General features: G+C 38.6%; 3 protein-coding genes, 2 non-coding genes and 1 pseudogene across 6 annotated transcripts; 4 read left to right on the forward strand and 2 right to left on the reverse strand.

Moving 5' to 3' along the window:
• Positions 1-27,834: 27,834 nt before the first annotated feature.
• On the reverse strand, positions 27,835-67,515 carry LOC125995743 (40S ribosomal protein SA-like; annotated as a pseudogene).
• Positions 67,516-67,602: 87 nt separating this feature from the next.
• RGS17 (regulator of G protein signaling 17) lies at positions 67,603-207,161 on the forward strand. Its single transcript, XM_049765457.1, has 5 exons — positions 67,603-67,754; positions 167,463-167,610; positions 189,136-189,225; positions 191,147-191,381; positions 206,878-207,161. The coding sequence occupies exons 2-5, from the start codon at positions 167,492-167,494 to the stop codon at positions 207,064-207,066; spliced, it is 633 nt and encodes a 210-aa protein (XP_049621414.1). The 5' UTR covers positions 67,603-67,754; positions 167,463-167,491; the 3' UTR covers positions 207,067-207,161.
• On the forward strand, positions 178,363-178,464 carry LOC125996786 (U6 spliceosomal RNA). The gene has a single exon (XR_007491464.1). It is a non-coding gene; the product is annotated as a U6 spliceosomal RNA (small nuclear RNA).
• Positions 182,235-182,353, reverse strand: LOC125996844 (5S ribosomal RNA). Its single transcript, XR_007491508.1, has one exon. It is a non-coding gene; the product is annotated as a 5S ribosomal RNA (ribosomal RNA).
• Positions 207,162-220,417: 13,256 nt separating the features above from the next.
• Positions 220,418-236,273, forward strand: MTRF1L (mitochondrial translation release factor 1 like). 2 transcript variants are annotated; one of them, XM_049765396.1, is made up of 7 exons: positions 220,418-220,697; positions 226,831-226,910; positions 229,238-229,421; positions 229,910-230,073; positions 232,294-232,411; positions 234,444-234,580; positions 235,937-236,273. In XM_049765396.1, the coding sequence occupies exons 1-7, from the start codon at positions 220,439-220,441 to the stop codon at positions 236,135-236,137; spliced, it is 1,143 nt and encodes a 380-aa protein (XP_049621353.1). In that variant the 5' UTR covers positions 220,418-220,438; the 3' UTR covers positions 236,138-236,273. The 2 variants fall into 2 exon arrangements, with proteins under 2 accessions (XP_049621353.1, XP_049621354.1); XM_049765397.1 differs by lacking the exon at positions 235,937-236,273 and having other exon boundaries at positions 234,348-234,464.
• An 8,003-nt stretch (positions 236,274-244,276) lies between these two features.
• Positions 244,277-248,248, forward strand: FBXO5 (F-box protein 5). Its single transcript, XM_049765431.1, has 4 exons — positions 244,277-244,980; positions 245,682-245,772; positions 247,084-247,263; positions 247,992-248,248. Exons 1-4 carry the CDS (start codon positions 244,292-244,294, stop codon positions 248,241-248,243), a joined length of 1,212 nt encoding a protein of 403 aa, XP_049621388.1. The 5' UTR covers positions 244,277-244,291; the 3' UTR covers positions 248,244-248,248.
• Positions 248,249-288,358: the final 40,110 nt, after the last annotated feature.

Here is a 288,358-nt window from a genome sequence, read left to right on the forward strand (position 1 = left end):
CTTTTTCCCAATGATTGCTTTAGTTATTCGAGGGTGTTTATTGTTCCTAATAAATTTCAAAAGTGCCTGATCCACTTCTTTGAAGAACGTCATGGGTATCGTTAGAGGGATCAGACTAAATCTGTATAATGCTTTGGGGATTATTGCCATTTTAATGATGTTAATCCTGCCAATCCATGAGCAGTTTATGTGCCTCCATTTCTGCGTGTCCTCTCTTATTTCTTGGAGCAGAGTTTTATAGTTTTCTTTGTATAGGTCCTTCACATTTTTAGTCAAGTTGATTCCAAGATATTTGAGTTTGTGTGGCACTATTGTGAATGGGGTTGTTTTCTTAATGTCCATTTCTTCCTTATTACTATTGCTGTATAGAAAGACCATTGATTATTGTGCGTTAATTTTGTAGCCTGCCACCTTGCTATATGAGTCTATTGTTTCTAGAAGCTTTTTGGTCGAGACTTTAGGGTTTTCTAAGTAGAGTATCATGTCATCTGCAAACAATGAGAGCTTGACTTCTTCCTTTCATATCTGGATTCCCTTCATATCTTTTTCTTGCCTAATCACTACAGCGAGTACTTCTAGTGCTATGTTGAATAGGAGTGGTGAGAGAGGACAGCCTTGTCTTATGCCAGAATTTAGAGGAAAGGCTTTCAGTTTTTCTCCATTGAGGACAATATTTGCCTCTGGCTTGTGGTAGATGGCCTTAACTATATTGAGAAAGGTTCCTTCCATTCCCATCTTGCTGAGAGTTTTGATCAAGAATGGGTGTTGGACCTTGTCAAATACTTTCTCTGCATCTATTGATATGATCATGTGATTTTTATTTTTCTTGTTGTTGATGTTGTGTATTATGTTGATAGATTTACGGATGTTAAACTATCCTTGCATTCCTGGGATGAAACCTACTTGATCGTAGTGGATGATCTTCTTAATGAGGCATTGAATCCTATTTGCCAGGATTTTGTTGAGAATCTTTACATCTGTATTTATCAGCGATATTGTTCTGTAATTTTCTTTTTTTGTAGCATCTCTGTCTGGTTTAGGTATCAAGGTGATGTTGGCTTCATAAAAACTATTTGGAAGTTTTCCTGTTTTTTCGATTTCATGAAAGAGACTTGCCAGGATTGGTAGTAGTTCCTCTTGAAAGGTTTGAAAGAATTCATTAATAAATCCCCCTGGGCCTGTGCTTTTGTTTTTGGGCAGACATTTGATTACTGTCTTAATTTCCTCAATAGTAATGGGTGGGTTTAGATATGCTACATCCTCTTCATTCAACCGTGGAAGATTATAAGAGTCCAAGAATTTATCCATTTTTCCATGTTTTCATTTTTAGTGGCATAGAGTTTCTCAAAGTAGTTTCTGATTACCCTTTGAATCTCTACCATATCAGTAGTGATCTCTCCTTTTTCATTCCTAATACGAGTTTTCAAGTTTCTCTTTCTTTCTTTGTTAGTTTTTGCCAGTGGTCTATCAATCTTGTTTATTTTTTCAAAGAACCAACTTCTGCTTTCGTTGATATTTTGGATTGTTTTTTGGGTTTCCACTTCGTTGATTTCTGCTCTCAGCTTTGTTATTTCCTTCTGCCTCTCTATTTTTGGGTCCTTTTGTTGAGCACTTTCTAATTCCATGACCTGCGTCATTAATCTATTCAGGTATGCCCCTTCTTTCCTGATGTGTGCTTGCAAAGCTATAAATTTTCCTCTCAGTACTGCTTTTGCTATGTCCCATAGGTTCTGATAGTTTGTGTCTCCATTGTTATTTGTTTTCAGGAAGGTTTTGACTTCCTCTTTGATTTCATCTCGGACCCACTGGTTATTCAGTATGAGGCTGTTTAACTTCCAGCTGTTAAAGTTTTTCTTCTGTGTCCCTTTGGAATTCACAAATAATTTCAGGGCTTTGTGGTCAGCAAAGGCTGCCTGCAAAATTTCTATCCTCTTGATATTATGGCGGTATCTTTTATGTGCTAGCATGTAGTCTATCCTGGAGAATGTCCCATATACGTTAGAGACGAATGTGTATCCAGGCTTTTGGGGGTGAAGTGTCCTGTATATATCTACTAGGCCTCTTTCTTCCATTTCTTTTTCAGGTCTAGTATATTCTTGTTTGGTTTCATTCTGGTTGACCTGTCTAGTGTTGACAATGCCATGTTGAGGTCTCCCACAATTATTGTGTTGTTAATGATATTATTTTTCAGATTTGTCAAAGTTGTATTAAATATTTTGCTGGCCCCTCATTCAGTGCATATATGTTTAGGAGAGTGATTTTTTCCTGCTGTACATATCCCTTGATTAATACAAAATATCCATCTTTGTCCCTTAAAACTTTCCTAAGTATAAAGTTTGCATCATCTGATATTAGTTTGGCCACTCCTGCTTTTTTATGGGTGTTGTCTGCTTGGATGATTTTCCTCCAGCCTTTTATTTTGAGTCTATGTTTGTTCTGACTATTCAGGTGCGTTTCTTGTAGGCAGCAGAAGGTTGGATTGAGTTTTTGATCCATTTAGCCACTCGGTGTCTCTTAACTGGCACATTTAGTCCATTGACATTGAGAGAAAGAATTGTCCTGGGAGTCAGTGCCTTCTTTATATCAAAGTTTGGTGTATCTTTTGGTCAATCTTGTCTTAAAATAGGCCATGCCATTTTTCTTTTAAGAATAGTTTTGAGTCTGTAAAGTTTCAGAGCTGTTGTTTGTCTGTGAAACCATGCATTGTTCCTTCAAACCTGAAAGTGAGTTTTGCTGGGTGCAGTATTCTAGTTGAGGCATTTATTTCATTGAGTTTTGTCACTATGTCCCACCATTGCCTTCTGAACTTGAGTGTTTCCGGTGACAGGTCTGCAGTAAATATCAAGGATGTTCCCTTGAATGTAATTTCTCTTTTCAATCTTGCTCCTTTCAGAATTCTGTCTCTATCTGTGGGATTCGTCATTGTGACTAGGATGTGTCTTGGAGTGTTTTTTCTGGGGTCTCTTTTAGTTGGTACTCTTCGGGTATGCAGGATTTGATCACATGTATTCATTAGCTCTGGTAGTTTCTCTTTAATGTTGCTCTTGACCATTGATTCTTCCTGGAGGTTTTCTTCCTGGGTCTCTGGGACTCCAATGATTCCTAAGTTGCTTCTGTTGAGCTTATTATAGACTTCTATTTTCATCTGTTCCCATTCTTTGAGTAATTTTTCCATTGTTTTTCATTTGCTTTAAGGCTTTTTTCCAATTTCTTCTGCTGTATGGAATTGTTATTCATCTCACCTTCCAGTGTACTAATTCTATCCTCAGCTGCTGTTAACCCATGGGAAAGCTCAACCATGTTTTTCTTCAATTCATCTACTGAATTTTTCAGACCTGTTATTTGACCTGAAATTTCAGTTTGGAGTTTTCTGATTTCTATCTTCATATTCTCTTGATTCTTATTAGTGTTCTCTTCTATACTTTCTTTGAGTTCTTTGAACATCTTCCATATTGTGACTCTAAACTCCTTATCTGAGAAACTGACTGATTGGTTATGTTCAAGTCATCAGAGTTGCCATTGTCATTCTCTATGTCTGGCACTGGCCTGCATTGTCTCCCCATTGTCACACTTGTATTGTGGATTTTTCTACATGTTGTGGTTGTATTCATTGGCTAAATGATGTGCACGGCCGGGAAGTGAAGCAGAGTGGCCGTGCTCCTCTGGCTCCATCCTTTCTGGGCTTGTAAGTCTTCAGGGAGGTGATTCGTCCTCAGATGAGCCACACACAGGATGAAATCAGGCTGAAAATGGAGCACAGCACAGAAGACAGGCAGATAGGGGTGCTGGCATCTGAGTTCCAGTAGGTTCAGCGGCTTCCCCTTTCTGGGCATGTAAGCTCAGCTCCAGAGAAGGCTCCAGGGACGGCGAGCCATCCGCAGATGAGCGGATAAAAACAGGCCAAAAATGGAGCACAGCACAGAAGACAGGCAGATAGGGGTGCTGGCATCTGAGTTCCTGCAGAGTTCAGAGGCTTCCCCTTTCTGGCCGTGTCATATTTCAACTTTCAAGCCTATTATTCATGTCCCCTAGTAGAAAAGATGCAGCTCCTTGAGTATTCTCAGGTCAGAAATCGGAGCTCTAGAAAAAAATCCACAGGGAACAAAAATAAAGAACAGAAGCTGAAATAAAGCAGATGCTGTTTTGGGATCTACTACCCAGTGCTAACCAGAAGATAAATAAGTCCAATGATAGCCCCACCACGGAGATAATATAGCAGCCCCCCAGGTAAGAGCAGGTAGATACTACAGTTTTTTATAAATAAACAAAGTTTCTGTCAATTTGCCCTTTGTGTAAGTTTGTGTGCTTCTTTGAATTCTGTGTGTGTTCTTATTTGGCACCTTTTTATTACTATTTTTCTATATCTATTACTATTTGATCATGTATCCCTTATGGCTGCAGACCATTTCTCAGACTTAATAAGACCATGGTGGGGGATTAAACTCTGCCCTGGATTTCATCCCCCCAAGACTATCTCAAAAGACTTAATAGGGATATCTATATTTTCATGTATTTTAATTTCTTAATATTATAACTCTTAGTGTGTTTATTTAGAAATGTAAGGGTAGTCTCCTCCATCCCTTATTTTTTTAATTCTAATTTTTTTGCTTGTTTTGGTTCTGCTTAGAATGAAATTCTAGTAGAATAGTCTTGCTTGGGATAAGAGCTCAGATCAAAACCAGTGCACATGGATTGTATAGCTTGTCATTTTTAACCCCAAATGTACCAGCAATATAAAATGGCATAGTTCCTTTTTGCATAGGCACACTAAAAATGGGGAAATCAGGTATAGAAAAAAGTTCTTATCTACTAGAGATAAGAACCCATAAATTTTATAATACAGGGGCAACTTCTACCCTATAGTATGTCATGAGGACTTGACTTAGACCTCATGTGATAGAACATCAACCGTTCAACCCCAAAACCCAGATTTCAACCTTGGAATTTGGCATAGTTCCCTGAAGCATTACTAGGACGTAAACTCCTCCCCACCCCCCACCTTCGAGGAAGTTTACTAACATGACTCTGGTACCAACTTGCCTAGGGTAAGTTCATAAGACATTCTGTTGATGAGGAAACAGCAACAACTTGATCTAAGGGCAAGTTGCCCTACCTCATCACCTAAAGGTGAGATGATATCAGAAAACTATCAGAAAACCATTCCTTGATCTGTGCAAAAACCAAGTTTTCTAATTACAGAGGACTGACTTTGACAACCACAACTGAGCAGAAAGTTCCTGGCACCATAAAGAAAACTCAATTTACCTGGGGGCCGCAAGAGGCAAAGTCGGGGTGATACTTGAATGCAAAGTCAGTAGTAAGCCTTGAACATTGGGGGGTGTGACCCAAACAACTAAAACAAAATGAAACAAAAAAACATTCCTCTAGGGCAGGGCCACAAAATGTTGTACGAAGGGCTGTTTGCGGCCCATGGGCCACGAGTTTGAGACCCCTTCAATGGTGGAGACAATCCTATATTTCTTAGGCAAAGGGAATTTTCTTTCAAATTTCCCCAATACTTGATAAGCCTACGTAAAAAAAAAAAGACAAACAAACAAAAAACCTCACCATACCAGCTTCCCTTTTGAATTTATATTTATAGCTTCTATACAAGATCTCCCACCGCTTTTTTTTTTTAATTCAGAACCATAGAAGGTGAATCATAGTGTTCACCTTCATATTCAATGTTTTCCTACAATCTGAGAAATGGAAAAAAAATAAGTGAGTGGGGTGTATCTTTTAGGACAAGGTAATTTCTTTCAAATTTCACCAATACTTGATGTACCTATGTGAAAAAAAAAAAAAGACAAACAAAAAACCTCATTATACCAGGTTCACTTTTTTTAAAAAAAAATATATTTAAACATCATAACAAATATGATTATAGTTGTATAATTTCAGTCATATAAAGAGCACCCCCCTTCACCAGTGCAACATTCCCACCACCAATGACACAAATCACTCTCCTCCCCACCCACCCACACCTGTACTCGAAACAAGCTTTTTACCGTCCTCATTCATTCACATTGTTAGGATAGTTCTCAATGTAGTTATTTCTCTAACTGCACTCATCACTCTTTCTGGTGAGTTTCATGTCATGAGCTTTACATTTCAGTCCTCATCTCTTTTATCCCTGAAAATTATTGCAAAAATGTCTTTTATTTTTCTTAAAACCCATAGGTGAGTGAGATAGTCTTCATCTATCTCTCTCCCTCTGACTTATTTCACTCAGCATAATAATACCATTTACATCCATGTATAGTAATTTCATAACTTCATCTCTCCTGACGGCTCCATAGTATTCCATTGTGTATATGTACCACAGTGTCTTTAGCCACTCATCTGTTGAAGGGCATCTTGGTTGTTTCCATAGTCTGGCTATTGTAAATAGTGCTGCAATGAATATAGGTGTGAGAAAAGGATTTTAGTATTGTATTTTGTGTTCCTCGGGTATATCCTTAGGAGTGGTATAACTGGATCATAAGGGAGCTCAATTTTCAGGTTTTTTTGTTCAATTTCCAATTTTTCGAAGAATCTCCATATAGCTTTCCATAAAGGTTGGACTAGATGGCATTCCCACCAGCAATAAAAAAGAGTTCCTTTCTCTCCACATCCCTGCCAACACTGCTTGTTCTCATTCTTTGTGATGTGTGCCAATCTCTGAGGTGTGAGGTGGTACTTCATAGTTATTTTAATTTGCATCTCCCTGACAATTAGTGATATGGAGCATTTTTTTCATGTGCCTTTTGGCCATTTGCATTTCTTCTTTGACAAAGAGTCTGTTCATTTCTTCTCACATTTTTTGATGGGGTTAGATGTTTTATTCATGTAAAGTTCTGTCAGTACTTTTTATATTTTGGATATTAGTCCTTTATCTAATAGATATTGGGTGAATAATTTCTCCCACTCTGTGGGTGGGTTTTGTATTCTGGGCACTATCTCCTTTGAGGTGCAGAAGCTTCTCAGCTTAATATCGTCCCATCTGTTTATTTCTGCTTCCACGTGTTTGGAGAGTGCTGTTTTCTCCTTAAAGATGTCTTTAGTTTCAGTGACATGTAGTGTTTTACCTACATGTTGTTCTATACCTTATAGTTTCAGATCTGATATCAAGGTCTTTAATTCATTTGGATTTTACCTTCTTATATGGTGTTAGCTGGGGTTCTGAGTTCACTTTTTTTAAGTGGCTAACCTGTGTGCCACCACCAATTGCTGAAGAGGCTTTCCTTCCTCCATTTAAGATTTCTTGCTTCTTTATCAAAAATTGGGTATTTGTATGTCTGGGGAACACTTTCTGAGTACTCAAGCCTATTCCACTGATCTGAGGGTCTATATTCCAATACCATGCTGTTTTGGTAACCATTGCTTTGTAATACAGCTTTAAATTGGGGAAAGTAATGCCTCCCATATTTCTTTTCCAAGGAGTGCTTTAGATATTCAAGGGTATTTATTGTTCCAAATGAATTTCAGCAGTGTTTGATCCACTTCTTTGAAGAATGTCATGGGTATCTTTAGAGGAATCATGTTAAATCTGTACTGTGCTTTTGGAAGTGTTGCCATTTTAATGATGTTGATCCTGCCAATCCATGAGCAGGGTATGTGTTTCCATTTCCACATATCTCCTCTTATTTTATGGAGCAGTGTTTATAGTTTTCTTCATATAAATCCTTCACATCTTTAGTCAGGTTGACTCCAAGATATTTGAGTTTGTGTGGCACTAATGTGAATGGGGTTGTTTTATTAATGTCCATTTTTTCCTGTAATTATTGGTGTATAAAAAGGGCATTGATTTTTGTGTGTTTATTTTGTAGCCTGCCACATTGCGATATAAATTTATTATTTCTAGAAGCTTGTTGGTAGAGTCTTTAGGGTTTTCTAAGTAGAGTATCATGTCATCTGCAAACAGTGAGAGCTTGACTTTTTTCTTTCCTATCTGGATTCCCTTGATACCTTTTTGTTGCCTAATTACTATAGCAAATATTTCCAGTATTATGTTGAAGAGGAGTGGTGAGAGAGGACAACCTTGTCTTGTGCCAGAGTTTAGAGGAAAGGCTTTTAGTTTTTCTCTATTGAGGATAATATTTGCCATTGGCTTGTGGTAGATGGCCTTAATTATATTGAGAAAGGTTCCTTTCATTCCCATGTTGCTGAGTGTTTTGATCAAGAATGGGTGTTGGGGGGCCGGAGAGATAGCATGGAGGTAAGGCGTTTGCCTTTCATGCAGGAGGTCATCGGTTCGAATCCCGGCGCCCCATATGGTCCCCTGTGCCTGCCAGGAGCAATTTCTGAGCCTGGAGCCAGGAATAATCCCTGAGCACTGCCAGGTGTGACCCAAAAACCAAAAAAAAAAAAAAAAAAAAAGAATGGGTGTTGGACCTTATCAAATGCTTTCTCTGCACCTGTTGATATGACCATGTGTTTTTTATTTTTCTTATTGTTGATGTTGTGTATTATGTTGATAGATTTACCGATATTAAACCATCCTTGCATTCCTGAGATGAAACCTACTTGGTCATAGTGAATGATTTTCTTGATGAGGCATTGGATCCTGTTTGCCAGAATTTTTTTGAGGATCTTTGCATCAGCATTCATCAGGAATATTGGTCTGTAATTTTCTTTTTGGCAGCATCTCTATCTGGTTTTGGTATTAAGGTTAAGTTGGCTTCATAAAAGCTATTTGGAAGTGTTCCTGTTTTTTAAATTTCATGTAAGAGCCTGGCCAGGATTGGTAGTAGTTTCTCTTGAAAGGTTTGAAAGAATTCATTCGTGAATCCATCAGGGCCTGGGCTTTTGTTTTTGGGCAAAATTTTTATTATGGTTTTAATTTCCTCAATAGTGATGGGGGTGTTTAGATATGCTACATCTTCTTTATTAAAATATGGAAGGTTATATGAGTTCAAAAATGTATTGATTTCTTCCAGGTTCTCATATTTAGTGGCATAGAGTTTCTGAAAGTAGTCTCTGAATACCCTTTGAATCTCTGCAGTATCTGTAGTGATCTCCATCTTTTCATTTCTAATATGTGTTATCAAGTTTCTCTCCCTCTCTTTGTGAGTTTTCCCAATGGTCTATAAATCTTGTTTATTTTTTCAAAAAACCGACTTCTGCTTTCTTTGATCTTTAGGATTGTTTTTTGGGTTTCCACTTCATTGATTTCTGCTCTCAGCTTTGCTATTTTCTTTTGTCTCCTATTTTTGGTTTCATTCATTGACCATTTTCTAAATCTATAAGCTGCATCATTAAGCTATTCATGTATGCTCCTTCTTCCTTCCTGATGTGTGCTTGCAAAGCTATAAATTTCCTCTCAGGACTGCTTTTGCTGTATTCCATAGGTTATGATAGTTTGTGTTTTCATTGTCATTTGTTTCCAGGAAAGTTTTAATTTCCTCTTTGATTTCATCTCGGACCCACTGGTTGTTCAGTAGTAGACTGTTTAATTTCCAGCTGTTAAAGTTTTTCTTGTATGTCCTTTTGTAGTTCACATCTAACTTCTGACCTTGTGGTCAGCAAAGGTAGCCTGCAAAATTTGTATCCTCTTGATTTTATGGAGGCATATTTTATGTGACAGCATGTGGTCTATCCTGGAGAATGATCCATGTGCATTGGAAAAGAATGTGTATCCAGGTTTCTGAGGTTTCTACTAGTCTTTCTACTAGTCTTCTTTCTTTCATTTCTCTTTGCAGGTCTAGTATATTTTGTTGGGTTTCAATCTGGTTGACCTATCAAGTGTTGACAGGCCCGTGTTGAGGTCTCCCACAATTATTGTGTTATTATTGATATTCTTTTTCAGATTTGTCAACAATCATATTAAATACTTTGCTGGTCCCTCATTGGGTGCATATATGTTTAGAAGAGTGATTTCTTCCTGCTGTACATATCTCTTGATTAGTACAAAATGTCCATCTTTGTCTCTTACAACTTTTTTGACTATAAAGTTTGTGTCATCTGACATTATTATGGCCACTCCAGCTTTTTAAAGGATGTTGTTTGATTAGATGATTTTCCTCCAGCCTTTTACTTTGAATCTATGTTTGTTCTGACTATTTATATGCATTTCTTGTAGACAGCAGAAGGTTGGGTTCAGTTTTTTGATCCATTTTGCCACTCTTTGTCTCTTAACAGGTGCATTTAGTCCATTGACATTAAGAAAGATAATTTTCATGAGATTTAGTGCCATCTTTGAGTAGAACTTTGGTGTGTTTGTCTGTCTTGTCTTAAAGTAGACCTTTCAGTTTTTCTTTTAAGGCTGGTTTTGAGTCTGTAAAGTTTCTAAGCTGTTGTTTATCTGTGAAGCTATGTATACTTCCTTCAAACCTGAAAGTGAGTTTGTTGGGTGCAGTATTCTAGGCGTGCAGTATTCTACCTTCTGGCCTTGAGTGTTTCTTGTGACAGGTCTGCTGTAAATTTCAAGGATGCTCCCTTGAATGTAATTTCCTTCTTGCTGTTTTCAGAATTCTGTCTTTATCTGTGGGATTCATCATAGTGACTAGGATGTGTCTCAGGGTGTTCTTCCTGGGGTCTATTTTAGCTGGTTCTCTTCGGGCATGCAGGATTAGTTCACATGTATTCTTTAGCTCTGGTAGTTTCTTTTTGATGATGTTATTAACTGTTGATTCTTCCTGAAGATTTTCTTCTTGGATCTCTGGGACTCCAATGATTCTTAAGTTGTTTCTATTGAGCTTATCAAAGACTTCTATTTTTATCTGTTCATATTCTTTGAGTAATTTTTCCATTGTCTGATCATTTGCTTTAAGGCTTTTTTTCCAGTCTCTTCTGCTGTATGGAGTTGTTATGCATCTCATCTTCTAGTACACTAATTCTATCCTCAGCTGCTGTTACCCTGTGGGAGAGCTTATCCATTTTATTATCAATTCATTTACTGAGTTTTTCAGACCTGTTGTTTGACCTGATATTTCAGTTTGGAGTTTTCTGATTTCTATCTTCATATTTTCTTGTGTCTTATTAGTGTTCTGTTCTATACTTTCTTTGAGTTCTGTGAAATTCCTCCATATTTCTTTTCTAAACTCCATATCTGAAAGACTAACTAGATGGTTCATTGTTGTTGGGTCATCAGAGTTGCCATCTTCATTCTCTATGCCTGATATTGGTCTGTGTAGTTTCCTCATTGTCACACTTGTATCATGGTTTTTTCTTCGTCTTGTGGTGGTACTCATTGGCTATGTGAAGTGTGTGGTCGCAAAGAGAAGCTGAGCAGCCACACTCCTCTGCTTTGACCCTGTAAGAGGTGGGTTTAAGCACCCAGCAGAGTCAGCTTTTTGCAGTCTCTCGCTCCAGAAGACTTACCTTAGCTGAAGCCATCCCTCAGGGGATGAATGCCAGAGAGGATCAAAGTTCCCAGGCTGGACCAAGCCGGGAGAAGCCTCAAAATGTCTGCCGAGTTTAAGGGTCCCAGCAGAGTCAGATTTGCCACAGTCTTGTCTGGGAAGACTCACCTCAGCTGAAGCAAGCCCTCGGGGGATGAATGGTAGATTTGATCAAAGTTTCCAGGCTGAAGCAAACTGGGGGAAGCCTCAAAATATCTGCCATGCTTAAAAGGCCCAGAAAAGTCAACTCTATGCAATCTATGGCTTTGGAAGACTCGCCTCAGCTGAAGCAAGCCCCAGTTTTCCTTTTAGATTTAGATTTATAGCTTCTTGGCTAGAGCTCCCACCCATTTTCCATTTTTTAAATTCAGAGTCATAAAACGTGACTCATAGTGTTCACCTTCATATTCTATGTCTTCCTACAATTTGAGAAAAGGAAAAAAAATAAGTGGATGGTATCAGGGGCAAAGCAGTTTCATGAGCATTGAGTAAAAATAAAAAATGGTCAGACTTAAATACCCAACTCAAAGCTAATGATATTGGAACCAATAGACCCAAACCACAACAAGCTATGCACAAAAGAGACCTGTTACACTAGCAGTCCAGAGGGGCTGAGAGTGGAGGTATGGGGTGCAGCCTGGGGTCAGTGGTGGAGGGAGGTCATCACTGGTAGTGGGAATTGCCCTAATTCACTCTCACTATGTATCTTAAATATAACTCTGAAAGACTTGTAATTCACATTGATCTCAAATATATATATATATATATATATGATTATGTGCAAAATGCAGCTGCAATTTTTTTCCATTTAAATTTTTAAAAGATATTTCTAATTTCCAATTCTGAAAAAATTACTTATGTCTCTTATGCTTTTAACAGTATACTTTTACAAAAGACACAAATAATCTTTCTTTCCCCATCCATCTGATATTTGAAGAAAATAATTGCACAATATTTTATTATAATTCAAACATTATTATGCTGGATTAGCTCATATCAGACTGGCTAAGGTTGAATATTCCATCTAATCTTCTATAAGAGGCAACACAAGAAAAACTATTCAGATGTCTCCACAATTATTGGTTGATAAACACTGTGATGGCTTTCAGATATGGAAGTAATGTCAATGCGGGATGAGGTTATTTTTAGTGAAAAATTGTTCACTTCTATGAATACTATATTAGAAAGAACCTAATGTTTTTAAGATTTTTCTTAGTGTGACTAAATTTTTAGGAGGCTGCTTTAGGTAGAAGTTTCTTCATTCAAAGAATCATCACAATTATCTCATTTTTGCATGACATTCTCAGTCCAAAAGACAGATCATAAACTAAGCCATTAAAGAAACAACAAAATGTTATATGTATATCAAAGGTTTAGTTGTGTAAAATAGTGACAGGCATTAAAAGTAAAAGTAAGAAAAAACTCACCAGCACTTTTTGGAGTACAAATGGTCTAATCCTTTATTATAAATTCTTTAAGTTTTTAGCATATGTTCTCAATACTGTAGGTCTAGAAGTACCATATAATTAAAAACACATTTAAAAAGAGTTTCTAAAAGGCATACTTATTTAATACTCTACCTGATTAAGGAACAAAGAAATTACATCATTTTATTTCAAATATCGACATGACTTTGGACACTATGTTCAATAATAGAAGATTTTCATTAATGTTTGTTCAGACTTGCAAGGTTAATCATTATAATTGTTTGTTATTAAAATCTACTAGTTGCATCCAAGTTCCTCTTTCTTAAATTTCTGGAGTAGACAATAATAAAAAGTGACTCTAACATGTTCTCATTTGTAATTCTATTTCATCATTTTATTGATATTATTTGTAAAGAGAAAATTGTCCTCTGGCAATAAATAGGATAAAGTGATTAGACATTGATGCAAGAAAATAAAGTGGGATAAAAATGGCTGGAATGAAAAATTATTTCTATAAGGGGTAAGATGCAGAGTGGGTGAGAGAAGCTGTTGACCCCTGCTCTCTGTATAAGAATATGATGTTTGTGACTCATTGTCAGGAAGCCATGTTTTTTAAATTTTAATAATGGTGATGAGTTTGTCCTGAGTCATTCATGCTCTTACCCAGATGTTTCTGTGACTAAGAGCTTCATTTTCAATAAGTGCATTCCAGAAAACAAACACAGAGCAAATGATAGTTATATTAATTTATAATGTTTATGCAAACGAACAATGCATTCAAATGACTCTAATAGCAAAATCCTCTTCTACAAAGATAGACAAATTAGCTTTACAGAATCATGAAGGCTATTAATAGTTGCTGGCTCTAGTGATGAATAACTCTTCCTCTCTAACTTCCAGGAACACAGCAGGGATTTTAAATCAACAGCAGCTTAAAGGAACAGTTTATATAACCAATCATTGAGGTCATTTTTACCAGTATTTACAATCAATGTAGGACCACTGAGAATAATTTACCTTTCATTCCAAAAGGTAAAAAACCACAGGAGTGAGCCTTGGGCACTGGGTGTGACCCAAATAGGCATGTGCACTCATTGGAAGAACGGGGGGGGGGGGAGAGGGAGGAAAAGGATAAAGAGAGAGAGAGAGAGAGAGAGAGAGAGAGAGAGAGAGAGAAGATAGGCAGCATAAAGAGTGTTTCCATTAGGCTGCTTAATTAGATAAGAGTTCTGATGCTGTAGGCAGTCTATTCACATAGTTTATGTGGTTTGCTAGTAAAGGTTACTTGTTCAAGGATTGGACCATAACTATAGGAAATTTTCCCATCATAGATAAGTGTGTTCTAAAATTCATTCATTTGATAAAAGAATCCAAACAATTAAATCTCATATCTACTTAAAGCATAAGCAGACATAGTGCTAAATGTATCATTAAAATACTGCTCGAAGGGGAGGGTAGCTAGGGTAGGGTAGAGAAGTGTCCATTATGACAATGATAGAAATAATCATTCTGGAAAAGAACTGGGTGCTTAAAGAAGGTAAGTGATATGCGTGATAGCCCTTCAGTAACAATATTGCAAATCAGTGTCTAAAAAGGAAAGAGGGGGGGAATGTCTACCTTAGAAGCTGTGGAGAGGACAGCAGGGAGGGTGGGAGGAAAAATGGGTATATTTATGGCTGGGAAATGTGCTCTGGTGAAGGATATTGGATGTACATGGAATCTATTATGTTGAGTGAAATAAGTCAGATGGAGAGAAATAGACACAGAATAGTTTCATTCATCAATGGGTTTTAAGAAAAATTAAAGACATTACTTAATAAGGCCCAGAGACAATAGAGTTAAGGGCTGGAAGGGTTGGAGGGACTGACTCACAATTTGAAGCTCACCACAAAGCGTGGTGAATGCTGTTAGGAAAATAACTTCAAGCATGACAATGTTAAAGAATGAGAGAAGTAGAATGGCTGTCTCAAATACAAGTTGGGGGGGGGGAAGAGGGACAAGTGGGGGGAAAGGAGGAGGTATTGGTGGTGGAAATGTTGCACTGTTCAAGGGGGGTATTTTGTTTATGATTGAAACCCAACTACAAGGAAGCTTATAGTCATGGTGCTCAAATAAAGATTTATATATAAAAAAACAACAACTAATAAACCATTTTAAAATACAAGTTTTTAAGATCTTGTTCTGTTCAGTTCACAGTGTTTTCTGGTATAGCCATAGTAGTTCCACCAGATCCAAGTGATACTGCATCCTAGGTCCTCAGGCCAAATCAGGTCATTAATTTATCATTATGTATCATAGTGGCACCCCAGACCATTTCAATATTGCTTTACAAGTCCTCTTTGATATAAACCACACATTTAGGAAAATAACTAGAAGTTTATATTCTAAAGTATTACCTATATCCTTTTGTTTACTAATATGCTTTTAAGTTTCATATCCTTAGATCATAAAATGTACTTCAAAGAAAAAAACAAATTGATATGAAATATGTTTGTCTTTGTAATATAGACCCAGATTTAAATATTTTGATAAAAAATTATGTTAATATTGGTTCTTAGTATTACTCTTGGTGATACTAAAGGATAATAAAGGTGAACGATTTCAATCAGGTATAGCTGCATGTGAGATAAATGCGATGCCCCTGTATTCTCTCTACATCCCTGGTTTGAATATTTTTTATTTTGGGGGGTCACACCCAGTGGTGTTCAGGAGTTACTTCTGACTTTGTGCTCAGAAATCGCTCCTGGCAGATTATGGGGAACCATATGGGATGCCTGGAATTGAACCGGAGTCCGTCCAGGATTGGCTGTGTGCAAGGCAAATGCCCTACCACTGTGCTACCTCCCCAGACCTGCTTTTAATTTTTTTTGTTTGTTTGCTTTTGGGCCATATGCGGTGAAGTTCAGGGGTTAATACTGGCTATGTGCTCAGAAGTCACTCCTGGCTTGGGGAACCACATGGGACGCCAGAGTATTGAACCGTGGTCAATCCTGGGTCAGTTGCATGCTGACCCCGGGTTTTAATATAGTTAAAGTAAAAACGCCAATGGAAATTTTTGATTAAATTTTGTTAAAAAACCATTTATTGCAGAAAAATGCATATTCATTGCTTAAGCATTATGAAGCTTTCATAAATATCAGATATGAGTAATTTATAACTTTAATAACAGGAAACTCATTAAAAAGTTTTATAAAGGGGCCGGATATATAGCATGGAGATAGAGCGTTTGCCTTGCATGCAGGACGATGGTTCAAATCTCAGCGTCCCCGGAGCCTGCCAGGAACAATTTCTGAGCGTAAAGCTAGGAGGAACCCCTGAGCGCTGCCGGGTCTGACCCAACACCCCCCTCCCAAAAAAAAGTTATATAAAGGAATTTTTTGTGTTAATTTCCTGATAAAAGTACATGATTGCTACTGATTTCACATTTTGTTACAAAAGCTACAAGAATCAGTATGGGGTAGACGCAACCCATTCTGGATATACTAACACCCAAGGACTCTGACTCTTTGTTTCTGTCTCTGTCTCTCTCTGTCTCTGTCTCTCTCTGTCTCTGTCTGTCTGTCTGTCTCTCCTTTCTCTAATACTACTCACATTCACCCTCACTGTCATTCTCTATTTCAAGTTCTTGCTCTCTCACTCCTCCTCTCCTCTCTCATGACTCAGAAAAAAAGGGGGGGTACTTTGCTAAATGACAAACACAAGATCAACAAAATTAAAAAGATTACTTTAAATAAGTGCATGTGATATAGCCAGTCTGTCAGAAAGACAGAATGAATATACAAGTTTGGTCTAGTCAATAAATAAAGCTGTAAAAAGTGAAAAGAAACTGAACTATAACTCTATGCCATGCACCAAAATAAACTCAAATAAATCAAAATCTCAAATGTAACTTTTTAAACTATCAAAATCCCATGAAAACATTTTTTTCTCCTTTTTTTTTCTTTTCTTTTTCTTTTTTTTTCAAATTTTTGGGAGGCACCAGGCAGTGCTCAGGGATTATGCCTGGCTCCGGGCTCAGAGATTGCTCCTGACGGGCACGAGGGACCATGTGGGGCACCAAGATTCGGGCAGATGACCTCCTGCATGAAAGGCAGACGCCTTGCCTCCATGTTATCTCTCTGGCCCCTTCTTTTCCCTCTTCATGTGCTATGCCATGGTGCCTATCTCAAGACCACGGCGTTTTTTTGGTTGCTTGTTTGTTGGTTTTGTTCTGTTTTTGTGGTGCTTAGCGTTATCGTTGGAACTCTTAATAGATATTTGACACTTCATTTCGTAGGGGTGGAGTGTTTCACCTTCTTTTTCTCCTTCGTCTCCCAAACCGATGACGGAGCCTCTAGAAGAATTTTAGTTATTTCCGGCGTATTAGACATTTACCCCAGTTTATCATTTTCTCCTCTTCAAACAAAACCACATAACTTGAACTACCTAATCCTGCCTCCCAACTAGAGGGGGAAATAAAGGAGGCATCAGGACCAAATAGGTGTAAGACTACGAAGTAATAGGATAGGTACAGAGGGGACCACACATTCTAGCAGCCCTGGGGGTGAGGGAAGAGGATATGGGTGGTAGGACAAAAATGGAGGAGTAGGGAAGACAAACCGGTGATGGGAATCCCCTTTGATTTTATGTAAATATGTACCTATAATATAATTGTCAACAATATGTAAGCCACTATAATCAAAATAAAAATTATGTTAAAAAAAAGAAAACATATATAATTATCAGTGATGAAATTTTGGATATAACTTCAAAATTAAAAGAAACAAAAAAATAGAAAACTTCTTCAAAGCCAAGGAAAATATCAACAAAATGAAAAAATTATCGAAAGTGGAATAGAACATTTTCAAATATTTATATATTATCTATATGTGAAAGAGCTAAGATTCAACTATACAAAGAATACATATACATATAACTTAACAACATTAAAAGTAGCATGATTTAAAATGGAAGAGGATCTAAATAGAGATTTCTCCAAATACACAGGATCATTAAGCATTAGAGATATGTGAATTTAAAAAAAATGAGAAAAAGACAAGAGATTATGTATTGATAAGGACAAAGAGAAAGGGGAAAATGTTATGCATTATTATTTTATGTAATATAAACTTGCATAGTCACTATAAATAACAGTATCTATTAATTTGTTATTTTATGCTGTATAATCATACATTATATGTTATATAATTATCATGTTATATAATTATATTATTATCTATATTTTTAAATATATTTTATTTATTTAAACACCTTGATTACATACATGATTGTGTTGTTTGGGTTTCAGTCATGTAAAGAACACCACCCATCACCAGTGCAACATTCTCATCACCAATGTCCCAAATCTCCCTCCTCCCCACACAACCCCTGCCTATACTCTAGACAGGCTTTCATTTCCCTCATACATTCTCATTATTAGGACAGTTCAGAATGTAGTTATTTCTCTAACTAAACTCATCACTCTTTGTGGTGAGCTTCATGAGGTGAGCTGGAACTTCCAGCTCTTTTCTCTTTTGTGTCTGAAAATTATTATTGCAAGAATGGGGGCCTGGAGAGATAGCATGGCTGCGTTTGCCTTGCAAGCAGCCGATCCAAGACCAAAGGTGGTTGGTTCAAATCCCGGTGTCCCATACGGTCCCCCGTGCCTGCCAGGAGCGATTTCTGAGCAGACAGCCAGGAGTAATCCCTGAGCAACGCAAGGTGTGACCCAAAATCAAAAAAAAAAAAAAAAAAAAAGAATGCCTTTTATTTTTCTTAAAACCCATAGATAAGTGAGACCATTCTGCATTTTTCTCTGTCTCTCCGACTTATTTCACTCAGCATAATAGATTTTATGTACATCCATGTATAGGAAAATTTCATGACTTCATCTCTCCTGATAGCTGCATAATATTTCATTGTGTATATGTACCACAGTTTCTTTAGCCATTCGTCTGTTGAAGGGCATCTTGGTTGTTTCCAGAGTCTTGCTATGGTAAATAGTGCTGCAATGAATGTAGGTGTAAGGAAGGGATTTTTGTATTGTATTTTTGTGTTCCTAGGGTATATTCCTAGGAGTGGCATAGCTGGATTGTAGGGGAGCTCGATGACCAGTTTTTGGAGGAATCTCCATATCACTTTCCATAAAGGTTGAACTAGGTGGCATTCCCACAGCAGTGGATAAGAGTTCCTTTCTCTCCACATTCCCGCCAACACTGTTTGTTCTCATTCTTTGTGATGTGTGCCAATCTCTGTGGTGTGAGGTGGTACCACATAGCTGTTTTGATTTGCATCTCCCTGATGATTAGTGATGTGGAGCATTTTTTCATGTGTCTTTTGGCCATTTGTATTTCTTCTTTGTCAAAGTGTCTGTTTATTACTTCTCCCCATTTTTTGATGGGATTAGATGTTTTTTTCTTGTAAAGTTCTGTCAGTGTCTTATATATATTGGAGATTAGCCCCTTGTCGGATGGGTATTGGGTGAATAGTTTCTCCCACTCAGTGGGGGGCTCTTGTATTCTGTGCGCTATTTCCTTTAAGGTGCAGAAGCTTCTCAGCTTAATATATTCCCATCTGTTAATCTCTGCTTTCACTTGCTTGGAGAGTGCAGTTTCCTCCTTAAATATGCCTGTAGTCTCAATGTCCTGGAGTGTTTTGCCTACGTGTTGTTCTATATATCTTATGGTTTTGGGTCTGATATCGAGGTCTTTAATCCATTTGGATTTTACCTTCATACATGAAGTTAATTGGGGGTCCAAGTTCAATTTATTGCAAGTGGCTAGCCAGTTGTGCCAACACCACTTGTTAAAGAGGCTTTCTTTGCTCCATTTAGGATTTCTTTATCCTTTATCAAAAATTAGGTGATTGTATGTCTGGTGATTGTATCTCTGAGTATTCAAGCCTATTCCACTGATCTGAGGGTCTACCTTTATTCCAATACCCTGCTGTTTTGATAACTATTGCTCTGTAATAAAGTTTAAAGTTGGGGAAAGTAATTCCTCCCATATTCTTTTCCCCAATGATTGCTTTAGCTATTCTAGGGTGTTTATTGTTCCAAATAAATTTCAAAAGTGCCTGATCCACTTCTTTGAAGAATGTCATGGTTATCTTTAAAGGGATCGCATTAAATCTGTATAATGCCTTGGGGAATATTGCTATTTTGATGATGTTAATCCTGCCAATCCATGAACAGGGTATGTGTTTCCATTTCTGCTTGTCCTCTCTTATTTATTGGAGCAGAGTTTTATAGTTTTCTTTCTATACATCTTTCACAAGTTGTTATTTATCTCATCTTCCACAGCACCAATTTGATTCTCAGCTTCTGTTACCCTGGTGTAGAGCTTATCCATTTTGTCATTCAATTCATTTACTGAGTTTTTCAGGCCTGTTATTTGACCTGTTATTTCATTTTGGAGTTTTGTAATTTCTGTCTTCATATTTTCTTGGTTCTTGTTAGTGTTTGTTCACCTCGATCCATGGCTTCTTTGAGTTCTTTGAGCATCTTCCATATTGCTTGTCTAAACTCATTATCTGAGAGATTGATTAGTTGGTTGGCCGTTTTCTGGTCATCAGAATTGTCATCTTCATTCTCTATGTCTGATGCTGGCCTGTGTTGTTTCCCCATTGTCACACTTGTATTGTGGATTTTTCTACGTGTTGTGGTGGTATTCATTGGCTAAATGATATACGCAGACATGCACCTCTGGCTCTGCCCTTTATGGGTGGGTTGACTTGCCTACAAGGAAGGGGTGTCCTCTGTAGATGAAGCCTCACACAGGATCAAATTTTAGGCCCGAGCATGCAGCATGATGACAGTCTGGAGAAATGCTGGGCTTCAGTAATCCAACACAATTCTTAGTGTGATTTTTTCTTGTTACAATGGCATTCTTTCCTTAGAAAGGCTCTGCTGGAGCCTCTTTTCAGCCCACTCCCAAGAGGTTCAGGCGACAGGACGGGAGACAGACAGACACAGGCAGCACTCACATTATTTTCCCAGCCTGACATTACAAACAGGGGACCTGACTTCTGCAAAGTACTGCTTATAGCCGGTTTTCACGTTATGAAACAGTTCCTTGGTTTCCCGCCCTTGAATGAGCCTAAATGTCTAGATAGAGAAATGCAATTTTTGTTGGTTATGGAGAAAAAAAAGTCCCTGTGGAGGTCACAGAGTATGTCAAATTAACATGCTATATATCTGAAACTACCATAAAGTTATACATTAATTTTACTTCAATAAAAATAATTAAGTACATGTTAGTTTATTTAAAATGTAACTTTGGGGAAACTACGCCTGCCCAGTGGGGCCCGACTGAAAAACTGTGAGTGCTGCCTGTGTGTGTCTGTCTACTATCCTGTTGCGTGAACCTCTTGGGAGTGGGCCGAAAGGAGGCTCCAGAAAACTTGCTCTCCTAGAGGCCAATTCTGGGCGGAATGCCAACGAACTGCTCCATAACGTAAAAACCGGCTATGCTTTGCAGAAGTCAGGTCCCCTGTTTGTGACTTCAGGCTGGGAAAATCCACAAAACTATGCCTGCCTAGTGGGGCCTGACTGTGAAAAACTGTGAGTGCTGCCTGTGTATGTCTGTCTACTATCCTGTTGTGTGAATCTATTGGAAGTGGGCTGAAAAGAGGCTCCAGAAAACTCACTCTCCCAGAGGCCAATTCTGGGTGGAACGCCAAGGAACTGCTCCATAACGTAAAAACTGGCTATGCTTTGCAGAAGCCAGGTCCCTGTGTGTGACATCAGGCTGGGAAAATCTACGAAAGTATACCTGCCCAGTGGGGCCCGAATGTGAAAAACTATGAGTGCTGCCTGTGTGTGTCTGTCTACTATCCTGTTGCGGGAACTTCTTGGGAGTGGGACAAAAAGAGGCTCCAGAAAACTCACTCTCCCAGAGGCCAATTCCAGGGCAGGACTCCATAACCTGAAAACCAGCTATGCTTTGCAGAAGCCAGGTCCCCTATTTGTAATATCAGGCTGGGAAAATCCACGAAACTATGCCTGCCCAGTGGGGCCAAGCTGTGAAAATCTGTGAGTGCTGCCTGTGTGTGTCTGTCTACTAAACTGTTGTTTGAACCTCTTGGGAGTGGGTCGAAAAGAGGCTCCAGCAGAGCACGGCCGTGTAGCAAAGCAGAGTGGCCATGAGCTCTTTCTAAGAAAAGAACACCATCACTACAAGAAGAAAAAAATCACATTAAGAATTGTCCTGGATCACAGAAGCAAGCATTTCTCTCTGGATTGTCTTCACTGCTGCGTGCTCGGGCCTAAGATTTGATCCTGTGTGAGGCTTCATCCATGGAGGACTCCCTTCCCTTAGAGGCAAGTCAGCCCATTCAGAAAGGGCGGAGCCAGAGGAGTGTGCTGCCTGCATCATTTAGCCAATGAATACCACCACAACACATAGAAAAACCCACAATACAAGTGTGACAATGGGGAAACAACACAAACCAGCATCAGACATAGAGAATGAAGATGACAATTCTGATGACCAGATAATGACCAACCAACTAATCAACCTCTCAGATAAGAACTTTAGACTAGCAATATGAAAGATGCTCAACAAACTCAAAGAAAGCATGGATTGAGTTGAACAGAACACTAATAAGAACCAAGAAAATATGAAGACAGAAATCACAAAACTCCAAACTGAAATAACATGTCAACTAACAGGCCTGAAAAAGTCAGTAAACGAAGTGAATGACAAAATGGATAAGCTCTGGGACAGGGTATCAGAAGCTGAGAATAGACTTGGTGCTATGGAAGATGAGATACATAACAATTCCATACAGCAGGAGAGATTGGAAAAATAACTTAAAGCAAATGAATAGACAATGGAAAAATTAGTCAAAGAATGGGAACAGATGAAAATAGAAGTCTATGATAAGATCAACAGAAACAACTTAAGAATCATTGGAGTCCCAGAGACCCAGGAAGAAAATTTCCAGGAAGAATCAATGGTCAAGAATATCATTAAAGAGAAACTTCCAGAACTAAAGAATATGTGATCAAATCCTGCATGTTCAAAGAGTACCAACCATAAGACACCCCAGAAAAACCACCCCAAGACACATCTTACTCACAATGAGGAATCCCACAGATAGAGAGAGAATTCTGAAAACAGCAAGATCAAAAGGGGAAATTACGTTCAAGCAAGCATCCTTGAGATTTATAGCAGACTTGTCACCAGAAACACTCAAGGCCAGAAAGCAGTGGTGGGATATTGTGGCAAGACTGAATGAAATGAATGCTTCACCCAGAATACTATACCCAGCAAAACTCACTTTCCGGTTTGACGGAAGAATACATGGTTTCACAGACAAAAAAAACAGCTCAGAAACTTTACACACTCAAAACCAGTTTTAAGAGAAAAACTGAAAGACCTAATTTAAGACAAGACTAACCAAAAGACACACCAAATTTTGATATAAAGATGGCATTAAATCTCAGGACAATTCTTTCTCTCAACGTCAATGGACTAAATGCACCAGTTAAGAGACACAGAGTGGCTAAATGGATCAAAAAACTCAATCCAACCTTCTGCTGCCTACAAGAAACGCACCTGAATAGTCAGAACAAATATAGACTCAAAATAAAAGGCTGGAGGAAAATTATCCAAGCAAACAACACCCATAAAAAGCTTGAGTGACCATACTAATATCAGACAATGCAAACTTTATACTCAGGAAGGTTGTAAGGGACAGAGATGGACATTTAATATTAATCAAGGGGTATGTAGAGCAGGAAGACTCTCCTAAACATATATGCACCGAATGAGGGGCCAGCAAAATATTGAATACAACTGTTGACAAATCTGAAAAATAATATCTATAACAACACAATCATTGTGGGGGACCTCAACACGGCTTTGTCAACACTGGATAGGTCAATCAGACTGAAACCCAACAAGAATATACTAGACCTGAGGAGAGAAATGGAAGAAAGAGGCCTAGTGGATATATATAGGACACTCCATCCCCAGAAACCTGGATACACATTCTTCTCCAATGTACATGGGACATTCTCCAGGATAGACAACATACCTCCATAATATCAAGCAGATAGAAATTTTGCAGACTACCTTCACTGACCACAAGGCTCTAAAATTATTTGTGAATTCCAAAGGGACTCATAAGAAAAACTTTAACACCTGGAAGTTAAGCAGCCTCATGCTCAATAACCAGTGGGTCTCAGATGAAATCAAGGAGGAAATCAAAAGGTTCCTGGAAACAAATGACAATAAAGACACAAAGTATCAGAACTTATGGGACAGAGCAAAAGCAGTACTGAGAGGAAAATTTATAGCTTTGCAAGCACACATCAGGAAGGAAGAAGGAGCTTACCTGAGTAGCTTAATGACACAGCTAATAGAACTAGAAAGTGCTCTACAAAAGGACCCAAAAATAGGGAGACAGAAGGAAATAACAAAGCTGAGAGCAGAAATCAACGAAGTGGAAACCCAAAAGAACAATTCAAAAGATCAACGAAAGCAGAAGTTGGTTCTTTGAAAAAATAAACAAGATTGATAGACCACTGGCAAACCTAACAAAGAAAGAGAGAGAGAAACTTGATAACTCATATTAGGAATGAAAATAGGAGAGATCACTATTGATATGACAGAGATTCAAAGGGTAATCAGAAATTACCTTGAGAAACTCTATGCCACTAAAAATGAGAACCTGGAAGAAATGGATAAATTCTTGGACTCTTATAATCTTCCACGGTTGAAGGAAGAGGATGTAGCATATCTAAACACCCCATCACCATGGATTAATTTAAATGGTAATCTAATGTCTGCCCCCCCAAAAAAGCCCAGGCCCAGATGGATTCACTATTGAATTCTTTCAAACTTTCCAAGAGGAACTAATACCAATCCTGGCAAGACTCTTTCATGAAATTGAACAAACAGAAACACTTCCAAATATCTTTTATGAAGCCAACTTCACCCTGATACCTAAACCAGACAGAGTTGTTATAAAAAAAGAAAATTACAGACCAATATCACTGATGAATGCAGATGCAATGATCCTCAAAAAAATCCTGGCAAATAGGATTCAATGCCTCATTAAGAAGATCATCCACTATGATCAAGTAGGTTTCATCCCAGGAATGCAAGGATGGTTTAACATCCGTAAATCTATCAACATAATACACACATCATCAACAAGAAAAATAAAAACCACATGATCATATCAATAGATGCAGAGAAAGCATTTGATAAGGTCCAACACCCATTCTTGATCAAAACTCAGCAAGATGGGAATGGAAGGAACCTTTCTCAATATAGTTAAGGCCATCTACCACAAGCCAGTGGCAAATATTATCCTCAATGGAGAAAAACTAAAAGCCTTCCCTCTAAATTCTGGCCCAAGACAAGGCTGTCCTCTCTCACCACTCCTATTCAACATAGCACTGGAAGTACTCGCTATAGTGATTAGGCAAGTAAAAGATATCAAGGGAATCCAGATAGGAAAGGAAGAAGTCAAGCTCTCACTGTTTGCAGATGACATGATGCTATACTTAGAAAACCCTAAAGTCTCTACCAAAAAGCTTCTAGAAACAATACACTCATATAGCATGGTGGCAGGCTACAAAATTAACACACAAAAATCAATGGCCTTTCTATATACCAATACTAATAAGGAAGAAATGGACATTAAGAAAACAACCCCATTCACAATAGTGCCACACAAACTCAAATATCTTGGAATCAACTTGACTAAAAATGTGAAGGACCTATACAAAGAAAACTATAAAACTCTGCTCCAAGAAATAAGAGAGTACACGCAGAAATGGAAGCACAAAAACTGCTCATGGATTGGCAGGATTAACATAATGAAAATGGCAATACTCCCCAAGGCATTATACAGATTTAATGTGATCCCTCTAAAGACACCCATGACATTCTTCAAAGAAGTGTATCAGGCACTTTTGAAAATCATTTGGAACAATAAACACCCTAGAATAGCTAAAGCAATCATTGGGAAAAAGAATATGGGAGGAATTACTTTCCCCAAGTTTAAACTTTACTACAAAGCAATAGTTATCAAAACAGCATGGTGTTGGAATAAGGATAGGCCCTCAGATCAGTGGAATAGGCTTGAATACTCAGAAAATGTTCCCCAGACATACAATCACCTAATTTTTGATAAAGGAGTAGGAAATTCTAAATGGAGCAGGGAAAGCCTCTTCAACAAGTGGTGTTGGCACAATTGGATAGCCACTTGCAAAAAATGGAACTTAGACCCCCAGCTAACATCAAGTACGAAAGTAAAATCCAAATGGATTAAAGACCTTGATATCAGACCCAAAACCATAAGATATATAGAACAACAAATAGGCAAAACACTCCAGGACATTGAGACTACAGGCATCTTTAAGAAGGAAACTGCACTCTTCAAGCAAGTGAAAGCAGAGATTAACAGATGGGAATATATTAGGCTGAGAAGCTTCTGCACCTTAAAGGAAATAGTGCTCAGGATACAAGAACCACCCACTGAGTGGGAGAAACTATTTACCCAATACCCATCAGATAAGGGGCTAATCTCCAAAATATACAAGACACTGACAGAACTTTACAAGAAAAAACCATCTAATCCCATCAAAAAATGAGGAGAAGAAATGGACAGACACTTTGACAAAGTAGAAATACACATGGCCAAAAGACACATGAAAAAATGCTCCACATCACTAATCATCAGTGAGATGCAAATCAAAACAACGATGAGATACCACCTCACACCATAGAGAATGGCACACAGCACAAAGAATGAGAATAAACAGTGTTGGTGGGGATGTTTCAACCTTTATGGAAAGCAATATGGAGATTCCTCCAAAAACTGGAAATCGAGCTCCCAACAACCCAGCTATACCACTCCTAGGAATATACCCTAGGAACACAAAAATACAATACAAAAATCCCTTCCTTACACCTACATTCATTGCAGCACTATTTACCATAGCAAGACTCTGGAAACAACCAAGATGCCCTTCAACAGACGAATGGCTAAAGGAACTGTGGTACATATACACAATGGAATATTATGCAGCTGTCAGGAGAGATGAAGCCATGAAATTTTCCTAATCATGGATGTACATGGAATCTATTATGCTGAGTGAAATAAGTCAGAGAGAGAGAGAGAGAGAGAGAAAACGCAAATGGTCTCACTCATCTATGGGTTTTAAGAAAGATGAAAGACATTCTTTCAATAATAATTTTCAGACACAAAAGAGAAAAGAGCTGGAAGTTCCAGCTCACCTCAGGAAGCTAACCACAAAGAGTAATGAGTTTAGTTAGAGAAATAACTATGTTTTGAACTGTCCTAATAATGAGAATGTATGAGGGAAATGGAGAAGCTGTTCAGAGTACAGGTGGTGAAGAGTGAGATATGGGATATTGGTGATGGGAATGTTGCACTGGTGATGGGTGGTGTTCTTTACATGACTGAAACAGAAACACAATCATGTATGTAAATAAGGTGTTTAAATAAAAAAAAGGAAAAAAGAAATCACAAAAAAATAAAATAAAATTTTGACTTTGAAAAAAAATGTTACTTTGGGCCTAGAGTGTATTGAACAGGAAAGAAACTGAGTGGCTAGGACAAACAAATAGGAAAAAATGGGGTTCAGGGCTGAATGGTCTTAGATGTATTGGTGGTGTTAAAAAAGGACAGAACTAATTATCCAAGTCAAAGTCAACAGCTATGGACTTGAGACCCAAACTTTAACTATCTAAACTTAAAATCGACTGGGGGGGTAGAGCGGTGGTATAGGGTGCACTTGGGAAACTTTGATGGAAGGAGGTGGACACTAGAGATGGGATTGGCTGATTCATTGTATGTCTGAAATCATCTATGAAGAATTTTGTGAATCCCAAGGGTTTCAATAAAATAAAACAAAATTTACATAAATAAAAGGAAGCTTTGGTTCCAAAGTGATAGCACAGTGGATAGGGTGATTGTTTATGACCTATTAACCTCCCCAAATTATAACTAAAATAAATAAATAAATAATGTGTAGATTTGTTTTTAAGGACTTTTAGATTTTTTTTAGAATTCATTTATTTTCCACAACCTGATTTCCATTCCCATTTTAATCTAGAAAGAGCAACTTAAGACCATTCCATGGTAGTTCCTATCTCTTGGGTAGCCTGAGCAGTAGGAGCTGCAGACCAGTCTTCTGCCGTAGGCTGAGCTCAAACCCCAATCCTCTGTAGGGAACTGCACAATCAGCACAAAGGGCACCTGCACCCCTGCAGACCAGACTGCAACCTCAGGTTTAGTTGCAGTGCGTTCAGAAGCTGGAGCAGTCCATTCGCCCTGAAACTCCTCTTTGGCCACAGCTTTCTCAGCAGCAGCCTGCTCTTCCTTGTCGGTCTCCTCGGGATCTCTGTAGAAGCAGAGATCAGGCATGACTTCCCACCAGTGTTCAAGTGAGATTGTGTCTCACATTCACAGAACTTCCCTGGGACAGCATCCACCGCATGAAACCCAGGATGAGCTCCCTTATTGCAAGTGATGGCAATGTTCATGTGGTGCAGAAGACAGAGCAATGGTAGGCAGGTTAAATTAAGAAGCCTCTGTGAGGGCCTGATGGTCGGCGCTGGGGTCAGGGACCACCAAAAGTCTCGGCTGGGATCTAGATAGTGAACGTTACAGGCATGAAGCATCCATCAATCTGAGTAGCTCCAGTGGCAGCAGCAGATTTCATTTAGCTCAGCTCCCTGGCCAGTATTCCTAGGTGAGAACAACTGGCATCAACTCATCAGTGCTGAGGGTATATTCCTGGCTCTGTGCTCAGAAATCACTCCTGGCAGGGCTGGGGGATCATATGGGATGCTGGGATTCAAACCACCGCCATTCTGGATGGGCTGCTTGCAAGACAAATGCCCCCACTGTGCTATCTCTACTGCCCCAAGTTGGGATATTTTTTAAATTTTTTATATATCTTTATGTAAACACCATGATTACAAATATGATTGTAGTTGGGTTTCAGTCATGTAAAGAACACTATCCATCACCAGTGCAACATTCCCATCACCAATGTCCCAAATCTCCCTCCTCCCCATCCCACCCCCAACTGTACACGAGACAAGATTTCTACTTCCCTCATTTATTCAAATTGTTATAATTGTTCTCAATGTAGTTATTACTGTAACTGCACACATTACTCTTTGGGGTGAGCTTCATATTGAGAGCTTGACCTTCCTCTCTTTTGTCTCAGAATTATTGCAAAAATGTCTTTCATTTTTTCTTAAAACCTATAGATGAGTAAGACTATTCTGTGTCTCTCTCCCTCTTACTAATTTCACTCAACATAATAGATTCCATGTACATCCATGTATAGGAAAATTTCATGACTTCATCTCTCCTGACAGCTGCATAGTATTCCATTGTGTACCAGAGTTTCTTTAGCCATTCATCTGTTGAAGGGCATCTTGGTTGTTTCTAGAGTCTGGCTATTATAAATAATACTGCAATGAATATAGGTGTGAGGAAGAGATTTTTGTATTGTATTTTTGTGTTTCTATGGTTTATCCCTAGGAGAGGTATAGCTGGATCATATGGGAGCTCAATTTCCAGTTTTTGGAGGAATCTCCATATCGCTTTCCAAAAAGATTGGACTAGATGCCAATCCCACCAGAAGTGAAGAAGAATTCCTTTCTTTACACAACTCCACCAGCACAGCTTGTTCTCATTTTTGTGATGTGCGCCAATCTCTGTGGCATGAGATGGTACCTCATAGTTGTTTTGATTTGTATCTCCCTGATGATTAGTGATGTGGAGCATTTTTTCATGTGCCTTTTGGCCATTTGTATTTCTTCTTTGACAATGTATCTGTTCATTTCTTTTCCCCATTTTTTGATGGGGTTACATGTTTTTTCTTGTAAAGTTCCATCAGTGCCTTGTATATTTTGGATATTAGTCCTTTATCTTATGGGAATTGGTGAATAGTTTCTCTCAGTGGGTGGCTTTTGTATTCTGGGCACTATCTCCTTTGAGGTGTAGGAGCTTCATCTGCTTATCTCTGCTTCCACTTGTTTGGAGAGTGCTGTTTCCTTCTTAAAATTGCCTTTAGTCTCAATGTCATGGAGTGTTTTACCTACGTTTTTTTTTATATACCTTATGGTTTCAGGTCTGATATCAAGGTCTTTAATCCATTTGGATTTTACATTCATACATGGTGTTAGCTGGGGGTCTGAGTTCACTTTTTTGCAAGTGATTACCAGTTGTGCCAACACTACTTGATGAAGAGGCTTTCCTTGCTCCATTCAGAATTTCTTGCTCCTTTGTCAAAAATTAGGTTATTGTATGTCTGGGGAACATTCTCTGAGTACTCGAGCCTATTTCACTGATCTGAGGGTCTGTCTTTATTCCAATGCCATGCTGTTTTGAAGACTACTGCTTTGTAATACAGCTTAAAATTTGGAAAAGTACTGCCTCCCATATTTATTTTTCCAAGGATTTCTTTAGCTATTCTAGGGTGTTTATTGTTCCAAATGAATTTCAGAAGTATTTGATCCACTTCTTTGAAGAATGTCATGGAAATCTATACAAATGGCATTATATGTGTACAATGCTTTGGGAACTATTGCCATTTTAATAATTTTAATCCTGCCAATCCATGAGCAGGATATGTGTTTCCATTCCCATATGTCCTCTCTTATTTCTCGGAGCAGGGTTTTATAGTTTTCTTTGTATAGGTCCTTCAAGTCTTTAGTCAAGTTGACTCCAATATATTTGTGTTTGTGTGGCACTAATTTTAATGGGGTTGTTTTCTTAATGTCCATTTTTCTCCTATCATTATTGGTCTGTAAAAAGGCCATTAATTTTTTTGTGTTAATTTTGTAGCCTGCCACATTGCTATATGAATCTATTGTTTCTAGAAGCTTTTTGGTGGAGTCTTTAGGTCTTTTAAGTAGGGTATCATATCATCTGCAAACAGTGAGAGCTTGACTTCTTTCTTTCCTATCTGGATGCCCATGATATGTTGTTCTTGCCTAATCACTATAATAAGTACTTTCAGTAATATGTTGAATAGGAGTGGTGAGACAGGAGGGCCTTGTCTTGTACCAGAATTTAGAGGAAAGACTTTTAGTTTTTCTCCACTGAGGATAATATTTGCCATTGGCTTGTGGTAGATGGCCTTAACTATATGGAGAAAGGTTCCTTTTATTCCCATATTGCTGAGCGTTTTTATCAAGAATGGGTATTGGACCTTATCAAGTGCTTTCTCAGAGTCTATAGATATGATCATGTGATTTTTATTTTTCTTGTTATTGATGTTGTGTATTATGTTGATAGATTTACAGATGTTACACCATCCTTGCATTCCTGAGATGAAACCTACTTGATCATAGTGAATTATCTTCTTTTTTTAAATTTTTTTATTTAAACAATTTTATTACATACATGATCATGTTTGGGTTTCAGTCATGTAAAGAACACCACCCATCACCAGTGCAACATTCCCATCACAAATATCCCAAATCTTTCTCCTCTCCACCCAACCCCCACCTGTACTCTAGACAGGCTTTCTATAATCTTCTTGATGCATTGGATCCTATTTGCCAGGATTTTGTTGAGGAACTTTGCATCTGTGTTCATCAGAAATATTGGTCTGTAATTTTCTTTTTTGGTATCATTTATTTCTGGTTTGGGTATTAAGGTGATATTGGCTTTAAAAAAGCTATTTGGAAGTATTTCCATTTTTTCAATTTCATGATAGAACCTTGCCAGGATTGGTAGGCTTTCCTCTTGAAAGGTTTGAAAGAATTCATTCGTGAATCCATCTGGACCTCGATTTTTAGTTTTGGGCAAAATTTTGATTACTATTTTAATTTCCTCAACAGTGATGGGAGTGCTTAGATATGCTACATCCTCTTTATTCAACTGAGAAGGTTATAAGAGTTCAAGAATTTATTCATTTCTTCCAGATTCTCATATTTAGTGGCATAGTTTCTCAAAGTAGTCTCTGAGTACCCTTTGAATCTCTGCAATAACTGTAGTGATCTCCAATTTTCATTTCTGATATGGGTTATCAAGTTTTTCTCCTTTTTGAATTTGTGAGTTTTGCCAATGGTCTATCAATTGTGTTTATTTTTTCAAAGAACCAACTTCTGCTTTCATTGATCTTTCGGATTGATTTTTGGATTTCCACTTCATTGATCTCTGTTTTTCCTTTTGTCTCCCTATTTTTGGTTCCTTTTGTTGATCACTTTCTAATTTTATAAGCTGTGTCATTAAGCAATTCAGGTATGTCCCTTCTTTCCTGATGTGTGCTTGCAAAACTATAAATTTTCCTCTCAGTACCATTTTTGTTGTGTCCCATAGGTTCTGATAGTTTGTGTCTTCATTGTCATTTGTTTCCAGGAAAGTTTTGATTTTCCTCTTTGATTTCATCTCGGACCCACTGTTTGTTTAGTAGTAAACTGTTTAATTTTCAGCTGTTAAAGTTTTTCTTCTGTGTCCCTTTGTAGTTCACATCTAATTTCAGAGCCTTGTGGTCAGCGAAGGTATCCTGTAAAATTCCTATCCTCTTGATTTTATGGAGTTATGTTTTATGTTCCAGCATATAGTTTATCCTGGAGAATGACCCATGTACATTGGAAAGGAATGTGTATCCAGGTTTCTGGGAGATGGAGTGTCCTACATATATCTACTATGCCTCTTTCTTCCACTTCTCTTTTCAGGTCCAGTATACTTTTGTTTGTTTTTATCTGTGGGATTCATCATTTTGACTAGGATGTGTCCTGGGGACCCTTTTAGCTAGAACTATTGGGTATGCAGGATTTGGTCACATGTATTTTTTAACTCTGGTAGTTTCTCTGTGATGATATTCTTGACTGTAGATTCTTCCTGGAGATTTTCTTCCTGGGACTCTGGGACTCCAATGATTCTTAAGTTGTTTCTGTTGAGCTTATCAAAGACTTCTTTTTTTTTTTTTTTTTTTGGTTTTTGGGTCACACCCAGCGGTGCTCAGGGGTTACTCCTGGCTGTCTGCTCAGAAATAGCTCCTGGCAGGCACGGGAGACCATATAGGACACCGGGATTCAAACCAACCACCTTTGGTCCTGGATAGGCTGCTTGCAAGGCAAACGCCGCTGTGCTATCTCTCCAGGCCCAGCTTATCAAAGACTTCTATTTTCATCTGTTCATATTCTTTGAGTAATTTTTCCATTGTCTGATCATTTGCTTTAAGACTATTTTCCAATCTCTTCTGCAGTATGGAGTTATTATGCATTGCATCTTCCAGCTCACTTATTCTATCCTCAGCTGCTGTTGTTACCCTGTTGGAAAGGTCTTCCATTGAGTTTTTTAATTCATCTCTCAGTTTTTCAGACCTGATATTTGACATAATATTTCAGTTTGGAGTTTTCTGATTTCTATGTTCATATTCTCTTGATTCTTATTAGTTTTCTGTTTAACTCAATTTATGCTTTCTTTGAGTTCTGTGAACATCCTCCATATTTCTTCTCTAAACTCCATATATGAGAAACAAACACAATGGTTGGCCATTGTGGGGTCATCAAAGTTGCCATCTTCATTCTCTATGCCTGATATTGGTCTGTGTTGTTTCCCCATTGTCACCCTTGTATTGTGGATTTTTCTGTGTTGTGGTGGTATTCATTGGCTAGGTGGAGTGCGCGGCAGTGAAGCTAAACAGAGTGCCACGCTCCTCTGGCTTCACCTCTTGTGGCTGGACCACTCACCTCAGGAGAAGCAAGTCCTCAGGGGAAGGATGCCAGAGAGAATCAAAGTTCCCAGGCTGAAGCAAGCAGAGTGAAGTCTCAAGATGTCTGCCATGCTTAAGGGTCAGCAGAGTCAGCTATATCCACAGTCTCTGGGCAGGGAAAACCAGGGTTTATTTTTAACAGCTCTTAGACACAACATAAAAATTACGATGGCTTAAACATAAAGTATTTTTAGAAATTTGCTTTGTACATCACTTTCTGCTTAATTTATGTTATACATTTAATAGTTTGAAAGCATTCAACTAACTCTGGTTAGATACATAGATTACTGGCTCCTAAATCTTGTTTCAAGTAATTTCGTAGTTTCATAATTCATTCTCTCAAAGTATATATTCATTTTGCATTTCCTTTCCCAATTTCCTAATTTTTACTAAGATAGCAAAAGAAACGAGTAAAGTATAAATATACTATGACTAAGTTATATTCAACAACTGCATGATTCTTAAGCAAATATTTCTCATTTCATAATTGCATTCCATTGAGTTCTAACATAAGGAGTAATAAAAACTTTTTTTAATGGGAGTCACTTAAGAAAAAGATTGCCAATTTATTTTATTTCCTCTTATCTCTTTCCAACAGCCATGTTCACCAACAGATCTCTCCCACTCAAAAGCATTAAAATAGACATGCTGAAAATGTGGAAAGGATATATGTCTGCAATATGAAAACAGGAGTGGGCTGTTTCACTTCCATCTTCTTCTGGAAGATTAAACTGATACTAATCCTGGAAAACAAACTAATCCTGAATAAAGAGACAACTGTCTCAACGCATTTTCATTCTCAAATCAGTCATTAGTAATGGGGGAAATTCTTGAGTAGCCCTAACTTTGAAAATGGTTTGTGATGGCCAAGAAAATAATTTATACAAAATATTTTGATAAGTAGTAGATGTCATTCATTTTTGCCAAGATTCAAATGTCCTTTTTCTTTCAAGTCTTCAAAAGTGAGGCCTGATTGACAGAATATTGCCAAAAAGAGAGTTTTCGAAATGATTAAGCTAAGTATCAAATTATGGTACACACTGTGGTTTTATCTCAATCAGTATTATTGTTGCCAAGAGAAGAAACTTTATCTAGGACATTTGTAAACTTTTATGTTTTTAGGTAGTGTGTTTAGTTATCTTAACAAAAAAAAATTTAGAAGTGGTTATGTCATGTCTAAATTTGAAGGATTTAATTTTATAAGTGAAACTCTGGAATATCTACTCTTTCTGGTTATTTCTGATTCGAATGCATGGGATTCATGGGTGGAGCCCACCTACTCTTCCCCAAGGGAAATGCAACATCTTCCTTAACTCTCAATGCTTATGAAAGAGTGTATCACTCAGGAAGTTTCATTGTAATTCTCTTCATTCTGATCATGACCACATTCCATGCTCTTGGAACCAGAGCAGTAAACTCAGAAGCTAGAGTTCTTTATTCCTTTACTCCTCCCTACTGCAAAGAGAAAAAACAAAAGTAGGCATTGATAAAGTGGTTCTCTTAGCTTAGTGAGGTAGATATATGAGAACTCCTAAGGAATGTTGGGCAAACACACATTTCCTCCCTTCAAACGCATTGTGAAAGTGGCTGAGATAAGTCAGTGCACTGAGAAGCGTTGAAACATCTCTAGCAAAAAGGAATGCTTGAGCTGTTTTATCAGTCACAAAAGAGCAAAATGAGTTCTCATTGCCTGTAAATAAAACAATGAAAATATGTATGTTTCTAAATATTAATAATGCAAATATTTCTATATTGTGATAAATTTACATAGATATCTTGAAAGGGAGTATCATAAATGTATTCAGGTAGGTTTTTTAATATAATTTTTATTTCGATCATAGTGGCTTACATATTGTTGACAATAATATTTTAGGTACATATTTACATAAAATCAGGGAGGATTCCCATCACCAATTTGTCCTCCCTATACCTCCGTTTTTGTCCTACCTCCCATATCCTCTTCCCTCACCCCCAGGGTTGCTAGAATATGTGGTCCCCTCTGTACCTAGCCTACTACTTAGTAGTCCTGCACCTGTTTGGTCTTGGTGCCTCCCTTATTTCCCCCTTTAACTGGGAGGCAGGACTAGCTAGTTAAAGTTATGTGGTTTTGTTTGAAGAAAAGAAAAGTAATAAACTGGGGTAAAAGTCTAATACGCCAAAAATAGGCAGAATCCTTCTAGAGGCTCTCATCATCGGTTTGAGAGATGAAGGAGAATAAGAAGGTGAAAAACTTCACAAGTACAAAAAGAAGTGTCAAATATTTAGTGAGGACTCCAACAATAACGATAAGCACCACAAACAACAACAACAACAACAACAACAAAACATGCCATGGTCTTGAGATAAGAAACATGGCAGAGCACATAAAGAAAGAAAAGAAAAGAAGAGAAAAAAATAAGTATAAATGGGAACAACAACTTCAATAACCACACCAAAACAAAGAAATCAACCAAAAACAGGTAAATAATAATAATAATAATAATAATAATAAATGAAGATAAAAATAATATATAAAAAATAAACTGGGGCCCGGAGAGATAGTACTGTGGCGTTTGCCTTGCTAGCAGCCAAACCAGGACCAAAGGTGGTTGGTTCGAATCCCGGTGTCCCATATGGTCCCCCGTGCCTGCCAGGAGCTATTTCTGAGCAGACAGCCAGGAGTCACCCCTGAGCACCGCCGGGTGTGGCCCAAAAACCAAAAAAAAATAAAAATAAATAAATAAACAATGTTTTGTGCTTTTTGCTATTTTTTCCCCCTCCTGCCCTGGCACAGTAAATATTGGGGTCATTTGAAAAGGAATTCACTTGGCCTAAGAGATATGGGGTTTCTCCACCTTTGGAGTATATTGTCATGGGATCAACTATAGACTCTTATCAGGATCATTTACTCTCCCGGTGGTGTTTTCGTGGTGTTTGGAAGACTTCCGATCTATCCTGGGTGATAAAGTCAGACCTCTGTATCTAAAGATCTCAGTATCTGCACAGGTCCAGGAGTGGAACTTATGATGAAATCAGTCTTTGTGGTTCTAGAAGTTCTGTTCCCTCAGTGTCATTTTAATTCATCTTCTGTGATTGGTGGTCTTGGTCTTTGCACTGAACCTAGGATGGCACCTAGGATAGCGTCTTTCTTTGTGTTTCCAGAAGCTCAATTCCGTTGCATTGTCTCTGCCAGACCTTTGGAACTGGGGATCATGGTTATTGTGCAGGTCATAGTTCAAACCCTAGACTAGGGCTTTTTTATTGGTCCCAAGATATATACAGTCTGGTCATGGTTCTAGCAGCCAGTCATCTGTAAATCGTGATCTTGGCTTTTGGACCTACCAAAGGGTGACAAGCTTCTGATTTTGTCTTGTCGTTAGCTGGTAGGTAGGGTAATCTGCTCTTAGGTCAAGTTGTTCCCATTTTTCTCATTGTCACTTGTTGGTGACCCAGCAGAATTAAGGCTGTCCCGAATGGGATTTGTTTCCTGCAGCTGTTGTGAAGAACTGTGCCGTTTCTATGTCTGGGATCCAGGGTTCAAGGCTGGATGGATGGTATCTAATCACCTGAGGTCTAAGTTGAGTCCACATGACATATTTTCAAGGTAGGAGATATCCCTGTATTGTAAACAACTATGAGTTTCTATCCTTAGTAGATAAGAGCTCTTTTCTATATGTAAGATTTCCCCCTTTTTTAGTGTGCCTTTGCAGGGAGAAATGGTGCTACATTATATTGTTGGTGCATTTGGGGGTGGACAGAGAAAAACAGAAACAGTCACATACCCAAAAAAGATAAAAAAAAATAGGAATAAAAATGTATGTCTCACATATGTATATGTAGAACAGACATTAAAAAATGAATTAACGAAGTATTTAAAGACCAAAGTGATGCAAAAGACTACCTTACATTTGGGGAAAAGCAGGTAAAGAGGTGGTGTAATACAGGTCTTATGCTTATGTTGGAAGTACAGGTTTTCTCATTGTCTTTTGGGTTTTTCTTGTGGTGTGTTGGCTCCCAGGCACCTTTCCATCACACCCCCTGACCTTCTTCAGATTGGCAAAAGATTTGCGGCAGGGAGGTCTTGGAAGAGTTCTTGCATTGGGGATATTTTGGAACTAAGTCTGGTTTCAAGTAACAGTCCACATTAGGGGGAGTTGGTAGGGAGGGCCGCGCAGCATGAGTCCGTAGGGGAGTTGGCTGCCTTTTCTTGCAGGTGACGAGGTGTGGTTTTGACTGGGTGTCCCTTCGCTTGGGTGCTGGGTACTGGTTCGTTGGGGTAAGAGGTCAATCTTGATGCCTAATAGATTAAGGACTGAGGGTGAAGAGTTTTAATATGGTGGGAGGTCTGGATGGGATTGAGGGGTGAAGGGATAGTTGGATTTCGAAGGGGGGAAAGGGGAAGGTATGTGGAAGGGGTAGCAAGGGAGAAAAGAGAAAATACATTAGAAAGAAAGGGAGAAGAGAAAAGGAAAAAAGTAAAGAGAAGAATAAAAAAGAAAAAAGAAAAAGAAAGTAGTGAGAAGAGAGGAGAAAATAGCAAGGGAATGCTAGTTTGCTTGAATGTGTTCGATGAGTAGAGCCTGTAGTTTAAGTCTGTACATCGCAGTTACTGCTTCGGTGGTCTGACTGGTCACGTGCTTCAATTCCTAAAAGAAGATATAACCTAGAGATAAAGTGTATGTTAAAGAGTTTTCTCGGGACCATCTTGTAGTGCAAGCTAGGTATGGTATCTCGTGTGACTGAGCCCCGAGCTGCCATCTTAGTTTGGCCACCCTTTGTATCCAAGAACGCCTGTGGACAGAAAAGCTGAGAGGTTATTTTAAATATAGTAAGATAAAGGCATTAAAACATAGTGTTATGGGATGTTTCCATTGGAGTCAGTGATTTCCCATGGTATTTTTTACCTGTGATCCTGTATATGATTTCTAAGGGATTATTGTGGGCTTTTGTTGTAGAAGGTTGATTACATACCTGTTCTCTCTATGCGGCTGTTTCTGGTGTTGCTGTTTTTTTTTTTTTTTTTTTTTGTGGTATAATGTGTAGTCAAGTGTTTGTGTTGTTCCTTTTTCATTTATTTTGGGCACTGCTCCTGAGTATATGTTGACTATTACAGTGTTTGGAGTTTCTACCCTGTTAAACCCTGTTATTTGATTGTTGAGTATTAGTTGTGTATAAGATTTATGTTCTAGGTGCTTCAGAATAGTGCTACCATTCTGTGTTTATTTTTTGTCTTCTGACTTACTTTGTTTAACATAACATGTTATAGGTCCATCCACGTTGCTGCAAAGTCTGTGATTGTATCGTTTCTGACTGCCATGTAATATTCCATTGTGTATAGATACCACATCTTAATGATCCATTCATCTGTTGTTGGACATCGAGGTTGGTTCCAAGACTTGGCTATTATACTGAGTGCTGCGATAAATAGTGGGGTGCACACGTATTTTGGAATGAATGTCCTTCCAACTTGGGAGTATATACCTAGGAGAGCAATTGCTGGGTCAAATTGTGGCTCAATTCTGAGTTCTTTGAGCACTCTCCAGACTGTTCTCCTAGGGGTTGGACTAGGGGGCATTCCCACCAGCAGGGGATGAGAGTTCCTTTCATACCGATTCCCCGCCAACAGAGATTGTTCCCAATATTTTTGATGTGAGCCATCCTCACTGGTGTAAGGTGGTATCTCATTGTTGTCTTGATTTGGATCTCTCTGATGATGAGGGAAGGTGAGCATGTTTTTATGTGTTTGTTGGCCATCCTTCTGTCTTCCTCAGAGAAGTGTCTATTCATTTTATCTCCCCATTTTTATGGCTTTATTTGGTTTTGGGGGGCTCAGCTTTCTGAGTGCTTTGTATGTTCTAGATATCAGCCCTTTATCTGATATGTCGAGTGAAAAGATTTTTTCCCATTCTGTTAACTCTCTTCTTGCATTAAGTAAAGTCTCTTTCGCCATGCGGAAGCTTTTTAGTTTGATGTAGTCCCATTTGTTTATGTTTGATGCTAAAGTTCTTGCCATTGGTGCTCCATTCTCGAAGACCTTTTTGATATATAGTCTTTGAGTGTTCTGCCTATTTTATTCTCGATAAACATTATAGATTCGGGTCTGATTTCAAGGTCTTTGATCCATTTTGAGTTGACTTTTGTATAAGGAGTGAGTTATGGGTCAATTTTCACTTTTGTACATGTGGTTTTCCAGTTGTACCAACACCACTTGTTGAATAGGCTTTCTTTATTCCATTTCAGATTCTTGCCTCTTTTATCAAATATTAGTTGGCTGTATATCTGGGGGTTTATGTCTGGGAATTCTGTTCTGACCTAATGGTCTGAGGTCCTGTCTCTGTTCCAGTACCATGCTGTTTTGATTACTATGGCTTTATAGTATAGTTTCAAGTTAGGTAAGGAGATGCCACCCAGCTTCTTGTTTTTCAGTATGTGTTTGGCTATCCTGGGTCTTTTGTTGTTCCAGATGAATTTTGTGATTGATTGTTCTATTTCTTTAAAGAATGGTGTTTGATTTTGGATAGAGATTGCATTAAATCTATATAGTAGTTTGGGTAGGATAGTCATTTTGACTATGTTAATTCTACCTATCCATGAGCATGGGATGTTCTTCCATTTCTTTAGATCCTCTTCAATTTCTTTCTGAAGTGTTTTGAAGTTTCCCTGGTATAGGTCTTTCACTTCCCTTGTAAGGTTGATTCCTAGGTATCAGGTAGGTTTTAAAGGTACAAACAGCATGTTTGATCATGAATGTGCTAGTGCTAATTTATATCTTTTACTATACCCAAATTAATTTTATAATTATATGTAAATATCCCTGTGTTAGTTTACATTTTTATATAAATGTCCTGTATGCAGTAAAGGCTTTATTGTCATTTATTTCTTCTTTACCTTTTAAGAATAACCCCCTGGGCCTGGAGAGATAGCACAGTGGCGTTTGCCTTGCAAGCAGCCGATCCAGGACCAAAGGTGATTGGCTCAAATCCCGGTGTCCCATATGGTGCCCTGTGCCTGCCAGGAGCTATTTCTAGCAGTCAGCCAGGAGTAACCCCTGAGCATTGCCGGGTGTGGCCCAAAAACCAAAAAAAAAAAAGAATAACCCCTAAAATATGTAAATTTAAGAAGTATAGGAGCCAGACAGATGGCTCAAGCAAGTGGGCAGTCCCAGTAGTATAAAATGCTGGGTCCCTGGAATAGTACATTGATAGGGCGTTTGCCTTGCATGCTGCTGATCCAGGACAGATCCAGATTTGATCCCCAACATCCCATATGGTACCCGAACCTGCCAGGAGCAATTTCTGAGCTCAAAGCCAGGAGTAACCCCTGAGTGCCGCCAGGTGTGGTGCCAAAACAAACAAACAAACAAAAAACAAAAAAGACTGGATTCCACTACTGAGACTGTATGAAGTTCCCAGAATTGCTCAGTGTGGTCCTGGTGGCCCCCAAGAGCTGCCTAGAGTAACTCCTGTAAAAAAGTGTAAAGCCTTTTTTTTTTCACGTCAAAGAAGAAAATGTAGACTTGAACTATCTACAGCCTGAGTAAGACCCAAAATAAACATGTTATGTTTGCTTCTGGGGTCAGTTTTTAACTTGATCATAGCACAAGACTTCTCAGTTCTTCACCAATTGTCTTGTCTTTCCTTTTTCCAAACTCTGGCAACTCTATTGAGCTTAATTAGTCTGTCCTAGGTCAGCCTTGTGCAAGGCAAACACCCTACCACTGCACCACCACTCCAGCCTCTTTAAATCTTTTTCTTTAACTTTAGGACGAATTCTGAGCTCACCCTAATTTTCTAACTTATTTCTTCATTCTTTCATACATTTTGTTAGTTCAAATATTTCAACTATATATTAATACATATAGGTATTTTTTGATCATCATACTTTAAAAAACATTTCATGTGTAGTATAGTACAATTAATTCATTAATTTTGACATACAATTTTGCCCAAATATTTCTTGATTTGGCTAGATATTTTTCAAATAGATTTGCATGAACATGTTAAATAAATCTTTGGGAATTGACATCACTTTCTTCTATTCTAAGGACTACTCTTTATTGTTCTTTCTGTTGCATTTTTTTTTGTTTTGTTTTGTTTTTGTGCCACACCAAGGACTACTCCTGACTCTGCACTCAGAAATTGCTCCTGGCAGACTCTGGGGAGCATACGGGTTACCAGGAATCGAACCCAGGTTTATCCCAGGTTGGCCAAGTGCAAGGCAAATGCCCTACTGCTGTGTTATCACTCCAGACCACTTTGTCGCATATTTTCACTTTATCCCTTTTCACTTCATTATTTTCTATATTGGTTTTTATTAGCTTTTATTTCTGGTTTTTAGGGCCACACCCGTTGACGCTCAGGGGTTACTCCTGGCTATGCGCTCAGAAGTTGGTCCTGGCTTGGGGGACCATATGGGACACCGGGGGATCGAACCGCGGTCCGTCCAAGGCTAGTGCAGGCAAGGCAGGCACCTTACCTCTTGCGCCACCGCCCGGCCCCTTAGCTTTTATTTCTTAGTTTTACTTTTTTATCTGTGCTGGCTCAATCATTCTGTTTACACTTTATTCTTTTATTGTTGTTTTGTATTTTGGAGCTATAAAAGTGACCATGTTCAGGGGCTATTCCCACCTCATTGCTCTGGAATTATTCTTGGTGGAGCAGGGTGGGAGGTGAATGTGGAAATGGAGGAAAGAGAATATATAATACCTGATATCAAATTTAGGAATCTGTCCCTCTCTGTTTGCAATTTTTCTAATTTATTTTTATTCTATATTTATATTTTATATTTATATTTTATTCTAGACTGTGAGAGGGTTTTTCTGAAGCTTTATAAGTAGTAAAATATTTGTTTTTAGATTCCAGAGTTTAACAATTTCTTTTTTTTTTTCTTTTGTTTTTTTTGGCACACACATTTGATGCTCAGGCTCAGGGGTTACTCATGGCTAAGCTCTCAGAAATTGCTCCTGGCTTGGGAATCATATGGGATGCCGGGGGATCGAACCGTGGTCCTTCCTTGGCTAGCGCTTGTAAGGCAGACACCTTACCTCTTCAGCCCCATCAATTTCTAAGCATGCAAATAAAAGTACCAAAATTTAGAATGAAAGAATAAAATAAATATTTTAACAAGACCCACAGAGAAAAAATAGTTAATATAAAATTAAAAAGATGATAGGCCCAAAAAGATAGCACAGCGGCGTTTGCCTTGCAAGCAGCTGATCCAGGACCAAAGGTGGTTGGTTTGAATCCTGGTGTCCCATATGGTCCCCCGTGCCTGCCAGGAGCTATTTCTGAGCAGACAGCCAGGAGTAACCCCTAAGCATTGCCGGGTGTGGCCCTCTCCCCAAAAAAGATGAGAGTATTGATTATTTCTTTTTTTCTTTTTTTATTTTTATTTTTTTTATTTAAACACCTTGATTACATACATGATTATGTTTGGGTTTCAGTCATGTAAAGAACACCACCCATCACCAGTGCAACATTCCCATCACCAATATCCCATATCTCCCTCAATAGTACAGTGGCTAAGACATTTGCCTTGCACAGGATTTACTCATACCCAGTAAATTCTGGGTTTCATCCTTGGCACCCCATATGGTCCCTGACCCCCGCCTGTACTCTAGACAGGCTCTCCATTTCCCTCATACATTCTCATTATTAGGACAGTTCAAAACGTAGTTATTTCTCTAACTAAACTCATCACTCTTTGTGGTGAGCTTCCTGAGGTGAGCTGGAACTTCCAGCTCTTTTCTCTTTTGTGTCTGAAAATTATTATTGCAAGAATGTCTTTCATTTTTCTTAAAACCCATAGATGAGTGAGACCATTCTGCGTTTCTGTCTCTCTCTCTCTCTGACTTATTTCACTCAGCATAATAGATACCGTGTACATCCATGTATAAGAAAATTTCATGACTTCATCTCTCCTGACAGCTGCATAATATTCCATTGTGTATATGTACCACAGTTTCTATAGCCATTCGTCTGTTGAAGGGCATCTTGGTTGTTTCCAGAGTCTTGCTATGGTAAATAGTGCTGCAATGAATATAGGTGTAAGGAAGGGGTTTTTGTATTGTATTTTTGTGTTCCTAGGGTATATTCCTAGGAGTGGTATAGCTGGATCATATGGGAGCTCGATTTCAAGTTTTTGGAGGAATCTCTATATCGCTTTCCATAAAGGTTGAACTAGAAGACATTCCCACCAGCAGTGGATAAGAGTTCCTTTCTCTCCAAAATCCCGCCAACACTGTTTATTCTCATTCTTTGTGCTGTGTGCCATTCTCTGCGGTGTGAGGAGGTATCTCATCGTTGTTTTGATTTGCATCTCACTGATGATTACTGATGTGGAGCACTTTTTCATGTGTATTTTGGCCATTTGTATTTCTTCTTTGTGAAGTGTCTGTTCATTTCTTCTCCCCATTTTTTGATGGATTAGATGTATTTGTAAAGTTCTGTCAGTGCCTTGGATATTTTGGAGATTAGCCCCTTATCTGATGGGTATTGGGTGAATAGTTTCTCCCACTCAGTGGGTGGCTCTTGTATCCTGGGAACTATTTCCTTTGAGGTGCAGAAGCTTCTCAGTTTAATATATTCCCATCTGTTAATCTCTGCTTTCACTTGCTTGAAGAGTGCAGTTTCCTCCTTGAAGATGCCTGTAATGTCCTGGAGTGTTTGCCTATGTGCTGTTCTATATATCTTATGCTTTTGGGGCTGATATTGAGGTCTTTAATCCATTTGAATTTTACCTTCATACATGATGTTAGCTGGGGGTCTAAGTTCAATATTTTGCAAGTGGCTATCCAATTGTGCCAACACCACTTGTTGAAGAGGCTTTCCCTGCTCCATTTAGGATTTCCTGCTCCTTTATCAAAAATTAGGTGATTGTATGTCTGGGGAACATTTTCTGAGTATTCAAGCCTATTCCACTGATCTAAGGGCCTGTCCTTATTCCAACACCATGCTGTTTTGATAACTATTGCTTTGTAATCAAGTTTAAAGTTGGGGAAAGTAATTCCTCCCATATTCTTTTTCCCAATGATTGCTTTAGCTATTCTAGGGTGTTTATTTTTCCAAATGAATTTCAAAAGTGTCTGATCCACTTTTTTGAAGAATGTCATGGGTATCTTTAGTGGGATTGCATTAAATCTGTATAATGCCTTGGGAATTTGCCATTTTCATTATGTTAATCCTGCCAATCCATGAGCAGTTTTTGTGCTTCCATTTCTGCATGTCCTCTCTTATTTCTTGGAGCAGAGTTTTATAGTTTTCTTTGTATAGGTCCTTCACATTTTTAGTCAAGTTGATTCCAAAATATTTGAGTTTATGTGGCATTATTGTGAATGGGGTTGTTTTCTTAATGTCCATTTCTTCCTTATTACTATTGGTGTATAGAAATGCCATTGATTTTTGTGCGTTAATTTTGTAGCCTGCCACTTGCTATATGAGTCTATTGTTTCTAGAAGCTTTTTGGTCGAGACTTTAGGGTTTTCTAAGTAGAGTATCATGTCATCTGCAAACAATGAGAGCTTGACTTCTTCCTTTCCTATCTGGATTCCCTTGATATCTTTTACTTGCCTAATCGCTATAGCAAGTACTTCCAGTGCTAAGTTGAATAGGAGTGGTGAGAGAGGACAGCCTTGTCTTGTGCCAGAATTTAGAAGGAAGGCTTTTAGTTTTTCCCCATTGAGGATAATATTTGCCACTGGCTTGTGGTAGATGGCCTTAACTATATTGAGAAAGGTTCCTTCCATTCCCATCTTGCTGAGAGTTTTGATCAAGAATGGGTGTTGGACCTTATCAAATGCTTTCTCTGCATCTATTGATATGATCATGTGGTTTTTATTTTTCTTGTTATTGATGTTGTGTATTATGTTGATAGATTTACGGATGTTAAACCATCCTTGCATTCCTGGGATGAAACCTACTTGATCATAGTGGATGATCTTCTTAATGAGGCATTGAATCCTATTTGCCAGGATTTTGTTGAGGATCTTTGCATCTGCATTCATCAGCGATATTGGTCTGTAATTTTCTTTTTTTGTAGCATCTCTGTCTGGTTTAGGTATCAGGGTGATGTTGGCTTCATAAAAGCTATTTGGAAGTGTTTCCATTTTTTCAATTTCATGAAAGAATCTTGCCAGGATTGGTAGTAGTTCCTCTTGGAAAATTTAAAAGAATTCATTTGTGAATCCATCTGGGCCTGGGCTTTTGTTTTTCGGCAGACATTTGATTACCATTTAAATTAATGAATGGTGATGGGGTGTTTAGATATGCTACACCCTCTTCCTTCAACCGTGGAAGATTATAAGAGTCCAAGAATTTAACCATTTCTTCCAGGTTCTCATTTTTAGTGGCGTAGAGTTTCTCAAAGTAGTTTCTGATTACCCTTTGAATCTCTGTCATATCAGTAGTGATCTCTCCTATTTCATTCCTAATACGAGTTATCAAGTTTCTCTTTCTCTCTTTCTTTGTTAGGTTTGCCAGTGGTCTATCAATCTTGTTTATTTTTTCAAAGAACCAACTTCTGCTTTCGTTGATCTTTCAGATTGTTTTTTGTGTTTCCACTTCATTGATTTCTGCTCTCAGCTTTGTTATTTCCTTCTGTCTTCCTATTTTTGGGTCCTTTTGTTGAGCACTTTCTAGGTCTATTAGCTTTGTCATTAAGCTACTCAGGTAAGCTCCTTCTTTCTTCCTGATGTGTGCTTGCAAAACTATAAATTTTCCTCTCAGTACTGCTTTTGCTGTGTCCCATAAGTTCTGATAGTTTGTGTTTTTATTGTCATTTGTTTCCAGGAACCTTTTGATTTCCTCCTTGATTTCATCTCAGACCCACTGGTTATTGAGTATGAGGCTGTTTAACTTCCAGGTGTTAAAGTTTTTCTTCTGAGTCCCTTTGGAATTCACAAATAATTTCAGAGCCTTGTGGTCAGCGAAGGTAGTCTGCAAAATTTCTATCCTCTTGATCTTATGGAGGTATGTTTTATGTGCCAGCATGTAGTCTATCCTGGAGAATGTCCCATGTACATTAGAAAATAATGTGTATCCAGGTTTCTGGGGATGGAGTGTCCTATATATATCCACTAGGCCTCTTTCTTCCATTTCTCTCCTCAGGTCTAGTATATTCTTGTTGGGTTTCAGTCTGATTGACCTATCCAGTGTTGACAAAGCCGTGTTAAGGTACCCCACAATTATTGTGTTGTTATTGATATTATTTTTCAGATTTGTCAACAGTTGTATTAAATATTTTGCTGGCCCCTCATTCGGTGCATATATGTTTAGGAGTGTTATTTCTTCCTGCTCTACATACCCCTTGATTAATATTAAATGTCCATCTTTGTCCCTTACAACCTTCCTGAGTATAAAGTTTGCATTATCCGATATTAATATGGCCAGTCCAGCTTTTTTATGGGTGTTGTTTGCTTGGATAATTTTTCTCCAGCCTTTTATTTTGAGTCTATATTTGCTCTGACTATTCAGGTGCGTTTCTTGTAGGCAGCAGAAGGTTAGATTGAGTTTTTTGATCTATTTAGCCACTCTGTGTCTCTTATCTGGTGCATTTAGTCCATTGACATTGAGAGAAAGAATTGTTCTGGGATTTAATGCCATCTTTATATCAATATTTGGTGTGTCTTTTGGTTAGTCTTGTCTTAAATTAGGTCTTTCAGTTTTTCTCTTAAGACTGGTTTTGTGTCTGTAAAGTTTCTGAGCTGTTTTTTGTCTGTGAAACCATGTATTCTTCCGTTAAACCGGAAAGTGAGTTTTGCTGGGTATATTATTCTGGGTGAAGCATTCATTTCGTTCAGTCTTGTCACAATATCCCACCACTGCTTTCTGGCTTTGAGTGTTTCTGGTGACAGGTCTGCTGTAAATCTCAAGGATGCTCCCTTGAATGTAATTTCCCCTTTTGATCTTGCTGTTTTCAGAATTCTCTCTCTATCTGTGGGATTTGTCATTGTGACTAGGATGTGTCTTGGGGTGGTTTTTCTGGGGTCTTTTTTGGTTGGTACTCTTCGAGTATGCAGGATTTGATCACATATATTCTTTAGCTCTGGAAATTTCTCTTTAATGATGTTCATGACCATTGATTCTTCCTGGAAATTTTCTTCCTGGGTCTCTGGGACTCCAATGATTCTTAAGTTGTTTCTGTTGATCTTATCATAGACTTCTATTTTCATCTGTTCCCATTCTTTGACTAATTTTTCCATTGTCTGCTCATTTGCTTTAAGTTTTTTGTCCAATCTCTCCTGCTGTATGGTATTGTTATGTATCTCATCTTCCACAGCACCAAGTCTATTCTCAGCTTCTGATACCCTGTCCCAGAGCTTATCCATTTTGTCATTCACTTCGTTTACTGACTTTTTCAGGCCTGTTAGTTGACATGTTATTTCAGTTTGGAGTTTTGTGATTTCTGTCTTCATATTTTCTTGGTTCTTATTAGTGTTCTGTTCAACTCTATCCATGATTTCTTTGAGTTCTTTGAGCATCTTCCATATTGCTAGTCTAAACTCCTTATCTGAGAGGTTGAGTAGTTGGTTGGTCATTATCTGGTCATCAGAATTGTCATCTTCATTCTTTATGTCTGATGCTGGCCTGTGTTGTTTCCCCATTGTCACACTTGTATTGTGGGTTTTTCTATGTGTTGTGGTGGTATTCATTAGCTATATGATGCAGGCAGCACACTCCTCTGGCTCCGCCCTTTCTGGATGGGCTGACTTGCCTCTAAGGGAGGTGAGTCCTCTGTGGATGAAGCCTCACACTGGATCAAATCTTAGGCCCGAGCATTCAACAGAGAATACAGTCCGGAGAAAAATGCTTGCTTCTGTGATATAGCACAGTTCTTAGTGTGATTTTTTCTTCTTGTTGCGATGGTGTTCTTTTCTTAGAAAGAGCGTTCGCGAAGCAGTCGTGCTTAGCTGGAGCCTCTTTTCGCCCCACTCCCAAGAATTTCATGGAAGAGGACAGTAGACAGACATTTACAGGTAGCACTCACAGTTTTTCACAGTTGGACCCCACTGGGCAGGCGTAGTTTCGTGGATTTTCCCCGCCTGATGTCCCAAACAGGGGATCCGGCTTCTGCAAAAGCTTGCCGGTGTTTGTATTCTGGAGTGCCGCCCTGAAAATGGCCTCTGGGAGAGCAAGTTTTCTGGAGCTCTTTTCGCCGCACACCCAAGAGTTTCACGCAAGAGGACAGTAGACAGACATTTACAGGTAGCACTCACAGTTTTTCACAGTTGGGCCCCACTGGGCAGGCATAGTTTCATGGATTTTTCCCGCTTGATGTCCCAAACTGATTATTTCTTTCTTTCTTTTTTTTTTTTTTTTTTTTGGTTTTCAGGCCACACCCGTTTGATGCTCACTGATTACTCCTGGCTAAGGGCTCAGAAATTGTCCCTGGCCTGAGGGGACCATATGGGACACCAGGATTTGAACCGCGCCCTTCCTTGGCTAGCGCTTGCAAGGCAGACACTTTACCTCTAGCGCCACCTCACTGGCCCAATTATTTATTTCTTAAGTGAAATCTGAAAAGCAAAACATTTAAAATACTATCCATTCTATACCATTAGAAAATAAATTATTTTGTGTTTTAGGGGACTTTTATAATGCTATTTATAGTAGCAATTTTCTTAATTGTCCAAAACATAAAAAAATTAAAATGCTAGTTAACAGAAGAGATACAAAATGCCATATCATTCATTCTTTCTTTTTTTTGGGTGGGGGGCACACCTGGTGATGCTAAGGGGTTACTCTTAACTATATGCTCAGAAATAACTCCTGGCTTGGGGGGCTATATGGGATTTGGGGGGAATCAAACCACAATCCATCCTAGGTTAGTGTGTGCAAGGCAAACACCTTACTACTTGTGCCACTGCTCAGCCCCTGCCATATTATTATTTCTTATATTTGACATAGTATATGCACACAATATAATATTACATGGAAATAAGTAATAAACCTACACTAACATAATAAATAAAAATATAAAATTAAATGAAAAAGAAATTCACAAAAGCATAATATTTTTATTACTATACAAATTATACAATAAGTAAAACTACATAAAATATTTTAGAAATATATATTATATGTAATCAGAATACGAATACCTACTTCACCCTAAGGATTTCTACATTATAATCCTTAGATCTATAGATTATGTTAGTTTAATTAAAATAAAAAAGAAAAACAATTTGAACATGTGGTAAATAAAGACCTTAGGTGGAAAGATTTTCTACATGAACCTAATCTAATTAGAAAAGTTCTTAAAGGCAGATCCAAAGGAAATCAAAGGAACACTGACTGTCATTTTAGAGGGACACAAAGTGTGTCTAAGGAAGAAGGGTCGGAGAGATATGACATTGTAAACTTTAAAGAAAAATAAGACCACAATCTTAGGAATATTAGAGACCTCTGGAAACCAAACAGCAAGGAAATGAATTCTCCCTCAGAGCTCCTGGATGGGAATGCAGGCCTTTTAATACCTAGATTTTATACCAGTGAAATCAGTCTCCAAATCTTCAGAATTATGGAGAAAACATTTCTACTACATTAATCCACAAATTTGCAACAGTGTTTTATGGTCACAGCAGAGAAATGAACATAACATACATGTACTAAAATTATTTTTAATGTACAAAAGTAAATTTACTGAGACCAAATTTATAGGACAACAGGTAGGGCATTTGTCTTGAACATGGCAACCTGGTTTTGATTCACAGCCTCCCATAATGTTTCCTGAGCACCACCAGGAGTAATTCCTGAGCTAGAAATAATCCCTGAGCATCACTTGGTGTGACCCAACAATCTCCCCACTTAAAAAGTTATACAAAATCCAAAATCAGGCTGTATACTCAAAGACTTCTGAGACAGTGGGAAATATTGTTTTTTTTTGAGGGGTTGCCCACACAGGTGGTACTCAAGGCTTAGAGACGCAAGGATTTTACCACTGTACTAAGGGTCAAAATAGAAAATATGTGGCTCTTCATTTTTTATCGGTATTTATTAAACTATAAAATTTCTTTATTATAAAAATCAATTGAAAAATATTTGTAAAGGCAAAAAGATCTCTCAGGTTGTACCTTCCTCAGGAGGAGTACCTTAAGTACTCAGGAACTCTGAATGACATCTAACTGCTTAATTTGTGAACTGGACCCTAAGCCCATCACTGGACGGAAGGTAGTGCAGAGAGGACAAATTTACTCAGGGACCTGAGTCTGAATCCTGGTGTTGAGGTGATGTGGAGGTGATGGGTGAGGAGAGGAGATCCTTGTTTAGCTTTGTGTTTCACTTGTCTGCATCTCACAATGTTGTGGATGGCACGAAACTTGCAATTGAGCTCAACTCTCTGGAGTCTCAGCCAAAAGGGCCGCCCACTTGGTGAAGAGACTTCAGGCCTGAGTCTTTGGGGAAATCACGCGTCGTTAAAAATATGTGGGAGGGGCTGTGGAAGAGGTGGGGCAGCAGATGGATCTCAAAGGAAAAGGAACAATTAAGACACAGAGTTCCTGCACCGCTCTGAGTGTGATCAAGACGGACTAGCTAATCAACATGTATCATCGCAGAGGAATATACCATCCGTCGCATGTATCCACAAAGCACAAGCCATCAACAGGAAGAGATTAGACCAGACTAGTTAAATTTAGACACGTTTGCCCTTTTCTCCACATCTCTCTTCCCCAGCTCCCTCTGACCCACTGTGGAACTGGGAGCTTACCCAGAGCACAGAAGGGAGGAGGGATAGTGTAGTTGTAGGCTCAATCCTTAGTCCAACTCCTTTGTGCCAAGAGTCTTTCCTGCAATGAAAAGAGAAAAGGTTTTGAAAAGATAAACTCACATTTAAATAGGGCTGAAATCCGTTTAATAACCTAAATCAGGGGTCTCAAACTCGTGGCCCATGGGCCGCAAACGGCCTTCCATACAACATTTTGTGGCCCTGCCCTAGAGGAATCATATTTTTTTGTTTTGCTTTGTTTTAGTTGTTTGGGTCACACACCCCCAGTGTTCAAGGCTTACTACTGACTTTGCACTCAAGGATCACCCCAACTTTGCCTCCTGTGGCCCCCAGGTAAATTGAGTTAGGTCCTAAATGGACTAATTACAGAATTTGCTCACAGAATGAGAAAGAGGGATTGAACAAAATGTTTTAAAACTATGATTAAGGAAGTAAAAAATAGGTCAACTGGAGCCAGAGAGATAGCACTGTCAATAGGAAGTTGCCTTGCTATCTAGGGAGTTAGGTGTTTGATACTCAGCATCCTATATAGTACCCTGAGCCTGCCAGGAGTAATTTCTGAGCCCAGAGTCAAGAGTAACCCCTGAGCGCTACTGGGCATGGCACCTTCACACCCTAAAATGGTCAAATTCATATTCTAACAAATTGTTAGTTTTTGTTTCATTTTGTTTGTTTTGGGGCCACACCTAATGGTAGTCAGGGCTTACTCCAGGTTCTCTGCTCAGGGATCATTCTTGGACTCAAGGGAACCCTATATGGAACTGAGGATTGAATCTGGCAATGATTTGAATCTGTGTGTGTTCCATTTTATTTACTCATTTTAAGTTACATAGAGATGACAGGACTGCATAAGCAATGAAATGCAATATTCAAGCGTGGTAGGGATGTATATAGCTCTACAAATGTATGTAAGTTAAATTTGTTCATTGACACAGTACACAGTGCATGTAAGTATGTCTATATAAAATATCAGCTCATTTCATTGTTTACATGATAATGAGGTCTCCTATTTTACATAATTGTTATAAGAATGAAATAAAATTGTAGGCACAGAATAGATTTAAGGTATTTTATATATAGAAAGCACTCATTACTGATGAGAGCTGTAGCACTCTATGCCTTCCTGTTTATGGGGACTCTTGAAATACAGGAATTATAATAGTCTGGACTCAGGGATCTGGGCCTGAATCCAGATGTTGGGGTGATGTAGAAGTGATGTGTGAGGAGAGGAGATACTGAGGCATCAACAAAGAAATAAAACAAGGAACAGAAGCATTATGATACTTAAGGGTTGGGAGGGGGTATACCCATTTGGGGAGGGGATGAGTCATAAATAGTGAGTCAAGTAGAAAGTCTAGAAAAAGAAAGAAGGGAAGATGAGGTTGGGAAAAGCTTCAATGCCTTTGTGCTCTGATTTTTAGAAATGGCTAAAACTACTTTAGGTGTTGCCTGGGTGCAGTGTACCCAAGTACATGTCATCCACATCTGCCCTCCTGAGATATAAACTTTTCTATTTTAACTCTGGGACATGTTCCAGAATTCTCTCCACTTTTAAAGAAGTCTATGCTCACCCTAAAATGTGTTTTTCTCTCTTTTTTATACTTTCCTTCCTCTTCCTCATTACCTCCAAATAAAAGCTGTTTTTACTTTAAAACACACTATTTTTTATCATACATATAAGGCTATTGAAATTAGCTCATGTCTTATCAAAATCCTTTCAAAATTCAAAACCATGATGCAATGCATAGGCAGAAAAAATGGTTCTAGACTGCCCTGCCAGACTGAATGCATTCAAAATCTCTGTATACAGTACTCAGCTCAGTAAGTAAGCTGTAGCGATGCCTCTTTCCTGACACCAACTAATTTCTCCTTTAATTGGGATTAATGTCACCATTTGAAAGCTCATATACTTTCTATTAATTATACATATTTATTGATCACTTCTTTATATAAGGTCCTGTGAAAGATGCTGGACTCTACAAATATGACCAAGCAGAGACCCTTTCCCAAGAAAGGGACATGCGGGACATGAGAGACATGAGGGACAGATGGTCACATAAATGGACAATTACTAATTAATATCCAAGATAGATCCATTGGGGTATTCTGTGAATCTGTGTTCCTAACTCAGGTCCTGGGATCCATGAAGATGCTTCTCATCCCAAGACTTCTCTTCCTGTGTTCATGTAACACTTACTTCTATTTCTAGGAGAGGGAAGAAGAGATAGAAGAAAAGAAATAGGCACCTCATATTTACAATGCATAGTTTATGTCTGAATGGATGGGAGTGCACATTATTTGAATATAATCCTCACAACAGCTTTATAACAATCAACTCTGACCACATTTCAAAGATGAAGAAATAGAAGTTACAGAGGTAAATTAACTTGCTTGCCAGTGTCACTGAAGCTAGTGGGTAGGAGAGTTGGATCAACTCTGATTCCAGTCTGTGAAACACTGCATTATACTCTTTGTACAGCAGCAAAATGGCATCATGAAAAAAAAATTAAACCGAAGGTTCTTGCTCTCAATTGAGTATAAATATCACAATCCTATAAATATGAATGGTCTTTCTCCGATCTTAATATGTGCCCTTCTGGGTGTGTGACTGCATTATTCACCTTTTAGGTAACAGACTCAAAATTAGTAGGGTTTAATTGGAATGCATGAACATAAATAGGCTTGAAGAAATCTTCCAATGAACAAGCTCAATGAAGAACTTCAAGGACTAGCGACATGGAGAAAGCCACACACACAGCTTTAGCGGATCCTTATAGCAGATCACAGGGAAAAATCCAGGCCAAAATGCAAGATCAGTTTCAGAGTTTAAACTAGAGGCAACAGGACACTGTCCTGGCAGTCAGGCTGGTGTTTGTGCCAGCGAATTTGGCAACAGGATATAGGTAGGAAATCAGGATGTCAGATGGTTTGTATCAAGAGTTTTGGAAACAATTAACAGTTAGCATGATTTCATAGCATGTAAGTACTTGGGTATGGAGTGGTGAGCAACAGGAGCAAAACAAGAGCAGGATTTGAGCTATAGGTGCTCCAGTCTGAAAGGACAACATATATGGAGGTGACAAGCCATGTGGGATGTTCTCTGGAATTTCCTTCTGCTCTTTGGACTAAAAAGACTTGTAGGGATGATATAACCTTTTCAAACCAGGCTAGCTTTGCTCTCTGATATTTCATTAAAGAACATTTAGCCAATTAGCCTATCCACATACCACACTTTTAAATTTAACTATGGTTAGAAGGTTGTTCATAATATAGTTCACAGATAAAGTTGTTTGTGATTGAGTTAAAATTATACATGTATAACAAACTTCATCAATGTGCTTTTCCTGCCACCAATGTCAACAGTTTTCATCTCACCCTCCCTGATGTCCTCTTCTCTCCCATTTACCCTCTCCTCCCTCTCTCTCTTTCTCTCTCACTCTCCTCTTTTCTTTTTTGACATTGTGGTTTGTACACTGCAAATGATGTGGTGCCATGAATGTTCTTTTCATTCTACTCTAACTTAAATCTCCACTCTTTGTGGCAAGCTACCTACCATGGAATGTCCTCCTAATTTTCATCTATATTGTCTCTGGATATCATCCTCACACTGTCTTTTATTTTCCTTACATCCCAGCAATGAGTGAGATTATTCTGTTTATTCCTCTTCCTCTGATTCATTTTGCTCAGCATAATACTCTCATACCCATCCACGTACAAGCAAAATTCTTATTTTTGCTTAAGAATTCTTTTATTGGGGCCAGGAAGGTGGCGCTAGAGGTAAGGTGTCTGCCTTGCAAGCGTAAGCGTAAGGACGGACTGTGGTTCAATCCCCCGGCATCACATATGCTCCCCCCAAGCCAGGAGCAACTTCTGAACACATAGCCAGGAGTAACCCATGAGCATCAAACGGTGTGGCCCAAAAACCAAAAACCAAAAAAAAAGAATTCTTTTATTTTTTTTCAAATGGCTGCATAGATTTCCATTGTGTAGATATACCACTGTTTCTTTAGCCACTCATCTTTAGTCAGGAACCTGGCTTGCTTCCGAATTCTAGCTATTGTGTACTGTGCTGCTATGAACATAAGAGTGCAGAGGGCATTCTTATTCTGTGTTTTTGTGTTCCTAGGATATATCCCTACATGTGGTATTGCTGGATCATAAGGAAGTTCAATTTTCAGCTTTTTAAGAAATCTCTATTTTGTTTTCCAGAAAGGCTGGACTAGATAACATTCCCACCAGCAGTGAATGAGAATTTCTTTTTCCCTACATCCCTGCCAGCACTGGTTGTTCTTGTTCTTTGTGGTGTATGCCATTCTCTGTGGTGTAAATGATAAAACCTCATTGTTGTTTTGATTTTCATCTTCCTGATGATTACCAAGTATAATATTGTTCATGTGTCTTTGGCTATCTATATTTTTTTTAGGAAATGTCTTTATTTCTTCTCCCATTTTTTGATGTGTTTAGTTTTTTTCTTGTTCAGTTTTGTAGATCTTAGACATTAGCCCCTTACTGACGAGTATAGTTTCTCTCATTTCATATGTAGTCTTTGTATCCTAAATGCTGTTTACTTTGAGGTGTGGAAGTTTCTCAGTTTAATGTAGTCCTATTTGTTTATCTCTGCTTCCACTTGATCTTCCTTGAAGATGCCTTTAGTCTCAATGTCATGGAGTGTTTTGTCTATGTTTTCATCTATGTATATATGGTTTCAAGTCTAATATCAAAGTCTTTAATCCATTTTGATTTGACCTTTGTGCATAGTGTTAAAAAATTGTTTCTTCCTTGAAGATGCCTTTAGTCTCAATGTGTCATGGAGTGTTTTGTCTAATTTTTCATCTATGTATATATGGTTTCAAGTCTAATATCAAAGTCTTTAATCCATTTTGATTTAACCTTTGTGCATAGTGTTAAAAAAATTTGGAGTTTACTTTTTTGCATGTAGTTGACCAGTTTCCCAACACCATTTGTTGAAGAAGCCTTCCTTGCTTCACTTTGTGATTTTTGACCCCTTATCAAAGTTTACTTTATTGTATTATGGAGGTCAGTCTCTGAACACTTAAGTATATTCCATTAATCTGAAGGTCGGGCTTTCTTCTAATATCATGCAGTTTTAATGACTACTACTTTAAAATACAGTTTAAAGCTGGTAAAAAGTGATGCCTCCCATCTTCTTTATTCCAAGGATTGCTTGAACTATTCATTGATGCTTATTGTTCCAAATGAAAATCAGGAACATTTGATTAACTTCTTTGAAAAATGTTATGTGTATCCTTCGAAGGTTTGCATTAAATCAGTACAATGCTTTGGGGGAGTATTGACATTTTAATTATGCTAATCCTCCCAATCCATGGTAAAGTATATGTTTACATTTTTTATGTCCTCTTTTTCTCCTTGAAGCAGTGTTTTATAGTTATCTTTGTATAGGTCTTTCACATCTTGTACCAGATCTAGGAGGAAAGGCTTTTAGTTTTTCCCCATTGACACTATCTATTTTTTTTAAATAATTTCCCCTGTTACGATTTTAAGTCATATCAATCTTTCCAGTTTGTTGACTGACCTTTGTTTTCTGTATGCTCCCATGTAAGTAGGAACTTGTGTTTGTTTTGTTCTTTTTTTTAGTACTTAAAAAACAGTGTTGCCACTGTTGATACATAATAGATTATTAATATGTACTAGGCAGCAAATTAAGAAAAATGTGGGAGACGGAGCATCCCACATATCAAAGGAACTTTGTATAAATTTTCCACCACCTGATTCAAGCCATAAAGTTTGCTTAGCCCCGAGCCAAAAAGAAACTCTGCAAATAAATTTAGCCCGGCACACAGAATCTGGCTTAACCAGATTCCTTAACCTTTCCCTGGAACCTGTTTTTGTAACTGCTCTCAAAAACATAATTATAGATAGGTTTTTGTAAAGTTTAAATTATGATCCTTATTGCTTGCACAAAAGAAAGATTTAAATGGAAAATAGGCTAAACAAAAATTGTATTTGCGTAAATATCAATTAGCTATTTGTTTAAGGATTTGCTTCCCCTCCCCCCATCCTGCCAGGTTCCTCTTTATCCTTCCCGCCATCAAAATGTGTTTATGCTCCCATTGGTTAAAATTGTTGTACTTGTACAAATCTGATTGGTTTATATGTCAATCCTATGTTATTACCCCTCCCACAGAAGCAGGGCATAAAAGCCCTGCTTGCCCTCATTAAAGCCTCTCGACTGGAACACACCTTGAGCATTCTACTAATTTCTACAGCTTAATTTTTTAGGTGTTCACAAAAGAGCTTAACACTCGCGAATTATTTGTAGCTGCTTTCTGCCTTCTGTCCCGGTTGAGAGAAAGCTGCTGGCCGGAATTCTCTCCCAGCAAAGGGCAGGAGCAGAGGCGGTTACAGAAAAATATAAAGATTAAGTGTATTTGTGTACAGAAAGCTCCTGAAATAACTGTATGACTAAAAGCTTCACTTTATTTTAATTCAGATTAAAAACTCAAGAACATTGAGATACTTTTTATTTTAAATTTGGGGCCACCCCTGTGATACTCAGAAATTACTCCTGGCAGTCTCAGGGAATGATATAGGATTTTGGGGATGGAACCTGGGTCAGCTGTATGCAAAGTGAGCACCCTACAAGCTGTACTATTGATTCAGTCCCAGTAAATTTATTTTCGTACATTAAAACTTATTTTAGTGAGGGGGCCAGAGAGATAGCACAGTGGTAAGGTGTTTGGCTTGCATGCAGAAGGACAGTGGTTTGAATCCTGGCATCAATTATGGTCCACCTAGCCTGCCTTTCTGAGTGTAGAGCCAGGAGTAGCTCCTGAGCGCTATTGGGTGTGACCAAAAAGCCAAAAAAAAAAATTTTAGTATATGTATATTGTGTTCTTAATACCGCTCATGGTAGTTGGTATATAGATACATGTATATAATAAAAGACATCTCAGCTATTTAGTGATTTTTTTTAATCAAGAAGTTTTTATTTTTAAATGACATCTGTCCTAAAGGGAAAAAAGTTAGATACATTTCCATTTGTCACAGTTTATCAAACAAATGAATTCAGTATTTTCTTAAGAAAAGTTTTAGGGCCCGGAGAGATAGCACAGCGGGGTTTGCCTTGCAAGCAGCTGACTTAGGACCTAAGGTGGTTGGTTCGAATCCCGGTGTCCCATATGGTCCTCCCCATGCCTGCCAGGAGCTGTTTCTGAGCAGACAGCCAGGAGTAACTCCTGAGCACCGCCGGGTGTGGCTCAAAAACCAAAAAAAAATAAAATAAAATAAAAGTTTTAGAAGTAAAATAGAAGTTGGAGACTTCTTGTCCTGAATATATTTAAATTCTCTTTTACAAAATCATTTGACACCTGACTGACTAGAAGACTGTAAATATTGAACTAGAGCAGTATCATAAAAGCAGATATGGCTCCTAATTACAAAAATACTTCTTGCTTAATCTCAAATGTGCCTTAAATTTCTATCTAATACATTGCTAGGAGCAGCTGACTAGAGTTGAGATTAGGTTGAAACTAATTTGTCATAGCTGAGATGTTAACCCATCTTCATCACACTGTAGCCTCAATCTATGTTTAAAATATTTTAACTTAAAATAATTAAAACTGATCAAGTTTCCCATATATAATGTAATTTTCACTGACACAATACACAATTATAACGCCACATTGAGATTTCTGACCCAAGTGTACCTTTCATACATCTCAGTATAAGTGAGAATTTCACATTCTTTGCAGATCTCCCAAAGGGCCTGGTCATATCTGAAAAATGAACTAAGTGTGATTATTCTAGATCCTCTAAAGCTCACCACTTTATTCCTTATATTCTGATTCATCCATGCAACCTTCACAGAACTCAACACAATGCCTTGCATATTGGAAGTGCTTAATACTTCCTAAGTGGCTGTCAACCATAACAAGTAACTTCCTATTTAAATGTGTGACAGTCTAAATGGGCCCTGCCTTGAATTCTATTATAAATTTGCAAAGCCATTCAAAACTAGCTCCATGCAATACAAAGAAAGTGCTCACAGTGTACTTTAGTGGACCACTTTGATCAATTGTAATTTCTCTGCTGTTCAGTTGTGAGTTCTGATTACAAAACAGACCATTTCCCCTTTTTTCTGCATTTCCTGGCTTACCTCCTGGAAAAAATGTAATTCAACAAAAGACAAATATCACATGAACTCACTGATCTGTGGTACAGAATAACTGGGCAACAGAGAGCATATATCAAAGATGAATACCTAGATTAGCTTGGAACATAGAAAAGTAAAGATACTGAAGAGAAAAAACACAAATAGGTAGATAAAGGCAATAGGGGTCGGGGGGGGGGCAAGGACCTTGGATACACTGGTGTGAAAAAGTCCAATTTAACTGTAAAGCTGATACAAAGAACCAGCAAAACCTAAAAGCATGAGATCTAAGCTACAATACAAAAAGCAAATTTAAAAAGGTGCCTGCTAAGGAGGCAGACTGGGGGTGGGTGGGTGGGAAGGTAAATGGAGATATTGGTGGAGAAAAGTTGAATTGATGATGAGATAGGTATTTAAAAAAACTAGATAATTGAAAATAAACTATAAATAACTTTTTAAATAACTGTGCCTAAATAAAAAATTAATTAAAAATGATAATTACATGTTATTTCAAGTGTTCCCATTGATTTCTTCTTGTTATTTCAGGTAAATAAATTCTATCACTCTAGGACTACAAATTCTAAAGAATCGAGATGATGCTTTGCTTTTTATTGCAATTTCAATGCAATGCAATTTCAGCATTGCCCACAATGCTTTTACAGATGTGTCCCGACCTGCAGGACTCTGTTACTTGTGGGTATAGAGGAGTCCCAGCCTGAAAATAGAATGGGGGGAAAGAAGAGACTGAGACCAAGTAAAGTGCCTTATCAAGGTCTCGCTTTATTGATTGGTACAGGCTCTTTTAAGCACAATTTTTACAGGGGGTGAAGAGGAAGCAGAATGAAACAGCCAGCATTACAGAGGTCATCTTACAGGTAATCTTTACATGTCATCTTTACATAAGGGGCACAGGAACACCTCAGGGTTAGTGATGTTTCAAGGACCTAACAAGCTTCCTGGAATGTATGTCTGATAGGAAACTGTGATATTTCTTAGGGCTCTGGGGCTAGCCAATGCCTTACGTTATGTACTCTTGCCACACAAGACTGGTATGTCCTGCTGAATTCCATATTGGTCTCTGACACAGATGCTTTTGAAGTACTGGTGGATAAAGTAAATAAATAAATGATATATGATCTATAGTATTAGCTAAGTAAAACTTACTTTAGCTAAGTAAAACTACTTTAAAACTACTTTAGCTAAGTAAAGGCTATCATGTTTTCATATTCTACTTATAGTAAGAGAATCAATCTCACTGAAAAAGTAGGTGATATATTGGGGCCTTAGTGGTGGCACAAGTGGTAGGGCATCTGCCTTGCATGCACTAACCTACGATGGACCACATTTCGAACCCCTGTTGTTCCATAGGAGTGATTTCTGAGCACATAACCAAGAGTAAACATTGAGTGTCACAGGATGTGGCCCAAAAAAACAACAAAAAAGTAGGTGATATATAATCAATGAAATGGTCTCCCTCCAACAAAATTTTGCAATATGAATATAAATTTTCAGATTTGCAATGTAAATATACTTTCAACATATAATTGATAAGGATAGTCACTTTGGCTTTTTTAAACACTCTACATAAAAAGCAAACTGTTTCTTTTTATACACATTTACAAACTTTTGTTAACTTTTCTTATCTCAGAAGCTGCTTGGCCATGAAACAAAATATAGCAAAGATGCAAGACACTGCTATAGAAACAGACCAAGGTGTTTTCCCACCCTTCATCAAGTAAGACCTGGAGTAGATCTGACAAAGCACAAGTTGTCCACCAACTCAGTTATCACCTAGGAGCATTCTAAAATCTCAAGGTAATGTACATGGGCCACTAAATTCAGAAATTTTTTTTCATCTATAAGAAATTTTGGATAACTGGTAACATGTACTTTTGGAAAAATATATCCTTTCCAAGGAAAAATGGGTTGTTGCTCCACATTGCATCTGTTGAACCAAGCAGAATGTGGATATGTGGAATCCTTCTAAAGAGCATTTTTATAAAATACTAAGGGTGGGCCTAGAAAGATGGTATATTAGGTAGGACATTGGACTCGCATGTGGCCCACTCTGGTTTGATGCCCAGCACTACTTATGGACCCCCCAAGACCCACCAAGTGTGATCTCTGAGAACAGAGTCAGGAGTAAGTCCTAAGAACCATTGGGTGTGGCCCCCAAACCAAAAATAAATAAACAAATGACATTTTACAAAATTTGTAGGGTGACTCCAAGTCAACTGATTGTAATCTTTTAATTATCTTCAGATATCAATTCACTAATGTTTTTCTGAAATAATAATATTGAGCCTCTGAAGTGCTGGTAAGTTAAACAATGAAGGCAACATTAATAACTAATGATTTAGTGGAAAAAATAAAATGTACATAAAATGTGAACTCTAGTTATATCTCCTTTTCTATATTAGGAAGCCAGAAAGTCTTCCCTCTCTTTTGGCTCATCTCCTCTAATATTAATGAAGAAACATGAGTATTTTCCATCAAAATCAGTTCCCCAGGAGAAACCTGGCTCTAGTATTTGATCAAAACCAGCTGAGGAAACATCTGAAACCCCACTGGAGGTTACTAAAATTAAAGAAAGCAATGGTGTGTTTTTGAAGTCAGATAGGCAGTTTCTTTCCCATTCTTCTCTAGAGAACTTTGTTGACATATCATAGTCAGGATTTTCAAGACTGACAAATTACATTCTTTCCCCTACATTTTTCAAAGGTAAACCAGTTGCTTTTAATGGTCTGAGACTAAAATGTCATAAAGCTATATGTTTTTTCCTCCCCTCGAAATAATCTTACAAGAAACGAAATTCGGATTTCTAGTCTCCTACTTGTTACTTGTGCCCCTGAATTCTGTACAAATGTACTTCAAATATTTTTTTATGCATTGTCCTTTTCCATTATCTTTTTTGCTTTTTGTTTGTTTGTTTGTTTGTTTGTTTTTGGGTCACACCTGGCAGCGCTCAGGGGTTACTACTGGCTCTATGCTCAGAAATCACCCCTGGCAGGCACAGGGGACAATATGGGATGCTGGGATTTGAACCACCGACCTTCTGCATGCAAGGTAAATGCCTTACCTCCATGCTATATCTCTGGCCCCAAATTTAAATTTTTTTTTTATTCTTGGGTCACACCCGGCTTTGCTCAGGGGTTACTCCTGTCTCTATGCTCAGAAATCGCTCCTGGCAGGCTCAGGGGACCATATGGGATGTCGGGATTCGAACCACAAACCTTATGTATGAAAGGCAAATGCCTTACCTCCATGCTATCTCTCCGGCCCCTTTTCCATTATCTTTTGCCTACAAATATCTGTCTGAAGATCTCATGTTTGTCTTCCCATGATGAGTTTCTATTGAAGTCTACAGCTGCATCCAGAATCTCTTTACTTGAAAAATCATCTGCATAACCGTATGGAAATGATCATGATTAAATGTTGCTTTTCACAATTACCACACAGAACTTTAGTAATGTTATGTCCCATTAGCTCTGAAGTTCCATGTAAAGAAAATGCATCCTCTTGATCAAAATGAACTAAGATACATTTCTTAGTCATGCAAAATTTTTTACATAACATTTACATTTCTTGCACACATACAAAATCTTAAAGATAATGTCAGGACTTAAATAAGCATTAATTAAAATGATCATATTGACTTGACTAATTAATTGGTAGCAACAGTATTGTAGACAGTCCCTGAGGTCCAGATGTATTGAAACTGTAAGTGATTGAAGTCTGTGAAGAGAAGATTTCAAGTTGTGGTTCCATCCAACTGTTCAACACTCAGATCACAGGCTGAATGTCTACTATGACAATCTAGAAACTATAATTATAACTGAAGTAGTTTCTCGCTAACTCACAAAGGAGATACAAGCTATGATACAGAAAGAAAGTCACTAAGAGATTGCATTTGACTTCAGTAAATGAAACAGGACAAACAGCTAAATTTTACATACAAAGAAGATTGAAATTATACTATAGGATAGTTAATGAAGATGAAAATTGTACTATGGGTATGGTCTTGCGTTGATTTTTTGTTTTTTAGTTTTTGGTGAAGGAATGGGGCATGCCCAGTGGTGTTTCAGGTTTACTCCTAACTTTGTTTTCAGTGGTCTTTCCTGTTCATGCTATAGGGACCATGTGGTACTTGAAATTGAAATGGGATGGGCTACATGCAAGGCAAGTGCCTTAACCCATAAACTAACCTTCCAGCCTCTGATTTTTTTGTTTTAATGCATGTTTTCAGACATTATTCTGGTATCTAGGATGAAAAGTGTGCCCTTGCATGAACTAAAGAGAAACTTATATGCTTCATGTTTTGAAAAATGAGAGTTTGCATAGGTGGCAGTTAGGATTCAAAAAGAACACAAAAATCAATTAAGAACATACTTTCCAGTATGTGATGTACTCTTTTAATCATCATTCATTCACTAAATATAGGTGATCCTTTTTTCATCAAATTTGGTTCTAGGCACAACGAAAACAATGAAACAATGAAAGTGCAGGCAAAGCTTTTGAGATAATTTATTCCGTGTGTGTGTGTGTGTGTGTGTGTGTGTGTGTGTGTGTGTGTGTGTGTGTGTGTAAATAACAAACAAATGCATGTTGATTCTGATTATAAAAAGTGCTAAAGAAAATGGAACTTGGGATTCAAGAGAGAATTCTGGGGGCAAACAAGACTGGGTAGTTAGATAGTGGGGTAGCTGAGCAGAAATATGTATGGGATTGCAACTACTATTTACTAACCATGGGAAGACATTTCCAGACACAAAGCTAGCAAAGTCTGTAAACTGGATTGACTTAGGTAAAACAATGGCCTTTCTAGTTCTGGTACAATAAACTTTATCTATTCCACAATGAGAATAAGCCCAGAAAAGCTACAAAGAGCATTCTAGGTTGTCATGGGTACTTTTTAAAATAAACTTTTTTTACTGAAACAATGTGATTTACAAAGTCCTTCATAGTTAAATTTCAAATATACAATTTCAAATATATAGTGAGTCAGGATCCTTCCGATCACCAGTGCCAACCTCCTTCCCACAATGGACACAGAGTACATCCTATACCACCACCCCTTTCCACCACACCTGGCCTGCCAGTAACAGGCACATTTAAGTTTAGGTTGTTAAAGTCTAAGTATCTTGATTCTATTGTCATTGACTTTGGCTTGGATATTTAGTTCTGTCCTTATTTTTCTTCCCCACCAAATGCATCTGAGACCCCTTGGGCTCTGGCCCCAGCCTTCCTTTTTTCCTTTCTTCTTAGTTTTATAGGAAAATGCAGAATTATGTGGTAAAAAAAAAAAAGTAATCTGTGTCCCAATGTTTTATGAAAAAGGTGGGAGCTCCCTCAAAAAATAAAAGAAGAAACAAAAGAAAAATAAAAGTAGGTGTGTGTGTGTGTGTGTTTCTTGTGTATGGCAGGGTTTTTTTGTATTTTGTTTGTTTTTTCTTTTTGTACATGCACAGCAAAAGATGGGAAAACAGAAAGAAAAAAATTTGGGTCTAAAAGCAGGAAGACTCTACTCATGAAGCATCTTACCATAAAACCAACTACAGGCTCCAGGTATAGTAAGTTGTCTAACCCCAAAGTCTTTCCTTGTAGTCCCAGTAAAAGTTCTTCTCAATCATGGTTGTCATGATTAGTCTGTAGAGATTCTGTTTTTTGTAAAGATCCTAAGTCTAAGTCAAGGTAACACTGAGCTTCTTCTGGTTTCGTCTCCATTAGGTGACAATGCAGGGAACCCTGTCTGGAAGCAAGTTGTTGCTGTTACCAAGTTGTCAGGGTGTCATATGAAACCACTCTGGTAAAAATCTATGCTAGGGCACCATTAGGACCTTCCCTGGTAGAAGTCTGATTCCTGGTGTTGGTGCAGGAAACTGTGCTGTTTCCATAGATGTGAACGAAGGTTCAAGTGTGAAAGGCCAATGTTCAATCTGATGAAGCCTAAGCCAAGGCACTATGTCATAGGTACTTTTGTCATAAATTTGATTTAAAAGGCAATTAAAACTCATTGGAGAGAGCAGAAGGAAGATATGATTTGGTTTTGTTTCTCAAAGACCATACAGTTGTTGCTTGGATGGTGGGCTCTTTGGGGACTGAGTGTAGAGAGAACTTGGGAGGCATTTGGAGTAGTTGGGAAAAGCTGATTGATTTTAAATACCTAAGTGAGAGCTTTGAAAAGGGAGAAAGTGGGAGAATCAGAAATACCCTTTGGGGCCGGAAAGTGGCACAAGCACTGGGGCGTTTGCGTTTGCCTTTCATGTGGCTGACCTAGGAAGAACCTCAGTTCTATCCCCTGGCGTCCCATATGGGCCCCCAAGCCAGGAGTGACTTCTGAGTGCAGAGTCAGGATTAACCCCTGAGAGTCACAGGGTGTGGCCCCCCCAAGAAAACAAACAAACAAACAAACAAAGAAAAAGAAATACCTTTACGTTTGAAGGTAAAGATATGTATGTGTTGTAAAAGAAAGACGAAACAAGATTGGTTTCTATGTTTGGGGCTTGACCAATAGAATGAATGTGGGGGTTTCTGGGTCGCTATTAAATATACTGATATTACCTTATCAAGAAAATTAAGTTGTTTACAAAGCGTGCAGCTCAAAACCTCGCTCACAGTAAGTAACGGCTCAACCATTATCATTATCATTGTTGTTCACGTAGAAATAAAAAATGGGGTTCCGGGCCCAGAGAGATAGCACAGCGGCGTTTGCCTTGCAAGTAGCCGATCCAAGACCAAAGGTGGTTGGTTCGAATCCCGGTGTCCCATATACGTGTGTGTGTGTGTGTGTGTGTGTGTGTGTGTGTGTGTGTGTGTGTGTGTGTGTGTGTAGTTGAGCACATACAAAAGATCTGACCGAAAAGGTAAATTCACTGCTGTTCAAACCACTTTTTAGTGAGTTTAATTTTTTCAGTGCATCACTGAGTAAAGCTCTCTCATAAAATCCAGCAAGAATAAGTGACTTGAGTCAAATAAATCATGCAGACAACAAACTAATGTGTTTAGATGTCGAGGTAATGTCGAACTGCAGTAAGTTTCAAAATAACTTCTGGGCTTATCTCTCACTACAGACCGATAAGCAACCATCTCCAGACTAACAGCAGATCCGAGAAAGCACTTTGAAGGTATCAGGTCCTCAATTTTGATGTGGCTAGAGAAAACAAGTCTAGAACAAACTCCAGTCACATTGTTCCAAGTAAAGATGGGAAGGGGTTCGCCAGATCAGCAGGGCAGATAATGAAAAAAAGAAAATAATTACTTAAAAAAGAAAGCAACAAAGAAAACTCATTGGATTTATCTGAGCACAAAAGCAACGGGAATTCCTTCCTCTTCCCCTCCCCACTTAGAAGTAAATTATATATATTTATTTACAAGAAACTCACCCTACCCCGTCTAAAAAAGCTTAATCATGAGTGCCAGGAAATCTCTCGTCTTCCCACAAATGTCACCTCTGAAGAGCGCCCGCTTCCCTCCCTCGCCCTCACACACATCTCGGTTGAATCATCCATCGGAGCTGCAATGTAGCTTAGGATGCTCAGTGCTTCTCCAATTGCCGCTCCACCGAGCAGGGCTCTGCTAGTGAGTGGTTCCGACCCGGTAGCTTCTGGGGTGGGGTTCCCCCCCCGAAGGAGGCTGCAGCACCTACCCCCGCCCCAGCTTCCACCCCTCCGGGTTCCCAATTCCTGCCCGATCTGCAGCTTTTCTCAGCGGGAACCCTAGCTTCGGAAGCTCAGGGGCCCGGAGACAGCCAGACTCTGCCCCAGACCAAACATGCTTTTTGGGGCAAGGCTGAGATGTCTGGGGGCGAGGACTTGAATCAAGTAGAGCCGCCTTCCTCACAGCCAGTCCTGGGGTCGAGCAGACCTTGCTAGGAAGGCCTCGGGCTTTGTTTCCAAACTGTCCCCCCAAGGGGCTTCCTCGGGGATCCCCGGGCAGCTGCTGCAACGAGAGCCCCCAAACCAGCTCCGGGTTTGCAGCGCTGGGCAGCGGCTGAGCGTGCAGTCTGAGCCTCCGGGATGCAGCCGGGCGGTCCTGCCTCTCTATGTGCCTCTACCACTGGGCTCCAGCTCCGCTCGGGAGCTCTTTTCCCAGAGCCCCGAGGTTCCCCCGGAGCCTCTCCAGGCGCGCGAGTGCCGGGCTACCCGGGCGGGGCTGGCCGGGCCGGTGACTCACACGGCGGCATCTCCGGCCCCCGGCGCTGGGGTTGCGCCGGCCCGCGGGGCGCATGCGTGCAGCTGCGAGCTTGGGGCTCCCCCTCCTGCCCACCGTCCTCCCATCCTGCCTCCCCTCCCTCCCCGGAGCCTCCCTCGCTCGCTCTCGCTCGCTGGCTCGCTCTCTCCTCGCCCGCCGGGTGCTGAAGTTGGGCGGATGGCAGCCGGGCGGCTCGGCTAGAGGACCGGAGCAGCTCAGCCCCGCGCCCTGCGCCCTGCGCCCCGGCCCAGAGCTGCCCACACCTGCGGCGGCTGGTAAGATGCCGCCTCGCCCTGCCCTGCCCTGCCCTGCCCTGCCTTGCCTTGCCCTGCCCGGCGCTGCGCTGCGGATCGGGGACTGCAAAATGTCTGCTTGGCACCGGGGTGGGGAGAGCATAGACGCCGCGGTGAGCCGGGCGAGGGCGGGCAGGGGCCGGAGAGCGCAGTGGCCGAGAGGGCTGGGGTGCCCGATGCCCAGATCCGATCCGATCCCCGCGCGCGCCCGCAGCTTGGGAAGTTGGATCCTGCCACGCTCGCTGCCTCGGCGCGGTGCGCTCGTGGCTCCCCGGCTCCCCGGAACCTGTCCCTGCTCCGGCCTGGGGTCCTCCCTCGCCGGGATGCTCCAGACTGGACTAGGGGTGGGTGCCTGGGGAATGCGGGGGATTCCCCGCAGAGCGGGCCTGGGCGGGGAGGTGCCCTGTGGTGGGTGGGTGGGGGCGAGGTGTGTGTGTGTGTGTGTGTGTGTGTGTGTGTGACAGGAACAGCACCCAGCACCCAAAGGACCTCAGGGTGGTCTCCCCAGCTCCTGCATGCTCCCCTTTTCCTGGGCTTGCGGGAATGGCACTATTAAGGCTAGGAAGAAGGAAAAAGGGTGTTTGCGAATCGGGATACCTGGATGGGTGTGTGTGTGTGTGTGTGTGTGTGTGTGTGTGTGTGTGTGTGTGTGTGTGTGTGTGTGTGTGTGTGTGTGTGTGTGTGTGTGTGTGGTTGTGTGTGCCAGGGGTCGCGGTCTCTATTGTTCATCGCTCCCACCACACTCAACGGAAAAGGGGATTCGGGTGTCGAGGCGGCAGGTTCCGGGCGCATCTCTTAGCCCCCGGCGGGGAGGCGGTGGGCGGGCGGCTAGGACCAGGAACGCCCCCGACCCCAGTCCCGGGTGGGGGTCCCCAGAACCGAGGAGCCTGTGGGCGAGGATGATTCTTGCCCCGGTCGCTGGCATCGCGCTTTAATATCCGCCCCCTCACCTGCCGCCCCCTCTTCGGCTCCCGGCGCTGCGGCAAGGACTGGGGCGCACACGCTGAGGTTCGGCTGCGTCCTCCTGATCCGGGGTCCCCGAGGGATGGAGATGTCGAGGGTTCTGGAGCGACCGAGCCAGTACCCCGTGAGCTGCTGGAGGCGCGGCTCGGGGACCGGAACACTTTGGCGGGCAGAGCCGAGGTTGCTCGGGACTGGGAATGCTCCGAGGACTGGGAGCCGCCCGGGCACCTACATGTGCTGTCCCCAAGTCCTCCGGCGGGACACCTAGGACGGTGTTTCCTCACCTCCTGACCCTTCTGTCAAACGCTCCCATCTCGAGAAATGAAACTCTGGAAGCTTTGTCTGTCATGAGAAGTTTGCACCCTAGTCTGCTCTTTTCTTTCTTCATTGTTTTACCTAGAGATCATTCCCGGCTTGGCGTAGTTATGCCCAATCTTAGGTCCCCGGTAGTGCCGCTATGTGTGGCCTTGGGCTGTCACCTGCATTTCCAGCATTCATATATACTGATTTTCACCAGCCAAAAGAGTCTTTCTGAGAACCCTTTATTGGGGGGAATGGCCACCGAAATGGGGGTCCTCCTGGTTGCATAGATCTGGACTGCAAGAACATGGACGGATTTTTAAAACGCTGCAACATTTTAAGTAAATGGTATTTTATTTCAAAGTCTCTTGTAGTGATAACGGTAACAGGTTAGGAAATAAGTATGAAACAGACACGAAATGTTGCACTCAACCACTGAAAGATGATCATTAATAAGATGCTCATTAATTGAAATGAATGGGGGGCTTGACTTCCAGTTAGGTGACTGTTATTCAGCTTTCTTATGATAGGATGAATTAAAACAATAGTCACTCTTTTTGTGATGTTTACATGGAGAGAAATCAGAAGGAAGTGATCACTGGTGGTTTTGGAGATGAGACTAGATGTATTATTGCAAAAGGGGTAGAAATAGACCGTTATGGTTAGATTCCTTTCCAGAACCATGACTCCTGCTTTCTAAAGAAAGATCTGTAAAACACCTGCTAGCCTCCTTTGAAACTTACAGTTCCTGGGTTTTAAGAGAATAGGTCATTGGCAGTCCTACTTTTCTTTCTTTCTTTCTTTCTTTCTTTCTTTCTTTCTTTCTTTCTTTCTTTCTTTCTTTCTTTCTTTCTTTCTTTCTTTCTTTCTTTCTTTCTTTTCTTTCTTTCTTTCTTTCTTCTTTCTTTCCTCTTTTTCTTTCTCTTTTCTTCCTTCCATTCTTTCTTTTTTCTTTCTTTCTTCTTTCTTTTTATTTCTTTTTCTTCTTTCTCTTTCTTTTTTCTTTTTCTTCTTTCTCTCTTTCTTCTCTTTATTTCTTTTCTTTCCTCCTTCCTTCCTTCCTTCCTTCCTTCCTTCCTTCCTTCCTTCCTTCCTTCCTTCCTTCCTTCCTTCCTTCCTTCCTTCCTTCCTTCCTTCCTTCCTTTTTTGGGCCACACCCAGTGGTTCTCAATACTTACTTAGCTTTGTATTCAGGTATCCCTCCTAGTGAGGCACAGGGAAGGATCTATACTGCCAGGTATTGAACCCTGGTTAGCTATAAACCAGACAAGTGTTATACCCACTGTATCCTTTCTCTAGCCTCACCTTTTCCTTCTTAAATAATGATCATTGCTTTTATGAACCCTCCTAGTGTTCTAATTTACCTGAAATTACAATGTTAAAAGTCTATATTGATCTAATTACTATAGAATTATACTTTGCATAATAAAAGTATTAACATTGTTAAGATATTAATAACAGAATTTTGTAATGTTTAAAATTAGGACTTCTTATTCCAGAATATGGGACTTGGTAGGAAAGATTTTATAGGGAAATATATAGCTATATTTTCTTATAGATATGTTTTCTCTTACCTATCAGGCATTATTATCTTTGATTATAACATAATATAAATTATCTTAATATAAATTAAACATATAAACTAAATATTTTAACTAAACTAAATATAAAGTAAACTTAAATTAATATAATAAGATACTTAAATTTTTGTGACATGTTCAGAGGGTGTCCTGGACATTTTGAGGCTTCTCAAAAAATATTAGTTTTAAGGGGCCATCGAGGTGGCGCTAGAGGTAAGGTGTCTGCCTTGCAAGCGCTAGCCAAGGAAAGATCGTGACCGAGGTTCAATCCCCCGGCATCCCAAGCCAGGGGCAATTTCTGAGCACTTAGCCAGAGTAACCCCTGAGCATCAAACGGGTGTGGCCTGAAAAACCAAAAAAAATATATATATATATTAGTTTTCAAATAAAGAAGAAATATTATTAGTTTTCAGCAGAGAGATAGTGCAGCGGAGTAGATAGGCTCTTGCCTTGCACACAGCCAACACATCTTTGATCCTTGGGATTCCATATGGTCCCTGGAATACGGTTAGAAGTGATTCCTGAGTGCAGAGCCAGAAATAACCCCTGAACAGTGCCAGGTGTGACCCTCAAAACAACAACAATTATTTTTTGTTTTTTGGGCCACACCCTATGATGCTCAAGGGTTACACCTGGCTCTGCGCTCAGAAATTCCTCTGTCTTGGGAGACCATATGGGACGCCAGGGGATTGACCCGGTCCATCTTGGTCAGCTGAGTGCAGGGCAAATGCCCTACCACTGCTCCACTGCTCCAGCCTCAATAACATTTTTTTAATCCCTAGCACCATCAAGGTATCCTATGTATCCCTATCACTGCAGGGAACAAGTTACATAACATTCTTCTGCCCTGGCATTGAACCACACAATGACCACAAATCTTTAATGGAGCTCCAGGCCAACTGAGGGGATCACACAGTGGATTTTCTGTGCTCCATGCTCAGGGATCACTCCTGATAGTATTCATATGTAGTGCCAGGGATCAAGTCTGGGTCTGCCACCTACAAGGCAAGCATGCTACTGGCTGTATGATCCCTCTACCCCAATATACATATAACCCAATATATATGTTTTAATAGAGAGTTTGAAAAAAATTAAATATTCTAGAGGCCGTAGCATTAGTATAGTGGGTAGAGCACTTACCTGGCATGCAGCCGACGTGGCTTTCTATATAGTCCCCCAAGTACAACCAGGTGTGATTCCTGAGCTCAGAGCCAGGAGTAATTCCTGAACACTGCAGGTTGTAGCTTAAAAACAAAACAAAACAAAAAAACAAAAATGTTAAAAATCCAGAACTAGATCCTAATACCAGAACTAGCAGTAGCGCAGCAAGGGTTATACACATTTCGGTATGACTCTGTACTTCCAAAGTGCATGCTATTTTACAGCAATGATAAGTATATAAGTTGAATGAAAAAGAGAAGCAATAACCGAATTCTTAGATCTAGGTACCCAGGACTATCAATATTAAACTGATAGACACCCTCACTTTCCCTGTCCTTTTCTCCATCTTTATTGCTCTCCCCAATCCTTTCCTAATATCTAAAAAAGATTTTTTCCATTGTTATTTCTGATTTTGTGCAAAATATCTGCCAAAAGGTAGGACCAAATAAGTATTCTTTAAGTGAATGCGATTTGAAGCCCTCACTAACACCTTCTGAGATTTGAAATAATGTCTTCTAAATGAGAACTCAGTTTTGTCGCCAATTTCATTAGTTCAAGATCTTAATGAATTCTTCATGGGTCCCATACTGCTTGGCAAGAACAAGTTTTAGAATCACTGTTTTGTTTACTGTGTTCATGTTAAGTGTAGCCTTTATAATATTATAATATAATAATAATAATGATATAAGCAGAATAAGATTGCTTTAGGCTCTCTAAAACAGAAAAGAAGCTAAATATCTAGTAGTCACTCATGGACTAAAATGAACATATGCTTTGAGTGAGGCCGTCTTTAGCATGTATCCTGGCTCTTCTGTTTAATTATGCTATTGTCCCAAGTAACTTACCCAGTCTAAACCTCATTTTCCTCAAAAATACATTATGTCTGAATGCTATCTCTCTAGCTTCTCATAGGGGCTGGAAAGATAGCAAGGACATAAGGCACTTGACTCGCATTAAGTTGTATTGACCATGAACCTGGTTTGAATCCTAGCATCACCAATCATGTTCTAGGAGTACTCTCAGATGTATTCCTCAGTACGAAGTAGGAATAGCTCTTAAATACCTCTTGATGTGCCCCCCCCCAAAGTTAAAATAATAAATAAGGATGTTTGCCAGCATAAATATGATTCTCCTAAGATGTTTGCAATTATAAATATAATGTATTGTTTATAAAATTTTGAACATGTGCTTAGAATAACCATTTAGAGTTATCTCAACACATAAGGGACTTTTATTTAAAATAAATGATCTGAGACCAGAGAGATAGCAAAGCTGGGACAGTGTTTGCCTTGCACACAGCTGACCTGAATTCGATATAGCATTCCATATGGTCCCCAAATTTGCCAGGAGTAATCCCTGAGCATCGCCATGTGTGGCCCCAAAACCAAAAATTAATTAATTAATTAAATATCTGATCAGTTGCTACCACAGACTAATTTTATTATTAAAATATTTTATTTTACATAGTGTGATTTACAAAGTTATTTGTTGTTGAACTTTAGACATTCAATGTTTCAGTACCACCAGTGTAAATCTTGCTCACTAATGTTCATAGAGTCCATTCCATGCTACTACTACACCTTCTCCAGCCTACCAATTTAAACAGAAACCTTGTAAGTTTGGTTGATCAAGTTTGGGTCTCATGATTTCAGTGTTGTTGGCTCCATGGTTTGGATATCTATCTCTGTCCTTTCAAAATACCTACCATGTACCTGAATACCCTTGGCTTCTGTCCCCCTTATTTTACATTCTTCTTTCTTCCCTCCATGCTATTTCTTTCCTTATCACTATACTCTGGAATCAAAAGTATTCTAGACAATCCACCATTAAACTATTGCATTCCTTCATGCAGTTATTCTAAATACCACATATAAGTGAGATTACCCTTTATTAATTTTTTTCTGGCTTACTTCATTTAACTTGGTATCTTCCAGTTCCATCATGTAGTTGAAATTGCACGATTGCATCATTCCTTATAGGTATGTAGTCTTCCATTGTATATATGTATATATATATATGTATATATATATTCATGATATACTCATCTGTTGTTGGACATTTAGATAGATTCTAGCTCTTAGGTACTGAATGCTTTACAAATAATGGCATTGTTGCATTAGTTAATTAAGGATAGAGCTGGATGGTGAAGGATGGAGGCCTTTGTGCTTAGGCCCCAGCCACATGGCTTTATCCCCCATTCAGCCGGGGGGTTCCAGGCCCAGGTGTAAGGCGAAATCACTCACTCACATGCAGGCATTAGGAAGCATCATCTTTATTCATGCCCTGACCGCCACAGGTGTGTGGCCTATCTCATAACCTTTCAAGCATTCGGCCATTCTTAGCTCTGCATTTTATAATTCAGCCATCTTCTTGCGAGCCCCTCATCCCCAGGCTTCAGGGTTTATCTACCTATTCCAAGACCCCTCCCAGGAATGGGCCGGGTCTTGCAGGTAAGGTCACACCTAATATCCGGTTCCCAAGACCCCTTCCAAAAATGGGTGGGTCTCAAATAGGAACACCTAAATCCAGGGTGGAGTTACAGGCATGATTTTGAATAAATGTTTTTCTGTCCTGGAGATCGATAACCAGATGTGAAATTGATGGGTCATGTGATAGCTCAACTCTTAAGTTTTCTGAGAACCCTGCATACTATTTTGCATACTGCATACTGCATAAGGTTTGAACCAGATAATATTTCCTAGGCCATTTTTTAAATAATTGAAATCACATTGTAAAAATCAGACTTTGGGTGTGGGAATGGGCCACTCCTGTCAGTGCTCTGGGGACCAAATGAGCTGAGAATCAAATCAGGGTTATCAGTATGCAGGGCAAGCACTATAACCTCTCTACTTGTTATCTCTCCCCAGAAGATCTTAGTTTTATTTAAATATATATTACATATTACTAATATGTATACTTGTGATATGTATGTGTAACATATATGTATATACACATACAAATATGTGCGTAATATACACACATACAAATAATGTGTACATATGTAATATGTACATTTTTCTTATTACTAAGAAATTGAAATGGTCATTTTAATACAATTTAGTGACTTCAATATTACTGATGTTATGGAGGTCAGTTTATTTGGCTTGTCTTTCTGGATTTTCCTGTGATTTCCAATATCTTTCTATTTAAGTGAAGCCCATGTTTATGACTAGGTTTTGCCTGCATATTAGAATGGCACATCTTGTACATTTTTGGACTACACCCGGTGATGCTTAGGGGTTACTCCTGGCTATACATTTAGAAATCGCTCCTGGCTTGAGTGACAATATGGGATGCCAGGGGATCAAACCATGGTCCTTCCTAGGTCAGCTGCATGCAAGGTGAATGCCCTACCACTGTGCCACTGCTCTGGCCTCAAATATATATATTTATATATTTATAACATATATATATTTGAGTAAAGCAAAATTATTTAGAGATAGGAAGACAGATGGTTAAAACTGGGACTTTCGTTGTGATTGCACAATGAAACTTAGCATTGTGCAGACATTAGCTCAGCTCTTGTGCAGTTAAGCATCTCCAAAGACTGATGATGGGTCACCCCCTGAATTTGGATTGCCATAGTGTCCAGAGCACATTGCCACTTGCCTCCAGAGCCCCCTATGCCAAATGCCAGAGTTAGGACTGGAGAGAGAGAGAGAGAGAGAGAGAGAGAGAGAGAGAGAGAGAGAGAGAGAGAGAGAGAGAGAGAGAGAGAGAGAGAGAGAGAGAGACTAGGGATGTAAGTATTTGCTCTGCACAGAGCCAACCCTGTTTGGAGCCCCAGAACCAGGATGAAGCCCTGGGTAGCACGTCTCATCACCCTATAAAAGTTGGCAACATTTAATAATGAGTTTGTTTAGACACTCTATGTGTCCTTTTCCTCTGTACTCTGCATGAATTCTTCCTCTTTCTAAGCATGGATGTGGATTTTTCATGTGTTCATATATTGCTTCTTCCAGCTGACTGAATTTTCCTGAGATAAGTGAAATTGAAAGGGAAGACAGGCGTACACAGAGGTCCTATTATATGGCATTCATAGCAATATCTTATCAGAATGAAAATTAGTTACAATTAATTTTGAGACCTGGTAGCCATGTAGCCCTATTACATCTCACATTTTAAGCTTCAGTGACGTTTACATGTGAAAATTGTAACAACTCTTGGAGTTCTGTATTTAGAGTGTGCATATGATTCAGTGCTTTTACAAGCTCTTGACTTTATTATTATTGTTGTTGTTGATTTTCAGGCCACATTGACAGTGCTCAGGGCTTTTACTCCATTTCCATGCTCAGGGATTATTCCTGGCTGGGCTCAGGGGAACCAGGTGAGATACCAAAAATTGAACCCAGGTCGGCCTCATGTAAGACAAGTGCCTTAACTATTGTACTGTACTATCTCTTCAGCTCCTGGTTTTAATTTTTTTTTTTTTTTGGTTTTTGGGCCACACCCGGTGACGCTCAGGGGTTACTCCTGGCTATGTGCTCAGAAGTCGCTTCTGGCTTGGGGGACCATATGGGACACTGGGCGATCGAACCGCGGTCCGTCCTAGGCTAGCGCAGGCAAGGCAGGCACCTTACCTCTAGTGCCACCGCCCAGCCCCTGGTTTTAATTTTTAACACTCTGACTTCTAAAGAATTTGACTTCAAAAGATTTCTGTGTCACTCAGCAATCCTATAATGTTATTTAGCTATTAAAGTATTTAAAAAGTCATTTTTTTTATAAAATTGTACAATTATTGTTGTTTCTTGTTTTATTGACTCAGTAAAACTTTTGTAATTCAGAGTTGGTGAGCTTGGAATTTATAATGAATGAAAGGCATATATTGTGAAAGCAATGAGCTATGGTAAAACATAAAATTTCATTTAATACAACTGGATATGAATAGTTGCTCTGCTGTTTACTAGCAGTACAGACTTTTTCATTAAATTAAACCAAGGTTTCACACTTTAAATTTAAGCCCAAAATCTTTGGATTGCTTAAACTTCATATTTGAATTTTTTTTTTAAACCTCTATACTAGGGCCCGGAGAGATAGCAGAGTGGCGTTTGCCTTGCAAGCAGCTGATCCAGGACCAAAGGTGGTTGGTTCGAATCCCGGTGTCCATATGGTCCCCCGTGCCTGCCAAGAGCTATTTCTGAGCAGACAGCCAGGAGTAACCCCTGAGCATTGCCGGGTGTGGCCCCCCCAAAAAAACCCTCCATACCAGTAAATATAATTTTATTATAGAAAATAGACATGATTCACAAGGCAAATATTTACTTTCTTATATTAGGTCATAGTATATTTGCTGATTAGATATTGAAATACAAAGTTTATAATTCAAAAGCTATGATGTTACAATAAATTAGACACAGCCCAAGGAATTGTTATTACATTATAATAATTATTATTTCCTATTAATTACTATCATGACATAAAGGAAATAAACAGGTAAATGTTTATTTCATCTCTTCAGATATCTTGGGGCTCACCAACATCATAGCAAGTTAAAATTTAGTGGAAATACCTATGAAAGTTGGCAGTCCTTTCTCAATTTTATTTTATTTATCAATTTTTATTTATTTTTGTTTGTTTTGGGGTCATATCATAGAGGTACTCAAGGATTACTTATGGCAGGAATTATTCCTAGTGATGTTAGGTTTGACCATATGGGATTCAGGGATAGAACCTGGGTCAACCATTTGCAAGAAAACACCCTACTCACTATATTATTGCTCCAGCCCCTCCATTTTATTTTAATTTTTATGAAAGTAAGCACCTTTTCCTTGATGAATTATGAGAAGCTATTTAGTTTGGAGTTGAGGAGGGGGTCACTGAAGCACACCTCACAGTGCTCAGTGTTTACTCCTAGGTCTGTATTCAAGATTTATCCTGGCTGTGCTTTGAGGATTATAAAAATCTCTAAGTGTCACAAGCCTGTACCATCTTTCTGATTTGTTCTAGAGATTCTGTCTGTCAATTTGGGTTCTATAAAGAACATGCCAGGCCTCCACCCTTTCTTTCTTACTTGTCTATATTTTCAAGATATAATAAATCTAAATCATCCAGTAGTTGGAAGTCTAGATGCTTGCTATATATGAAAACCATTGGTATAATTTAATGTGAAGGATATGAGGAAGTTTATGAAATATCTGCTTCTGAGAAAAATGTTAAAAGCCAGTGGTATAACTCCAAAAAATAAACCCAGATTTTAGATTCAAATAAGATTTAGTCTTAACTATTTAGTCTTAAACCTTATGGATCCTAAGTACCTGTGTCTGTAAAATTTAAGAATGATTGTATATGTTTCCAAAATCTTTTTTGATGAAATTGTATCCCTAAACATGCTTCATAAATGGCAGTGATGGTGCTACTGTACTAGATTTGGAGAATTAAAATAAACCCTTGAAATAGCATGTAGATGGATTTGCTTTAAGGAATTTTTCTTGCCAGTGTTTGTCTTAACTAATGGGTCCTATTCATGTTAAAATTGTTCTCTACAGGTTTCCCAATAGACAATCTTCATCATCAGTTAGAATAAATTTAATTAATTGGTCTATTCATTCATTCATTTATTAATGACAATTCTTACAATGCACCTGGGTCCAATAAAACTTGCTCTCTAGCATAATTGGGTAGCTTAGCACTGCTAGGCCCAAATACTGACTGAACAGTCTTACTAGTGTTGTTGAGTATATATAGAGGAGTCCCCGCCTCCCCCCAGTAATGCTTGAGAAGCCTTTTACCCCTGCTTCCCTCCTTAGCTTTTCCTTTTTTACAAGAAAATTTACCAAAAAAAGTGTTCTCTTTTTACAAGAAATTTACAAGAATTTTACAAGAAATATCTGTGAGTCCACTTATTAGTTTGCTTTTATTGAGTAGGTATTAACCAGTGTGCATTTATATGTAAATGTAATTGGGAAACAATGAGCAAGGATCTCCTTATGGTTTACCAACTTTAGACTTATTTTACTCAAAGTACAGATGTCTCTTTAACTAGCAATTTCTACTAGGCCAAGCTCTAAGTTTGGACTAAAAGATAAGGAGAAGAAAAAGCAGGAACTGGTTTGGCTAGTGGATGACTTAACAACCAACACTGCATTCATACAGCTTTGATTTTGAGGAAAGAAAATAATTTTCAATACAGTCGTATTGAAGTCAGTGGTGATCTCTAAAGTCAGTAATGAGATTTTTCTCTCCTAATGGGGCATATTCTGATCAAACCTTAATATTATTTATATCCATTGAGCACTTCAGCTTCTAGCAAAGCCTTCTGAATATGCTGTTAATTTCTTTATATATAACTGTAATGAATGACATTGACATCATGAATGATTTAACATGAAGGTAAGCTAAATCCTCACTTAGGTCACTAAATTTAACCTGCCTATCATTAAACCTTCAACTGGGCTGTTAATAAGTAACCCTCTGTGCTAATTTGATGTTTTAAACTATTACTTCTCCATTTATTTCTGCTCAGCACTGCCATAAAATATTTTACCTGTTGACCCATGAATTCAGTATGAACAAGATTCACTAGATAAAAACAGAGGAAAAGCCAATATCTTTTATGAGGGCACTAAGGCCGAAGACATGCTATAAAGTAACTCAGTGACCTATGTAATTAACACACTCTTCTGACCAACTAAATGCTGCATTTGAAGTTGAACTATCAAATTTTCTAACGTAAACAAGTACTAAATAATTTAATACTGAATTTGAGTATTAATTTAATACTGAATTGAATTTGAGTATTTCGGCTTCTCACTTAGTTTTGTGATAAATCTTGTCACTTATTTTCTCCTTTCTTTTATTATAATTATTATTAGTATATTTATTCCTAAATAGAGAAATTGTTAAAGAATGGGTGTCACTTCTCTTTTGTACATCTAATACTTTACTTTAAAATAGGTGTTTTTAGGGGTCAGCAAGGTGGCGCTAGAGGTAAGGTGTCTGCCTTGCAAGCTCTAGCCAAGGAAAGGACCAAGGTTTGATCCCTGGGCGTCCCATATGGTTTCCCCAAGCCAGGGGCAATTTCTGAGCACGTAGCCAGGAGTAACCTCTGAGCATCAAATGGGTGTGGCCTGAAAAACCAAAAAAAAAAAAATAATAATAAAAATAAAAAAAGGTGTTTCGGCTTCTTTTTGTATTGTTGGGGTGTTACACCTTATTTTTCTCCTTCGTCTCTCAAACCGATGATGAGAGCCTTTAGAAGGATCCGCCCATTTTTGGCATATTAGACTTTTACCCCAGTTTATTACTTTTCTCTTCTTCAAACAAAACCACATAACTTGAACTATCTAGTCCTGCCTCCCAGTTAGAGGGGGAAATAATGGAGGCACCAAGACCAAACAGGTGCAAGACTACTAAGTAGTAAACTAGGTACAGAGGGGACCACATTTTCTAGCAGCCCCGGGGGTGAGGGAGGAGGATTTGGGAGGTAGGACGAAAACGGAGGTGTAGGGAGGACAAATCGGTGATGAGAATCCCCCTGATTTTATGTAAGTATGTACCTAAAATATTATTGTCAACAATATGTAAGCCACTATGTTCAAAATAAAAATTATATTAAAAAATAGGTGTTTTGGGTCAGTGATTGCATGGCCAGTAGGGTGTTTGCCTTTCACATAGCCACCCAAATTCAATTCCCAACATTCCATATGGCCCCATGAGCCTGCCAATAGTAATTTCTGAGTGCAGAGGCAGGATTATCCCCTGAGAGCCCCCAAATTATAATTTTTAAAACAATTATGTCTGTAAAAAATTATGTCTGTGAGAGGCTGGAGTGATGTTCAGTGGATAAGGAGCTTGCCTTACATGCCAACTTATATTTGATCCCCAGTACCCCATATGGGTTCTCTAAGCCTGCAAGGAGTAATTTCTGAGCCCAGAGCCCAGAGTAGGGCCTAACCCCTGCCAGGTGTGCTTCCCTTCCCACCAAAAAATAAGGTGTTTATCTTATTTCTCATGCCTCAAACTCAAGCTTTTTGATCTATCAGAAAAAATGGCCTAATTTAATTTTCTCGTCTGGTGGTTAGAATAAAATGATCTCGAAGTAGCTAATGACAGCTATTTGTTTGTTTGTTTGTTTGAGGGGCCATACTTCATATTCAACTGGACTAAGCAGTATGCAAGGCAACACCAAAACTTTTGTGACTCTTTTTTTTTTTGTTTTTTTTTTCTTGTTTTTTTTTTTGTTTTTGTTTTTGTTTTTGGGCCACACCCGGTAACGCTCAGGGGTTACTCCTGGCTATGTGCTCAGAAGTTGCTCCTGGCTTGGGGGACCATATGGGACACCGGGGGATCGAACTGTGGTCCATCCAAGGCTAGCGCAGGCAAGGCAGGCACCTTACCTTTAGCGCCACCGCCCAGCCCCTTTTGTGACTCTTTCTATCCAAGCTTGTAGAGCTCATGTTTTTATCATTATCTGCTCATTTCAGCACTCAGCATTTTTGCTCTTGAAAAAAATTTCTTAATTAAATTTTTATCCATAACTCTAGTGTCTGATGACCCTCACATGCTCTCATGAATGATGAATTTAAGGGCTTTATTACATGTCATTTTAAATACTGGAAATCAAGAGCTAGAGAAATCCTTATAGTTTGGGAGGGTCTATAAATTAATATCTTCAAAATACGATTTTTGCATCTAGTAGGTTCTAAGTGAACATGTGTTTTTCCTTTTTGTTCTTGGGTTGAGAACAGGAAACAATGAGCTGATGCCTGTTTAATCCTAGCCAAGTTTTCAGAGATGTAAAGGTTTCATCCCTTAGAATACAAGGGGAGATTCGAAAGAGATAAGGAACATCAAGAATAAACAGGAAAGCTGAGCTTAGAAAACAAGACTATTTGCTGAAAAGTTTTATCTTAGAATATAACATTATTCAATACATTATTACATAACTCTGCTGTATTATGTAACTGCTTCTAGTTCCCTGAATGCATGTGACCTAATCTTAAGGTAATTTTTTCCCCATTAATTCAGTAATTTCATTGACTGAACATCTGAGTAATGCAAGTGGCATTTTATGAGGTAGAATTTCATTAAATAAATGTTAATTCCAGGAAGAAAAAAAATGTGAAACACTTTTTTTTTGTCCTGACATAGGTTCTGTTGAATAGCCAAAAATTTTTGTAGGTGGTTCCAAAATTTAATCACCTGAATACAAAAATCTGCTCCAAATTTTTCATTTTAACTGGAACTACTCTGAAGGCCATGACATACAAAATCAACTTTATTTTTGTGATAGGAAGAGATCTCCAAATTCTACTGTGAAATACCAGCCATTGATAAGCATTGTCTTTATGAATGCTGGAGCATTGCAGTGAGTTAATGTCTAAAGTATTTATTATTGAGACTTTGGGTGAGGGACAGATGTTCTTGGAGCAGGCTGTCTGCTCATTGTCCCTGAGATTATTTTTAAGGAAATGTCAATTTATGGCATAGTAGGGTCACAGCAAGTAGTCAGTGAGTCTGCTGATTTCCAAGTCTACATTGGCATGTATTGTGATGGTCTCTGACCACCAGACCCAGGAGAGTTCTAGCACAGTTAGTTCTTAGGAAAAAATAAGCAGGCTTATGTGGTCGAAAGGTGAATTCAGAGAGCTCTTAACAATCTAAAAAATTAAATTAGGGACAAGCAGAAATTATAAAAAGGAAGAATAAACTTTAGGTGCAGCTGTAAAATATTGGCCTGCTTGATTCCTTTTTTTTCCCCAAGTGCTTTCCCAAATTTTCAGGTTCAGTTGGACATCACTTTCACCTCTTTTTTTATTGCCTCCTTATTAGTAATAAATGCAACAGAATGATGGCAATTCTGTAACTTGAAACAGTAAAATGAAATGAGCTATAGGCAAGGCTTAAAAAAGCCTATGGGTAGCGGAAAAAGAAATATATGCCAGTAAAGTTTTATTACTATTACATTCTGGAAGAGAAATGAAATATGGTAAGAATTCAGGAGCCCTGTATTCATTTTAGATGGCCAACTTGAATTTGACAAAAGTTCCTGGAAGGTGTGACATTTGCCCAAATTGTTAAAAGTCAGATATATTTAACAAAGAAATAAAGATGATATAGGGTCATAGATGATATAATAAAAGTGAGCCAGATTGATAGATAGTACTGTGGGTAGGGCACTTTCCTTGGACATGGCTAACTTGGGGGTTTGATCCCTGGCAACACATATGATTCTCCAAGCCCTGCCAGAAATAAATTCTGAGTTCAAAGCCAGGAATAAGGTATAAAAACAGTAAGGACGGATGGAGGAAGGAAGGAAGGAAGGAAGGAAGGAAGGAAGGAAGGAAGGAAGGAAGGAAGGAAGGAAGGAAGGAAGGAAGGAAGGAAGGAAGGAAGGAAGGAAGGAAGGAAGGAAGGAAGGAAGGGAAGAAGGAAGGGAGGGAAGGGAGGAAGGAAAAGGAGGAAGGAAAGAGAGGGAGGGGATAAAGAAAGCAGAATTGGAAAATTTGAAAAGTGCTTGTGCACAGTTTTCCAGAAGTATCTAGTATATGCAGGAAATCAAAGGATGATAAGTCCAAAATGGGGCAGATCTTGGTCCCTATAAATAGGAACCAAGTGAAAGGCTAGATTCTTGTTAGGCAGATTGTATCATGAAGGTACATAAGCAAGAGATTCCAGGTGAAATGTATACTTCATGGGGTCTGAAGAATGGGGAAGGGAGGGAGAAACAGGATTCCAGCAGGTCAGGTGAGAGGAGATGGGCCTACTCTGGGGAGTGGTCAACAAAGAGTTGGGTACTTGGTGCTGTGTGAAGGGGAACCTCTGTATCTTTTGGACATGGTCCCCAGTGAAATTTAGAACATACAAAAGGAGCCTCAAAGCCCACATGGATAATCTAAATCTGTAAGGCCAGGAGAAACCAAACTGTTGAAGAAATCGGGGAAGGAAGAAAAGTTGGCAATTCCACCAGAGTTGTAGCAAAAGCTTAGGCAGCTCTTGGCCAACATCTAGTCAAGCAGTAGGAAGCCCCTGTATGATCCTAGACTTTGCTCTTGGATGTTCATAGTCTCTAAAATGAAGCAGTTTGTTGTCCTGCATAGCACATCACAACTGGAATACTTACTTTGAATTTAGTTCTTTGTGGACAATGAACTAGAGATTTGCCATCAGATAATACAGTGAGAAAAAAGACAGTATTTTGTGGAAGAAGTGGTTGAATGAATTTGTAGTTACTTCACCTGGAATAGACCTGGCCCTCTAAACGATATGTATGCTTCATCATTGGAAGTGAGCTATATGAAATGATGAGACTAATTTGAAAATGTCCCAGTGAAACAATGAGAATAATAAAACCGCATTGCAAGTTGTAAAAAGATAGTATGTACTGTGCTCTCTGCACACAGTTGGCATTATATGTATCTTGACTCATGATGGTACTCTAAAAAATAGCATTTGATGAACCAGAGAGACTGATCACTCATTCCTGGTATTCTAGGACAACCCCTGCCAGCACTGCTGCGAGTCATCCCTGAGCACCTCTGGGTGTCTCTCTCTCTCTCACACACACACAACACAACACAAAAAAATAGCACTTGAACCAGGGAGCTACCTCAAAAAGATAGATTAGATGTCTGATTGGGCATGACTTCTTATCAGTCTTCCTTGAGAAGTGGTAAGTTTGTTGTCCAGTACCCAGTGGACAAATCTTTGACAGAGGTATAATAGTGGCAATGGAAGAATTGGAAATGTAAAAGAACTGCAAGGCCTTGATTGAAATTCAAAGTTTAATTAGTTCCAGGGAGTTTGGAACTAATGCAAACTCAGGAGAAGATTGGGGCTAGAAATAAAATCGGAAAATTTTTACTTCAAAGTGACAGAGTTGGTGAGTGCCAAAGAAAAAAGTGTAGAGAGCAGTGAGAATTTAGAACAAAATTCTGAAATGTATCTGCAATTTGTGAGCATATGGGAAAGAAGGACATGAAGACATACATACCTGTATACATATGTACACTACTATATATGCACATCCATTTGCATCTATGTATGTTATGTGTACACTCTACATGTACCTTTGCATATGTCCACAGCTGTATCAGTATATATGTATCTGCATTAATGTATGTATTATACATTCACACATATATACTGTAATATTTAGACATAAGATGAAGAGAATGAAGAACATGTTAAAAAGAGAATGAAGGTAGTATGACATGGCATTAAACAAGAAAGCAGAATTTTGTTGTTGAGATTTGGGGAGTCTCACCCAGTAGTACTCAGGGCTTTACTCTTTACTCTATACTCAGGAATCACTCCTGGTAAGCTTGGGGGACCATATCAAGTGCAGGAGATGGAACCTGGGTTAGCTGCATGCAAGGCAAAGTGGAATGCCCTCCCTGCTATACTATTACTCCGGCCCCTAGAAGTAAAATTTTATAAATCAGTTTCATTCATCTTCATATTAATCTTTGAGAAAGATGGAGAAAACCATCTTAAGGAGGAAAAACCAAGAGCAAGCTCATAGCAGAGATGGTAAGATCAGGACCAAGGTGAAACATTGAGTTTTGCAATGAGGCAGTTCCTCATATCTCAGGTAAAATTGTTTTAAGCATTCAGGAACCTGATGTTTTAGCTCTGAGGCACCATGCAGCCCAAATAATAAATAGGAAAACAGGTCTAACAATCTGTAGCTCCTGGGCACTCGCTCATTACTGTGAGGGGATTTACTTTTGATTCTCAGATGAGATCAACAGTATCTTCAGTACACAGACTGTATGTTGATGTATGTTAACTTGGAATGACTGCTTCTTTCTCGTGCTTTTGATAGTCAAAGATGTGTATTATAAGAAGAAACCTATAAAAGATCGAATAGAGCGGTGATAATACCAGCAAGATGGTCAGCTCATGACTCCGGAATATCAATGACTGAATTAGAATTAGAAAGAAATGCTTCTGTGCTAGGAGGTAACCAGGGCGGTTCCAGGAATAGGTGATGGTATGTGTGTGTGTGTGTGTGTGTGTGTGTGTGTGTGTGTGTGTGTGTGTCGTATTTCAAGAACCTGGAGACCTCAGTGTCTTTGTATTTGTTACACCTTCTACTTCCTGAACACTTCCCAATCTTTTGCATTGTTCAAGTTGTAGACATGACCTTTTCAAAGAGAGACATTGACCCCCACCTCTCTGCCTAATAATGTCTCTTCACTTCTCTTATAGTTTGTTGTTTAGCAGCAAAGCAGTCATTCTCAGTTCCTTTTCCTTTTCACTCATAATAGAAGGAGGGCACTAAGCTGGGTAGCGAGCCATGAATATTCAGGATTTATGTACCTCTGGGGCTGTGCCTATGTGGGAAAAGTTCAAAAGGCCCTACACGTGGTAAATTCCCTTTCCTCTCCTTTTGTATAAAAGTTAGTTACTAGATTTTGGAGACTATCTGTCCAAAAATGTCTCATGCTATTACACCATAAGTAATGAAGCAATACTCTTTCTAAGAGGATTTGGCCTGAAGACACAGCTGTTCTTAGGATTCTTCTTGGCAACTAATATTACGATGTCATTGTGTTCCAATGTGTGTGTGCATCTGTTAGTGGGGAGGCATGTATCTAAAAAACAGTTGATTATGAGTATTTTCTTCCTACCCCTTTATTCTATCTATGTTGTAATGAAGGGCTTCAGTAATGATAATGGAGGCTGAAGGTGACAGGGGCAACAGGTTAACAGGGTTTGCACTTCTTTGTTCTGGGCTTGTGTGAATGCTTGCTGTGATCTGAGTCTCAAGTTGTGGGGTTCACTCTCTGCAGGACAGACAGAAGTTGCTCACGAGGCCGAAGAGATAGCACTACGGTAGGGCTTTACCTTGCATCTGGCCAACCCTGATGGACCTAGGTTGAATTCTGGGCAACCCATATGGTCCCCCAAGCCTGCCAGGGGTGATTTTTGAGTGCAGAGCCAGGTGTAACCCCTGAGCGCATCTGGGTGAGAACCAAAAACCAAAAAAGAAAATTAATAAATAAATTTTAAAAAGTTGCTCACCAAAAAAAAAAAAAAAAAAAAAAGTTGCTCACTGCTCCTAGAGATCACACACAACAAAACTGCAAAGCACAGACAATAGAATTACAGAAATCAAACTCGTGTATGCAGGTAATAATGGGACTTGAACTTGTAGTCATTTTTTAAAAAACTTTCATTGAATGAAAGAACCATGGTTTGGATAGTTGAGTTTGGGCATATACTATTTCAAATCCAATCTCACTACCAGTGTCAATTTCCCTCCACTAGTGTTCCCGTACTCTATATCCACCACCCAAAAATCTTGTAGTTTTGCATTTGCAAAGACAGGCATTTTAGCTGTGCAGCCATCTCTAGCTTCTTGTGGCCATATTGGTGTAAATGTTTTCTAAATTTCTATAGATTAAGCATAGATATTAAGTAAACAGCAGATAATTTTCATTCATTCATTCGTCTGTTGATCCATCCATCCATCCATCCATCCATTCATTTATTCATTCATTTACTTATTGACTTTAAGGTTACACTTAATGTTGGAGAAAACTCATTAGTTAGACCTCATTTGACACTTTGCCTTCAGACTTTTAGATATAGTTAATAATTCAGTGATAGTGGAATTTCCCCAGGAATATAGATTGGAAAGGAATCTTAGAATCATAGTAAGCTCAAAAGGCACCTTGAAACTAGACAATTCCACAGATAATTAGTTCTTATTTTTTCTCATCTCTGCATATTTTAAGTTACAGTCAGAGGAAGGATATTGTGGGACAAATACTACAAATTAATTTCTTTCTCTAATGGCTTTATTGGAAGCATCCAAAGCAGGAAAGGGCAGTGTTTTTTTAGTAGAAGATGGAAGAAAAAATTGCCTAGTTTTCCTAGAAAGAGGGGTTTTATCATTAAGTTAACTGAACAAGTATTCAATTTTTGTTGTTGTTGCTGTTGTTGTTGGGGGTTCGAGACACACCTGGCAATTGCTCAGATTTTACTTAGGGACAAAAATCATATTTGGTGCCAAGAGTCCAAGCAGGCTCAGCTGTGTGCAAGGCAAACTCCTTACTTTCTGTATTATCTCTGGGTCACCTCCACCCCATTTTTTTCTCTTTCCAATGTTCAATTATTAAAATTTAACTATACAAATATTTTAAAACTGTTAACATAAACAAGTGAACAAAGTCTTTTCTGGTTAGTTGCTGTATTTATTTCACAAACGAACTGCCTTTTTTTTTTTTTTTTGGTTTTTGGGTCACACCCAGCAGCGCTCAGGGGTTACTCCTGGCTCTACATTCAGAAATCGCTCCTGGCAGGGTCAGGGGACCATATGGGATGCCGCATTCTGCAAGGCAAATGCCTCACCTCCATGCTATCTCTCGGGCCCATTGAACAAACTTCTAATCTATTAAATGTTGCCTCTATATAAAGACAAAAATAAATTCGCCTGGTTTTGACCAGATGAGGATGCATTTTAATTTCCATTGGAAATGTGCCCTAAAAGAGAAAATAATGCCCTTGCAGTCTCCGTGGGAAAGTCATTTGTGAATGTGCTATCATAGGAAATAAATGTTCATTTGCACTCATTCTCCTATTTAAAGACAAAACAGTGAACTGATAATGACAAGCAGAAGGAATAAACAGACAATGTAGGTTCCGGTGATAAAAATGAAAGGAAGAGAAACTAGAGAGATGTCACTGTCTGTAGGGCATTGCCTTGCCAGAAGCTGACCCAGTCTTCCTGAGCCTATCAAGAATAATTTCTGAGAGCAGAGGTAGGAGTAACTTCTATGTGCTGCCCAGTGTGGCCATAAAAAAAAGGGGGGGGTGGGAGCAATTATTAGCTGAAAATTTAAAAAATAACAAAGAAACTATTATCTATAATGACTGCATTGTACTTTTCTAAGAATAAAAAGGAATTGATTGGGTTGAAGTGATATAGCACAGTGGCTAGGGCATCCCATCTAGTGCCCTGAGCCCACCAGGAGTGATTCCTTAACAAAGAGCCAGAAGTAATCCCTGTTGCTCAAAAACCAAACAACAAAAAAGGAAGTGATGGGGGGCAGTTGTCAATAAAAGGGATTTATGATGAGTAACTGGGAGCTTTTGGGCCTAAATCAACCAGTGAAGTTTCTTTTTGACAGGTATACATAGATATACTCGCTACCATGCATCATCATGGGAGATTCTGATTTTTGAAAGGGCAACAGGCAGAAAAACTATCTTTCTGAGGCTTCTAGGGCATTTGCTCTTTGATATAGTGTTACTAAGCATGATTTGATGCAGTTTAGCAAATATGAGAATGTGAGTTTCTAGCAGGTTCTTCAACTTTTGGCACCTGCAGTCTGGCACTTGTTCACAGATAGGCAGCTGAAACCATGGCCAGTGATTTACCACCTTGTTGAGGTGGCATGTCGATGGAGGACATTTTACTCTCCTGGCTTGGCACATTAAGGAAATCTATGGCTGAAAGCTTCCCAAGTTGTGTGCATGAGGCATAGAAGTGAGCATGTTTTCTTAGAGGAGAAATCTGACTTCCCTCCAGGAATTTCCCAGGAAAGAACTGCCTTTTTTTAAAAAAAGAAAAAAACAATTAGCATCCCTTAACTGTTTCTTGTATTTGTCTGCCAAACTTGCTTCCCTGGTGTTCAAGGCTCTGAGGCAAATTTCAGACCATAATTAACTGAAGTAGAATTTTGAAGTGCATGACATCCAGCAGAGATGGGAAGTTAAATGGAATATGCTACTAAAATGCATATGTAGACATATGATTGGAATCATTTCTGTAAGCTCTTGAGGGGCATGCACAGGTGTATAATACAGATCTTCAATGAGAGTGAAATGAATAAAAGGGAATAAAGCTATAAAATGAAAGAAGCTGCTTAAAATCCTTAAAATTCCTTTTCTTGTTCCTTTCTTTCAATCCTCCCTCTCTCCCTCCCGCCTCCCCACCTTCCCTCCCTCCCTTCTTTCCTTCCTTTTCTTTCTTTCTTTCCTCCCTCCCTTCTTCTGTCTTCCCTCCATTTCTCCACTCCCTCCTTTTCTTCCTTTTCTGTAACTAACATATTCTCAGCATTTCCTGAAAGAACTCACTTGAAACCATCTTAGCTCCCTTTTAGATATGACTTGCCCTGGTTCTAATGACATATGCTTAGGCCAAGGGTCTTTGTTTTCCAAGGGTACCAGTGAAGCAAGAAATGATGAATTATCTAGAGCTGTTAGGGATTTGATTGTTGACAAGGGAAAATGAAGGAAAGAAATCTGAATAGATTCCATTAGTAATTGTAGCTCGTACTCCGGTTGGTATTTTATTTATTTTGTTATGATGGGATTAAACAGTCATTGCAAGTGCTCCACGGCACCTGTAATAATGTAAGTCTAAACAGAGCAAGGGGTATTTTTACAGCTGAGGCTTTTAAATATTATTGTTTCTTAAAGTTATGTTTTGCTTGGATGAAACTAAATTTTGATTATCCTATTATTTTTTGCTAGAAGACACAGATGTTAGGTTTATCATATGAATAATTATTTTATTCAAATGGTATGAGAAATTTAATATAGATCTCTATGTTTTAATGTAAAATAGTAAAGCCTATATGGTCAAATGGAACAAAGTTAAATTGTATTAGTCATGTATTAAATTTGTTGACACTTCAAATATAACTCTAATATTAGGTGTTTGGAAAAAGTGTGACACTAGTGGTTATGAATACTAAACTACTAAAATATTGATTCTTGAAATGGAATTCATGAGTACTGACTTACTTGTTACTATGAAATTTCTCAGTGAACTGGTGAATCCTAGAATGACCAAGGATCATGTCCTTCAGCTCTCTGTCAGTAACAACAGAGCATTTATGATGGTTACCATTATTCATTGAAGATAGTGTTCAGCAGTGCCTCTGCATGTTTTACAAATGCTGAATTGTCTCTTCCAACAAAAAATATTTTATTTTATTTTATTTTTATTTTGGTTTGTTTTGTTTTTGGACCACACCCAGTGTACTCCTGGCTATACACTCAGAAATTGCTTCTGGCTCAGGAGACCATATTGGATACCAGGAATGGAACGGAGATTTGTCCTGGGTCAAATGCATGCAAGGCAAAAGCCCTATCACTGCACTATCATTCCAGTCCCACAAAAAAGATGTTCAATACTGACTTCATACTATTCCAAGACCAATTATCCTTCCCTTTCTTACCACTCTTCTAGGACAACTATCCATATCAGAAAATGGTCCTTACTCCTCTATGTCCATGCATTTGACCATTTGGTTTTCTTCCTGAAAAGAAATAAATGTTTCCCTTCACTTTCCTAAATTCTGACCATCTTGAGAAAGATGGTCAACTAATAAAACTGCCCAGAATCTGAGGGACCAGAGAGATAGTTCAGTGGGCAGGGCACTTGCCTTGCATATGATCCCCAGAGCACTTCCAGGAGTAATGCTTAGATGCAAAGGCAGAAGTAAGCCATGAGCACCATTGGGTGTGGCCCTCCAAAAAAGTAAAATCAAACAAAACAAAAATTTGCAAGTTCTTTTTTTTCTCCCATCCTCTTCATTTCTCTCCAGAGCACTTAGAGAAGTTCAAAGTAGCAACTACTCTGAATAGAAGAGTATATGTTTCACATCTGTGGATTTAAGGTTTGATCCTTGGCAGTACATAAAAAAATTTAAAATATAACTAAAACAGCTAGGGTCAGAACAATAGATAGTATGTGCCTGACCAAAGCCAACCCAGGTTCAATCCCTAGCAACCCATATGTTTTTCTGAACCTTGCCAGGAGTGAACTCTGAGTGCTGAGCCAGAAGTAAGTCCTGAGCACAGCTCAGTGGCCCCCAAACAACAGCAAAGCAGCTATTTTTTTTTTAAATTTCAAGTAATTTTTTATTATATTTTACTTACTACCATTTTCCTACCAAAATTAAGCTGACTTGTGGGGCTAGAGAGGTAGTACAGCAGTTCCAGCACTTGCTTTACATGCGATCAACCAAGATTCAATTGATGGCTTGCTGGTATTCCATATGGTCCCAAGACCATTGAGTAAGCCTTGAGTGAAGAGCCAAGAGTAAGCCCTGAACACCACTAGGCATGGCCCCAAAACAAAAGGAAACAAAGTAGACTTTTAGATGAGTCAGTGAGTCTTTCTGACATACCCAACAGCACTTTTAATTTCACTTTTATTTATTTATTTATTTATTGGACACATCAGTGGTGCTCAGGGTTTATTCTTGGCTCGTATTCAGAGATCACTCCTGTTGGGGTTTGGGAGACCATAAAAGATGCTAGGGACTGAACTTAGTTCAGCCACCTTCAGGGCAAATATATGTCTTACCCACATACTGTCTTGGTGGAGTTGGGTGGTGGTGGAGCAGCAGTTCTATTTTTATATCCAATATATATTTTTCTCTTTGAAGCATCTTTATATCTATGGTCTAATTTCAGGTCAGTAGTCAAGCTTTGGAATAAAGGTTTTTTGTTTTGTTTTGTTTTGGGGTCACACCAGACATTACTCAGGGATTACTCTAGCCTCTGTGCTCAGAAATTGCTCCTGGGAAGACAGGGACCATATGTGATTATGGGAATTGAAACCAGGTCTGTCCCACATAGGCCACATGCAAGGTAAATGCCCTCCCTGCTATGCTATCGTTCCAGTCCCTGGAATAAAGTATTTAAGTTCACTCTTAGCTTTGCCACTTTCTACGTTTAAGTCCTGGAGCAAGTCATTCTATCTAGCTAGGTTCTGTTTTTCTTGTAAAACAAGCTAATAATACCTCCCTAAGTCACTAGGAGTAGGGAACATACTTGAAGAGTGAGAAAGTTCTGCAAGAAAGTTTTAGGAACTCCCTTTATGTAAGGACCTGGAATGACAGCACAGAATGCAGAGTTTGAATATAATTAATGATAAGAATATAGGGTTTGAATTCTGTCTTCTTTATTATGAGTCTGAGAAAGCTAATTGCTTCCTTTTCTAAGTATAATAGAAATATTTTATCTCAGAATTGGTTGAAATATTGACTGAGGTACTTTATCTTTTTTTAGGTATCCTAAAATCCATTTTTCCCTTCATACTTTCATAATTTAGTAGGATCCACCTTACAGTCACTTTTGTCAAGAGCACAAATGTGACATCTGATTTAAAACTTTTCTATGTGGGGGATGGAGCAATAGCACAGCTGTAGAGCATTTGCCCTAAACAGATGTGATTCAATTCCTGACATCCCATATGGTCCCCAGAGCCTGCCAGGAGCTATTTCTAATGCAGAGCCAGGAGTAACCCCTGAGCACTGCTGGGTATGGTCCCAAAACAAAAAAAAAAAACAAAAACCCTTTCCTAAGTGAAGGAATACAGTAATTATAGTTCAGAACATCTCAGGTTACCCTGACAGTTTTGACATTTTCTCTTTATTTCTTTGCTGCAGAAGAATGAGCTTTCATTGATTAATGATAAGCAGATAGGTTCTTGTCTTAAAAATTAAATTTACTATGAGCTTACAGGTTGCTTTTAAAATTCATGTGTGTGTAGTATGCATGTGTGTGTTTCTGTGTCTGTTTATGTCTTTTTGTTTGTGTTTCATTTGTATCCAGAAGGAAATTACAAATTCAGCTAAAGCACCAACTATTCCAAAAGGCAATTTGTTTGCTCCTAGTAAGTAAGATTGTTTTTCTGGGTCCCTCACCCTGTGTCTTTATCTCCAGTCTGGTTTCTACTCTCTCTTCCTTTTGCTTTGGTCATCGGGAATAAGAATAGAAGAATATCCTGGCAACCTCAGCAACAGCACTTTCCCATAACATGGTTGCTAGGAGAAGAGGGTAGTAACTACATTTGAGAGAACACATGCTCTGCCATCCTGAGGAACCAATGGGCTGTAGCAGAAACCAGCAGCCCCAGGCCATGCTCTACCATACCAGCTTTCTGCAGGTCAAGGAATACTCACTCTTTAATCATGTACCCCATTGATTGGCAGAAATATTTTACAACCTATTTGAATTAAAACATAAACTCAACAGGGATAAAAGTTACTGCTATATTATCATCTTAAAGATATATAAGGTTTCAGCCGATTATTCCTTGAACACTCACCTGTTAAATTGAAAGAATGATTAAAGTCTTAAAATCTAGCAGGAGGTGCTTCCTTAAAGGTTATAGCACTTCTTTACAGATTGTGCTTTATTGCCAGCCCCAGTAGTGAGGACAATGGGGAAGAATAATTGGGTTGTTGCAAGAAATACTATACACATTCATCATGTTCTTTCGTTACTGGATAAATTCTAAGATGAATGTAGACTACTTATATAATGAGTTTTAATAATGAAAATTGATCATGCAATTCTTTTTTTAAATTTCAGTTTATTCTGCTTTTTGCTTTGTTTTATTTGGGGAACATATATGCTGTTTATGAAAATTCCTTAAATTATATGCTAACAGTTAGCAGCTAACTGAATGTAATTTCCTTTTTTATAATATCTTTATTTAAGCATCTTGATTACAAATATGATTGTGATTAGGTTTCAGTCATGTAAAGAACACCCCCTTTCACCAGTGCAACATTCCCACTATCAATGTCCCAAATCTCCCTCCATCCCACTCCACCCCCACCTGTACTCCAGACAGGCTTTCCAGTTCCCTCATTCATTCACATGGTTATGGTAGTTATCAGTATAGTTATTTCTATAATTGCACTCACCACTCTTTGTGGTGAATTCTTTTTTTTTTAATTAAGAAATTGTTTAAGGGGCCCGGAAGGTGGCGCTAGAGGTAAGGTGTCTACCTTGCAAGCGCTAGCGGTTCGATTCCCCCGCGTCCCATATGGTCCCCCCAAGCCAGGGGTGATTTCTGAGCGCATAGCCAGGAGTAACCCCTGAGCGTCAAATGGGTGTGGCCCAAAAACCAAAAAAAAAAAAAAAAGAAAAAAGAAATTGTTTGAGATTCTACCAGGGCCAGCTACTGAATGCAGCAAAGAAACATTCACAATTGGCAATATTTTTCGGATACTTTTTCTTTGTTTGAGGAATGCACCAAAATGCTTTGAGCTTAGCGCTTTTACACATTTGAAAGAACATAATAGTCAGAAAAAATATTCAGGGACTCCTCCACATTTACCAGCCTTTGACTGTTAACTGTTATTAGATTTGTTCATGTCCAGGGAAAGGCTTGGAGGAACTCTCAGGGACATCTGCTGTCTGTGATGTGATATTGCAGCTATTGAAGAAAGATGAAAGAGAAAGTCAATGAACTGTCCCTGGATAGTTTTAGGGAGACTCAGATAATCATTGGTTCTAATTTCTGAGATTATATGCTTGATGAATTTTGGACAGTTCATGACTTGGCTATTTTATTCTATTGCATTCCATATATACATAAGTAAGAAGCATGTTATTTGGTTCGACCTATTACAAAGCCTGTAGAATTCAGCTCGCCTCATTTTCTTTCTTTTTGGGGGGGAACCACACCCAGTGATGTTCAGGGGTTATTCCTGGCTCTGCACTCAGAAATAGCTCCTGGCTCAAGGGACCATATGGGATACTGGGTATCAAACCCAGGCCTTACCTACGTCAGTCGCATGCAAGGCAAACTCCATAGTGCTGTACTACCACTCCAGCCCCTCTTTTTCTTTTTTTTTAAGTTGATGACATATTTGAAACAATCAGATAATATCATATCAACAGATGATACTAATAGAATTTCCATAGGTTTTCTTGGCTGGAAGATGACTAGTAAAGAAGATGATTTCAGGCAGTTCATGATTCTACTCCTTCCTAGTGTAGGTCACATTGTTGTGATGTAACAACTCTAGAACTCATCTTTTTGAAGATTTCTTTATTTTTGTATGCATATATATGATATATAGTTTTCCATGGACTATGCGTGAGGATTCACTAATTATGCTTCTAGAGAACTCCACCCTGGATTTAGGTATACCTAGCTGAGACCCTCCCATTCCAGGGAGTGGTCTTGAAAGGTTATATAAGGCCTTTGACCCAGGGGATTAGGCCCCTTTTGCCTTTTTGGTCTTTGGCCAGCATGGAGGTCAAAGGGAAGATGGCTAACAGGAGTTAAGATGCAGGGCTAGCTAAGAATGGCTGTGCTTAAAAGGTTATGATAGAGGCCACACATGTGGTGGATAGGGTATGAATAAAGTTGATGCATCCTGATGCCTGTCTCTGGATGAGTCTGATTTCGCCGTTCACCTAAACCTGGGACCCACGAGCTGAATGGGGATTGCGGAGCCACGTGGCTTGGGATGGCAGAGAAAGATCCCTCCATCCATCCACCTCCATCCAGCTCCATCGTTAATTATTTAATGCAACACTGGGGACAAGTATCTGTAGCATCTTTCATAGGAATTGTGTCTTTGGTATCCCAGTAAATCTATTGGAAAACTGCTGTTAGAATTAGTTGAAGGAGTTAGGTGATAAGATGCCTTCTTCTCTTAATAGTAGGTTAATAGGTTAATCTATTAAGATTAACCTTAATAGAAGGAGTGAAATGCCTCTGAAGACCAAAGACAGATCATTCTATTGATGCAATAACAGGTAAAGTTAATATCTTGATGTCCTTACCACTGCATAACTATCCAAGAGCAGCAGCTGCTGTTTACTGCTAAAGTTAGTCCCCACTTTAATTTTATGAAGGACTTTTTGTTGTTTAATGGAAGTGACAGGTACCTTTATTTTTAAACCAGTCGCATATTAGATTATAATAAAGTTATATAATGGATGAACATGAACTTTAAAGTTTGTTCAGAATCCTAATTCCAATCCTTAGAACATAGGAAATTGCTTAAATTATTAGACAGCCAGAATATATAAGGTAGAGAATATATATGTATATATATGATAGGATTATGAAGAATAAATTAGATAACATGAAGATGTGTAGTGATGATGCTTACAGTCTATTAGGAATATACTGTAATTTACTCTGTTCGCTTTGAAATTGTAATTCCAGCTATAATTCATAGCCAAATACTGATTTGGAGGATTACAACAGAAAATCAAACAACATTTTGAAAAAATAACATATGAGCAGTCAAGTGGGAGTTTATTTTTGCCTCTTAAACACAAAAATATAAGTGAGAAAAAATTATTTTTGAAGTAATTAAAAGTGTGCTAGTATGTGGCACATACATAAAAATACTTTGTCCCTAAATACAGGTAATAATTTATTATTACTGTTCTGCTCTATCAAGAAGAACATCCTGAATGTATTTTTTCCTTGAAAATTTGTTGCATTTCAACACTCATTTTTAAGCTAGTTCTCATTCATTGATCTCTTTTGAGGTCACTAGTTTTCAGAAGTACAGTTGTTTATATGTTTCTGGAATACAGTATTACTATACCACACATATCAAAGAACCAATAGCCTTTTACCACAGTGAATTGGACCTCATCAACTGGTTCAATGTCTCCCAGAATCTACTGTTTCCCAGCAGCCAGTTCTGTGGTCAGAGTCTGAGTTTATTTCCACTGGACAAAATTTCATGATTTATTTCCTTATATGTCACATTTGAGTAATAGTATCTGACATTTGTCTGTCTACTTCTAAATTTTAGCATGACACCTCCAGTTCAATTCATGTTTTAGTGTATGGCCAAATTTTAATTTTTTAATACTGAGTTGTATTCTGTTGTGTAATATGTTGATGTCTTTATTCATTCATTTATTTTAAGCACTTGTGTTATTTCCAGATCTTGTCTCTTGTAAATAATATCAAATGAAGTATCGAATGAATGCATGTATTTTTATATTCTTACAGACACTTAGGAGTGAAATCATGGGATTATATTGTAGTTCTATTTTAACATTTTTAGGAAATCCCCATATTGCTTTCCAAAGATGAACAGTTTACATTCCTGTAGACAATAAGAATTCCCCTATCTCCACATCCAGACCAGCACAGGTTATTACTTAAAGGAATAAAAATTTAAGAAGAAATATTTTGGGTTGTTTCCAAATAATATTTGAAGAACTAAGTGCCAAGTGCTTTGGTAAGTTCTTTCATACCTGTGTAAACACTCCAAGGAGTATCATTTCCCCTGTGGAATAATACTTATATAGATAAGGTAACTGAAGAAGAGATAATTTAAGGAATACAATTATAGTTATTGGTGTAATTAGTGTTACGATGAAAAAAAATATTTTTTTTTGGTTTTGGGCCACACCTGGCAGCACTCAGGGATTACTCCTGGCTCTCTGTTCAGAAATTGCTCCTGACAGGCACCGGGGACCACATGGGATGCCAGGACTTGAACCACCATTGCTCCTGGGTCGGCAAACTGAAGAAGAGATAATTTAAGGAATACAATTATAGTTATTGGTGTAATTAGTGTTATGATGAAAAAAATATTTTTTTTGGTTTTGGGCCACACCTGGCAGCACTCAGGGATTACTCCTGGCTCTCTGTTCAGAAATTGCTCCTGACAGGCACCGGGGACCACATGGGATGCCGGGACTTGAACCACCATTGCTCCTGGGTCGGCAGCTTGCAAGACAAATGCCCTACTGCTGTGCTATCTCTCGGAACCCACAATTTTTATTTTATTGAAAAACTCAATACATTCTTCTTCCCAATTCATTATTTTTCACCAGTACTCGTAAAATAGAAAATTCTTTGGATTGCAGCAGAAGAGGAACTTGATATGAGAAGAATTCGTATTTCCCTCAAGACAGATAAGACCATGGTTTCATAATTTATGATAAATTTTAGGAAAGTTTTTTCTCATAATCATGCTTCTTTAATAATAGCAATATAGAAAAATAATTCAAATGAATTCAGGATTATACTTATTTTAGCTTCATTTTCTCCCCTGAGGTATTTGAGATTCAGTCCAATAGTTCGCCACTAAATCTTTGTTTCAAATCTTGTCTCTTTTAAATTAATAGTTCTGAAAATAACTAATGGCAGGTTAGTAACTATTAGCAATAAAGATACACAGTCACTTTTCACTCAACTTACTTCTTTCTTTTTCTTTCTTCAGAGAAAAAAAATATTGACTTGTGATTTCATATAAAAAGGTGTTTACCTTACCAGAGTGTTTATTTGTGTTTTCCAGCCTCATTTCTAGTGACAAGATAATTTACTATCCAATTCAGTTTCTCTTTAGAAAGTAAAGGAGCACTGGAAATATTCCTCAGCCAAGTGCTATAATTCTGAACAGTTCCAGAAAAATACATATCTGGTCAAATGACAGTGACTGCAAGAATCTTCCATGCTGGCGTCTTCCAACAGTTTTCCTCTTTCATTTCCTGGATTCCCTGTTCTAATACTTAAAACTAGATGATCCTCCAGATTCTCTGTGGGCCTCCAGATTAATCTCTTTCCCTTCTCTGGAATAAAAACTCCCCATGGGAACCCTACTCATGGTAGCTGATGGAGGGCCTGAATCTCATTCATCCTCTAAATCTTTATCTTGACCTTTCTATTTCCCCCTCCACTGACTGCTTGATTCTCGAATCCTTTTGTCAGAGCTCAGCAGTTGACCTCACAGCCACCTTCTCTGGTTAATGCCCAGTTTTCTTGTCCAATGTTCCCTTCTAGGCACAAATATTGTTTAAAAACTCATCTCTGAGGTCAGGAAGTCATTCAAGAATAAAGTGTCTGTTTTGCATGCAGCAGTCCCCACTCCTGAACCCTAAGTACTGAGCCCTGAACACCAAGCCCTATATAGACTCTAAGATGCCATGTGACCTAAACCTAATAAATAAATAAATAAATAAATAAATAAATAAATAAATAAATAAATAAATAAATAAATGAAAGAAGAGAGAAGTAAAATCCCCGGAGGCAGGCAGAGAGTGTATGAGGAAAACTGAGGACACTGGTGGAGGGAAATGTGTACTGGTCAAGGGTGGTGTTCATTCTGTGACAGAAAATTAATCATGAACAATTTTATAAGCACAGCACTCAAAGTAATTATAAAATATAAATTCTAAGGAGTTACCTCTTATAGTGTTAGATTTAGATGAAGAAATTCTAATTAAAATGGGGCAGAGTTCGCCTTTGACCAACTTCTTGAGATACTTCCTATCATCTTCCTGAAGTCTTTCCAGAAAAGCTAATTCATCAGCCACAAAAATGAAAGTCAGGGGTTTTCAGTTTTAAATGAATAATTCAACTTGAAGATATGAAAACTTGAAGACATCAACACCTCTGTGATTAAGTGATGTGTCACTCTGTGCCAAGGAAGACCTTTCCTTAAAAATATATGCCAGAGTTTAGAAGTTGGTATTTCTATGGCTGTAGTCATTCAGCTTTAATTATCTGTGAAGTGGGAGAGACTTGAGTTCATCTAGTTGGATCCTCCAAATGTGGGAAGGCCAACGAGAGGAAGGGCTGATTTTATGTCCTCAGGCAATGAATCCAATTTGAAATATGGTTTCTCCATTTTGCAGCAGCTAATTTGCTTGCTAGGTCACTAAGACTGTGCCAAGCCTTTGGCAAGCACCACAGTATCCATACCATAAGCTAATTAAAGTCACTTAGCAAGCCTGTGAGAAATAGCTTAGAGATAACAATTTATTATACAGCAAAGTTAGGGAAGAACCTTACTTTGTTCTCACTGAACTCACCTCTTCTACCACACTCCAAGTTTCTTCTTAGCCCCTATATATTTTCTCTAGAGATTTCTTCTACCAAGAAAGTCATTAATTCTCCTTCCCTCATTTTTAAGGCTCAGCTAACATCCATCAAAACTTTTGGAAGTCTCTCCAGCCTCCCTCCTCTGTGTTCCAGTAACATGTTGTTCTTACTTCTATCAAGGCCCTTATTATGAATCTATTTGTATGTCTCCCTTCCCTCTAGACTGAGTTCCTTGAAAACTTCTGTTTGGTTCTGGTAATCTCTTTATTTGGGGATATCACACTTTATGTCAGATGCAGTCGCTCTTTGCCAAGTGTTGGCTGGATCACTCTGAGATAAACCAAATGTTTTCGAAAGCTAAAGCAGATGTAGCAAGCTTTTGGGGTTGAGAACAATTTGAAACCCTAAGTATTATGACTACTAGTAATCATCATATTGTCTAGAGAAATAATTAAAATCATCAAACAGATATAAGGGACTTATTCTATGAGGGTAGAAAACATTTAGGAATTTAAGCTTCATTCAGCTGCTGGCAAATTGTTAGAATACAGAGAAAAATTATGCTTCATAATAGAATATTTTTCAAATAAAATCTAATATAATGAATTATTACATGTTCATCTATTAAATGTTTGTTATATGTGTGCATATGTATGGTTATATGCAAACCGAGCTGCAACTATTTCTTGCAGAAGCTGAAAATCAAGTGCTTCCCAAAGAAAGTGTGAAGCATCCTTTGCAATTCAACAAATAAGAATCATGTGAATTAGATTGTTTGCCATCATTTCTGCCAATAAAATTGAAGAAGTGGCATCTGGAAATCCATTTGAGATTCTTTCCTTAAATAAATCTTTTCCATAGAGTCATCTGAATGAAACTATTTCTGTATAAAATAATGAGTATAAGTTTAAAAGTTTGCTGTGCTATGCATTCCATGATTTAGTAGATGGATTTTATTAGAGTAAATATATCTGGTATTGGGGCCGGTGAGGTGGCGCTAGAGGTAACGTGTCTGCCTTGCAAGCACTCTAATTTCAAAATCATTTACTAATTGGCAGCACTTTTTTAGAATAAAAAAGTATAAACATTTAAAATTCTGATTTTAATAGTACTACTTCAGAATTGTTTTTAATGTTGTATTCACGTTGTTTCTACTTTTATTTTTATTTAAATATCCATCACTTGGTAGTTAAGATACAACCTTTAATAATTTTAAGATAAATGTATAATTCATAGTAATAGATTTTATTACAACAACACAGTTTTTATCTCAATTCTAGTTTGCCTGCAGTTGAATTGTATTTAAGTTCCTAAATGTTGTCTAGCATTAGAGAATACCCTTATATTTATTTGACAATTTGAATTAGTTTTCTAGCTAATAATATTCTACTAATATTCAGAACCATAAAGGCAGTAAGGAGAATAGGGGTCAAAAGGGGTTGGGAGTAAGGAACAATGGGGGTTATCAATGGGTGGGAAAATTGCAGTGGGAAGAGCTCTGGAGTTGGGTGGTTATAAGACTCCCACTTTATGAATCTTTCAGTGCCACTGAATTCTTAGTTGCTGGTCATGGCTAAGAGAGAACATGTTATCTTCATGTTTTTCACCACAATCAGATTACTCGGGAAAAAGTCACCTTGGAGACTCTTTACTCTAGGAACGTTGCTAATATGAAAGAAGTTTTTAATGACCCTTTCTCAGACTTTTTCAGAACTTTATTGAAAGTGATTCAAGGGCTCTTTATTTCAATACAGGTATTAACTCAGTGCATTTCTTGAAAGTCCACTAAATCTTGAACTTTTTGCTTAGCTCTTAGAGATCATTTAACTTAAAGATTTTTTTAATTTAATTTTTATTTTGATCATAGTGGCTTATATATTGTTGACAATAATATTTTAGGTACATATTTACATAAAATCAGGGTGGATTTCCATCACCAATTTGTCCTCCCTACACCTCCGTTTTTGTCCTACCTCCCATATGCTCTTCCCTCACCCCCAGGGCAGCCAGAATATGTTGTCCCTCTGTATCTACTTAGTAGTCTTGCACCTGTTTGGTCCTGGTGCCTTCCTTATTTCCCCTTCTAAATGGGGGGCAGGACTAGCTAGTTCAAGTTACGTGGTTTTGTTTGAAGAAGAGAAAAGTAGTAAACTGGGGTAAAAGTCTAATACACAGAAAATAAGCGAAATTCTAGAGGCTCTCATCATCAGTTTGAGAGATGAAGGAGAAAAATAAGGTGTAACACCCCAACAATACAAAAAGAAGCCAAAACACCTAGGTGACACAATCAGACCTCTGTATCTATCGATCTCAGTATCTGCACAGTTCCAGGGATGGGACTTATGATGAAGTCAGTCTTTGTGGTTCTAGAAGTTTCGTTCCCTCAGTGTCATTTTAATCCATCTTCTGTGGTTGGTGGTCTTGGTCTTTGCACTAAACCTAGGATGGCACCTAGGCTAGCGTCTTTCTTTGTGTTTCCAGAAGCCCCATTCCGTCACAATTGTTTCTGCTGGACCTTTGGAACTGGGGATCATGGTTGTTGTGCAGGTCGTAGTTCAAACCCTAGACTAGGGCTTTTTTATTGGTCCCAAGATATATACAGTCTGGTCATGGTTCTAGCAGCCAGTCATCTGTAACTCGCGATCATGGTTTTTGGACCTACCAATGGATGACAAGTCTTCTGATTTTGTCTTGTCGTTAGCTGGTAGGTAGGGTAATCTGCTCTTAGGTCAAGTCATTTCCATTTTCCTCGATGTCAGGATATCATATTAGAGTTGGCACTTGTTGGTGTTCTAGCAGTATTAAGGCTGTCCCAGATGGGATTTGTTTCCTGCAGCTGCTGTGAAGAACTGAGCTGTTTCTATGTCCGGGACCCAGGGTTCAAGGCTGGACGGATGGTGTCTAATTACCTGAGGTCTAAGTTGATTCCACATGACATATTTTCAAGGTAGGAGATATCCCTGTATTGTAAACAACTATGAGTTCCTATCTCTAGTAGATAAGAGCTCTTTTTTATATGTAAGATTTCCCCCTTTTTTTAGTGTGCCTTTGCAGGGAGAAATGGTGCTACATCATATTGTTGGTGTATTTGGGGGTGGACAGAGCGGAAAACAGAAACAGGTCACATACTCAGAAAAGATATAAAAAAAATTAGGATTAAAAATGTATGTGCTCACATATGTATATGTTGAACAGACAATTTTTTTAAAGAAGGAATGAATTAACAAAGTACTTAAAGGACCAAAGTGATGTAAAAGACTACCTTACATTTGGGGAAAAGCAGGTAAAGAGGGGGTGTAATACAGGTCTTATGTTTATGTTGGAAGGACAGGTTTTCCCATTGTCTTTTGGGTTTTCCTTGTGGTGTGTGGGTTCCCAGGCACCTTTCCATCACACTCCCTGACCTTCTTCAGATTGGCAAAAGATTTGTGGCAGGGAGGTCTTGGAAGAGTTCTTGCATTGGGGATACTTTTGGAGCTAAGTCCAGTTTCAAGTAACAGTCCACATTAGGGGGAGTTGGTAGGGAGGGCTGCACTGCATGAGTCTGCAGGGGAGTTGGCTGCCTTTTCTTGCAGGTGACAAGGTGTGGATTTGACTGGGTGTCCCTTCTCTTGGGTGCTGGGTACTGTTTCATTGGGGTAGGAGGTCAATCTTGATGCCTAATAGATTAAGGACTGTGGGTAAAGAGTTTTAATACGGTGGGAGGTTTAGATGGGATTGAGGGGTGAAGGGATAGTTGGATATCCAAAGGGGGGAAGGGGAGGGTATGTGGTAGGGGTAGGAAGGGAGAAAAGAGAAAATACATTAAAAAGAAAGGGAGAAGAGAAAAGGAAAAAAGTAAAGAGAAGAATAGAAAAGAAAAAATAAAAAAGAAAGTAGTGAGAAGAGAGGAGAAAGTAGCAAGGGAATGCTAGTTTGCTTGAGTGTGTTCGATAAGTAGAGCCTGTAGTTTATGTCTGTATGTTGCAGTTACTGCTTCGGTGGTCTGATAGGTCACGTGCTTCAATTCCTAAAAGAAGGTGTAACCTTGAGATAAAGTGTATATTAAAGAGTTTTCTTGGGACCATCTCGTAATACCAGCTAGGTATGGTATCTCGTGTGGTATCCTGAGCTGTCATCTTAGTTTGTCCACCCTTTGTATCCAAGAACGCCTCTGGACAGAAAAGCTGAGAGATTATTAACTTAAAGATTTTTTATCTTATTAACTTCCCACTCCATAATAGACATATTAATGATATCTCAACATTCTTGTCACAGAAATGAGAAGCATTCTCATAATGGCTTAATAAAAATGTTTTAAAGAAATCATATGAAAAACTAAGATGACTTTTAGAAAACTCTCAAAAACATAGCAAGCATTAAACTTGTTATTGGTAACTATTAAAATTATTCTTGGAAGTAAATATCTTGATGAGTGAAACTACAAAAAGTATATTCTCCTGTGAATGTATTAATGTGGAGATATTTAAAATAAAAACTTAAACCTGGGGCAGGAGATGATACTAACAGTTAAAGTATATGCACGGTTTCTGTGCATATAAGTTTAATTTCTGGTACTGTGCAGTGCCAGAAAGCCCTAAGAACAGCTTAGGTATCTTGGGGTTCTAGGCACAGTAAAACCCAAGAAGCACTGCACTCACTGCCACTTAAACTGAAAAACTGGAAAAACCGACAAACCTTTGCAAACGCCGGCTCCCTGTGTGTGACATCAGGCGGGGAAAATCCACGAAAGTACGCCTGCCCAGTGGGACCCAACTGTGAAAAACTATGAGTGTGACCTGTATATGTCTGTCTACTGTCCTCTTGCGTGAAACTCTTGCGAGTGGGGCAAGAAGAGGCTCCAACGGAGCACGGCCGCTCCGCTTCGCTACGCGGCTGTGCACTCTTTCTAAGGAAAGAACTCCATTGCAACAAGAAGGAAAAATCACACTAAGAACGGCGCTATATCACAGAAGCAAACATTTCTCTCCGGACTGTCTTCTCTGTTGCATGCTCGGTCCTAAGATTTGACCCAGTGTGAGGCTTCATCCACGGAGGACTCCCCTTCCTTAGAGGCAAGTCAGCCCATCCAGAAAGGGAGGAGCCAGAGGAGTGTGCTGCCTGCATCATATAGCCAATGAATACCACCACAACATGTAGAAAAACCCACAATACAAGTGTGACAATGGGGAAACAACGCAGGCCAGCATCAGACATAGAGAATGAAGATGACAATTCTGAGGACCAGATAATGACCAACCAACTAATCAACCTCTCAGATAAGGACTTTAGACTAGCAATATGGAAGATGTTCAAAGAACTCAAAGAAACCATGGATCGAGTTGAACAGAACACTAATAAGAATGAAGAAAATATGAAGACAGAAATCACAAAACTCCAAACTGAAATAACATGTCAACTAACAGGCATGAAAAACTCAGCAAACGAAGTGAATGACAAAATGGATAAGCTCTGGGACAGGGTATCAGAAGCTGAGAATAGACTTGGTGCTGTGGAAGATGAGATGCATAACAATTCCATACAGCAGGAGAGATTGGACAAAAAACTTAAAGCAAATGAGCAGACAATGGAAAAATTAGTCAAAGAATGGGAACAGATGAAAATAGAAGTCTATGATAAGATCAACAGAAACAACTTAAGAATCATTGGAGTCCCAGAGACCCAGGAAGAAAATTTCAAGGAAGAATCAACGGTCAAGAACATCATTAAAGAGAAACTTCCAGAGCTAAAGAATATATGTGATCAAATCCTGCATGCTCGAAGAGTACCAACCAAAAGAGACCCCAGAAAAACCACCCCAAGATAAATCCTAGTCACAATGACAAATCCCACAGATAGAGACAGAATTCTGAAAACAGCAAGATCAAAAGGGGAAATCACGTTCAAGCAAGCTTCCCTGAGATTTACAGCAGACCTGTCACCAGAAACACTCAATGCCAGAAAGCAGTGGTGGGATATTGTGACAAGACTGAATGAAATGAATGCTTCATCCAGAATACTATACCCAGCAAAACTCACTTTCCGGTTTGACGGAAGAATACATGGTTTCACAGAAAAAAACAGCTCAGAAACTTTACAGACACAAAACCAGTCTTAAGAGAAAAACTGAAAGACCTAATCTAAGACAAGACTACCCAAAAGACACACCAAATTTCGAAATAAAGATGGCGTTAAATCCCAGGACAATTCTTTCTCTCAACGTCAATGGACTAAATGCACCAGTCAAGAGACACAGAGTGGCTAAATGCATCAAACAACTCAATCCAACCTTCTGCTGCCTACAAGAAACGCACCTGAATAGTCAGAACAAACATAGACTCAAAATGAAAGGCTGGAGAAAAATTATCCAAGCAAACAACACCCATAAAAAAGCTGGAGTGGCCATACAAATATCAGATAATGCAAACTTTATACTCAGGAAGGTTGTAAGGGACAAAGATGGACATTTTATATTAATCAAGGGGTACGTAGAGCAGGAAGAATTCACTCTCCTAAACATATATGCACCGAATGAGGGGCCAGCAAAATATTTAAAACAACTGTTGACAAATCTGAAAAATAATATCAATAACACAATAATTGTGGGGTACCTTAACACGGCTTTGTCAACACTGGATAGGTCAACCAGACTGAAACCCAACAAGAATATACTAGACCTGAGGAGAGAAATGGAAGAAAGAGGCCTAGTGGATATATATAGGACACTCCATCCCCAGAAACCTGGATACACATTCTTCTCCAATATACATGGGACATTCTCCAGGATAGACTACATACTGGCACATAAAACATACGTCCATAAGATAAAGAGGATAGAAATTTTAAAGACTACCTTCGCTGACCACAAGGCTCTGAAATTATTTGTGAACTCCAAAGGGACTCAGAAGAAACACTTTAACACCTGGAAGTTAAACAGCCTCATGCTCAATAACCAGTGGGTCCGAGATGAAATCAAGGAGGAAATCAGAAGGTTCCTGGAAACAAATGACAATAAAGACACAAACTATCAGAACTTATGGGACACAGCAAAAGCAGTACTGAGAGGAAAATTTATAGCTTTGCAAGCACACATCAGGAAGGAAGAAGGAGCTTACCTGAGTAGCTTAATGACACAGCTAATAGAACTAGAAAATGCTCAACAAAAGGACCCAAGAATAGGAAGACAGAAGGAAATAACAAAGCTGAGAGCAGAAATCAACGAAGTGGAAACTGAAAAAACAATCCAAAAGGTCAACGAAAGCAGAAGTTCGTTCTTTGAAAAAATAAACAAGAATGATAGACCACTGGCAAACCTAACAAAAAAAGAGAGAGAGAGAAACTTGATAACTTGTATCAGGAATGAAAAAGGAGAGATCACTACTGATATGACAGAGATTCAAAGGGTAATCAGAAACTACTTTGAAAAACTCTACGCCACTAAAAATGAGAACCTGGAAGAAATGGATAAATTCTTGGACTCTTATAATCTTCCACGGTTAAAGGAAGAGGATGTAGCATATCTAAACACCCCCATCACCATTGATGAAATTAAAACAGTAATCAAATGTCTGCCGAAAAACAAAGCCCAGGCCCAGATGGATTCACTAATGAATTCTATCAAACTTTCCAAGAGGAACTACTGCCAATCTTGGCAAGACTCTTTCATGAAATTGAACAAACAGAAACACTTCCAAATAGCTTTTATGAAGCCAACATCACCCTGATACCTAAACCAGACAGAGATGCTACAAAAAAAGAAAATTACACACCAATATTGCTGATGAATGCAGATGCAAAGATCCTCAACAAAATCCTGGCAAATAGGATTCAATGCCTCGTTAAGAAGATCATCCACTACGATCAAGTAGGTTTCATCCCAGGAATGCAAGGATGGTTTAACATCCGTAAGTCTATCAACATAATACACAACATCAATAACAAGAAAAATAAAAACCACATGATCATATCAATAGATGCAGAGAAAGCATTTGATAAGGTCCAACACCCATTCTTGATCAAAACTCTCAGCAAGATGGGAATGGAGGGAACCTTTCTCAATATAGTGAAGGCCATCTACCACAAGTCAGTGGCAAATATTATCCTCAATGGAGAAAAACTAAAAGCCTTCCCTCTAAATTCTGGCCCAAGACAAGGCTGTCCTCTCTCACCACTCCTATTCAACATAGCATTGGAAGTACTTGCTATAGCGATTAGGCAAGAAAAAGATATCAAGGGAATCCAGATAAGAAAGGAAGAAGTCAAGCTCTCACTGTTTGCAGATGACATGATACTCTACTTAGAAAACCCTAAATACTCTATCAAAAAGCTTCTAGAAACAATAGAGTCATATAGCAAGGTGGCAGGCTACAAAATTAACACACAAAAATCAATGGCCTTTCTATACACCAATAGTAATAAGGATGAAATGGACATTAAGAAAACAACCCCATTCACAATAGTGCCACACAAACTCAAATATCTTGGAATCAACTTGACTAAATATGTGAAGGACCTATACAAGGAAAACTATAAAACTCTGCTCCAAGATATAAGAGAGCACACACGGAAATGGAAACTCATACCCTGCTCATGGATTGGCAGGATTAACATCATCAAAATGGCAATACTTTCCAAGGCATTATACAGATTTAATGCCATCCCTCTAAAGGTACCCATGACATTCTTCAAAGAAGTGGATCAGACACTTTTGAAATTCATTTGGAACAATAAACACCATCGAATAGCTAAAGAAATCATTGGGAAAAAGAATATGGGAGGAATTACTTTCCCCAACTTTAAACTGTACTACAAAGCAATAGTTATCAAAACAGCATGGTATTGGAATAAGGACAGGTCCTCAGATCAGTGGAATAGGCCTGAATACTCAGAAAATGTTCCCCAGACATACAATCACCTAATTTTTGATAAAGGATTAGGAAATCCTAAATGGAGCAGGGAAAGCCTCTTCAACAAGTGGTGTTGGCACAATTGGATAGCCACTTGCAAAAAATTGAACTTAGACCCCCAGCTAACATCATGTACAGAGGTAAAATCCAAATGGATTAAAGACCTCGATATCAGCCCCAAAACCATAAGATATATAGAACAGCACATAGGCAAAACACTCCAGGACATTACAGGCATCTTCAAGGAGGAAACTGCACTCTCCAAGCAAGTGAAAGCAGAGATTAACAGATGGGAATATATTAAGCTGAGAAGCTTCTGCACCTCAAAGGAAATAGTGCCCAGGATACAAGAGCCACCCACTGAGTGGGAGAAACTATTCACCCAATGCCCATCAGATAAGGGGCTAATCTCCAAAATATACAAGGCACTGACAGAACTTTACAAGAAAAAAACATCTAATCCCATCAAAAAATGGGGAGAAGTAATAAACAGACACTTTGACAAAGAAGAAATACAAATGGCCAAAAGACACATGAAAAAATGCTCCACATCACTAATCATCAGTGAGATGTAAATCAAAACAACGATGAGATACCACCTCACACCCCAGAGAATGGCACACATCACAAAGAATGAGAATAAACAGTGTTGGCGGGGATGTGGAGAGAAAGGAACTCTTATCCACTGCTGGTGGGAATGCCGTCTAGTTCAACCTTTATGGAAAGCGATATGGAGATTCCTCCAAAAATTGGAAATCGAGCTCCCATACGATCCAGTTATACCACTCCTAGGAATATACCCTAGGAACACAAAAATACAATACAAAAACCCCTTCCTTACACCTATATTCATTGCAGCACTATTTACCATAGCAAGACTCTGGAAACAACCAAGATGCCCTTCAACAGACGAATGGCTAAAGAAACTGTGGTACATATACACAATGGAATATTATGCAGCTGTCAGGAGAGATGAAGTCATGAAATTTTCTTATACATGGATGTACACGGAATCTATTATGCTGAGTGAAATAAGTCAGAGAGAGAGAGAGAAACGCAGAATGGTCTCACTCATCTATGGGTTTTAAGAAAAATGAAAGACATTCTTGCAATAATAATTTTCAGACTCAAAAGAGAAAAGAGTTGGAAGTTCCAGCTCACCTCAGGAAGCTCACCACAAAGAGTGATGAGTTTAGTTAGAGAAATAACTACATTTTGAGCTGTCCTAATAACGAGAATGTATGAGGAAAATGGAGAGCCTGTCTAGAGTACAGGCGGGGGTCGGGTGGGGAGGAGGGAGACTTGGGACATTGGTGATGGGAATGTTGCACTGGTGATGGGTGGTGTTCTTTACATGACTGAAACCCAAACACAATCATGTATGTAATCAAGGTATTTAAATAAATTAAAAAAAATAAACTGTAAAACTGGCCTAGTAATTGGTGAGAAATTACAGGTAGGCCAATTGGACCTCCTCAGTACTATTAGGGGAGCTTTCCTAGTTAAAATAAAATAAAATAAGCTCAGTTAAAATAAAATAAGCTCAGTTATAAAAATAAAAATTATATATCTTAAACCAAAAACGTTTTCTGTAACACTTTCATTGGTAAGGCTGGGTATTCTAGTTGGGAAAAGGTATAAAAATTCTCCACTGAAAATAGATTCCTGTTGAGGAGGAAGCAAAAATTAAGTCAGAAAAATTATTTCAAGAATTTTACCAATCTTTCATTTATTTCTTATTGTATTTCAGATTATTAATATGTTGAAAACATCTTAAGGGAATACTAGAATTATCTAACTTAGCATTACAACAACTCACTTTTTAAAAGCACTTAAATGAGATGCATTGGTTTTATAGCAACACAAACACCAATTTTTCCTAAACACTAAATGTGCTCAGTGCTCTGCATTTTTTTGTATTTGACTGTCAAGAGTAACGAGCATGCTAAACAAGCCTGGGAATTTGGTAGAGGAAAGCAAAAGAATGGTAGTTGTTGCTAATATAATGGGGATATCACTCATCATCTACTTGAAACAAATGTGACTTCATGGAATATATCTTCCTTAATTCAGGATATATATGATATTGAGAAGAATCCTTACAGAAAACTTCAACCCTTTATACAAGATAGTTTAATTGATCAAAAACACTGTCAGACATTTAGACCTGAAAATTTTAAACTTATCAGTATTTAGAGGATTTTATTCCATTACACACATGGGAAAATCCAAGATTCAGTATCTCTAAGTGACAGGTCAGAGGTATCCTTTCGAATTAGTGTAAGTGAGGTTGAAGTGTCTGCTAACTCTGAAATCTGTGATGTTTTTCACTAAACATAGAAAGCTAGATGGAATCTTGATATCTTTTCACTTACCTGTTTAGCCAGAGTGTAGTATAAAGTATCCTTCTGGCTGTTGCTGTTTCCCCCTCTCTTTGAACCTCTGGCATGTGTGTAAAAGATTAGGTATACACAGAAACATAAGTAAATTTTATAAGTGTTTTATCTTATCTTTTAATTGCATTCTACAAATAGACTCCACTATTCTTACCTTTTGTTTACTTCTCCTCCTTGGAGAAAGGTGAGGAATAGTCATAACAAAGAGTTGAGTATCTTGCCTAGTTGATAGTTGAGGAGCAGTAGAATATAAACTTTCTTTTAATACAAAATAAGAAGAGTGATAAGCCAAATCAAAACAGGAAAATAAAGAAAGATGAATCAAACCAAATTAGAATCACACTTTCTTCTTGGACCTAGAAAAAGGGTCATCCAGACTGGTACAATGAGACGGCCTCTTTCAGGACTGGTCTGAGAAGGGAGAGAATTGGATCAGATTTTGGGATGATGTAAAATCCAGTTTATTTGCTTTTACCTAGCATGAGCCTATCATAAGAACATCCATGGTTGAATGATGCCAACTTGGTTCTGTGATTTAATAAGATGCTGCATGTTTGATACATAACATTTTTTCATGTTTCAAAATTATACTGTTGTAAGACTAATTACTGCTAATGGTATATGAGTCCTCAGTAAATTCTTTATCTTTTTGATTGTCCTCAAAATTTTTGTCGTGATTATTTAAACTCTCTCCACTGAAATCAGAATGATGGAAATCTTAGTGATAATTTCAGAAGTTAGTTGCTCCATTTTCCACCTTGTCCTGGGTTTTGAATGAAAGTGCATCATGGGGGGACATTGAAACCCTAACTGCCTCCGTTAGCACTTTGTTCCTCAGGGAGTGTTTGGATTGAAAGAAAGGCATAACAGCAAAACACATGTAAGGAACAAGTTCTCTGAGTCATCAATGCTGTTTATGTAATTCCACAACATTCATAAAAGCCAAATTGTTCTAGGATAATTTGTGAGCAATGTTCTGACCTCTAGCATTTCCAAGTCTCACTTGACTTTTATACTTAAAGAAGTTTGTTTGAAGTGGACTGTGCCTCTTTAATTTTGTGAAATCCTCAGCCCATTCAGCCCTGAGCCAAGAATAATTGTACATTCATGATTCAAAAGACAGAATGAGGAAAGATAGGGTTTGAGTTCAAAACAAATAGGGCATTATTTTAGAATAATAAGAAAAAAATATTAGTGTTTCTTGGAAAGATCTTAATAAAACCAATATTATTTATAATAAACCTTTCATGTCTAAAGTCAAACTCTTGTAGGGTCTACTGAGAAAATGTAACAGGCAAGGCTCTAGATTTTTATGTGACAGGGCCAGGTTTGATCCCCAAAAACACATATGGCACCCAAACCTGCCAGGAGTGATCCCTGAATGTAGAATTTGAAATAACCCTTGAGTGATGCCAGGTGTGGCAGAAAGTTGAAGAAGTAAATAAGTAAATAATAAAGAGAAACGCTGCTAACCATTAAAAAATAAATTTCCCCTAAGTCTTTATGGAGTAAAATTGCTTCTCAGCATTTACTAGGTCAGCTTTATTTTCTTAAAAAAAAGAGTTACCTAAAGTAGCACTTATATAGCTCGTAAAGTCTTGGTAAAATTTAAACATTGCATAGAGTCAGTTAGGTGAGGTAGAAGAAGACAAATTACACTAATAATATTTAAAAGAAAAAATATGTCAAAAAGTAAAATCAGTAGTCTTTTGGGAAAAAAACTTGACTTTTTTATGGGGGTAGGGGACATACCTGGCAGTGCTCAGGGTTTACTTTTAGCTCTGCACTCAGAAATTACTCCTGGAAGGCTCAAGAGACCAGATAGAAACTGGGGGATCCAACCTGGACCGTCTGTGTGCAAGACAAGTGGCCTACCAGCTGTGCTATCCCTCCAGCCCTAAAATAACATATTTTTTAAAATTTGAGATTATTTATTTTGGCCTTTTCTTAAAATAGCCACTTGATTAGTAATAACATTTCATTGATTTCATACCATCCATCTAAAAATAAATGCTTTATGTTACTTATTAGATGAGCACCTCAGAACCTTTTAATTAAATACATTATAATTGCATCATTATGAGATAAAGGTACAAAGTTGCTCATAATTGAGTTTTAATCACATAATGTTCAATACCCATCCCTTCACCAGTGTACATTTCCCACCACCAATGTTCCCAGTTTCCCTCCAACCTTCCCCCTGCATTCCTCCTTACCTTCCTCTATGTCAGTTTTCTTCTCTATCTCTCTTTCAATCTTTCTTTCTCTCTCTCTTTTTCTCTTTCTTTTATTACTTTTAGACACTGTGTGGTTTGCAATATTGTTATTGAAGGGGTATCACACATATCACTTTACTTCCTTTCAGCACCCAGATCTTGTCCAGAATGATCATATCCAACTATATCATTGTCATAGTAGTCCTTTCTCTGCCCTAACTGCACAGCCCAGCTATTGTGGCAAGCTTCTTACCATGGCTCGTGTCTCTATTATCTATCTCAAAAATTTTAAGGTCATTTGAAGTCATTTTTAGAACTATTAAATTTTCTAATCATATATCAGACACATGCATTATCTACTGAGCTTCTTTCTTTGTGTGTGTTTTAAAGCTTGACATATGTAAATATCAGCTTGAGATATTTACAGCTGAACCTAAGCATCAAATTTCCACCAATTTCCCTAATATACTCTTTTTAATCAAAATATCACATGGCTAGAATGTAGTCCTATACTAAGTTCCCTCTTGCCTGGAGTTTCTCTCTCACCTGCTTTTCAATAAATGTTTCTATTTCTGAATAAAACAATATAAATGACCTAAAATTATGTATCTGTATCATCTAATGCTCAATGAAATTTGGTATTCCTTAAATTTTATAGAATTCATTAATTCAATGGAGAGAGTATTTTCAAATCAGGTATTAGAATTCAAATCTTTATACTTAAATGCTATATATTGTATAATAGCATAAATAATAATTATGTGGTTTTCAACTCAACCATTATTGATGAAGTTGTTTCTTTTTTAAATATTTATTGATTTGGGCTAGAGCAACAGTACAGCAGATAAGGTGTTTGCCTTGCACTCAGCCCACCTGAGTTTGAAAAAATATTGTATAATCATTGTGTCAATATCAAGATAATAATTTTTCTATAGTTCTACCAAGACTTTAGAATGTTTTGAATTATTTAAAAAATTAATATTTATTTTTATTCATGAGGTACCATATATCCTTAATATATTTGTGGTGAAAAGAATGATTTTCAAATAACTAGACCACTTCTTAACTGTTTAATTCAATTTCTTAATGTGTATATATATGTATAATATATATTTGGGACCACATCTGGTGATATTCAGTGCTTACTCAGGAACTCAGACCAGGTGGTGCTCAGAAGACCAATTGTTGTGTCCAAGATCAAACCTGGGTAAATGCATTCAGGGCAAATGCTATACTTCCTGTACCATCTTGCTGGCTTCCAACTAATTACAAAAATAGCAATTGTTTGGATAATCCTAATTTTAAGGATATAAATTAGAGCTAGAGAGGTAGTACAGGGGGTTAAGGTGCTTGCCTTGTATCTGACTAACCCTAGTTTGATCCCTGGCCCTGCAAACGGGCCCCCACAAACCTCACCAGAAGTAACCTATGAATACAGATGTGACTCTCTCTCTCCCTCAACATATGTAGATTTGTTTTAATAAGTGTGGTCAACTGACAAAATGAGCACATGAATGTTTCTGCCAGTCTGAATTTCTTAATGAAAATATAGTTAAAATTTAAATATAATTTGAGATTCAACTTTAATAGAAATGGAGGAAGGAAAAGGACAGAATGCCATGGATAAAGTATAGATTTTGAAGCATTCCTCAGTTTTCTGTGAAAAGGTTTTCTTCTTTTTATAATATTCCCATCAAAAAAGTTTTCAGCAAAGGGAAATATATACTTAATTAAATATCCAAAGACAATCTAAGTAGCATTTACATCTCACTAGCAGATCACAAGACACAAAATATATAAATCATAGTACTAATTTAATTAATTTATAGTAAGAAATGTTAGTCTTTCACTGTATTAGTAATTATGTGGAAACTAAATTGAAATGAGAAACTTACCTAGAAAACATTGGAGTCAAGAAAGAAGTAAAATAATTATTAGTAAGAAGTAAAATCATTATTAATATATATTACTATATATCTATATATTGCTGTTTGGGCAACACCCGGTGGTACTCAGGGGTTTCTCCTGACTATGCACTCAGAAATCTCTCCTGGCTTGGGGGACCATATGGGATGCTGAGGGATTGAAATGTGGTCTGTCCTAAGGTTAGCATGTGCAAGGCAAACGCCCTATCACTTGTGCCACCACTCTGGCCCCCAATACTGAGTTATATATATTTTTGAAACTGTGTTGAATTTATCTACCAAATCTACTTCTTTCTAGGCAAAGAAACCATATTTCTTAAGCAAGTTTCTTCACAGGAAACAATTAAGTATCTTAGAGTTCAATCTTTTAATATAAAATTACATTTGTATCATGTCTGCTAAACAACTTCATTCTTATATTTACAAAACAAGGGGAAATAATCATTCTTGCAAATGATATACTTTTACATATAAATTTTCACTAATTTTTTTTTTGGTTTTTGGGCCACATCTGGTGATACTCATGGGTTATTTTTGGCTATTCACTCAGAAATTGCTCCTGGCTTGGGAGAGCATATGGGACGCTGGGGGATCAAACCGTAGGCTGTCCTAGGTCAGCCACATACTAGGCAAATGCCCTATGGCTGCGCCACCACTCTGGCCCCATGAATTTTTACTGATTTTTACTTCTGCATTCAGACTTACTTTGTTAATAACTCTCATGCACTAACTGAAGTTATTTGGTTGCTTCCTAAATTAGTTTTTTAAGTTTAATCATTTAAACAATTATTTGATTTCTTTCTTTGGTGACCCCCCATAATCCTTTTCATAGTTCATTGTAGAAGTAATAGGTGCATAGAAGCAAATTGGGTGGTTGATTTTGAGTATATTTATATTCTTTTGGACTAGTGCAATTCAGTGAGGTTTACTGTAATACAAATGTTTTACTATCCAATAAAATAACCAACCCTGCCTGTAATATTCTAATGTGATTACAGAGCTCAAGATTTTAATAATTACAGGTTTTTAGTAGTTTAAATTTAAGAATCATATGTGGTGCTCATGTCCTATTGAACAATTCAGAGGTTGTAAAATGGAAAGACCAGAGAATTTGCTCACACTTTAGTTCATGTTCATGTCATCCTAAAGCTTTGAGAAATGGTTAGTACTGCAACTGTGCACAGACACTGAACTCTGAGTCCCCAGATTCCAAACTGTCCTCAATGTGTGAAACAAGTGATGTTACTAATCCATCTATAATTTAGTTTCCTCTTTTGATATGATAGTATTAAATAAGAGTGCCCAAATCAGGGTACTTGTGATAGTTATACAATTTAATATATTGACTGTTATCACCCATAGTAAAATCAATGCTTGAGTATTCACAAGTGACAAAGAATAACTTGTTCTGAAAAGAACACGTGTAGGTGGAGGGTTTCCTTCAGGGTAGCTCCACATAGATAATTCATCATCACTGTGGTAGTATTTCTTCCTCTGCATTTCTTTTTTACAGTCAGAATTAGTCATTTCTTTTCAGCTAAAGTTGTGTTCAGTTTGATTTATATAGTGAGAATGAAATCATTATCCACCAGAGTTCTGGTTGACCTGGTGAGTCAATAGCAATTTTTTTCATGGTTATAATTAACTTTCAGATAGCCTATAAGTTATAGTTTAAAACAAAAAAACAAAGCTACATCCAAATTTGCCATTAGTTCTGAAAATCAATTCACAATGCTTGTGATGAATCATGGCATCCTGCTGTTCCGTATTTCTTTTTTCAGTATTGTCATTGTCTCCTCTTTGGAGGGAAAAACAGGGTACAATCACCATGGTACATGCAGTGCATTTTTAAACTATAATGTTAGTAGTAGTCAGGAACAACTAAAAACCTGGAGTTTGTAGGGATTTATTTATCATTCAAGGATTTCTTGAGCTCAAACAGGAGAATATGGATTTGTGAATGCTGCTGAATTACCAAATAATAAAATGCACCACATTTCAAGGAGCAATACACCCATCTACACACACACACACACACACACACACACACACACACACACACACGTGTTATTTTGCACTTGAGAATTCAACATTTAGAGGGGGTCAGCATCCCCAAAAATTCTGTTTACTGGGGTAAGGGGCTTTGTGAAAGGATGATGAAATGTCAGCTCAAAGGGTGAGCATACAGTACATACTACCTCAGCATACAGCAGTAACACAGCATAGAATGTAATGGCAGGCTCACCACATGAAAAATCAGCCAGGCTTTTTTTTTTTTTCAGCTATCAGAAAATATTGCTCTTGGTTCTAGGAGCTGTGTGGCACAAAGCATTATTAGAGGCACATAACTTGCATAAATACTCAAGCCATGGTCTAAGGTGATGGAATTTTTTTATCCTGGTCACTTTAGAGATAACAGTATAATAGTCAGGTTGCTTAATATCATAATAGACCAGAACTAGGAATGGTAAAGTTCGCAATAAAAAAATTCTGATTATTAGCTTTTAGGAGAAATAATATGGACACCTTAAAACAATGAGCTTCTATATGAATCTACTTTTAGGTATCTATTCCAAGAATCCATAACTCTTCTTGAAAAGACATTTGGTCTTCATTGGTCATTACAACACTTGTCACAATAGATATCTAGAAATAACCCAGATGTCAAAGAACAGACAACTGGAGAAAGAAACTTTGGTATACCTATACAATGGGATATTGCATGGCTATAAAAGTGACATTACGTGTTTTGCTAGAATTTGACTAAAGTGGAGGGCATCATCATTCAGTGAAGTTGGGCTAGAGGAGAGAGACAGACATAGAATGAACTCTTCTATGTAAATATAAAAGGAAACAATAGGTGGCCAAAGGCAACAGCATCTTTGAACTGGTCTACAGAAAGGACAGAAAATGTCCCAAGGGCAGTGAAAATGGACAGTGGAGGATGGAGGACTGAGGAAATGGTAGAGGGAGGACTCTCCAGTGAAGGTGGAAGGTCTAATGTTTGGTTGTTTGTATGTATAAACTAATACCATCAACAATATTATAAAACTTATAAATCACTGAGCTAAAAGTAAAACAAATTTAATTATCTGATTCACTTACACTAAAGAATCTGAAGTCTGGTCAGTATTAATTCGTAAATCCTCTTGAGAAATTTACAGGTTAGACTTCTTGATTGGAATCAGGGGAAAAAGTTCAGTCCTCATTCTATCTACTCTACTTTTTCTTTGTATATGTGAGTCCTTCTAAAGACATGCAAACATGAATGGTAAGTATTTACTTAATATTCATTCATACTTGCACCTGAGGCCTACTTGCCTTATTTTCCAGAATATTCATCTCTTAGACATTTGATTGAATTTTGTTAAGAATAATGAGGTAAGTATGATGAAACTCCTCCAGCTTAATAATATTGACTGATACCATTATGAATGAAAGAGATAATTAGATATTCGAATATATACATTGTGAGTCACTTTTCTGTTAGTGCTATACCAGAGTGATCGTGGACTAGTGCTGATATATGAGTTAACATTTTTGCTTCCTTCTTCACAGACTGTAAATCAATGGAGCAATGTTGTATGCTTTATAGATAGCAATTCTATTGTAAACTCTGCTGCCCAAAATAAATCATAAAACTTGGATTTAGAATGAAAGAATGAAAATAAGTTTATGCTCCTTTTTTTTTTTTTTTGGTCTTTGGGCCACACCCTGCGGTGCTCAGGGGTGACTTCTGGCTGTCTGCTCAGAAATAGCTCCTGGCAGGCATGGGGGACCACATGGGACACCGGGATTCGAACCAACCACCTTTGGTCCTGGATCGGCTGCTTGCAAGGCAAACGCCACTGTGCTATCTCTCCTGGCCCTGCTCCTTTTTTCTTTTCGAAGGCCTTTCTCTGAGCATAAAGGGGTAATAAGGTTTTTGAAGACATCTTTGAGCAGCATTGAGCTAAAGTACTGTATTTTTCGCTCTATACGATGCACCTGGCCCTAAGATGCACATAGTTTTTAGATGAGGAAAACAAGAAAAAATATTCTAAAGCAAATGGTGTACTAAAATATTTAATAAATGCAGCACAAGACAAAGGAAGGCGCTGGGAACAACCAGCCTGCAAGACCAAAATATGTTTTCAATACTCCTATCCATGGCTGGTTAAACACATTTACCTATTTTTTTCCATCAGAAAAAAAAATTAAATACTTTTTTGTTAATATAAAAAATAAAAGTTGCAGCAGTGATCAAATAGTCTTAAATAAAAGCTCTCTATGTGACAGAGAAATGTGTTAACCAAATTGCTCATACTATGTGGTGTGTCTGATCAATAAAGGGGTCAAAACACTGCGGACATCAAATGGATAGTATCCTCCCCTGCACTCAGGCTTCAGCTCCAGGAGGCATTCACTCTATAAGACACACAGACATTTCCCCATATTTTGGGGGACAAAAGTGCGTCTTATGGTATGAAAAACACGGTATTTTCCCATATGGTCAGTCCTCTGAGGCTGCCCTCATCTATGTTGAGGATTTGCTCTGACACAGCTGCCTTCCTGCGGCCTCCTAATGGAATCCCCTTAACTGTATGTTTATCTTGGTCTTCTCTGCTTGAAGATGTGGCATGTTATCATTTTGGAGGTTCTTTTAGAAATTTAATTCAAATGGGTTCAAAAGTTGAGTTTAGACACAGCCATGGCTAGCAGTAGAGAAAAATCTAAGGAAATTATGACAAGTAAACATAATACTGGAAAAGTGGTAACTGAGAAGAACCTGAATTATGATGCAGGAAATAAGTGCATTGTCTATGCTATATGCAGATATCCCCATCTACAGTGACTTAAAAATACATGTCCAAAACAGCACCCATCAAAAGTATGTGGGGCCGGAGAGATAGCATGGAGGTAAGGTGTTTGCCTTTCATGCACAAGGATGGCGGTTCCAGTACCAGCATTCCATATGGTCCCCCGAGCCTGCCAGAAGTGATTTCTGAGTGTAGAGCCAGGAGTAACCCCTGAGCGCTGCCGGGCGTGACCCCCAAAAAAAGCCAAAACAAAACAAAAAATAATGCAATTTTAAAATCATTGTGAAGCTATGAGACATATCCTTTTTTTCTTATTGTATTAATTTTAATAGCATAGTTATATTGTTCATAGATATATAAATAACCTAGAGGTGCATTCAGTTAACTATAATACACCTTTGATTTGGGGTCTTTTTTCTCTCATTCCGAAGTGAATGTAGCTGCTCTGTCTGAACCATTTGACTTTTCCAGTGGCACTTCTATCTTAGCCAGCTACAATTCTGAGAACAAATGCCTGGGTACTTCCAGTCATTTATTTGTGGGGCAATCAATACATCACAGTTAAGAAGGCAAAATTTCTCCTCATTTATATATCTGATCTTCTCAGGAACAAGAATCACTTTCATCTCAAAAAATTAAAAATACCTTCATTCCTGTCCCCATAGGATCCCCCAGACATGTCCAGGAGCAATGCTCATCCCCAGCATGAAGCCAGGAGTAGCCCTTAGTACCACCGAGTGTGTTCCTTAAACCAAAATATAAGAACAGTCTACATAATAAAAACATCCTCCCCTGATTCTGTCATCCTACAGCTATTATGTCATTCTCCCCAGTCAAATATTTTTCTTCTTTTTCCTTCCTTCCTTTCTTTCTCCCTTCCTTCCTTCCTACCTTCCTACCTTCCTTTTCTTTTACTTCTTTCTTGCTTTTCTTTTTCTCCATCTTTTTCTTTCTTGTCTTTCTCTTTCTTTCTTCCCCTTTCTTTTTCTTCCCTCCTTCCTTCTTTCATTTCTTTCTTCTCTTTCTTTCTTTCTCTCTTTCTTTCTTTCTCTTTCTTTCTTTCTTTCTTTCTTTCTTTCTTTCTTTCTTTCTTTCTCTCTCTCTCTCTCTTTCTCTCTCTTTCTTTCTTCTTTCTTTCTTCTTTCTTTCTTTCTTTATTTCTTTCTTTCTTTCTTTCTTTCTTTCTTTCTTTCTTTCTTTCTTTCTTTCTTTCTTTCTTCTTTCTTTCTTTCTTTCTTTCTTTCTTTCTTTCTTTCTTTCTTTCTTTCTTTCTTTCTTTCTTTCTTTCTCTCTTCCTTCCTTCCTTCCTTCCTCTCCTTCCTCTCCTTCCTTCCTTCCTCTCCTTCCTTCTCTCCTTCCTTCCTTCCTTCCTTTCTTCCTTCCTCTCCTTCCTTCCTTCCTTCCTTTCTTCCTTCCTTCCTCTCCTTCCTTCCTTTCTTCCTTCCTTCCTCCTTCCTACCTTCCTTCCTTCCTTCCTCTCCTTCCTACCTTCCTTCCTTCCTTCCTTCCTTCCTTCCTTCCTTCCTTCCTTCCTTCCTTCCTTCCTTCCTTCCTCTTTACTTTTCATCTTTCTTTCTGGAAGAAGCAGGAAACCACACCTGGCAGTGATCAGGGCTTACTTCTGGCTCTGCATTTAGGAGTCACTCCTGGTAGTGCTCCAGGGACCATATGGGGTGTCAAGGATCATCTAACCTGGGTCAGCTGCATGCAAGACAGTCACCTAACACTTTGCACTATTTCTAGCCTCCAACCAAACATTTTAAAAAAGAGTTATTTAGTTAATTGTTTCTTTGTCTTTACCTCTCATTTGTTCCACATTCACCTCTAGTCTGATTGTCCCTCATTCTCTGCTGATCCTGATTTTCTGATTTCCTCATTCTCTGCTGCCCTGACCCTTGTGTTAATATATATCACAAGTTAAATATATATCTTTCTTTGTCTGTAAGAAATGGAAAAAAAATTCCAAGTAGAACAGAACAAATGTTTTATGAACTTGTAGGTGGCACACAGATTTCTAAGAGAGCCAGTGAAATAAGTATCAGAACTAAAAAATCAATAAACATCAACTTTTATCTTAGACAAGCTGTAAAAAAGAAACAGTGGAGAAGAAATACTTATTCAGTATTGAGCCTAGGGGGTAAGAGAGAAACTCAACCACTTCTACCCTTAAGTAATCAAGCCCTTCCTTGCATACCAGCTATTTTTGAGGTGGGCATATCCTCCATCTACAAAAGATTCTATTTAGATCCCAGATCTAGCTTCACAACCTAGTATCACATGCCATATCTGAATATCCTATCAGTATTATCAAAATTATACTTCATTGATAGTTCAGTTTCAAAAATTTTCCCAATATCTGTGCTTATTGTTTATATGTGTCTTCAAATACAAATTCCTGACCTGGAAAGCTAGTTTCTAGTTTTGTTTTAGTTTTGTGAAGTCAGATACATGAATCTGAGACATAATGAGAGGGATGGAAAAGGTAAAGACACACATTTAAGGGCTTCTCCTAAAAAAAAATACACAATATAAGCAGAGACATGGAGGTCATAGAGTGGGGAGGGGGTAGTCTATGCTCTAATGTAATAAAGTCCACATCTCAAAAATGCAAGAAAGGATGTGAGAAAGTCCACCTCTTAATAGGAGATGCAGGCAAGTGGCCCTTGAGTATAAAAGTACATATTTCGAGAGGAAATGTGGCAAAGTGTTCCTATTTCCCAATATTTTAAAAGAAAATAATATTAATAATAGCTCCTCAGGCATATCCTTGTGAACAAAATCAAGCAATTTTTGCTTAGGACCTTACAGGTTTATGTTACTAGAGGTAGCATGCTTTAGTTTTATATATAATTAATTCACGCTGTAGCCATTATATTAACCTGGGAGTGATATTGACTGCTCTGTTTTGTGTTTATTTCTCCTCTCCTCCTATCAATGTTGTCCAAGAATTAATAAATAGCATCCATCAAAGATTATTACTAATGACCTTATTTCCATAAAAACAAACTTACCATTCTGCCAGTTTTCCCTTGTGTAAGCTTGCCTGTAGGAAATGATTCATTAGTTAAAATTTTAAAATAAATCATAACATATTTGTCCTGTAGAAATCTGCCAGTGGCAGAAATCTTAATCTATTTCAACAAATTCTTCTCAGAAAATTATTTTTAACGGTGATGGCAGCTATAATACATCTTTTAAAATCTATTCCCTAAACAACAAATGACAGAATTTTTCTCCTTCTATGAGGTGTTCTTTGTAAATGATCCACCATTTTCTCATCAGAAAATTTAATCAATTTTCAGTTAGAAATATAATCTTATTTTGGAGGAGACAGCCTCAAATTTGTGATTAAAGAGAGGAGAGAGAGAGTGGCTTTGCATATTTAGAAAGCAACAAAAACCTGCTTAAGATTTGTTGGAATCTTTGATGGTACTGGGCCTGGATCTTTAAGGTAAAGAACTCCACAAAGTCAAGAAAAGGAGAAAAGCTAAATAGTTCCCAGGGTTTATAACTAGGTAGGAAGTTATTTGGCTCCAGCCAGGAGACTAAATGGGCAGCTCACTGTGACCATCTGGAATGATTTCCAGTCTTGATCCACACTAGCACAGCTTAACATGGGAGCTTGAATTGATCAAATTCATCTTCAATGACCTGCCAGAACCCTGTCCAACTCACATGAGAATAAGAACAAAGGCAAATATCCAATCATGTAAAAATGTCCAGTATCCATTAGAAATTAATGACACACAATACTTGAATAATACATGTCTCTGAACCAGATGAAATATTACCCACTAAAATAATAATTTTCAAACAACAAACTAATTCTAATGATAGAATTAGTAGGAAAAAATGTTGTTATTGCTATTATAACCATACCCAGGAGTTAAAGGAAAGAAAAAATGAAATGAGAAGAGAAATATATTTATTTTTTAAACTTGCCAGAATATAACTTGTAGGTAAAACTACAATACGTACAATGAAATAAAATCACTCAACAAGCTTAATAGATCTACATAGTTCTCTCCAAAAATGTAAGCTAAAAGACATATAATGGACTCTATCCACCCTTACCCACAAAGAAAAAATATAAAGATGATCAGAACTCCATATCTAAACTATGTGGAGTACCATAGTTTGGAAGGGATCAGTGCACAATATAAATAATTAAAAAATGATGATTAGAAATATTTTCCCAAATCTCATAAACTAAGTTTACAGGTTCAAGAACTTTAATGAAATTTAGCAACGTAATCTACCAGCAGCAAGCAGTATAATAAAAGCTAGCAAGAAAGAAATTTTGACAGAACATATGATTCACACATATACACCTATTAACATATAGAGAACTGTATATTACACACACAGCATCACAGACAATGTGATGTAGACTTCTTTCAAACATGACTCAAGTGAGAGGACGATGAAATTGCAATTGAAAATGCTGAAGTAGGATCTATAGATCATGTGCATAGGGAGCTTATCTTGCATGCAGTCAACGTAGGTTCTATCCTAGACATTCCATATGATTTCTCCAAGCACCACCAGGAGTGATTTCTGAGCAGTGTCAGGAGTGACCCTTGAGCATCACTGAGTATGGCCTAAAAAATAAAGTGTTTAATTAGTAATTAAATTTTTACTTATTTTATCTTTCAAGATAGCCTTCTAAGTTGATATTTGTTCCCATATTTCATATTGTACAGTTTGTACCATATTTAAAGGTAAATGGAGTTATTCAGAAAGAAAGAATATGGCCCTATGTGGAAACATCTGCAAAGAGAAGTGAAGTCTGCCAGCCATAGTAAATAGGTGGGTGAACACAGGATACTTTTCCTCTTCTTTTTCATTAAAAAACATCTTGGTTGGGGCCAGTGAGGTGGCTCTAGAGGTAAGGCAAATGCTAGCCAAGGAAGGACGGCGATTCGATTCCCCGGCGTCCCATAGGGTCCCCCCCAAGCCAGGGGCAATTTCTGAGCACTTAGCCAGATGTAACCCCTGAGCATCAAACAGGCGTGGCCCTAAAAACCAAAAAAAAAAAAATCTTGGTTAAAGTAAAAAATATATTGACTATATAATATGAGGTTTACAAAATATCTGATATTAGGTGTACATAAATAGTATCACTGAAGAACCAGCAACATATGTAATTGAACTATACTCAAGAGAGAAGGGGATTCAAGGAGATAAAGTAGATGAAAAAATTAGAAAGCACTTGCTTTGCCTCTGCTCAAAACTAGTTTGATTCCCAGCATCACATATGGTCCCCTGAGCAGGGCCAGAGGTGATACCTGAGTAAAGTTAGGTGTAGCCCAAATTTCCCACTCTAAAAATAGGAGGGGGGATCTGAAGGAACTGTTTTAACTCAAATAAATAGACTTCACAATTGGAGAATATAACTAGCAATAAAAAAAGGGATATTTATTCAAGAAGAAATAATAGTGATAAATATGTATGCACACAAATGAGGCTTTAAAATCCCTCCACACAAACAAAACTGTCCAAAAATGATAGTATTACAACTGTAATTGAGCAGATCTGGAACCGTAAAGAATGAAAGAAAATAAAAAAAAAAGAAAAAAGAAAAAAGAACAGAAGCCAGAGCCATAGCACAATGGTAAGACATTTGCCTTGCACGCAGCCAACACAGGACGAACACCGGTTCGAATTTCGACATCCTATATGGTCCCCTGCTCTTAGATCAAGTTGTTGCCATTTACTTGTTGTCAGGATGTCATATCAAAACTGGTACAAGTTGGTGCCAAAGTGATATTTGGAATTTCCCAAATTTTTTTGTTTGTTTGGTTTTGGTTTTTGGGTCACATCTAGCATCGCTCAGGGAATACTCCTGGCTCTACTTTCAGAAATCGCTCCTGGCAGGCATTGGGGACAATATGGAATGCTGGGATTTAAACCACCATCCTTCTGCATGCAAGGCAAATGCCCTACTTCCATGTTATCTCTCCTGCCCGAGAGTTTTGTTCTTGGTGCTGTTGCAGGGAACTGTGTTGGTTCTAAGTTTGGGATCTGAGGTTCTGTATTGGATGGTTGCTGTCTGATCACATGGAGTCTAAGAACATGACACATGTTCAAGGTGGGAGGCGCCTCTGTATTATAAAATGCATGCGTTCTTATCCCTAGTAGATAAGAACTTGTTTCTGTACATAAGATTTCCCCTTTTTTAGAGCGCTTATGCAAAAGGGAATGGTGCAATATTATATTGCTGATGCATTTGTGGGTAAGAATGACAGGCTACACAATCTCTGTGTCCTGGTTTTGACCTGAGCTTTTATCCCAGGCAAGACTTTCTTCTAGGTTTTTGAACCAAGCAGGTGAAGTTAAAGGAAATATATATCTACATAAAATGGAAGACATAAGTAAAAATGAATTTAAAAAGTAGTTAAATATAAATGTGATGGAGAAGGTTACCTCTTAAAGGTAATATCTCTTATTTATTATAGAGATATTAAACATACAAAGGAAATATAGGCATCTCCATTAAGTCTTTTGAGATATTATTGTAGGGGGATGAAATCCAGGGCACATATTCATCCTACACTGTGGTCTTGTTGAGTTTGAGAAATGATTTACAGCAATAAGAGATCAGATAGTGTCCTTGATCTGGGGGTCCTTCTCTGGCTGAGTCCAGTAACATACAACAGTCCACATTTGGGGGGGGATTGAGAAGGGCCACATAGCATGAGTCAGCAAGAGTTTTGGTTGTAGTTCCTTGCTGGGGCACGAGATGTGGGACTGAGAGGGTGTCCTTTCACTTTGGGAGCTGGGTGATGTTTCATTGGGGCAGGAGGTCCATCTTGGTACCTAATGGGTTAAGAACTGAGGGTAAAGAGAGTTAAATAAGGAGGGATAATATATCAGGATTGGGGGATGTGAGGATAGAAATATTTCTGAAGAGGGGAGAAAGAATAATATATAAGAGGGGCTATATACACTATCGACATAGATTGTTTATAATTTAGGTTTGGAAGAGCTAAGCAATATGGTAGTGAGGACTAGAAGAGGTGACTAACCTATGAAATATTGTCTGCTGCATCTTAGGTATCGAGGTTCCTTTACTAAAGAGAAACTGCTTTGTGGTCTTTACTTAACAAATTTTGCATTGATGAAGAAGAAGGAAGAAGAGAAGAAAGAAGTAGGAAGAGAAAATAAGAGAAAGCAAAGAAAAAAGGAAATAGAAATTTGCAGAAATGTATTCTTTTTTTATAATTATCTTTATTTAAACACCGTGATTACAAACATAATTATAGTTGTATGATTACAGTCATGTAAAGAACACCCCCCTTCACCAGTGCAACATTCCCACCACCAATTTCCCAGATCTCCCTCCTCCCCACCCACCCCACACCTGTACTCGAGACAGGCTTTCTACTTCCCTCATTCATTCACATTGTAGTTTTCAGTGTAGTCATCTCTCCAACTGCACTCATCACTCTATGTGATGAGCTTCATGTCATGAGCTGCACCTACCAGCCCTCATCTCTCTTGTCTCTGAGATTCTGTTAAAAATGTCTTTTATTTTTCTTAAAGCCCATAGATGAGTGAAACCATGCAGAAACATATTCAATGAGTGAAATCTGTAACATAAGTCTGTGGTATGCTGTTGACTGTTTCAGTGGTCTGAATAGTCATATGCTTTAGGTCCTACTATAAGACATAAAGCAAAAGGAAATGGGTAAATTGGAGTATTTTATCAAGACATTGTCATAATGAGTACTGTATATGCTATCTAGTGTGATTGAACAATGAGGCATAAAATTAGGGTGTCCACCCTATGTTTCCAAGAACCACTGTGGACAAAGAAGCTGAACGGTTATTTTATTCTTGATAAAATTAAGGCATTAAAACATACTGCTAGAAATCACTGCAGCAGGAGTCTCTGACTTCCAATCATATACTGTACCTGGTTCTGTGGATAAATACATTAGGATATTATTATAGGCCTTGTAGTTAGAGGTTGACTGCATACCTGTTTATTCTAAACAGCTGTTTCCATTGTTGCTGGTTTCTTTATGGTATAGTGAATACTAGTGTTGCCCTCTTCAGCTTGATTTGAACCCTTGTCCTCACTATATGCTGACACCTCTGATGTTCGATTTCTGCCCTTTAGACCATTGTGATTCTTCATGGAGTATTATATGTATATATGGTATATATTCTTAATACCTGAGATAACTGTTGTTATTTGATATCGATGTTGTTGAACATAGAGGCTGATTCCAAATTTTGGCTATTGTGCTGAGTGCTGCGATAAATAGTGAAGTGTATACATACTTTGGGATGAATGTCCTTCCGTTTGGGGATAGATTCCCAGGAGTTCTATTGCTCGGTCATATGGCAGCTTAATTCTGTGAACCCTCCATGCTGTTTTCCCACCAGCAGTGGATGAGTTCCTTTCTTCTTTTTTTGTTTGTTTGTTTGTTTGTTTGGGGCCACACCCAGTGATGCTCAGGGGTTACTCCTGACTATGTACTCAGAAATTGCTCCTGGAATGGGGTACCATATGAGACACCGGGGATTGAACCATGGTCCATCCTAGGCTAGTGCCTTACTGCTTTGTGCCATATCTCTGGCCTTTAGAGTTCCTTTCTTACCACAACCCCACCAACAGATTAGTGCTAGTTTGTTTTTGTTTTTGTTTTTTTTTTTTTGGTTTTGGGTCACACCCAGCAGTGCTCAGGGGTTTTTCCTGCCTCTACACTCAGAAATCACTCCTGGCAGGCTCAGGGGACCATATGGGATGCCAGAATTCGAACCACTGTCCTTCTACATGCAAGGCAAACACCTTACCTTTATGCTATCTCTCCAGCCCAGTTCCATTATTTTTGATGTGTGCCATCCTCACTGCTATAAGGTGGTGCCTCACTGTTGTCTTTATTTGGATTTCCCTAATGATGAGTGATGGTGAGCATGTTTTCATGTGTCTATTGGCCATCTTGTTGTCTTCCTTGGAGAAGTGTCTATTCATTTCTTCTCCCCATTTTTCGATGGTTTTGTGGAGCTAACTTTTCGGAGTGCTTTGCATATCATAGATAGTATTACTTTATTTGATTGTTGAATGCAAAGATATTTTTCCCATCCCAGTAGCTGTCTTCCAGTTTTAACCAGGGTTTCTTTCACCATGAAGAAACTTTTTTGTTTGATGCAGTCCCATTTATTTAGGTTTGATGCTATAACTCTTGTCATTGGCATTCCATCATCAAATACTTTTTTTAGGTATAAGTCTTGAAGTGTTCTGCCTATTTTTTTCCTCAATGAGCTTTATAGATTTGGGTATGATTTCAAGCTATTTAATCCATTTTGAATTAATTTTTTTTAATTTTTTTATTTTAATTATGAGAACAAGGATGCAAAGAAAGAGGACAAGGTAAAGTTACAGTGGAAGGACAATCACCCATAACATAATTCTCAGAAGTCCCCTTGCTGATATCCCAACTTTGAAATTTCATCCAAAGAACATTAAGATTGTAACACACTGTAATATTTCTTAACAGCACACAAGGCAATCTAAAGCCATAAAACTTACATAACTCCTTAGACATTATAGGCATAGCAATTTTTTTACATTTCCATATTCATGCATATTAGCTTAAGTTAACCTCAAATCTTAAGTGGGTTCTTTTTAAAGATTAGAGTCAAAGGAGCACCGCAAAAATGGTGTTAGAGTGGCAATTGTTGTTTGCATAGGCCCACCAAAATATGAGGGACATGGAAAGAAATAACCTTGGTCTAAATACAAAAAGACCCGATCCCTGAAGGTTCCTGGCACAAGACCAACTCTAGGCTCCAGGCAAGCTAGATCGTCCAATCCAAGACATTGTCTGTAGTGCCAACACACTTATATTTTTCACACAGTCTCTGTTGTTGGTATCAAGCTTCTGTATTAAAGATCCTGGAATCTGTATATCCAACATTGAAGTCAGGATGTGGAGCATCCTCTGGTTTCACCTCACAGTCAAAGTGCAACGCAGGGAGCTCTGTCCTGTAAGCAGGTCGTTGTTGTTGTTAAGTCTTCTCAGTGTTAATGGAAGTCTCTTTTGTGCAGGACAATGTCTGAGCAGTGTAGAGTCTTCCTTGGTAGCGGATTGCTTCCATGTGATGCTATAGACCAGCCTGGATGGCTTCCCTGGTTCAGGGAAATGCCCTTTCTTCTGAGGTCTGTGCCAGGTCGTTATGTCAATGTTCAGGGTGTAAGGTCCCTTTGCACTATAAGATTTGTCTGTACCAATCTCTATTAGATAGGATCTTATTTATATGTATACTATTTTCCCATTTTAATGTGCCTATGCAAAAAAGGAGCAATGCCACGTGGTGTTCTTGGCGCATATGGGGGTGATAAGAACAATTATGGTTCAATCATAAGCATTAATCTGGGGGACTCTTTCTCTAAGATTCCTTGTTAAACAGCTTGAATTAATTTTTATGTAAGGTATGAGGTATGGATCAATCTTTAGTTTCTTATAGGAATTATCCAGTTTTTCCAACACCATTTTTTGAAGTGACGGTTTTGTTTTATTTCAAGTTCTTGGCTTCTTTCTCAAATATTAGTTGACCATATATTTGGGGTTATGCCACTGGATATTCCATTCTGACCCATAGATCTGAGACTCTTTCTTTGATACAGTACTATGCTGTTTTTGATCACTTTGGCTTCATAGTAAAGCTTCAGGTTAGGCAAAGAAATGCAACCTAGTTTCTTATTTTTCAGTATGGATTTGGCTAAACTATATCTTTTGTGGTTCCATATAAATTTTATAATTAATTGTTCTAATTCCTTAAGAAAATGCTGTCTGAATTTGGATAGGGATTGCATTGAATCTATATAGTAGTTTAGGTAAGATAGTCATTTTAATGATGTTGATTCTTCCTACCCATGAGCATGGGATGTTCTTCCATTTTCTTAGGTTCTCTTTAATTTCTTTCTGGAGCATTTTGAAGGTTTCATGGTATAGGTCCTTCACTTACCTGGTCAGGTTGATTCCTACATATTAGATATTTTTGGATAATATTTTAAATGGGATTGACTCTTTAATCTCTTTCTCCTGTGTTATTTGTGTAGAGGAATGCTACTGTCTTTTGTGTATTGACTTTATAGCTAGTCACTTTTGTGTATTGGGTTTATTTTGCTTTGTTTTGTTTTGTTGTTTTTGGGCCACACCCAGGCACACTAAGGGGTTATTCCTGTCTATGCACTCAGGAATTGCTCCTGCCTTGAGGGACCATATGGGACGCCAGGGGAATCGAACTGCAATCCATCCTAGGCTAGCATGGGCAACAACAATGTCTTTACTACTTGTGCCACTGCTTTGGCCTCCATGCTGATTTATTTTTTCTAGGAGTTTTACTGTGGACTCTTTAGGGTTTTCCATGTATATCATCATATCATGTGCATAAAGAGGTAGTCTGGCTTTGTCTTTTCCTATTTCTATTCCTTTGATTCTCGTCTCTTATCTGATTGCTATTGCTAGGACTTCTAGAACTATGTTGCATAAGAGCGGAGAGAGTGGACAGCATTGCCTAGTTCCTGACCTTAGTGAAAATGCTTTCAGTTTTTCATCCTTAAGGATAATGTTGGGCTTTTTATAGATAGCTGTAACTATCTTGAGGAAAGTTCCTTCCAACCCTATTTTGCTAAGTGTTTTCATCATGAATGGATGTTGGATTTTGTCAAATGCCTTCTCTGCATCGATTGATATGATCATGTGAAATTTTTGTCTTTTTTGTGGTTGATGTGATGTATGATGTTGGTTGATTTGTGTATGTTGAACCATCCTTGCATCCCTGGGATGAAACCCACTTGATCATGGTGTATGATCTTTTGATGTATTGTTGGATTTGGTTTCCTAGGATTTTGTTGAGGACTTTTGCATCAATGTTCATTAGTGAGATTGATCTGTAGTTTTCTTTCTTGGTGGTGTCTTTGTCAGCTTTTGGAATGAGTGTGATATTAGCCTCATAAGAGTTAGGGAGGATTTCTGTCTCTCGTTTCTTTTTTTACTTCTTTATTGTTGCTGGTTTGTATTTTGTCCTCAAGTTCATCCATGCGATTTTCTTTGTGTATAATTCTGCTATTGTGGCTTGCTAGCATGGTTTTTTCTTCCCTAATTTCTGTTTGTATTGACTCTCTCATTTTCTGATAGAGTTCTTTGATTTGGATGAACTTTTCGTCTATGGATTTCTTTTTTATTTTGTTTTGTTTTTGGATCACACCTGGCAGTGCTCAGGAGTTACTCCTGGCTCCACACTCAGAAATAGCTCCTGGCATGCACGGGGGACCATATGGGATGCCGACAATTGAACTAATGACCTCTGCATGAAAGGCAAATGCCTTACCTCCATGCTATCTCTCCAGCCCCTGTCTATGGATTTCTTAATTTCTTTGATTAATGATTCTTTGTATCGTGTTGATAGTACATTAATTGCTGATTTTATGTCCTCATCTATAAAGTTTGTCCTTTTTGGAGAACTTGAAAATCTATTAGGATTTCTCTCTATATCCTCAGCTGCTGGTGTTTTCCTTAGTTTACCCATTTTTCTTTGCATAGGGTGGGTTAGAGTACTTGGTTTGGGGGATTTTTTTTAAATGGTTTGTTTGGTTGTGTAGAAGGTGGTTGGAGGTAGATCTATTTTAGAGTTTATTTTCTCAGGTGTTTATCCAAGTATGGTAGAGTTGTTAGAATCTAGTTAGTTAGGTTTGAGGGCTGTATATTTTCAAAGGGAGAAAAGTGTTGGACCTGCTCTGCCACTGTAGTCTTAGGGTTTGTAGGCAGAAATGTTATGACCAGGTTGTGTATGTATAGCCCAGTGGTGGTGGAGGCACAGTGATGCCATCATCTGAGTGTTCCTTCTTGTGCATGTCCTGGCAAGGTTGGATTTCTCCTATCTGTTCCCTAGTTCCTGCACTCACTCTCTCCTCAGAGCTGTAGGGACCAGGCACCTAGATAGCATCTCCCACAGGATTCCTCCCTGCCTTCCCAGACAATTTTGATTCCTCTCTCTGTTTCCTGGTTGCCAAACTCACCCTCTCCCCAGAGCATTAATGACCAAGATACCGAGATGGCATCTCCCATGTGCTTTTTCCCTGCTTCTCTTTCTTATATATGTCTAATAGTTTCATAAGGACAATTACTACTAACAAAAAAATTAAATATTATTTTAATTCTCACCATTATTTAAAAACATTTTTGTTTTATTTTGGTGGGGCATACCAGATGATGCTCAGGGGTTACTCCTTGCTATGCACTCAGAAATCGCTCCTGGCTTGGGGAACGATCTGGGATGCTGCGGGATCGAATCGCGGTCTATCCTAGGCCAAGCACCAGCAAGACAGACACACCTTACTGCTCTGCACCACTGCTCTGGATCCTATTTAAAAATATTTTAGGTGATTTTTTTCTAATGGCTATATTAATTTTTCTACTCTTACTATGATAAATCATCTTACTATGATTTACACTACTTTAAAAATTAAGATGTATATCATAATTATTTGAGATACATATGTCATGAAGAAATTATAGTAAATCGAAATATCATTTATCATATTCTATAGATAAAAGAAAGAAAAGTTATCTAGAGAGATAGCACAGATAGCACAGTGTGTAAGGCATTTGTCTTGCATGTGGCCAACCCAGGTTCAATTCCTGGCATCTCAGATGGCTCCCTGAGCCTGCCAGGAGTGATTTCTGAGTGTAGAGCCTGGAATAAACCCTGAGCACTGAGAGATGTGGCCCAAAAATTTAAAAAAAATTAAAAAATGAAAAGGTTTTATTTTAAGTGCCAGAGAGATACAATAGCTGTTAAGGTGTTTGCCTTGCATTTGAGTAAATCATTTTTGATTCCAGCACTGCAAATGACATCACAAGTCTTCCACAAAAGATCCCTGAGCACAGCCAGATGTGGCCCTCAAATCAAAACTAAACAAAGAAGCAAAGTGCTAGTGGTGTCACGAACTTGTGCAGCATTTTGGGTGCCTATTTCCAAACATTTAACCTGAATTGATTTCTAGTACCACAGAGTTTTCAAGCATTGGACATGGCTGGATATAGATAGCCCCAGAGCCCCTAAATAGTGCTGGGTGTACCATGTAGGCCCCCAGCATGCTAGTGCAGGAATAGTATAGCAGATTCTGAGCAGCACAACATCTTCAGACCTTTGCTGTGAACCAAGAACCCAGGAGACAAGAATCATGGTACTTTACACTCAGGAATCACTCCTCCTAGGCTTTGGGGGGATCATATGGATATTAAGTATTGAACCAAGATTGGTAACATGCAAGGCACAAGTCTGATCCACTGTATTATCTGTCTGATCCTGTTTTGTATCATTCTTGAGACATAAAAGATAAAGCTTTTAGAACAAAAGACATTTTTGGAACTTTCCTTATTTAAGGAAACTAAGTGATTTGTTAACTAACTTAAGTGTCTTGGAAATGTCACTGGTTTAAAGGTAACTGTGCACAAGAAAACTATATGGGTCATAAGGCTAGATAGACTTAAAATATTGATATTGTCTTTTGTGCATTTTTTTAACAGTTGATAGTGCTTAGGGCTTACTCCTGGCTCTGGACCCAAGGATTACTTCTGACATAACTTAGGGGACTGTATAGAATGCCTAGGATCAAACCATGTCATACATATACAGGGCAGTCACCTTTTCTGTACTATGTCTCTGACTCCATAAAGTATTATCTTAATAGCCCTAAATTCTAGTCACAATTCTGAAACACATCTTGAGGTCGATCTGAGTTTCATTTTCCTTAAATTTTAGGCCTGGCTTCCAAAAATGCATATGCTTACACAGTAAGTGTAATTAAGTTCATTTGGAAATGGACCAACAGAACATCTTACTGTCACAGTCACCGTTTCTCTTCCAGGATATGATTCTTTTCTATCCCCACCTTTTTTTTTTTTTTTTGGAAGACAGGTCTGTAAAAGACTACAAGAATGAATTTAGCTAATAGAGGGCACTTTTAGAGCTGGTTCAAATGAGCACTGTCTACCTGTAGAAGTTTGATTCTTGTTTACCTATCCGAGGTCAAGCTTTGATCAAAGTCTGGCCCTCAGATTCAGGTAACTGCTTCATCTCCTTTTTATGGCAGGACAAGAGAACCAGCATCATAGATCTCTTGCTTGTGCCTATTATCTATGATCAAATTCTGTAGCAATGCTGTCTCCTTTGGAATTGGCCTACTATTTCCCTGCATGTTTCTGATAAGCAACCCAGCTTTGTAAATTTTTCAAGATATCCTCAAGCTAGCAGAGTGCTTGTGGCATCTCAAACTGAGTCTTGAAAAGCAACAAATCCTGTTAAAAACTTTTGCTTACCATTTTGATTACTTCAAAAATGTTAGATCTGTTAGGTATGCTAAATCTTCTTTTATTAATTTAATTAACTAATTAATAAGTTATTTTTTTGGCTCACACCCAATGATACTCAGGGATTACACCTGGCCCTGTGCTCAGAAATAGGTCCTGGGTTGGTGACCATATAGGACGCTGGGGCCGAACCAAGGTTCGTCCTGGGTCAGCCGCTTGCAAGGCAAATGCCCTACTGCTGTGCCACCACTCTGGCCCCATAATTTAATTTATTTTTATAGTGTATTTATTTAAGAATCATAATTACAAACATATTTTCCCCAAATCTTCTTGTTTCAGCCTTGTGAATTTATAAGAGTCCATGAATTTATCTATTTCTTTGAGGTTCTCTCATTTTGTACCAAAAAGACCTTCATAAGTTATCTCTGATGATACTTTGAATTCTGTGATATCTGTTGCAACATTCCTCCTTCTATTTCTGATTCAGTTTATTAGGGTTCTCTGTGTGAATCTTACTAAAGGTTTAGTCATCTTTTTTTTTATTTTTTCAAAGAACTAGCTATTGGTTTCATTTATACTTAATATTGTTTTTTGATCCCAGTTCATCATGCTCTGAGTTTTATTATTTTCTTCCTTTGCCTGTTTTGGGCTCTTTTTGTTGGTCATTTTCATTTTTAAGTTGTGTAATTAAGTTATTTATGTAGTCCCTTTCTTCTTCCTGATAAATGTGTTCATAGCTATGAACTTTCATCTTAACATTGTTGTGCTGTGTCTCATGTGTTCTGATATTACTATTCTTTGTTTTCAGTAATGTTTTAATTTCCTCTTTAATGTCCTCTCTGAGCCACCTATTCTCAGTAATTAGTTCTATAATTTCCAGTTGTTTGACTTGTTTCTCCATTTTTGTTTCTGTTTAACATTTATTTTTGGTGCATAATAGTCTGAGAAGATAGTGAGTATGTTTTCTATCTTATTGATTTTGTGCAGGTATGTTCTGTGTCCCAATATGTGGTTTGTCTTAGAGAATATTTCATGATCATTGGAAATGAAATTGTATTTGGCCTTTGCAGGACAAAAGCCTATACATACCTATCAAACCCCATTCTTCCATTTATTTCTTCAAATGAAAATTGTTTCCTTACTAAGCTTTAGTCTATCAGGGGTCTCAAACTCGCTGCCCGCGAGCCATTTGCGGCCCTCCATACAACATTTTGTGGCCATGCCCTAGAGGAATCTTTTTTTGTTTTGCTTTGTTTTAGTTGTTTGGGTCACACACCCCAATGTTCAAGGCTTACTACTGACTTTGCACTCAAGGATCACCCTGCCTTTGCCTCCTGCGGCCCCCAGGTAAATTGAGTTTGAGACCCCTGGTAGTTGTTCTATCAAAAGCTAATAGAACAGTAGTAAAGTCTTCAACTACTGTTGTGTTGCTATCAATGTCTTTATTAAAGTCTATTAGCAGTTGTTTTAAGTATGTTGCTGGTCCCTCGTTATATATTTAATAATGTGACTCTTCCTGATGTCCAAATCCCTTACTGATCAAGAATTTACTTTGTCACATTATTTAATTTAACACATTTTTCAACTGAAATCTATTTCATATATTAATATGGCTATCCTAGCCTTTTTGAGGTATATGGTTGCTTAAAGAATTGTCTTCCAAAGTTTGTCATTGAGTCTGAGTTTGCTCTCACTATTCAAATGTGTTTCTTGCATGCAGCAGAGTGTTGGGTTCGGTTTTCTAATCCATCCTACCACTCTTCATCTTTGTAATTGGTGCATTCAGCCCATTGACATTGAGAGATTATTGTCATAAAGTTTTGTGCCATCTTTCTGCAGGAGTTTGACATGTTTGTGGAATTCATCTTGACTTAAAGTAGCCCTTTTAGTTTTTTTTGCAAAGATGGTTTTAAGTCTATGAAGTTCCAGAATTTTTTTCATGACATTGTGTATTGTTCCTTCAAAACTGAATGAGAGTCTGGCTGAGTAGAGTATTCTTGGTGAGGTATTCCTTTTATTAAGTTTTTTTTTTTTTTACCATATCCCATCACTGTCTTCAGCCCAGAGGGTTTGTTGGTAAATCTTTCATGTATTTCTGTGTATATCATTTTCTTCTTTGGTCTTGCTGCTCTTAGTATTCTATGTCTATATGTATTTTTCATCACTTTGACATGGGTGTGTTTTGGAGTATTTTTATTTAAAAATCTTTTAGGTGGTACTCTACAGATCTCCTAGATCTGTAGCTCTCCAGTTCTGGAAGTTTCTCACTAATGATTTTTAAGGTGCTTCTCTTGAATTTATCCCAAAGTTTTAGCTGTTTAAGGCTTTTATCTATTGTCTGCTGTTGTCTGGAAGATTTTTATACCCTATTTTGGAGCTCATTCTTTCTGTCTTCAGCTATTACAACTGCTACTGATGCCCTCCAGTGAATTTTTCCTTGTGCCTACCAAGATTTTTGTTTGGTCATTTTTATTTGAAGTTTTCTCATTTTTGCTCCGATATCATCTTGAATTGTATTGGCTTTCTGTTCATTGTTTATTTGTACTCCTTAAACATCCTCAACATTTACTCTCTAAAGTTCCTATTGGAGGGACATCTAGCTGCTTATTACTAGTTAATTTTTCAGTGCTACCCTCTTTACTCACTAGACATGTTGGGTTCTGCATTGCTTTCCTATTGTGACTTTTGCAATCTGGAGGTGTTTCCTTTTTTGGGGGTGGGGGTCACACCCAGGGATTACTCCTGGCTTTAGGTTCAGAAATCACTCCTGGCAGGCTCAGGGGACTAGATGGGATACCAGGAATCAAATTGAATCCATCCCAGGTCGGCCATGTGCAAAGCAAATGCCCTTTTACTGTGCTATCTCTCCAACTTTTGGAGGTGTTTCTTGTGTGTTCTTGTGGGGTTAAGTGACTTGAGTTAGGAAGTCTTTGTTACTCATGGTGGTATATGAAGCAGTACAGAAATGGTAAAACTGAGTAACAGTCAGGGCACCTATGATGCAATAACACATTTTCTTGTGATTGGGGATGTGTAGAGTCAAACCACAGCAGCGCTCAGCCTTTCCCTACTCTTTCCCCTCCCCTTTTCCCTTTGCAGGGAGGTACTGGCCTGGGGAATGAAATGGTAATCATAAGTAACAATGATACTTTTTGGAACTGGCAATGCTGCTAAGGCTTTCTCAAGCAGAAAGCCATAGATATACTTTGAGTTTAAGGCACTGCTTTGACAACCAACCAATCCTGGTGTGATCCCCAACACTATATAATAGTTCCCAAGCACCATAAAAAGTGATCCTTAAACACAGAGCCATCAGAACTGACCCCAAAGTCAAAAACAAACAAGTGACTTTTTCAAGTAGAGCATCATCTTTTGGATGAAAAGGCACTAGCTATCTTTTGTGCTAGATTATAGAGGAACCAGAACACAGAACACATAGAGCAAATGGTTGCATAGAAGAGTAATACATTTCCTTAAGGTAATTCTGGTGCAGTAACATATAGACTGTTTTCGAAAATATTTTAGAAACCCTTATGGATATTTATTTATAGTTTAACAGATGTTCTTTTATTACATACAATCCTTTAGACCTCAATGGAAATTAGTGAAATCTGACTGTTAAAATGAAAAATAGGACACTGATTTTGACCTGATATATATAATACATATCAGGTTATTAAATTAAAGTATCTAGCAGTTATTATATAATATATCTAACATATTATATCATAACATCAGATTACATATACTACTGATATAATTTATAACATAATATAATACATATCAGTTTATTAAGTATATAGTATAACTTAATATACATTTCTACACTGATTTTCTGGATTTATAAACCTTAAATTTTAAGCCACAATTTGTATCTTTTTAATTTGGTATAAAATATTTCATAGTCATGGAAATAATTACCAATGGGTCTTTAAATAAAATGCACTATTTTATAGGTATCTTTGGTGAATAAAACAATTTAATTCTGATCATCTAATTATTGTGGAAAATGTTCAGAAGTTAGACCATCAAGAGAAAGTGACAGGGCCGGAGAGATAGCATGGAGGTAAGGCGCTTACCTTGCATGCAGAAGGACAATGGTTCGAATCCTGGCATCCCATATGGTCCCCTGAGCCTGCCAGGAGTGATTTCTGAACATAGAGCACCCCTGAGCACTGCTGGGTGTGACCCAAAAACCAAAAAAAAAAAATCGACAGACAATCATATTATCATAGGTGGACTTCATCACCCTGAGAGATGAGCCTTTCAGGAGCATCTGAGCATGCTCAATGTCTAGCAGAGTGATTTGCCTAAAGATTTTCACTCAGTTTACAACTACTTCCTGGTTCTAGAAAGATTTTACCTTTGAACTATATGATAAACCACACTGCCTAGAAATTATTCCCCAAAATGGAGGAATCCACGACTCAACACATCTACAATTTTCATTTTAAACTCAAGTTGCTATTAGCTGGATAAATTCTGGTTTCAGTTTCAGTGTTGCTGTGTGTAAATGTCAGAATCTACCTCACAGATTTGTTCTGAGGATGTCTTAAGATGATAAAAAAAAAAAAAACTTGATCAATAAAATATTTTCTTTTTGTTTGTTTTGGAGTCACTCCTGATGACTCTCAAGGGTTACTCCTCGCTCTGCACTCAGAAATTGCCCCTGGCAGGCTCAGGGGACCATATGGGATGCTGGGATTCAACCCACCATTGGTACCTGGGTTGGCCGCTTGCAAGGTAAACATCCTATCACTATGCGATCTCTCCGGCTCAAATATTTTCTTCTTGAATGTAAAATGGTAGTCTCTTTACAAGATTATTTGGCAGTTTCTCATAGAAGCAATATATTCTTACCATATGATCCAGCACTTACGTTTCTTGATATTTTCTCAAGAAAATGGAAGCCTTATGTTCACAAAAAAAAAAAATCTTGCACACAATTTGTATGGCAGATTGCATCATAATTGTCAGAACTTGGACGCAACTAACCCCATCATTGGTGAATGGATAACTATGCCATGATAATAAAATATTTTCCAATTTTAAGAAAGAAACAAAGTCACAAAAATTTGCAAATTACTAAGGATATATTAACAAAAGTAAGATCATCCTAAAAGACTACATGTAGATTGATCTCAACTTTATGAGAGTAAAATCCAAGTCTGTGGAGATAATTAAAAGTTGAGTTGCTCTAGTAGCTCAGAGAATGGAAGTGGAGGGAGGAAGGATGAATAGGCAGAGGGCTGAGAACTTTGAAAGCACAGAAAGTACTTCTACAATAGTATACTGATGAATACATGCCATTATTCACTTGACAAATGTCAAATGCACAAAGTGAAGAATAAACCATATTTCCTGTGAGTTATTCTCCTGCATTAATATAAATTTATCCTTAGTAAAAAAAAGTGCTTTTCTTGTGAGTAATGTTGATAGAGGAGAATATAAAACTGTGAGGGAAGTGGGTGTAGTATATCTATGTCTAACTGACCTTCAATTTTGTTTTAAACCTAAAATCTTCCTTAAAAAATAACCATTCTAGGAGATGGAGTGAGCTCAGTGGTAGAGCTTTTGCTTTGCAAGTAGCTGACCTAGGACAGACTGCAGTTCTATCCCCCAGTTTCCCATATGGTCCCCCAAGCCAGGAACGATTTCTGAGTGCATAACTAACCCCCTGAGCGTCACCGGGTGTGGCACAAAAACAAAAACTAAAACAAAAAAAATATTCTAGGGCCTGAGCAATAGCACAGCGGTAAGGCGTTTGCCTTCTCCCAGCCTACCCAGGACAGACCTGGATTTGTTTCCTGGCATCTTTATGGTCCCCTCGAGCCTGCCAATGGCAACTTCTGAATGCAGAGCCAGGAGTATCCTCTGAGCACACACAGACACACAGACAGACACACATACAGAGTCCTAAAACATTTTAAAACAATTTGTTTGTACAGTTTTAGAGAAAGGGTCACACTGAGATATGCTGATACTTCTGGTTGTGTGTTCTTGGATACTCCTTGTGGTGCTCCGTGGACCATTTGCACTGCTAAATATATATCAAACTATCACTGATCATGTGCCATGTGATGTACAATCTTTCCAGAACTGTATAATAATTTTCAAACATAAAATAATTTTATGCATTCTATTTTTGTTTACTTCTCTGAAATATTTCATCAAATTAAATAACAGTATCTGTAGCACTTGTTTCTTGTGACTGACTTATGAAGACCTATTGCTGCAATCATTCTTGTTACCTGTTTTTGTTGCTTATTAATCATGTAAGCTAGAACAGTGCAATGGCTTTCCCCCCTCCCAAAAACAGAATTGCTTATATTTTCACCTTACTGAATATACTAATTTATGTACCTGCATTAACTGAGCAGTTAATAATAAAAGGAAATATCTTTGAGGTAACATAATAATCTGATAGATGCTTTCTCTTCAAAAAACATGTATGGAAATGGAAAAAAACTAAAGAGTGTAATTAGAATAAATTAAAAACTCACCATCTGCCCAGCCTAATGCTTTATACAGGGATCTTTTCATTATTTTTCTCTTATATCCTGATGCAGTATATAATGTTGTCTTGGAATTGAGACTGAGTTCAGAAACTTTTATGGCAATGCCATAGGGTAATTTTATGTATATCAAACTTACTAGAAATAAGAATTTAGGGGTTTATATTTTGCATATTTTAATTTTAATTTTTTGATTTTGGGGCCACACCTGGCAGCACTCGGGTTACTCCTGGCTATGCACTCAGAAATCGCTCCTGGCAGGGTAGGGGGATCTATCATATGAGATGCCAGGGATTGAATCCAGATAGGTCCCAATTTGGCTCTGTGCAAGGGAAATGCCCTATAGCTGTGATATCACTCTGGCACAATGATTACAAGCATGTTTGTAGTTTGGGTTTCAATTATAAAAAAAGAGTACCCCCCTTCACCAGTAACCTTCCCACCACCAATGCTCCCCATTTCCCTCCACCCCAACTCCCTGCCTATATTTGAGACAGGGATACTATTTCTCTCACTCACTACTGTTGTCATAACACTTGTTAGTGTAGTTATTTATCTAACTGCACTCACCACTCTTTGTGGTGAGCTTCATATCATGGACAAGTCTTTCCAGCCCTCATCTCTATTATCTCTGGGTTTTATTACATAATGTCTTTTATTTTTCTTAAATTCCACAGAGTGAAACTATTACCCATTATTATTGTGTTTGGTCAAAGTATTATCCCATGGCCGAATAGAAATTTTAAAGCAAAATAACAGACAGCAACTAGAACAATGAAAAAACTCCTGGTCCTTAATCACTCATTTTATGAGTCATTTTTCTTGTCTAGAGAATGAGTGAAATATGAAAGTCTAGTAGCTGAATAAAAGATTGTGGCAATGAGGATTGCCAGTGAACATCATTGCAAGCAGTTGTTGCCATCACAATCGGCTGTGGCTTTTGGAGCAATCCTACCCAGAAGCATCTGATGAATCTATATGATTGGAGTTGAGCTGGCACTGCCTATTAAGGGTATAGTCAGAAGAGCCTAGCCACTACACTTTGCTCCACAGTTACATACACCTCCTAGTCAATGAACCCTAGCACAACAAGCAGAAAGCATCATACTACAGATGTGACAATGTGGAAACAATGCAGGCCAACGTTGTGAATAGATAATGAAGATGGCAGCTCTGATGACAAAAAATTCCAAGCACCTATTTAACCTCTCAGACACAAAGTTAAGAGCAGAAATATGGAGGATGGTCATAGAACTCAAAGAAAGCATAGATCAAGCTGAACAAACCACAAATAAGAATCAAAAAGATAAGAAAATATAAAACAGAAAACTCTAAACTGAAATAACAGAACTGAAAAACATGGTAGGTGAAATGAAAACCTCACTGCAAAGCCTCTCCAACAGAGTAACAGCAGCAGAGGACAGAATTATTGAGCTGGATGATAAGGTGCATTAAGAACTCCATATAACAAAAAAAATGGAAAAGAATCTTAAAACAAATGATTATACAATGGAAAAAGTCCCCAAGGAGTATGAACAGAGGAAAATAGAATTATTTGATAAACTCAGAAACAACATAAGAATTATTGGAGTCCCAGAGAATCAGGAAGGAAATCTCCAAGAAGAATCAACAGTGAAAAAAATCATTACAGAGAAACTCCCAGAGCTAGAGTGCATGCAGTGTTGAAGGAGGGTGTCCTATTTTATAACTGAAACCCAACTACAGAAATGTTTGTGATTATGGTGCTTGAATAAAGATATTAATTAAAAAAGATTATGACAATGAATGCTATTTATAGTAGCTAGAATCTGGAAACAACCCAGATGCCTAAAAAGAAGAGTGGCTAAGAAAACTGTAGTACATAGACACAATGGAATACTATGCAGCTGTCAGGAATAATGAAGTCATGACATTTTCTTATACATGATGGACATGGAAATTATTATGCTGAGTTTATAAAGTGAAGAGATAGACACAGAATAGGCTCACTAACCTGTAAGATTTAAGAAAAATAAAAGTCATAATCATAATATTACCCAGGGACAATAGAGATGGGGGCTGGAAGGACTTGACCAGAATATGAAGCTCACCACAAATAGTGGTGAGTGCAGTTAGAGAGATAACTACACTGACAGCTATCATGACATTAGTAGTGAGTGAAAGAAGTAGAATGCCTGTCTGAATACAGGTTGGGGAAGAGGGTGAGGTGGTGGTGAGAAGGTTGCATTGGGGGGTGTTCTTTTCTGTAACTGAAACCCAACTACAACCATGTTTGTAGTTAGTGCTTAAATAGCAATATATAAAAAAGATTATGGCAATAAAAGTATGAATGGAAATGATAGTTGAGTACTTTTTTTCTAGACCATTATTATGCTTAATTTTCTTAATAAATGATAAATTGGCAATAGCTGTTACCATATTTATTCGAGTATAACATGCACCCATGTATAACACACACCCATAATTTTTGATTAAAAATCGGTATAAAATTTTATTGCACACCAAGCATTATAATTGACAAAAAAACATTGTTGAACATGTATAGCCATGATAAAAATTATTTGACAATGTAAACTGGTATAAACACAATACCAAATAAAATTACCAGTAACAATATTTATTTAAAATGCTTCAAAGTCAGATTCACTATCAGATACACGAAAGAATTGTTCCCATTCTTCTCGAGTTAATTTTTCATCAGTGTCTCAGTTGGCAGGAACACCTGTTTCTCCAGTTTCTTCGCTTTCTTCTGAGTCTAAATTCTACAGCAGGTTGTCTTCTGTGCCGTCCATTTGATTGCTGATGCCTGTCTTCCAAAAAGTCTTGATGATCATTTCTTTTGGTATGTCTTCCCATGATGTTTTATCCCAGGATGTCATGAGAGATAGGCCAGGTATTTTTTTCTTTGCCCTCATGTACAGTGCATGACTGCAGCCCAGAAAAGGCACAGTGCAAACTCACAGTTCGCCTGTGCCCTCATTGGACCGGCCTCCACTGTCACCCCACCCCTGCCCTCGTTTATAACGTACACCCAAACTTTGATTTCATTTTTTGGTAGAAAATTCTGCACGTTATACTAGAATAAATATGGTGCATACACAAAGTGAGTTATCATTTTTATCATTTTTATAACTTCATTACTAGATCTTTGAAGCAGCTATTTATCAAGAGTATGCTATTGGCAATATCTGTCTGCCCCAAGAGGGAATGAACATTTAAAAACCAAATTATGATAGTTCATTTTTCGTTCTATAGATGCAAGAAGATGAGAATTCTCTTCCTTACTCCCTTTCCTCCCTCAACCAAATCTCTCATTTAACTTTCTTATTTCTGTTTGTATCTCAGAGTATTCTTAAGTTGTGATTGGTTGAAAAAAATCTGTGCTCTGAGCTCTCTGTATAGCCATTCTAAGAGTCTCTGCCCACTTTTCCTGGAATGAGTGAAAACGTTTTGCTGTGTGAGTGAAAATGCTGATTGAATTGATTCTGTCATGGTGCTTCCTGGAGTCGTGTTTAGTTTCAAATAAGAAAACAAAAGACTGAGCTGTCATGAACTTTATAATGGGCTAGTGACTAAAAATACATTATGTTAAAGGAAGAATTGATAAGTCCTCATTCCAATTTAACAGGCATAATAAAAATGTGCTCTATGCAAACAAATGTAAATTCTTTTGAATAATTATTTGGGGGTTACCTTAATGATTACTTGATGGAATCATCCAGTGTTCTTTTTGTGAATGTTTGAATATCTTAAGCTAAGAGAATATGTGGAGAATGTAGCTTTGTAATAAATAGATAATAGACACCTCATGGGCTGAATATACCTGAAGAAAAGGCAAAGCAAAGCTGCTCTTGGACATAGAAGTTGTTATGAAGTACAAGAGGGAATCAGAATCAAACTTACATTCTCATGGGTATAAAAAAAGCATTCAGAACAATATAGGAAATTACTTTAACTGGAAACACAAATGAAATTATTTTATGTGATTTAGCTCTTGTGGGGGCTCCTTTCACATAGTATTAATCTCTTCATTCCCATCTAATATATTTATGTAAACCTTGTTTTCACTTGAATTGCCACAGCAATTATCCCTGTTTCTGTAATATCTTAAATAACTGTATTAATAATTACCATTTAAGGAGACACACTTTCTTTGGAATGTGGATATGGTTTTTTCTTGCATTTTTTTTCTTTCGACATTTTGGTTTTTCCCCCTTTCTTTATGTTATCTTACTTATTAAATGAATTGAAATAATAAGCATATCTGCTCCATAAAAGTCCATATGATGAATCTCAAAATGAATTTGTCACAGGGACCAAAGTGCTGCCAGTAGTTTCTTAAGTAAACACACTATGACTCTACATTAATCACTGATATTTTCTGGAAAGACTTAATGAAAAGTAATGTAGCCACACTAAATATCTTCATTGTTACTATCTAATAATTATTTTTTTTTTTTTTGCGGTTTTTGGGTCACACCCGGCAGTGCTCAGGGGTTATTCCTGGCTCCATGCTTAGAAGTTGCTCCTGGCAGGCACGGGGAACCATATGGGATGCCGGGATTCGAACTGATGACCTTCTGTATGCAAGGCAAACACCTTACCTCCATGCTATCTCTCCAGCCCCCGATAATTATTCTTACTATAATATTCTTTTGGTTCCATTTGTATAACCTTCACCCTAAGGTAATGTTGTTACTCTAAAAGAGAAATTGCACAAGTTAAGTGGGATTTGGATTTTTCGGCAAGCATGACTTTGTTAGTCTGAACTTTCTGAAGTTGTTAGTTAATTCAAGGGCCATCTCCATCATCCTCATTGCCAATCTGTCCTCTGTTAGAGAACCTTCTTTATTTTCCCTTTTGAGAAGCAAGCCTTTGGCTCTTGTCTCATTCACTGAACTCATGTTGGCTCCACTCAATGGTGCTTCAATTGATTCATTTATTAAGATTCTTAGACTATGCTTTGCACCATCTTCCATTTTTGATTGCACTAACATCCAAATAGTTTTTTTTTTTAATTTGACACTCAGTACTAGACTCCAAAATGCACAAACATTTATAGGCACTAATATTTTGAGAAGAAGGAAATGAGATGAACTTTATGTGAGATAGCTCTCCTTATAAATGGACTATTTTTCCTCTGATCAAAATCGAAGTGAAGGGTAGTTCTATGGGAGAGAATATTGGCATCAGCTCACTGAGTCTCAGTTCTTGGCAGGAATTTAACTGAGATGACTAATTAGTCTTTTTTGTCTACAAGAAGCACTAAGATGAATAAACCAGCTTTGGCTCTGAAAGACCCAGTCTTGTAGGAAAGGCTCACAAATGACAAAGCTATAGAACAGAATGAAATTAGGGGCAGTGAGGATCAGAGTCCCAAGTTCTTGCTCAGTCAAGGAGGGACCAGAGAGATTTGCAGCAGGTAAAGCAGCTGACCAGGGTTGAATTCCAAGCACACCATGTGTTCCTCTGAGCACCAGTCGGAGTGATCCCTGAGCTAGAATTCAATTCTCAGTAAGTCAAGTATAATTAAATCTCACCCATACCCCAAACAAACAAACAAACAAGTGAAAAATTGCTTGAAGGAAGTAACACTATTAGTTGCTGACTTACAGAAATAATGAGAACCATTAGGAAACCAGAAATATGTGTAATCATGTAAACATGCTTGTGCAGAAATTTGACTCCAAGGTAACAATACTGTGGATGCAGAGAGGTGACAATTTCTGTCAATATGGAACAAAGAGATGGATCTGCAAGGGTGGGATTGGTAAACCAGTGAAATGAGCATAGAAAGAATGAGTTGTGGAACAAACCCTTTCTGATTTTGCCTCCTGTTTGAACATCCCTGGAACACATCAGATCTTCTGACTCCCAATAAACTAACTGAAGCCTCAATAGGTTCACAACAGAGTGGTCTTAGCCAGTCCCTTTCAGGACTCCAAGTATAAAATAGCTAAGAGATCTTGGCGTTATGCAAATTCAGCTTCAGTCTGATTGAGCTGGGCTTGACCTGCTCATTTCTAAACCCTCCCCGGAGATGCGAGCCTACCAGCTCATGGACTGCGAATGGCAAAGACCAAAGCTTTAATTCTTCATGTGAAAACTGTGGCTGTCACCAAATAAATCTGTCGCTCTTGCAGTTACATTTAAATACTCACCATACATGTGGCTTTTTCTTCTTCGTTTAGGCACCACAATTGACATTACTGCTAATGATGTAGTTTCAGGTATATAATGTTCCAACAGCATGCCCAAAACAAAAGTGCCAGTATCCCTCCATGTCTCAGGCTTCCATGCCAGCCCCCTCCAGTACCCCCAAGTTAGCTCAGTTTTGTTCTGACTCTCAGGCACTGTCTCTTGTCCATTTGTGGTTTTTTGTGTATGTTTCTTTACTCCCACATATGAATGAAAATTCTATGTCTGTCCTCCTGAATTTCTTTGTTCAGCACGATTCTCTCTAGATCCGCCTACATTGCAGCCAGATGTATGATTTTGTCTTTTCATATAGCTGAGTACTCTATCCTTGTGTATATTTCCTTTATCCACCTATCTGTCCTTGGGCTTTTGCATTGCTTCCAGATCTTGACTGTTGTAAGTAGTGCTACAGTGAACTTAAGAGCCCAAATATCTTTTAAAATAGAGTTTTTGGATGCTTAGGCTAGGCCCCTAGAAGTGAAATTTTTGGTTCATGAAACCTCACAATTTTCAAGAAGTGTCCTTGTTGTTTTCTCAAGAGATTGAACTTGTCAACATCCTACCAACCATGGTTACAGGTTCCTTTTCCTACATCTATGCCAGCATTAGTTGTTTTAAAGAATCATGATCATTGTGAATTAGAAGGCACAAGATTTTATGGGAATACTAACAGGGACAATTATTATAATTTTATTGGATATTATCAAGTGCTACTAGCTTGGTGTGTTGCTTAGCTTAGTAGTAATTTTAGGGTTATATCAGTTCCACTGTTGCACTTAACTGCAAGGTGAAGCAAATATTTCCTCATTCAAATACAAAGGCAGAGGTTAAGAAACTACATAATAGTCAGGATCTGAACAATACAAGTGCCTGATAATAGATGAGTTGACAAACTATACGGTATATCTACACAGTAGAATACTACTAGCCATTAGGAAAAATAAAGTCATGAAGTTTGCTTTTACATGGATAAGTATGGAGAATATCAAGCTGAATGAAAGGAAGACAGAAAGAATGATTGCACTCATATGAGACATATAACAGAAAGATAGTATGGTAATATTTCCCAAAGAAATTAGGGAGGAGGGCCAGTCCATGGTAGGAAGCTTGCCACAAATAGTGGGAGAGTGCAGATAGGGCAGAGTAGAGACCACTGTAACAATGAGGGTTGGAAATGATCACTCTGAACAAGAACTGGATGCTGAAAGGATATAAAACAATGTGCATGATACCCCTTCAGTAGCTGTATTCAAAACCACAGTATCTAAAAGGAAAAATGAGAGAAGAAAAGTGTCTGACATAAAGGCAGGCTGAGGCAGAGGGTGGGTTGGGGAGGATTTGACAGGGAACATTGTAGTGAGAAGTGAGGAATGGATATTGGAAACACAATCATGAACAACTTTATAAGTATATATCATGGTGATTCAATTTAAAAAATTATTTAATAAAATAGTGGTCCCAAGTCATACACTTAGTGATTATTCATCCTAAATGCATAAAGGAATTACTTTCTTTTTCTTTTTGTTTATGGTCCACACTCAGCAGTGCTCAGGGGTTTTGCTTGGCTCTGCATTCAGAGTTTATTCCTAATGGTGCTGGGGGATTGACCATATGGGATGCTGAGGATCAAACCCGGTTGGCTGCATGCAAGAAAAATGCCCTATCCACTGTACTATCATTCCAACCCCATAAAGGCATTACTTTTTTAACTTCTCATAATTTTAAAGACCTAGTAGAATTAAAAAAAAACATTTAAGGGTCAGGAGAGATAGCATGGAAGTAGGACATTTGCTTTTCATGAAGAAAGACGGTGGTTCAAATCCTGGCATCCCATATGGTCCCCCGAGCCTGCAGGGAGTGATTTCTGAGTGTAGAGCCAGGAGTTACCCCTGAACGCTGCCAGGTGTGACCCAAAAACCAAAAAAAAAAAAAAAAAAAACACATTTAAAAAAAATGTCCTCAGGGTCTAGAGTACAACAGGTAACACATTTGCCTTGCTTGAACCTGACCTGGCTTTGATCTCCCTACCTATATTTGGTACCCTTGGACAATCACCAGGAGTTATCCCCAAATGCATAATCAAGAGACAGTCTAAAGCACCACTGGATGTAGTTCCAAAACAAAACCAGACAAGAAAAGTTCCCCCAGGTCCCCTAAAAATGAAAGTCCCAAAGCTTACTTGGAAACACATTTTAGGTAAATGTGTCATGAGACAGGAGGTGACATGGAAAATTACTGATGCAGATGTTTATTAGAAATTTTACTTTGAGGGCTGACTTGTTTTCTTTAAGGGAAAAATTAGGGATCCATATCTATATATAGAAATTGCTTCCTTGCCCATATTATCCTAAAGAGAAGACACCAATTTGACTTATTTGGCAAATACTTTTTGGGTAGAAAGAATGAATACAAAGTCTTTGGGAAATGGAATGATTTTGTAAAGCCTGACAAAATGGCTGCACTTATGAACAAGTTTCATCGTTGGATAAGGAGTTGATTGTGGGGACTATGAGTCACTTGGGACTTAATTCATTTTTGTGTGTTGAAAATTATAGTCTCAATGGTGGAATTAAAAACCCCACTCTCATCTTCTTTCTCCTCTGAATAAGCTTTTGTGTAGATCCCTGGAAATGAAAACTTTATAATCCACTGTATAGGAAGTGATTTCTCAGCAGGATAATCCTTTAGCATCTGTAGCCTGAAAACATTGTCCTGCAGTGACTTTTGGAAGACTCTTGGAAAACTTGCTCCAGGTCAGCATAAGAGCAATCTCATTTACTGATTACCAGCTATGTAGACAAAAGTCTTATTCCAAGCATTTTGCATGTTTAATACATTAACCCTACCCATAATGCTGATTTACTGGTATGTTCTATTTTTATGAATACTGTTTGCTGATGAAAAAGCTGAGTCAGAGGAAAGTAATGATGAAGGTCACCCAATTGATGTTTGAAGTGAGGCTTGGTCAGAGCTGGATTCCAGCTCTTATTTGGTCACCATGCACTCATGCATTTCAGAATCAAGATTATTGTCATTTGTTTATTCTAAGCATTCCATTAAGCCAAGAATACAGTGAGAACTATCTAATTCTGATGTGCAATCAGTTCCAGTATTTGCCTAATTTTTCCAAACCAGTCTTACTACTATAGCAAGTTGACCACTAAGAAATATTGGGAACTAGGGTTGGAGTGATAGTATAGTGGGAAGAATATTTGCCTTGTATGTGGCCAACCCAAATTCAATTCCCAACACTACGTATGGTTCTCCCAAGCCAACCAAGTGTGATCCCTAAGTATAGAGCCATGAGTAGGCTCTGAGCACTATTGAATGTGATCCCAAAACAAAACAAAACAAAATATATTAGGGGTTTGAAGGGGAAGTTGCTCTGTGGCTTTGCTCAGTGTTTTGCGTATACTCGGAACCAAATTCAAACAGTATCATCATAAAATTTCTCAAGTAACAGGATTTGGCCCCTGAGACTACTGAACACTGCTGGTGAGACTCTCATGGTCCTCAACACTGCAGGTCCAGAGCGTTTCCTGAGACCCTATATTTGAATGTCCTGTTCAGAGACAGTACCACCAGGAATAACCACTGACCCTCCTGAGAACATGGGAGGTCCTTACCCCTACCCAAAGGTAGGAAATATAAAACTGTTCTTATATTTAGACATGCTATATATTTTAATTTAATTTAATTTTACTGAAACCATAGTGATTTACAAAGTCATTCATAATTGGGTTTCACACATACAATGAATCAGGGCCAATCCCACCACCAGTGTCCAACTCCCTCCACCAATTTCCCAGAGTGTATCCCATACCACCACACTTTGCCCCTTAGCTGACCAGTATAATAGACACATTTAAAGTTTAAAATTTAAACATTTTAAGTTTAGTTTATTAGAGTTTGGGTCTCTTGATTCTTTTTTTTTTTTTTTTTTTTTGGTTTTTGGGCCACACCCGGTAATGCTCAGGGGTTACTCCTGGCTATGCGCTCAGAAGTTGCTCCTGGCTTGGGGAACCATATGGGACACTGGGGGATCGAACCGCGGTCCGTCCAAGGCTAGCGCAGGCAAGGCAGGCACCTTACCTTTAGCGCCACCGCCCGGCCCCGGGTCTCTTGATTCTTGATTGTTTTTGACTTTGACTTGGATATTTAGTTCTGTCTTTTTTTTTTAATCTCCACCAATGCATCTGTGACTGCTTAGCCCCGGCTTCATCCTTTAATATTTGTGTCTCTCCCTCTTCATTCAGTTTCTGAGGCCAAGGGTGTTCAAGACAACTCCCATTGAGACCATTGCATTTCTTCATGCAGATATTCTAAATACCATATATAACTGATATCACTCTGTATATATCCTTCTTCTGACTTACTTCATTTAATGTAATATCTTTCAGTTCCACCCACATTACAGCAAATTTGATTGCACCATTCCTTACAGCTATGTAGTATTCCATTGTATATTATACCTCATCTTTATTGCTGGGCATCTAAGTTGATTCCAATTCTTAGCTATTGTACTGAGTACTGCAATGAGGTGTGCCTACATTCTTTTGGATGAATGTTTTTATGTCCTGATAGATACCCAAAAGAGGGATTTGGGGTTTATAGCAACTCAATTTTAAGTTTACTGAGAACACTCCATATTGTTTTCCATAGTGGTTGAACCAGGCAACATTCCCACCAGCAGTGGGTGAGTTCTTTCTCACCATGTCCCACCAACAGAGACTGTTCCCAGTATTTTTGTTAATGTGCCATCATCACTGGTGTTAGATGGTGATATATCTTAGAAGAAGTCATATTGTTTGGCTATGTCTTTTTTGGTTGTTGGGCCACACCCAGTGACACTCAGGGGTTTACTCCTGGCTATGCGCTCAGAAATTGCTTTTGGCTTGGGGGACCATATGGGATGCTGGGGGATTGAACTGCAGTCCATCCTAGGATGGATGGACTAGCTAGTGAGGGCTAGGCAGACACCTTACTTCTTGTGCCACCTCTCTGGCCCCTGAGTATTTCTTGTTTTATTTTGCTTCTTATAGAGGGAGAAGGCCATACCTGCCAGTGCTTGGTGCTTACTCGTAGGTCTACTCTCAGATATCACTCCTGGTGGGGCTCAGGGGCCCACGTGGGGTACTGAGATCAATCCAAGGTTTCCCGCATGCTAAGAAAATACTACCCACTGTGCTTTCTCCTCAGGTATTTTGGGGTGAAATATGAGTGTTTTGCAAGCCAGCTGGACTTCAGTTCTATGGGCTTCAGTGATAAGAGTTTATTTAAGATTGAAGGAGGATTACTTTCAGAAAGAAGTGTGTTAAAAACTTGACAGTGAACCTTAGAGCTATAAGAATTGTTATACACAACTTTCAAATATCTGTTTTGGGGAAAAAAAAGATTTTGGGGGAGGGAGAAAGAAAATTTGAGCTACATCTGGTAGTGCTCAGAAGTCACTTTTGACAATTGAAAATGTTTTCACACAAGTAATCTTTAATAATAAATATTTACTGAAGATCTATCAATAGAAAATATGGTTGCAAGAGCTAGAGCAACAGTATAAAGGGTATTGGGTACTTTTTTGCATATGGGGTTCTGGAGCTTGAACACTGAATGACTGCATGCAAGGCAAATGCCCTACACAGTGTGCTATAGCTCCAGGCCCCACTCAGCTGTATTTTATGAGAGTTTTTAGATTGGCTGCTAATTTAAAAAAAAAAAAGGGCTTCATTATTAAGAGAGATTTTTCTCAGTCCAACAATCCATGTAAATGAGAAACTTGTCAATCAATTCTTTAAGTTGTTATCTAGCCTTGACCTGTATGCTGAGGAATGCCTGTTTTGATGTAAACATCACAAATAAATTACGGTTTCATCTGGTTTCAGACTGCCCGTGTGTGGAAAAAGAGTCATTTATTTGTGAAACATATTAAATTCAAACAAAAATATAATCTAGTAAACTTGACTTTTCAATGAAAAAAGAATCATTCAGTTGCCTCTTTGCTTGAATAAAATTAGTCCATTTTCAAGCATGAGGATCTGAAAAACTAAGTTGATATTTTTCTACCTGATAACACTTCAAGTATTGGAGAATTAGGATTCTAAGTCTCTTTTAGTTTACTGAAAAAAATTCAATTTTTTTCTTACATTGTAGTGACGAGTCTTATGTGACTATTTTATACATAATTGCACATAACCCAATGAAGATCTGTCAACAGCTTTTAAGAAAACATTTTTGGGGCCCGGAGAGATAACACAGCGGCGTTTGCCTTGCAAACAGCCTATCCAGGACCAAAGGTGGTTGGTTCGAATCCCAGTGTCCCATATGGTCCCCCGTGCCTGCCAGGAGCTAATTCTGAGCAGACAGCCAGGAGTAACCCCTGAGCACCACCAGGTGTGGCCCAAAAACCAAAAAAAAAAAAGAAAACATTTTTGTAGGACCAGAGCAATAGCACAGTAGGGAGGCTTTTGCATAGCACATGGCCAACCCAGGTTCAATCCCTGGCAGTCCATATGGTTCCTCAAGCACTGCCAGAAGCAATTCCTGAGTGCAGAGCTGGGAGTAACCTCTGAGCACTGCTAAGTGTGGCCCAAAAATAAAAAAAAAAATAAATAAAAAGGAGAGAACATTCTTTATTAATGCACTTAAATTTCCAGTAACTTATGAATAATATGATTTCAATTGATACTCAGTTTATTGTGTAGTATTTCTACCTGTAAATATTTTTTTCATTGTACTCTTACCTAGTATTTTTAAAAGTTCAAATATATATTCTTTTTGGGGGGGGCACACCTGGTGACGCTCAGGGGTCATACCTGGTTATGTGCTCAGAAATCGCCCCTGGCTTGGGAAGCCATATGGGACACATGAACCATGGTTCATCCTAGGCTAGCACAGGCAAGACAAATGCCCTCAGCCTGCGCCACTGCTCTGGCCCCATCAAATATAATATTCTTATATTTATCCTTTTATATTTAATATGGCTATTTGCTCAAACTGTGAGGATAGACTTTTTTATAAAATTGAGATAATGATATATAACATTATGTAACTTTGTTGTATGCATATTGATTTGATACATACATTATTTAACTTGTTAAGTTAAATGATTTTTATAAGTCAAATAAATTAATAAGTTATTATATAACTTATTGTTGTAGTGAAATTATTCAAGATTTAGTGTCTTCGCAGTTTTGTATTAAATTATGGGGTCTTGATAACTAACTTTTCTGTGAAGTCTTTTAGCTCTCCAGAATCTTCTCCTCAAAAATCTTTACCCTTTGATTAAACTCCCTAATTCTCTTTCCTCCCCCATTCCCTGATAACTATCTTTTCACTTTGTTCCTGAGTTGAGCTTTGTAAGATTCAAACAATAGAGAATATTAGTCTTTCTCTGTGTGCCTGGGCTCAATATCATATGTCCTCAAGTTCTGCCCGTATTATCACACTTAGCATAATTTCTCATTTTCCTAGGGTGAAATGAGAGAGAAGATAGATGATAGATATAGATAGATAGATAGGAATAATAGATAACAAATAAAATTTTTTCTGTGTTGTGAATATACCCACTATATTAATATTTATATGCACATCTATCTTATTTATTCATCCATTGATGGATACTTCCATTTCTTGGCTAGTTTGAAAAATGATGTGATGTACATGGTTTCTCTATGAGAAAACTTTTCAATATATGCCCAGAAATAAAATTACTACCAATCTACAATATCACCATAGTACCCACAATATCCTCTGTATCCTCATTAGCCCTGAATTGTAGTCAAATAAATGTCAGATGATGTATGAAAATGTTTAGGTTTACATTTTCCTGAAAATCCCTGATTTTCATCTTTGCATGGCCATTTGTATGATTCCTTTGGAAAACTACCTATTCAGTTCCAATACCCATATTTGTTGTTGAGTTCTATAAATTCCTTGCATATTTAGGATATTAATCCCATACAAGATATAAAGTTTTAAATAGGTTTCTAATTTTGCTGATTTCTTGTGTGTGTGTGTGTGTGTGTGTGTGTGTGTTTTGTTTTGTTTGGGGGCCACACCTGGTGATTCTCAGGGATTACTCCTGGATATCCACTCAGATATCATTTCTGGCTTGGGGGACCATATGGGATGCCAGGGATCAAACCGAGGTCAGTTCTGGGTCAGCTGTGTTCAAGGCAAACAGCCTACTGCTGCACTATTGTTCTGGCCCCTCTGCTGATTTTTTGCCTTTTCATTTTGCTAATTATTTCTTTCACTATGTAGTATCTATATATAATGTGTGTATATACATATATAATGTCTCTATATAATGTGTGTATATATGTGTCTATATATATTTAGATAGTCTCATTTGTAAGTTTTTGATTCTTTTCTTTTTTGGCTAAAAATGGCTTTGATTATGGATCCTTTTTTATATACTTCTAGAAAAGAGGAAGAAACAACATAGAGTAAAACTGGATCAGTAAAAGGGAAGTCATATTTCTGAAGAAATTACAATCCTGAAAACATTCATGAGTATCCATAACAGCATTTTCAGCTCCTCACCATAAGAGCTAATTAAATCCCAACATTAACCTCACGGGGAGATGAATAGTTAGGATTCCACTAACCCTGGTTCTATCCCTGCTTTATTCTGGAATCTTAGGCACTTCTATTTCCACAGAGCACAGAAGATCTGAAGTAACAATTATGCACAGTTATAGAGGTTTTTATGAAAAAGAAGCCATTTTTCCAACCTCATTTTCCTCTGATTTCTTGGCAGCCTTTCTCCCTAAAGAATGGTGGAATAGAATTGGTTTTCTTAAGATCAGATTGGTTGTCTCATTTTGCAGAGCATTTGTTTTCTTTTGTAACATTAAGCAATTTTGTTTTTAGGACTAGAAATTGTGTCTTTGGGTCCAGATTGAGCACATGCATTGCATGCTGAAGAGTCATGCTCAATCACTGGCACTGTGTCATACCCTGAGAAACATCAAGTGTGACCCCAAAACCAAACAACAATAATAATAACAAAAGAATTTTAAATGAAATGAATAATGTCATGAAAAGGCACAAGTGGTTCAATAAATCTATGCGTAGAACATAGAAAATCCCAAATTTGATTTCCAGGAACATATGATCCCACACCATTGCAAGATATAGACCTTTGCATGCAAAGGTCACTCTCTATCCCCAAACTTTGATAGATTTATAACAGCTAGAATAGGTGAACTATAGAAGAGAAAAATAAAACAACTGTAAGAATATCATTGTGTTCATGGATAAATCTTAGTGAACTGGATTTCACTGCCCCACCAGAAGTACATACAGTTAGGGTTTCTGGTTATAATCATCTAATTCCCTGTGGTGTGCCACTGTTAATCATGCTTACCCATCTATAGAACAATTCAGAGAATCACCTGAGTTCTGACCCTAAGATGGTTGTTTCATATGGTTTTAATTTCTCTAGCCATATGTGGCCAAGTATCTTATAGCACAACATGAAAGCATAATGTATTCCCTGACATACATAGTTGTATGTCAGATAGCCCAGAAGTAATTTAAATTCTCAACACAATTGAAATGCCAAACTTCTGGTATTTAGAAACATGTTGATCAGTAAGAAAAAAGGAAGACATGGATGCCAAATTATATTTACAGAAGAGAAATGACTGATCATTGTATTTTTTTCTCCAGAAAGACAACAGTTGTATGTGATTATTTTGTCTGTTTGGGAAGAAATACTCTATGGTACTGAGGGATTAATCTTGGTTCTTGCTCAGGGATCATTTCTGGTAGTGCTCAGAGAATCATATTTGGTGCCGGGAATTGAACTAAAGGTGACTGAATGCTAGGCCTTAGTCCCTGTAGTATCTCTTTGGTCCCTGTGGGTTTTTTTTTCATTAGTTAAACCAAAGACTTAGAAGATTAAGATCTTGCAATTCTACTGGGTAGTATCCGGATTCTGTTCCAGCAATTTTAAATCTCATCATCTCTACAAATTGCTTTGATAAACAAACATCTTAAATGGCATTTTTCTGAACACTAATATCTTTATCTGAAAGCTAATATCTTTAACATTCATAAAATTAAGGTTTTTAATTCTTAAAAAAGTTGTTGAATATTTGTGCATATTTTTGGCTATATAGAATATCTAGTGTATTATATTTATATATGTGCTTACATAAAGAAAATTATGGACAAGTAAAAAGGATAATTTTCAAAATGTTCCTATACTCAGTACACCAACTAACAAATATAAATATTTTGCTTTTGTACATATATTAGCAAGGCCAATCCTGGTAGGGCTCAGAGAACCATAGGTGGCACCAGGAATCAAGCCAGGGTCAGCAACAAGGCAAGCGTATTAGAACATGTACTTTTTCTCTGGCTCTTGGCTGATAGTGCTCATGACTTAACCCTGATTCTATACTCAAGTGTTACTTAGGGAGCCATATGGGGTTCTAGAGATCAATCCTATGTCAACTATTGCAAAGCCATAGCCACTATATCCCTCTGGCCCATTAATACCTTTTTTAAATGAAATATCTCAGAACATGGTGAAGAAATGCAGACATTGGTGGTGGGATTGGCCCTGATTCACTGTATGTCTGAACCCAACTATGAAGGTCTTTGTAAATCACAATGGTTTCAATAAAATAAAATTTAAAAAATTAATTAAAAATAGAAATATCTTTAATAAATATCTGTCAATTCTCTTAAGATTTTCCTTATAGATTACATAACTTGTAAAATTTAATTTACTTGTAAAGTTTAAAATTTTTCTTTCTATCACCTAATTTTGATCTCATTTTATTATATTGTCTATCAAATTAATTTTAAATGCCTATCACATCTTTGTTATCATAAACAAAACTGTTTTTAATATTCACTTTAAACTCAACAAAAACTATAGAATAAGAATTATTGAATTTCCAGAGACCCAAGAAGAAAATGCTGTTAAGAATCAACAGTCAAGGACATCATTGCAGAGAAAATTTCAGAGCTAAAAAGTGCATACTATCAAATCATGCATACCCAAAGAGTACCAGCTAAAAGAGATTCAAAGAAAAGTACCTCAAGACACAGCCTAGTCATTATGATAAATCCCAGAGATCATGATTGGATACTGAAAGCAGCAAGATCAAAAAGGGAAATTATATTCAAAGGAGCATCCTTAAGATTTATAGCAGATCTGTCACAAGAACCCTTTAAGGGCTGAAGGCAGTGGTGGAATATAGTGACAAAATTCAATAAAGTTAATGTCTCTTGAGAGTACTTCACACACCCAGGCTTACATTCACTTTTGAAGAAAGGATATACAGCTGAATGGATAAACAACAGCTCAGAAACAAAATCGACAGACTCAAAATCGGCCTTAAAAGATGAACTGAGGGGCCGGCATGGTGACGCTAGAGGTAAGGTGTCTGCCTTGCCAGTGCTAGCCTAGGATGGACCACGGTTCGATTCCCTGGTGTCCCATACGGTCCCCCAAGCCAGGAGCGACTTCTGAGTGCATAGCCAGGAGTAACCCCTGAGCATCACGAGGTGTGGCCCAAAAACCAAAAAAAAAAAAAAAAAAAGATTAACTGAAAGGGCTAATTTAATACAAGAGAGATCAACAGAGACACCAAACTCCTACAGAAAGGTTACACTTAAATTTCATGAGAATCATCTCTCTCAAAGTCAATGGACTAAATTCACCAGGTAAGAGAGACAGAGTGACAAATGGATCAAAATGCTAAATCTAACATTCTGCTGCCTACAAGAAACACATATGAATATTAAAAAAAAAAACATAGACTCAGAATCAAATGTTGAAGAATAATTATCCCAGCAAACTAATACCTTAAATGGCTGAAGTGACCATTCTAATATTGGATTACACAGACTTTAGACTTGTAAAAGTTATAAAGGACAGAAATAGACATTTTTTAATTAAAGGATATGCATAAGAAGAAATCACACTCTAAAAATATATGCACCCAATCAGGGACCAGCAAAATACTTCAAACAATTATTGACAAATTTAAAGGAAAACATCAATAGTGGGGCAGAAGAGAGAGCATGGAGGTAAGGCATTTGCCTTGCATGCAGAAGGATGGTGGTTCAAATCCCGGCATCCCTTATGGTCCCCAGAGTCTGCCAGGAGTGCTTTCTGAGGTGTCATGCTCTCACTGTTTAAAATGACATGATATTTATTTAGAAAACCCTGAAGACTTTATCGAAAAGCTTCTATAACAGGCCAGAGAGATAGCATGGAGGTAGTGTGTTTGCCTTGTATGCAGAAGGTCAGTGGTTTGAATCCCGGTATCCCATATGGTCCCCGAGCCTGCCAGGAGCAATTTCTGAGTATAGAGCAGAGCCAGGAGTAACCCCTGAGCACTGCCGGGTGTGATGCAAAAACCAAAAAAAAAAAAAAAAAAAAAAAAAGCTTCTAAAACAATAGATTCATATAGCAAAGGCTAAAAAATTAACATGCAAAAATGGTCTTCTTATACACAAATAATGATAGAAAAGAAATAGACATTAAAGATTCTATTCATGGAACCAGAGAGATAGCATGGAGGTAGGGTGTTTGCCTTGCATGCAAAAGGATGATGGTTCGAATCCCAGCATCCCATATGGTCCTCTGAGCCTGCCAGGAGTGATTTCTGAGTCTAGAGCCAGGAATAACCCCTGAGAGCTGCTGTGTGTGACCCCAAAAAAACAAACAAAATATTCTATTCACAATAGCACCACAGTAAGTCAAATACCTTGGAATCAACTTAATTAAAGAGCTGAAGGACCTATACAAGAAAACTACAAAACACTGCTTAAAGAAATAAAAAAAAAAGCAAATAAAGACATATACCCTACTCATAGATTGGGAGGATTAACATCATTAAAATATCAATACTCCCCCAAAGCTTTGTACAGCTTTAATGCAAGTTTTCTAATGATACACATGTATAATTTTTCAAAAAAAAATGAAGCAGTAAATTCCCACAAATAACTAAGCAACACTTAAGAAAAAGATGAGAGGCATCACTTTCCCCAAATCTAAGTTTTATTACAAAGCAATAGTCTTTAAACAGCATGATACTGGAATAAAGGCAGACTGTCAGATAAATGTAATAGAGTTGAATATTTAGAGAATGACCAGCAGAAATACAATCTATTAATTTTTAATAAAGTGGCAAGAAACACAAAATTGAGCAAGGAAAGCCTTTTCAACAAGTGGTGTTGGGATAATTGATCAGCCATATTTAAAAAACTCAAACTGCTATCTAACACTATGCACAAAGGTCAAATTCAAATGGATTAATAACCTTGATTCAGACTTTAAACTATAAAGTATTTAGAAGAAAACATAGGCAAAACCCTTCATGATATTGAGAGCAAAGGCATCTTGATGGAGGAAGATGTTCAAGTAAGTGGAAGCAGGAATAAACAAATGGGGGGCCTGGAGTGATAGCACAGCGGCATTTGCCTTGCAAGCAGCTGATCCAGGACCAAAGGTGGTTGGTTCGAATCCCGGTGTCCCACATGGTCCCCCGTGCCTGCCAGGAGCTATTTCTGAGCAGACAGCCAGGAGTAACCCCTGAGCAATGCCGGGTGTGGCCCAAAATCAAAATAATAAATAAATAAATAAATAAATAAACAAATGGGAATACTTCTGCACCTCAAAGGAAACAGTGATTAGGATACAAAAGCCACCCAGGGAATGGGAGAAACTACTCACTAATACCCATCAGATTAGTGCTTAATATCTAAGATATACAAGGTATGGATAGAACTTACTTAAGAAAAAATCAGCTAACTCCATCCAAAAATAGGGAGAATAAATTAACAGAAATTTCCTCAAAGAAGAAATATAGATGGCCAAAAGGTACATAACAAATACTCCATGTCATTAGTCATCAAGAAGATGCAAATCAAAACAATAATGAGATGGCAGTAATAATAGTACAACAGTAGGGCATTTGCCTTGTACACTGCTGTCTCGGAATGGACCTAGGTTTGATCCTCGGCATCCCATATTGTCGCCCAAGCCTGCCAGGAGAGATTTCTGAGCACAGAGCCAGAAGTAACCCCCAAGCACCGCTTGGTGTGGCCCTAAAACCAAAAAAACAACATCAATATGATAACATTTCATGCCTCAGAGACTAGCACACATGAAAAAAAATCTAGACCAACCAGTACTGGTGAGGATGTGGGGGAAAAGGGACTCTCATCCATTACTTGTGGGAATGCTATCTAGTTCAGACTTTATGGACAACAATGTGGAGATTCCTCAAATATCTAGAAATTGAGATCCCATATGATCTAGCGATACCACTCCTAGGGATACAAAAACACAATACCCAAATGCCCTCTGCAAGTATATGTTAATTGCAGCTCTATTTACAATAGCCAAGATCTGGGAACAACCCAGGTGTTTGACAACTGATGAGTGACTAAAGAAACAGTGGTACATCTTTATAATGAAATAGTACACAGCTATTAGAAAAAATGAAGTAGGGGGCCGGAGAGATAGCATGGAGGTAAGGCGTTTGCCTTTCATGCAGGAGGTCATCGGTTTGAATCCCGGCGCCCCATATGGTCCCCCGTGCCTGCCAGGAGCAATTTCTGAGCCTGGAGCCAGGAATAACCTCTGAGCACTGCCGGGTGTAACCCAAAAACCACAAAAAAAAAAAAAAAAAAAAAGAAAAAATGAAGTAATGAAATTTGTCTATATGTGGATGGACATGGAGATTATTATACTGAGTAAATTAAATCATGGAGAGAGACACAGAATAGTCTCATCTGTGAGATTTAAGAAAAATAAAAGACAGTATGGTAGTAATATCCAGAGATAATAGAGTCAAGGGCTGGAAGGAACAGACCATAATCTGAAAATTGCCAGAAAAAGTGAGCTCATTAGAGAAACAATTATATTAACAATTATCATGACAATGATGTGTGTGTATGTGTGAGAGAGAGAGAGAGAGAGAGAGAGAGAGAGAGAGAGAGAGAGAGAGAGAGAGAGAGAGAGAGAGAGAGAAATAAAATGCCTATCTTGAATAAAGCCTGGCTTGGGGAAGAGGGAAGTGGGGGTCATTAGTAGAGGGAAAGTTGCACTGGTGAAGAGTGGTTGTACATTTTATGACTGAAACTCAACTAGGAACATATTTGTAACCCTGGTGCTTATATAAAGAAATTATTAAAATAAAAAAGAAATAAAAGAGGAGTGGAAAAGACAAGTGAAGAGATCATAAGGAAATGAAAGTAGAGGAGAAAGGAAGCAAAAAGAGAAAAGGAGGGAAAAGTTATACTTGACTCTGTGGAACCAGTGAAAGATTAGGGTGAGCTGGAGTTAGTAAATGAACAATTCCTGATCAAAGAGAGGTCAAAATAAGAAGAGTATTTGAATTAAAAAAAAATAATGGGGTAGATGGAGCTGGAGAGATAGCATGGAGGTAGTATTTGCCTTGCATGCAGGATGGCAGTTCGAATCCCAGCATCTCATATGGTTCCCTGAGCCTACCAGGAGCGATTTCTGAGCATAGAGCCAGGAGTAACCCCAGAGCACTGCTGGGTGTGACCCCCAAAAACTTCAAAAATAAAATGGGGGAGATGAAGACTATAACAAAACAGTGATAGAAAGCAAAGAGTCTTTGCACAGGAAGTCAAGGATGGTTTCAAGTAAACTGGAATGGTCATAGTATCCAGTATTGCTGACTAGATTATGCAGAGATTACAATAAAATCATTCAAATTTAATGATATGGAAAATATTTTTAAATAATACAAATGCAGTATCAATGAATGCATAGCGATATTCATACTTTTTACTAATCTCTATGGTTTTGAATTGATTTCTTGACTGTTTCTAAAACAAAAATGAGGATTATTCTTTTGGTTAATTTTAGTCAGTTTGTTTTAGTTCTGTGTTATGTTTATATCAGTATTCAGTTGCTTATTGTATTCTTTTCAACTTAGCTGTATTTTCTCCAAATTGTAGCAGATCATAGTAAGATTTTGAGGAATGAACTTAGTATGTCAGAAATCATCTCTGCTCTTGAAATTTGATTTAGCTAAAAATAAAGTTGTTAGCTCATGGTATTCCTCACGTGGCTCTTGGACAACTTCACATCATTGTCGATAAGTCAGCATATTTATCTGAGTCTCTATGGAAAGCATATATACGTGTGCATTTACTTTCATTTTTATTTTTTAATTCTGCTCAGTCTAAGATCTGCCCTTTTATTGTCGGGTTTTGTTTTGACTTATTGTTTTTTAATTCATGGAAATTCTTAGCCAACTTTCTTTAAACTATTTTGACCATCTGTTAATTCTTTGATTACAGTGAAAAATCTTAGGACATACTTACTGGAGTCATTCAACATTACTGCTGAACTTGTCTGAATTCTCTTGTTTTCTTTTCATTTTATTGTTTTTTATGAGTTTTAGGACCAAGAACTTTAGCACTGTCACTAATTATTTTGGGGACTTCTTTGTAAAGAATTATTTACAAATCCGAATCTTTCTCATGGCTGTGTGTTTTGTTTCACAGTTTACAATTTCATTGTGTCCTTTGCATCTGCCACCCAGTGGACACTTTCAGATCTCTTGACCACATTTACATTTGGTTTACAGTTGTGGTTTTGCATAAATCTTTGTCATTAGATTTGTATTTGCTTTGTACTTTCTTGTCCTCTTATATGGGTACTATATTTTCTTCACATAATTGTCTTAAACACTTACTGAACTACTTCCAGTTTCTTCTGTTTCTTGCATTTGATCAGGCATACACTCATTTCCAGTTAATAAATTTGGCTAGCTGGATTTTAGTAATAGTGTGAATTTTTGTCTTGCAGATAACACACAGAATAAAATTATTTTTTACTTCTTTTATCTAATGTGATGCTTTTCACTCTTTTCCACTATATCATCCAAACTATCAGGTCTGAAGTGGCTATTTGATGAGTATCTCAGGATTCTTTCTCATCTATCCCTGGTTTTATAGCTAGTTCTGACATGCTCACAGAATCTATGGCTACTCAGCCTGTTTCAGGTCTGGAAGACTTTTTCTGATTACTCTTCCTCCTGTAGTTAAGGGCTCTTGAAATGTCCAGAGAGAGACTGAAGTGATAGCACAGATTTTTTAGAACAGAGCCAGAAATCACCCCTAAGTGTCATCAGGTGTGGTTTAAAACCAAAAAAGAACATCCAGAGGGTGTCACAGCGTCCCTTTCTAAGCAGAAGAACAGACTAGATTTGATATAAACAAACCAATGTCTGTTCTCCCATAACTCAAAAGAGATGTTTTGTTTCCCTGTGGAGTCTAAAGTACAAGTTACTGTATTTTTCATTATGGGCATTTTGTCATTCAGGGATGTAAAACACCTTAGTTGCAAAATGACTAGACTTAAGTACACATTGATTGGCATGAGGATTTTCTGTGGGATATAGCTTTATGATAGACTTCTTGCTATTTGTGAAAAGCCCTGGGTTCAATCCTTGGCCCCCAAAAATGAGAGACAGTGACAGAAACATATTGAAAGTAATAAAGAGAGATGTTGAGAGAGTGTGTCCATCTTAATTTTTATAATGCAGTGTTATTAAAGACCGTGTTTTGAAAATGAATGATTCATTTCATTCAGAACTAAAAATGTCTCTTTAATGTCAAATGTATAAAGTCAAAATAACAAAAATATTTTAATCAGTATTATTTGGTCACATATGATAATATGTGCCATTTTATTTACATACACTGCTTTTATTGCTTCTGGGTTTTTTTTTGGGGGGGGGAGGCAATGCCCAGAGATACACAGGGGTTACTACTGGCTCTATACTCAGGAATCACTCCTGGCATTGCTCAGGGAGTCATATGAGAAGCAAAGAATCAAATCCAGGTCAGCCACATGCAAGGCAAACCACCCTACCCACTATACTATTGATCTGGCTCCACTGCAATTTTTTTTTGAAAAATAAGAATTTAGTCTTTTTTTAAAAAAAATTTACAAAATATAATACCGTTTTTCATAAAATAAAACTTTGCATCGTCAACGACATGAGACTGGGCATTAATCAGGATTGATTTTGTAAATAGGGGAAAATTCATTTGCTCTGATTTATATGGTCACAGGTATGACATTTCAATATTTTAATTACCAATATTTTTATTACTTTACTTAAACTTCATGGTTTCAAAATTGTTCATAATTCAGTTGGTTTTTTTCCCCACAGTTATAAATTGTTCATGATTACGTTTCCAATTATCCAATGCTCAACCCCAATATTTTTCTTATCTGCACACACTGTTCAAGCAATCTCCAGATTTGATGACTTTTTAATCTGTCCATATCTGCTTCCTGTGGTCCCTAATGGAATTACAGAATTGGGCCTTTTGCCAATATATTCAAGGCTTGTTCCTGGGAGCATGAGTCATAAATGCCAAAAAGAAGATTGAGTGTTTTGAAAGGAGGTGAGAGATCAAAAACAAACTTGATCTTCCCTTACAGTGTTTTGTAGTGTGCAACCTTTGCAGCAATGATTTTTTTTAAAGCTCAGTTCGCCTTGTCAACATCTCTGGAGCACCAGTTGACACACTCCCTACAGTCAATAAAGGTGTTCACAGAGGAAGCAGATGTAATGAGTCTTGAGTAAAGAAGAAAGTTAAAAATAAATTTTCAGACCTTATCATGTTTGCCTTGCCAACTGATTTGGATTACATAGCAACATTACTGCTGCAATTAATTGTATGCAACATTTCTATCTTGGTAGACAGATAGTCGTCTCCAGAGTCCCCCCCCCCCATATAAACAAGCTTCTACTGTAATTTCACTTGTTTGGTTATTTCACCTTTTTTCCTCCACTTCACTTTCCCCCTTAATTTGGAGCTTAGGCTACTTACTCCTCTGGTAAACTTTTTATCCTCCTCATGCTTTCTTCTCTTCTTCCAGCCAGCCCATTGGGAACTGAAGTAGCTGACATGCGCAAAAGGCAGCAGTCACAAAATGAAGAAACTCCTGCAGTGTCGCAAGCACCCGGGAACCAGAGGCCCAACAACACATGTTGTTTTTGTTGGTGCTGTTGTTGCAGCTGCTCCTGGTACGTTCCCCCCTTGTTTATCTAACCACATTACCAGCCGTAGGTTGCAAAGGCCTGGAGTGAAGTTGTGTGTCCACCCTGAAGCTCACAGAAATAGCTCAACATGTCTTTTTGTTGTTTTGTTTCTGTTCTAAAAACATGTTTTTAATTGTACTTTAGAAATAGTAGTGTTCAAATATATGATGTTTAGCTGCAAATTTACTGCACTTCACCACTACCAACTTACCCAGGCCCTCACCTCTGTTCCTGTGCTTAACCTTCATTTTCTCAACACCTTCCCCACTGTTCGATAATCTCAGTTTCATAAGTTGTCAATCATATGATTGAGTTTCAGTCATATGATGTACAGCACCCTTCACCAGTGTACATTTCCCACCACAAATATCTCCAGTTTCCCTTCCACTCGCGCCTATGCCTGCCACTGGGACAGGCACTGTTGTTCTAACTCTTTATCTTTTTATTTTCATTTTGGCACATTGGTTTGCAGTTGTTACTGAAGGGGTATCGTGCATATCACTTTATCTCCTTTTAGTACCCATTCTTGTTCAGTGATCATTTGCAACTCTCATTGTCATAGTGGTCCCTTCGAATGAATATCTATTGTATATTCTATTTTATATTGTGTTTTTCTCCATTCAAATATATTTGTATTTATTGAACATGGTATTATTGCTATATGGTTATGAACAATGTTCCCGAAGGTGCAAAGGTGTCACAATTCTATTGAGTAGCATGTGGTATATAGTTATCTGCTGTTTCAAAGGGTGGTGAATCAAGAAAGGTAAGATCTGAACAACTCCAATTACTGATGCTAAGGGATAAAGAAAATACTTAACAGACTTGTATCCACTTAAAAATGCCACATGAGGTGGGCAAGACAGGTTCATTCTTTAAAAGTTGACATTAAAGTCACAGATCCTGCTTTCCACAAGCACTTTTAACAAGCTTCTAACATCATGCAAGTAGTAATCTCAGTTGATTTTTCTTTCTGACATTGTCAAAACAATAACAAGTTAAGATAAACAGATTTTCAAGGTCCATACCTGTATAAAACTCAGGTATAGAGAAAGCCCATTCCAGTTCCACATTCCCCTTACTGCCCACCAATCCAGTAACTAACATGACCTAGTGTCTGAAGATTTATGTTGATGAGATATTTTCTAGGGGATGGTAGACTTAATTGAATTTTTATTAGTACCTTGAGTTTTTAATTGTCTTTTAATTTCCAGAAGACTTGCATCTTCAAGATGCAAGTTTTACTTTTATGAATCTCCTTGTCTTATCTTAATATATTAAACAAAGACTTAAATGGTAATGTGCAATTTCATGTATGTGAGAGATTATCGTTTTTCTTAGCAGTGCTCTATAAAGATATTTTATTGGTATGCAAATGTTATGTGATTTTCTAATGATATTTTATTGTAGATAAACACAGTAGAAGATAAGTAATAAAATTGAAGATAAAAAGTGTTGTGGGGAGCCTTGATATTAAAAAGACCTGACCCACTCTATAAAACTTCATTTTAAGAAAGCTATTAGATATTACAGTAAGGTGGAAGATATAACGTTGTTTTTCCAGAACAACGTGTGTGTGTGTGTGCATGCTCATGCACATTAGGCTCAAACCCAGGACCCTTATGAATAAAAATCATACTTTCTACCAATCAGCAGCCCATGTTCTAGAGAAATTTATTTAAATATCAAAATGTCTTCCTAAGATGATTATTTAGGGAAATTATTTACTATATCTTTGATTCTTATTGAGTCTGAACTATATCAGAGAATATAGATTAATTAAGGCAAAAATTTCAATCATAATTGTGTGAAAATTTTTTCCTATGCACTCCTAAAAAGATCATCTAACTCCTAATCCACAACTACAATATATTGGCTTAATATAATAGTTTAGAAGTCAACTGCTTAAATTCATATCTTACTCCCTCCCCAAACACCATCTATAAGACTTCTAGAAAGCTACTATCTTCACTCCTAAGATTCTCATCTGTAAAATGGCAATTTTAAGAAACCCTACCTTTTGTTGTTCATTTTGCATTAGAGAAAAGATATGCTTAGAACAGTTCCTGACACAGCATTTACTTAAGAGCTCACTGGGCTATGGAATATTTTATATTACAAAAAAGAAAACCTCAGGGCCAGCATGGTGGCGCTAGATGTAAGGTGTCTGCCTTGCCTGCCCTAGCCTAGGACGAACCGCGGTTTGATCCCCCGGCGTCCCATATGGTCCCCCAAGCCAGGCGCGATTTCTGAGCTCATAGCCAGGAGTAACCCCTGAGCATCACTGGGTGTGGCCCAAGAAAGAAAGAAAGAAAGAAAGAAAGAAAGGAAGGAAGGAAGGAAGGAAGGAAGGAAGGAAGGAAGGAAGGAAGGAAGGAAGGAAGGAAGGAAGGAAGGAAGGAAGGAAGGAAGGAAGGAAGGAAGGAAGGAAGGAAGGAAGGAAGGAAGGAAGGAAGGAAGGAAGGAAGGAAGGAAAGAAGGAAGGAAGGAAGGAAGGAAAATCTCTTTAAGGAGCTTGGAACAATATTTTCTTATAAAGTAACTGTGACTGTGAAATAATATAACCTTGAAAAGAAAGCTATTTGTTTTTTAACAAATAGGTTGTGCAGCAACCGATATTTATTATTACACTGTTCATTACCTGCCCAAACTTATTTTTGAATTGCCATCAGAATTAGAGCACTAAACTAGAAAGAGTACTGAACATTAGTTCCATTATACTTTCTTACTGACAAACACATATTTAGTAAGGCTGGATTGTAACTGTCTTCTGCATATTTAGCAAGACTAATTTCATTTTTTTCTAGAAAGATTAAATATTTTTATTTTTAAAATTCTTGAAGGAGAATGTCAGTTGTTTGCATGACAGTGTGTATGTGTGTTTGGTATTTTTTCTTTTTGAGGTTTTTTTTTAAACACCATGGTTACAAAATTGTTCAAACTATACTTTTTTTTTTTACAGATAAAGTTGTACATGATTGAGTTACAGTTATACAAGGTCAAAATAACAACCTTCACCAGTGCATATCTCCCAACAATGTCAACAATTTTCCTCTCACTCTCCCTGATAATCTCTTCCCACCCATCCACCCTCTCCTGCCTGCCAGCATTTTACTTTACACACACACATACACACACACACACACACACACACACACAAACACACACACACACTCTCTGTCTCTGATTATCACTCTTTCTTTCTGACTGTCTCTGTCTCTCTCTTTTTTCTTTTTTGACATGGTTTTAATTACTGCTATGAATATTCCTTTCATAGTAAACCCTTCTCTACTTTAACTGCACTCTCTTTGTGGCAAGTTAACTACTTGGATTGGTCCTCCTAATTCTCATCTTCAGTATATCTGGATATCATCCTCACTAGGTTTTAGGGGCATCATTTCACACCACTTCAAAATATATGTTACCACCACCACATCCAAATGCACACTAAGTAATAATTTGGTCAATATACATTTTTTTCTTTTACTTTTGTTTTGTTTGTTTTGGGGCCACACCCAATGGCACTCAGGGCTTGCTCCTGGCTCTGTGCTCAGAAATTGCTCCTGACAGCTTGGGGGACCATATGGGATGGCAGGTTTGAATCTGGGTCTATTCAGGGTTGGCCATGTGCAGGGAAATGGCCTACCTGCTATGCTATTGCCTGGCCCCACAATATAAATTCTTAATCATCTTATTACTAAAGAGAACAGACAATCAGAACAGTTGTCAAATACACTAGCACAGTAGATAGTGTTTGCCTTGCACACAGTTGACCCAGTTCTGACTCAGGTATTTTAAAAATATCATTATTGGAACTGGAGTGATAGTACAGTGGGTAATGTACTTGCTATGCACATGCCCAACCCAGGTTGGTCTCAAACATCCTATATGATCCCCTGACAATCCTCAGGAGGGATTCTTGAGTACAGAGCCAGGAGTATCCCCTGAGCATGCCAGGTTTGGCCCCCAAAATAAATAAATTAAAATATCTTTCTTTTTGTTTTTTAGGGACACACCTGATGACACTCAGGAGTTAGTCCTGGCTCTGCACTCAGAAATTACTCCTGGCAAGCTTGGGGGACCATATAGATATAGGATGTTGTTGGGGTTAGCCATGTGTAAAGGAAATGCCCCAGCGACTGTGCTATCTCTTTGGGCCCTAAACTATGACTTACTGAGAGAAAATATTCCAAAGAGTTATTAGAGTGAAAATAAAGAAATCATCTTCAAATTTCCCAGACACGGTAGAAGGAGAACAAAAAGAAACATGAAAAAAATGTAATTTAGGGATTGACAAATGAACTAGAAGTCAAGATATAATAAAGTAACTGATCACTCAGGACAATACTTGAGTGTTGGATGGAGATAAAGTGATATGCACGGTACCCCTTCATTATCAATAGTGCAAACCCATAGTGTCTTAAAGGAGGAAGAGAAAGAGAAATAAAGAGAGAGGAGTAAAATGTTTGCCCAGAGGCAGGGTAAATGGTGAGAGGGAAGCCAGGGAAAAGTTCATGGATGAAGGATGGTGTAAATTGTAAAACTGAAACTCAATCATGAAAAACTTTGTAATCACGGCATTTGAAAAAAAATTATGTAACTGTTATATTTGAAGAGGAACTGGCATCATGTAGCTGGCTTTGCATAATAATCTCATCTTCTGAGGTAGATGCAGTGATAGAACATTCTTGCACCATGTCCACAGTAATCTCAGTAGGTAGGTTAAAAACCTACTTCTCTCAAGAGGAGAGACCACTCTCAAGAAGAAGCGTAAAGGGGCCAAAGCTCAGTGGTAGGGCATTTGCCTTGCAGGCAGCTGACCCAGGACAGACCATGATTTGATTCCCTTGGTGTTCGATATGTTCCACCAAGACAGGAGTGATTTCTGAGTGCATAGCGAGGAGTAAACTCTGAATCTCACAGGGTATGGCCCAAAAACAAAACAAAACAAAACAAAAACTGTGCCTTTCTATGGGATATTTTAATTTGGTTAGGGATTTCCAAAAAGCCACTATTTGTTCAGAGTAAGAAATGGATATGAAATCACCCAAACTAAGGTTTTATAGAAAATTCCCCTTTAGAATCTCATCTGCCTGAATCGCAGGGCTTCTGGGCTCACTGGTGTTCTTAGTTGAAATTGGTCACAGACTGAATTAAATCCATTTTTTTAGTGTTGTAAAAAAAAAAGATCATTTGTCAGGACCTGTGAGTTTGCTGGTGTTCAGCATTTGCATTCACACTAATGTGAAAGTTAGCCTAAAGCTAAATGGTAATGGGAGGCACTTCAGCAATAAGCTTCTGGTGGCCCTTCCTACAATGTAACAAGCTCTGCAGCTTCTATAATTCAAAACAGTGCCAAAAGAATGTCCTATTTTAGCTTCTGATTCTGTCACACTTTAGCTCCCTGCTGATGATAAAACACGAAAGCATGCTTGCATGATTTAAAAGGCCCAGGGGTATTCCCCCACCCACCCAAAGATTATCTTTTAAAGGTTAAACAAAAGGCCCCATCTATACATGTCAAAAACAAAAACAAAAGACATACATGTATTCGTAATATTACCTCTACCTGCCCCCACATAGCTTGAGAATTAGAAATCCCACAACATGCAAGGTGAATCATTGGTCAGCAGTTCTACGATGGACCCCTCTAGATTGCCACACTCAGACCCCATTCCTGTCACATAAGAACAAAAGTCATCTATTTACACAGGATTTCAAAGTTCTTGTACCTCAAATATATTACTTAGAATACTTTCAAATGTCTTGGAATTGCATTTTTCCATGGCATAAGTAGATTTCTTCAACTTATTGGAAAACATTCCCAATAAGCAACTTGATTCAGACACCCATCTAGGAGAGTATAGTAGTCAAGTGGCTCAAACATATTAGTTAGGCTATGCTCAAAGTACAGTGGTATTAATGTTAAAATAGTCTTCAGGTTGGCTCTGACTAGAGCTTGGATGCTTTCTTTTTCCTTTATATATATGTGTGTGTGTGTGTGTGTGTGTGTGTGTGTGTGTGTGTGTGTGTGTGTGTGCTTGTGTGTGTTGTTTATATGGTATATATATCGAGAGAAAGGAAGGAAGGAAGGAAGGAAGGAAGGAAGGAAGGAAGGAAGGAAGGAAGGAAGGAAGGAAGGAAGGAAGGAAGGAAGGAAGGAAGGAAGGAAGGAAGGAAGGAAGGAAGGAAGGAAGGAAGGAAGGAAGGAAGGAAGTTCTGGGTTCAATATTCAGGAATGGGGATGTCCATGTACAGGGGATTGGGGCCCACTGACCGAAAAGACTCTGGGGCTTTCTAGGTCATTTCAGAGTCAGACTTAGACTCAAGGGACTTCTTGAGTCTCAGCTGACTCTTGCTGAAGAGCAGATATCTGCCTAGGCAGATACAGCTGAGCATGCAGGCTGACCTGTGGGAATTGCTGTCCCAAACCTCTCTTTCCCTTGAAACAAGCTGGACAAAAGGGGGTCCAATTTGCTGCACTATTTCTCCTGCTCACAATTCTCTTTTGGCTGGTCCAGTTTTCCTCTTTTCAGTTGCTACCATCCATAAAATAGAAGATGCTTGTTAGAAATAACCAAAGTTCTTATTTTCAAATGGCAGTGAACATTTTCATTAGCAAATACTGAGGTTTTATATTTTAAAAGCTCTATTTTGACTTATATTATGCATTATATAGTAAAGGTTGCAAGATAAGATGTTGAATCAATGATTGGATTTCCCAGTTGAGTCTACTTTATTAAAGGTGAAAATTCATTGACTAAAAAAGTTCTTTTTAGGACTTGAATAATAGCACAGTGGGAAGGGTGTTTGCCTTGCACACAGCCAACCCAGGTTCAATCCCTGGTATCTCATTTGGTTCCCCGAGCCTGCCAGAAGTAATTTCTGAGGGCAGAGACAGGAATAATCCCTGATGGCCAGCAGGTATGGAGAAAATAGCTTTCTTCAAAATTCGCAAACACCTTCTCTGAGGCTTCAGTATAATTGTGTGCAGGTAATACTGGATGTTATTTTTTCTTATGTATTATTTTCTTTTACTCTTGTGTAAAACATGTGGGTTTTTTGCACACAAGTGGGTAAATAATAACAAAGAATTTTAGAAGTGAACACAAAATATGTTTAGTATTGCTTTGATATAAAGTCAAGAAAGATAAAACAGAAGACTAGAGACTACTGTAATGACAATTAACAAGATATCTCTGATGTTATATTAAAGAGCTAGGACTTTATACCATTTTTGGATATGGGAATTGAATCAAGAATAATAAGTAAGAACACAGTTCATTTTATATTTTAAGCAAATCTCCTGTAGGCAGCAGAAAGAATTTAGAAGGATAAGACAAAAACCAAGAAACTGCCAATTGATTATACCACAAAACCCCAAATTAAAAAAAAGCAATTGATATGAGGTAAATTACAGGCAGAGAGGTAGGGCACTTACCTTGCATGCAGAAGGACAGTGGTTCGAATCCCAGCATTCCATATGGTCCCCCGAGCCTGCTAGGAGCGATTTCTGAACATAGAACCAGGAGTAAACCCTGAACATTGCTGGGTGTGACCCAAGAACAAAAACATAAATAAATAAAAGGTAAATTACAGATGTTGAAAGTTTGGGATGCACTTTATTTAAAAATATTAAAATACCTTGATTTACAAAGTTTTCGCAGTCGAGTTCAATTTTTTTGTTTTTGTTTTGGGACCACACCTGGTGATGTTCTGGGGTTATTCCTAGTTCTGCACTCAAGAATTACTCCTGACAATGTACAGGGGGGCCATTTGGGAAACCAGAGATGGAACCTAGTTGACCACATAGGAAGCAGGTTACTTATCCACTATACTATGGCTCTAGCTCCACATCATTGAGTTTTACACATATGGTCTTCCAGCACCCATTTCACCACCAATGAGTTGGATTGAATAGTAGCCCTTCAAATGAGAGAGCCAATTCATAGCCCTTCAAACAATAGAGCACTGTAATAATGGGAGATTATTTGAGCTAGGTTCAGCTGCGAACTTGGCTTGCTCTAGTTGAAGTATCTAAGAGTGAGTTGTAGAAATTATTGTGAAGCAAGCAGGACACATCAAAATTATTTTTAAGGGCCCAGAGAGATAGCACAGCAGCGTTTGCCTTGCAAGCAGCCGTTCCAGGACCAAAGGTGGTTGGTTCGAATCACAGTGTCCCATATGGTCCCCCGTGCCTGCCAGGAGTTATTTCTGAGCAGACAGCCAGGAGTAACCCCTGAGCAATGCCGGGTGTGGCCCAAAAACCAAAAAAAAATTTATTTTTTAAACTTTATTTATTGATTGATTGATTGGTTTGTTTCTGGGCCAGCCCTAGAGGAGTTACTCCTGGTTCTGCTCACAGAAATTGCCCCTGGGAACCATATGGGTGCTGGGAATCGAACTGGGTCCCTCCGGGGTCAGCCTCATGCAAGGCAAAAGTCCTACAGCTGTGCTATCGTTCCTGCCCCAACAGATCAGAATTAAATATTACATACCAAGAATCACCTGTCTCCAGTACAGGAGATGAGATTAGTTCTATGTAAATAAGATGCTTGATGGACTGAAACCTCAGGACACACCAACCCTTTATGAAAAGGATGGCAAATCCATGCCTATATAGAGGCACAATGACAGGTCACCTTAAAGCCCAGCTGAGAACAGGCAGAGAAGCCCGAGAGATTAGCATAAAGAAGGGAATGATTGATGTGGCAAATACTCTGGGAAGGTCTAAGGCAATAAGAATCATCAAACATCTTGTCAGCCAGCCAGCTGGGAGGTGAACAGTGGACTCTGAGAGAATCATGCTTTTCCTGAAGGTGTCCAAGGAGGAAGAATTAAAGAGAAAGCTGATGGGGGTGAAATGGATACGCTCCTCTTCAGGCTCTCTTGTTCTTGATCAGAAGGATGAAAGATGGCATTGAGGAAAGCTGAAATTTCTCCAGGAGTTCCTCAAAGCAAATTGAAAACCAGTATACAGTTCAACACTGAACAAATTCAAGGATAATTCATTAGCTCTTTGGAGAATATATTCCCAGTCATGTCCTTATTGCTCCAGCTCCTCCAATCAAAAATAATATTACCTAAAAATTGAAATTGTGTTTGTTGCAATGATAATAAATAGTGGGTAAGGCATTTGCCTAGCATATGGCCAACATGGTTCTAGTTACCACCACATATTGTCCCTGAACCCCGCCCCCCATCAGAACTGATCCCCGAATCAGTTCCTAAGTAGAAAGTAACTTTAGCTGCTGCTACTATTTTTCTGGTAGAAAACAAGGAAATTCTAAGTGCTCAAGGTTTTCAGTCAATCAATTCCACAAATGATAATGGAAAAACACCTTTACTGTTTCATTCCAAATAGATGCTAGGATTAAATGTTAAATTGATGCTAGGATTAAGTACATTTCTAACAACTTATCCTCCTCATAGAAAAGTTATTTTCACCTAGAGAGAAAATAACTTTAAAATAAACTATGGAGTGGTGAAATCATTAAAACATCATTTCATTTCTGCATCTGTTTCTGCATTGGTTCCATAATAGCAAATATAAATCAGTTTAACATTCAGTATATCTTCATGCTGACTTAATAGTCCCTTTGTGATATTTTTGATCCCCAGCAAGTTTTAGGCTCTGAAAGGGATTTACTAAATTTCATAATTCTTGACTACTATCCCTTTAGAAAAGAATCTTGATGCATGCTGTTAATGTGACATTAACCTGTTTCTTACTCTGTACTTTATTCCTAACTTTCACAGTATGTGATGCTTCTATAACTTGGAGCATCCCTGGCTCATGCAGTAGACAGCTGTAGAATTCCCAGTCATATGAATACAATATACCCTGATATACCCTACACATCAGAATTGCTTCTTCAGTTGTTACTGGTGCTTTCTATATATTTTCAGAAACCTAGTAATAAGAAAATACCAGAGTAAGAGTGAGTGGATAGATGACAAAGTACCATTTACCTAAGTATCACTGTGTAGAGTCCTACACTTGCATCATGCTTTTTTATGATTGGGACACAAGTTAACTAGAAATAGAGTGCCTGCACATCAACTTAACTGATGTACTCAAAAGACTCGGATGAATATTTCTCACTTACTAATAGAACTAAATAGAACTTTCACATCCACCTTAGTTGCTCACAAAAACATCCACTGGCATATCAATGATCTGGACAGCTTACAGTGGCTTGAAGGAAGCTTAAAATTAGAATTGGATTAACTTGAGCACTGAAGAAGATTCTTATGATGAGTGTGATTATGATTAGTATGATTCTTATGATTAGTATATGTAGGGAAGTTGCATCTAAATATTCAGTCTTGAAATTTTCTAAATGATCAGGGAAAAGATAAATTTCATATATACCAAACAAGCTTTTGCTATTTAATGAAACATAAACTGACATGAGTGGATATGAATTGTAACCATGTCATAACTTGTTAAATGCAGTTGCCTTTCTAAATACAATGAATGTATCCATAAAACTAAAATGCATGACTTAGGGTTTAAAATAAAACATTTAATGCAGAGACAAAATGAGACATTTTGAAATGCATCTTTTAAATAGAATCATGCTGTATTGAGAACATGAAAGGATGAGAGAGTAGTCGTCAGTCCTATGCTCAAAATAATTAACATTAACATGTCACACAGACTGTAAAAACTTGGAAGACTTTGGGGATCCACTCTCACAGCAGCTCTTACAGCTAGTCTTTTTTTCCTGCTATCTGTTGATAGGCAGCACATATACTAAAATTGGAATGATACAGAGAAGATTAGCATGGCCTCTGCAAGGATGCTACCAAATTCATGAAATGTTCCATATTTTTATTTATAAACAAACAAAACAAACATAAAACCTTTCTTAAGTAGTTTGTTCTAAGAATGTCTAAGTCTACATTAATCCTAGCAAGAGATATTATGGTTCATAACATTGGAGAGGATATTTATAGGATTGTTTGTCCTTATAGGCTGAAGTATTCCTAAATCAAATACCTTTGGGCTGGGGAATTCCAGAGCAGTTTCTTAATCCAGAGTGTAAAAATGGGCAGAATTATATAAACTTCCCCAGATTAATCTACTCTCTTTGAGCGTATTTAACTCACAGAGAAACAGAATGTCTCTCTTCAAAATACTTACAAAGGTAATTATCAAAACTCTACACATACGAATATATGTATGTTTTCTAAGGGTAATTACTCCCAGAAGCTTTTTCAGTTTTCGTATATTCTGGTTTCAGGGAAAATACCATTTCTATAGAAGCAATACAGCCATCCAGTGGACAGATTTATAATAGCTGATTGTTTTGTTTTTTTTAATAGCTGATTGTTTTAACTGAAATAGAAGCTAAATAGAAATAAAATGTTATGTTTTAAGACATATGAATAAGGTATGATTATGAAAAGTCAAAGGAATATGACTTTGAAGAATATTTTATAACAATTTGGCCCCAGAGAGATAGCACAACGGTGTTTGCCTTGCAAGCATCTGATCCAGGACCAAAGGTGGTTGTTTCGAATCCCGGTGTCCCATATGGTCCCCCGTGCCTGCCAGGAGCTATTTCTGAGCAGACAGCCAAGAGTTACCCCTGAGCAAAGCCGGGTGTGGCCCAAAAACCAAAAAAAAAAAAAAGAATATTTTATAACAATTTAAGACACATTTCTAACCACTGTTCCCAACCAAATTATAGTACAAATGAAGAAGATAAATGTCTGTCATAAATTTGAATATTACTGAGTTTTCCTGTTCCAAAATGAAAGTAAGGATACCCAATGATTGTAGACTTAGCTTTTAAGGAATTATTTTATGTATTTTCCTTTCTAAGCCATACACCTGTGCTCCCTCCTTTCTCCTTCCTTCTCCCTGTTTATTAAAGCAAGTGAAACTTAACTTTGCAGTAACTACACATCTGTTGTGCGCTCATGAGAAATATCACTTATTTTTTCTTCTTTCAGGCTTTTGCTGTCAACTTCTTTTGTAACAACTCATTTCTGGTCATGTTGACTGGCAAGGAATTTTGAGAAAAACTACTTCTCATCTTTGTTCTATGCTCAGTTCTCTGTACGATATAGATTTATAGATATAGAATAATGATGAGAAAGGGACATTGCATTCACTAACTGTGTGAGGTTTTTTTCTTTCTGGACATTGAAGAACAATGTTTGCAAACAACTTAAAAATACAATTTGTTTGTGTATCTAATGAGAAACAACTTTGAATATTAAAAATGAACATGAGAGAAGAAATCTCATGCTAGCCCTAGTTTTGGTTGTAGGTTTTGGACAAATCAGCCATGGAGACTTTATGGACTGTTGCATGAAATGGAAATATTAACCAACTCTCTGATTATCTTAAAGGAATATCATTATGAGAGGTAGTAAATATGTTTATCCTATTATAAAAATACTGGTATAAAATATTATAGCAGTATTATTATAAGAAGAAATGCATTTCTTCTTATTATGAACTAGTCCCTAATAATTTTAGTGTGTAAAGCTTCTCTGGGTTGAGAGAAGCTTTGATAAACTTGGAATGGTCATTGTAGCATGCAGATTTTTGATTAATTTCAAATTGCAATGTTTTTCCTTTTATTTTATTTTATTTTTTTTTTTGGTTTTTGGGCCACACCCGGCGATGCTCAGGGGTTACTCCTGGCTGTCTGCTCAGAAAGCTCCTGGCAGGCACGGGGGACCATATGGGACACCGGGATTCGAACCAACCACCTTTGGTCCTGGATCGGCTGCTTGCAAGGCAAACGCCGCTGTGCTATCTATCCGGGCCCTTTCCTTTCAATTTTTTTAATGCATTGTGATTTACAAAGTTATTCATAGTTGAGTTTTACACCTACATTATTTCAGCACCAATACCACCACCAGTGTCAGCCTCCCTCCACCAGTGTTTCCAGAGTCCATCCCATAACACCACCCCCCACTCCAACCCGCCATCCTAACAGGCACACTTTTAGTTTTGGTTGTCTTAGTTTGTGTTTTCTGATTTCATTTTTGTTGATATTTGGGTATTTAGTTCTGTCTTAATGTGCCCTTGAGCCCCATCTCCTATTATTTTACATCTGTCATTTTCTTCCTCCACTCATTTTCTTCTCCACCCTATATTTTGGGGCCAATTGTGTTCTCTACAATGCCCATTTAAGCCATTCCATTCCTTCATCCATTTTTCTAAATATCACATTGTATGTGATATCATACTGTGCTTATCCTTCTTCTTTCAGCTTACTTCATTTAACATAATATCTTCCAGTTCCATCTTGTAGCTAGTTGTATGATTGCAGTTAATTTTCCTCTTTTGTGATAAGTTTTGCTTTATGATCCTGTACAGTAGTTCACCACCATACTGCATGAGGAAGGTAAAGCCACCAAATCAAGATGTCCTGAAAGATGTGGACTCCACTCGTGTCTTCTTGGCTCTTTACATAACTCAGCTCTCACTCTCTGTTTTAAATTATCGCTTCTGACCTGAAACACTGCCCATTGAAATATCTGGCCATTTTGCTCTTCGCTGTTAGCCAGCCTAGTCACAGATCCCAGTCTCTACATCTTACTTTTTCTCTTCTGCTTGGAAGTTCCTTTGCCTTTAACTGACAAATACTGCTTGTTTTTCACCCTATTTTACTCATCATCTCTTCTGTGAAATCTTTTTTTTTCTCTATTCCTCCTGTACAGGATAAAGTGGTTCTGGTGGTTATGAAAACTTTATGTGATGATTTCTCCCCTGGCTCTCATCATGATGTAACCTGATGCTTATTGACCTGTCAGAATGTCTCAGTTTCAGAACCTCTATTTTATTCTTTGATTTTCCAGCTAGACAATATTGAATATAGCTGAATCTATATGTATAGTGTTTGTAAATTGTTGCTGATTCTCCACAATGAAACCACCGTATTTTCCCCCTGAGATTTTGTTTTGTTTTGTTTTGTTTTTGGGCCACACCCAGTGGTGCTCAGGGGTTACTCCTGGCTGTCTGCTCAGAAATAGCTCCTGGCAGGCACGAGGGACCATATGGGACACCGGGATTCGAACCAACTGCCTTTGGTCCTAGATCGGCTGCTTGCAAGGCAAACGCCGCTATGTTATCTCTCTGCCCCCTCCCACCTGAGATTTTAACTGAAAAAAAAAATGAAGCATCTAAAGAATAACCTACCGATTCTTTCTCAGAATCTGGAACCTACTGTCTCTTTCATATTCATTCTGGAAAAATGTGTGGTAGTATATTTAAACAAAATTGAAAACCCGATATCACAATGTGAAAATGTTAATATCTGGAAGTTTAACTGCCTTTACCAGGACAGCAATTCTTTTCTAATTCCCAATGTCACGCTGTATGAAATTTAAGCATCTTTTTCCCAGCTGAGTTTTGTGTGGTTTTATATGATTTTTTTTTTTTTTTTGGTTTTTGGGCCACACCCGGTGATGCTCAGCGGTTACTCCTGGCTATGCGCTCAGAAGTCGCTCCTGGCTTGGGGGACCATATGGGACACCGGGGGATCAAACCGCGGTCCATCCAAGGCTAGCACAGGCAAGGCAGGCATCTTACTTCTAGTGCCACCGCCCGGCCCAAAAAGGTGAAGGGGCACGGCCCCAAAAGCCTACAGCACCCGGTATTCCCAGGTGGTCTCCCATCTAAGTACTAACCAGGCCCGACCCTGCTTGGCTTCCGAGATCAGACAAGATCGGGCGCGTTCAGGGTGGTATGGCCATAGACTTTATATGATTTTTGTGATTAGTTTCTATCTATTGGTTGCATGAACACCACAATGCTTCCGTTTATTGCCCTTAATTTTCCAAGTTTCTCCCTAAAGACAAATGGGCTTTTCTACTGGACTCTTTTACATAGAAAACCCACCGATATCATGATGATCAATAGTAAGTTGGTAAACTCTAAAATGTGCATCTCATAATGTTTCTTCACCTACTACTTAATTCCCTTGAAAACACAAATCATTGCCCCTTCCCTAACATCAATCTATATTACAGAGGCACAGTTCCTTACGTTCTGAACTGTCCAAGTATATCTTCTCTCTTCAAAGTCAGTGGCTTAGAAAATTGGTCCTGAAATTTAAAAACTTGTTCTAGTATACTTAAGCTAGGTTATTTACATTTCTTTCATAAAATAAACTATGATAAACTCCCACAGTGAGCATTGTATATACATTTTGTTCTCTGTTTAAAAAAGCAGAAAAGTTCATTAACATGTTACCGAGGAATCAAAAAGATAGTGCAGTGGTTAAGACATATACCTTGCATACAGCCCACCTGATCCCATCCCAGCACCATGTGGAACCCAAGTATCACTGGGTGTGGTCTTGGGGAACTCCCTGCTCCAGTAACACAGGGGTCTCTGTAATCCCTAGCACCTCAGGGTCCAAACAGCGTGACCTTCTCCCATTGAAAAACTGGGCCAATTTTCTGTGAGTGACTGGCAGGAGCCCCATGCCTCCTTAGCACCATTGGGGAGCTTCGCCCCAAATAAATGTTACAGAAAGTGAAAGTGAAAATGTCTTGGTCTTCACCTGAACTATCATTATCAGCAACTTTAGTGTTCCTTTTAGACCTTTACTCAGCTCCTAAGATAGGCACACGCTAATCTGGAGCAAATATGTTCATATTTATGACCATAAACATGCAGCATTATTCACAGCAGCACCAGGTAGAACTGGGGACAGGAATTTCTAAGACAAAGAGGCAGTTTAATACAAACACTCCTTATTTATTTCTGGATCGACATGCCTTGCATATATCTTCATCTTTAAATGTTATCAGTGATTCTTGATCATAGAAACATTGAATACATTATTTCTAAAATATTGTAAGTTTAGACACCAGAAAGATAGTATAAGGGAAGGTGTTTATAACTGCACAGGGCCAATTCTGGTTCAATCCCCTACACCTCATATGGTCCTCTAGAACCTCTGAGAGTGATTCCTCAGTATAGAGTCAGGAATAACCCCTGAGCATCATTGGCTGGTGGCACTCAAAAATAGATGTGTGTGTACAGAGGCAGGGCTGCACCGGGAAGACTCCACATACCAGTTCTTCTGTGTCTCTTCAGCTGGTATGTTGGGGGCTCTGGGCAGGACAGCTAGCCATAGGCCCCCTGGGCTGACAACTTAGTCCAGGGGACTGAGATCCCCCCCAGACTGGACCCTATTCAGGAGTTCTCTTCTTACTAGTATTCATTTTTGTAAGCATATATACTTTTTAACAACACCCAAAATATTCTTAATACTAGACTGTTTTAGGAAAAAAATGGAATTCCCTAGATTTGGAGGATAATATTCAAATAGGTCTCTAAAATCAGTGTATATGTAGACATGACTTCCTATACAGTGGTCCTTTCTGACTGCCAAGCCTGACCATAAACAATTCATCTATACAATGTATATATAACCCTCTGATATATTTCCCCTCCTCCACACAGAGCCCCTTCTACTCCCTCATATCCCAATCCGGATTCGTTATCTTCCTCTTTATTAACCCTCTTTACCCTCAGTTCTTTAATTTGTTAGGCATCAAGACCGACCTCCTTCCCCAACAGATTCTGCCCTTTCACACACCCCTACAAAGCTCATTATTACTCCTTAACTCTCCCACCCCCAACCATCAGTACCTCACATTTACCCTTTTAACTTCAGAACTACACAGTTCTAATCACAGACCAAAGTCGTGCATTAGATTTAACAACCACCAACTATTTCAAAAGACATAAAATGGACATATATGTCTTTTGAATATTTTTGTGTATTTTCTTTAACAGCTATAACTCTTTCTAAATATTCTTTTACCATGATGATTCTACCCACTTTTTATCTTGTCTTCTCTTTGTGAGCTGTTCAACAAGGAATTTTGGTGGAAGAGTCCCTCAGTTCAATGCTTATGATTGAACCATGTCATGAGGATTGTTGGACTTGTTCTTATGGCCCCCATAATCGCCGATAACGCCAAGTGGCATTGTTCCTTGTTTGCATAGGCACATTAAAATGGGAAAATACTATATATACAAATAAGTTCTTATATATTAGAGATCAGAACATACAAATCTTGTAGTGCAATGGGGCCTTACACCCTGAACATTGATATAATGAGCTGGCACAGGCCTCAGAAGAATGGGCATCCTGAACCAGGGAAGGTATCTACGAAACATCCAAGGTTTTTTATAACAACACCCGGAAGCAGTCCTCTACCAGGAAGACACTACCACAGTTCTGACATCGACCTGCTCAAAAGAGACTTCCCTTAACACTAAGAAGACTTGACAACAAAAACGACCTGCTTACAGGACAGGGTTCTCTGCATTGCCCTTTAATTGTGAGGTGAAATGAGAGGATGCTCTGCACAATCCTAACTGCAATATTGGATATGCAGTTTCTAGGATCTTTAATACAGAAACATGATACCAACAACAGAGACTGTGTGCAAAATAAAAGTGTATTGGCACTACAGACAATGACCTGGATTGGACAAACTAGTTTGCCTGGAGCCTAGAGTTGGTATTATGCCAGGAAACTTCAGGGGTAGGGTCTCCTTGTATTTAGGACAAAGCTTTTCCATTCCATGTCCCTCATATTGTGGTGGGCCTCTGCAAACAATAATTGCCACTCTAACACCATTTTTACTGTGCTCTTTTGACTCTAATCCTTAAGAGAAACAAACCACTTAAACTTTTGAGGTTAACTTAAACTAATATGCATGTGCATGGAAATGTAAAAAAGTACTTTGCCTTCAATGTTTAAGGAGTTACATAAGTGTTATGTCTTTAGATTGCTTTGTGTGCTGCTAAGAAATATTATGTACTACAATCTGGGGACTTGAGGGACAAAGCAATTGTACATAGGTTCTGTTTTATTTTTCTTAATATTCTTTGGCTGAAAGTTCAAAGTTAAGATATCAGCAATAGGACTACTGAGAATTCTGTTTATGGGTGATTGTCCTTCCACTGTAACTTTACCTTGTCCTCTTTCTTTGCATCTTTGTTCTCATAATTAAAAATAAAAAAAAATGAAAAAGAAGAGATGTGTATGTGAGAGAGAGAGAGACACAGAGAGAGAGAGAACTTTTTAGTATAGTTTTATTTGTTTGTAATAGTGTTGATGTTCCTAGGCTTGGTGTACATAGTCATCTCACCCATCACTATTACCTCTGTTTCTCTACTCCCTCCCGTTCTCATACTCTGTTTGTACTCCTGTACCTGGTATTTGTTATCATGTGTAATGATCTATGTCCCTGTATAGTTTCTCTGTACACCATATATGGGTGAGATAATCCTGGGTTGTCTTCCTGGTTAATTTTATTCAGCATGTTGCCCTCCTGTTCCATCCAAATCTCCTTACTTTTTTCTTGTGTTTGTATTCCATTGTGTATAAAGACCAAAACTTCATTATCGCCGGAGAGGTGGCACTAGAGGTAAGGTGTCTGCCTTGCAAGCGCTAGCCAAGGAACGGACCGCGGTTTGATCCCCTGGCATCCCATATGGTCCCCCCAAGCCAGGGGCGATTTCTGAGCGCTTAGCCAGGTGTAACCCCTGAGCATCAAACGAGTGTGGCCCAAAACAAACAAGCAAAAAAAAACTTCATTATCCATTGGCCTGTCATTAGACATATAGTTTATTTTCATATCCTGGCTATTCTGCTGAGAGCTGCTTTGGTAGCCCAAGAGAACTGTGGAAAACACTTATCAATTGCTAAAGTTTAGTTTTTCTATAGTTTAGTCTTATGTGTAACATGAGACAAAAAAAGACCTGGAGAAATGGTGAGGGAAATATTTATTAAATGTCTATGTTAAGTAGTTTTAGTAAAAATGTGTGTCCATATTTTATCATCTGTAGAAAAGAGAGATATAAACACAACCCGATGTTTCATAACGATTACTCTATTATGGTGGCATTTGGGATATTTGTAAATATCTTAGAAACAGATAAAGGGAGCCAGAATCCATGTTCAGGAACTGTGAATCATGCATGTGGATTCCAGATCTTGTTTCTACAGCCAAGGCACAATGGAGAACATTTTTTCTAAAGATATTTCCTAACATGAGTCCCTCCGCTGCATTTACATGAAACATAAATTGTCAAGGAGTTTGCTATTTAACTAAAGAAAAATATTTTCTTTCTGAAACCATTATATTGTATTACACACAGCAAAACTAACAGTAATATTGTTAATTTTCTACTTAAATAAGATATGTCTAGAATTTCTATATATATATATCTCCATTGAATATTTGACATCATTTATTTCTCCCAAAAACTTTCACAGAAGTGGTATATCCTTATTTCCTCCCACTAATAACCTTTCAATAATGATTAGAAATACATCAAATTCCAGAGAATTGCCTTACCTAGAGATACTTGGAGATATTTCTCTAATGTATATATTTGGGCCTGGGAGATTGCTCCAAGGTATGACACTACATGCTTTGCCCACAGGAAGTCTGGATTTTAGCCCTGGCACTGCAGTGTTACCTGAGCACCACTGGGAGTGACCCTTGAGCATATAGCCAGGATTGACCTGCAAGCACACTGGATATAGAACCCCAAATATAAAGAAATGAAGAAATAAAACCCATATATGTCTAGGTACAGAGCATCTCAGTTAGCTGAAGTTTCTTGATTTATCTCAAGCTGCAAACTCATTATCAGGACCCACAAGTAGTTGCCTAAAAGTTTGCATCCCTCCACTGGAACCACCTCACTGTTTTCCGAAAGCTTCCCATGCTCTCAGCATGGGCACACTGCCTCCCAGTGCGACAGTGACCCCATTTGGGTGTTGACCATTCCTTTGCCTTCTCCAAGTTTTTGGACCTCTCCCCTATGAAGCAAAATTACTCTTAGTTCGGTCCTTCACTGCTAGGTGTAACATTCTCCCTGCCAGTTGGTAGAGAAGAAGTCAATCTGTCAGGCAGATAAATTCTTTTATTTTCATTAAAATAAATGTTACTAGAAAAGAATTCTTTCTCATCCCTATTGGGTTCTCTTTTCTTTAAGTAGTTACCTCCTAAACTAGATTTTCATCTCTTCTCACTTTTAGTCAGAATTAACTCCCCTTCTTAAATGCTTTTCTACTACATTCCCCAAGCCCATAGTCATCATTGCACCTGGGAATAAAAGAATGAAATAAAGCGACTTCTTTTCACTGGCACTCTGCTCTTTTCCATCACTTAGTAATTAGATGTTATTTTTTGTATTCACTTATTTGGAGATTGTTTAGGGACCCAGAAGAGTTGCTCAATAAAAAAAAAAAAAAAGGATGAACTGTACCTCTAGGTGGAGTACATGACTCACCCATATTAGAACCAAGTGTCAATCTGTAGTGCCTAATGAATCAAATAATCAATGGCCCTATAATAGAATTGGATTCAATTTCTCATCATGGCAGTCTATTTGTCTGGATTTATGGCCAACTTTCTAGACAGCTCTCTGCTTCTCTTTTTGCTCATCTGGACAATGGAGATAGAAAAATTAAAGAAGAGCGCCTGGCCATGATAAAAATATACCTTGTTCTCATGGTCTGCTGCTGATTGAATGATAGAACAGATGAAAGAAGGGAAGAGGGGTTGTATGAATTTCCTGTGCCTATTGGCAGACTTTCTCATGAACCGCATCTGTTTTAGACTGAGAGAACATGTATGTGTCTTATTCAGTGGCAAGACAGCTTCCAAGGCCAAGGTGTCACTGTCCCCATCACTGCTTCTTTGTCTTTATTTATAACCCCCCTATATTTCCACTTTACACCAAGTACTGGGTGTTACACTACAATGTATTGCTCACTCATTTCCACAAACTGACAAATCTTCTCTTCCTGCTGTGTTCCACAATCCCTGTGAGACTAACAGGGTTCCTCTACACTGTCAAATTTCCATCTTTGCATCTCAGAGATTTAGACTCTTTTCATCCAGAGCTACCCCTTGGGTAGCAGGAACTTTCTCTGGTGCAGCATTGGGCTTGAGTCAATTGGGGGTAGGGGGAGACAAACTCAACTATAAATGGAGTCCTCTGAATTAAGTGTATGGAGAAGTGATGTTCTCGGTGACAAGAAAATCTGCTCTTTTGGGAAGAATGGTGTGAATTTAACAAATTCTCTTTTAGATTCAAATACATTTTATCTTCTTACCTATGTGTGGAAACCAAACAGAGCAAGGAGCAAAGTTGAAGTCAAAATGGTCTTATTCCAAATAGTTATTTAAGGCTATGAGTCAAATATTAAATCATACAACCATGAATATCAAAATTTACAATTCTTCCTATATAAGGGTGAAGTCATGGTGTTTAATTGTGTTTGTTTTAAAATCTTGTTTTACTTTGTTCTCTTTCCTTGTATTGATACCAGGCTAACCCAACGTTTTAAATCCTGCCGTTCCTTTTTTTTTTTGTGCATTAAATATTCTGGCATATTGGAAGCAAAGTTCTTCTGCGAAATATTTTCTTGCTGTGTTGTTGCTTTAAAAAATTGGTTTTCCCTAGACAAAATAAAGTGTTATACTACATTGCAGCCTCACTGTTAGGAACGAAGAAAGAGGGGAAACTGCAGGACGACCCACGCTTACCACAAAAATGGAGAGTGTCCAGGTCCTAGAGGAATGGTAAGTGAGATTTAGACAGTGTCTGTCTCCTGGATGCAGCTGAGTACCTGCTGAAGCTCTTAATTCTTGGAACTCTTTATTTGGAAAATCTATACACGTCCGATCTGGGTGATCTAATTTTGTGTTAGCAAGTGCTCTTGATCAGTTTTTCTCTTCAATATATTTAAGCCATCAACCTGAGTTATCTTTTCTAAGGAAATGGTTGCATGGATCAATGCACCAAATTGTCTTAATTTTCTAGTTTTTTTCCCCCTGGAAATTTCTTAAGTTGTTCTCTTTAAAGAAGTGAGTCTGAACCACTTCAGAAAAGCCTTGAGGTTACATTTCCCAAGTAACTTGGGAAAGGTATCTGGTTGGTCTCAACCCCATGATTTTTCTCTGAAAGACACTAGCCATGTGTTATGTTTCCTAAAAGGAAAGGTTGAAATGCAATATCTAAAGGTTAAAATTAGGGGCTGAAGCAGTGGCGCAAGCAGTAGGGCATTTGCCTTGCACGTGCTAACCTAGAATGGACTCTGGTTCGATCTCCCAGCGACCCATATGGTCCCCCAAGCCAGGAGCAATTTTGAGTTCATAGCCAGGAGTAGCCCCTGAGCATCACGGGGTATGGCCTAAAAAGAAAAAAAAGATAAAATTATAATATAAGCAGATTTTATAATCCTATAATTATGTTTTCTTTTTCCACATATGAAAACTTTTTGTTGTTGTTTTGGGGCCACAACCTGCAATTCTCAGCTCTGAGCTCAGAAATTACTCTCGGTGGTGCTCTGAGGACCATTCGGATGCCAGGGATTGATCCCAGGTTGGCCCTGTGCAAGGCAAGCACCCTGCCCACTGTACTATGAATCCAGCCCCTGAAAACATTTTTTGATTTGTTTGGGACCACCCCCTGCAATTCTCAAGATATACTCTGGTTCTACACTAAGGAATTACACCTGGTGGGATATTTTTTGCGGGGGAGGAATATGGTGTGCTGGGGATCCAAACTGTGCAGGTTATATATAAGGCAAGTTCTGTATTATTGAATAAAACATTTAATATTGCTGTTATATGCCTTTTAAATTCATACTGGTGAATGAGAAAGTTGAGGCATTTGGAAGTAATAATAAATCTATTCAAAACACTTTGCCAGAAAAAGTAAGGATAAAGAAGCATATACTTTTGACCAAATATATTTTAGATAGGAAATTTTGTAAAGAGAATTGTGTGGTGAATTCAACACTGATAAATCTATTCATGAATAAAAATGAGTTCAAAACATCTAGCGAAAATTTGAAAAGTTTGAAAAAGTGTGTGACACATATATACAATGTGTTATTATTTAAATGGCAATAGAAAGAAATGCTTCACTCTTACAATTTCAACGTTCGTTTTTGGACTTTATCCATAAAGTGAGTTAGAGCATTTACCTTGCAAATGATGGACATGAGTTCAGTGCTCGGCACCACACATGTTCCCCCAAGCTCACCTGGTAGTGATCCCTGAGCACAGAGCTAGGAGTAAATCCGGAGTATTGTGTCATAGAACAAAATAAAATTTTATAGCAGATGTAGATATGTTTAAGATATGTTTAAGATCACTTAATCTCAACCAGTCGGGAATGTTTCAACTTATACTTTGAAGGTTTTAATTTTTCCTAGGTTCTTTGGGGATTTATTAACGATAGCTTGCAAACATAGGAATGTAGTTCATTTCAATTCGAAAGATGGATTGCTACTCAAGAATGTTGTTCCTACGGGAATGTTAAAATTCCATGAATGCCCAAACAAGCAGATGTTGCCTGTTCAGCGTGACAATGGCCACTAGATGGCAGCAAGTGAGAGAACTTTCTCTGGCTCCTCTTCTGCAGGGGCTGGATGGATGTTCGCCCTTGCAGTTGGGTTTTGTCTTTGCTAACAACCGCCCGTTTCTGTCTCTGCAGCCAGAACCCCACTTCAGATGAAGTCTTGTCTTGGTCTCAAAACTTTGATAAAATGATGAAGGCCCCGGCAGGAAGAAACCTCTTCCGAGAGTTCCTGCGGACAGAATACAGTGAGGAGAACTTGCTTTTCTGGCTGGCCTGTGAAGACTTAAAGAAAGAGCAGAACAAAAAGGTCATTGAGGAAAAGGCCAGGATAATATACGAAGACTACATCTCTATCCTGTCACCCAAAGAGGTAAACATGGCCAAAATGATCATAGGAATTTCCTCCTTCTGCATCACAGATGAAGTCAGTATAAAGAGGAGGGGTCATGCATGGGTGTGGAGAGGGCGGAAACCTCTGATTAGATTAGATATCTGAGATTCCATTCTGAGAATTCCACTGGACAGGTTTGGAAAATCTTGGTTTTTCCCTCACCCACCTTGACCATTTATATTTGTGCTGACCCCTGTGCTCATTGACTTTCTTTACATGAGCATTGACAAGCTCATTCCATCTGTTGAACTCAAGGCATAAGTTAAAAAGGAAGAATATTCTTGGAATAGTGTTTGTCCAAGTGTGAGCTCCAGGCCCACTGCATGTGAACGTCCTAGAGCATTTTGTCTAGAAAGCAAATTCTTGAGAAGGATCAAGAGGGCTGAGTCTGAATTTTGAAAAACGGAGTCCAGGAATCAGTACTTAGATTGAATTGAGACACCTTCTGCAGTGCAAACACTTGAACCCCTTTGTGATCTCTCCTGCTCTGGAATCCATACATTTAATCAATTTTCTCTATGTATATGAGTTTGAAAATCTCTAGCTCAGCAGCCTAGGCAAAACTGCAAAAACAAACAAACAAACTGCCTTGTTTATTGATACTTACAACACAGTTTTTACAAGAGTAAAGAAGTGGCTTCTTGACTCACTAATCATTTGGAGAATTGAAGGGTAATGGTAATTAGTTTAGATATTCTTTTTCCTTTTAGTAAACATTAGAATTCGTTTTCCTACAGGGCCAGAATGATAGCACAGCAGCAGTAAGGCATTTGCCTTGCATGTGGCCAACCTGAAATAGCCCTGGGCTCAATTGCTGACATCCCATATGGTTCCCAAGCCTGCCAGGAGTGACTTCTGAATGCAGAGCCAAGAGTAACCCCTGAGAGGTGCTGAGTGTGCTTCTCACCCCCCCCACAAAAGAATTTTTTTCCTAGTGCCAGAATATACTTAATTTTGCAAGGATCTTATTTAGCAATCAAATTATACTTTTCCATAAATTAGAAAATAATTCAGGGGCTGAAGTGATTGCATAGCAGACAGGACATTTGCCCTGGGTTTCATCCCCAGCATCTCATATGCTCCCCTGAGTCTGGAAGGCATAATTTCTGAGCACCAGGAGTAATCCCTAAGCACCACCACCAAAAACAAACAAATAGAAAAATTCAATATTCTTCAGAAATGAGCTTCACCTGCCAGTCCAAAAAGAAGTGTCCTCAAATGCTGAGGTCAGAGCACAAGAGGTATTTGAAAGCCCTCAGTTCTTGGGTTTTATTTATTTATTTATTTATTTATTTATTTATTTATTTATTGTCTCAAAACCATTGAACCCAGGTTCAATACAGACTATCCTATATGGCTTCCTGAGTACTTACAAGAGTGATCTCTGATAACAGAAACAAGTGAAACCCCTGATCATAGCCAGGTATGATCCCTAAAAAATAAAAGAGGGACTGAGCAATAGCACAGTGGGTAGGGCATTTGCCTTGCATGTGGCCAACCTGGGTTTGATCCCAAGCATCCCATATGGTCCCCTGAGCCAGGCAGGATTAATTTCTGAGCACAGAGCCAGGAGTAATGCCTGAGTACCACCAGGTATGGCCCAGGGAGGGAGGGAGGGAAAGGGGGAAAGAGAGAGAGAGAGAGACAGAGAGAGACAGAGACAGAGAGACAGAGAAGAGATAGGAGAGAGAAGGAGATAGGAGAAAGAGAGAAAGAAAGAGAAAGAAAGAAAGAAAGAAAGAAAGAAAGAAAGAAAGAAAGAAAGAAAGAAAGAAAGAAAGAAAGAAAGAAAGAAAGAAAGAAAGAAAGAAAGAAAGAAAGAAAGAAGGAGGAAGGAAGAAAGAGAAGAAACTAACTTATCTTTTAGGAAATCATGTCAAAAACTAGTAACTAAAATTTGTGATAAACATCGTGGTATGTAGAGATGGAGGTCAAGATAAGAAGATTGATACAAATACTTTATAACTATGATCAGTTATTACTGTTATCACTAGAACAGTGGACTTTACATTGTTAAAATGATGTTACATATTTTTCCTATCCCCACACCAAAGTTACATATTTTATTAAAATATGAACCTCTCAACTCTCCCACCACAAGGACAGATGGCACTCTTACAGAAAAGACAACTGATTCTCACAGTCAGAGAAATTCTTCAAGGACATACAAATAATATCTGGTAGAAAACAAAAATCCAAAATCTTCTGGTATCAAACATGTATTCTGCCAGTATATAGGCTAGTTATTTTATTTTCTAATATTTTCTTCATGATATTTATTTACATAGATTATATAAGCGAAAACTTAAAACCTCAGACAAAATGGCAAATAATCCTTTACTCATATTACTGAATTATCTCTAACATAGCAAAAATCACCTTTCATACTCTACCAGAAGTATGACTAGTATGCTTTAAGCTTAATCCTATAAGATTTTTTAAGTTTGGGGCTGGAGAGATAGCACAGCGGTAAGGCGTTTGCCTTAGACACAGAAGGACAGTGGTTCGAATCTGGGCATCCCATATGGTCCCCTAGCCTGCCAGGAGTGATTTTTGAGCATAGAGCCAGGAGTAACTCCTGAGCGTTGCCGGGTATGACCCAAAAAAAAAACAAAACAGAACAAAACAAAACAAAAGATATTTTATTTTTTAAGTTTATCTTAGTGAGCTTAATAAAATTTGTTATAAAGGGCCTGGAGAGATAGCACAGCAGCGTTTGCCTTGCAAGCAGCCGATCCAGGACCAAAGGTGGTTGGTTCGAATCCCGGTGTCTCATATGGTCCCCGTGCCTGCCAGGAGCTATTTCTGAACAGACAGCCAGGAGTAACCCCTGAGCACCACCGGGTGTGGCCCCAAAACAAAAACAAAATTGTTATAAAAAGTAAATATCAATGTATAAATATTTCCACTGGTCTTGTTTGCAATGCACATGTTATTTGCAATGTACTACTATTTTCCATGGAAATAGCCATTAAAGTTAATTTTTCTTAAAAATAAACATTAAAACTGGCAAGAAAACCAGATTTTTAAAAAATATATAAAAACTGAATAGAAAAAAATGAGGAAAATCTATCCATTAAAATGGAAAAAGACGGGCCGGGAAGGTGGCGCTAGAGGTAAGGTGTCTGCCTTGCAAGCACTAGTGTAGGACGGACTGCGGTGGCGTCCCATATGGTTCCCCCAAGCCAGGGGCGATTTCTGAGCGCATAGCCAGGAGTAACTCCTGAGCTTCAAATGAGTGTGGCTCAAAAACCAAAAAAAAAAAAAAAAAGAAAAAAAAGAAAAAGGAAAAAGAGGGGGCCGGAGATAGCATGGAAGTAATGCCTTTGCCTTGCATGCAGAAGGTCGGTGGTTTGAATTCTGGCATCCCATATGGTCCTCTGAGCCTGCTGGGAGCGATTCCTGAGCATAGAGCCAGGAGTGACCCAAAAACCAAAAAAATAACCTTTCAATAAAAATGGAAAAAGAACATTTTCTCTGGTGATAGAAGTTATAAGTAGCAAAATTCATGTAGAAGAAAAGGAAAATTAATTTCTCCTAATTTTTTGTGGTGGGTAGATGATAATTGCTCATAAAACAAGCTCAGTAAACTTAAGTAAAACTAATTGGGAGAAAATGTAAAAACAATTGTTTTAGGAATTCATTGCTTTAAAGGAGAATTTGTAAAATTTTGAAAATTAATAAGCTTTAGTATAAATTCAGCCCAAAATATTCCCAGAGTCAAACTTTACAATGCACTATGGTAACTAGAACATCAAGACAAAATCCAAACTGCACTTATTCCCTTTTGACAGGACAATCATCTCAAACCAGAGTTCTGCTCTAGTGGGTAGGAAGTCTAGACATGCTAAATGTACATGTAAGGAGGACAACCGAGACCCAGGTTTCTCTAGTATCCACTAGTAATATTAGTTTTCATCAGCCTCTGCTTTACCCCCCAGACTTCTCTGGAACCTTTAAATTTTATTATATTTCCCTCTGACCTGGTTTGTGCAATTGGCAGTATGGATTTTTACGCTTGTGAGCTCTGACTTTTTCTTCTTACTTCAGTAGGCAACTGAGCATCTATCATTTCTGCTCGCTCTTTACTTGCAACTCTCAGCACCGCCAACCAGTCCGATAGTGCACAAATTGTCAAATTTCCAGTTTTGGTATGTGTAACCTCACTGCCCTGCAGAGGCTTGTTTATTCATTTGTTTGGTTATTTTTTTTTCTGTTTAGTAGTTTACTTATTTGGGGGCCATATCCTGCAGTTCTCAGGGTTTACTCCTGGCTCTGTACTCAAGGATTATTCCTAACAGGGCTCAGGGAACCATCTAGGGTGTTGGGGTGTCAGGGATCAAACCCGAGTTGGCCACATGCAAGGCAAGTGCCTTACCCACCACGGTACTATATCTCCAGTGCCCTGCAGTCCTCTTTATTATTTGCAGTAGGGCTAATGTTTATGCTTTTAGTGTGCAAAGTCCTATTGCTTCCATCACTGCCATTGTGCCAGAAACCTTTGGGCTAGTATATCCCATCAATTCCTGCCACCATCCCACCATTGTAGTCTACCCCGTTAGTAAGTTGAGTTCTATTATCAAAGTTTAAGAGTCCCCCATCCTTCGTTAAACATTGTATATTCCTTTGCTTTCTTTCTTTATATGCCACCTATAAGTGAAGTCCTTTGGCATCTGTCTTTCACCCTTCTTTTTCTAAAGAGACCCTTTAGAAGTTATAGTGAAAGGTAAAGTTCCCTTTTTAGTTGTAACTGACTTATTGTGTGTATGTGCTACAGTTTCTAATTTATTCCTTGGGTATTTGAGTTGTTTTCAGATCTTGGCCAGTACTAGTATTGCAGTGAATATAGGTGTGCCCTATATATATACTTTTAATTAGTGTTTTTATCTTGTAAAATAGGATACCAGAAGAAGAATCACTGGGTCAAATGGATGACCTATTTTTAATTTTTGAGCAGTCTCATATTGTTTTTCATAAAGGAAGCCAGATGACCCACTAATGGTGCATCAAGTTTCCTTTTTTCCCATAGGCCTGCCAGTACTGACTAATGCCAGGCATTTTGGTATATACCATTATCACTGGTATAAGATAATACTTCATTTTCATTTGTATTGAATTTGAATACACATTTGAATGTGAATTTTATTCACATTGTTTTTATTTGCATCAGTGATCATGAACACATTTTCATATATCTATTGTTCATGTATGTGTCATTTGGAGTAAATAATTGTTCAACACTTTGCCTCATTTTTGGATGGGGTTGCTTACTTGATTATTGAGATCTGCAAGTGTTTTGTTTGTTTGATTTTGTTTTTGTTTTTGGGTCACACCTGGCAGCACTCAAGGGTTATTCCTGGCTCTACACTCAAAAATCGCTCCTGGCAGGCTCATGAGACCATATGGGATGCTGGGATTTGAACCACATTCCTTCTGCATGCCTTACCTTACCTGCATACTATCTCTCTGGCCCCAAGATCTGCGAGTGTTTTATATAAACTCTGTTTTGGATATATTCGCCATTTGTCAATTGCAGAATGTGCTTGGGTTTTTTTTTTTTCCATTTAGTAGGGTATCTTACTTTAACCTTAGTTTCTTTTACAGTACAGAAATGTTTAATATAATCCCATATTTGTTTAATTTTTAATTTTGTAAAACTCTTAAAAACTCTTACTACTGCATTCTACTGCTTCCTTCAATCCCCTACCCACACCCTGAATGTGAATATGCAGAAGAATAAGAAAAAAAGATTTTGTTGCTCAAGATTTTCTCTTTCTTTAGGGTGAATTTCTTTCCAGGAAACTTCCATGTTTTATGCACTGTCCCAGATAAGATGGCCTCATGACAGTCATTTCTCAGGGGGGCAGAGAAATAGTACTGTGAATAAGGTGCTTGCTTTGCATGCAGCCAATTCAAGTTTGATCCCCAGCAAATCATACCATCTCCTGATCCTGCCAGGAGTGATTCCTGAGTGCAGAGCCAGGAGTAACCCATGAGAACCATTAGGTGTACCCCCACAAAATAAAATAAAATAAAATAAAATTTTAACAAAGCATTTCTCACGCTAGAGGTAAGGTGTCTGCCTTGCAAGCACTAGCCAAGGAAGGACTGTGGTTCGATCCCCCAGCGTCCCATATGGTCTCCCCAAGCCAGGGGCAATTTCTGAGTGCTTAGCCAGGAGTAACCCCTGAGCATCAAACAGGTGTGCCCCCCCAAAAAAAAAAACAAAAACAAAAACAAAAATAAAAAAGCATTTCTCAACTGGGGCCCATATGGCTTTTCGTACCCTCAGGATATTCCAAGTATCCCACAGATGAAAATAAATAAGTTTTGTCAAGCCATGGCATAACATGGGAAACAACGGATAGAACAAGAGTATGACAGGAAAGAAACAAGGTCAGAAGGGAACATGGTCTGCAAAAGGATGGGAAAGACCATTGAAAACCATCAGGTAGTCCCTGAATCCTAAGTGATTCTGGCTTAAGCTGGTGTCAGAAATCATATAACTCTCACTGTACTATAAAGGATCCTAATTCGGGCACTGACATGCCACAAGGTGAAGCTATAAACTCTGGCAACTCATGGGAATTTCCTTGTTATTTGATCTCTCTGCACTTCTTTTCATTGCTGACCTGTTCAAACAACCAAATCAATTTTTTTCATTTGTTTTGTTGTTTTTTGAGGTTTGGGCCCAAAACTTCTTACTTTAAGGTAAATCTTTTACTATTTTTTTATATTTAATTATTTATTTAATAAATAAATATTTTAGTTGAATCACCATGAGATACACAATTACAAAGTTATTCATTATTGAATTCCAGTCATAAAAATGCAGAACATCTCCCCAATAGTATACATTAACTACAACCAATATCCCCAGGTTCCCTCCATCTTTCCCTCTGCCTCCTCTAGCTAAGTAGATAGTATTCTTATCTCTCTAACTCTCCCCTTTTTTCTTCCTTTTATCCTTTAAGACACTGTGATCTACAATATTATTACTGAAGTGGTATCATGCATATCCTTTTATCACCTTTTAGCATCCAGTTCTTGTCCAGAAAGTTTAATTCCAACATTCATTATCATAGTGGTCCCTTCTCTACCTTAATACACTCCCTTGCTATTTCTGACAAACTTCCTACTGTGAACTGCTCCTCAATGACCTTGACTTTATTGTTTTTGTATATTAATATTATACTATCTTTATATATGTGTATATAAGTCCTCAAACATGTGCAATCATTCTATGTCTATCCTTCTCCCTCTGACTAATTTTACTCAACATAATAATTTTAATATCCACCCAAGTATAAATAATTTCATGATGCTATTTTTACAAACAGCTGTGTAGTAGCCCATTGAGTAGATGTAGCATGGTTTCTTTGCCCACTGTTCTTGGGCTGTTGGGTTGTTTCTAGATTCCAGTTATTTTGAATAGTTGTTCAAAATACAAAAGAATGCAGATTATTTTTGTTCTCTGTGTTTCTGTGCCCCAAAGGTGTATTACAAGGAGTAGTGTTACTAGGTCATATGGAAGCTCAAAAAATTTTTTTTTTGATTTTTTTTCTCTTTATTTGAATATCTTGATTACATAAATGATTGTGATGAGGTTTCAGTCATATAAAGAACACCCCTCTTCACCAGTGCAACATTCCCGCCACCAAAGTCCCAAATCTCCCTCCATCCCACCCCACCCCCATCTGTACTCCAGACAGGCTTTCCAGTTCCCTCACTTGATTATGGGAGTTCTCAGTGTAGTTATTTCTATAACTGTGCTCACCACTCTTTGTGGTGAGCTTCATGGAGTGAGCTGGTGTTCCAGCTCTCCTCTAATTGTCTCTGAGGATTGTTACAAAAATGACTTTTATTTTTCTTAAAACCCATAGATGAGTGAGACTATTCTGCGTCTCTCTCTTTCCCTCTGACTTATTTCACTGAGCATGATAGATTCCATGTACATCCATGTATAGGAAAATTTCATGACTTCATCTATCCTGATGGCTGCATAATATTCCATTGTGTATATGTACCACAGTTTCTTTAGCCATTTGTCTCTTGAAGGGCATCTTGGTTGTTTCCAGAGCCTGGCTATTGTGAATAGTGCTGCAATAAATATAGGTGTGAGGAAGGGGTTTTTGTATTGTATTCTTGTGTTCCTAGGGTATATCCCTAGGAGTGGAATAGCTGGGTCGAATGGGAGCTCAATTTCCAGATTTTGAAGAAACCTCCATATCGCTTTCCATAGAGGCTGTACTAGACGGCATTCCCACCAGCAGTGGATAAGAGTTCCTTTCTCTCCACATCCCCGCCAGCACTGATTGTTCTCATTCTCTGTGATGTGCGCCAATCTCTGTGGTGTGAGGTGGTATCTCATCGTTGTTTTGATTTGCATCTCTCTGATGATTAGTGACGAGGAGCATTTTTTCATGTGTCTTTTGGCCATTTGTATTTCTTTTTTATCAAAGTGTCTGTTCATTTCTTCTCCCCATTTTTTGACGGGATTAGATGTTTTTTTTTTTTTTTTTTGTAAAGTTCTGTCAATGCCCTGTATATTTTGGATATTAGCCCCTTATCTGAAGGATGTTGGGTGAATAGTTTCTCCCACTCAGTGGGTGACTCTTGTATCCTGGGCACTATTTCTTTTGAGGTGCAGAAGCTTTTCAGTTTAATGTATTCCCATCTGTTAATCTCTGTTTCCACTTGTTTGGAAAGTGCAGTTTCCTCCTTGAAGATACCTTTAGTCTCAATGTCATGGAGTGTTTTACAGACATGTTGTTCTATATACCTTATGGTATCTGGTCTGATATCAAGGTCTTTAATCCATTTGGATTTTACCTTCGTACATGATGTTAACTGGGGGTCTATGTTCGCTTTTTTGCAAGTCGCTAACCAGTTCTGCCAGCACCACTTGTTGAAGAGATTTTCTCTGCTCCACTTAGGATTTCTTGCTCCTTTGTCAAAAATTAGGTAATTGTATACCTGGGGAATGTTCTCTGAGAACTCAAGCCTATTCCACTGATCTGAGGGTCTGTCTTTATTCCAGTACCATGCTGTTTTAATAACTATTGCTTTGTAGTACAGTTTAAAGTTGGGAAAAGTAATGCCTCCCATTTTCCTTTTCCCTAGGAGTGCTTTAGCTATTCGAGGATGTTTATTGTTCCAGATGAACTTCATAAGTATTTGATCCACTTCTTTGAAGAATGTCATGGGTATTTTTAAGGGGATCGCATTAAATCTGTATAACGCTTTGGGGAGTATTGCCATTTTAATGATGTTAATCCTGCCAAGCCATGAGCAGGGTGTTTCCATTTCCGTGTGTCCTCTCTTATTTCTTGGAGCAGGGCTTTATAGTTTTCTTTGTATAGGTTCTTCACGTCTTTGGTCAAGTTTACTCCAAGATATTTGAGTTTGTGTGGCACTATTGTGAATGGGATTGCCTTCCTGACTTCCATCTCTTCCCTATTATTATTGGTGTATAAAAAGGCCATTGATTTCTGTAGGTTGATTTTGTAGCCTGCCACCTTGCTATATGAATCTATTGTTTCTAGAAGCTTTTTGGTAGACTCTTTAGGGTTTTCTAAGTAGAGTATCATGTCATCTGCAAACAATGAGAGCTTGACTTCTTCCTTTCCTATCTGAATTCCCTTGATATCTTTTTCTTGCCTGATCGCTATAGCAAGAACTTCCAGTACTATGTTGAAGAGGAGTGGTGAGAGCAGACAGCCTTGTCTTGTACCCGAATTTAGAGGAAAGGCTTTTAGTTTTTCTCCATTGAGGATAATATTTGCCATTGGCTTGTGGTAGATGGCTTCAACTAGATTGAGAAAAGTTCCTTCCATTCCCATCTTGCTGAGAGTTTTGATCAAGAATGGGTGTTGGACCTTATCAAATGCTTTCTCTGCATCTATTGATATGATCATGTGATTTTTATTTTTCTTGTTGTTGATGTTGTGTATGATGTTAATAGATTTACGGATGTTAAACCATCCTTGCATTCCTGGGATGAAGTCTACTTGGTCATAGTGTATGATCTTCTTGATGATGCATTGGATCCTATTTGCCAGGATTTTGTTGAAGATCTTTGCATCAGCATTCATCAGGGATATTGGTCTGTAATTTTCTTTTTTGGCAGCGTCTCTGTCTGGTTTTGGTATCAAGGTAATGTTGGCTTCATAAAAGCTGTTTGGGAGAGTTCCCTTTTTTTCAATTTCATGGAAGAGTCTGGCTAGGATTGGTAGTAGCTCCTCTTGAAAGATTTGAAAAAATTCATTAGGAAAACCATCTGGGCCTGGGCTTTCTTTTTTTGGTAGATGTTTGATTATAGTTTCAATTTCATCAGTAGTGATGGGGGTGTTTAGATATGCTACATCCTCCTTACTTAAATGTGGAAGGTTATAAGTGTCCAAGAATTTTTCCATTTCTTCTAGGTTCTCATGTTTTGTAGCATAAAGTTTCTCAAAGTAGCCTCTGATTATCCTTTGGATCTCTGCAATTTCTGTTGTGATCTCCCCCTTTTCATTTCTAATACAGGTTATCAGATTTCTCTTTGTATCTTTCTTTGTGAGTTTTGCCAATGGTCTATCAATCTTGTTTATTTTTTCAAAGAACCAGCTTCTGCTTTCGTTGATCTTTCGGATTGCTTTTTGGTTTTCTACTTCATTGAGTTCCGCTTTCAGCTTTATTATTTCCTTCTGTCTCCCTATTTTTGTTTCCTTCTGTTGGTCATTTTCTAATTGTTTAAGCTGCGCCATTAAGTTATTCAGGTATGCTCCTTCTTCCTTCCTGATGTGTGCTTGTAGAGCTATAAATTTTCCTCTCAGGACTGCTTTTGCTGTGTCCCATAGATTCTGGCAGTTTGTGTCTTCATTATCATTTGTTTCCAGGAAAGTTTTGATTTCCTTTTTGATTTCATCTCGGACCCACTGGTTGTTCAGTAGCAGGGTGTTTAATTTCCAATTGTTAAAGTTTTTCTTCTGTGTGGCTTTGTAGTTCACATCTAATTTCAGAGCCTTGTGGTCAGCAAAGGTAGCCTGCAAGATTTCTATCCTCTTGATTTTATGGAGGTATGTTTTATGTGTCAGCATGTAGTCTATTCTGGAGAATGACCCATGTACATTGGAAAAGAATGTGTATCCAGGTTTTTTGGGATGGAGTGTCCTGTATATATCTACTAGTCCTCTTTCTTCCATAACTCTTTTCAGGGCTAGTATGTTTTTGTTGGGTTTCAGTCTGGTTGACCTATCAAGTGTTGATAGTGCTGTGTTGAAGTCTCCCACAATGATTGTGTTATTATTGATTTCTTCTTTCAGATTTGTCAGTAATTGTATTAGATAATTTGCTGGTCTCTCATTGGGTGCATATATGTTTAATAGTCTGATTTCTTTCTGTTGCACATATCCCTTGATTAGTACATAGTGTCCATCTTTGTCCCTTACCACTTTTCTGAGTATAAAGTTGGTGTCATCTGATATTAATATGGCCACCCCAGCTTTTTTCAGGGTGTTGTTTGCTTGGATAATTTTCTTCCAACCTTTGATTTTGAGTCTATGTTTGTTCTGACTATTCAGATGTGTTTCTTGTAGGCAGCAGAAGGTTGGATTCATCTTTTTGACCCATTTTGCCACTCTGTGTCTTTTAGTTGGTGAATTTAGTCCATTGACATTGAGGGAGATGATTGTCATAGGATTTAATGTCATCTTTGTAGATAAGTTTGCTGTGTTTGTTGGTCTCTCTTGTCTTAGAGTAGACCTGTCAGTTTTTCCTTTAAGGCTGGTTTATCATCTGTGAAGTTTCTGAGCTGTTGTTTATCCGTGAAGCTGTGTATTCTTCCTCCAAACCTGAATGTGAGTCGGGCTGGGTGCAGTATTCTTGGAGAGGCATTCATTTCAATCTTGTCACAATATCCAACCACTGTCTTCTGGCCTTGAGAGTTTCTTGTGACATGTCTGCTGTAAGTCTTAGGGATGCTCCTTTGAATGTAATTTCCCTTTTTGATCTTGCTGCTTTCAGTATTCTATCCCTATCTATGGAATTTGTCATTGTAACGAGAATATGTCTTGGGGTGTTTTCCTTTGGATCTCTTTTAGCTGGTATTCTTCGGGCATGCAGGATTTGATTGCATGTAGTCTTTAACTCTGGGAGTATCTCTTTGATGATGTCTTTGACAGTTGATTCTTCTTGGAGATCTCCTTCCTGGGTTTCTGGGACTCCAATGATTCTTATGTTGTTTCTGTTGAGTTTATCAAAGACTTCTATTTTTATCTGTTCGCAAGCCTTGAGTACATTTTCCATTGCCTGTTCGTTTGTCTTAAGGTTCTTTTCCAATTTCTTCTGTTGTGTTGAGCTTTTCTGCATCTCATCTTCCAGTACTCCAATTCTCTCCTCAGCTGCTTATATCCTGTTGGCGAGGCTATCCATTGTGGTTTTCAGTTGAGCAACCGTATTTTTCAGATCTGTTATTTCAGTTTGGAGTTTTCTGATTTCTGTTTTTGTGTTCTCTTCAGATCGATCTATGCTCTTTTTGAGTTCTACAAACATATTCCATATTTCTATTCTAAACTCCTTATCTGAAAGATTAATCAGGTGGTTGAAATTTATTAGATCAACTGAGCTTTCTTCTTCATTCTCTATGGATGGTGTTTGCCTGCGAGTTTTCCCCATTGTCACGCTTGTAGTGTGGTTTTTCCTGCGTGTTGTGGTGGGGTTCATTGATTAGGAAGAGTTCACGGCTGCGAAGGGAAGCGAGGCGGCTGAGCTCTTCTGCTGCCTCTAGTTGAAAGTCCTCAGAGTGAACAAAGGCAGGGCAGGGCAGAGCGATCCCGCAGCCCCAGAATGCAGCCACTCACCAGCTTCAAAATGCAGTTTTTTGGGGGTGTGCTCCCTAGGCCCCTGAGGATACCTTCGCAAGTTCAGAAGCACAGTTTCAGGCAGACAGAGATAGGAGTTTTCCCCGAAGTCCTCAGAGTGAACAAAGGCAGGGCAGGGCAGAGCCATCCCGCAGCCCCAGAATGCAGGCACTCACCAGCTTCAAAATGCAGTTTTTTGGGGGGTGCACTCCTAGGCCCCTGAGGAAACCAGCTTCAAAATGCAGTTTTTTGGGGGTGTGCTCCCTAGGCCCCTGAGGAAACCTTTGGAAGTTCAGAAGCACAGTTTTAGGCAGACAGAGATAGGAGTTTCCTGAAGTCCTCAGAGTGAACAAAGGCAGGGCAGGGCAGAGCGATCCCGCAGCCCCAGAATGCAGGCACTCACCAGCTTCAAAATGCAGTTTTTTGGGGGGTGCGCTCCCTAGGCCCCTGAGGAAACCTTTGGAAGTTCAGAAGCACAGTCAATCTTTTACTATTTTTAAGTGAAAAGACTACATTGATTTTTGTTGGAGATCAATTTCACTGATTATTATTATTTTGTTTTTGTCTATAGGCTGGAGAGTTGTCTATGGCACAGGAGTTGATACATACTTGTTTTGTATGTAGCTATAGCAGGCTGCAACTCCTGTGTGAATATCCAGCATCATATATTGTCCCCTGAGCACAACCAGGGGTCATCCCCAAGCACAAATCTAGAAATAGTCCCTGAGTACCACTAGGGTAAATAAATGTAAGCAAAGAACCCAACAGTGAGTACTCAAAGCACTTAATAATTCATTAAATTTCCTTGTCTTAATATAATTCCAGTTACTGACAAATAAATTTTAAACTATACTTGTGCTGCTATATATGAAAGAAATGACCTCTTTTGTTAATGTGATATTTCCTTCTCCACTGGAAAACATTAAAAATTAAAAGCAGAAAACATTTATTAAAATAGTGAAGTGTATTAAAAAACCTCTTTTTATGTTTATTGTACTTCCCTTTATTGTGCTTCACATGTAATTGCTTCATTTATTTTTCATAAAACCATCTACGAGCAAAAATATTGCAACTCATAAAGGCTCAAATTATGCTGAGCTTCCTTTTAATCGATTGTTTTCTTTAATTACAGCATGTGCTTTAATTTAGATGTTGAATTAGTGAATACTTGATAGATTGTAGTATAGTTTAAACACTGCTTTTATATACATGAGGAATCCAAGGGTTTGTGAAACTAATTTAAGTCTATATTTATGTTAATCACTTCATTGTGGTTGTCAGAAGATGCTCTTCTAATATCTCTAAGGTGTGCCTGTATCTGGTAAGATTTTACCTTTCTGTAACTTTGCATTCAAAATAAGTTATAAATTTTAATTGATTATAGCTCAATTATTTTAACCCCATTGTCTGCACAAGTGATGTTTTTAAACAAAGGGCATGGGAAAAATTCATATATTCTCATGACTTTATCCTTCCCTCAGTAATACAGAATAAATATACTGAAACCAGTCCCCTCCCAACACATCCATTTTTGACCAAGAAGGAGATTAATTTGGGCAAGATATATTTGATTTGGTTCCTTGTTTTGCTTGACCACATTTCTTACTTTAGAGCAGGGGTCTCAAACTCAATTTACCTGGGGGCCGCAGGAGGCAAAGTCGGGGTGAGGCAGGGCCGCATAAAGGATTTCCCTTACCGAATATTCGCAATAAAAATCGCATTAGTAAGAAAAAAAGTTGCAAAAAATCGCATTAAACATTTGCATACCCCGAACGGAACTGCTCGGGGTATGCGAATGTTTAATGCAATTTTTTTTCTTACTAATGCGATTTTTATTGCGATTATTCTGTAAGCGAATAATCGCGAATACTGCGATATTTGAAGGCCGGCCGCGGGCCACAAAATGTTGTACGCAGGGCTACAAAGGGCCCGCAGGCCGCGAGTTTGAGACCCCTACTTTAGAGACAGTAAGAATTGTGGAAATAAGGAACTACAAGGAATCAATCAGTCTTTGAGACACAAGTTACTGTTGCAGAGAGTTCCTCTCATTCTTTTGTTAGGTTTTTGTTTGTTTGTTTGTTTTGAGGCCACACCCAACTGTGCTCTGGGCTTACTCCTGACTTTTTGTTCAGGGATCATTCCTGGCACAGTTCAGGGGACCATTTGAGATGCTGGGGATCAAACCTAACTTAGCCACATGCAAAGCAAGTGCCCCACCCACTGTACTATCTCCAATTCCTCATTCACAATTTTTTTTTCAATCTTATCCTTTCAAGAGTTCTTCCCACTAGTTTACAGAACAAAAGGAGAAAATTCTCTCTATGTACTTCTAATTTTTTCAACAATAAGTAAAAAATACCTAAAAGTTCTGATAGAATGCATGGAAGAGACAGGTACAAATAACCAAGGCATCTCTAGACTAAACAGAAGGTTTTGAAAATCCATTGTGTCAAGGTTCTCTGAAGTTTAGATGTTTTCTTTTCAACCTTGAAAAGATAATCTTAAGGTTTTCAGTAATGGTTTTGACAGTTTGAGGTTTGTTTGAAATAATAGAAAGCTACATTGATGTAATAAATTTCTTTTGAAAGGAAATTAAACTATTATTTAATGTATCTGCTCTTATTTCTTTTTAGGTCAGTCTCGATTCTCGGGTTAGAGAGGTGATCAATAGAAATTTGTTGGACCCTAACCCGCATATGTATGAAGATGCCCAACTTCAGATATATACCTTAATGCACAGAGATTCTTTCCCAAGGTTTTTGAACTCTCAAATTTACAAGTCCTTTGTTGAAAGTACTGCCAGTTCAACTTCTGAATCTTAATTTTCACTCAAAGAAATTATTTTGAAGGACTGGGATGGAAAATAAAAGTAGTTCAATCACATCTGAAACTTGAGTTCCAGAACTACAGTTTAGCATTCCTCCTCAGGCTACTGTGAAAAACAACAACAACAACAACAACAAAAACAAAGCAAAACAACCCTATGGTCTTTGTCTTCATTTCTATCAAGGTTCTCCATGGTTAAGTTTGGAGAAAACATCACATAACAGTGAATTGCCAAATGAAGTTTGTTTTATTCAACATCCATTCTTGCAAGCAAACTGTATTTGCAGTTCTAAGAACAGTCTCCTAGTGTTACTTCTGAGGCTGCATGTGCAAAGTACAACTGCTTCTTTTATCATGTAGTTGTTGTAATAGTTAATCCAATGGTATATCTTCTATCTGTATGTAAGGACTTCGTGAATATGGTCTTCTAGAAATAACTGCCCCCCACAATGGCTGTAGTTTGCATTTTTTAATATAACGTAAGACCGAAAAAGCCAACTTTTGATTTGTAATCATGGTATTGAACCTGATATATACTGTGTTTAGTACTCTAATTTTGAATCAATATTTATGTACATAGGAAAAGAGCTATTTATCTGTTTGTTTTCACTGTTTGTTGGAAAATCCAATGGGGGAATTCCTGTTCACTGCCTAAACTGTGGAATTTTCATTACAGAAGAGTTGGCTATGTTAAAACAAAATAATATGATTTAAAAAAAAAAGCACAAATCCATTTAAAAATGATCTATCTTAATGATAAATCAGAGTGATATTGTTTTTAATTGAAATAGAAGAAAATGAATCTATGTATATAACAGATGTCTTATACTACTATTAATTTATTAAAGACTGGCTCCCCAGTTCTGAAATGCTTGTGTAAAGTATGTACTTAAGCAAGAAAAAAACAAGTCTGGTGACTTGGTTTGGGAAGATAAACGGACTTAATAAAAAAATGCTTACATGTAGCATCATAAAAACATTTTGATGATTAGTCTCATAGTCTATTTTCCTTGACCATGAAAAGTTAAGTATTTAACAAGAGAAGATTAAGAAGAGAATTCTCTAGTTTGACTATTTACTGGTTTCACATAATATTTTATGAATGACTGATTTTTAAAATGTTCAAAGCCAAACTCTTAATTTTCATCCATAATTTTAAGGCAGTACAGTGCTCAAATAATCTAGCTGCCATTTTAATTTTCCTAAATACTACTAAATCTTTAAGATAAAATATTTGCCTCGCATTGGCAGGTTTTTCTGATTCAAAAATTAATACCATATAGTGTACACACACAAAAAGTCAGTGTCATATTTATATCAAAGTGTTCCATTTGAATATTAATATTCCTTGGAGGCTATTTTTTAATCTTCAACTTAAATATTGAATAATCTAAAAGAAACATTTAAAATATTTATATCCATTGAGATTACTAGCCTTATATTAAGGATGATATTAAAGTTATTGGTTTTCTTTGTCATTTTTAACTACCTCTCATTTTTTAATTTATTAAACATTGTTCAAAACAAGTTTAGGGTTTTTTTTTATATTTTATTTTCCTTAAAAGATCAGCATCATGTTTTCTTTCCATAGACTTAAAATATTTTAAGAATTGTTTTAAGTGAATTTGATTTTCTAACTTGTATAGAATTCAGGAGGTATGATTAAAAGGGCTATTATCTATTATTCCCTATGCAAATATTTTAACTGTTTTAGTGTTTGACAAAATGGGGTTTTAAAAAAGTTTGCAGCATAGAAAATACTATGTTCTGTTTACACTGGCGTTGCTAACTATCGTATCATAAGCAGCACTTTTAAGTATATTAATTATGAAAATGTAGGGACAGTGCAAGATAGAAAATATTTATAAGAATTCCTTTTAATAAATGCCTGTTTTTGTCTGAAAGTGTTAGTATGTTAAGATATACTTTACCTATGTCAATGAGATATTTACTGTTTGAATAATAGTTTTTAGTAATATGCTGAAAAGAAGATAGCTATAAAGATGTTTACAAGGTCATATTTTTTCCTAGAGTGCAAAACCCTAGAAGAATCATCACTTCTATTGTGAAGTTCCATTCCTATTTACTTTTTCTTGATTAGAACTGAGTTTATATATGCTTCTATGATGTATACACATAAATGTTGTGTCATACTTGTTGCTGTGTTTGAGGCACAATAAATGGGTGCACATGACTAGAAATATGTAATCTACTAGGATTCAGAGCATGCATCGGTCTTTTAAAATGTAAACTTTATATTCTTGTTTTTACTATAGATGACGGTGACCTGCTAGTTGTAAGTTATCTTTATAAGATACTGTGAACTATTAAATAAATTGTCTGTTTTGACAATTACCTTTCTACTTTACCAAATGTAAAAAGAGGCCCGTTAAAGGAGTCCTAACCTCTAATGGGAACTTACAGAATCTGATTTTAGAGTGAGTTTATCCTTCTGAAACTTGATTAGGAAGTTGTGTTGAGATTAATTCTAGACATCTACGCATTACTTGTGTTGTGAGTATTTCTGAGTGAGATTCCTATATGGGGCAGGGGATTCACATCTTATTTCCAAAGGTTCAAGGTTTCTATCTAAGAGTATGTCTGCATATTTGCAAATCAATGGTTTTTCCAGTATGGTATAATTCATTGTTTAAAATCATAGAGCTACAGTAACAACAACAATAACAACAAAAAAATACCCTTCAACTGGTGTCTACATTATCATTTCAAGAGCACAACATTTGTTTTGATAGATTTTGAGTGAATTCCACCCTAGGGGAGAAATGAGCACTTTACAAGGAACACTTTGTGTTTTCGAATGCCAAGCAAACTTTGCATATTGTTAGAATCAACTAATGCACAAAGAAAGAGATGAATGCTCTTTCTAAAGTGCCTAACCTTAATGTGTCTATAAGGGGGGAAAATAAAGTATGTAGATTATGTAGAAATTAATAAACACCTACAAGAAATTTGGAGAGCCAGTCTTTCTTCAGAGATGGATGTTGCACAGAGATCACAGGAATAAGGGCTTTATGATACTTATTCACTCTAAATAATTAATTATTATTTTGGTACCCAAAGGAAAACATATCCTGAACTTCCGTGCAAGTGTAGCTCTAAGCACAGGTGCCTAGGCAAAAGAATAGATATATTAGCCAGATACAATTTTGATATTAATATTGTGAATGACAAAAATCAAGACCAGAATGTGGTCTTTTGAAAAATTCTTTAAATATGTATATAGGATGACCAGTTCTGACACTTGGTCATGGTGCATGGGGTGATTATTAGAAACCTTTACTGCTGCCTTGAGTTCTTACAGAATGAAATGTGTACTGTATGTTTACTTGATAGTTCAATTTTTGATAAGGACTAAATAGATAGGTATGTAGTGTTTTGCATTTTCACCCCACTAAACTTTTAAAAAAAATACTTGAGTCTTAATTATGAGACGCTTTGTGTTTCTGTCTGCGTTTGATTTGAAAAATTAAGTCCTATTGTAATTGTGAAAAGTTTAATTTAAAAAATAAAAAATTTCAAATCCTTTAAGGAAGACAAAATACAATGAGAAACTATGAAAATAAGAACAGGGGAGTCTAGCAGGAGGAGGCTTGGCAGGCCCACGCCATGCCGGAGGCCTGCTTGGCCAGGCCTAGGGGGGGGGGTGCGGGATTTGGGTAACCCCAGCACCCCTCTGCCGCCTTGCTCCAGATCTCCAGGGCTTCCCCGGGCCACACCCCTGGGCAAGCCGGTGAGTTGGGTCCCTTGGTGGAGTTTGAAGGTACCCTAGGCCTTCCCCCACTATCCATGCGGCTCCTTAGGGAGGGTCTGGGTGGGGCTCTGAACTTCTGTTCTCCCAGCTTCTTGAAGGATCTCTCCTTCCTGGGAGCCGGGAGTCTAGCAGGAGGAGGCTTGGCAGGCCCACGCCATGCCGGAGGCCTGCTTGGCCAGGCCTAGGGGGGGGTGCGGGATTTGGGTAACCCCAGCACCCCTCTGCCGCCTTGCTCCAGATCTCCAGGGCTTCCCCGGGCCACACCCCTGGGCAAGCCAGTGAGTTGGGTCCCTTGGTGGAGTTTGAAGGTACCCTAGGCCTTCCCCCACTATCCATGCGGCTCCTTAGGGAGGGTCTGGGTGGGGCTCTGAACTTCTGTTCTCCCAGCTTCTTGAAGGATCTCTCCTTCCTGGGAGCCGGGAGTCTAGCAGGAGGAGGCTTGGCAGGCCCACGCCATGCCGGAGGCCTGCTTGGCCAGGCCTAGGGGGGGGTGCGAGATTTGGGTAACCCCAGCACCCCTCTGCCGCCTTGCTCCAGATCTCCAGGGCTTCCCCGGGCCACACCCCTGGGCAAGCCGGTGAGTTGGGTCCCTTGGTGGAGTTTGAAGGTACCCTAGGCCTTCCCCCACTATCCATGCGGCTCCTTAGGGAGGGTCTGGGTGGGGCTCTGAACTTCTATTCTCCCAGCTTCTTGAAGGATCTCTCCTTCCTGGGAGCCGGGAGTCTAGCAGGAGGAGGCTTGGCAGGCCCACGCCATGCCGGAGGCCTGCTTGGCCAGGCCTAGGGGGGGGTGCGGGATTTGGGTAACCCCAGCACCCCTCTGCCGCCTTGCTCCAGATCTCCAGGGCTTCCCCGGGCCACACCCCTGGGCAAGCCGGTGAGTTGGGTCCCTTGGTGGAGTTTGAAGGTACCCTAGGCCTTCCCCCACTATCCATGCGGCTCCTTAGGGAGGGTCTGGGTGGGGCTCTGAACTTCTGTTCTCCCAGCTTCTTGAAGGATCTCTCCTTCCTGGGAGCCGGGAGTCTAGCAGGAGGAGGCTTGGCAGGCCCACGCCATGCCGGAGGCCTGCTTGGCCAGGCCTAGGGGGGGGTGCGGGATTTGGGTAACCCCAGCACCCCTCTGCCGCCTTGCTCCAGATCTCCAGGGCTTCCCCGGGCCACACCCCTGGGCAAGCCGGTGAGTTGGGTCCCTTGGTGGAGTTTGAAGGTACCCTAGGCCTTCCCCCACTATCCATGCGGCTCCTTAGGGAGGGTCTGGGTGGGGCTCTGAACTTCTATTCTCCCAGCTTCTTGAAGGATCTCTCCTTCCTGGGAGCCGGGAGTCTAGCAGGAGGAGGCTTGGCAGGCCCACGCCATGCCGGAGGCCTGCTTGGCCAGGCCTACGGGGGGGTGCGGGATTTGGGTAACCCCAGCACCCCTCTGCCGCCTTGCTCCAGATCTCCAGGGCTTCCCCGGGCCACACCCCTGGGCAAGCCGGTGAGTTGGGTCCCTTGGTGGAGTTTGAAGGTACCCTAGGCCTTCCCCCACTATCCATGCGGCTCCTTAGGGAGGGTCTGGGTGGGGCTCTGAACTTCTGTTCTCCCAGCTTCTTGAAGGATCTCTCCTTCCTGGGAGCCGGGAGTCTAGCAGGAGGAGGCTTGGCAGGCCCACGCCATGCCGGAGGCCTGCTTGGCCAGGCCTAGGGGGGGGTGCGGGATTTGGGTAACCCCAGCACCCCTCTGCCGCCTTGCTCCAGATCTCCAGGGCTTCCCCGGGCCACACCCCTGGGCAAGCCGGTGAGTTGGGTCCCTTGGTGGAGTTTGAAGGTACCCTAGGCCTTCCCCCACTATCCATGCGGCTCCTTAGGGAGGGTCTGGGTGGGGCTCTGAACTTCTGTTCTCCCAGCTTCTTGAAGGATCTCTCCTTCCTGGGAGCCGGGAGTCTAGCAGGAGGAGGCTTGGCAGGCCCACGCCATGCCGGAGGCCTGCTTGGCCAGGCCTAGGGGGGGGTGCGGGATTTGGGTAACCCCAGCACCCCTCTGCCGCCTTGCTCCAGATCTCCAGGGCTTCCCCGGGCCACACCCCTGGGCAAGCCGGTGAGTTGGGTCCCTTGGTGGAGTTTGAAGGTACCCTAGGCCTTCCCCCACTATCCATGCGGCTCCTTAGGGAGGGTCTGGGTGGGGCTCTGAACTTCTGTTCTCCCAGCTTCTTGAAGGATCTCTCCTTCCTGGGAGCCGGGAGTCTAGCAGGAGGAGGCTTGGCAGGCCCACGCCATGCCGGAGGCCTGCTTGGCCAGGCCTAGGGGGGGGTGCGGGATTTGGGTAACCCCAGCACCCCTCTGCCGCCTTGCTCCAGACCTCCAGGGCTTCCCCGGGCCACACCCCTGGGCAAGCCGGTGAGTTGGGTCCCTTGGTGGAGTTTGAAGGTACCCTAGGCCTTCCCCCACTATCCATGCGGCTCCTTAGGGAGGGTCTGGGTGGGGCTCTGAACTTCTGTTCTCCCAGCTTCTTGAAGGATCTCTCCTTCCTGGGAGCCGGGAGTCTAGCAGGAGGAGGCTTGGCAGGCCCACGCCATGCCGGAGGCCTGCTTGGCCAGGCCTAGGGGGGGGTGCGGGATTTGGGTAACCCCAGCACCCCTCTGCCGCCTTGCTCCAGATCTCCAGGGCTTCCCCGGGCCACACCCCTGGGCAAGCCGGTGAGTTGGGTCCCTTGGTGGAGTTTGAAGGTACCCTAGGCCTTCCCCCACTATCCATGCGGCTCCTTAGGGAGGGTCTGGGTGGGGCTCTGAACTTCTGTTCTCCCAGCTTCTTGAAGGATCTCTCCTTCCTGGGAGCTGGGAGTCTAGCAGGAGGAGGCTTGGCTGGCACTGGTAATCTCTGTCCAGTCTACATTTTCAAGAAACATTAATAGTACTCTCACAAGAAACATTAATAGTACTCACTATCATTGAATTATGTTTTTATGTATGCAGAATGTCCATTTTGTACTCTGCCCTTTTGCATACCCCTTCATAAGTTCATATTTCTCTTTAACTTCTTTAACTCCTATCATCATTACTCCTTTTTTACCCTTTCTAACTTAAGTACTGTTGAGTCCTAATTCACAGACCAAAGTGGTGCCCTAGAGTTATCACCCACCCAACTATTTTAAAAGGCATAAAAAGGACACATATCTTTTCAACATTTTATGGGTGTTTTCTTTGACGGCTATAACTTTTGCTAAATACTTTCTTATACAGTGATGATCCCCCCCCCCATGTTTTTTATCTTCTCTTTATGAACTGCTCAATATGGAATTTGGTGTGAAAGAATCCCTCAGTTTAATACTTATGTTTGAACCAAGTCATGGGTCTTGTTGGAAATGTTCTTATGCCCCCATATATCTGATAGCACCACGTGGCTTTATATCTTGTTTGCGTAGGCACACTAACATAGGAAAATACTATACATACCAATAAGTTCTTATCTAATAGAAATGGGAACTCACAAATCTTGTAGTGCAATGAGACCTTACACCCTGAACATTGACATAAAGACCTGGCACAGGCCTCAGAAGAATGGGCATTCTCCATTTACCCCTTGATCTACAGAAGACATTTACAAAACATCCAAGGTTGTATATAACATCACCTGGAGGCATTCCTGTACCAGGGACGACCCTACAGCTGCTCTGACATCGATCTACTCAAAAGAGACATCCCTTAACACTGAGAAGACAACAAGAACAATGACCTGTTTACTGGACAGGGCTTGCTCTATTGCCCCTTTATGGTGAGGTTTGTCTATAACATCACCTGGAAGCAATCCTCTACCACGGAAGACCCTACCACTGCTCAGACATCGTCCTGCTCAAAAGAGACTTCCCTTAACACTGAGAAGACTTAACAACAACAACCTGCTTACAGGACAGGGCTTCCTGCATTCCCCTTTCATGGTGAGGTGAAACGAAAAGGCACTCCACATCATGACTTCAATGTAGGACATGCAGATTCCAGAATCTTTAATACAGAAACATGAGACCAACAACAGAGACTGTGTGATAAGTGTGTTGGCGCTACGGACAATGTCTTGGAGTGAACGATAACTTTCCTGAGGCCTAGAGCTGGTCTTATGCCAGGAAACTTCAGGGGTAGGATCTCTTTGTATTTAGGCCAAGGCTATTTCTTTCCATGCCTCTCATATTTTGGTGGGCCTATGCAAACAACAATTGCCACTCTAACACCGTTTTTACTGTGCTCCTTTGACTCTAATCCTTAAAACACACCCACTTAAAATTTGAGGTTAACTTAAGCTAATATGCATGTACATGGAAATGTAAAAAATACTATGCCTCTAATGTTTAAGGAGTTACGTAAGTTTGATGGCTTTAGATTGCCTTGTGTGCTGTTAAGAAATATTATAATGTGCTACAATCTGGGGACTTGAGGGAAAAAGTAATTGCACATGGATTCTGTTTTATTTATCTTAACTTTCTTTGGTGAAAATTCAAAGTTAAGATATCAGCAAGGGGACTTCTTCTGATAATTATGTTATGGGTGATTGTCCTTCCACTGTAACTTTACCTTATCCTCTTTCTTTGCATCTTTTGTTCTCATAATTCATAATAAAAAATTATAAAAAAAAAAAAAAAAAGAAAAGCCTGCAAGGGGTAAGTGTTCACATCAAGGACTAATGGGGGTTCATGCACTGTGTGTATATATACACACATATTTGTATTTCACTAATATCAGTTTGGAATCCCTAGGAAACAATGATGTCAAGAAAAAGAAAAATTGACAGCGAGTGTAGGATATTCAAAGAACAGTGGACTTAAGATTACTTTTTTATGCGGTACAAAGAAAAAGCTGTGTGTCTGATATGCCAGAATATAGTTGCTGTGTTCAAAGAATACAATTTGCGACACCACTATCAAACTCAACATAAAGATAAATATGATTGCTTGGTTGGAGAAGTGAGAAAAAAAAAAAAAAAAAAAAAAGAAAATAAGAACTTTAGAAAGCCACCTGAAATTTCTTAGATCTAAATCATTTGTAATTAGACCCCCATCAAATATGAATTTTAAATACACAGAACATATTGTAAAACTATTTTTGAAAAGGGATATATCTGGAAGATATTTGTTGCTTGTGCATTTGTAATTGGCCGTGTATAAACCCAAGTTTCAAAGCATATTTTCAGATACATATATTTGTATGCTTTTCCAGTTTTTAAAATTAATTATGATGTTAATATTTATCAGTAAAACTGATACTGAAAACTTGTTCCAGATCTTGCCTGCACACCCTTGAGCATCTTTTAAATACACAATACTGCACAGATTAATAAGTATTATTTCCATTATTCCCAAATACCAGGCTTTTAGTTATAAATCTGATTTCAGGTTACATATTTCCTGACTTTAGACAATGAATTAATCCTTTCTAAGCTGGTTTCCTCATCTTTCAACGAGAAACATCATACTTTATTTACAAGATAAATTAATGAAATAAGCATAGGAAAATAAACTGCTACATTTCATTCTCAACTTAATACTCATTTTTTTTTTAGACTTGAAATTGCTACTTTAATGTATCCATCTGTTTTTGTTTGTTTGGGGCTATCCCTGGAAGTGCTCAGGGCTTATTCTTGACTCTGCACTCAGGGATCACTCCTGATAGAACTTCAGGGACCAAATGGGGGGCTGGGGATCAAACCTGAGTTGATCTCATACAAGGCAAGAACCTTACCTGCTGTACTATTTCTCCACCTCTTTTCTTTAAAACCATATTTTTAAAATCGAATTTAGTCGCCAAAAATTTAAACAATGCTTGTTAGAAAGACTATATTAATATCATGTTTCATTGCACAATGTGATTCAAAGTCATTCCAACTCACTAACCTCACAATCTATAGTGAAGTTTTTTCCTTTGATGATGCATTGATATATAAAATGTGTGTATATTAATAAAATATAAAAATATAAAAATCAAAGCTGAAGTATAAAATTTGAAAAATGTATTTTCAGGGCTTAGAGAAGTATTACAGTGGGTCAGGCACTTGGTTGCACATGGCCACACTGAGTTTGATCTCCAGAATCCCTTATAATCCCCAGAACACTACCAGAGTGATTCCTGAGCACAAAGCCATGTTACTTTCTGAGCACCACTGGGTGTGCCCTCCCAAATAAAATAAAACAAATTTTCATAAGATTTAAAACTCTCAATATTTAGATTGTCAACTTACAAAGTCATAATATAGGTAGAGTTACTATTACTAAGTTGTGAGATTGGTTATTTATGATGTTGACATAAAAGAAAATGTCTTTTTCAATGTTGGGATAGTATAATTTGAAGAAACTGAAAGTGTAGAAAAATCAGTTGTATGTCCATGGAGCTTTTCATTTCACCTTTAAGTTTCAGTTTAGTTTTAAAGTTACAGAAAAAGGTGGCAATTTTTTTCTGGGAGCTGGGGTTGGGGGACAGTTTGCAGAGGCTCCAGATGCTGCAATTCCTGTGTGTCACATGTATCACAATGAATGCACCCATGTTGATGTTCACACTTAATTCTGATTCCATTAACTTTACTGAATATTGCTTGAACGTCCCAACATGGCTTTCAAAAACACCACATGATATAATTCAGTCATCACATCTCCTTAGGCTCCTTTTAGTTGCAGCAATTTTTTGAAACCTTTGATGACTTAGAATTTCGAGGAAACTGATTTGGTATCTATAAAATGCCTCTAATTTTTTCCCCCATCATGAGCTCTCACTTTTTGGAAGGAACAGCCCAGAGGCAAAGTTTCACTTATAGGTCATGGCATCGAGATGACCTTGGTCACCTTATTTCTCCCTATAATTTCTCTACTGTTACATAAGACATTTTTGACCAGTAATATTGGAGGTACATTGATTGAACAAAAAAATTCCGCAGATTCCTCAGTGCTCCTAGAAGGTTGTATTCATTACTGACAACTAGCTCTAAAGAAATGCAATGAACTAGAAAGTGAAATGGGAAAATAAAACTCCATCAAGGTGTTTGCTACAAATATTCACTTAAATGAAGTGAAAGTGAATTTTCTCCCTTGAGCAACCTATAACATTATCTTAATCTTGTAGATCTTAGTAACTATCTTATGAGGGAATTTACATGGGTAATTATTTTGATAAATTCTTTTCTATATTGCCTTCCACAGAACAATAAACATTAAAATAATGTAAACAACTTCATTTTCTCTTCCTGCTTTACTACTTGCTACATATATATAAAATATTTCTTACAGATGGTTTTGAGGTGTTTGCTAAATTTCCAAAAGAATCTCAATGTTTCTGTAAATTTTATCTTACTGTATATGTGTACTTTTTTAATTTTATAGGTCATTTTACTTAATATCTACACTCATACTTTGAAAACCACCAGTATTTATTACTGGAGCCTAAAGAATGTTTGAATGCATGAGTACAATTTAATAGTCACTATGCTTATTTTGTGATGCTGGAATAATTACAGGTTCTTACAAATTGGGTAATTCAGATTATTTTTTCTCTAAATTGTTTTGGGTTTTTATTTCCCCTACTTGGAATCTAGTTTACATTTTACATATGTACAATAATAGACTTTCTGGAAATGCTAGATTTTTTCAACATATAATCAAATTTGAGCATGACAATATTGTAAGTAAACTAGAGTTCTCAAAGTAAGCATATTTGGGTTTTCAAAATACATCAAACTACAACTGTTTCATTTGCCTATATTGTGGTAACCTATGGATATGATTGTAAAATAATATTGTAAAATCCACTTGCATTGCAGTGGCTTGAAAATGTTTAATTAATAAAGAATTCACCAGTGTGTCATTAGACAATTCACTGTTTCCTCATTGGGATAAGAGGCATACATAAATGTGCTTCCGCATCAGAGGGAAAATAATTTCTGGCTAGATTCTGCACATATTTTCCTGTGGCATTACTACCGGTTTGCCCCTAATTGGGCAGTTTTGAGACTGATTGTTTTGAGAATTCAAACGAAGTTTATAATGTTGAGTGCAAGTTCCTGCCACTATTTCTACAGCTCTACCATCTCACCCTACACCCAAACAAAAATCCTGGCGCCCAGGATTAAGGAGAATGAGACCTTTGCTCAAAGGAGTGTAGCACAAGCTACATATGCCAGATGCCACAGCACCCCAAAACCCCAGGATGTAAGCCTGCAAATCAAAAGCAGTAACCACCCACCCTCCAATTAAAAGTTGAGTGTAAATGTTGGAAAGGTCTAAAGTTCAAGTAGATTTTAAAAACTATCTTATCAATCCTATCCTACAGAGACAAAAATTTCAATGGATTTCAAACACTATTTCAAAGTAGAACAATTTTATGAAAAAATATGCAAATTAAAACAAAGAACTGACATCACTCATTGCAACTTTTAAGCAAGCCTAAATTTTGGTTTATTAATTTGAAAAGAATCTTCCACTAAACTTGCATTTAATGCAAATTCCCTTTCTGTAGGAAGTAAATAGAGGTTCATTATTTTAAGGGCTTTCTATTAGGGGTTCCTTTCATATTTAGGTAAAATCTTTTGATTAAGAATGATCTAAAATTTCCAAGATCCCTCCGCTTTAACTGTTTGCAAAGCCAGGGGATAGGGCCAATCGCCTCACACACGCAAGGCAAACGCGTTACATGTACACACACCTATACATACATATACATATATGCATTCAGTAATTTTTAAATGTAGCTGACAGTTCACTAGAAGTGCAATCAAACTGGCAGAAGATTGGGTTAGAAATGATCTCATCTCCCCCCACCCCTTTTTTTTTTTTTTTTTTTTTTTTTTGCAAAAAGCATTTCGTCGGTGCGTTTCAGCATACTTTTCGCGGTTTTTTTTTTTTTTCTTTTTATCATGCCTTATCCGCTGTCGGAAAAAACTGGGCCAAAAAAAAAAAAAGAAAGAAAGAAAAGAAAGAAAGAAAGAAAAGAAAGAAAGGAAAGAAAGGAAAGAAAGAAAGAAAGAAAGAAAGAAAGAAAGAAAGAAAGAAAGAAAGAAAGAAAGAAAGAAAGAAAGAAAGAAAGAAAGAAAGAAAGAAAGAAAGAAAGAAAGAAAGAAAGAAAGAAAGAAAGAAAGAAAGAGGGAAGATGAGTAAATACACAAACACACGACGATGCGCAGCCTTTCGGTTGAGGAAGATAGGGCAGGCCCTGGAGTGAGGACGTGGCTTTCTGCAGGCTCCGCTCGAGTTCGAAGCAAGGCAAAGAACGCCATCCACTTCGCCCCAAATCGTCCTCCAAAATCGGTCCCCGACGTCAAACAAATGTCAAATAAAACAACCCGAGAACTGCACGGGGAAAAAAAAAAAAGAAAAGAAAGACACCTAGGACCTTCTGGATTAGCCCCTCTCCTCACCTACCCCCAACTCCACGTCCGTGTCTCCGAAAACTGGGGCATTTAAATGCCTGGCCGGAAGTCCCGCCTAGAGGTTCCGAAAGTTCCCGCCTAGTGGTTTCCGGAAGCCCCTGTAAAGCCGGCGCGTGCGCAGGGCGGAGCTCGGCTAGCTGACATTTTCCCCACTGCGTGTGTTATCGCGAGATCACGCTTCCTCCGGAACTTCCGGTGAGGCGTCCCGGGTAGTCTCCACGGGAGGATGCGGACCCGTCTTCTCCTGAATGGCGCCCGCTGCCTTTGGGCTCGGCGGCCTCCCGGCCCAGCCCGCCGGCTCCGAAGCAGCGGCAGTCCGCTGCTGGAGGAGCTGTTCGCACGCGGCGGGCCCTTGCGGGCCTTCCTCGAGCGCCAGACCGGCCCCGCGGCGGAGTTGCAGGCCGGGAAGCCCGAGCTTGCAGCGGCGGCCCAAAGGCTGAGCGCGAAGGAGCTGGAGCTGCGGGAGACGGAGCCCTTGCTGCGAGGTGAGGGCCGGGCGCGGAAGCGGAGCCCGAGGAAAGCCTTTCGCTTGCTCATCTGGCCGCTAGGGCTCGCGCAGAGTGGAAACGCTTTCCCCGGCTGTGTTTCGGGCCCCTCCCGGTCCTCTCCTCGAGTGTCTGATGCTTCCTGGACACAGTGCTCCTCCCCTCTGTGTTGGCCCCCAGAGCCTGAAGCTATGAGCAACAAGCCTCGAGCAGTTTGCAAATTGGCTCACCCCTTCCCAGATACTGCTCCCCCTTGCATTCCAGGCCGCATTCCGAAAACAATGAGATGCCAGCCTGTACCCTAAAGTGCCCAAGCCCTCCTGGTCATAAAGGTCGTTCTGCTTTTTGGCCCCAGACATATCAGACTAGATAAGGGTGTGTATGAGAGGTTAGGACTGTGAGACGTGACATGAGAAACAATCATGTATACTGTGAAAGTTAAACTGTATTAACCAGTGAAAGGCCTAGTCTGCTAAGGCCTTATGACCCTATATAAGTTGCCTGTTAGTTTCATGCAGGGCCATTTGTTTCATGACTGGGGGCCCAGCTATAGTTGATTATACTCGCTTTTGCATTTTACATTATCAGAGGAGGTTCTGACCTGGTTGGGTTATCTGCTCGGACCCTAACATCTGAAGAGCTGAAATTGAGCCTTCTGGCTTGATCATTTATGGCAGCTCACTAGCTCACCGTGAAAGCTATGTTGAACGATCTGGAAGCACAGATAATAGTGGCGGGAGACTTGCAGGCTGCAATCAGATAAGACTTGGAGTAAAACTCACGAGACCTGGATGCAGGCATTTTTTAGTTTACTGTCCCAAGGGAAGTTAGGGTACCTTCAAATGAAGACAAAGTTTGCGTTTTTCCCCACTTCTGGGGCCTGCCAAACTGCAGTTGAGGGACGCCCCCTTGGATCACAAGCCCCTACAGAGGGTCAGGTTATCATCAGTTACAGTTTTTTTTTGTTTGTTTGTTTGTTTTTGGGTCACACCCAGCAGTGCTCAGGGGTTATTTCTGGCTCCAGGCTCAGAAATTGCTCCTGGCAGGCACAGGGGACCATATGGGGCACCGGGATTTCAACCGATGACCTCCTGCATGAAAGGCAAACGCCTTACCTCCATGCTATCTCTCCGGCCCCATCAGTTACAGTTTTGATCGAACTGCTGACAAGAGAAAGCGGGGTCTGAATCAAGATCTAAGAGAATAAGGGAACAGATTGAGAAAGAGCTTGACAAATGAGATGTAGGTGGGTGCTGTTGGCCTTGTGCCACGGAAGAACCTGCAGCATCAGTGAAAGAGAACTTGAATGGGTTACTTAGCTTGTTAAGGAGTGAGATTGTACTAGCCTGATAATAGATCTCATCCTTTAAATCACTGTGCTCAAGCAAATCCCCTCAAAAAAAAAGTTATGGGGAAAATTCTTTAAAAGAATTAAGCTTGCATAAGAGACCCTGTGAAAGCTTTTAGTTTGGGAAGGAATGTCAGGATGGACACTACTTTGAATCTTGATTTGTGGTCTTTTGAAATGGCAGTTTCTGGTGAGGACGAAATGGAAAGCAGACGAGTTTTAAGGAGTAGGACCTGACAGATAGTACAGCGAGTAGGGTGGTTGTCTTGCACTGCATCCCAGGGGATATTCTATTTCTAGTACCACAGAGGTCCCTTGAACATCAGCAAGGGTGAGCACTGAACATTGCTGTGTATGACCTAAAATGAGAATATCAGTGTGTTTTAAAAAAGGTCGTGGGGAGTAAGTTTGACGGATACATTACATTACATTGGTTTTGTAAGCTTTTTTTGGCTGGGGGTTTGCACCTCACCGGGTGGCACTAGGGGCTACTTCTGGCAGGGTCCAGGAACCATCTGGGATGCCTAGGGTTGAACCCACATTGACTGCATGCAAGGCAAACGCCGTACCTACTATGCTATCACTTCGGCTCCTCATAAGTTTGGTTTTAAGGCAAGCTTAACATCCCAAGTGGATTTAGTAACTGGCAAATTAGTCTGGTAAGTCGGGTCACTGACCAGGTGCTCTCTTAGGTGCTTGTCTTATATTTAGTGGGATTGATCTGGCAGCCTGGCCTGCCAGGGATGATACTGGAACACAGATGAGCATGGCTTCAAAACAATCAAACAAAAATTCTAAATCCAAGTGGATACTTTGAAAAACAACTGAGAAATAAACAGATTAGCAATGCTGATAGAAAAATGATTCAACTTGAAAACCAGAGAACCAAAAGGAAAAATAGGTTTCACCAGTACTGTCATGAGCCCACTAATTACCAGAAAAAAATAAGGTACATTTTAGGATCTTGTAATCTAGTGAGGGATAGAAGCTTTTATCAAGTGAAAGTACAAGAAGAAGATTCATTGGTTTTCATTTTTTCACTAAACAACAGTTTGTTAACAAAACCTGACATTTAACCGATCCTGAGGGTTAGTCCTAATGAACTTGGACAAGGAAATTGAAGCCAGAGAAGTGAGCAACCAGGAAAGTGACAAATGTGGGGAGGAAATAGGGACCAAATACAGAGAAAGTGTTGGAATTCAATGTGTAGTGGAACCTTGAAACCAGGAAGATATTTAAGAACTTTACATGAGGAAGTATATATTTGTTTCTGTTGCCCACGGGAAGTTTGTCCCTGCTTTTAGACCACATGGACATCTTAAAAAAAAGTGATACGGGTTGGAGCAGTAGTGCAGCAGGTAAGGTGTTTGCCTTCCATGCTGCTGACCAGGTTTCAATCTGTGGCATTCCATATGGTCTCCCGGGTCTGCCAGGAGTGATTTCTTAGGACAGAGCCAGGAGTAACTCCTGAGTACCACCAGGTATGGTCCCCAAACAAAACAAAATAAAAAGGAATGATGATGTTAGCATCAGGGTCAAGGTTAATTGAAGCCTTTTCCGACAGACTGCAAGACCAGTGAAGTGGCAAATATTGAAGACACACTGGCAGCAAAGACATGCCACAAGTCATTCCAGGAGCAATAGTTAGGATCTGGCAGCTTATGCCTAAAAGGAGGAGGGGAGAGATGTTTTTATAAACAGTTTAAAGCTCAAAGCCTGAGTGGTTAAGTGAAGATGAGAATATAAATGTTACATCAGATTTGGGGTCACTGGGTAAGTGCTTGTTTTGTATGTGGTAAACACGGGTTTTAGCCCCTTATGGTCACCCAAGACTTAAGAGAAGTAAGCACTGAGTATCACCAGATGTGGCTCCAAAACAAAACAAAAATGTGCTGTCAAATTTCTGAAAGTTTTCAATTTAATGGCTATATTAAATTAGAAGTAAATGGAATCTGAATAATTGAGAGCTCCAAGTTCAGTTAATAGATTAAATGTTGGAGGTAGATGAGACTATTAAAGAAGATTGTAGAATAGAAACAGCTTAATAACAAAGTAGAAATGCTAAGTATTTGAGAAGGCAGAGGAGGAAGCTATGAAGAAAAGAATAGATAAACCTTTATAGACTAATATTGTACTTATTTTGTCAGGGTGAGCTTTTTATACTTCTGTCCACCCCTATTGAAACCAGTTACAGGAAAATTTCAAGTTAGGGTCATTGATTCTTGTCTTAGGGCTCACCCTTTTTAATTCACACTAAAATCTTCACACTTGGCATTTTAGTCATGATTTTGAATGGTGATTCTTAATAAAATAGAATCCAGTATAACTTAGGGAAAGAATGAGAACCCGAGGTAGTACTAAAGGTGATACTTTATCTCCAGGTTTTGGGTGGAGAAAGGAATGTTCACAAGTGATCACTTTAAAGGAAAAGGAAACTTTCATGATGATTAAAGGATAATGGAGGACAGAGGAGTGGCAGGCAGGCATGCAATAGCTGCACTGCCAACGTCGATTAATAATACTGATGAGAAATGTAAAACTAAGTGCGTTTCTTTTGCATTGAAATGACTCTTGGTCTAAAGCAGTTTCCCCAAAGTGATCCCTTTGGGGGTTAGTTTCCTCAGGTGCAATTGGAGGAGTCACTTTCTAAAGTAGGTCAGTTTTCAGGGGTGGGGGTTCACCTGAGTAATTTCTAAAAGGGGTATAGGTCAAAATGGGAGGTAGTTGAGCTCACCATTATTCTACAAGCATCCCCAAACCAAATAACATTTGGGAATCTCTGGCCTAAACCCCCGACAGGTGATTCCCAGCCTTTTTCTGACTCCTGGTTCCTGTAAAGCGGGGCAGCTCTTTCCCCAGCCCTGTTCTCAGTCCATCAACCTGCCAGTCTCTATGACTTTCCACCTGTGGCTCTTGGAATTTCCTGGAGACACAGAAAACAGTGTTCTAGAGCTTTACTCTTCAGTTTTGTGACTCGTGTGAATATTACGTCACCTGTAATGTCACACTAGTCTGAATTAAGAAGGACCCTAAGTATAAAATATATATAAATATATACAATATATACAGAATTTCAAAGACAGTATTTTAAAATGTCTTTATATCTTGACATTGTTCGAACTAATACCTGGATAGAGAAAATGTATTAAAAGCACTCAACTTCAGGATGTGAAGGCGATCTGGCTGCGACACCTGTCACTCCATTGATCACCAGGGTTGATATGCTTGCTCTGGCTAGCTAGGCGGTGTCCCCTTCCTCCCTTACCACTCCCCATGAATCCCTCCTGAATCCATGCTCGTTCTGACAGAATGGCCTTCCCAGAATAGACTAGAGATGGACTGTGCTTCGGTCCAGGGTGAGTGAGTGGCTGCGCTCCTCTGCTAGAACCTCCAGACAAGCTCTCTGGGTCTATTTGTAGGAGAGCGGAGGGAAGTCAAACTTCCAAGACTCCGACACATCCACATGAGGCTCGTGGCAGTCTGCCGTAAAAAAAAAAAAATCAAAAACAAAAAACACTTGATTTCAAAGTTCGAGCCCTCCCAGCCTTGGCTTTCAGAAAGAGAAGTGCTTAGAGGAGCCCTTTTTTTTTCTTTTTTTTTTTTTGTTTTTTGTTTTTAGGTAACAGCCGGCAGTGCTCAGGGGTTACTCCTGGCTCTGTGCTCAGAAATCGCCCCTGGCAGGCTCGGGGGGACCATATGGGATGCTGGGATTTGAACCACCATCTGTCTGTTTGCAAAGCAAACATCCGACCACTATGCTATCTCTCTGGCTCCTTCTATTTTTTTGGCGGGGGGAGGCAGCACCTGGCAGCACTCGGGTTACTCCTGGCATGCTTAGAAATCACTTCTGGCTCGGGGGCCATATGGGATATCAGGGATCGAATTTGCAGTCTGTCATGGGTTAGCCGCATGCAAGGCACACATCCTTCCACTGTACTACCACAACGACCCCAAAAGAACCATTTGTAATAGTTCAGAATTGCTCCTCTCCTTTAGGAAGGCTATGCTGTTAATAAGAGAGTGATGAGAAAAAACTAAAGATTAAAAGAAAAACTCAGGATAAATACTTCATGGAACATATAAACATTAGGCAGTTTAAATGTTTGATTGGATACTTCTCCATGAAATACTAGTATAGCAAGTTCTTTTAAGATGCTATTATATGGATTTTCTCATCCCTTTTGTTCCCAGTAAGCTCAGTGCTCTCATTTGTTACCCTTACTATGTCTACAGACCAACACCTGGCCAGTGACAGGTCGATGGAGTGGCCATTAGAATCCAGGGGAAAGATGAGTGGCTCCCATCTTTGTTACTGGAGGGGCTGTAGAGATAGCATGAAAGCATTGCATTTGCCTTGCGTGCAAGACGGTGGTTTGAAGAATTTAGAGAAATTTAAGGACTTTTATTTTATTTTTTGGCTTTTGAGCTGAGTCGGGGCTTACTCTTAGCTCTGTGCTTAGGAATCATTCCTGACGGGAATCAAGGGTCCATTTGCAGTGCCTGGAATCAAACATGGGTCAGCTGCCACACTGTATCTCCAACCCTAATAAGTATTCTTATCTACAAATTCTTACTAAAATTTGTCTTTGTATAAGAAAAATATTTTTGAGCTGCATACTTATGGAATACATAATTATGAAATATGTGTGGAGTGTAATCATGATTATTAAAGGAAGATTTTTATATCAAGTTATAACAGAGTAAAGATGGGACTTTACACTCTGTCGATATTATTTTTAAAACTGAGGAAAACTTAACCTGGTGTCTTTACTCCGACCCCTTTAGATGAAAATGAAGATATAAGGAAACTTGCAGAGAATGAAATTACTTCCTGTCAAAAAGAAATAACTCATTTGAAACATCAGGTATGGCTTTTACTGCATTTTATTCCGAGGTGTAGGAACACCAAGAACCAACTCGTTAGCATTTAGAATCACAAACAGACTCTAGAGTAGGCAAAAGTTGAGCCTAGTGGTGCTGTTGGCATCCTTTGGGTAAGTGAGACTGAGTGGGAGGGCCTCTCTGCAGAGCAAGTGGCTCTAGTTCCCAGCATCACCTGTGCCATCGGGCCTCATCTGGCACATTATTTTGTCCAAGAAAATAGTGATACATTGCCGTTGGACCTCTCTGCTTTGCTGTTTCAATATTTATTGTTACTGTGGTATCAGGAGTCACATGTTTGGTTGTACTACTCAGGGAGGAGCAGTGTCAAGTCTCAAACTTGAGGCCTTCATAAATCAGGGCAGATTCCTGCCATTCTGAGCCACACTTTGGGGCCTTCCTCTCTCTCACTTGAAAACTGTTAAGATGTAATAGTTATGGAAAGATCACAGATTTGATCCTGTCTTAAGCTTTCAAGAAAAAAGGGCTCTTTTATTCAGTCTTTGGTACTGTTGTATCCACATCTAGAGGACTTTTATGACTGGATTATACTGGTTTGGTTTCAGTTCTAGAAGTGCCAGGCAGCAGATTGGAGGTTAGAACGGGAATAGTCATTATATGAACTTAGAAGCAAGTACTCTGCTAATTCTGTAAAGCAAAGCTTTAAAGTATTACAGCAGTCATCTCTGCAGTAAATGAAAATATTCTAAGGTAAGGAAAGAGCTTGAAAATGGGTATTTTGTGTATACGTACTCTTCAGCCAAGTGTGGAGCTCACTGACAATGATTATTACTATAGAAAAAATAGTATCACTGAACTGAAAATGTAGTGTTGCATTTTTTCTGCCATTTTCTTTTTGTGCATGTGTGTGACATGGACATTTTTATTGATGGTTTTCAAATTCTGTGATTTGTTAGTCAGAGATACAAATGATAAGGTGCTATCAGGGAGTAGCAGGAGAGAAAGAATCCTTGACAAGTATTATTCCAGCCACATAAAGTAGGATATCAAGCCTCAGCATCATTCTGGATTCAAAATCTCGCTCATATTCTCAAGTCTTAACTTGGGCAACTCGGTTACTCAACTTGCTTAAACTTAGTGTTTGCATTTTAAGATGGCACTGTGACTAATGGCTACCTAAAACTGTTTCTAGAATGAAAGGACGTAAAATGCTTAGCAGAGTGCTTGTTTATTAACTGATGATAATATTAGCAGTTTTTATTTAATTTATAAATTGCTTTAAGAAGGCTATTTCAGGCTTTATTCTGGACCTCCCTCATGGGTATGTGCCGAAGTGTGGAACATACTAAACATACATACTATTAGAATTTCATACTGATCTCATTACTGAGATCAGGAATTTGAGGTTTTGTGCCTGCTCTACAAATTTCTAAAAATACAAAAATGTAGCCTCTGTTTTTCATTTCTCTGATAACCAGTAAATTTCAAGAAAATTAAATTTTTCCCTCTATATGTAATTATCCTATTCTTGGCCCTTAATTATAAATTTAATGGAAAGCTGATAAACATGTAAAACAGGGGTCTCAAACTCAATTTACCTGGGGGCCGCAGGAGCCAAAGTTGGGTGATCCTTGAGTGCAAAGTCAGTAGTAAGCCTTGAACATTGTGGGGTGTGACCCAAACAACTAAAACAAAATGAAACAAAAAAAGATTCCTCTAGGGCAGGGCCACAAAATGTTGTACGGAGGGCCGCGAGTTTGAGACCCCTGATAAAATAAGAAAACCCTGTGTAGTTTTTTTTATTTTATTTTATTTTTATTTGGGGGGATTTCATTGCCTACTCAGCAATGCTCAGAATTTACTCCTGGTTAGGGACCAGTGGAGTGCTAGTAATTAAACCTGGGCTAGTTGCGTACAAGGCAAGTACCTTACCTTATCAGTTACGTTATCAGCCACAAAATCCTTTTAAGTTTTAGTTGGCTCTTACGGCATTTATAATCCAAGTTATAATTTGGGGAAGTTAATTAATAGTTTTAATTGATACAGATGGTTGGACAGTATCTGACAATACTACTTATTAGCAGTATTTAAGTAAATTACGTATTAAGAATCTTGCATATAGAGTCTGAATAACTATAGTACAATGATAGGGCATTTAGTTGACCATCCCTGAGCACCTTAGTTATTCCTGAGTACAGAGCTAGGAGTAATCTCTGAGCAGTGTTAGGTGTGGGCCCCTGCTCCCCCAAAAGTTAAAATTTTACATAGTAAAATCCTGCATTGATTATTTAGCACTTAAAATTTTAGATAATTCATGATAGGAGTGTGGGTCATATTTTTGTATTTACAGATTATCTTCCTTTTGGTTCCCTCTGAAGAAACAGATGAAAACGATTTGATCCTGGAGGTAACTGCTGGAGTCGGTGGCCAAGAGGCAATGTTGTTTACCTCAGAGATTTTTGATATGTATCAGCAATATGCTACATTTAAAAGATGGCACTTTGAGACCCTGGACTATTTTCCTAGTGAAATAGGTCAGTAAAACATTTAATTGCTTTTTAATTGAGACTCTATGATTTATAATACCGTTAATGATGACTTCTCATCCTCATAATACCAATAGTACACACATTACCATTGTACCCACCTTCCTCTTCCAAGATCCCGATTCCCTTTCGACGCCCCCTCCATTTCAGTTGTGCAGCCACACTAATTTTGAAAGGGCTGTGAAATATAGTCATGCCATTATCTTTTAAAAATTGTCTTTTAGACATGTCATTCAGTCACCAACACCATAGATATTTCTTATTTCATAAGTACTAGCAACTAAGATGTTAGCTATGAACATGCTTTATATCACACTAGGCACATGAAAAAATACTCCCTATTATCAGGGAGAAAGTTTTGCGAAATCTATATATATATTCGTGATGACTTTTAAATGTATTTCAAAAGATTCAAAGTGATGAACAGTTATTTATGAGTGGCAAGATTAACATAATTTTTTCATGACATTTTTAAGGAGGTCTTAGACATGCATCTGCCAGTATTGGGGGTTCAGAAGCCTATAAGCTCATGAAATTTGAAGGAGGTGTACATAGAGTACAGAGAGTGCCAAAGACAGAGAAACAAGGCCGCATCCACACCAGCACCATGACAGTAGCCATACTTCCCCAGCCGACTGAGGTAAGCTTGGGGTCTGGGTCTGGCATGGGGCCCTAATAAAATGAGTCTTCTTTTTCTGATAGTCAGAATTGTTTTTAAAAGAGTCTAGAATCACAGTCTGAAAATTTATCACTCAATAAGTGGTAACTAAGGACATAGAAATAATCTAGTCTTGCATTGTCTCTTATTCTTTATAGATGTTTTGATACAATTTCTGTAGGAGAAACCATTAACTTGTCAGAAAAAGGGCTAAAGACATTGCCTTTCTAATAATGCTTTTGATTCCTGTTCTAACAAGGGTAATTATTTACCAGAATACCTTCATAACCCAAATAATGTTAATATGGAAGTATTCTCATAATATTCATATGGAGTGTACCTTATTTTTAAAAATTCTCAGTTTATATTTTGGCAAGGTCACTTCTGGAGTGGTCTGTTTCACTAACTGCCTATTGCTGAAAAGGTGAAAAAAAATGACTCATTTTTTCAGAATGAAATATGAATGAGTAGAAGGGTGTTTAATTGATGTTAGTTCTTTAGAACTCAATTAAAGGAAATTCTAATAGATAATAGAAGCTATTCTTCCCTTCAGATTTTTGTGTGAAGATTAGGTGGACAGAGAAGGAAGGGAGGAGACTGAGTGGCAGGAATTGCACCTGAAAGAGTGAGGGTCTTTTTTGGTTTAAGCATCAAGGAACTATAAGGAGTTTTCAGGAAAAGAGGAAGACCTGGGTCCATTTATCATCTCATTTAAACCTGACAAGTGTAAGTGAGAACCATATAATGGACAGGGTATTGGAGTGGGAAATGAATGGTCAATATCCTGATATTGGAGACAGAGGAGACTTTCTCCTTCACCTCTAAGTATATCTAAGTCAGCTTGAAAATTAAGCAAAATAGAGACCAGACCAATACAGAGCGTGGGACATTTGCCTTGCACACAATTGGCCCGGGTCTAATCCCCAGCATTACATATAGTCCCCTAAGCATATGAGTAATTCCTGAGTTCAGAGTTGGGATAAGCCATAAGCATTGCTGGGTATGTCTCAACCTCCCCCCCCCCCTTATTAAAATAAGCCCTTTAGCTTATTTCAGCATTGTTTTCTTTTCATGTCTTTTTTGTTTTGTTTTGGGGCAACACCTTGCAGTGCTCAGTGGGGGTTACTCTTGGCTCTGTGCCGCTCCTAGCAGTCTAACATCCCAAACCTGGATCCATGTTGGGTTGTTCTATTGCTCCGGCCCTTCCAAGTCTTTTTAACTCAAATAAGAAAAATTCAATCTTGCTCTTCATTCTCATTTCTAATAGTAGCCAAACTTTACTGATCATGTCATTAAAAGAGGATAGTTTATAGAAAGGTCTGGTTTTTGAATAATATAAATTTGCCAATTATATTTTAATTTTTACTCTTTTGAAAAGTTGAATTAATATATCCTGTAGAATACTAAGGATGGAATGCAGATTTCAAAGGGAGAGATACCTAGATGATCCTTGGCCCTAGATTATAGAAAATGGAAGAAAGAGGAGGCAGGAGGGGAAAGGGCCAGGGACTCAGGCTGCTAGTATGTGGGTAGTGGAGAGAAGTAGATCTATAGACGTAAACCACAGAAACAACCAAAACCAGACTTAGAAATGTGGCAAGGGGGCAGGTTGGTGAGTAGGAGAGAACTTAGGGATGTGAAAGGACACTGACACTGATGATGGGAACATTATATAGGACTAAAACTCAACTATGATTAACTTTGCAAGTCACAGCACCTTAATGAAAAATTGATTAAAAGAATTCATATCCTTCTGGCGTTGACATGTATGTAGTTCAGCAGTAGAGCTGATGATCTCCAGGATCACAAAAGAACATTATATTCTTTAGGGTTTAGGCTACACCTGGCTCTCATAGATCCCTCTTAAAGCTGCTGGTAGATTGCCTGTATGTCAGGAATCCAATCCGGTCAGCTGCATGCAATGAAAATGCTTTACCCCACCAGTACTACTCCAGCACCTCTTCCTAATCTTCAGAATTCCTCATCATGGGGCTAGGGAGATGATGGTACAGCACTTGCCTTACATGCTACAGCCTAAATTCCATACTACCAGTACCCCATAAAATTCTGAAGCACAGCCAGATTAAACCCCAATACCAAAGGAGAATTCCTGACCTTGAAATGAATTTATACATGAATAGTTTCATCTTTGAACAGGCTGTTCATGCAATTTTTATTAAGTCAAATCTTTCTGACCAACAGATCAATCTGGTGATCAATCCTAAAGATTTGAGGATTGATACAAAGCGAGCCAGCGGAGCTGGGGGACAGCATGTGAATACTACAGACAGTGCGGTTCGAATAGTCCATCTCCCAACAGGTATGCACATCAGACAAACAAGCTGGACCCAGCTCCAAACGGTGGGTTTCTCTACGGCCAAAGAAATGCATATAAATCTGAATAAATTACATAAATATATCTGATATATTTGGAATCTTTAGCTGAACTTGGCAGGATCCTTAATTGCAGGAAGAGGAGAGGGAATGGGTTCTCCAAATTCTTATTAGGGAGAGTAAAGAGAAGGTGATTTTTTTGGATCTTGTATTTCCTAGTATTGCTAATAGAAAGCCCTTTGTGAAATAACTGAGGAATGATGAGTTATCAGAAAATACTGCAAACCACCTTCTTCCTCCCATGGTCTCCTTCCAGCCTTGTTTCATTCCCTTGTATCCCCACCTCTCCCATTCCATACCCATTAGTCTCATTCTACATCTCTGCCCCCATTTATGCTTTTTTTTCCACCTGAGACCCCCTTGGAATAGCCTGGAAATTGACAGAGAACACACATGGGCCCTAGTTAAGTAAAACTACTTTACTTAAAATAATTAACTTCTAAGTTTACATTGACTTTTAGGGTATTCTTTCCATCATTCACTCCATTGTCAATTCTGTAAGGCTTCTGATTCTAGAAGTAGAGCTGTTGCTGGATATTTGTGTGTCTTTCAAGTAACACTGTGGTATTTAATCTGTGGGTAATTTTAGCTACCAAGGAAGAATATAGGAATTTCTTAGTAGACTCCTCCTGTTGCTTAGTAATGATTGATAGAGTGCTGAATTCATTCATGGTTTTGTTATTTATTTTGTTTTGAACGAGGCTGTCCTTTAAACCTTAAGATCATGACTTAGACCAGGGGTTCTCAAACTTTTTAAACAGAAAGCCAGTTCACTGTCCCTTAGACCATTGGAGAGCTGGACTTCAGTTAAAAGAAAAACCTGAACATAAAAAAATAAAAAGAACTGAACATATTCCTCTGTACACTGCACCTATATTATTTGGAAGAAAAAAGGCAAAATAAGAGCAAATATAATTTTAAAATGAAGAACAAGTAAAATGAAATCAAAAAACTTAACAGTATTTTGATGAGAACTATGGATCTGCTTTTTGAGAGGTCCTTAGCTTGAGGACCCCTGCCCAACTCTGAGAGGAGTGGAGAGAGAGAAAGAAGGGAGCCGGAGAGTGCAGCACACATTCCACAGGTGCACTTTTGGCCTGGGAGGAGTTGGCCCCTAAGTAGGACAGGCATCGACACCTAAAACACTCAGTGGGCCCCACATTAAGCAGTAGTACAGGATAAAGATTGTTGTAATTCTTTTTAGTAATAACTTTTTTTTTCTGTGTAGCTACTACTTTATTTTTATTTATTTATTTATATTTGCTTTTTGGGCCACACCGGTGATGCTCAGGGGTTACTCCTGGTTATGCGCTCAGAAATAGCTCCTGGCTTGGGGGACCATATGGGTCACCAGGGAGTCGAACTGTGGTCCGTCCTAGGTTAGCGCGTGCAAAGCAAATGCCTTACCGCTTATGCCAACACTCCAGCCCCACTACTACTTTAAATTATTAAAAACGGGGCCAGAGAGATAGCACAGAGGTATGGCATTTGCCTTTATGTGGCTGACTCAGGAGGGGACCCAGTTCGATTCCTAGCATTCCATATGGAGCCCAAATCTGCCAGGGGCAATTTCTGAGTGCAGATCCAAGAGTAACCCCTGAGCACCACCAGTTGTGGCCCAAAAAACCAATCAATCAATCAATAAATAAAGTTTAAAAACTAAAAATTATTAAAAATATATTGATTAGCTTAAAGCTTGGAAAAACAACCACATTCTATTAATATTCCTTACTGTTTTCTATATGTCTCCAATATGTAAATACTCAGTATTCTATTTCAGACTTCAATTATTTATAATACTGTATAATTTAAGTTCATTGTCTTCTTTTTATGGTAGAATCCTATTTTTTCCCTTCTTAAAGGAAGAAGAAAAGGATGAAAGTACAAGCTTTATTCCTTGATAATAAACGGAGGAAATCTATCTATTAAAACTCTTTAATTCTCATAACACTATTCAGGTGTTGTTTCTGAGTGCCAACAAGAGAGATCTCAACTGAAAAATAAAGAGCTGGCTATGAAAAAGTTACGTGCAAAACTCTACAGCATGCAGCTAGAAGAAGAAACCAGTAAAAGATACAATGCAAGGAAAATACAGGTAAAACTGATTTTTCTAAAATGTTTCTAGGTACTAGCAAGGGACTCATCATTAGAGCATATGCCTTCTTGTGGCTGGCCCTTGATATCACACAGACCTCATTTGGAGATCGAAATTGTTCTAACATATTTATTCCAGGAAAACAACAAATCTTAGTTTGGGGGTCCAACCCAGCAGTGCGGGGGATATGAATGGGAGTTCTAAACCCCAAACTCCCATTCAGTCTCTATTCCCAGTCTTACACTTCATTATAAAATCACTTTTTTTTTTTTTTTTTTTTTTTTTGGATTTTTGGGTCTCACCCAGCAGTGCTCAGGAGTTACTCCTGGTTCCATGCTCAGAAGTCACTCCTGGCAAGCAAAGGGGACCATATGGGACGCCGGGATTCGAACCGATGACCTTTTGCATGAGAGGCAAACGCCTTACCTCCATGCTATCTCTCCGGCCCCATAAAAATCACTTTTTTATCATTCTGTCCTGCTTATTATTTCTATTAGTTTTTTGAGGGGAGGGTTTATTTGATCAGTACTGGTGTCTGAATCTAGACCTTCAGCCTAGGAGGTGTGCGATGTACTGTTGAACCACATTCCAGCCTCTTTAACTGTAAGGCCATTTTACTAATTTTAGGGATTCTATTTTTAGTCATTGCTGGAGATGGCTAAGTAACTTTGGTTTTTTAATCTGCTTAGCTCTCAGTTGTCAACTGTATTCCTCACTGTATACATAGATCATTCTTGTGTTGTGGTATTTGTGTATATTTTATACATTGACACCCTCAAGTGTAGACTCAAAATAAGCTAAAAGAATTAGAGGACACATATTAATTCAAGACTTCCTCAACTATTTCCATGAATGCACACACACACACACACACACACACTAAAAGAATTGCAGAGGACACATTAATTCAAGACTTCCTCAACTATTTCCATGAATATCACACACACACATTAATTCAAGACTTCCTCAACTATTTCCATGAATAACACACACATACACACACACACATACACACACACACACACACACTACCTTTTACCTCTGCCAGATTTGTCAGGACACACAGATGAGATGGACACACGGAGAGACACACACTCCACACTCCCATGTCATTTGAGGATTCCCAATTAGTTCCTTCACACACACACACCCCTACCTTTTACCTCTGCCAGATTTGTCAGGACACACAGATGAGATGGACACATGGAGAGACACACACTCCACACTCTCATGTCATTTGAGGATTCCCATTTAGTTTCTAATATTGTTTGAGGTTATAAATCAGTAGATTAAAAGTTGTAGGCTTCATTGCTCTTAATTTGTCTCACTTCCTTCCCCCCTACTTTACAACTACAGGTTGGAACTAAAGGAAGGTCAGAAAAAATAAGAACATATAATTTTCCACAGAACCGAATCACAGATCACAGAATAAACAAGTCCCTTTATGATCTTGAAACTTTCATGCAAGGAGAATATTTACTGGATGAACTTGTACAGTTGCTGAAGGAATATGCTAATTATGAGTCTTTAGTGGAAATTATTTCCAAAAAGTTGTAAGTGGATGTATTAAGGACATTTATAGCTCATAGAAATTCTCTTATGGCAAAGAGTGCTAGACATGAATAAACATGGTTGGAAATAATATGCATATTTTAATGTGTAATTTATATAAATAAATATTTAAAGAAATAAAGTCATGACTGTCATTTTTTACTCTTTACTAGTAATATAGGGGAAAATTGCCCTTTGCTTTATGTGTAATGCTTAATGATCAATATTTTAACTTATAAAAAGACTTCAAGCATAAAAGCAGTAAGGGAGTAAAAACAGTGTGACTCATTGTCCATTCAGGAGACAAAAATTAATTATATCATTATCTTAGACTGGGATTTTAAAATAAGTGTGGGATTTTTTGTTTTGTTTTAGTTTTTGGGCCATATCTGGTGGTGCTCAGGGTTACTTCTGGCAAGGTTAGGGGACCGTTTGGGATGCCAGTAATTTAAACTGGATTGTCCAAGTGCAAGACAAATGCCCTACCACTGTGCTATCATTCCAGCCCTTAAAGTAAGTGGTAGTCAGGGAATAAAAAAAAAAAAATAAAGTAACATGGGAATGAGAGAATGTCAAGGGAAAGTAGAGCTCCCTGTGGCTTTACAAGAAAGCCGCCTAACAGGATGTCACCCAAACTTGATGGGGAAGAGCCACTAGGAAGTAGAAATAAGAACAGGCTCCTCATCAGGGTGCCAGCTAGCTGGAAGCTCCGTAGAGCTGCAGATAGTTGGCTACAGAATTCTCTCTCTGCTTTTTGGAAGCAGATCCATTGTTGCCAAGAGACAATCGATTGATAAAATGCACAATCATCCTTATGACTTAATTGGTCCCAATAGTATATTTTTAGGTCTTTGCTTAGAGGTTATACAGAACTTTACATCTCACCCTGTTATATTTCATTTTGAGTTTTAAAAAATCAGTTTCTCAGTTAAGCACAGACTATGCACACTTAGAAAATTCACAGTGGGGCCGGAGAAATAGCACAGCGGTAAGGCATTTGACTTGTAGGCCTTCGACCTGGGTTGGATGGTGGTTCGAACTCCGGCATCCCATATGGTTCCCTGAGACTGCCAGGTGTGATTTCTGAGCACAGGCCACGCGTAATCCCGTGATTATAGTAATTCCCTAATATATTCAGATACCCAATTAATCACAATCCCCTGGCTCTCTAAAGTTGAGTCACATCATTTTTTTTACCATGTTGAAACCAACACTGTAAAAGCCACATCCAATAGTCAGAAAATAACCACTCTTCATTGCAATTGCATCGTATTTTACTATACTTTTATGACTATATTTATGGCAAAGGCCACAAACTCACTGGTTGATTCCTGTGAACCTCCTAGGTACCTGTGGAAACGGGAAGGAGTAGCCCAAAGCTACAGTTCTCTCCTCCAGAAGACTGTAAATGGACAACTATGCCTCTACTACTCTTTCTTGCCTGTTTTTATATCATTGGCTTACAGAAATTATTCGATGCTAATTCCTTTCCATTAGTATATAAATTCTTTGTGTCAAGACTTGTGTTATGGGACCTGACAGATGGCAAGCAAGAAGCCTGCTTTTCCTGTACTCCGCTGGTCTGAGTGCAGTCACCTGTGGCCCAAAAGACAAAAGAGCTTTCTATTATTTGCTTGACTTGGTCACCAGACCCAGGTTAGACTGAACATGACACATGACCGGTGTTAACATTATTAAAGCCTCTAGTACTCTAGTGCAGAAAGTCAAGATAAACTACTATAGCGTGGCACAAATAACTTTATCTAGTACAATCACTAATATGACTCAAACTACTTCCAGTGCCTTGCCCTGGACTTGCAAGCAATTCATAAGCACTATATACCCCAGGTATTTACTCTGCTGAGGCTGCAGAAATTCAAATTTGGCAAACTGTAAAGGGCAGGAATACATACTTCTGGGAACTTAATATCCTGCTATTTCTCTTAAGCATTGAAAGGGTGACAGAAATACTTTTGTAACTCACTATTTTTTTTTTTATTTAAACAGCTAGGTTTTTTTGCACTTGGATCTTTAAGAAAAAACAGAATGCCCAGAAAAAGAAAAAAATAAAATCCGCCTTACTCTTCAAGCCCTAGTTCTCCCGAGAACCAATGTCTGGCTTGCTTGTCTCTAGGTCTCTTTGCTTGTTTGCTTTTTCAAATTAGTGTTCGCTCTTGAACTTGTCTTTTGTTTTCTGCCCCATCCTTCTATGTAAGTTTCGTTTATTAAAAAATAATTTTACATGGGCTGGAGTGATAGCACGCTGCCAACCGAGGACAGACCCTGGTTCAATCCCAGGCATCCCATAAAATCCCTCGACCCAGCGAGGAGTCATTTCTGAACAAAGAACCAAGAGTAACCCCCGAGTGCCGCCAGGTGTGCCCCCAAAACAAAATAAAATAATAATCATCTCTCTGGGCCGGGGTGCTGATCCAGAGTCTATCTCCAGCCTGCCATAGGGATCCCCTGAACACACCCAAACTAATACACAGAAAAATGCAAAAGCGCAAGGCAAAAAAGTGCATCCCGGGGGGGGGGGGTTGAAAAAATGAAAAAAGAAAAAGTGCACCCTACAAAGCAAACGTGGCAGAAATGTGGTCAAGCCCCAAATCAATAGCTCACGTAGGGGTGGGGGAAATGACTAGCGCTCCCAAAAGACGGGCGCAAGTCTCCCGCCACGGATCAGGCGGCACCACGCCAGGCGCGCACGCCCGCCTCCCCACCCTCGCTCTCCTCCCCGGGAGAAGCGCGGGGCGCCCGAGCGCGCAGGCGCCAACCCGCCAAGAGCCGTAAGAGCCGCCACCGCGCCTGCGTACAGGCAGGGCCAGCGGCTGGACCGCAGGAGGGAGGAGAAGCGCGCCGAAATCCTTGAGGCGGGCTCAAGCGGGCAGGGGCGGCCTGCTCTTCCGGGAGAGCTGCGTGCCCAGGTGCAAGGCGAACAGGCGTTGCTGCGATGGCGGCAGGAACGCGGCTGCGCGTGGCTGCCGTCGAGACGAAAGAAGCCGAACCTGCCTTCAGCGGAAGGCCAGAACTCGCCCGCCGGCGGCAGCCTCCGCGGCGGCGAGATGGAACTTGGCGGGTGCGCGCAGGCGCGGTAGGCCCCCTCCACGTGCGGCCGGGCCGCCGCTCGTTCCGCGCGCTCTCAGGAGGCCCCACCTCCGGGCCTCAGCATCCTTCCGGGTGCCGGGAGCCGCCTAGCAATCTGGGGGTGGGGCTTGCCGGCTTGGCCCCGCCCTTGCTTCTTCCCATTGGCTCCGCGAGGGGGCGGGCGCTGGCCTCGCCTTCCTATTGGAACGCGGGAGAGAGCAGCGCTCCCATTGGCGCGTGAGGATTCGGGCACCAAATTCAAAGATTTTAAAAGTACCAGCTGGCGCCTTTTGGAGGCTGGAGAGCTCGCGAGCGCCGGCAAGCTCGCCGGTCGGCTGTATCGTCCGCCGCGGAGTCCGTGCACCTGAGGTGGCCGCGTCGCATCCTCCACGGGCATGAGCCGGGACCCCCGCGCCCAGCGACTCCTCTCCTGCTCCTGCTCCTGCTCCTTCTGCTGCAGCCGCCGCGTCGTGACAGCCGCCGGCCGCCGTCGGGCCTCGGAAAGTGAGTGCATGGAGGGACCGAGTGCCCGCGCTGGCTCGGGGGGAGGCGTCGGGGCCGGGAAGGTGGTGCAGGGAAGCCTCTAGCCTGGCTTGGGGGACCCCCTGGGGCGCCCTTGCAGCCCCGACCCCGCTGCCCTTTCCAGCCCTTGCAACCCCTGACAGTTGGCCCAGAGCCGCGTTCCCCACTCTGCCCCCCGATGCATCCTCCCTCGCCCCCTTTTGCATCCTCCCGCGTCCCCTTTTTTGCAGCGGGGACCCCCAAGGCCGGCCCCGTGCGGGCGCCCTGGCGTGGCGGGCGCGGGAGACGCTCCCACTCGCTCTTATCTCCCGCCAGCGCCGCCCGCGCCCTCCGGGGCCACAGCGCCGACCCCCGGGGCTCGAACCCGCCCTGCGTCTCCCGCCAAAAGGACGAGCCCCCGTGCTCCTGGGCCCCTGGAACCAACCCAAGGGGGGGTAGCCCTCCGAATTGGGCTCTTGCATCTGCTTTCTCTTACTTTTATTTCCCCCTGTGAGGGAAAAGCCATTTCTTTTGTCCCCGTTCCAGGTCCCAGGGATTCTGACCTCATCCACCCTGGTTGGGGACTGGAGGAATTGAGGATTCCCCTGCACTCACCTCAGACCACCCCAGGTTTGCATTCATGTTACCCCAGACCCCCCAGGTTTGCATGCATATTAGATGTCTTTTTTGAATAGCTGCAACTTGGAGAGGAGGAATAAAAGCACAAAGTGCAATCTTTTTTATTCTGCTCTGGTGGGTTCATTTTAGCCCCATCAGAACGTGCCCCCCAACCCCAATTTTCAGAGTTAGCCTTGGGAGCTGTAAGGTTTGGGTCGCCCAACGAGGTGGCTTTCTTCCCCCGGAAGCTACCCAGAAGACACCAGAGAGGACGGGATCCCTATTGCTAGGTTTGAAGGTGGTTCAGCTTATTTCTTAGGAGATCTCGAATCCTGAAGGCGCCCTGGAAATTCTGAGGCTCTGGTATCCATTAGGGGTCTGGATGGTGTGATGGCTATTTCCAGCTTCTTCCACAGAGATAGTTTTCTTTCTTTCTTTCTTTCTTTTTTCCTCTGACTCCTTAAATTTTCTTTGCTTTCTCAATGAGAGGAAATGAAACAGGCTCATTGGAAATGGGCTTTGTTAAAATTTTCTCTTAGGGTCTCTAACTGATTTGCAGTTTCAAGGCCTTTAGTTTCTAATCTAGCCAGGCCTGCTTTGGTGCACACGGAGAGTGTTGGTTATATGGAGGTTACAGACCCTCCTTATTTTACACTGGAATCTTGCTGTAAAGCTTTTATATTTTATTTTAAACACCCCAGTCTATTTCTGGTATTTTTGTCTTAGGTGTTAGTTCTTTTTGGAAAACTAAATAGAAGGTCAAATTTTTGTCCAGCTGACCAGAAAACCACTTTTTTCCCCGATCATTGGGCTGTAAATGGGAGGTTTGAAGCTGTAGTGTGTGGAGTCCTTTATTAAGAATCCATGAAGTACTTGTGTCTGTCTCCATTTTAGAGAAAAGGGAAGGGGCTGAAGGACATTCCATGATCTCTGAGCTAGTTTTGCCTCTGGATCTGATTCAGGGGAAACTAGATGATACTACCAGTGGGATGTTTCTGGCTGCTTTTTAGTGTTCTTGATGGGCTGAACAAAGGAAACACATTCAAATGAAATCGTTTACTATTAACTAATGGCTGAGGGCCCATAAGTAGAGCCTGACTGTAAGCAGGTAGAGTGAGAGAGGATCCTAGGATGGAAGCCATTCCAAGGTGGGTGTTAACACACACCCAGACTCCACTGTTCTACATGGCAGTTTCCCTGCAGTGGACAGCTTTTGGGGTTTTTATTTGTTTTTTGTTTGTTTTTACTTTGAGGACACACAGCAATGCTCGGGTTATTCATGGTGGGATGCCAGGGATCAAACCCTAGTTGACTGCTTGCAAGCTTCATATCCTAATATACTATCTTGCCCCTGCACGGTACTATTTGAGATGCTGGAGACACTCGAGTACCCTAAAACTAACAGATTTGAGGAGAGTGTATGCCCTCCTTATGCCCTGTTTTTTTTTTTTTTTTTTTTTTTTTTACTTATGATACTATATATGAATAATGAATGGACCTCATTTTGAAGGGATGTGGGAGGGATGAGGTAATGAAGCGATAAAATCATTTCATTAAGATTAAATGATTTCAGGGGCTGGAGAGATAGCATGGAGGTAGTGCGTTTGCCTTGCATGCAGAAGAATGGTGGTTCGAATCCTGGCATCTCATATGGTCCCTCTAGCCTGCCAGGAGCGATTTCTGAGCATAGAGCCAGGAGTGACCCCTGAGCGCTGCCCGGTATGACCCAAAAACCAAAAAAAAGATTAAATGATTTCATTAAGAAATGACTGATTCTGAGTCTAATGCAATGCATCTTTTAGAGCCAGAGGAGATGTAATACTCTCAAAGACAAAATAGAAGTGTGTTAGGTAGACTTGAGCTTAGAGTGGTGAGAACCCAGACAATTAGCAAAAATTACTGCCCTGTGTGTGTGTTCCTAGTTGAGATGAGCAATAAATAGTACAGCGGTAGGGCGTTTGCCTTGCACACCATGGACCCAGGTTCAATCCCCAGCATCCCATATCTTCCCTTGAGCCTGCCAGAGGCAATTTCAGAGGAGTAATCTCTGAGCACTGCCAGGTGTGGCCCAAAAATCAAATTAAAAAAAAGTCAATTATTAAATCCAAAGCAAACTTGTTTTCTGCTAAATGAATGGACTACTATATGGCAGGGATAGAGAGGGTATAGTCCATAGAAATGATTTCATCGTGTCATTACTAACCCACATCCCTCCATAGCCTTTTGCAACAAAAATAAGATCCATTCATTATCATATACAGTATCAATAAGAAATATTTTTCTGCTGTATGTGAATCATAGTTATCTTTAAATTTAAACATCTCTATCCCTCCTTTCACTTTCCTTCATTCCTTCCCTCCCCAGTATTTCCTTTGTTGATGTGAGAACCAGTGGTGGTTCTCAGGCTGAGGTTCTCAGCTGCTCTTTGTAGCTGAAGCACACGAAGTTAGGATTATGGTTGTTATAATCCTAATCCCCAGGGGGTTCTGTAAAGTTTATTTATAGTGCTCACTTTCTAGTAGTTGGATTCACATCTTTAAATTGAGGCACTGGAATTTAGGGTCCTAGAAATTGCAAACCACAGATATACCAGGGTCACATTTGCACAAGAGGGAGCAAGGGATTTGAATTTATTACAATGTTCTAAACCAGGGGTTTCAAACTCAATTTACCTGCGGGCCGCAGGAGACAAAGTCGGGGTGATCCTTGAGTGCAAAGTTAGTAGTAAGCCTTGAACATTGAGGGGTGTGACCCAAACAACTAAAATAAAACAAAACAAAGATTCCTCTAGGGCAGGGCCACAAAATGTACAGAGGGGTTTCAGACCCCTGTTCTAAACCCTGTACTATTCCCATCTCAAATTCTTTTTTTTTTTAACAGTTTTGTTTAGTAATGAATATTTTTCCAGTGCCTGAATAACAGTAAGCAGATAAGGCTCCCTTTTAACCAATTAACGTAAAGGTGTGTCCTTGTTGATGGCATCTTTTTAATCCCCTGAGATAAAATGTCTTGTTACTCATATTTAGTCTTGAGGGAAAATAGAGACAAACTCTTGAAATTGTCACTCTTTTGAGTAAGAGTAAACCACTTGCCCTTCAGTCAATTAGGAGGTTGAAATTTGTATTTTGTCTTTTATATCCTGGAACTCTGGTGCCACTCACACTTTGTAGTTTTCTCAGGAGTGACCCCTAGTGGCTCTAGGGGGAAACCGTAAGTCATGTTGTGGACCAAACTGGGTAGAGCATTCTCTGGCCCTAGGTATTGAAATGTCAAAAATCTGCCTTTAAAGTAACTTTCTGTCCTTTTGCTAGAGAGGTTTTACTCTAAGTAAAAGTGATAGAAATTAATATGGCTTGGGCCCGGAGAGATAGCACAGCGGTGTTTGCTTTGCAAGTAGCCAATCCAGGACCAAAGGTGGTTCGATCGAATCCCGGTGTCCCATATGGTCCCCCGTGCCTGCCAGGAGCTATTTCTGAGCAGACAGCCAGGAGTAACCCCTGAGCTATGACCCAAAAAAAAAACAAACAAAAAAAAGAAATTGATATGGCTAGAGACCTAGCCATTGATTGCCCTGTGACCCAAAACCAACTTCTCCCTCACCAAGAAGAGATAAACAGATAATTTCACAGCTATGTGAAACAATACAAGGATGATACAAAGTAATCAAATCTATTCCTATTGAAGTATGTGTCTGGGGCCAAAGTAATAGCACAGTAGGTAGGGCATTTGCCTTGCACTCTGGCGGCTGACGTGGGTTCGATTCCCAGCATCCCAGATGGTCTCCAGAGCATAGAAGTGACTCCTAAGTGCAGAGCCAGGAGTAACCCTGAGCCCTACCAGGTATGGCACAAAAACAAATCAAAGAAGTATGTATCTGGAGATTTTGCCATTTTTAAGTAAACATGTTCTTTTCTTTTAGGTAATAAAGAAGAAAGCACCCCTCTTTCAGGCACCATGAAGTGTGATTTTAACTGTAAGCATGTTCATTCTGGACTGAAATTAGTAAAATCTGATGACAGTGGAAAACTGGTTTCATGTTTGCCTTCATCTTTGGACGGTTCCTATAAAGAATGCATGAAAGACTGTAAAAGGTTATCTGACATAGGATCTCCAATTGTGAGGAGCCTTGGGACTGTAGAGCTTGAAACAAAAAACAAGGTCCTGCATAATAAGGAAAATGAACACGTGGAACAAACATTTAATAGTGCAAAGAAAGTAGACTTGGACACCAGTTCACTAGGACCCTATGAAGATAGTGGATATTCCTCATTTTCTCAACAAAGTGACCTCAGCGATCATGATGACTGCAGCTTGCCCCTGGAAGAAAATATCATTGACAGTCCACAATCTTGTCTGCTACATACCCAAAGCCCAGGCCAGTATCCCAATAAAAATTTGCTGCCAGCTCTTCATTTTGCAAAAGTGGTTTGTTCAACATTAAAGAAGAATGCCAAAAGAAATTCAAAAATAGACCGTGAGAAGATGAAGGAACTTATATCCTATGGAAATAATAGACTGCAGAATATAATTGGTAGAAAAATGGGCCTAGACTGTGTAGATATTCTCAGTGAACTCTTACGCAGAGGACTCCGACATCTCTTAAAACATATTTTAACCCATCTCAACTATATGGACTTAATCAGGTAGGTATTAGTATGGTACTTTGAATGTTTCAATATAACCCTGATGGTTTTTGCTAGAAGCCTCAGGATGCATTAAGAGATCAGTTGCTGTTTGAGTTGGGATATATTTTTTACCATTACGTGCCACTAAGATGAAAGATAAGTTTGAAGTACGTGTTTAACCTAGTTATTTCAAACTACATGTGTAAGCTCTCAGAAAGCCGCTTATTAGATTGGAGCATTTGTAAAACAACCTGTTTAGTGTAGAGTTCAGTAACTTGCATTGTAACTTGTCAGATGTTAATGTCTGGCATAGCAAGAAAATCAAAATAATTATGAAGATTATGAAGATAGTTTCACAGCTGTTGGATTGATTCAACTGGATGTCAGGAAGTTTATTGGCTCAGAATACTTAAAGTACTCTTTGTCAAAGGCATTCATTGGTCTTTATTACTCTGTGACCTAAGGATCAGTTGTTGGTTACCTTCATAAGAGATAATTTACATAACAGGTTTTACTTTATTTACATAACGTGCTTTGGAACTTGATTTTTACTGATAGTTGTTCAGATGCACTTGATGAGGATCCTGAAAGAAATAATAGAATCCCATGCCTCTATTTTCGACCAGCTTGATTCCATACACTTAACACGGTTTTGGGCACTGTTTTTAATTGTTTGTTCATCTTAACTCTAATATTTTAATTTATAATTTACTTTTCAGTGTATCTAAAGTGAGCACAACTTGGAAGAAGATTCTAGAAGATGATAAAGGAGTGTGGCAGTTATATAATAAAGCAGTACAACAAGTTGCTGTAAGTCTTTCAGTTGATGTTTTCTAGCACAAGGGTTTGGAGGGAGAACCCAGGCAACAAATGTTTGCACATTTAGCTTGCTTGCCAGAATCTTACCAGGCATCACTCCATTTCTTTTACTTCTTGGTTTCCTCTAAAAATGGAATCTTCAAAGAGTATCAGAAGGAAATTACTATTGCAGGGAGTTGACCAGTTAACTAATTTATAGCCATTTGTGTGTACTTCTTCAGTTTTTAGATAAATAGTATGAATTCCCAACATGGTGGGAGTTCTTTTATTTTTTTGGTTTTTGGGGGTCACACCTGGCAGTGCTCAAGGGTTACTCCTGGCTCTATGCTCAGAAATCGCCCCTGGCAGGCAAAGGGGACCATATGGGGGGATGCCAGGATTGGAACCACCGTCCTTCTGCATGAAAGGCAAATGCCTCACCTCCATGCTATCTCTCCAGCCCCTATGGGAGTTCTTTATATAGATGATGGTTTCCTTTGGGGCATATTTCTGAAAATCAAGATCTAGATATTTAAAAACTTATGCCTAAGTTGTTCAGACTTAAGTCCAAATTTGTGTTGCTACTCACTATGTAACTTTACTTATTTATTTATTTATTTTGATTTTTGGGTTACACCTGGCTCTGCGCTCAGAAGTTGCTCCTGGCAGGCTCAGGGAACCATATGGGATGCTAGGATATGAACTGGGGTGCTGTGCTATTGCTCCTGCCCCAGTTGTGTAACTAGATAAATAATGCTTATATTCTTCAAATTCAATTTTTTTTTTATTAATAAGCTGGTATTTGCAGAAAAAATTTTAATCTAAAAGTTGGTTTGTGTCCATGGCACTGATAATGGTACTTTAACATACCTATTGCCTCCTACTGTTGGTAGGAAGAAAAGATTTTTGTTTATGTTGTTTTTGTTTTTGGTTGTTTGGTTTTTTTTTTTTAGTTGGGGGGTGTACACCTGGTGACCAGAAATAGCTCCTGGCTTGGGGGACCATATAGGACTCGGGATAGAACCACGGTCTGTCTTGGGTCAGCTGCATGCAAGGCAAACACCTACTGCTGTGCTATCACTCTGGCCTAGTTTTTTAGTCTTCATAAAGAAATCTTGTATAAAACACTGCTTCTTGTGTACTTAAAGTTTCTGGGTCTCAATTTCTATTTTCATACTAGGTATTAAATGGCTGGCTATGGTTTTTAGGCATGTGTAGGTAAATTGCATGTAGAATTCCTTTACATTTACCTTTTTCACATATAAGTTTTCAAAATGCTTGATTATACAGAATATAATAAAGTATCTTCGTCCTTTGAATTAGGAGAAGAAGATTAAATTTTCGCCACATGCTTCCACTAGAGAATATGTTATGATTAGAACTGCATTAGCTTCTGTTCAGAAATCAACAGCCCAGATTCCACCACAAAAAGAAGCTAGAACCAAGTTATCCAATTCAAGTGGTCAGAAAAATTCTTACAGTCGACACAATGAATTTTCTGAGGTAATTTTTAATCAGTAAATTTGAAACATGGGGCATTTAGCATTAAAAAGATTGAGGTTGTGATATAGAGAACTCTATTGTATAAATAGAACATTCTAATAGGAATTTGTTGGAGAAGGGCTTCTGTCACCTTTATTCTAGTCACAGAAAAATGTTGGTTTAGATACATTTATAATTGTTTATAAAGAAATCATTCATAATTCATCCACCAAATGGGCCCGAACAATAATACAGTGCATGGTGTCCTTTCCTTGCATGCAGCCTGCCAAGGTTTGATCCTGGGTATCCAATATTGTCCCAAAACCACTATGAATGATCCTTGAGCAGTGCCAGATGTGGCCAAAAAGAAAGGCAAACAAAATATCAATCTCCCTACCACATTAAACTAATATGAATAGATGTATTTTTGTGCTAGAAATAATAGATGTCATTTGACATTGTTCTTGAAAATTCAGTGATTCTAAGATCTTTGTAACACTAAAAATGCAAGGTTTTTTTTTTTTCTAAACCACAGGCTTTGCATTGGAGAAATAGAACAAGAGCTTGGCTTGTATTCAGCTGATCCATGTAGCAAATAGGGAATAGACATCAGGCCATTTAGCTTTTGGTGTTATCTCAATTGTGACTCTAGTGTTTTCTTATAGGAGTTGGGGGAAGGCTTAGACATGCTCTTCATATTTTAACTAAATTCATCACATACTGTAACTTGCTCATGATTTTCTCTGTAGGTTGCCAAGACTTTGAAAAAGAATGAAAGCCTTAAAGCCTGTATTCGCTGCAACTCACCTGCAAAATATGATTGTTATTTACAACGGGCAACCTGCAAGCGAGAAGGCTGTGGATTTGATTATTGTACAAGGTGTTTGTGTGATTATCATACCACCAGAGACTGCTCAAATAGCAACCCCCTAAAAGCCAATTATAAGATGGGTCCTCTGCCTGGTACTAAGATAAGCAAGAAGAATTTAAGACGATTGTGACCTCATTAAATCAGTTGTGTCCGATTGCGAAATTAGTTAGAAAATATTGGATTTTACTTTAAGAGTAAAAATATATATGATTTTTCATCTTACGTTGAAATCAGTCTAAAACATGGGAGTATTTTTCCTAAGAATTTTGTAATATACTAAAAAAGTGAAATTCTCATATTAAATGTGATTGAAAAAAAAGGGAAGAGACTAGTTATTTGATATATTTGATTGAGGGAAAAACAACTGATTAAACTTTGACCAAGGAGTAAGTCAAGCTGTATAATTTTATCTAGACATTCTTCCCATTCCCTAGCATTTGAGGATTTTATTTGTGATACCAGTTGAAATACCTAATCCCAGATGTTAAGGGTTTTGTCATGTAATTTTCTGTGTGTTTCCTTGTTGAAAACCTGTTCTTTGTGAAATCTTATTTGTGAAGACATTTTAATGATATATATGTATGTAAATATTTGTATATTTTTCTATGTCACTATGTCTCTTATATATGCACATAAGAGTGAACTTTTGTATGTTGTGAATAAAATTTATTATAAACTTAGTTTATGTGAAGCTTTATTTTCAGAAGCCTTATCCCTGGAAACCAGTGATTAAGAGCACTGACAGCATTTTGTATGTGAGGGAAGTCTGTTCGTCTGCTGGGTGGGTGAAGCTCCTGATCCCACTGTTCTTCCCAATCCTTTTTTATGGAATTGGTTCCTTCAAGCATCTCAGAATGATGAGAAATAAAAAATTGTGTTCAGCACTGTATTAAACCCTAAGATAAAATCATTTTCCTCTCCAAAATAGATATGAAATAAAATATTATCTTTGGTAATATAGAGCATTTTGTACTAATAAGAGTTCATATTTGGGGGGTATTGCTTTTTTTTTTTTTTTTTTTTAATTGAGGCCATTGTCTTTCACAGTTGTATTTCAGGTATTTAGTGACAGTGAATTTGGGCCATTCCCACCACCAGTGTTGACCTCCCTCCATTATTTCCCACATGCATACCAAACCTCCACCCCTAAACCCCCTGGACTACTAGTGTAAAAGGTCCATTTTGTGTTTAGCTCGTTACAGTTTGTGTCTCTTGATTCTTTTGTTGACTTTGGCTTGGGTATTTAGATCTGACCTCTTTATTTTTCCATTAATGTTCCTGAGACCACTTGGCCCTGGGCCCCATCCACTCTTTTCTTTTCTCAATTTGTAAATGACATAGAAATATGAAACAGAACAAAGTGATTCAAGTTCTATGATTCTATGGAATAGTTGGAGCTACTATTTAGACTATAAAAGAATGGGGGGTGGGGCAAGTGTGTGTTTTTTTGTTATGCTTAGGCACATCTAACGTTGGGGGGGAAATTAGAAAGAAAATTCCACTGGCCTAAGAGATACAGGGTGTCTCCACCCATGAAGTATACTGTTAAAAGACCAACTACAAGCTCCGGGCATGTTGGTTGGTCAACCCCAATGTCTACGGTCCCAGAAAAAATTCTGCTCAGTTGCATTTGACAAAGTCATCTGTGTAGTTTTCTTGGTTTTTGTACAGGTCCTAGGATAAAATCTTTGTGGTCCCAGGGGGAAGTTCTGGTTAGTCTGGGTTGTAGACAGTCTTTTGTAAATAGAGATAATGGTTCTTGTAAAGATCCTTTGGCAGTGTCTTCTGATTTCATCTCACCATTGGGTGGTGGGATAGGGCAACCTGCCTTTTGATCAAGTTTCTGTTTCCTCATTGTTTTATGGGCCTACCCTGGAGCAGGTTGGTACCAGGGCGGCATCTGCCCCCCCCCCCTCAGGTGGAGTTTAAATCCTGGTGCTGGTGCCATAATCTGTGCTGGTAAAAATATTAGGATCTGAGGTTCGGGGTTGGATGATCGATGTTGGAATCATTGAGGCCTAAATCAAGTCTCCATGACAAATGCTCAGGGTGAAAGGCAGCCCTGCACATGAAATGTTCCCCATCCGTATTAGATAAGAACTCCTTTTTATATGTAAGATTTCCCCGTTTTAGTGTGTCTATGCAAAATGAAACACACAAAAATGCCACACACATGATACTCCTGGTGCATATGGGGATAAAAATAACAAGTTAAGCAAATTTTGCAACCTGATTGTAACCTGAGCTCATAACCCAACAACTTTTCAACAAGAATTTACTACTAAGATCCAAAGCAGGTATGGGGGAAGCTACCTTCATATGTGGAAATAGACACTAAGAATTATAACTATTAAAAAAATACATCTACAGAAGCATACAAAAGAAATATAGAAATCACTGTAAGTCTTTTGAAATAGGGGGTGCAGAATCCAGGCACAGTTTCATCCCATCCAGTAATCTTAGGGAGTCTGAGAGAGAAATGGTTTATAGAAGTCGGGAATCAAGTAGTGTCCCTGAGCTGAGGGTCTCTCAGGATCCCTTAGCAAGCAACAGTCTGCAGTGGGGGGAGGTGGGAGAAAAAGGACCGCATAGAATGGGTCTGCAGGTACTTCCTGGGGTTGAGACATAGGCTGGGAGAGTGTCCTTTTACTTTGCGAGTCGGCTGGCAGCTTGCTGGGGTAGGGTGAAGTTTCTGATCCCTGAAGAGTTCAGAACTGAGGGTGAAAAGGATTAAATAGGGGGAGATCAAGGATCAAGGTTGAGGGTAAGAGGATAGAAGAGGATTTGTAAGGTGATGAATAGGGGGGATTGACGAATATCATATAATAGGAACTATATACAATATATCAGGGATTATGTATAATACAGACTAGAGAAGCATAGAGGAGTCCATACACACACACACACACACACACACACACACACACACACACACACACACACACACACATATATTTATAGGTTACAGTTGAAGAACTGACCCTATGGAATGGGTCTGAACTCTTAAAAGAAATGAAATGAGGCCAGCACAATGGAAGTGGGGATAGGGGAATTTTGCAGCATCTAGGAAATTAATTGATGGTGGGGATAAACTGCTAGATAAAAGCTTCTGGGGTTAGAATGTGCATGGAGCATTTTTAGAACAATCATAATTTTCCAATCAAGGATACTTAGCAATATGTTAGTGGGAAAAGCCCATATTTTGATTATTTTACTTTATTTTAAAGTTGGTTGGGCTTTGTGTGTGTGTGTGTGTGTGTGTTGTGTTGTTGTTGTTGTTGTTGTTGTTGGGTTTTTTGGGGCCACACCCGGTGATGCTTAGGGGTTACTCCTGGCTATGCTCTCAGAAATCGCTCCTGGCTTGGGGGACCATATGGGACACTGGGGGATCGAACCGCCATCAGTAGTTTTGGGTCTGGGTTAGCCGCATGCAAGGCAAATGCCCTATGCTGCGCCATCACTTCGGACCCTAAAGTTTTTTTTTTTTTTAATTAAGTATTTTCAGAAAATGTTTTTTCTTCCATTTTAAACACATATAACATTATTAAATTATATTAAGTACATATATTAACTATAGATCATAAAGGCACTTGATATTTTTTAATGTGGTAAGGATTTATATGGAAACTTTAATTTTTTGTTATTATAAATAATGTGAAAAAAGTGCTCCTATTTTCTCTTTCAACCTTTGTAATTTTCCCTTAGGACAGTGCTTCTCAATTATTTTCTGTCATGACCCCCTAGGAAGAAGAAAACATTTTTCGCACCCCCCCCCCGCGTGACTGTAAATAGTATCTTTATTAAGAAAACTTTAACTTGCAAAACAAAGATATATAAAATATTTGAGCTGATTTTTGAATCAGAGGTGTTGTCTGGTTAAATGGCTACAATGAGCCCGTTTTGCAATGCATAGCTTTTAGAAGCGGACACAGAAATTCTCAGCTCCAGAGACATACAGAAACATAAACACAGGGTTTAGCTTGTTATGACAGTGTTTGCCTAGGTCAAACGCACCCCCCTTTAGGAAGCCTCACGCCCCCCCCCCGGGGGCGCGCCCCACTATTTGAGAAACACTACCTCAAGATAACTTCTGAGAAGTCAAGAGAAGTCAAAGGAGCTGAATTTATTTTTTTGAGGTTTTTTTTTCCACAGATAAAGTTCATTATTGAGTTAGTCATAAAATGACTAAAATAATAGCTTCACCAGTGGGCATTAGCTGCCACCAATGTCAATAGTTTCCCTCTTACCCTCCTTGATGTCCTCTTGCCTCTGGACCAGCCTTGTCTTTACTCTCCTTGTCACTCCTTCTTCTTTTGCGGGGGGACGGGGGGGCACACCCAGCATCACTCAGAACTCCTGACAGGCTCCTAGAACTATATGGTGTGCCTGGAATCAAACCCAACCCTGATTGGTCCTGTACAAAGCAAATGTCCTGCTCGCTGTGCTATTGCTCTAGCCCTCTCCTTTTTGACAACATTGTGATTTGAACTACTGTTAATGAAGGGGTGTCATACATGTCCCTTTCATAGTAGAGCTTTCTCTACTCAGCTGCACTAGCTCTCTGTGGCAATCTTCCTACCATGGACTGGTCCTTCTAATATCCTCATCTCTACTGTCTCCAGATATCCCCACAATGTCTTATTTACCTTATAAACCACTCTCTGATTCATTTCACTCAGCATAATATTCTCCATGTCCATCCATGTATAAGGAAAATTTTATGACTTCATTTTTCCTAACAGCTGCATAGTATTCTATTGTGTAGATATACCACTGTTTCTGTAGTCACTCCTCTGTTGCTGGGTAAATGGATTGCTTCCAGATTCTGCCTACTGTAATAAGTGCTGCAATGAATATAGGAGTGAAGAGGGCATTTCTGTATTGCTTTTGTGTTCCCAAGGTATATACCTAGGAGTAGTATTGTTGGATCATAAAAAAGCTCAATTTCCAGGTTTCTTTTTTTTTTTTTTAGCTATATTCATATTGTTTTCCAGAAAAGCTGGACTAGATGGTACTACCACCAGAAGTGAATGAGAGTTTCTTTATCCCCACATCCATGCCAGCACTAGTTCTTGTTCTTTGTGGTGTGTGCCATTCTCTGTGGTGTGAAATAATTTGCATCTTCCTGATGATTAGTGATATTAAGCATTTTTTCATATGCCTTTTGGCCATCTGTATTTCTTTGAGAAAATGTCTATTCATTTCTTCTCCCCATTCTTTGATGGGGTTAGATGTTTTTCTTGTCTATTTTTTTGTTTGTTTGTTTTTGGTTTTGGGTCACACCTAGCAGCACTCAGGGGTTACTCCTGGCTCTACGCTCAGAAATCGCTCCTGGCAGGCTCGCTCAGAGGACCATATGGGATGCCAGGATTCTAACCGCCGTCCTTCTGCATGCAAGGCAAACAAATCCCTTACCTCCATGCTATCTCTCCGGTCCCAGGTGTTTTTCTTATTTGGTTCTGCCAGCATCTATATATCTTTATTTAGGGGAGGGGCACACCTGGAAGCATTCAGGGGTTACTCCTGGCTCTGCACTCAGAATTCACTCCTGGCAAGCTCGGGGAACCATATGGGATATCTAACCGGGATCTGTCCCAGTTCGGCCACATGCAAGGCAAATACCCTACCACTATACTATCTCTCCAGCCCCTTGTATCTCTGATATTAGCCCTTTATCAGATGTGTATTGGGTGAACAGTTTCTCCCATTCTGTGAGTGGCCTTTGCATCCTATCACTGTTTCCTCTGAAATGCAGAAGCTTCTCGGTTAAAGGTAGCCCCATTTATTTATCTCTGCTTCCACTTGCTTGGACAGTGATATTTCCTCCTTGAAGATACTTTTAGTTTCAATATCATAGTGTTTTGCCTGTTTTTCTCTATGTACCTTAGGTTTCTCGTCTAATATCAAGATCTTTGATCCATTTTGATTTGACCTTTTTGCATGGGGTTAAAGAAGAGATCTGAGTTCACTTTTTTGCACTTGACTGACCAGTTTTCCCAACACCACTTGTCGAAGAGACTTTCTTTGCTCCACTTGGAATTTCTTGCCCCTTTATCAAAGATTAATTGGTTGTATTTTGGGAGTCAGTCTCAGAATACTCAAGTTTATTCCATTGATCTGAGAGTTTGTCTTTGTTTTAATGACTATTAAACCATTCTGTTTTAATTATTATTGCATGTTTTAATTATGAATGGGAAAGTTAAATTTGAATTCCAACAAAGGCAATTCTAATTACTTTAGGTTCCACTTCAGCCAGGGGTCTCAAACTCAATTTACCTGGGGGCCGCAGGAGGTAAAGTCAGGGTGACCTTCGAGTGCAAAGTCAGTAGTAAGCCTTGAACATTGGGGGTTGTGACCCAAACAACTAAAACAAAACAAAACTAAAAGATTCCTCTAGGGCAGGGCCACAAAATGTTGTACGGAGGGCTGCAAATGGCCCGCGGGCTGTGAGTTTGAGACCCCTGATTCAGATGTTTTAGCACTTTGCCCTTTATTTTAACATAGCTCAGAAGGATGTAAAGAAATATTTTGACTAATAGTATAAAGCAGTACATTAAGTTTTTTTTTTTTTTTTTGGTTTGTTATTGTGACCATACCCAGCAGTGTTCAGGAATTACTCCTGGCAGTGGTTGGAACCATATAGGATGCTGGAGATTAAACATCTCTCCAGAATACCCTCCCATCTTTTTCTTTAAGCCACATTCTTGAGGTAAAATTAAGATAATGGGAATTATACTTGGAATGTTTTCACATACACTATAAGAGAAACAATCACTAGACCCCCTTTTTTAGTCCATTGGTAATCTTTGGGGAGTTTTTTATATGTTGCTTTGTTTTGGTTATTTTTGTTGTTTTGGGGGCCACACCTAGTCACATTCTGGGGTTACTCCTGGTCTGCACTCAGAAATCACTCCTGGAAGACTCAGGGGACCATATGGGATTCTGGGGATAGAACTCTGTTCTGCCACATTCAAGACAAAGACCCAACCCACTGTATTATAGCTCCAGCCCTACCATTGATAATATTATCATCTCTCCCTCAAGTAATCACTGATTCATAACTGTAGGTTAGTAAAACCTGTTTTAATATTTTACATAAATGGAATAAAAAATGTATTCAGCTACTTTCACTGAGATTCACCCACTTCATGCACACATCGTTTTCATGAGCAATGTTTTGGCACTGTTGTGTTAACCAGGTTCCATGCTATTCAGGATATGCCTGTTACTCATTGGTTGGGAGCATCTTTGGATGGAAACATCCTTTGGTTTGGTGCCTTAGACACCTGTTCTCTACCCAAGGGTGTGTTCTTATGCTTCCTAAAAAAGACCCCATGTCTCAGGGAGAGACCACTCTCAGTTTAGGTTTTTCCACCACTGAGCTATCTATCTGCTTCTTAGGAGCAGAGGGTTTGCGTGTGAAAATTCCTGAATCTGTTTTGTCCCCTTAACCGTGTGTGGATTATTTCCTGCGTCAATGTTTGCTTCTATATCTATGTCCCTCCATGCCCTGGGATTGGGGTTTGAGGCTTCTGCTACAACTGAGGAGATAGTTCAAAGAGCTAACCTAATATTTAATTGCAGTAGGCAAAGATTGGATCCCTGGCACTATTTAACTTTTGCCTTCCAAATAGCTCCAACACCCAAACCACTGCTCCTAAGTCCCACCTGGATGCAGCCTAAGCACAAAAATGCATAATTCAGATCATATGTCACTAACTGGTTTTTTGATCTTCCCCAGCTCCAAATCTTGTTATTCAAAATAAAGGTGCCTATAGTAAATATTTTGGGGGTGAAGGGGTCAGGGCTATCCCCTGCAATAAGGGCTCTGCTGTCAGACATTAACTTCTGTTGTTACTTGGGACCATATGGGATGCTAGGGATTGAACTCAGGTCAGTTTTATACAAGGCAAGTGCCCTACTCATATTTCTCTAGCCCCAGGTGTCATAACCATATTATAAAAGTATAAGTGCTATATTTTATGAATAATAGGGAAACTGCTAGATTATATGGCAAGAGAAAGTTTAGCTTAACTATAGGCTTTTCTCAATGTGGCTGCCATTTTGCATTCTTAGTATATAGGAGTATATTCTTATTAATACTCAATGTAGCTAATCTTTTTCTTTGCTGTTGTTTTTGTTTGTTTGCTTGTTTGTTTTGGTGGACCACACCAGTTTGATGCTCAGGGGTAACTCCTGGCTATGCACTATGTGTTCAGAAATCGCTCCTGGCTTGGAGAGATTATATGGGATGTCGGGGGATGGAACTGCGGTCCACTAGCACTTGCCTTACCTCTAGCGCCACTATAGCCAATCTTTAATTTAGACCACGTTAATAAATAAACTGTGTGATGTTTTTACATCTCTCTAATGAATTATATTGTTTAGAATCCTTGTATTATTTTCATTCATATCCCTTTTTGGTGAAAAAAGCTAGTCTAATGATTTTCTGTATGTTTTCTTACTGATATAAATATATGTTTTGGATAATTTTATACTTTATCAAAGTATCAAAGTATGTCTTCATAATTTTTAGTGATTTTGGTGTTTCCAAATTAGCAATTAGCAATTACTTGTTCCCTTTGGTGTGTCTTAAGTCTGCTCAAGAAAGCAGGCCATCTAGGGAGGAGAGCATGGGCCAAGCTCTACTCTGCCAAAGCCATGACTGCTGCCTCCATCACTTAAAATTGCTATTGCTATTTTCCCTCTACTGACCCTCTACAATTACTTTTTTTATGTGCTCAGAAATTGCTCCTGACTTGGGGAACTATTTGGGACACCAGGGGTTCATTCTGGGTCAGCAGTGTGCAAGGCAAACGTCCTACCCCTATGCCTTGCTCCGGTCCCTCTACAATTATTTTTGGGAACATCAATCTGACCAAACTTCAGGTACGCTGGTTTGGGGGCTGATATCACCAGGGCTATTTGGAGTGAATGCGGCATCCTTCTCATATTTTCTTCATTCCAGGAGCCCTGGCAGCTGAGTACATGCCCCTAAAGTTCATAGTTGGTGGTATAATGGTGAGTATAGCTACCTTCCCTAAAGTCCATGATATTAGTAGAGTGTGCTGTTAAACTCTGGACAACTTGATTTTATTTTTTTATTTAGTTATTGAGGGGATGAGCTTGGGCCACACCTGGTGATGCTCATGGGTTACACCTGGCTCTGCACTCAGAATTCACTCCTTGCAGGCTTGGAAGACTATATGTGATCAAACCCAGGTTGGTCAGATGGTAGGCAAAAGCCCTACCTGCTGTGGTATTGCTCCTGTTCCTCTGGACAACTTTATTTGTTCAATGCTTTCATCCTTATCAGACCACACCAACTTAACAGAATAGACAGTTAACAAGAGCTTACTGACCATTCAGCCATTACATGAACGGTTTCATCGAAAATACAATACATAATTTCCACAAATGTGTTTGCTACTATACTGTTTCTATTTTCTTTTTTTAACTTTATCCTCTTTCTTTTATTTTTCCTTTTTTAAATAACTTTGATTCCACTTATCTGGAAACAAAATTATATGATCAATTGTCAACTATGTGATGCATTTTCTTTAAATAAGTTTAAAATATATAAACAAATGTAAAAAAATGTCTGACTAGCCTAAGTGCATAGAGAACTTCTGTAAGTTTAAGTTTCAATTTCATATTTGTTTTAGCCATTGGCAGATTTTGAATATTTATGGGAGCTATGGACTGAAATGAATGTAGTAATCACACCTTTTTTTGTTGTTGTTTTGTCACACATTGCAGTGCTCAAGGGTTACTCCTGGCTATAACTCAGAAATTGCTCCTGGCAGGCTGAGGAGAACATATTGGATGCTGGGGATTGAACCCAAGTCCATCCCAGGTCAGCCACCCAGGTTGGCCACATGCAAAGCAAACGCCCAACTGCTGTGCTATCACTCCGGCTCTGTAATGACATCTTTCAGTTGAAAATCATTTCAGTTATGTCAATGGCATGCCATCCCAGTCAATGGGTAGAAAATATTAAATAATATAATTATATGTATAAATACATATACTTATAAATAAATATGTTCATAAAATATAATTATAGTAATATAATGTGAAGCCACATTCACCTAATACTCTAAAGAGTATTAATAAACTAAATTTGATTTTATTGAAGTATTAATTTCTTACTATGTCTGTTTTCATAGATCTTATATCTAGTTAACAATTACATATAATAATATTATAGCAATTACATATAGCAATTACATATAGTAACTATCTAGTTATAATTATATGTTATATTATATATATTCCATGTTTTCATAGATCTCTAACTGTCTAGTTTGTAAGTTGGATACACACAAATAAATATAGACCAGAGAGATAGTACAGGAGTACAGAGGTTAAGTCACTTTCTTTGCACTCAGCCAAATAGAATTCCATCTCCAGTACCACATATGAGCCTGAGCACTATAAGTAGTACCGTATTTTCCGGCGTATAAGACGACCCCTTAATTTTTACAGTTAAAACATAGGGTTAGGCCTATATTCGCTGTATCAGACAGCATGTTCCTATGCTGCAACTGTGAGCCAATCACAAGTAAAGGTCCAAAGGTTATACTGTAATAGACTTCCTCTCTAACTCTGGCCGATCTGAGCAGGATTCGGGTCCAGAACATTGTCTAATTTGCATGCATCAAAAGCCTGCTTGGATTGGCTGAGTTAGAAAGGCAGCCTTGTAGTGATTGGTGCAGGATCGAGTTAAAAATTCGTTTGATGGCAATATCGAGACAATTTTTGTTTAGTGGCATATCGAAATGTTTTTCGAGATAAACTCGGCGTATAAGATGATCCCCGATTTTTGGCTGACTTTTTTTTCGTTTCAAAAGTCGTCTTATACGTCGGAAAATACGGTAATCCCTGACTACAGAGCAAGGAGTTTGACCAACAAAAGAGAAAAACAGCATATTTAGGGTTGAGTATAATGTGTTTTCAGGCATCCACATACTTTAGAATATACACATCCGCAGCTGATAAAGGGACTTCTCTGTCCCCTGGTTCCGGTATCATTTATTGACAAAATAAACTTATTTATTGAACCAATTCATGACCCAATGAGCATAAACAAGGGAAGTAGTGCAGATCTGTTCTATTTAATTGATCTATTTGTCTCTGCCATACTTTCTAAATCTTGACATCTGAGGGCCATTTAATTTGTTTTTCCACTAATACCTTTTTCTACTTTGTTTTTTTTTCTTCTCAAATTTCTTCTTTGCAATGATTTTTTGGTACTTGTTCTGCACCTCTGTCCAATGTGTCATTGTTGCATATCTTAATGATACTGTAAATAGTATTTTTAATAAAAAGTTATGGAAGAATATCAGATTTCTACACAAATGATCTGGAAATGCACCTTTATTTCAGTCTTTATTAATATAATATTATATATATTGGTTTTGGGGTCACACTCGGTAGCGCTAAGGGGTTACTCTGGCTCTGTGCTCAAAAATTGCTACTGGAAAGCTCTAGTTTTATATATTGTTAGACTTAATTAGCTACACTTTAGTTAAGAATTTTTGCTTCTTCCCCATCCCACCCACCACCCCCACCAAAAGAATTTTTGCTTCATTGGAGCTGGAACAATAACACAGGGGGTTTGGTGTTTGCTTTGCACGTGGCTAAACTGGGTTCTATCTCCAGCATTCCATATGGCCCCCTGAGTCTGCCAGGAGTAATTTCTGAGTGCAGAGCTGGGAGTATCCCCTGAGTGCCCCTGGGTGTGCCCCCTCAAGATAAAGAATTTTTGCTTCTGAAAGATACTGCTCTCTTTCTTACAATGCTCGAGTTATACTTTGAGATATATTCTCTTCTTTTTTCTTTTCTTTTCTTTTTCTTTTTTGTTTGTTTTGGAGCTACATTCTGAGACGCTTAGGGGTTACTCCTGGCTATGCGCTCAGAAATTGCTCCTGGCTCAGGGAACCATATGGGATGCGGGGGAATTGAACAGCGGTCTATTCTGGATCAGCCATGAAAGGCCAATGCCCTACTGCTGCGCCACCGCTCCAGCCCCTCTTTTTGATTTTCTGTATGTTTATGTAGAATGGGGATTTCTTTGTTTACTGTTTGCTTGAATTTTCCAGGGACCTGGAGCTGAAGCTAGATTTTCTTGCCCTCTTTTGGGGAGCTTCTAAATTCATTTTTAAAGATAGATTTATGGTTATTCTCGGTTAACCCTTTTCTTCTTCCAAGTTTTATTTAGGCACCATTGATGACAAGACTACCAAAAATAGAATTTAAGGTATACAGTGTTTCAAGCCCACAGCCGTCACCATTGTTAACATCTCTGCGCAATGTTTAAGGTCCCTTTCTGAGTCCCCCACCACTCCAAACTAATTCCATTGAAATTTTATTTTCAAAATCTCAGGTATTCTAGTTTAGGTCACTTTTTTTTTTTTTTTTGGTTTTGGTTTTTGGCTTTTGGGCTATACCCGATGACGCTCAGGACATCAAACCACGGTTGGTCCTAGGTTAGCACTTGCAAGGCAGGCGCCATACTCCTTGCGCCACCACTCCAGCCCCTAGATCACATTTTTACAATAGTGTTAATGTTTAACTCTTTGAGGTACAGTTATCTTACCTCACCACCACTCAGCACCCAAAACCCTCCTTCTCCCCACACCCTTACTGGATATTCTCAGTTCTGGATAATCTCAGTTCTGGAATCTAGAGCCAAGAATTTTGATATTTACATCTTCTTTTTCCTTGTCTTTTTTCTCTATGCATAACAATTGCATGAGATCTTTACATTTTTCCAAAGAATTTTTTTTTGGCCATTTTAAAGGTACTTGCTGCCAGGTTTAATTTCCCCAGCACAATGTAAGATACTGACTTTATTGGCCGACCCAGGTTTAACTTCCCCTCCCCAACACAAAATAAGGTCATAGAGCCCAGTAAGAAATCAACCATGAACACAGAAACAGGAATAAACCCTAAGCACAGCTGAGTTATGATGCAAAATTAAGAAAAAAAATTTCACTGAAAGAAAGGGATAGTTACTCAATTCTTAGTTACTGAATTCTTCATATATTATAGCATCAAAAAAAAAACCAAAACAAATCAAAACAAAAACAAAACAAATGTATACAAGGATCACAATTTGCCAAATCATTTATTGTTCTAGATTATACATTCCTTCAGTACGAATAATAGTAAATTCTGGTTGTTTCTTTTTTTTTTTTTCATTTTTTTCATTACTTATACTGATCAGAGCAAAGAGAGGTTTACAACTTTTCAAATAACCTGCTAGGTTTTTCTTTTGTTTCTGCTATTGTTGTTGTTTAGTTTTATATTTTGGGGGCCACACACAGCAGTGCTCAGGGGTTATTGGTAGAACTTCCCTTACTTATTCGCATGTGGCCTTTAAATTCCTGGGCATATATCTTTGCCCTGGGATTTATATCATTTAATATTAAAGAAATTACCTTAGCTTTTCTTTTTCTTTTTAAAGTTGTTGTTGGCATAATATATATATTCCATCTATTTCTGTGTAACTCTTTTTTGAGGAGGTAGGATTTTCTCAAGTGGTGCTCAGGAAGCCTGAGACTTCTCCCCGTGAATCTGTCAATGAGGCAGTAGTTTAATTCAAGATCCTGAGGATGCAGTGCTACTTGAGCCCTGGTGTGCCAGAGATTTCCAAGGTCACTTCATGGGCCTTGAGGATCTGTATAGTTCCAGCCAGAGGAGATTAAGTGACCCTCAAGAATGTGTCTGGTGATGTTCATAAGACCAGGTGGGGCCAGGGATCTGACTGGAATATTCACTGCATGTGCTTTACTTACCCCTGTACCAACTTCCATATCCCTACATTTTTTTTGTTCAGCTTAAGTTTTGTAGATTTCATTGAAATATATTGGTTTAATAACTATTTGTATATATATTTGATCTAATATTTTATATAAAGCACCATAATTTATAATACTGTTAGTGATTGTGTTTCATATATTCCAAACACTATGCCCTCTTCCAGTGTCCACTTCCTCTGTCATTTTCTCAAGGTTCCCTCTTAATTGTACCACAGCCATCCTGCCACATTTAGTTCTATTGTCTTTATTCATTTGTTATTCTCATACAATATCTCTCTATATCCCACATAGGAAAGCAATCCTAATTTATTTTTTATTTTTAATTTAAAGTTAAGTTTGTTTATTCTAGACAGTATATAGCTTTTTTTTTGTTTAAAATATTATATTAGACCCTCTGTTGAGGACATTTCCTGATCCTTGACTGTTGCAAGCCATATTTCAGACCCCAGAAGAACAAGTTGCAAGAACAAGCTGTGCTCCAGATTTTATTCCACCTCCAGACTATTTTTAGGACTTAAAGGGGATATGTATTGTTTTGTATATTTCTTTAGGAGTATTTCCCTAATGGATAAAATTCTTATGTAGATGTAGTTTTCCCCACCTCTTTTTTGGACTTGTTTAGTAAAAATTTTCTAGTAGATAAGTGTCTATTGGGTTCTGAGTACATGTTAAAACTAGGTCATAGGTATTGTTTAGCTGGTTATTTTTACCCCCAAATGCACCAGTATCCTGTGGGATTATTCCTTTTTGCATAGGCATATCAAAATGGGGAAAATCTTATGAATAGAAAGAAGTTCTTATCTAATAGGGATAGAAAGTTTTTTTTTTTTTTTTTATTGCATGGGGGGCTTTTACCCAGAACATTTTCATAGTAACTTGACTTAGGCTTTATTCAATAAGACATCAGCCATTAACCCCTGACCTTCAATCCTATTTTTGGAACAGACATGGTTTTCTGCATCAGCAACAGGAATTGGACTTCTATCAGGAAAGACCCTAATGCTGCCCTTGCTCCAGGGTAGGTTCATATGACATGCTGATGATTTGGAAACATAACAACTTGCTTTCAGAGCACATTTCCTACCTTGCCACTTAATGGTGAAATTAAACCAGAAAACGCCCTGACCTCAACATAGGATTTGTGCAAAAACCAAGATCTCTAACTACCAAAACCTGACTGTGACAACGATGATTGAGGAAAATATTTCCTGAGACCATGAAGAAAGACTTTAGGGTTAGACAACTTAGTATATCCAGAGCCTACTACAGTTGAGATTATGGCAGTATGCTTCATAGGTAGGGACACCCTGTTTTTAGGCCAAAGGTTTTTTCTATTTTCCCAACTTTTGCTGTGCCTATGAAAAAAATCTGCTACCCCATTTTTATCTTTTAGATAGGGACTCCTGCCATTTTTTTTATAGAACCTTGAGACACACATTACTTTGTTTTACTTCATATTTCTGCACTTTTCTATAAAATTAAGAGGGGGAGAAAGGATAGGGGCCAGGGACCATTTGGTCTCAGGTGCATTGGTGGAGATAAAAAGGACAGAATTAAATACCCACACCAAACTCAACAAAAATAGAATCAAGAGACCCAAACTATCTAAATTTAAATGAGCATGCTATACTGGCAAACCAGGGGAGAAAGTGTGGTGGTATGAGATGCATTTGGGATCATAGATGAAGGGAGGTCAACACTGGTGGTGGAATTGGTCCTTATTCATTGTATGTCTGAAATCCAACTATGAAGGACTCTGTAAATCACAATGGTTTCAATAAAATAAAATATTATATTTTATACCTTGTAATTGATACAATCTATGTACTTTTTATTTAATATAATCACTGATATGGCTAGATTTTTACCATCTCAATCATGAAATTCACATATTTAAAATAAAAAACTGTAGGCCTTTTTAGTATATACCCTAAATTGGCAACCATTTCCAACTACTATGTAAGTCCACAAAACTGTTACCACCCTGAAAAAGATATCCTATAATTCTATTCCTAAGTACCCTCAGCCTCTGGCATGCATTTATTTTTCTGTCTCTGTAGAATTTTACCTATTCTAGACATAGATAAATGGAATCATAAAATAGATGTTTCTTTGTATTTGGAGATATATTTTGCTCAACCTATTGTTTTCAAACTTCCTTCATCTTGCAGCATGAGTATTTCATTCCTTATTCCAATAGAATGCTATTCCACTATAATGACATACCACATGTGTTTTTAATCCGTTTGTGATAGCTATTTGGGTTATATTCACTTTGGGGTCATCAAAAATAATGTTTCTATAAATTCTTATGCAAGTTTGTCTGAATGTATGCTTTAGTTATTTGTGTGTCTGTTTGCAGTAGAATTGCTGAAGCATAAGGTGCATTTAATGCCGTTTTTTATAAGTCAAACAGGTTTTATTGGAATGTACTGAGGGAACAGAGAGAAGGATAAGAAAGGGAGAGAATAACACACTCAAGAGAGAACACAATCTTCTGCAAAGTTAGAGAGAGCCCCTGTACATAATACAACACACAAGTAGAAAATTCCACATCTCAAGAGTGGAAATGAGGATGAAGTGTGCATGGGCCCAGGGAGCTTTGTGTACTGTGTTTAACAGTTTTTTTTTTTCAAGCTAACTGCTTAGCTGTTTTTTTTTATAAAGTCATTATTAGTTTGCATTGTACCACAATATATGACATTTCTAATACCCCCTTGGCTTTCACGTTTCCCTTGTTAAATCACCCTGTCAAGCACCTCTATTATGTCCAGTGTTGACTAGAAATGACCAACATGGGCCTCCTTGTTAGGTTCTAGACTTGGCTTATGTCTCTGTTTAAACAAGCTTGTCTACATTGGATTATTGGGAGCTTAGATATAACCATAGTTAAGGAATTATAATTTTAGGGAAATTCATTCCTAAGGAAAATTTGTCACAGCATGACCTATTAAGTCATGAAATTCTGGATTTTGAGCTGAATCTTTAAGGGATGAGATTTTCCTCTCTTAGGGAGAGGAGAGGATGTGTATTTCTCATATGAGAGGTATGTAGATTGGGGAAGAACAGGCAGAGGACACATTGTGTGAGTCTAAAATGTCTCCCAATAATCCCTCCCAACCTGTTGGTGTTTACTTTCATTTGTGTCCATTTCCTCCTATAGAATATCTGGTTTGCTCTGAGAAGTGATGGCATGTTACTTCTGAAACAAGACTATAAAAAGCCATTTGGATGTCTAGCTTTCTTCCTCTCCCTAAGACTACAGACTGAGAAAGTCTATTGTGAGCAGGTCTCCATTGAGACAGCCACATTGTGAAGAAATGATATCACTGGAAGTTCCCTGTTGTATATTTGGGCCTTTTTGCCAATTGTCAAATCTGTGAGTCTTGGAAACAAGGTTCTCTATCTACAGTCAAACTTCAAATATCTTAAAATTATTGTTCTAGGGGCCACATAGATAGTACAGTGTGTAGGACACTTGATTTACTGTAAACCGGTGACCTGGGTTCTATCCTTGACATCCTATATGGTCTCATCACCTGTAGGAGTGATTGCTGAGCACAAAGCCAGAAGTAATCTCTGAGCAAATCCCTGGTTTGGGGTATGTTCAAAACCAAAACCAAAACCAAACAAACCAAACCAAACCAAAAAAAAAAAAAAAAGTAAATTGGTGTTTGTTTCAGCAGTACAATGAGACCTATAAATTAATTAACCAGAAAATAATTATACTGGTTGTCTGTTCTTTAGAAAAAAAAACTGGGCCCAAAGTACAGTGATAGGGCATTTGCGTTGCATGCTGTCGATCCTGGACGAACCCAAGTTCGGTCCCTGACATCCCATATGATCCCCTGAGCCTGCCAGGAGTGATTTCTGAGCTCAGAGTAACCCCTGAGTGCTGCAGGATGTAGCAGCAATTTCCCCACACCCTCAGAATCTGTTTAGTATGAAATTCTAGTAGATAACTCTTTATTTAGAGCTCATTTCAGAAATTGATTAAGGAGATTGTTGACCTTGTTACTTTGGCCCCCACATACACCAGTAATACCTTGTGGCATTGTTCCTCTCCACACAAGCACATTAAAATAAGGAAAAGTTTACATATGCAAACTAGTTCTTATCTAAAAAGATTGGGACATACAAATTTTATATTGCAGTGGTGTCTTACACCTGAACACTTGGCATAGTGACTTGGATGAGACATCAGTAGATCGGAAATTGACCATTCACGCCTGAACCATGGATACCATCTGCAAAACAACTATACTTTTCTTTTTTTAAATAATATCTTTATTTAAACACCTTGATTACAAATATGATTGTACTTGGGTTTCAATCATGTAAAGAACACCCCTCTTCACCAGTGCAACATCCCCATCAATGTCCTAAATCTCCCTCCTCCCCACCCCACCTCTGCCTGTACTCTAGATAGGCTTTCTACTTCCCTCATTCATTCACATTGTTATGATAGTTCTCAGAGTAGTTATTTCTCTAACTGTACTCACCACTCTTTGTGATGAACTTTGTGTCATGAGCTGGACCTTCCAGCCCTACTCTCTTTGTCTCTGAGGATTATTGCAAAAAATGTCTTTTCTTTTTCTTAAACTCATAGATGAGTCAGACTATTCTGCGTCTATCTCTCTCCCTCTGGTTTATTTCACTCAGCATAATAGATTCCATGGACATCCATATATAGGAAAATTTCATGACTTCATCTCTCCTGAGAGCTGCATAATATTCCATTATGTATATGTACCACAGTTTCTTTAGCTATTCATCTGTTGAAGGGCATCTTGGTTGTTTCCAGAGCCTGGCTATTGTAAATAGTGCTGCAATGAATATAGGTGTGAGGAAGGAATTTTTGCATTGTATTTTTGTGTTCCTAGGGTATATCCCTAAGAGTGGTATAGTTGGATTGTATGGGAGCTCAATTTCCAGTTTTTGGAGGAATCTCCATATTGCTTTCCATAAAGGTTAGACTAGATGGCATTCCCACCAGCAGTGAATAAGAGTTCCTTTTTCTCCACATCCCCACCAGAACCACTTGTTCTCATTCTTTGTGATGTGTACAAATCTCTGTGGTGTGAGATGGTACCTCATAGTTGTTTTGATTTGCATCTCCCTGATGATTAGTGTTATGGAGCATTTTTTTCATGTGCCTTTTGACCATTTGTATTTCTTCTTTGACAAAGTGTCTGTTCATTTCTTCTCCCCATATTTTGATGGAATAGATGATTTTTTCTTGTAAAGTTCTGTGCCTTGTATATTTTGGATATTAGCCCCTTATCTGATGGGTACTAGGTGAATAGTTTCTCCCACTCAGTGGGTGGTTCTTGTATCCTGGGCACTATTTTCTTTGAGGTGCAGAAGTTTTTCAGCTTAATATATTCCCATGTTCATCTCTGCTTCTACTTGTTTGGAGAGTGCTATTTCTTCCTTAAAGATGCCTTTAGGGGCGAGTGGGAGGGCAAGAAAAAAAAAGATGCCTTTAGTCTCAATGTCATGGAGTGTTTTTACCTACGTGTTGTTCTATATATCTTGTGGTTTCAGGTCTGATATCAAGACCTTTAATCAATTTGGATTTTACCTTCATACATGATGTTAATTGGGGGTTTGAGTTTGCTTTTTTGCAAGAGGCTAAACAGTTGTGCCAACACCACTTGTTGAAGAGGCTTTTCTTGCTGCATTTAAAGATCTACCTTTCTCTACACTTTTCTACAGCATCACCAGGAATAAAAAAAGCTACCAAGGAAGGTTCTTCTATTGCCATGGCATCGACTTACTCCAAAGAGGGTCCTTAGGGACCCCTGACGACTTTGTAACAGCAACAATCTGCTTCTTAAAACATGATTCTCTGCATTCTTACCTAATGGTGAGATAAAACCAGAAGATGCTATACATCACTAGACTTTACATATAATCTGTACAGAAACCAGGACTTATAACTACAGAAACCTGACAACAACAACTGTGACAATGAAGGATCTTACCGGCACCATCGACAATGATTGAACAACCTCGTGTGCCTAGAGCCTGGAGTTGGTCTTATGCCAGAGTGCTTCATGGGTAAGGTATCCCTTCTTATAGGCTTTTCCTTTCCATTTCTCCCATATTTTGCTGTGCCTATGCAAACAACTGCCACACACACACACACACACACACACACACACACACACACACACATACACACACACATTTTTTTAGTGTATTCTTGTATCTCCTAGCTAAAAAAAAGGGAGAGAGGGAATCTTACTATTCCTCTGCTATTGTAATAATGGCTTCACTGCAGATACAATAATTTTCATGAATATACTTGCTAATGAACTTTTCTTTCCTTTTTCCATATTATTATCATTTTACTATGTTTCAGTTTTTCTATTTTCTTTTTTTCTCCTGTTAAAACAATTCCATCTTTATTGAAAAAGCAGGGAATTCCAGTTTTTCTATTTTCTTTCTATTTGGGTTTGGAGGGTCACACTCAGCAGTGCTCAGGGTTAGTCCTGGCTCTGTGCTCAGAAATCATCCCTGGCAGGCATGGGGGACTATATGGGATGCTGGGATTCTAACCATCGTCTTTCTGGATGTAAGGCAAATTCCCTACCTCCATGCTATCTCTCTGGCTCCTGTTTTCTTTCTATTTTTAATAACTTTGCTTTCTATCATCCTGAAACAAATGTATTATGATCAGTTATGTCAACTATGTGATACATTTTTTAAATAAATTAATTTGAGATGAAAAATATTCTATTCGGGGTTGGAGAGATAGCATGGAGGTAGAGCGTTTGCTTTACATGCAAAAGGTCGGTGGTTCGAATCCCGGCATCCACTATGGTTCCCGAGCCTGCCAGGAGTGATTTCTGATCCAGGAGAGCCAGGAGTAACCCCTGAGCACAGCCGGGTGTAACCCAAAAAACAAAAAAAAAAAAAAAATTTTTTTTTTATTCTAAAAAAAAAAGCAAAAAAAGAACTAACCCTTGGGCCAAGATAGATTGGTATTGATAGGATCACAAAACTATGATATCTTAAGGAAGAATGAATAGCTACAGGTATTAGTATTTTTATACTTACTATGATACATATTTTTTTTAATTCATAATCTGACTCAATTGTTCAACAGTTCTTTTCCCTAAATTCTATCTCAAAATGCAAGCAGCTCAATACCACAAGATGGTGCTCTTACAACACTGTAGTTTTTAGTTTGCTCCTTTGTGAAGAAAACAAATGGAAACACAAGAAGTGTAAGCAACATGTAGTCAGAAATGGTGAGAGTAGTGTGTGTGTGTGTGTGTGTGTGTGTGTGTGTGTGTTTTGGGGGCCACACCTGGCGCCAGGGTTTATTCCTGGCTATGAGCTCAGAAATTACTCTTGGCAGGCTGGGGGTCCTACGTAGGCCACGTGCAAGGCCCTACCACTGTACTATCACACCAGGCTCAAGAAATTATTTCCAATAAGAGGAATGAATAGTAAAAAAGAGTGATGAGTAGAATTTTGTGTTTGTTCCCTCATGTTTCCATTGTCCTGAGACAGAGATGAGGAAATGTGTGGTTTTTGTATAAAGCTACTAGTGAATTATTGTGTGAATTCACAGAGAATGCTAAACCCTTTGCAGTTACTTTACTACAGTGAAGAAAAAAAAGAAATCTTTGTATTCTGTTTGTTTTTCTTAAAATAAGTACTATCTTTTTAGTGAAATAGGCAAATCTATTAAGAATTGTTTTATAAAGAGGGTCAGGGAAATAGTACAATGGGTATGGCATTTGTCTTGTATTTGAATTCAATCTCCAGGAATTAGAGATTTTAGGGACCCCCTTGAAGCCACCAGGAATGATCCTTGAGGGCAGAGAAAGGAGTAAGTAAGTCCTGAACACTACCAGGTATGGCCCAAAAAACCAAACCAGCATAAACAAAAGAAAAAGAAGAAAAGAAAATTGTTTTCCAGAAACTTCAAAAGTGGTATGGAAGGGCTGGAGATTTAGCACAGCGGTAGGGCGTTTGCTTGCAGAAGAATGGTGGTTCAAATCTTGGAGTCCCATATGGTCCCCCAAGCCTGCTGGGGGCAATTTCCAATTTCTGAGCATAGAGCCAGGAGTAGCCCCTGAGCGCTGCCCGGTGTGACCAAAAAAAAAAAAAAAAAAAAGTGGTATGGAAGTGGAAATGGTATTAGAGACAGCAATGATTTAAAGCATATCCAGTGCCTAATTAACTTTCAATCATAGCAACATAATTTGGGGGTGGGGTGGGCCACACCCAGCAGCACTCAAGGATTACTCCTGGCTCTGTGCTCAGAAATTAATTCTGGCAGCCTCGGGTGACCATATGGGATGCCAGGAGTTGAACTTAGGTCTATCCTGGGTTGGCCTCCTGCAAGGCAAACACCGGACTGTTGTACTATAGCTCCGGCCCCAGCAACATAATGCTTTAAGTGCTAATCCTAATAATGCTTGAAGTGAATCTATTTTTAATTTGAAGTAAAAACATTTCAGTATTTTTAAAGATTCATTTTCTTATCTTGGAGAATAAAGTAGAATTGGCAAGTGGGGAGAAAATGATGGATGGTAAAAAGATGAAAGAGCAGAAACAGCAATGCCAGTGGATGAGATCAGTGAAACTTCACTTGTCTAGACCTACACAGGAGATCATGTTCTCTCTCCAAGATAAAAGAACATAAAATAGGTGCAAGCAAGCAGGTAGATGATTTCATTGCAAGTGGCCAATCTGTGTTCGATCTCAGAACCTTCAGGAGTGATCCCTGGGCACAGAGCTAGAAGTCAGCCTGAACACAGCTGAGACTTTCCCTCAAAACAAAACGAAACACAATAAAGCAAACAAGCAACAAAACCCAAATGAACAGATATGTATAATCTCTTGTCACCTTAGTCACCTTCCTAAGAAGGCCAGTGAGGACTAGAGGCAAAGCCTTAGTTGAAGAGCTTTGAGATTTGATAGCTTCTGACAGCTTCAGGGAAGAGCAAGAATTTATTCTATCTGAACATTTCAATAGTCTTACCCTTATCAGGCTAGGGTTGAGGGAAAGGAAGCTTGAAAACTTAGAATATGAGGAACTGGGGCCAGAGCGGTGGCACAGCGCTAAGGCATTTATTTGCCTAGCAAGCCGCTGACCCAGGATGGACCTGGGTTTTATCTCAGGTGTCCCATAAGTTCCCCTAAACCAGGAGCAATTTCTGAGTGCATAACCAGGATAACCCCTGAGCGTTACAGGTGTGGCCCCAAAACAAACAAACAAGAAAAGAATATGAGGAACTTGCTCCTTTAACTTAGGCACTGAACTTCATTTCCCCTAACTTTTCAGGGCTTCCACCAGAGGGAGCAACAAACCTAGATAATAACACAAATGTAGGTAATAAAATGCTCAGGACATTTATATTTTCTTTTTTTCTTTTCTCTTTTTTCAGAGCAGTAAAAAAATTATTTATTTTATAGATCTGCACAAAGACTTCCCCCAAAGTGGTAAATACAAATGCATATTTAACATAAAATTTATTATGATGTTTTTCTATTTTATTAATATCTTTATTTAAGCACCATGATTATAAACATGTTTGTAGTGGAGTTTTAGTTATAAAAAAGAACTCTCTTCACCAGTGCAACGTTCCCACCACCAATGCCTCCCATCTCCCTCTTCTCCCACTCCCTGTCTGTATTCAAGACAGGCATTCTATTTCTCTCACTCACTACCTTGACATGATAGTTGTCAGTATAGTTATTTTTCTAACTGAACTCACCATATTTATTTATTTCTTATTTCTTTGCTTGTTTTGGCTTCTTGTGCCACACCTGTGGTGCTCAGGGCTTACTCCTGGAATGCTGGAAATCTTTGGGGATGCCAGGGATCAGCTGTGTGCAATGCAAACACCCTACTCACTGTACTATTGCTCTTGTCCCAGTTCAGGACAGTTGCATGGGGTGACACTTGAGTATGCTTGTTTTAAATTATTCTAATCTCATCATCCCAAAGTTTTTAAAGTGGAACTCTCCAATTCTGCAACTTACCATTTCTTTAGCCATGGTAATTCTTTCATTTTTCTCTATAAGCACCAGTGATTTTAAGCTCATCAAATAAGAATAACAGCTTGAGTGGTTGTGAGAATACAGAGAGAAAAACATCTGTAATGTCTTTAGAATGCTGCATAGATCAGTGAGACCTGCACTGGGTGTTTATGAAACTGATGCTTCTGCTTGCTTTATGTTTTATCTGCAAAGCATCAAAAAGTCGGAAGTTACTAATATAAGGAAAAAGCCAACTACTACCACTTTTCACAATTGTGGCAATGATTTCTGATTGAGTTTATTGATTGAATTTATTCATATAGTATTCCTACATCAATTCCTTCACAACTTACCTCCACCAATGTTCCCAATTATTGAGCATGTATCAAAAAGTAAAGTACTTTTTGTTAGGCATCATATAATTCCCAAATATTTGGCAAAAAGTGTATATGCATGAATAAGCTTAAAAATGATGATTACAAACCTATTTATGTTTTCTTTTTAGGGCTGACTCCTATCATGTCAATAGGACAATTTTCTTCATGTAAAAATAACTTTTCACATGGATTTATTATTTATTTATTTTTTTTGGGGGGGTCCACACTGGTGGCACTCAGGGATTGTTCGTAGGCTCAGAAATCACTCCTGCTGGCTCTGGATTATACGGATGCCCAGATCTAACCACAGTTCATCCTAGATCTGCTGCCTGCAAGGCAAATGCCCTACCACTGTGATCGCTCCAGCCCCACTTTTAAAAATTATTTTTAAGGTAACTATTTAAACACCATGGTTCTGGGGCTGGTAGGGCATTTGCCTTGCATGTAGCTGCCAAGGAGAGACCTGGCTTCATTCCCCGGCGTCCCATATGGTCCCCAAAGCCAGGAGCAGTTTTTTGAGTGCATAGCCAGGAGTAACCCCTGAGTCTCACTGGGTTTGGCCCCAAAACCAAATAAAATAAAATAAAATAAAATGTAAACACCATGGTTTTTTTTTTGTTTGTTTTAGGGCCACACCCGGTGAGACTCAGGGGTTACTCCTGGCTATGTGCGATTTCTAAAATCGCTCCTGGCTTGGGGGACCATATGGGACACTGGGATTTGAACCACCATACGTCCTGGATCGACTGCATGCATGGCGAATGCCCTACTGTTGTGCTATCATTCTGGTCCCTAACCACCTGGTTTTAAGGTTGTTTATAATACAGTGGTTCTTCTTCTTCTTCTTCTTCTTCTTCTTCTTCTTCTTCTTCTTCTTCTTCTTCTTCTTCTTCTTCTTCTTCTTCTTCTTCTTCTTCTTCTTCTTCTTCTTCTTCTTCTTCATCACAATTACAAAGGTTTTGATTATTGAGTTTCACTCAGACAATATACAACACCCTTCATTAGTCCACATTCCTATCACCAGTGACCCCAGTTACCCTCCTATCCTCCCCTCAAGGGCAGATACTTTTACTTCTCTCTCTCTCTCTCTCTCTCTCTCTCTCTCTTTACTTTTTAGACACTGGTTTGTTGTATTCTTGCTGAAGGGGTATCATGCATATCACTTTATCTCCTTTCAGCACTCATTTCTTGTCCAAAGTGATTATTTTCAATGCTCATTGTCATGGTGATCATTTCTTTGTTCTAGCCGCACTCCCCTGCTATTTGTGGCATGCTTCCTACCAGGACTGGTCTTCCTGGCTCTGGTCTCTATTGTCTCTGGCTATTAACACCATATTAATACCATACTATTTTTTGTTTTATATCTCACAAATAAATGTCATTATTCTATATTTATTCCTTTCCCTCTGACTCATTTAGCTCAGCATAATACTCTCCATATTCATCTTTTCATGTTGATTCTTATATGAGATATTAGATTTGCTTTATTTGTGGGCTTTCATAGAGTGGTCACTTTATCTAAGTTATCTTTATTACACATACATGAATCATCAAGATATGTTTCTTAAATCCAAGTGGATATAGATAGACATGCTCAAATTTATGGAAGTGTCATTCTCAGTGACAGATGGCTCATGTTAGGTTATAAAACTTGTTCATAAAAAGGCAAAAAAATTTGCAGTGATATATAACTGCAGATTTCACAGTATATATATATTTATGTCATGTATATTGCTTAATAATTCTAGAATATCTTTGCTTAGTATGCTATAGAGCATATACACATATCTATATGTATATGCATATATACATTTTATATATGCATACCTATATTATACATACATTTATCTAGAGATATCACTTTAGTGGGATTGTATTTTCTCATATCTCTTCAAGTTTCTAGGCACAATAAGTTCTTGAAATAAAAATAGACATTTGCTTTTGTAAATACTTAAAAAATTTCTAACAATTACAGTACTGTAATATCTTGGTTAATTCTTTTTTTGGTTAATTCTTTTTAAAGCAATCATCATATATAGTTCAGTGATATCAAAATTGTTAATAAACTAAGAATAATAATAGTAAAGCAATATAGATACACTTTCTTTAGATTTTATACATATATATTTTTTCATCTATAAAATTTAAAATTTTTCCACTATGATGCTGGGCCTAAAACCAGGTTTTATGCATGTAAGGCATATATTTGACTACTCAAATGTTATGCCCTTGGTCCATATTAGTTTTTGTTTTGTTTGGGAACCACAGCCTGCACCATGTGGTACAAAGAATTGAGCCCTGTCCTCATGAATGCAAAATGACACCCTTATCCTTGATCTACCTCCTTGACCCTAAAATTCATTTTTTGGGGCCACACCCAGTGATGCTCAGGGGTTACTCCTGGCTATGCATTCAGAAATTGCTCCTGGTTTGGGGAACCATATGGGACTCTGGGGAATTGAACCACTGTCCATCCTTGGTCAGCTGAATGCAAGGCAAATGCCTTACTCCTGCGCCACAGCTCCAACTCCTAAAATCTATTTAAAAAATATCATGAAACGTTTCTGTATTCTTGTGCTCAATGACCTGCATTTGACTTATCTTTAAGGTGGAGTATTTCTATTACATTATCTTTTAATCTGCTTCAATTGCTAAACCAAAAAGGCAGCATTTTTTCTTTTAATCTCCATCAGATTGTACAGCATTCGTCTATATCTTTAATGTTTTGTCTTTACTGCACTACCTATTTAGCTGAAATAGCACCAGTATCCAGCTCATTGTTAATTTTAGAACTTCCACCTGTCCTACCAAAAGAATGGGAGAATGCTAATGGCTCTGTGAGCTATAGCATTCACCTGAAAAATATTGACATCAGCCTTCTATTTTGTATTAATTCCTTAGGCAGATGATTTGTTTGGGGGCCACACTTAGCTGTGCTCAGGACTTACTCCTGTCTCTGTGCTCAGCAATATCATAGTGGCAGGGTGCTCTTGTTTTGTACACAACTGATCTAGGTTTGATCTCCGGCATCTCATATGGTTCCAAGAGCCTGCCAGGAGTAATTTCTGAGTGCAGAACCAGGAGTAACCCCTGAGTGCTGCTGCTGGGTGTGGCCCAAAACAAACAAACAAACAAAGAACAACAAAAATAAAAGCATCTATTGGGACAAGAGATAGGACAAACTTAAGAGATAGGACAAAGGGTAGGATGCTTGCTTTGCATGAAGCTGGCCAAGGTTTGATCCCTGGCCCTCATGTGTCCCCCTTGAGCACCTCCAAGGGTAATTCTGAGTGTAGAGCCATAGTCACCCCAAAAATCCCTGAGTGTGACCCCCAAACAAATAAATAAATGGACAAAAAGAAAACCTATATTTTGACAGAAAACTTGACCTTGGGCAAAAACTCAAAGGCAAGAAAAAGAAACTATGATTGCTATCCTAAATCAGAATCTTTAAGGGAAAGAAAACATTGCTTAATATACTAGAGAAATATTTTCTAAGATTTCTAAATATTTTCCAAAATGGCAAGAAATATTTTCTATACATGATTCCCAGGGGGGTGAAAGAAGAAATTCTAAGTTTTTGAAATTGGTAATAAAAAACTCTTCCCAAGAATATTCACAAAGAAAGTGAATACCAGAGTTTTAGTGGGACAAAAACAGAAACAAACTATGGAAAGAACTTGAAGAGTTAAATGAGCATATTGTACTTGCTTTTATGAAAATGAATTTTAAAACCAGCAAAGCTTATGCCAAAGATCTGTTCACCTGGATGGCTGTTGTTGAAAAAGACCCAACTCATGCTTCCCTGTTCATTCATCAGGACAATCCAAAGAAACAAGAGTTGTCGAGGAGAAAATTGCCTATGAATGCTCCAAACTACTAATTTAAATTTCCTTGTTATTTGAGAACAACTAGAAATAGCACAAAAAGTAGCTGTAAGGTCAGAGCAATTGCACAGTGGTAGGGCATTTGCCTTGCATGTGGCCAACCTGGGATAGACCCAGGTTTGATCGCTGGCATCCCATATGCCCCCCTGAGCTTGCCAGGAGCAATTTCTGGGTGCAGAGCCACAAGTAACTTCTGAGCATTGAGGATGTGGCTCAAAAAAAAAGTAGCTGTAAGCATTATAAAGAAACAATAAAATTGTCCCATTAGAAAAAATTAGTTCAAAGAAAAAATAATTTAGAATGTCAAGGGGTTGATGGCTTAGCATCATGCTCTGGACTGGAGGGTAGCAGAGCCTGGAGCATCTGCACAGGTAAAACCCCAAAACTACTCAAGGAAATCATAGCCTTTAAGTTTTTCAAGAAGCATTAAAAAAGCTCTTTTAAGGACCAGATTTAGAGCATAGCAGGTAGGGAATTTGCCGTGCACTTCCTGGCATTCCACATGGTTCCCCAAGCACTGCTAAGAATGACCCCTTAGTGTAGAGCCAGGAGTAAACCCTAAGCATTACTGGGTATGGCTCAAAAATAAAACAAAACAAAATAAAAAAAAAAGAGCTCCTTTAAAGGACAGGACAAGCTCCCAACATGTGACATTGAGTATGGCACTCAATAATGGTGTGTATGATTATTCACTACTGGATTGAGAAAGGTCAAAAACATAACAACCAATCATTACAAATTGACTTTTATTGAATTATTTCCTGATAATTCTATTTTCCGCTCCTTTAAGTTTTATTGGAATAAGCAAGTAACATGAAATAAAGTCATTATTAGGAGGTTGCAGAGGTTAAGGAGAACCTGGGAGTAATGGTGGAGAAAAGGGGACACCAGTGTTGGAACATTGTATGCCCAAAGCAACTCTATTGTAAACAACTTGGTAAGTCATAGTATATTGGTAAAAATTAAAAAAAATAAATAAATAAATAAATAAAATCCTAAATCTGCTACTGTGAATAGCTCCCTCCTCTGGCCATCAGTAAACTGATTCTCCTTGAGGAAGGAAGGTCCTTGGTTCCTTCCTAGGAATGTTTACCCTGGAAGAACATTTCCATTCACTTTATTGTAAATCTCATTCTAATTCTTGGTTATCAAGGATGACTTAATTCTCCCCTCCCTTCTTTTGATTTTATTTTTGAGTCACACCTGGTGACACTTAGGGGTTACTCTTGGCTCTGCACTCACAAGTTGCTCTTGGCAGGCACTGGGACCATATGGGATGTCAGGATTCAAACCAACGTCTGTCCTGGATCAGCTGCATACAAGGAAAAGGCACTACTGCTATCTCTCCAGTCCTGGCTTAATACTTAAAGGATCTAATCCTTGGTGTGAACTCAATGTAAATAGAAGCTGAGTCTATATAAGAAATTCTTGGTGTCTTTTATTTTAGTTGAAATCTGCTTTCTAGCCATCTATCCATTTGAGCATCAAGCAAAAGCTGTTACTTGAGAGGCCTGGGGGATAGGAGAGTGGCTAGAACACAATGTGTTCAACTCCAGCACTACATGATCTCCTGATTATTCCTGCTATATCTGTGAAGATCCCCATGCTGGGCATGACCCTGGAGGACCTCCATGCCATAGAAGTAGACTGAAGGAACTCTGCTGCCAGCACCCCATCTGCCTGTCTTCTGTGTTGTGCTGCATTCTCGGCCTGATTTCATCCTGTGTGTGGCTCATCTGCAGACAGCTAGCCTTCCCTGGAGGTGAGTTTACACACCCAGAAAGGGGAAGCCGCTGAGCTCTGCTGGAACTCAGATGCCAGCACCCCTATCTGCTTGTCTTCTGTACTGTGCTGCATTCTCGGCCTGATTTCATCCTGTGTGTGGTTCATCTACGAATAACTAGCCTTCCCTCGAGGTGAGTTTACACTCTGAGAAAGGGAGGAGCCAGAGGAGAGCACACGGCCACGCTCCTCATTTAGCCAATGAATACAACCACAACACGTAGAAAAACCCACAATACAAGTGTGACAATTGGGAAACAATGCAGGCCAGCGCCAGATATAGAGAATGAAGATGGCAACTCAGATGACCAGAACATGGCCAACTGACTAGTCAGACTCTCAGATAAGGAGTTTAGAGTCGAAATATGGAAGATATATGAAGAACATGTATAGAATGTATAGAAGAGAACACTAATAAGAATAAAGAGAATATGAACATAGAAATGAGAAAACTGCAAACTGAAATTTTAGGTCAAATAACGGGTCTGAAAAACTCAGTAGATGAATTGAAGAAAAACATGGATGAGCTTTCCCATGGGTTAACAGCAGCTGAGGATAAAATTAGTACACTGGAAGATGAGATGAATAACAACTTCATACAGCAGAAGAGACTGGAAAAAAACCTTAACGCAAATGATCAAGCAATGAAAAATTATTCAAAGAATGGGAACAGATGAAAATAGAAGTCCATGATAAGCTCAACAGAAACAACTTAAGAATCACTGGAGTCCCAGAGACCCAGGAAGAAAATCTCCAGGAAGAATCACGGTCAAGAACATCATTAAACAGAAACTACCAGAACTAAAGAATACATGTGATCAAATCCTGCATGCCCGAAGAGTACCGAGTAAAAGAGACCCCAGAAAAAACACCCAAGACACATCCTAGTCACAATGACGAGTCCCATAGATAGAGACAGAATTCTGAACGCAGCAAGATTAAAAAAAGAAATTACATTCAAGGGAACATCCTTGAGATTTACTGGAGACCTGTCACCGGAAACACTCAAGGCCAGAAGGCAGTGGTGGGACATAGTGACAAAACTCAATGAAATTAATGCTTCGCCTAGAATACTGCATCCAGCAAAACTCACTTTCAGGTTTAAAGGAAGAATACATGGTTTCACAAACAAACAACATCTCAGAAACTTTACAGACTTAAAACCAGTCTTAAAAGACAAACTGAAAGACCTACTTTAAGACAAGACTGACCAAGAGACACCAAACTTCGATAGAAAAAATGGCACTAAATCTCAGGACAATTCTTTCTTTCAATGTCAAAGGAGTATTGTACCAGTTAAGAGACACAGTGTGGCTAAATGGATCAAAAAAAACTCAACCCAACCTTCTGCTGCCTACAAGAAACACACCTGAATAGTCAGAACAAGCATAGACTCAAAATAAAAGGCTGGAGGAAAATGATCCAAACAAACCACACCCACAAAACAGCTGGAGTTGCCATACTAATATCAGATGATGCAAACTTTATACTCAGGAAATATATACTTTATACTCAGTTATAAGGGACAAAGATGGACATTTTGTATTAATCAAGGGATTTGTACAGCAGGAAGAAATCACTCTCCTAAACATATATGCACTGAATGATGGGCCAGCAAAATATACAATAATACAATTGTTGACAAATTTGAAAAATAGTATCAATAACAACACAATAATTGTGGGAAACCTCAACACGAAACACTTGATAGGTCAACCAAACAGAAACCCAACAAGAATGTACTAGACCTGAAAAGAGAAATGGAAGAAAGAGGCCTAGTAGATATATATATATATATATATATATATATATATATATATATATATATATATATATATATATATATAAAAGATACCCTCCCCCAAACCTGGATACACATTCTTCTCTAATGTACATGGGACATTCTCCAGGACAGACTACATGTTAGCACATAAAACATACCTCCATAATATCAAGTGGATAGAAATTTTGCAGGCTACCTTCGCTGACCACAAGGCCCTGAAATTATATGTGAACTACAAAGGGACACAAAAGAAAAACTTTAATACCTGGAAGTTAAACAGCCTAGTACTGAATAACCAGTGGGTCTGAGATAAAATCAAAGAAGAAACCAAAACCTTCCTGGAAACAAATGACAATAGAGCCATAAACTATCAGAACTTATGGGACACAGCAAAAGTGGTACTGAGAGAAAAATTTATAGCTTTGCAAGCACACATCAAGAAAGAAGAAGGGGCATACCTGAATAGCTTAATGATGCAACTCATAGAATTAGAAAGTCTCAACAAAAGGAACCAAAAATAGAGAGACAGAAGGAAATAACAAAGCTGAAGAGCAGAAATCAATGAAGTGGAAAACCAAAAAACATCCAAAAGATCAACGAAAGCAGAAGTGGATTCTTTGAAAAAAATAAACAAAACTAACAAAGAAAGAGAGAGAGAAACTTGATAACTCATATTAGGAATGAAAAAGGAGAGATCACTACTGATATGGCAGAGATTCAAAGGCTAATCAGAAACTACTTTGAGAAACTCTATGCCACTAATAATGAGAACCTGGAAGAAATGAATAAATTCTTAGACTCTTAATCTTCCACGGTTGAATGAAGAGGATGTAGCATATCTAAACAACCCCATCACTATTGAGGAAATTAAGACAGTAATCAAAAGTCTGCCCAAAAACAAAAGCCCAGGCCCAGATGGATTCACTAATGAATTCTTTCAAACCTTTCAAGAGGAACTACTACCAATCATGGCAAGACACTTTCATGAAATCGAAGAAACGGGAACACTTTCAAATAGCTTTTATGAAGCCAACATCACCTTGACCTAAACCAGACAGAGATGCTATGAAAAAAGAAAAGTACACACCAATATCGTTGATGAATGCAGATGCAAATATCCTCAACAATATCCTGGCAAATAGGATTCAATATCTCATTAAGAAGATCATCCACTATGACCAAGTAGGTTTCATCCCAGGAATGCAAGGATGGTTTAACATCCATAAATCTGTCAACATAATACACAACATCAATAACAAGAAAAATAAAAATCACATGATTATATCAATAGATGCAGAGAAAGCATTTGATAAGGTCCAACACCTATTCTTGATCAAAACTCTCAGCAAGATGGGAATGAAAGTAACCTTTCTGAATATAGTTTAGCCATCTACGACAAGCCAGTGGCAAATATTATCCTAAATGGAGAAAAACTAAAAGCTTTCCCTCTAAATTCTGGTAGAAGACGAGGCTGTCCTCTCTCACCACTCCTATTCAACATAGCACTGGAAGTACTCGCTATAGTGATTAGGCAAGAAAAAGATACCAAGGAAATCCAGATAGGGAGGAAGAAGTCAAGCTCTCGCTGTTTGCAGATGACATGATACTCTACTTAGAGAACCCTAAAGACTCTACCAAATAGCTTCTAGAAACACTAGACTCATATAGCAAGGTGGCAGGCTACAAAATTAACACACAAAAATTAATGGCCTTCCTATACACCAATAGTAATGAGAAAGAAATGGACATTAAGAAAACAATCCCATTCACAATAGTGCCACACAAACTCAAATATCTAAGAATCAACTTGACTAAAAATGTGAAGGACCTATTAAAGAAAACTATAAAATTCTGCTCCAAGAAATAAGAGAGGACACGCGGAAATGGAAACACATACCCTGCTCATGGATTGGCAGTATTAACATTATTAAAATGGCAATACTCCCCAAAGCATTGTATTCACATGATATTCTTCAAAGAAGTGGATCAGAACTTTTGAAATTCATTTGGAACAATAAACACTCTAGAATAGCTAAAGCAATCATTGGGAAAAAGAATATGGGAGGAATTACTTTCCCCAACTTTAAACTTTACTACAAAGCGATAGTTATCAAAACAGCATGGTATTGGAATAAAGACAGGCCGTCAGATCAGTGGAATAGGCTTGAATACTCTGAGAATGTTCCACAGACTTACAGTCACCTAATTTTTGATAAACAAGCAAGAAATCCTAAATAGAGCAAAGAAAGCATCTTCAACAAGTGGTGTTGGCAAAACTGGCTAGCGACTTGCAAAAAATTGAACTTAGACCCCCAGTTAACCTCATGTATAAAAGGTAAAATCCAAATGGATTAAAGACCTCGATATCAGACCCCATAAGATATATAGAACAACATGTAGGCAAAACACTCCAGGACATTGAGACTACAGGCATCTTCAAGGAGAAAACTGCACTCTCTAAGCAAGTGAAAGCAGAGATTAACAGATGGGAATATATTAAGCTGAGAAGCTTCTGCTCCTCAAAGGAAATAGTGCCCAAGATACAAGAGCCACCCATTGAATGGGAGAAACTATTCAGCCAATACCCATCAGATAAGGGGCTAATCTCCAAAATATACAAGGCACTGACAGAACTTTACAAGAAAAAAACATCTAATCCCATCAAAAAATGGGGAGAAGAAGTGGACAGACACTTTGACAAAGAAGAAATACAAATGGCCAAAAGACATATGAAAAAATGCTCCACATCACTAATCATCAGAGAGATGCAAATCAAAACAACGATGAGACACCACCTCACACCACAGAGATTGGCACACATCACAAAGAATGAGAATAAACAGTGTTGGCAGGGATGTGGAGAGAAAGGAACTCTTATCCACTGCTGGTGGGAATGCCGTCTAGTTCAACCTTTATGGAAAGCGATATGGAGATTCCTCCAAAAACTGGAAATCGAGCTCCCATATGATCCAGCTATACCACTCCTAGGAATATAGCCTAGGAACACAAAAATATAATACAAAAACCCCTTCCTGGGCCCGGAGAGATAGCACAGAGGCATTTGCCTTGCAAGCAGCCGATCCAGGACCAAAGGTGGTTGGTTCGAATCCCGGTGTCCCATATGGTCCCCCGTGCCTGCCAGGAGCTATTTCTGAGCAGACTGCCAGGAGTAACCCCTGAGCATCGCCGGATGTGGCCCAAAAACAAAAAACAAAAACAAAAACAAAAACCCCTTCCTTACACCTATATTCATTGCAGCACTATTTACCATAACAAGACTATGGAAACAACCAAGATGCCTTTCAACAGACGAATGGCTAAAGAAACTGTGATACATATACACAATGGAATATTACACAGCTGTCAGGAGAGATAAAGTCATGAAATTTTCCTATACGTGGATGTACATGGAATCTATTTTGCTGAGTGAAATAAGTCAGAGAGAGAGAGAGAAAAACACAGAATGGTCTCACTCATCTATGGGTTTTAAGAAAAATGAAAGACATTCTTGCAATAATAATTTTCAGACACAAAAGAGGGAAGGGCTGGAAGTTACAGGTCACCTCATGAAGCTCACCACAAAGAGTGATGAGTTTTGTTAGAGAAATAACTACATTTCGAACTATCCTAATAACGAGAATGTATGAAGGAAATAGAAAGCCTGTGTAGAGTATAGGTGGGGGTTGGGTGGGGAGCAGGGAGATTTGGGACATTGTTGATGGGAATGTTGCACTGGTGATGGTGGTGTTCTTTACACGACTGAAACCCAAACAACACAATCATGTATGTAATCAAGGTGTTTAAATAAAAATATATTTAAAAAGTAGACTGAAACAAGAAGTAGATAATTGTTTGCTAAAAACCTAAAGTTTTTTTTTTTTGCCACATCTGGCTGTATTCAGGGGTTAATCCTGATTCTACACTCAGAAATCACTCCTGGAAGGCTCAGGGGACCATATGAGATGCCGGGGATTGAACCCTAATCAGCTGCATGCAAAGTAAGTTCCCTACCAACTATGCTATCACTATGCCCCCTTGACAGTTATTCTTAAAACATCATTGAAGCTCTCATGTGAATGACATGGGTTCAATCCCTGACATCCCACTTTATTCTCTTAGCCCGACCAGGAATTATCCCTAAATGCAGAACCAGAGCATCACTGTATGAGCTCCCCTCAAAACAAGACAAATTAAAATGAAAAAAAAAAAAAAAAAACGAAAACGAAAACATCTCAATAGAAAGTCTAAACAGTAGGTTACTGTCAGCTTCGTAAAAGATCAAGGAGCTTCAAGATGAGACAGAGGAAATTCTTAGAAAATATAGAAGAGAAAATAATCTGAAAAGAAAGGAACAGCCTACCAAAGAACTATGGGATGAGGAAAAGAGCAACAATATAAGAAGCTACCAAGTTTGCTGTATGAATAGTATGTTAAAAAATCATAAAGAGGAATTTCCTAGACTTGAGTTTTATAGGCACCAAGATCCAAGAATTCTGAAGGTCTCAATAACATCAGACTCTACCAGAAAAATTCTGAGACACATTGTACTTAAAATGACAAACTCCAAATGTAGAACAAGAATATGGAACAATTTATTATTTTCCAATTCTTGTCATTATCTTAATGAGTGCACTAAAATAAAATATGTGATAAAATTGATTATTCTGATATTTCACATGATCATAAAAATAGGCTAATTAAGAGTTTTAGGCTTTACAATATAAAATAAATTTCTCTTTAAACTCTAGTAATGGTACAGGCATTAAGGTACAGGATTGCATGTGGCTGACACATTTTATCCTTGTTGCTGCATAGTTCACAGAGGTCAACCCTGAGTAGAGAATCAAGATTCACTCTCTAGGGGCTGGAGAGATATCACATGGGTGGGGCATTTGCCTTGCCTGCAGCCAACCCAGGATGAACCCGGTTTGATGCCCAGCATCCCATATAGTCCCCCAGCCTGCTAGGGCAATTTCTGAGTTCTGAGTCAGGAGTAACCCCTGAGCACCTCTGGGTGTGGCCCCAAAACCAGTCAATCAATCAATAAATAGTTAAAAAAAAAAAAAAGAATCACCCTCTAGAACTGCCAGGTGTGGCCAAAAGCCGCAAATCAAAGAAAAAATAAAGCATTGATAAACAAATAAATTGATGATAACTAAGACTGACTTTTTGTTTTGTTTTGTTTTTGGGTCACACCTGGCAGTGCTCTGGGGTTACTCCTGGCTCTATGCTCAGAAATAGCTCCTGGCAGGCTAGGAGGACCATATGGGATGCTGGGATTCAAACCACCATCCTTCTGCATGAGAGACAAAAGGCCTACCTCCATGCTATCTCTCTGGCCCCCTAATACTGAGTTTTTAAATGTTATATTAACTCATAATTATGAGCAGTTCTTATCCATGCATACAAAACTCAATCTGTCTGAATAAATCTATCACTTTCAATAATATTTTAATATTAAGTAGTATTTTACTCTATAAAAACCATAAATATATATAGTATTCACACAACAGGACAAATGAAAGACAGTTTATAAAATATTTAAAAATATAAGATTAATTTGATATTAAATGGAAACTACAGAAAGTATAAAAGTTCTTTCTCTTAAATAGCCTTGAGTATAAATATATCAAAGAGGATAACCAATATGTAAATCAGTTCACATTGTGCTAAATCAGTTATATATAATTTTATATGTCCAACATGCATATTTGTCTTATAAATCTAATGAAAAGGCTATAAAAAATTAAGCTGGGCCAGAGTGATAGTATAGCAGGGAGATGTTTGCCTTGCATGAGGCCATCACAGGTTCCATTTTATATGGTTCCTTAAGCACTGCCAGAAGTTATTCTTAAGTATAGAGTCAAGAGTAATTCTTGAGTCCTTCAGAGTGTGGCCCAAAGACAAACAAAAAAATTAAGCTATTTTGAAGAATAATAGAGATTATAACTATGTACACCTAGTATTGCTAAAATATATATAACAAATATAACTGTCATCTGAAATAGTTACATAATCATTTTTTCCTGACATTTATGTCATACTTTGCCTTCATTCTTTTTGCCTAATTTTCATTTGAGATGATAGTCATTGATCTGGAAGTGGGAACAAAACAATCGATAGTGCTGAAAAATGTCACTTTTAGTCAGAAATTTAGGAGATGAGCATCCATGGCACAGGATTTTAGAGTCATCCAGCAAATTTATGTTCTTCAAATATCTAAATGATTCCATAATTTAGTCTGTAAGACATATTATTTTAGTTCAGTTAAAGTTATAGATAGTCCAAACTTGAAGTCTTCAAAGACATGACATTTTGATTTAAATTTGCCGTGGTATTGAGTAAACCATTTTAAATAGAACAGGTGAGAAGACAGGGAATAAGACATGAAGATACTGAATGATCAACATGAGTGGACTTGGTGGTAAAACATTATACATTCAAAATTAGGGTCAATGTCTCCTGAGTAATACACCTAAATTTACATTACCTAATCTCTGTTAGACCTAGAAGTAATATAAAAATGAATAAAAGCACTAGTCTCACGTAATTGTCAACAAATTTAAAATTACAGGCACACTATTTTGATATTATTCTTGTAAAAAAACTTCTGATATCTAAGAATACAATTAGAAAAAGGTGACCTAAGAACCAGACAGTTAGTAGGTCTTTTCCAGACAGTGAAAATACCATTTTGGAATTACCAAGATCCTGAAATGAGAGAAATGGATGAATATATTTCTGTTGCTCAATAGTCATCTATTTTATGGGACTGCACTGACCTAATATAGGAGAAAGGCAAGAAAAGCTTACCCTTTAAGGGCTCCTGGGTCTAAATTAAAAAATTTTAAATAGTGAGTACCATCAATTTTATAGCTTAGATGTTTAGAAATAAATTAGTTGATTGACTCAGTTAGCAAGTACTTAATGGACTATAGCCAGGTACCAAGTCCTGTACTCAGGGTTTATTATTGGCAGTGCTAAGGAGGCCATGTGTATGTCAGGGATCTATGTGGGGAGAGCAATATGCAGGGCAACATAATACTTGCTGTACTATTTTACCAGTCCTCTCTTAAATGATCTTTACCTAACACTTGCCTCCCAATTTTTTTATTTGCCTCCCATATACACATTATAACATTTTAATTTTTGTTTTGGGGACAAACCTGGCAGAACTCAAGGGATACTCCTCAATCAGTGCTCAGAAGTTACTCTTCACAGTTTTGAGGGGTCATATAGTTCTGGGTATTAAACCTGAGCCTTCTGTATGCAAAGCTTATGCTCAGTCTATTAAGTTATTTCTCTGAACTGGGCAAATCTTTCTTAAACCTCATTTCTTTTTCATTTTGTTGACATTTATTAAAGATGGCAAGTGATATTTTATTTAAAAATTTTAAAAATTAAAGTGACAATTTTTATCTTCTTTTACAGTATAAAAAAGGAAGATTGGGCTCAACTTTGAATAAAACAAGGACTACTGGGAAGTTATAGTGAAGGAACAAGATGAATATAAGTGGATATAAATTATCAAGTAGAAACATCAAGGGGTTCTTGCTAACTAGACTGAATTGGATCATGCTGAAGAAGGTGAGGATGAAGAGATAAAGAAATGGATCAGCAATCATATGAGGGGGGTTTCCATGAATAGATTCAACAGGATTCTTTCTCTCCTGGGTCTAAGCAGGTCAGATAGAAGAAAGAGGAGTTGAGAACAGAAGTCTGTTTCAGTTTCATCAAGAAGATAGACTTTGTTAATATATATATATATATATATATATATATATATATATATTTTTTTTTTTTTTTAATTTCCACAGTGGCATTTTTTACTCTAATCTTTTTTTTTTTGAGTCACACCAGGTGGTGCTCAGGAGTTACACCTGGCTATGCATTCAGAAATAGAACCTGGCAGGTTCAGGGGACCATATGGGATACCAGGGATTGAACCTGGATCTATCCAGGGTCAGCTGTGTGCAAGCAAACACCCTACCACTGTGCTATTGCTCTGGCCCTGTTTTGTTTTTAATATTAACAGAATATTCCTAACATATTCTGCTGACTTATAGTGGATTCAAATATGCATGCTATTTCCTCAGACTGAAATGTTATTCTTTTCTAAAAATAGTTAAGTATCACCTTCTCTTAGAAGTTATCACTGAGCCATGAGCCTGATACCTTGATTCACTCAGCATATAATTACTTAATGTTTGAGTGACTTATACTAGAGATAAATATTCAAATAAGAATGAAAACCATAATTTATGTGCTTAGTTTCATCCGTGACACCAAATAGTTGTTGCTTATTTTATTTTATTTTATTTTATTTTTTTACAAATCTTTCACATATTTAAGGTATATAATGACAGTTAATTAGGACCATTCCAACCACCTGTGTCGACCTCCCTCTGCTACTGTTCCCAGCATGCATCCCATACCTCCACACTTAGCCCTCTGGGTTGCTAGCATAACAGGTTCCTTTTTTGTATAGATTGTTGTAGTTTGGGTCTCTTGATTCTGTTGTCGCTGACTTTGGGTTGGGTTTTTAGGCTTGATCATTTTTTATTTCCACTCAATGCTCGTAAGAC

The sequence above is a fragment of the Suncus etruscus genome, chromosome 18 (genome assembly GCF_024139225.1).
Source record: "Suncus etruscus isolate mSunEtr1 chromosome 18, mSunEtr1.pri.cur, whole genome shotgun sequence".
Taxonomy (NCBI): domain Eukaryota; kingdom Metazoa; phylum Chordata; class Mammalia; order Eulipotyphla; family Soricidae; genus Suncus; species Suncus etruscus.

What these genes read in the sequence shown, in the direction of transcription:
- RGS17 (XM_049765457.1), top strand. Translation starts at nt 167,492, where the DNA reads ATGCGCAAAAGGCAGCAGTCACAAAATGAAGAAACTCCTGCAGTGTCG. An exon ending in TGTTGTTGCAGCTGCTCCTG is followed by an intron (nt 167,611 to 189,135) that starts GTACGTTCCCCC and finishes ACTACATTGCAG; the next exon opens with CCTCACTGTTAGGAACGAAG. An exon ending in CTATCCTGTCACCCAAAGAG is followed by an intron (nt 191,382 to 206,877) that starts GTAAACATGGCC and finishes ATTTCTTTTTAG; the next exon opens with GTCAGTCTCGATTCTCGGGT.
- MTRF1L (XM_049765396.1), top strand. Translation starts at nt 220,439, where the DNA reads ATGCGGACCCGTCTTCTCCTGAATGGCGCCCGCTGCCTTTGGGCTCGG. An exon ending in TAACTCATTTGAAACATCAG is followed by an intron (nt 226,911 to 229,237) that starts GTATGGCTTTTA and finishes TTGTATTTACAG; the next exon opens with ATTATCTTCCTTTTGGTTCC. An exon ending in ACAATGCAAGGAAAATACAG is followed by an intron (nt 234,581 to 235,936) that starts GTAAAACTGATT and finishes TTACAACTACAG; the next exon opens with GTTGGAACTAAAGGAAGGTC.
- FBXO5 (XM_049765431.1), top strand. Translation starts at nt 244,292, where the DNA reads ATGAAGTGTGATTTTAACTGTAAGCATGTTCATTCTGGACTGAAATTA. An exon ending in AACTATATGGACTTAATCAG is followed by an intron (nt 244,981 to 245,681) that starts GTAGGTATTAGT and finishes TTTACTTTTCAG; the next exon opens with TGTATCTAAAGTGAGCACAA. An exon ending in AAGCAGTACAACAAGTTGCT is followed by an intron (nt 245,773 to 247,083) that starts GTAAGTCTTTCA and finishes CCTTTGAATTAG; the next exon opens with GAGAAGAAGATTAAATTTTC.